This window comes from Centroberyx affinis, unplaced genomic scaffold (genome assembly GCF_046629955.1).
Source record: "Centroberyx affinis isolate AG114_WGS23_722 - 3 ecotype Tasmania unplaced genomic scaffold, CSIRO-AGI_Caff_v1 ptg001111l_1, whole genome shotgun sequence".
NCBI lineage: Eukaryota > Metazoa > Chordata > Actinopteri > Beryciformes > Berycidae > Centroberyx > Centroberyx affinis.
The window spans coordinates 528,513-816,870 of NW_027279653.1; the positions used below are offsets into that span (position 1 = coordinate 528,513).

Consider the following 288,358-nt stretch of genomic DNA (forward strand, 5'->3'; position numbering starts at 1 on the left):
AATATAAAACCTCCTTGGTCCCTCCCTGTTGGAGGTACATTTTGATATCTCACTAGAATAAAAATATAATATATTATTGAAGCGTGTTTGACTCCTTCTCCAACATTAATTAATTACTCATTACACATTTCAAAAGTAATACAATATTACTCCCTTGGAACAGCAACTTGTTACACTACTGGATATATTACTTTTCTATTACACCCATGGAAGTATTATATTATCAGTTACACTCAACCTACAAACTGGAGATTGTAATCTCTTTTACCTTCAAAAATTAGGAAAACTATTGCCTGAAAACTCAACTGACATCACCTGGGAATTATAAGGGCAATCAAATGTTGATGCTGTTGTCATCCTATTGCTCAGTAAAATCAAAGAAGTGGGCATAGGCCTGTCCAAGTAAACGTATCTGCTATTTCTCATCTAAGGTAGTTTAAATTAGTTTTGTGTGAGGTGAGAGTAGTGTGAGGACATCGACTGATGAGACTAATGATGAAAACAAATGGAGGGGTGTGTTGGAATAATAAGCAATACCATTACTGCATATTAGTGAGCACGTTGCTCACTAATGTGTTTCTGTATTGTGCACTCCAGGACCCAAGAGCTGCATTTATCAGTGCATGTTACTAATTTCTTGTGATTGAAACAACAGATGCAAGGGTAACAAACAATAGCTACAGTCGCTAATGATGATGAATAGCAGGCCTCCCTGCTGAAAAAAAAACAGCCTAGACCAAGCTGGTCATGCTGGTGGCCAGTTTATGCTGGTTCTGCTCTGACCATAAATGCTGGTTTAGCTGGTGAACAGTAGTAGGCCTAGTAGTACATGTTTGGGCATGTTTATGCTGGTCTCAGCTGGCCTACCAGCATCAGTGTTCTCATTTATCACCTTCCAACATCAGACCACCTTTGCCTGGCCAGCTCAGACCGTCAAAAACCAGCTCCAGCCGGTCCAGGCTGTTTTTTACAACAGGGATGTCGGCCCAAGTCAGTCTCAAGTAAAGGTAGAGGAGCTTAAACGCCCCTGAGATAAGGCCACATCACTAACACATCTATAAATCTCAAATTTCACTTTGTCACATACTGAGGGAGACACTCAGCAAAATCAGCTCTGAGGTAAATTGATACTTTTTTTTCCTATAGGAAATCAGTGTACTGTCACTATATGTCATTTTGCAGATTTGTAGAGTGTGGTGATGATAGGGAAGATAATCAGTATGTTCACTGAAATGTTCTGCTTGGATTAGAAAAGTCTCGCCCTCTAAAGGCTCCTGAGAAATTATGCTAATTGGCATTTGGATTTAGATAACAATTAGGCACAGTTTCTTAATAATAATAATAATAATAATAATATAGTAATAATTTTAGCTTATAGAAAAATGTATGTTTTCACCAATAGATTAGATTAGTTAGCCTTGTTATTGTAACTTCCACTGTGCTAATATTATAGCTAGCTGGTCAGAACTAAAAAACAAAACAAAACAAGATTGATCGAAAGTATAGTGTTGTCGATAGTCAAGCTTCATATTTTATGGTAGGCCTACAATAAAAATGCCATTTGAGAAATCATAGTTAGAGATCTATCTGTGACAGCTAACAGCCTATGCTACACTAATATTAGCATAGCCAGCCACTATAGGTAGGGAGTGGGATCAAGAGAGAGAGAGAGAGAGAGTTTAATATGATTTATGGAAAGGCTTTATACATAAACATGTTTCTTTGAAGTTGTTTTCCACAGAGATTTCTTGTGTCCAATACAAAATAAATCATAAGTTTATTAATAGCCGTTTTGAATCTGGGTGTAAATTTGTACAAACATGTAAGTTATTATCTTGGATGTATCAGTTATCATCTTAAACATTAAAAAAACATTTGTTTAGATCAATAAAAATGATGGGTTTTTATTATTTTACACTATGTTATATTTGAATAAATGTCGAGTGGGGATAGATACCTCAGGGCGTCTTGTCCCACACATTACACTATCAAAACTGTTTTTTGTTTCATGTTCAATTTTAAATGTCATGTCTCTAGAATGGCTCACATGTATCCTAAATTATTTATTTAACAAGCAAAAACATCACATTGTTTATAGGCGGGGCGTCTTAGGCTCCTCTAGCTTAATGCATCTTTGGTTGATAATAATCTATCTAGGCCATGACTTAAGCTTGGGAAAAAAAATGTTTTAAAAAGCATTGCAATCACCCAGGGAGATATAGAGAGCTTGATTTTGGATTTATGGAGTATGCAGTGTCACCAGTGGAAAAAGTTAGTCTGGAGCGAAGGAATTTACCCATAACCCTTTAGGGGTCATTTCATTAACTCTATGATAGGAAATACAACAGGTTTCTTTAATGCAAGAATTGATAGATCATTGACATTTTAACATAGACTTTTATGGCATTTGCTGTCTCAAATTCCATAATAGTTTAGTAAAATGCATTCAAGTCAATCAAGTCAAGGGTTGTAGATATTTGATAGCCATTTGTAATCACCAAGTTTAATAATTGACTCAGTTTATCTCAGTTTAATCATTGAATCATCATGAATTAGTGTATGGATAATTATTATCGTAAGAAAGATAATGTTATCCTGTTTGACATCCTGTGTGTTGGCTTGTGCAATTGTTTGTTATTTTATTAGCAAAGTCAGCAACAATACTGTAAAATCCTGGAGGAAGAGCCAAAAATATGAAACACACACAACGCCTAACATTACTTACACCAATTTTCAGATTGACGTCCATGGAACTAACCCAAATTCATGATCTTATAATCCAACTGTTCAGTCTGCTAAAAAAAAGGGGGACACAAGGCCCGGCTGATGCTGACGTCCACGCCCAGACATTTTTTGATTGGCTTATTCAGATGTACAGCACGTCAGGACAGACAAATACTGATATGGCATCTGTGTTGCTAAATAAAACGACACACACCAATCATTTCTTCTTTCTGATGGAGATCAATGAGAGTGTGATGGATGGTCAGACCGGTGTTGGGACCCAAATGCATTTTGTTCTATATTTTTGGTCCATCATCAGACAAACAAGGGGGATCAAATCATTCTGGAGAAATACGTATGAAAAGTTAATTACTATATTAGTTTAATATGCCATATTAAGTTCCTTCCAAGTCCCTCCAGCATTAGATAAAGTGAGAAAAACCTGTCCTGATGTTTAGAAACTGAGTAGGCCTGATTTGTATTAGATTTCCCTACACAACAACCTGTATAATCATTTTCGGAGCATGTGACAATATTACAAAAATGTGTGTCCCATGAGAAAAAACATTGAAAAACACTGTGGAAAGACAACCTGAAAATAGACAATAAAAACCCTGCCTTTACTGTACACAGCTAAATCTACTGCCAGCAAAACTGAATTCAACACAGACACATTTTTGACATGCCGAGATAAGATGAGAAGACAGAAAGGAGCCGAGCAGCCTTTCACATCATCAGACGGCTTTCTTCCATGCCATGCTATACTGCGCGATCCTCTATCTACCAAACCGTTGACCTTACAAATGAGCACGGCTGCATCATTATGAGAATTGGTGTTTTCTGGGCGGCGCAAAGTGGAGTAGAGCAACATCAGAGCGCGCAGGATATTTGAGCACAGATAGAGCGCAGAGAGGCAGGCGCACCCGCCACTGGACCGGAGGGATCAAATCTGTACCATCTGACGCTGGAGGATTTATGGGTTTAGTCAAAATTGCTTTTCCCACTGTGGAGATTAAGCACCGTGGGATGTTTTTCACTCAGGCCGTAGAATAGCCTCTATACCGCCGCCGCTGCTGCTGTCACTGTCACTGCTGTGTCTTCTCCCTCTTATCGGACCCCCCCCCCCCCCCCTCCTCCCCTCCTCTCCCCCTCTCCCTCCACCCCGCTCCCGCACCACCACCACCACCCCCCTCCCCCCCCCCCGCACCGACGCTGAAGAAGAGCATGTCTCAGGACCGCGGGGTGCTCTCAGCCCGAGTCGGGAGCGGATTTTGACCGACGGAAGAGGCGCGTCCTCTGGGGAATGTGAGCCATGCAGGTGGATGCTGTCCTCGCGCTGTGCTGTGTTTGGCTCGCGGCCGCAGCTGGGAAGCTGCCCCAGCCTCGGGGTCATAAGCTGGAGACCTACAAACAGAGCAGGTAATGTCACACAGGAGTCATGCATGTGCAAAATGTCAGAGATGATATACTGACTCTATAGGATCGCGTTTTTATTTATTTATTTTTTTATCCATGACAGTTGCTTAAATCGCCGTTTTGGTGCAAATCTGTGTCTGTGTTGTGCAAGGTATCTCCCCGTGAAGATGTCGTTAGGTTCTTATTGATGTTTCTGGGTTTACACGATGTTGTCCGCTGTTTCCCGTGTCACCTGCGCTGCTCCCTCCCCCTCTGAAATCAGACTTATTCAGACAGCAGATTGGAGAGCAGAGAGAGAGGGAGACCTAAATCCCCACATCTATTTATGTACTATTTGGTGAATGCTGTGTTCTCTTGTCCCATAACTGCTGTAGGCCAGTGGATGGATGTGTTTTTTGTTTTTTTTGCCACTGGCAGCAGTTGTAGTCAATGTCATTTTGTGGTGTTTATTTAGGCTAATTGCTTCCTTGTTAATACTTCATTGGATTAAATTTTTAGTCCGCGCTGAACTAGATCTGTGAATAATGAAAGCATCCTCAATTCTACACAATATTGATTAAGTTTGCCTAAATATAAGAAGCAATTAGGAGAGAAAGTATTGCAGAGGTTTGTATTAGAATGTAAAATGCTATTTATCTGCTGTTAAAACTGCCTTTTTGTTCAAAGAGCACGGTTTGTGCTGAAACACCAGCAATATGAAGAGGTGCAGCCTGACACATGGAATCCATGTTGGCCCATTGTAGAAGAAGTATTACATTTCATTTTAAAAAAAGTTTTTAATTCAAGTTGAAAAAAACTGTTATATTTAGTATTGACTCTCATTAGACTTGTTGAATATATTGATTCAGTTAACCTTGCAGCACATATGAATTAAGCCAGAAAGTAGGCTACTGTATTGGATTGGACTTTCAGAGATCAATTAATTCTTGTATTATTTCAGCATAATAATCAACACTAACTTCTATAAATCCACACCCATCAGAGTTAATTTAACACTTAGATAGTTCTATGAGTGGACAATCAACACTTGTCAACACCAAATAATTGTCAGCGAAAAATGTAAACATATTCACACAAACTTGTGCAATGTAAGTGGTGTAATGTTATCTAATTCATAAAGAATAAGGAGGAAATACTGATTTTCAGACAAACGTCTCCCATAAATTACCTATAAATAACCAATATAGCTCGGACTCCTTTTCCATCATGTCCTGGTCAAAATCCACATAAATTGGTTTTGTGTTATATGAACCTAAATGCAGATTTCGATTGTAGCCTCTAGTCCCCAAAGTGTGAAGCTGTCTTTGCATTAATCCCTGGTGGAGAAGGTTTTCCCATGTAGTGCTGCATGCCTTTAACACAGCTATCAGCTTTGAGTGATTTGCATCCACTTAATGTATTCCACAAACCCTTTCATATCATAATCCCTCCTTTAGATACAGTATCACTTTCATGCTAAAACTGCAGTTATTTATAGATTAGAGGAAAACGTCAAATAGCAGTCTGTTCACTATTAAGATCCTCATCTATTCGGATAAAATAAATGTTTGTGACAGAATGTGCCTGTGCTGCTTCCTACAGACAACAGCACAAACTGTCAGAATGCATTACAGCATAAACCTGATTTATTCGAGGGATAATTGTGCTAAACAATATAGGGATAAAGCATTCTTTCAGATCTAAAGAGTCCTCCATGAAATCACAGTCATTTTAAAGTGATAATCTCAGCCCTAAGGTGATTAAGATGATCATTAACTGTAAGAAGAGCGGGATCTAAATCAACTGTGGAAATCTGTGGAGGGCAGAAAGCACTAGTGGTACAAAGCTGCACTTCACATCTTTATACGCCTTAATGTAGAGCGTGTTCTTGTTACCGTCTTGGCATCAAATCAGTGTGACACGTTTTTCATCTGGTTTAGAGTCGTCTCACATCAGACAGTCCTCCATCTGCCGTATATTCTGGGAATACAAATAAAATCTAAAACTCCTTTTCTCTAAGTGAAAAACTCGTATATTCATGCGACAGCCTTACTCTTTCCTCCTGAGTCCCATTTCTCTAGTCCTCCTCTCAGTGTGAAATTGCAATCTTCTTCCTCGCTGCAGTGAAAGCCTCTGGATGCTGTTGGCGTGGGTTGAGGATGAGTTTTCACCGTATTACTTCACTCTGTGCCTTGAGGAGAGGAGAATCTGTGTATTCTCATCAACATGAGAATATGTACATGTCTAAAAGGAAATTCCTCATATAACAGGGCTGTTACTGTGGCCATAGCTAGCAATAAGCTCAGTGGTTCTCAATCTGGAGGCCGGGACCCTTCAGGGGGTCGTAAAATAAGTTTGGGGGGTCATGGCATGATGTTTAGGATCGGAAAAAAACATATTTCTATGATACAAATTCATGATTATGCCTATTTCTTCTGATTTTTCTCTGATTTTTCCTTTTTTTTCTCGTGAAATACTGCAGTCTGCACTAGAAACTCCATTCATGCTACTTTTATTAATAACAGTTCAGTTCAATGTGAATCTTCATCAGATCAACACAGTATACTGTTTATATCAGTATATATAATACGGGAGTGTGAGAAGTGTAAATGATTTTAACCTGATGAAGATCTGATTGAAACATCATTAATAAACAATGTATAAATTCAATTCCTAGTCTGCAGACTTTATTCTTCTACTGGCCATTTAAAGCAGAAGACTAGAAAACACTTTGTGTAAATTCAAAGCGGGTCATAGTCCCATGGGTGCATATACATTAAGGTGCCTGGGACGACCCCTGCAGGAATCCAGCCCATTAACTTTTAATGGTGTCCATCCTCTGATCTATACTGGCCCGGAGCATGGGGTGAGCTGCAGAGCAGAGGCAGAGGCAGAGAGAGCGATGTACAGACAGGCAGTCTGTTGTGTGGCGTAGGCAGGCAGTGAGGGGATTGGAGAGGCATTTCTGCCAAGAGGATTAGGAACCAGCTGCTGGATGGACAGAGAAGAGTAGCACCCATCGCCCATCAGAACACTGCAGTTAGCACCCAGCAAAAGCTCCTTCTTTCTTTCTCATTTGCTCTTGCCGTGTTTGTGTTTTTCCTCTGTTTTTGTGCCAAGTCCCTGTTTCTCTCTGTGTCTCTGGTATTTCCTCAATGCATGTCTGTGGTGGTTGTTACAGGGATGTGGCCCTGTCTGTCACAGCATGCTCTACTCTATTAATCCATTTTAGGGTTTTTGGAATTCATCTTTTTTTTTTTTTTTCTACTCGTGGCCTGGAAAATGTAGTCTAAAAGACAAGTGTACAGATGTAACCCTCTTGAACACTGACACCAGAGAATGGCTGGCTTCCTCCAAATTGGATGTGTTGGGAAAATGCCCTTCTGCCCTTTGTGTGATTTGTAGATAAAATGTGTGTGATGTAACCGGATGTATTAGATCTCCTTAGAAAGTGAGTAGAGTAAAAAAAACAAAAAACAAAATAGGCAGAATTGTTGTTGCTGGGCTGAACTCCTGTCGTTTTACATTGTGATCAGTATTGCTCTTAAGCTGATGTTTTAAAATGAGATATCCACCATTTGAAAAAGTAAAAGCTTTTAGAGAGAAGATAGAATGACCTGTGTTTTTATTTAATTCTTAACTAAGGAATTTCAAGCATTTTTTTTGGCCTTTTGCAATAAAAATATTCATTCAACAGTTCATTTAATGAACAGTATAATCTCAACATTTTATAATTTGTATAATGTTGTGCTATATGCCGCATGTGAAAGATTCCCTTGAGTCTTTTATAAATCAATCTGGTATTTGATTATCAGGTCGAGAAGAGAAACCTCCAGAATGGAGGGGGTCGGAGGTCACAAATCTGGAAGGTCAGTTTTAAAAATCTTTTACTAATATGAAAAAGATCATTTTTTATTCATGAATGTAAGACTTTTGCTGATTTCATTTGACATGACAAACAATTTATTGCACATTCCTGAAGGGTAACTGTTACAACTTCTATTTCTTTTTTCCACAGCCCCATTTTTAAACGAAGTCCAGACATGACAAAATCTCCAATGACGAAATCTGAGCAGCTTCTAAGAATAGATGACCATGATTTCACCATGAGACCAGCGTTTGGAGGTTAGAAAACTAGCGCTTCCCATTTCCCTGTGTGTGTTACTGCTGGTTTAGGTATTCTTTTAGTGGAAGTGTTTTGTTGTTCGTTCACACAAGCTGTGTTCATCATGGCAACTTAAGCGGGGATGCTACAGAGACGGCTTGGTCGGTCATCAAGGCCAGCCGGATAAGATCTGTCCAGCGGTTATTGGTTTGGGGCAAACAGTCCTATAAGCCCTTGGAAACCTTAATGATGCAATCCACACAAGCTGTGCCAGAATTTCCCCTTCTAGCAGGCAGAGCTGCATTCTTAATATCACGAGTTTGAATACAGTCCTTTTGCATCAATGTATATATTAAAGGGATTTGATGTCAGCTTTTTGAACTGTAGGATTATACCCAGAAAAACAGGCTTTTTTTACTGTAGTAGAGGATAGTAATGGAATATTATTTCTTTTGTAATCTTTTTAGCTCTCTTTATCTCTTTATTCATCCTTTGAGCCAAATAACCATGTAGCACACGCACGAGAGCTGAGCGAAGCTAGAAAAACCTGCCGTGAGGGCAGTCGCATTCATGATAGGAGAGAGAAACACAAGCTGTTTTTTTTTTTTTTATCTGACCACAACCAGTTTTAATCATACTACAGTCTGTCAGTATGGCTGTGAAAAACACAGTGAGAGAGCCTTTTGCTGTGTCACATTTAGACCATCAAGTGCCTCTCAGCTGGAAGTAAAAAGGAGAGCTGGATGTCATCCACCGCGGCATCAACTTTGATCCATTGTGACCCAATTGTGTTTGTGTACTACTAGAGGATGATGCAGAGTAGAAAGGCTGAAATAGGTCAAAAGTAGAATCCCGGCCAAACCGGCACAGTCATGGCACAAGCAATGCTCCAAATCTGGGTGACACATTGTTCTTTTGTAAACACGATTTCACAAAAAGGTAATGGGAAATAGGAAATAGGAAATAGTCTCTCTACTGGTTCTACCTTTTGCCGTATCCATAATGAAACAATAATTGCTTGACGGGGAATTCAGTGAGTGCAGAAAAATCACATTTCTGCATTTGTTATGCCTTGCTCTGCTTTCAGGGCCTCCAATTCCAGTGGGCGTAGATGTTCAGGTTGAAAGTCTTGACACCATTTCAGAGGTGGATATGGTAAGCATTTCAATTATCGCTCATCTTTGGAAAATAAATCTCACTCTGTTACAGTTTGAGACAAGAGTAGACAAACCTTTTAAAAGGATGTGCTATACTTTATACTTTACTTTAAATTATACAACACTCTTTTATCTCGTCTTTCCTCCTGCGCAGGACTTCACCATGACCCTGTACCTGCGTCACTACTGGAAGGACGAGCGGCTGGCGTTCCCCAGCACCAACAACCAGAGCATGACCTTCGACAGCCGCCTGGTGAAGAAGATCTGGGTGCCTGACATGTTCTTCGTCCACTCAAAGAGGTCTTTCATCCATGACACCACCACAGACAACGTCATGCTGCGGGTCTATCCCGACGGCAACGTGCTCTACAGTCTCAGGTAGAACACTGATCGTTTTGTCTTTGTTTTTCTTTAGTCAGACAGTAAGCACTGACTCACTCCTCTGCAGTAGAAACAGTCTTGTTTTGTGGAACAATTTAACCCCCAGGTTTTAATAATACTGAAGAAATTCTCCAATAGATTCTTTAATAATTTTCAGAAAAGACATTTAAGAGCCAATGCAGAGTTTGAAAAGCAGGTGTTTACTTCAAAATTGCCTCAGATTAATATAATCATGTTTTTTTGTGCTTTATCACTAAAAAATGCCTTAAAAGGAATACAGATGAAATGTCAATCAACAAGGATTTTATTTCACCTGTTCACTTACTGTACAATATTTTCAATAATGTCAAACTGATTTTAGATTAGAGTAGAAAGCTTTGTCCAATAGAGATGTCTGGCTTTGAAAAATCTGGCTCTGCCAAAATCACCAACAACAAGGACAGCACTAAAAGCAAATAAAACATGCGGCAAAAACATACAGAAGCACCATCCGATAGAGAAGTTAACATTGTCACTTTACTGAGAAACTGTTGCAGGTGTGCCTGTAAATGTCTGTGATAGAGTCCTTGATTAAATCAACCGAGTCAGAAATTTTAGCAAAAATCAGTCAAAACACCACATCCAGCAACTTTTCTTCCTACAGAGTCACTGTCACAGCCATGTGCAACATGGACCTGAGCCGATTCCCTCTAGATACACAAACCTGTTCGCTGGAGATAGAGAGCTGTGAGTAGATTTATCAAAATGTGAACAAATATTTACCACATTTCAACAATACACACATTTAATGGCCTTTTTGTGTTGTTATTTTTGTCTTTTCTGTCTTTTTGTACACATTAACATACACTATTTCCAGTTATAAACTTTACTGCAGTCTCAGTCACAAAAATAAATCCACTGCTGATGTTCAGAGCAACACAATCTGCTCTGATTTATTTTAATGCAGATTAACTTGTTCACCTGAATGTTTTCCCTCCAGATGCGTACACAGATGATGACCTGATGCTGTACTGGAAGAAAGGCAATGAGTCCTTGAACACCGACGACAGGATCTCTCTATCCCAGTTCCTCATCCAGAAGTTTCACACCACAACCAAGCTGGCTTTCTACAGCAGCACAGGTAATCCATAATACATGCAAGTCCTCACAGCAGACTCACCGGCACAGTACACTGAATACATCATGCAAATGGACCAGATGTGTGCACATGAGCTCACAGTTGAGGTTACAATTTTCCCCTGTGTCTTTCCCTGGCAAAATGGCTGTGAACCTCTGCTTTCTACACTCTTCAAGTGTTTGTATGGTATATCAACAGATAACATCTGATGTTCTCTCTGTAATACTGCCGATCTTTCTCTTTCCTAGGCTGGTACAATCGTTTGTACATCCACTTCACCCTGCGGCGCCACATCTTCTTCTTCCTGCTGCAGACCTACTTCCCTGCGACTCTGATGGTCATGCTGTCCTGGGTTTCCTTCTGGATCGACCGCCGGGCCGTCCCGGCCAGGGTTCCCCTAGGTAGAGGAGACTCTCCCTGTCAGAAGAAACCTACTGTAGCTGCCATAAGATGTCATAAGATGTTGAAACCAAGCCCAGATCCAGTTTGAGAAATTATGACATATTCATAAAATGTATGAAAAGGGGAATCAGAATCAGTTTTATTGGCCAAGTACGTTTACACATACAAGGAATTCATCTTAGTAATAATAGAATAGAATACTTTATTATCCCAAAGGGAGATTTGTTTTGCGATAGTAGGCATTGGCATACACATATGTATACAACATGATACAAAGGATCAAGACATGGACATTCAATACATGACATGTAAAGTAGTTATGAGTCCTTGAGAAAGTTGATGCTGGTTGGGACAAAAAGTTGGATTGCTCCTTTAGACCAGATTAAACATAAAGTTGACACAAAACATAAAAAATAACAAGTAGTATGAAATATTAGTAGCAGAAGTAAAGGAATAGATTTCTTAACAAGGTAGCATTCAAAGACATAATATACAGTACAAATATCAGTAGTATACAGAAATCAGAAAAGCAGGGTGGTATAGTGAGTCAGGAGTCCGCTCTTCAGATGGAGGATCTGGGTTGCAGCCCCTGTGTCAGTGAGCGTTCAATGTTTGTAACTTAGTGTAACCTCGGTGAGGTTTTGATTTAAGCTCATCTTCGGCTTTTTACCTCACCTGCACATGTACATTTCTTTCCCTTTCTTTCTTTGGTAATTCTCGTAATGCATTTTTTGTTTGTTTTTTTGTGTGCAACTAAACTAAACTAAACTAAACTAAACTAAACTAAACTAAACTAAACTAAACTAAACTAAACTAAACTAAACTAAACTAAACTAAACTAAACCAGCTGGATGGGTGCTGTTCTGTAACTGATCCTGACCTCTGACCTTCCTGCGGATGTGGGACAGCAAAAAGGGAATTTCCCTAAAAGTATCAATAAAGTATCATAATAACAAAACAAACAAATGAATAAATACATGTATACTGCAATAGTAAGATTAAAAAATGAAATCAGCCCATACTAGTTTTTTGAAATGCCTTTTTAAGTCATGGGTTTGTCTATGCAACACTGACGATAACACAGTAGAGACAAGGGCTGGAGTCTCTAAAGTGTGTGTGTGTCCTCTGCTCCAGGCATCACCACAGTGCTGACCATGTCCACCATCATCACGGGGGTCAACGCCTCCATGCCGCGCGTCTCCTACATCAAGGCGGTGGACATCTACCTCTGGGTCAGTTTTGTGTTCGTCTTCCTGTCGGTGATAGAGTACGCGGCCGTCAACTACCTCTCCACCGTGCAGGAGAGGAAAGAGAGGAAACTGAGGGAGAGAGTAAGTGTCTCTGAATGTGATTTTCCTCTGTGGCTATTCATTACCTGCAGTTAAAAAAACACAACACTTAACCTGTAACATGTGGATCTTTTTTGCCTGCTGTGCTGTTAATGAATCACCATGACAGTTTAGATGGTTCACTCACTAACTGGAAATGTTCGCATTTCCATACCAGTGAAATGATCTCTTGCAGTAGTTTATACAGCCTGATGTAATGCTTTACACATTGTGTGTATCAGAATTGAAACTATTCAATATGCTGACCATGATATAATTAGATAATATAGCTAATAGTGCTTTTTACAGCACTTAACAAAGTAACAATGTGTTTAGAAAGCAAATACAACATAAACAATTAAAAAAATAATGTATTATCATTATAGGAAGACTGAAACTAGTGATGCACTGATGTCTCCTTCTAACTCAAAAGATAAAAAACCGAGAAATAAAATTCATTAACTAAATGTTTACAAAGTTTGCAAAGTTTACAAAAATGTATTTTCAATAGAGACGTAAAAGATATTTATATCTTCAGCCAAGATATTCCAAAGACGAGGAGCCACATGACCTTTAGTCTTAATCTAGACTTTTAACAGTAAATACAGCTGTATTCTTGCCAAAAGCCTGTTCATCCAACAAGGAATGAATGTTCGCTGCACACTCACAGATCTCTGATCTGTTTTTATTTTTAACTTATGCAAGTAAAACTAATTAAGCAAAGGCCGCTCTTATGTTTTAACCTGCATAAATTATGAATAAAAACAGATATGTGAATGAGTCGGTCTGAGCGTGCAAACACTTCCTTTTTAATGTGTTTTTTTCCTGCATTTGACCAGCACCTCACAGACTTGGAGCTGTGCAGAAGACATCATGTCCTTACTTTACACTTCTTCACTTAGAAGCTCTTTGGAGGCTGATGTTGAGAAGCTAAAACAGGAGTCATATGGTCTCTTTGTTTTAGTTCTTGTTAAAATTCTAGTTGCTGTACTAGTTGCAAATGAGAAAGATTTTCAATTAAGGCGAGAATACAGAGACTCATGACAGCCAAGAAAAGATGAAATAGAAGCATGAATAAATAAATCTCTAAATCAGAAAAGGACAAGAGTGACCCAATTTCCCCCAAAATTTCCAAACTGGTAGAAACTAGAATAAATCATTTATGTATATTTCTATAGTAAACAGAAAAATATTTTTCTAAATTGGCTCACTTGCAGCTGCTCGCGGGCTATGGCAAATTATTTTTGGGTCTACAGCTTGTGTACTATACTGCTGTTGTTCCCCGATTCTTCATCTGCCAAATGTTGTGGCATATGGAGCCAAATTGCTCACATATCCTAAGGAGCATTTCCAGCACAAACATCCTTCTGTAAATGTTTCATGCCAAAGTTATTTAAAGGCCCAGAGCGTTGTAACAAAAGTAATAAACATTATACTTTAGAGCACAAATTCTCATTTCAGTTTTTTGAAAGTTTCAGTTAGGGATGGGACAATATATCGAAATTCAATATATCGCGATACAAAAATGTGACAATAGTTATCGTGGGGCAGAAAAATGAATCGCAATATTAGCTACATTTTATTCTGCTGTAGAAATCACAAAAGAGACAGCTTGCCCATCAATATTTCACAAGCTCTCCATCCAAATTATATTATTTGCACTTTGTAATGTAATTAAATTGTTGTTTACATTCTAGCAAGACAATGCCATTGCTAGAGAGATTTGTGGCTCAGAAATAACCATAATTCTGCAGTCATACTTTGTTGTCATTGAACTTTTATTTATAACATTGTATAGTGGTTGTATTGAATCATATCGAATCGTATCATGAGATAAGCAGATCGCCACATCCCTAGTTTCAGTTTGTTTTTTGAATGAACAGGAATTATTCTTGAACCGACCTGACAATTTCAAAGTAATTTGCGGCTTTTATTTCTCTTCGCTCAGCTGCCGTGTACATGCGGCATCGGCAACCCCGACGAGATGATGATCGACCCCCAGATCACGGGCTACGGGTCCATGGACGTCAACACCACGGGGAATTACGGGATGCCGGAGAACGGCGGCCGCCAGGAGAGGATGCTGGCCCAGGTGGCTCTGAACGACCCCCAGATCACCAGCCAGGTGAAGCCGTCCCGGGGCTACGTGAACATTTGGATAGACACCCACGCCATAGACAAGTACTCCCGGGTCGTCTTCCCCGGAGCGTACGTCCTCTTTAATATCATCTACTGGTCCATCTACTCATAACACCCGGAGCCGAGAGCGCGTCGTCTTCGAGAGCGAGCCACGGCGGGACTTCAGCAGCTCAGTTCCCATGTGGAGAGCAAGAGAGATGACATTGCCCATGATGCTTTTCACCGAGGACGCAGAGACAGAGGAAACTGCTCCTATAAGATGCATGGGGACCATTGCCTTCTTGACCCAGCCACTTAAAACTGATCAGATTAAAAATGATCTGTGATAATGTGCTCAAGAAAACAGGTGTCGTCGTCTTTGGTTTTCTCACTCCGGCAAATCATGTTAGAAGTATCGTGCTGCTGATGGAAAGACATTTGGATTTTGTTGCTGCCTGGTGTCTAACTGCACAAAGAGGTGAACACACACACAGACTTGTGCTCATGTGCAGCTTGACTCAGCTGTTTTCAGTTCTCGATGCAGTGATTCTCAACACATACAGTTTGGCTTTATGCTCAGCGGTCTACAACACTGAAAAGAAACGCTGTACATCACCTTTCCTGGAGGTACGGATCTCGGACATTGCCAATGTATAGATAGAAACCCCCTTTCCACTCCATATTAACTAGTTGTAGCCTTGACAATCCGTGACCTGCTAAAAGTCTCAACACCTGATAGTCAGGTAATGCTTTATCTTGAAGTTTCCTTTTTCTTTTACGGTACTGTAGTATGATTCAGTAGATGTTATAAATTTTCTTGTGATCTTTGTATCAATGCAATTATTTTGCTGTCAAGCTGCTGTATCACATTTGCGTGATATGACAAAGTTTAGTAAACAAAAATACAAATGTAAAAAGAAGATATATGTTTAGGAAACCCCAAAATATTAATTAACTATTTTTTTTCTTTTTAATGTCCATATTTCTTTTTTATACAACTGAAGCTTCATCTCCTCTGTTTGGTGTTGTGAGGCTTTGAGGTTCACTATTACCTATTAGTTGCTCGTTTTATTATGTCTTTTTTTTTTTTTTAGCTTAATACAATAAGAACATCTGGTAGATTGCCTTTCACAGGATGTACACTGGATGTACAAAGGATGTACACTAAAAATATCTTTTGGCGGTTTATATGACAATTTAACTATCAAAAATACAGTTAAATAACTAAACTCTGGAAAGATGTTATATGGGGAAAGATGTTTAATAAATGTGATGTTTTCTGAAAATGAGACATTTATTTGAGCAGAGCGTAAGTGCAGAACACTGCAATTAAATGAAGCAATAGAACCACAATACTACACAATACTCTCTGCAGGTAACACATTTATATAGTGGAAATGGAAATAGATTGAAATGCATTGAACTGCTTGATTTTATAGGCAAGAATCAATTAAAACCAAGTTAACAAAAAGAAACTGTGACTACAGATTCAGACTGTCGCTTGAACAAAAACGGTGACAGTTGGGTGGCACTTACTGCTGAGCGCACAACAGCAGATTTATAGGAACAAAAGACAACATTCAATGAACATTTAACTGGTATGTGATGCAGACCTGGCTATAACAAGTGTTTGTGCAAAGTTTCAATACAGTGTGCAGGGCAGTGGAAGAGTGGCTTGTTGGGGAGTTGAGGAGAGAACAGTTGTCTAAAATCTTTTGATATAAAAAAAAATCTTTCAGTGATTTCTTACAGGACAAAGTGTGGAATAGCCTAAAGCTTTCTGGTTTTGTTTTTATCCAATTATCCAATGTTCCAAGGGCATGGTGCCAATTCAAACTTTGTGCTACACTGTCCTAAACAGAACTTAATTAGGCAGTGCCTCAGCAGAAAAGGATAAAAAAGCATCCAAAAATGTCCATGGCCTGATTTTCCACCATATTGACTGGGAAGATGAAGAATTCAAGGTTTTGAATCAACCTGCATGCAGGTGAAGGCTTGGCAAACAACCTCAGCAAGCACAGTGAATAGGCCGAGTCTGTATAGGAACAGCTAAAAGAAGCATATCTCAATCTGCAGAAAAGACCCGTGCAAATTGGGCCCTATATGAATATTCAGTAATGGAAGCTACAGAGCAACACCACTGCCTTGCAGCCATTTCTCCTCCTGTTCCAGTTTGGCCAGGGTGAAGTCTCATTTGCATCAGCAGATCAGAGAGGCAATCAAATATTGCATATATGATTTAGTAGCTATATACTGAATGTGCAAAATCTTAGAAACATCTTCCTGATATTGGGTTGCAGCCCCTTTATGCACAATCCACATCTCAACTGTCTCAAAGCTGAAAAACCCTTCTCTAAATGCTTCTCTCCTCATTTGGGATTAGTATAGGTTTAATAAGGGAAATCAATAAGGGTTTATGAAGCTATAGAGCTGTATTGCTGCCTTTCAGTCACTTCTCCTCCTATTTCAGTTTGGCCTGGGCGAAGTCTTCTCTCACTTGCCTCAGCAGATCGGGGCAGCACAGCACATCCACAGCTGTCATAGCGAGGGCTTTGGCTGTCCTCAGGGTGCACAACTGGGCCTCTTCCGCTCCTGGCAGAGGAAAGGGAGCGGAGAAGGAAAAATAAAAGCACGGGTGAACGCGAACGAAAGAAACAAGCCCAGTGAACCGAGAAGAAGAAGAGATGGCCGGAAATGTCTGTCAGGTGATCACGCTGCAGCTAAATTTTTATTACAAGAAGACATCTGCTCCCAAAAGACCCGAGCTCTTGTACCTGCTGCTTCGGTGTATTCCTCGGTGTGGTTCATTGCGTCGGAGCAGATGTAGAAGAAAGGGTGGATGCCAGGGACTACGAACGATACGTTGCCGAAGTCAGTGGAGCCTGCAAAGATAATAATAATACATTCACTGTGCGAGTGATTCTCTGTTGATCCAGATGACAGAATGCAGCCTGTAAAGGTAACTACATTAACTGTTCTGCTGTTACTTAACACTTTGTCTCTTATGATACAAAGCATTCATGACATTTCTGCTTCACTGGCCAGTACACAGAAAAGATATAAAGAGGCAGGGGTGAGAGAGAGAGAGAGAGAGAGAGAGAAGAGAGAGAAGAGAAAGAGAGAGACCCAGGTGGTTTGCGGTGGTTAAAGACAGAATTTGTATTTTTCACCCACCAGAGAAGTTATTTGGCTCCTCTTGAAATTGAATCCCTAAAGCCTTTCCGTTATTTTCGTACAGGTTTGCCAGTGTGGCATTAGGAAGAATGTTAGAGTAGGCGTGGTTTGAGGAGGTTATCTCCACCTAAAGATGAAATCAATCAATCAATCAATCAATCAATCAATCAATCAATCTTTAGTGTGCCACCAGGGGAAAGGTTAGCAGCCACGGTTAGAAAAAACACAAGCAAGCCTACAGTCATACACTAAAATGTGAGGTACACATCAGGTTAAGAGATCACAATTACATATAAAATATACAGTACAAAGTGCTTAAGTGTTAAAAATGATCAGAGTTTACAACCAACCACCCATATACTGTAATACTGCTGCTTCATATAAGTGTTAAGCCTGTTGGTAGCAATGGAATAAATGAAGTCCTAGCTCTCTGTGTTTTAAATGCAGGCAAAGCAGGTAATGGTGAATAATAAAACAGCAGCACAGCTGTCAGACATAATGAATATGTTAAGGAGGACGATGTTGAATAACAGGAGAGTCAACTGCAATGTTGTATTTCTTTGCCGTGTCATCACTCTTTTTTTGTTTTTTTTACCATGTTTACTTTGACTGTTAATCTGGACATCAGGGAGTCACTGAGCGGAAAAGCGGAACGGAAGACATTATCGCTATTTTTAGGCAAGCTTACTTGGCAACCAGTTGCCGCAGCAGCTGCCCGGAAGCAAGCCTCAGCTTTGGCCTTCAGGTCGCAAAGATCCTTAAACAGCGGCGTGCGCAGGTAGAACTCCAGCTCGGTGTAGGAAGGGATGATGTTGGGCTTCACCCCGCCGTGTTTGATGATGCCTGTCGTGAAGAAAAGAGCGAGAGAATGCACAAGATGGAGGATAAGAACGGCTGCTGGAAAAGTGTTATGATGGAAGAAGAGAGTAAGGATTCATCCATACCACTTTCTCACAAGTACTATTGCAAGTACCTGTCTGACCCATTACCTTTACTACACAATATATGTAAATGTAAACCACTAATTTGGAGTCAGTGGGCAAAAATGAATGTTATCATTTTGTCTCTCATTGGAGAGATCAAACATTATTCTACATGTGAAAAGGTGAGACATTTGTTTTGCTTTGATTTCTGGAAACCTTTGATACTACTGATGACAATGCATTCCTATTGAAGCCTTATGTTTTACAGCAGGTGGTATGGGGCGGCGTTATTTGTATAATTTCACAATAATATAAAAAAAACACAGGGGCAAAAATGTGACATGACTATCAGATAGTCATTCTTAAGAGCTGCTCATGACTGTTTCAAGTGACGATTTTTCCAATGACATCAGCTACAAAATGAAGCTAAATGTAGTGTCATCCCAACTTGTAAAGCTCCACTTGTTCTGCCTGCTCCTCCTCTGTCCTCACCATGGAGTCTCCAGTCTGGTTTGAGCTGCTGCCTGAGGGCAGAGAGGTTGTTGTAGGCCAGCACAGCAGCATCCAGAGCATTCACTCCCTCCCAAGGGTATGCAGATGCGTGAGATGCCTTCCCATGGTACTTCACTGTCACACTGTGTAACATCAAAATAGTGGTTTAGGAGCCAAATCGAAATAATCACCTTAGCGATAAGAGGAGGTTAGAGGACTCGTGGAGACGGAGAAAAGGAGAAAAGAGAACATCAGTCAGGACATAGTCAGAAATCCTCATCATGTGAGACTGAGCAGCAGGAACTCACTCTGTGAGTGCGACACCGGGCAGGAATGGGACGTCCTGCTGAGCCGGGTGAGCCATGAAGACGAGGTCGATGTCGGCGAAGGCTCCTGCCATGAGCAGGTCGATCTTCCCTCCTCCATCCTCCTCTGCAGGAGTCCCCAGAACAGTGATCTGGCATAACAAGGTTGTATTCAATTCAGCCATTAGATATATCTGGTCGATCACATAATTCAGTCATCCCATAGTGACTGACTGTTATAATGAATATAATGAGAATGCTTTTATCCTATACTGGAAAATTTTTTACATACATTTCAGAGGATGTTTAGATATGTTTAAAAATATATAAAAAAATTGCCAAACTGTATTAGTACATGTACACTGAATGTGCAAAATATTGGGACATCTTCCTGATATTAGGTTTTGAGTTGAGTCTTGCACAATCTCCAACTGTCTCTCTCAACTGTCTCAAAACTTAAAAATCCTTCTCTAACTCGTCTGCTTCTCTTTATCTACATCTCCTCCTTTGTGATTGGTATAGATTTAAAGGAATAGTTCACCCAAAAATGAAAATTCCTGTCATCATCTACTCACTCTCATGCCAAATGAAGGAAATGAGGTGAAATTTGTTAGTCCATATAACACACATAGAGGTTGCCAGCACAACTTTGTAGCAGCCTTCTCCAAAACAACTGAAATCAATGGGGACCTGTTCTTTAGAGCTCAAAACAAAAAAAAGCCAAACAATCACACTGTGATTAGAAAGACCTATACACCATGATTTGTTGCAAGTCAATCAGCTGTAGTTAAGATTTGCACTAAATTATGGTGTAAATATACTGTAGGTCTTTTTGGAACTGTGAAGAACTGGTCCCCACTGACTTCAGTTGTTTTGGAGAAGGCTGCTATGGAGCTGTGCTGGCAACCTCCCTGTGTGTTATATGGACAAACTTCACCTGTGTTTCAACTGGCATGAGGGTGAGTAGATGATGACAGAATTTTCATTTTTGGGTGAACTATTCCTTTAATAAGGGAACTCAACATGGGATAATGGTGTTTACCTGGATTCATCTCATCAGTATAGGCTACTTGATGAAAAGACTAAGTGTCCCTAATATTTTGTACATTCAGTGTAGAATACATTCATTTCACTGGAAATACATTTTCTGTATTATGTTGATATGTTAACACATAACTGCAACTACCAAAATAAGTTTTGGCCACTCAAATATATATTTCAAATCAGTGTCATGTAGGCTACATGTACAAATAGGCTACATGTTTTGTATATTTTGAATCAAATCTTTGAAATATTGAGATGTATGTGAAATTATTATTATTATTATTTTTTATCATCACAGCAGTGTTCCAGTGTTAAAAAGTGTGATTTTTCAGTGAAATATATTTAACAAGTGCAGTCTGGAGAGTTGTCTGTCCACATGGCGCTGGGGCGGCTGTTCAAAAATATCAAAAATTGAAGCGATTGACTCAAATATGCTATATATGCATTTTGGGGGGGAAAAAATATTGCTCCATGAAATTCTTCACGCAGAATTTCAGAAAAGGAGTTGATTCTATTAACCAAAATATTACTAATCTGTAGCAAAGGTCTTTGAATGAACATACCCCATAGCTTTTGAACAGGCTTTGGGCTTTCAAATGGTGAATATCTCATTTTCAGTTTTTACTATGTTGTGTAACATAGTATTTTGGGATGGGATACGCTGCGATGAAACACATTTTCAGCACCTGACCATTACCTTCACCCGGACAGGGAGCTCTGACTGGTCTACTACAGCACCCTTCAGCCCCTGTGCAGCAGCAGCACCCACTTCAGCTATCAGGTTGTGCCCGCACGCGTGCCCGATACCCGGCAGGGCATCGTACTCGCACAGAAACCCCACATTCAAAACCCCGTCGCCCTCCCCACCGCCAACCGGACCCCATGTGGCCCGGAATGCGGTTTCCAGTTTGTAGTGGCTCTCGACTCTCCACGCCTCGTCCTCGGAGAAGAAGCGGACGAGTCTGTCATGAGCCCGTGTCTCCTGATAGGCGAGTTCAGGACAGCTCCATATGTCCCGGCTTAAACCGGACAGCTCGTCTCGGAGGCTGTCTATGCAGACTTGGACGGTGTTTTTCATTTGCTTTCTTTTGTCCATGCTGCTTGCTCGACCCGTCCCTTTGCGGATTTGCAGTCTGGAAACTAGTCGTGTTAAAATATATGGAGTTTAGACCCGCTGTTATCCCAGGCTAAAATAATCAAAACATAGCACACTGCAAGAAGTGTTAGATAGATACAAGTGCAGGACGTAGCCTTAGAGCAAATAAATAAAATAATCTTCCGCTCCTTTTCCACTTGTATTGATTGGTTTCTGCTTATCTGGCCATACCCGTGCACTGTGATATTGGTTTATGGAAAGCAGAGCAGTAAAAGTCACCATCCCAGATGATTTTTTTTTTAATCTGCCTACCCCTACTTCGTTCAGTGTTGTCAAAGATTGTATAGTGACAAGATGCGCTCTCCTCCACACGACATGGCCTGGCTAACGAGTTGCCATAGCGACCGAGCTGCTACAGAGCGGGAACAAGGTTGCTTTTTTTTTTTTTTTTTTTTTTTTTTTTTTTGCCTCAAACTGCTCATCACTAATATGTAAACTTCACCTATGGATTTTACTTTGAGCTTGGGTGTAATTTGGCCCAAATAAACATGTGAAGTTTTCAGTAACGATCTGTAGCCGGTGGGGCATATTTAGCAACTTTTTTCAGTAGCTAATCAGGGGCGCAGCAACTATTGGGGTTTATGTGAAATCCAATTTAGCAATCATCAATTTCATAAGAAATAACTAGGTGTAATAATCACATCTCAGATTCTGGTTAGCATTTTTTTTCCATTGTTGGGGAACATGTTGCTGACCAGAAAAAGGAGCAGAGTGAGAGCTCTTTATGTTTTACCTCCTCTTTGGTTTAGTACCAGGATCTCCTTGTAGTGACACAGTGACAGAGCGCCATCTGGTGGCTGGGGTAACCCTCAGTCCGACCTTTCTCTGTTTAGCAGACAAAAATCAGAATAACTACATGAGACTGATACAATTTTACCTAAATATTAAAAACAAGTCGATTTGATTCCAATCTTTATTGTCCTGTGTAGGAACTTTGGATTGCTGGGATAAAACAAAACACACAAAAACAGATAACAAATCACCACATCATAAACTTTACAAAAAAAAAGAAAAAAACTGCTTGATAAGAAACTTGATAAGACCATGCAACGCTGTTCCAATGCCATTTAGTTTGTCAATATCATTCATAAACATTTTATCAGCCCTATGTGATGAATAAGGGAGGTGAATGGGTGTGGGGGCTAAAATCCATTCCACATCACACTCTCTGCCGCCACACTAGAGGGACCCAGAGTGACACACTTTGTTAAACGAGTCCCACAGCACATATAAATGCAATCATTTCAATGACTGGATATGTTGCTGTGGAAATGATTCATTCAAAACAGTATGCTACTCCTATTCATCTTTCACCTTGAATCAATTATGTGAATTATGAATGGATAGAAAAAGCTTCCCAGCGATAAAACAGTTCCTCTGCAATTATCTAGAGGTTTCTCTTCCCTTTTTTTTCCCATAGCCAATCAGGTGACAGCACTCATGCAGCAAACAAAGCTTTACCTTGGCGAGGATGAACTGAGCGAGCTGACCCAGTGGAACAAGCTCAATTAGTGCTAAATGAATAAAGACAAGGCTGCACAGCTGTCACACGCCCTGCTAGTGTGTGTGTGTGTGTGTGTGTGTGTGAGAGAGAGAGAGAGAGAGAGAGAGAGAGAGCAGGTGTACATGTGTGTGTTTTCTGTCTGTATTTGTGGTTGAGGTTAATTGGGGGTCGCTGTCAGTCACAGGGGGAGACGTGTTGAACAGCGCCTGACAAGCTGACACCGACACTGCGTCCTGACACGGCCTGTCTGTCAGCCAGCTCACTTTACGCCCCGCTGGTGCCACTCTCTCCATTGTGTGTCAATTAAGTGCCATCGAAGGGAGTCGCCCATGTGCTTGGCTATTGTCTTATTCGGGGGGGGGGGATTTGCTCTGTGAGCCATGTGCTTTATTTCACATGATTCCCCATGTTTTTGGCCTTGAGTGTTGCCCGACGATTCTGCAAACTGAGAACCTGAAGAGATCTCTGTTATTAGATTGTTACTGTTTTTTTTAGATTTAGGTCTGCCTTTTTGTTTTTCCGTCCAGAACCTAGGATTAGTTTGGATGCGTGTGCTTTTGTATATCTTTATTAGACTATTAACCTTTCTGCAGCAAAGGCTCAATAGAAACGATAATCTTTTTATATAGCCTGATATTGAAGTAGAGATGCTTGACAAAACCACATTGGTTTCACTGGGGGGAAAAAAACAAAAAAACTGCTACTAGAGACAAATGTGAAAGTGATTGCATCAACTGAGTGATGCAGCAAATAAAACCTCTGCTCAATCCCATGATATCCCTCTCTCCACATTATGCACACGTTAACAAGCGTTCAATATTTCAAGTCGATCCTTTGCAGCGATCACACTGAGCCAGAGAGATGAGATGGGCCATAATATACACAGGCAGGCGTCACAACAACATGAAGTCCCTTAGGAAGGTTGGCTTGACAGCTACGATGTATGGATGTGCTTCTCATGGCAGCGTGCCTCTCAAATGGGAGATGAAACAGGCAACAGACTACGTGTGTGTGTGTGTGTGTGTGTGTGTGTGTGTGTGGCCCACCTAAGAGTGTGTGGTCCACATAATATTAATGTTTTTCTGCCTTAACCTCAGCCTTAAGTCAGCCAGTTCATGTCCTCTCCAGCAGACGCTCACGGACCCAGACACGCTGGTGATGAGCCTGATTTTAAACATGAGGTTCCAGCTGACTGAGGAGAGCTGACAACGTGTCAGTCGTGCTTGTCCTGTCCTGTCAGCACGGCTATTAAACAAAGAGCGCCCCTCCAGGAGTCCCCGGAAACCCAGCCTCCAGGTTGGATATCCCACAGCAAGCGGCTTGGTGGTTGGAAAACATCCCCTAAGGGCCTCTCAAGTGTCTGTGGGTGTGTGTGTGTGCAACTTGACAGTCCTGTTTCGGACATTAAAGTCACATCAGTGCACACAGCGTGTCACTGCTCTCTCTTTGAGCTGGAATACATTAACACCTCAGTTTAGTATGTCTTTCTGCAGCTCCATTTCTTTGGGGGGGTGGGGGGGGGGCAGTTTGACAGTGGCAGAATATATGATCGAGGTCCATTCTTGTCTTTGGAGATAAATATATCTTTGAGGAATGGAAACACAAAAAAATGTTGGGGCTATGACATAGCCCTGGTTCTCTGAGGGAGAGAACGAGACATCTGATAGGTCTTTCCAGGGAAAAATCCTCTGGTGCAGAGGAAGTGATGTGTTTTGTGTTTCCGGCAGCAGCAGCAGTGGTTTGTTTGGAATAAATAGAAGAAGCACTGGGTAGTTAACATGAGCAGCAATAGCCACCATGACTGAACAGACAAAAGAAAAGAGCAAAACTACAGAAACTCAAACTTCACCAACAGAAAATCCAAGGAGAAAGACGTCACAGTACTGGACACACTGTTTGATTGCCAAGTGATTTCTGGCAAGTGCAGCAGCAGAAACACCACAGCATTGTCCGCTCATCACCGAAGATGTCGCCAAAATAAGAAGAACACGGATCTTGCAGATTGCCACTTAAACATTACACATTTGTCCCTCCTTTGTTTGCCGGTCTTTTGTCCTTAGATACATTCTGTCAGTCTACAGGTTGGGTCTTTATTTGCCCGTCTCAGATTCTCCTCAGGAGAGTTCACACAGCTGCCCTCGCTGCTTCACATGCGCCCCTGCAGCAGCGGTGCCCTTTCTTTGTTTGACAGCACTGAAAAGGCTGCTGTCTGCCTCAATAACATCAGCCTTTGTGGGCAGTTTGCTGAACAGCGGAGTATGAGTCGTCCCTTGAACCACAGAGGAGCCAGAAACAGCAGGGTGCACGGTGGAAGTGAAGTGTATATTGTAAAATGTTATTTTACTGAGTCATAATATGCTGGGTGGTTGGTACAATGGTCTTTTATGGGAATTAAAACATGAAATAAATCAGTCTGATAACAAAGGGAAGTTACATTTTGAAGAGAGGAGGATAATGCTGTTTTCAACAAGCATCGCTTCTCAACATTTGGTTTGCTGTGATCACCCCACATATTTGATACAATAACACACCCGCTGTTTCCGTCACATAGACCAATCCATTTAAAAGCTGTGATTCCTTATAGATATCACCAGATTCCACTTCAGCCATAAAGGGGAGATACAGAGGAAGGTGGCCTGTTAAAAAGCATTAAAAAGCCCTGAGACAATTGAAATACTGATTGTGCAAAACAGACTGCAACCCAGTATTAGGAATGTCTTTATGTATATCAAGCTTATACCATGGGAATATGAAAAATATGAGCCTGATTCTCCTAGATACTTCATTTGACAGTTGATATTCTCTTTGGTACTTTACAAATTTAATTGTGAGTCTTCAAACTTCACGTAATATTTTCCTGTGGGGCAGGATTAATTCCAGTTTTCTGCCCCAAAAAGGCACAACTCTGCCTCTTCTCTTTAAAGGACCCTCCAGCTCTGAAATGTTGCCTGGAGCACAAACTGTATAAATAAAACTATGAATATGGTGATGCTGGAGGGCCGAGGGCCGAAGGTCTGCAGAGGATAAAGACCTATGAATCAGGGAGCAAAGTTTCTCTCTGAATACTGAAAAGGCCCGAGCCAACAGCAGTGTCAGTTTCCTAAATTTGAAGGGGCAAAAGGGGGGAAACTGCTGCCTCAGAATGGACCCACTGTTATGTTTGACTGCCTGCAGGTGGAAAACATCAAAAGCACCTTCTTGGAAAAGAATAAGGAATGTTTTTATGACGAACCACACCGTAAAAACCATCTTTATTCATTTCCAAGAAAAAAAAAATCCCATTAACTCCAATATATTCATTTAATACCTCAGTTCAGATACATACATTCTACAATTTTACACATTTAAAAAATACTGCATAAGGCAACATAAAGGACTCAGAAGGCTCATCATTTTCCCTTTCTGTGTGTATGTCTAAGCGCTCTCTTTCTCTCTCCCTCTCTCTTTTTCTCTCTCTCTCTCTCTCTCCCAGTCTTTCTTCACACTCTGGAGCCAGGCAACATGTCAGGGAGAAAGCTTGAGTGTTAATTGGAAGCTCTCTCTCACGGGAACTCGTAGGCGTCTTCCTTGTCCTTGGTGTTTATCGGCTAATGTGATTGCCACGGCTCTCTCGGATTCATAGCTGCTCCTGAATAATGAACATACTTAATATTCCTCTCTTAGACAAGAGACTCTTGTGACCTGTTGTGCATAAATAATACAGGGGGGGCATTCAAAAATTAAACCCCTACTGGCACAACTGAATATATTGTAATACAACAGAGATGGAACAATATTATTTTTTGTGGTGGCTGTTTTGTTGCAGGGTTTTCACAAAAATGTTTGCACGGCCTCTCTCTCTCTCTCACCATGAATGTTTTAGTGTTTTAATTTTCTCAAGAAATCCTCGCAGAAATACTATATTTCATATTTGACATGTTGGCAAGCACAGTACTCATGGGTTTTTAGACTGAAACTCAGCCTAATAGGAGGCTCTCATCCTCTGTCGTTGGTGTCTTGACCTGAATCACATGGTTGACCCAGACAAAGATGAAGCATGAAGTTGAACTCACTCCTCCATAAGAAAAACCTGAGTAAGTAAGGAGTGTGGTTTTGATTTAGATTTATTTGTAATGTGTCTTTCTGTAAGAACTACTGAGTTAGAAGCTGGGAAGTGGAGTCCTTGCATGCATGAATAACAGACATGCCTTATAGTTCTAGGGAGATAAAGTACATAAAGCAGATTGTGAGATGAAATTGCTTTTGTCTAATTAGATATTCCTGATACTAAGATACTGTCACAAGCATAATCCCATTCTTAAGAGTGTTCCATCTGTTTTGATCTGACTTTTGATAGAGATGAAATGCACATCGATCCGTCTGAGCGATACGCCTCATTTCATTTCAAGAGCAAAAAAAAATAAATAAATGTTTTTATGACTGATCAAAAAAATCAATCTTAAGAAATTCCACAGCCTGTCAGCATGAATCGGTTATCAATAAGACCAATATTAGCATGCACTCCATATTACTGGCATTGATTTTTCAATGAGTTCACAACCACATCATACGCACCAGCAAGCTAATGTCTATCAGCATTTCTCATCTGTATGTATAGATATATTGGTTGGTAATGCAATTTTCTCCTCTATTTACTCTCTCATTTCACTTTCTTCGTCACACATTCTAACATTATTGCTTGTTTTGCCTAAATATCAACAGGGGGAAGAAGAATCTCAGATTATGGGATTACAACAATCTGATTGCCAAAAAATGTCTAAACTGTTAAAGTTATGAGAGAAACCACTGTAATCTGATTACATATATTCACAGGTGCTCATAAATAGGTACAAATTTGTTGGACCACATGATAATAGTTAATCAGCATTGTAGACTATTAATGTGCTGTCTGCAAATTGTAATAGATTATCATTTTAATTTCATATTCTATCATTTTTGGAGGAACATAATTGCTTAAACTGATTGAAAGTGATCAGATTACATTACTGAGTTGCTGTTAATGATCACAATTTCATGCAACAATGAACACATTTTATTTTGAAAGTATAACCTCCCCAGCCTGCATTTCTCTATGCATGGACATAGAGAAATGCAGAAAATAACTACTTAAATACAAGTAATTCTATCTGGAATTTACACAGACACTCACTCAACACCCACTTGATTACTATCATAAGACGCAGACTCAGCCTAAAAAAAAAACATCAGACAATCATCTTACAGGATGAGAAGACGAGGATCCTCACCACAGGCTGCTGTTCACAGCCTGATTAAAATGGAAACCAGCGGTGTCACAAATGGAGCCTTTTGTGAACCGTGTTTCCTGCAATCAGTGGTTACCGAAAATAATCGCTTAATAACAGCTTGATTCAGAAAATACAGGATGTGTCCGATGAAGACCCTCACCCTTTGTGTCTATTTTTCACCAATAAATGTGTGGTTGTGGCGTTGAGTTTGGCTCCATTGTGACACGGACACAGAGAGTTACAGAGTATTTTCTCTCTTTATGTTCTGTGATGGTTGTTTAATGATGGCATTGTCTTTGTGCAGATAAATGCAGTATATTGCAATACATTGTCTATGTTCTTTTTTCATTGCTATTATCTAATTCTATTTTATTGCTTTGTTGTTTTAATAGTCTTCCTGTTTTTATTGCTTATTTGTTATATTGCTTGTTTTTTATATACTGCCATACTGTCTTATTCTCTATTGGCTTCTATTACTTTTGCTGCTGCTACCTCATGTCTCTACGGGGATCAATAAAGTGTCATCTTATTTCAGAGAATAGCATTGTTGATGTTATGAGAAATAACACGCAAAATCACTTCTCCCTATTGACAACAGGACAGGAGTCTACAGTGGGTTAATAATTAAGATGTGAAACTTCATTCTTGCTCAAGGACACTTCAGTGTCTTGCTCAAGGACACTTCAGCAGAGTGACTGGTTCAAATTTAACATGTGGGATGGTAGACAAGTTTTCCCTTAAAATTGTCTCTAAAATAAAATGGTCACATGAGGGAAACATTCAATAATTACTGCGAACAACTTTATTTATTCACTTGAGCTGTGATTTCTTTCCATATAATATATACATGAACATAACAATCCAAATACACATGTATATTGGACATATAAATGAGCATACACACACACTCTCATATTCTCATAAACATACATACACATACATCCTCACATATGCACCCGACCACACACATACACTCATCAGAAAATAACTGAATACATACATAAAATTACACCCTACAAAAAACAACAAACAACCAAAAAAACATACATACACAACATTGATCATTTTTGATATTTTTTAAGTTATTGTATATATATTCAGTAAGTTTCAATAAATACTTGATAACCTCCTCCAATACTCAAGCCTGGTTTCTAGTAATTTCACAAGGAATAGTTACATTGGATCCTGTGCTGTGGTAAATGTATCATGATCTTACATAAAATGTGTCTGGGGAAAAAAACAGGCTTTTTCAAGGAGGAAATTATTTTAACTTTGATAATTTACACAAGATGAAAGTCATATTCAGAAGAAAAAAATCTCTCCTTTCATTTAATGAGATAAGCTTTGCTTTATAAACCAAAAAGAGGCAGGCAGTTTGGACAGTAATGACACCCTTCAGATGAGATGGAAAACAAATCTCTGCTAATACATTTATAGCATGCATTAAGACTTTGCATGAATTCCATTTTCTAATGATTATAGCCTCGACCTGTCTGCTTCAATAATGTGATATTAGACTGTCTGTCCCGAGCTCCCAAAGCTCATACATCAAAGACATAATTGAGACACCTTCTCTGATGCTGCAGACCTCGTAACTCTAAATCTCTCGCACAGAAACACGCACATGCACGCGGACACACGCTTAGCACAGCAAACTGAGATTTTCATGATGATTGCACACAAGGCCTCGCATTCAACCAATTTGAATTTGAGCGTAATAAGAAAAGATAATATGCTGATTTCATTGTGGGAACAGGTGTCGTCGTGTGACACACCCATTAATCAATCAAAACTTAACAATGAACTCCTGGTTAGGGTGGTCATCACCTTTGACCTCATCCATGAACATGTATTTGAGTGAGACTGATGAGGTTTGAACCTGGGTGAACCCAAAACTGCGTTAAACTGAACGGCCAAAACCTAACTGATATAAGATGTCACTTAATATTGCCGGTTCAGTTGCAGGATGAGCTTAGTAAGCCTGTGAACTTGCAGATACAAGTTATTATTCAAGATTCAAAAAGTCAAAAACCTAAACTGCATCTTAAACAAGGTGGTATAGAATAGGAATATATAAATGTTGACCACTACTATAGATTTATTGCCCTTTTTGAAAGGATTTTATACTGGGACACTGGAAAAAGTATAGTATAAGTACTATTTAAACCAATTTACTAGAGGAACGCTGCTTTGGCTTCAGTGTAGTGTGGAGAGGTGCTCATTGAAGCTTGGGTGACAGGGTCATGTTTTGACAGAAAAAAATTATCCAAGGCACTCTTCCCATACAAAAAGCACATTAGAAAATATGCATTAGCCAATAAATAAAAAAGGCTTTTTACTTTTTGTGTGGGAAGAGTGTCTTGGATACATTTTTTCTGCTGAAATATTTAAACCAGTTTGTGACCATGACCCTGGGCGCTGACCCTTTGGTGAGACCTGATGCAAAACAGTCTCATACAATGCCAAAAATAATAATCTCATCAATCACTTTCATGCGTCCCTGAAAATACTGTGCACAGGATTCAAGCACTACAGGACCAAAAGTAACCACTGGCACAGGTACAGTGACATGGCAATGACAAATGATGCATCCAGCAAAACAGTGGGGGACCGGCTCAAGGAAAACACTCAACAAAGCTACGGCCAAAACCATTACTGACGCCTCCCACGGTATCATGATGATGTGAAATGATGGTGCTGCTGCTGAAACAACGGCGCCCCGAATCTGAGGCTCTGCACAGAGCTGGAGGAGAGCTGGAGAAAGCAGGAGAGGGCACATGGATGACAGAACAACTGGCACACATCATCAGTGAGCAGAGAAAAACCAATCTGGCTTGGAGAGATGACAATAAACCTGACATGAAAGAATAAGCAGCCAATGCACTCAGCTATGATAGGCCTAAGACAGCCAGACAGGCCCGAATAACAGCAGAACAAAAACACAGAGACACATCCACGCTTTGCTTTTCAAATACACCATTATCAAAGCAACTGTGGATTACTTCTTTTGTGTCACCTCAGTTTCTTGGTGAAGTTAAAAACACACACGTACATCCACGAGCACACACACACACATACACACACACACACACACACACACACACACACACACACAAACATTTGTGTAAGCCAGGTGACCTTGTACAGTTGTGATGAAGCAGAGTCTCCATGGCGACGTACCTGAAACGCTAACAAAGACACTGTGCCGTCTTCATAATGTTCCCAGCTTGTAACTCAGAAATAAGATTGATAATTGTTTTTGTCTAGACACAAAAGAACAGCCTTCTGCAGCGCTTCCCTGTTATTGCCTGAGGGCTAGATAAGAAATAACAAATATGTATAGTGGCGCAGCAGTGGGATAAGAAAGCAGAGTGTGAACGAGTAGTAGGATAAAGAATTTCAAGTACTCCCAAAGGTATTCGTACCAGGGAAATTAAATTAGAGCATTTGGAGGAAGACAGTGTGCCTCAGCCATCAGAGATCATATAATGAAAAGTGAAAATGGTGAAAATGATTGAAAATTGCAAAACCTTTGTCAAACACATACACCAGCCGTTTCCCTAGTTCAGACTGCATGGAGATGGTATTGTACTATAGTGATAAATCAACGAATAATATTCACAGATGATGCTAAGTTTAGCCCACATACGTGTCAGCCTGATGTCAATTAGGACACAAGCTGTGAAGTGATAAGAGCTGCAGGGCTATAGGTGTAAATTTGAAGGCATCATCTCTGTTCTCCCAGCTCAGCATGATGGCTTGTGGCTGGCTGCCAGCCGGGTTGTTTATGCTCTGTGGCAATCGATCTATTTTCCAGCCCAGATGGCTGTGATTGCTTTCGGAAGGGGAGATATCAACTCTACCTGACAAGGATTATAATCACATCTGTTGTCATGAGCTATTATTTTTCAAATATTGCTTTAACTCTCACTTAACTGGTGTATCTTTTGTTTAACAGCAATTGATGTCCATGTTGTCACTCTGCAGGTCATCCAGGATGTGTGCAAGAAATTACAAAGAAGTTAGAATAAACAAATAATTAATGCTTTTGCCAGCTATAGCTCTCAACAAACCTCTAAGTCACAATGAACCAAACAGCACATCCTGTTTCAATTTAAAACACATGCACACATGGATAAACCTTTACATCCTTTCCAGGAGTAAAAAATGGAGTAGAACCAAGAACCACAATGCTCCTTGTTTACATGTGAACATAGATAATGTTGTGATGCTTAGATTCATCTACAGATTTTTGTAAGTAAAGCCAGCTGCTTCTCTGTTTTCTGTCGCAATGTTGCAATAATCCATCTAAGGCAAAAACAAAACTGTAATTTCCACATTATGCTTGGCTTCTAAAGAGGTTTATTCAAGTTCAAAGACCCCAAAGCTCAAATAATAACAATACAGTCAATAAGTCAAAATAAAGAGTGGTGGTGGTGGTTCTGTAATGGTGTATCAGATGCTTTTTCTGGCATGGATTGGATCCACTGATCACCTTGAACCAAAAACATTATGACAGTAGATTCAATGTCATTTTAGAGACTGATGGGGGTTGAATGCCATCTCATCTCATTTTTCACCATAACTTTCCATTATTTACAGCATTTGTGAAATATTATCATCATGATCTTCACACTTTGGGTGACCACTTGTGTCTTGCTGATGGGGGGTATTGTCATCATGGAAAATATTATTGGATTAAAGTTGTTATTCAGAGATGTTTGCTCACAAAACAAACCAAATTTACCAAAATCAATTACCAAAATTATGTATTTATCAGACACTCTTTAATGCCTAAAAGTAGGGGGAAACGTAATGGAAAGCTGTAAAACTCAAGGGAAAATAAGAAACCTCAAGTGAAAAGGGAAACTTTATTAGCATCAGATGCAGTTTTAAAAACCAATTATATACCAATTTTGGAGTTGTTCACCCAGTACTCTGATGATTGCACACACAATCCTACAATCAATACCAATACTTCATGTGGAGCAGACAGTCAACACTTGCCAACCCCCATAAGGAAGGCAAACTGAGGCAGAGTACATCAAACTGCCTTTCACTGTTGACCACAAATGTATTTCACTGATTATTGGTGATGGTCTAGACAGTATGTTCTAGCCTTGAATGATTATTTTTCCTAAACTATGCAGGAAAATGCAGCCTGCACCAGTACAGATCCATTCACTCTCTTCACTGCGGCGGGACTTTATGTTTGTTTCCTTCATTTCATAACGCTGTGAAACCATTTTCATAACCACACTCTGAGTGCATTCAAATTGTTTTCACTGCTTCAAATGCCCATAATGTGGACCTGCAGCTAATGTTATTGTTTTCCCGCATTCACCAAATAACACACAAAAAAACAAATTTCAAAACCAATTTTAAAACTATTTGTGCTTTGTTGTCTCCAGATTTCTGATAGAGTCTCATCAGCTTGTGATAAAGCTGAAGGCTGGAATATGAAGTATCTCTGAGATATCTCTGAGATGAAATAACTCTTCTGTGATGTACAACTTTGATAGTTCTCTGAATTTGTTTGCGAGAAGCATTTTCCAGTAACAGGTGAACAAACACAGGGGAAGTGATCAGAATGGAAACAGATGGGTAGGTAGGTGTGAGATACTTCCAATGAAGTGCTGTGTAGGAATCAAGCTCAAACAAAAAAGCTTAGCTGACTGACAGTGACATCTCAAATTACAACAAACCCTGAATGATGGCATAAAAGTACAACTTTTAAAATAACAAGATGTATTCAACAGAAAATCAGAATTAGGAACGAGGAGGCAAACGACTAAAAATAAACTCAATTTCACAACGTTTCTTCTGCCTGACAGAAAACGACCATGTGAGTGCAGGTAAAGTGACTGTTGGTGTCATGGCAGTCGGGTCCATTTGGGATTTTTGTCAGTCTCTGAAGCTCTGCAGCTGGACGTGGGGCAAATGAATTATTCTCTGACTGTGAATCAGTCAGTCAGGCGCTGCAAGGCGATTACAGATCAGAATGGGCTCTTGCTGTCTGGGTGTGCAGGGCAGGAGTGTCATGACCATGTGGTGTGTATGTCCTCAGCCACCTAGCTGACCCAGAGGGAGACTTTGTACAGTGTCCTCTCCCTCTCTGAAAACCCTGACAGATTACGCCGAGGTAAATAGTTCAGCGGAGTTGTGAGTTGAAGCCCTGTGAGTAATTCATCTACGCCTTTAGCGCTCATTTGCATAGTGCTTGCCCAAGTGAGCATTCACTGAACCACCTGCTAAGTCTTTGTGATTACCACTGTGTTCTGCTGAGATAAAAAAGGTCTTTATATGACTAAATGGTGCATGAAGGGGATTCTACTCACTGACCATGACAGCGTTAGTCAGTCGCTGCACAGATGCGTGAGCTATTTCGCTGCAAACAAATCTAGCGTTTCTGCATTGGAAATTCATACATGGCCACATGATCAACTTGAATGAACTGTAAATATAAGAGGTGCAGGGAATTATAATGGTAAATTGTTAATGTTGCAAGAAAGCTAGGAAAAATGAAAAGACTCCCTGAATGAAAGAATTTCCCAGTCATTTACGTACGTTTAAACACCTAAATATCTGATCTGATCTGATCTGATCTGATCTGATCTGATCTGATCTGATCTGATCTCATCACATCTCATCACATCTCATCACATTTCATCAGGACACTCGTTGTTGTTGTTGTTGTTGTTGTCTACATGGAAAATCTGGAAAATGCATGAGAGATGCAGGGTGAGGAACTTCTACAATGGCTTCCACTTTACTTCTCCCTTTTAATTTGTCACAGACGTTGTTTCCCGGATGTGGAGTTGTTTGTTTCAATTAAACATCTTTGGGAAATGCATCACAGACCAACAAACACCTCTGATTTGCCTAATGAGGCCAGGTTGGTACATATAATTGCTTGATGGAGTGAATAATGTGAATGATGGGATGCATATGACTCTTTGTGCAGGAAGATGTATTTAAAAGACAAAAGATAATCAAATGATAACTTACAGTATTGAATATTTGTGTCAAAAACTGTATTTGGGCTTTTTTCCTTACACTGACCTGATGTGACATGAACTAAACTCAACTTAATTCTGTTTTGCCCCCCTGGCTACACCTCTATATCGCCAATAAGGTGTAAATATGAAGTATCTGAGGCCAGGCCGGTGCAGGTAGAGTGCGAAAATAGTAATCACTGCAGGGAACAGGCTACCTCTTTGGAACAGAATAAACCGGATTAAGAGCTGGGAGCGTTCGGCCGCACCCTCCTCCCCTTCTCTATTTATGCATCTTTCCCTCCTTTCCCTCCCTCTCTCCCTCCCTCCCTCCCTCCCTCCGTTCTCCCGTCTTCCAACCCCTCAACACAAACATATCAGAGACAGCCAGCCTCCTCTCGAGTGTTGTCTGGTGACATGCTGTCTGTGTAACCACTGTGTTTCAGCTCTCTCAGGAGCCCAGAAAAACCTTTGTCTCCCTGAAATAAATAACTTCCCACTCTGTGTGTCCTCTGGATGTGTATTTACTTGTTTTTGTAGAAAAAAAAATACATTTGATAAAATTATAGACATGTATACTTGCATATAAATGTATTGATTCATCATTGCTTGTCCACGTGTTTAAAAAGACATGTATGAAGCCTGATGTGTAATGCACTGATGTAGCAATTGAGCCCATGTAGACGGAAAGTATTGATTTTAAAATGTAACACTCAAATAACAAACGACGGTTCACAGAAAGGGATCAGTATTCAGCGAGGTGCATTATGGAGCTTTCCACGAGGAGGCCAAGTAATATAAATCAGTGCACATGAATCATTATCACACATATCATTCACCAGCAAAGACAGACGGACATTAAACAATAATAGCTGTTATTATCCTAGAACAGCCTCCCATATCTAGCTAAAATGTTCCAGACAAGTGCTGTTGGTGGAAGAGGATTTAGAAAACTGTATCTGGTGTAGTTGCTATGACAGTCACACTGGCCCTTTGTCATCGCAGACAGCTCTTTGTTGCTCACTGATGTGATGCTTTGGTGAGAATGACACTGAAATGATGACGATAATTATTATGATGGATGTGGACTGCAATATTCTGCTCCCCACTCTGAGAGATAACAAATGCCACTTTCCAAGCAAAACCATATTAAAACTTTACCTCAGTGATCCGGCTCAAAATGAGAACTCATCTTGAAATTCATGAGACATACAGTATAACTGAATCAGGTGGTAATGAATGGCATAACCACTAGCCATTAAGTTACATTACCTTTCTCTGTGCATGCCATGTTCATGGGAAGGACATTGATTTGATCTATTGTTCTGCCACAAATATGATCAATACTTGCTTGAAACGTCTTCAAGCACAGCATAGAAGTTGTGCAGTAATTATTTGATTGACTGCTCAGTCTTTTCTGCTCTGCTAAAGCTAGTTCCACTGGCTTCATGTGTAGCACTTCATTTTTTCCCCATGATGTTGCATCACCAAATAGCATGTATTTTCTGCAACAAGATATATGTAATTTAGGAGATAGCTGTGTTTGGAGTGCATGGTGTAAATAATTGCGCAGCTGCGCAGCACTAGAACAGACTCTTGCCGCTATTTAGCATGTGCATTTCATCACTATTCCTATATGGGACTTAAAGTGGTATGATGCTTAATAGTGAATTTAAAATTACCTCATCTTACTTCATGATATTTCTTATCTCCGGTGGATAACATTCCTATAATATTCCTATAGGCTTTTATTGTTTTGCTGGCTAAACAAGGCTAATATCTCTCTGAATTTATTATTCTAATTTAGTTTTTCAAAAATCAAATGAAGGCAGCAAATATGGCGAAACTTTGTCAGTTAATGATTATTGTCTCTTTGCTGGATGACTAGGTGTGGATGCTGAGGTTTGGACCTCCTGCACTTCCTGCGCTCCAACACCTCGCACCACGTGACCAGGCGCACAAAGCGGAGCCTTATAATCGCCCGCTCCTATAACAGACTCATCGCCGTCTGCCCGGCTTTACTGTATCTGACACTGACAGTAACAGGCGAAGCAACATAGGAAAAATCCCCCAGCAAATCATCAAAACCAACTAATATAATTTCCAACTGGCTCCCAGTTTCTTGGAGTTGCTGTAACTGTTGATGAAGAGTGGAGAAGACAATACAATTTGGCTTCTCTCATATTAGTTGATTTCTTTTTACGTCATGGATCGACGCAAGTTCTTTGTGCTGAGAAAATAAAGGTATGGTCTGTTTTTACTTCTTTTTTTTAAGTTTACATTGACATGACTTTTTTTCTGTTTTATTTTTTGTATTTTATTATTATTTAACTGTTTAAGGTTACAGTTTACAGTTCCATCTGGTGCCTAATTTGTCCTTAAGGAGTATAATTATTGGCCCAATAGTGCGTGTAATATGTTACATGTCAGATTTTGGCTCTCAGAAATCTTTTAGGCTAAACTTATTTCATTCGCAACATCATGACATGTTTAATTCGTTCTCAGTTTCTTCGTCTTCTTTTTTTTTTATAAACGATTTCATTATTTTAATCTTTTCATGTGAACTTGAATATACGTAGATAAATAATGTCATCGTCACGCCTTGACAGTGGACCTTAATTGGTTCGACAGATATGTGAACTATTTATCCTGCTTCTCCCTTGATGCCTAATTAATCCAATGATTATTGAAAAAAACAAAACTTAATGCTTAATGACCTCGTTTAATTAATAAGAAAGCCTGGCTGGCCTACATACTTAATGCAATGATTTCCCCTGAGGCAGCATAGGTTTGTCATCAACTGTTCAGTTTCCCACTATTGTCTGGGATGCATCTGCTATAGAGTCAGCTGGCTGATACAGAGATTCCCTAATATCACCCAGCAACAAATTACACCCATAGAACTCCACTATATTATACATTGGTTAACACCCATATAGTTTTGATTGATTCATTCCTTTCCAATTGATTCATTTATTAAATATTTTTCTATCTAAATGTATACATTGACATTTATTTTTGAGTAAACAGTTGCATTTTTTATGGATGAATATTCTGCTTTTTTCTTCATAGATGCCCTTTGTATGAGTCTAATGCTGTTACACCACACCCGTCTCCACTGAGCAGCTCTACAGCCACCAAACAGCCATGAAGTTGGCTCTGCACAGGATAGCAGGCACCACAGTGACCGCGATAACAACAGGTGTACAGTATCTCGGCTCCAACGACGCCAGCTACGACGACCCCTCCGTCGACTCGAGCCTTATCAAGAATGGATTCCACTTTGAGAAACCCAACTCTGCCTCGATAAGCAACTCCTTCTCCGGACTCGTCCCTGGAAATAAGGAGGTGATTTTCAATGGCTTCCCTCCCATTTACCCAACCAACATATCAGACTTTCTGCTGGGTAATGGGACCTCTATGGGGAGTGGAGGCATGGCACAGTGCGGGGAAGACTTTGTAGACAACATGGAGTGTTTTATGATTCTGACTCCCAGTCAGCAGCTCGCGGTAGCCATCTTGGCGCTTACTCTGGGCACCTTTACAGTGCTAGAGAACCTCATGGTGCTGTGTGTGATCCTGCACTCCCAGACCCTGCGCTCCCGGCCTTCCTATCACTTCATAGGCAGCCTGGCTGTGGCTGATCTGATCGGCAGCATCATATTTGTCTACAGCTTTCTGGACTTCCATGTTCTCCACAGGAAGGACAGCCCTGATATTTTCCTTTTCAAGTTAGCTGGGGTAATTGCCTCCTTCACAGCGTCCGTGGGCAGCCTGTTCCTCACTGCGATCGACCGCTACATCTCCATCCACAGGCCCATGGCGTACAAGCGCATCGTTACAAAGACCAAGGCGGTCATTGCCTTCAGCGTGATGTGGTCCATCTCCATCGCCATCTCCTTGCTCCCTCTGCTGGGCTGGAACTGCAAGCGTCTCAACTCCGTCTGCTCGGACATTTTCCCCCTGATTGACCAGAAGTACCTGATGTTCTGGATCGGAATGACCAGCATCTTGGTCCTCTTCATCATCTACGCCTACATGTTCATCCTGTGGAAAGCCCACCATCACGCGGTCCGCATGCTGAGCCGCAGCTCGCAGAGGAGCGTTGTTGTCTACACCGCAGACGGGACTAAGGTTCAGACGGTGAGGCCCGAACAGGCCCGCATGGACCTCCGTCTGGCCAAGACCCTCGTTCTGATCCTGGTGGCCCTCATCATCTGCTGGGGCCCCGTTCTCGCCATCATGGTCTACGACCTCTTCTGGAAGGTGGACGACCTCGTCAAGACTGTGTTCGCCTTCTGCAGCATGCTTTGCCTGCTCAACTCCACTGTGAACCCTGTGATCTATGCCATGAGGAGTAAGGACCTGCGCAGGGCCTTCCTCAACATCTGCCGGATGTGCCGGAGAACCACCCAGCCTCTGGACAACAGCGGAGAGAGTGACTGGAACAGCAGGAGCGTGAGAGGCACAGCAGGCGTGGCGGGGGGCAATGAGGCAGATTCTGGAAATACTAGTAGAGTGAAAGTAGCCCAGGTTAGTTTGTCTGGAGCCACTGAGACGTCGACTGCAGAGCCGGTCTGAAAGGCAAGCTGTCATCCTCTGGTACAACTGTGAAGGAAAGATATTGTAGAATAGTCCCCACCCTAACAATGCACTGCTCTGTGAGTGTGAAATGTGCCAAAAAACGATTTAGATACAGACCTGAAAAAAGAAAGCTTTTGTTGCTTTAAGATGTGGCATTCCCTGTTATTCTTTCAGGTTTGTTTATTTATGATCATAGCAATATTGTGACAGTAATACAAGGTGAAACTGTGCTTACCATCATGCTAACTTCCCTTTTGACTGACGGTACGCTGCTTGTGAGTGAAATTAGCCTCTCTTTGGTGATATGTTGATGATGTCATGCTGTTTGGTCATTCTTCAATGCTGCGCAAATCTTCTTTAGAGTTATTGTTCTTTGACACGTTCAATGTGAAGAAAAATAGTGAATCATAATTTGCATTTTGAATGGATTTTTGATTATATGAAAGCAAAACAAAACTGTTTAGTAGTGACCTGGGAATGTTACGCAACCATGTGCTTAAACAATTATGACATTTTGTGAGAAGCTATACTGCCATATTCCTGTGAACAATCAATGGTGCCATAAGTCCTATAAAAATGTGTGTGTAAGCAGAGGACATGAATTATATAAACATATTGACTTCTTCTCTTGACATATTGACGTCTATTTTTATCATAATTTTGTCACAATTCATTGTAATCTTTTTTTTTCAATAAAACAATGAAATACCAGCAAACCATGACATTGTGAATGCTCATTAAATAAAATCCGGTGTGTGTGTGTGTGTGTGTATGTGTACGTGCGTGCGTGCGTGTGTGTTTAAAGAGCGGAGGCGGGCACCGGGCACAATATCAACGTTCATTCTATATTTTACTGTATGATACTGCCCTCGTGTGGATGCTGACTGAAGAGGCGATGTGATACATGGATAGATGGATGAAGTAGAAATACTTAATGTCAGCAAACACTATAAACAGGTCGGCGTTTTTCCAAGTAAAATTCAAAACATAGGAATTTCTGATGATGTATGGCAAGACAATGTCAACCCAAATTAATTTCACATATTTTGTAGTCCACTGCTCTCTTTCCTAAATGTACTACAAAACCCACCATGCATTGCTACGTAAGCAAACATTTTCACGTGTGACGTCACTAGCAGGAGAAGCCGACTGCTTCATATCAAAAACAAGCAGCTAAGTTACGTTAGCTAGCTACCCTATCTAACGGTAGACAGTTGGCCCATCGTCACTAGAACTTTTAGTAAGCAACTTTTAGAGCAACACAAGTTGCTGAAGGTAATTGGAGAGGGCGACTTTCCCCCCAAAAGGTAAGAGACAGCTTTCTTCAACTGTATACCAGAGCATACTGTCCTACCAATGGTGTCGAAAGCTAACGTTAGCTTTGTTTTCGTTTGGATTGAGTGTTGGCTAGCCAGCATAGCTAACGCTAGCTTGCTAGCGAATATTCAAAGCCTTTGCTAGGCGAATTGCTTTGCTTGTGTTCGTCAGCGGAGCAGGCTGATTTTAGCGGAGCAATTCCCGTTGAAATTGGCAAATAAAGATTAGCCAAAATTTGCTAGTAAACGCTGACGTTATCGCTTCATAATTCTCTTGTTCCGATATTTCACCCCCCCCCTTTTAACACACTGAAGTCATGGCGTGTGGAGCCACCCTGAAGAGGACCATGGATTTCGATCCATTGATGAGCCCAACGTCCCCGAAAAGACGAAGATGCATCCCCGTGTCCCCGTCCTCTTCATCCTCTTCATCCCCCAGGAAGTACCTTCGCATGGAACCCTCGCCATTTGGGGAATCGTCGTCAAGACTTACTGCAGGTAATGTTGGCCAAGTTGGCCTGCTTGCCGACTAGGGACTTAACGTTGGGCATTAGCAACATGTTGAGCCAGGTGATTTTAAACCAAGCTAAGTTCAACAACCTTCCGAATGCTCAAGTTAACTTTTGATTTCATAGCCGGTCATGTGTATTGTGTGTCGGCATGCAAAGTTTAGAGGCCTCCCTGAACGTGACAACTATTGTCTTTGATTAACAGCCCCCTTCTCCTCCCTTGTTTTCTTTTGTCCCGCTAGAACAAATCCTGAACAACATCAAGCAGGAGTACAAACGCATCCAAAAGAGGAAGCATCTAGATGGAAGCTACCAACAGCCAGAGTGCTGCTATTCTCCTGAGTCCCCATCCCAGTCGTCTATTATGAGTGGCTCCAGCATGCCAGGTTCGTTAAGTAACACACTGTGTAGAGGAGAGGCTTTGTCAGACCAATACAATAAACTGTGACACTACACTCTGGTAATCAGAATTACCATGGTTACAACACACAGTATAATCACAACAACTATCTTCTGCAGGAACATCTTCTGGAGGAGTTTCTCCAACTAGGAAAGAACAACCATTATTCACCCTCAGACAAGTTGGGATGATCTGTGAACGCCTGCTGAAAGAAAGGGAAGAGAAGGTGCGGGAGGAATATGAGGAGACAATGGCTTCAAAATTGGCAGGTGGGTACACTTTGACTTTTCGAATGTTGAATTGCTATATGCTTTATGTTTTCCTTTCTCAATAAAATGCTTAATTTGAATAGATATGTGTAAATAAGCAAGATTCTGCCCTGATATATAGTAATAAATGATTTCAGGATGAGAAATTGCAATACAAAACATTGCTTGTCAACAACTAGATGAACTAGCCAGCTGGCTGTTTTTGCTTCATGAATTCAGATTTAAATACATGGATTGACTGATGCCTCATTACATATTTAGACTGAATATCGGTCAATATTGTTGGTGTGTGGTCTGAATACCTGTAATTTAAAGAACTGTCTAATGGTGACATTGCTTCCCCCCTGTCTCCCGTCCTGTAAATTTCAGAACAATATGACACCTTTGTGAAGTTCACACATGATCAGTTGATGCGACGATTTGGGGAGCAACCTGCAAGCTGTGAGTTGGTTTTTTTTTATTCATCTAAAATTGTTTCACATTCCTGTTTCATTGACACACGTGCGAAATTCATGGAATTTGGCTTGAATTCCACCTGTGAAGTTTAAGCTAATATGTCTGGTTTCTTTATTTTATCTCCTCTTCTCCAGATGTTTCCTGAGTGTGGCACCGAATCTTTGCAAGAAAACTTTCTCTTGCTGCAAGCTATCAAGTGATATTTCGAGAAAGAAAAAAAGCCCATCAATGCAAGAGATTCAGTTTAGCTAGTTTAAATGAAACTTTTCTTACTGTGCCATATTTCTGTCTTTGGGCAAAGGTTTATATGAAGCTGTTGTCAGTGGTTACCACTCTGTTGTAAGCAACTAGGTGCTTCCTAATGTAAATTTATGGACCCTATCTCTACCAGTGGCCTATGTTTCTCCTGCTGTACGTGTATCTACAGTTATCTCACTTTTGTAATGATTCCCGGCATTCCAGGCTTTGTTATTCATTGTTTGATTTCTTTATGTTACATGTATATATGATAAAGCAATGTAGAATTTTACATAAGGTTTGCTGGTCAATCTGAAAGCAAGTGGAAGAAACAAGTTAGTATAACAAAGAGAAAGTGTTTGCAGTTTGCCCCCAGTACATAGCTTTGGAATTGAGCATAAAGCGGGCTAATTTGATTTTTTTTTCTCTCCCTATCAATGTTTTATTTATTTTGACATTTGTTTTCCTGGTATTACTTTCAAACCAATGTACTTAGTGGAAAAAACAAACAATAAAATGTTTTAAGAGTTGTTGAGACTTGTTATGATGATTTTATTATGGTGATGATGGTATGCTTCTAATGAACCGATGTATTGTAAGCACCATTTTTTGGCTTTGAGCTATTCAGTTCTAGTGATAAAGAAAATAACACCAAGAAATCTTGTGACTATGTTATCATTTAAGAAAAGAGCTTTCAGGATAAGCTATTAGTCACTGTGTTAAACTTGAAAGTAAGTCAAAAAGCCATTCCCTTCCTTTTCCCAAAGGTAGAGGGAAGTTAGTGAATGACTACTCAAAATGACAAGACCTGACTTTGCAACTGCGACTAAAGATGCGTCTACGTCTGAAATCTTTATTCCTGATTTTTCATGGAAGGAGAGACCAATATAATTATTTCTGGTTATATTGGTTTGATCATGTCTTTCGATTACATGTGTATGCCATGCATGTTCCTTCTAGCCATGCCTGCAGTATAGCACCGTAGTGGTTGAGCCATAGAAAATTACGAGTTGAAATTAGTTTTTCCATATCACTGCAGCTAGAACTGTACATCAGTTTCTAGCACTTGACATGATTGTACTCTCTTATGTTTGAAGTACAATATGTGCGTGTCATTCGGCCTAATGCACACTGAAGAATAAAAAAAAATAAAATAGAGTACAATGATTTGATCAGACGCTAACCAGATATATTTTATTAGAAAAACGAAACATTTATACAGTACAAAATGTAAATCTCCAAGTACAACTCTGCTCAATGTACTTGGGTGAATAATATGCTTTAGCTTTCCCCTCACAGTTGTAGCTGATGAAAAGACAAAGGGCCGAGACAAAGTCGATTTTTGAGATTCAAGCAGACGATTGGATCAGCAGCCTCCCCAGGTGAGTCGAGCCACATGGTCGGTCTTCTGCTTGGTGGACTTGATGAAACCCAGAAACTCGAGCTCTGACACAGCCTGGATGAAACGAGCACTACAGAACGGTTAAGGAATAAGATGTCTAAATTAAAGCAGAACCCCTGACCAAAACAATTAAAAACACTTTGTGCTTTATAGGAAATCAATACCCCTGACTATTACATGTATTTTGAAACCTTATTCAACACTTGCAGCAACCAATTTGCCTGTCACATCCTGTTACATGTTTCCCCGGAGCTAACACCTTGATAATTATCTCAATATCTGCTCTTAAAAACTCTTCACCAGAATCACTGTCAAAAAATTGTAGTTGCTTCCAAACCCAGCAGTAGCTTGTACCTTGTTCATTTTATCACATCTCATGACCTGTCATTCACCGTTAGGTTATTTATTTACCTGCATAGGTAAGCTATATGCGTGTATAAAAATGAGGGGAAAACATGTTTGTATATCAAGTCATGGAAGGATACTGTTTGACTTCGTCCACTTTCCCGAAATCATCAGAATCAGGATCTTTACCCTCAGCAGCGGAAACCACAGTGGCGTAAGCCTGGAAATTAACACAAATACACTCAGGTTTTGTTCAAGACAGCACCCAGTCCATCCTGGGAAATGTTTGATCTTTAGAAATGTAACCTTTCACACTTTATCACTTCAGTCTGCACTGTTATCTGTTGCTGCTACGAGTTGAGTCAGTACTGTATGCAACTTTAACAAATAAATCTATAAATATCTGGAAAAAAAAGAAACTTTTGTCCTCTTCTTTCTGAATATCATGTTAGGTTCCAGTCTCCACAGTGTATGTCTTGGTGCACATTCTATTATATCTAATAATATGAATAATAATGCTAATAATAATAATAATGTGAGCCTTTATGGATCCTTGTAGGAAAATCAGCCCTTGATCGGCTTGAACTGAGGTCCTCTGGTTGAAGGACAGTGTCTTTCCTCACTCTGCCATCCTGCTGCCCTAAATGCTATTCTAAAGAATTTGAAATACAAAATGTGGCCAAGGAACCTTTTAAGATTGCCTGATATTCAAACTGAATGGCTATTTCTGCCTAGTAACGGATGCTGATTGGCCTGAACAGATTCTTATTCAGTAAAACCACTGTTAATGGAAGCATTTCGACCTGAATGTAGCGAGAGTGATTCAGGTGCTGGTGCCAGGCAAATTTTAAGGTAAAGTTGAAAAGTGGTGTTATTAGTGCGAGTAAAAGGCAGTTAAACAGCAGAGGATATAAACTTACAGAGGTTGCTTACACTCATTAAAATAGGGTAATTAGGTAATTACCCTAACATCAAATGTTTTGGTTTAAACTCACTTCTAGCCAGTCATAGAGGTTGATCAGCCTGCCGCACTCCAGATGCAGCTTGTACACGATGCAGATATCAGGAGCGCAATTAGAGACAGTCCCATCTTCAGTCCTTAGGCTGTCATTCTAAAAAAACAAAAAAAACAAACCATAAAACAAAATAAAAAAGTGAAAGTGGTTGATAAGAGGGATAAGGTCTTAGTTTTCAAACTTCTCAAAGTATGTGTCTTACACACTTTGACACTCATAGCTACATTTTTTCAAAGTGATAACACTAAAAACGTCCTGGAGACATTATCAGAATTGCCAGTTGTATTATTGCCAGCGAGCACATTTTCATTATTTTCAGTCCCTCCTCGTGCTAAGTGGGTTACCCATTTGATAGGACAAAGTAGTGACTAAGAGGCACCTGCAGGTAGTGGTAGGGATTGCTGAGTGCAGTCTGAATGGTGGTGCGAGGCGTAGCATTGAGGTGGCGTCTCAGAACAGCAGAGGAACTGTAGTAGCACACCTCACTCAGTGTCTGAGACTCTGGGGGAGACAGATGACACCTGGTAGGATGGACACATGTAGGCTGAATAAGTATTTCTACAAGATTTATGTTATGCGATTTGATTAAATTGGTTGTTGCATCACATTGTCAGTTGTGTTATAAACTCCAGAGCCAGAAAATAATCCGTCTCACCTTACTAAGCCATCGATAAACTCTAGGGCTTCATTTCGTAGAATCTCAAACTGACTCATTTTCTTTGATCTCCGAGACTCCTTCATCTCCAGCAGTGTCTAGAGTACATGGGGATATTCCGTCAATTTATATATCAAAGTAGTAACACATCAGAGGGGTGGAAAACCTCTTCACAGAAACACAGTGAAGATAACTTCTTTCGCATATTGGTGAGCTACCTTCTGCAGCTGGAACAGATCAGTTTTCTTCTGGAGACTTTTCCCAGGAGAGGAGATGTCTTCCCCATTGGCAGTAGTTTCACCAGAGGCTTCTGTTAGGAATGGAGACAAGAGACAAAAACATGCATGGAGTGAAGGATATGTATAACACTTCCATTGCTTATACCACTGGAAATGGATGCATCATCTGAGGAAAGGGAATATGTGAGTAAAGTAGTAGAGGACACGATTCCTTGGGTCAACATAGGAGGAGGAACATGGAGAAATCCACATATGAACTGGAAACAGTAATGTCATATCCATGCTCCTCATCTTAAATCGTCACTACTTACTGTCCAACTGATTAAATTTGGCAAGCAGGTCTTCCAGTTGGACAAGAACATTCCTCATCTTCTTTGACTTGACAGGCTTCAGGATCTCAGCACACCTCTGCAGCGATGCGACCAGCTCATCTTTAGCCAGCATCCTGGTGGGAAACCGCAGAAGGTTTACAGTTGAGAGGTAGCACATACAAATCGGCGGGTTAAAAGTGGCTGACTTTTCACTGGGTTGTTGCTGGAGAAGTGGCTGGTTTGTCCTGAGGTGTGGGACAAGTGTAGGTCAAATAGCCAAGATGGAATTCAACTGTTATAATCTGTTTGGCCACCAGGAGGCGCAGTGATGCTTCTCGCCCCTCATTATGCTGCCCTCTCGTGGTAAAATGTGTAAAATGTTGGCTGCAGTACTGATGGGCAATGCTTGAAACTACAGCAGTATAAAACAGATTCTGTAATTCTCCATGCAAATAATAAAACAGGACAATAGGTCAAATAGGTCAATTTTCATTTTAATACATTAAAACTAGTGCACTTTTAAGAGTACCTCAACAGACAGCTAGTATAAAGTATCAGTACAGTTGAACTGATCCAATTCACAGCTCAGAATTGGCAACAGACACTTGCACATAAAACATATGTCTGGACTTAGCGTCTGGCAATTGTGTTACCATCTAGATGGGCCAACTCATTTTGGGTCTGCAGGACTAAGTGTGTATAAAACATTAAACAGCTAACCTGTATGTGTGCCCATTGCTATTTAGTTAAAGCTCCTATCCCTGATCCTACGCAATACATTCAGTTCATATTGTGGAGTCAATCAGACAGTGTGTAGGCTGTCAAAGTACACAAGCTTGTAAAATTATCTATTGACTAATTTTGGTGTGCACAAGCACATGAAAGATAAACCTGGTCCTGTGGCCGAAAAATGAGGCCATTCCAAATTTTGCCAGAATGGCTGGTCGGCTGTGTGTGTGTGAGTGTGTGTGCATGTGTTAGTATGTGTGTGCAAGTATGCTCGCACGCAGAGGAGATGTTGGGAGGCAGGAATGTGAATCTCAATGACAAGCATTCAAGTGGATTTTTTATTGCTTTCTTATGTGAGCAGAGTGCCATCGCTTGGTGAGTGACTGAAATTGCAGAAATGTTTCTTTTAGTGGGCTTGGCTTCTGAAGGCGCCGGCTGAAGAGAAGATAAAGTGGCTACTTTGACACAGCAGATCTGCAAATCATCTTAGCATTTTTGTGAGGTGAATTTACATACTTATGGTTAAACACATACCAAATAACATGCACGTAGGTTCTGTGTATATTCTTACTTCAATGAGTGACTGCTCAAACCTGCCCACATTTTCAGTCATTTAGATTTATTTATGACTATCTACTAATATATCAACTACTACTAATATATTGTTTGTCGGTCCCAGATATAAGTTACTTATCCAGTCTTACTTGAGAAGCTGCATGGCTGATTGGTACTCGTCATTCTCCCATACATTCTTCTCCAGACATAATATATGGAGCTCCCGGATCTGTAAACAAAGAGACAGACAGATAACTTCACCACTGTCCCAACACAGCATATGGTAAGGTGAAGAGGTAATAAGTCAGTAAGTTTGAAAAAAAACATGACACCAGTAATTCAATGACAAATTATGGTTTTTTTTTTTATTATTTTAACATTGAGAAAAAGGTCCTTGCCTGTTTTCCGAGGGGGTACTTGGGTAATGATGAGGTCAGAGTGTGGAGACACCTGAGGATGGGGTAATAGTTCTTGTGATATTTGCGAAGGCTCTTGATCAGCTTCTGGCACACCTCCTAAAAAATAGATGAAAACAAAGAAAGAAGCCTTGTCAATAAACTTGAAGTCTAGACTCTGTCCAGAAATCGCTCATTAATGGCTGGTACCTCTTGGGTATGGGGATAAATGGTTGTGTTAAGATAAAGACTGTACCTTTATGCGAGTGTCATCAGTCAACAGATTCACTTGTTCCTGAGGTTCCTGCTTCTCTACATACCTGGGAAAAATTCACATAGGTTACATTACATTTAAAGACTTGGTCTTTCAAATTTGAAAGGGTGTAAAACACAAACACTACGAAACCACAAACCATACAATGAGCTGCTAAAATCATACCACAGCATGGCAAAATTAAGGTAACCTGCGTGTTTGCATGCAGTCATGTCAAAGGTGCATTTAAATGTATGAATGTTTTTGCCTGCCAAGTGACTAACTCTCCTTAAACCATGTGAGGTCAACCAGAGAGTTTAACAAACAGAACACCGGCACTCACAGAACAATAATCTTCTAATTTATTATGGGCAAAATGATGCCCATATGAATGAATGCCCATAATAAATTAGAAGATTATTGTTCTGCGAGTGCCGGTGTTCTGTTTGTTTTGATCCTCGCCACAACCGTGCACCCGGTACATTGTTTAAGATTTGGAGCTGTGTGCGCTGCTACTTTTTACTATATCATCAACCAGAGAGTAAGCAATGGCACACTGGTGTAAAACTAATTGTGTGTGTACCTCCTGAACGACGGCAGCTGCCTGACCCTCTCCAGGTCCTGGTGACTGAGCTGCATGACATTAACCAGGGCCTCCTTCTTCTTACAGCACAGCACACTAAGAGGCTGAGAGTGGAAGTGCTCCAGCAGGGCCAGCTGTAGACCGACAGAGCGCAAATTTATCTCACACACACATTTAAATCAATGGACTGCATCTACAGACAGGGAGAGAGTACAAAGAGATGACACACTGATAAGGAGAACAGACATTTGGAAGCTACTCCCTACCTGCAGGCCCTTGATGAAGTTTCTCACTGAGAAGTCGTGGTAGAGGAAGATGCTGATCAGCACCTGCAGCACCTTACCACTGAGCTTGAAAGGGAACTGAGGCGTCAGGACCAGCTGGAGACACAGGCAACACAGAAAATACAATTTACTTCCTGGGATTTCATTAGCGTAATCCCATATGAGGCAAGTACATTCATTTAGTGTAGAGCAATGGATCCCTAGCTTTGTTGTACTCATATGACATTTTAATCGGGCTATTCTGCAGTTTGCAGACAGTTTTAATCAGAATATTTAATATTTATGTGAAGTTCTATGTAATTTCATGATGATATGTACCATTTCATTATTGCTTCTAAAAGAAAGGTTGATGATCAATGACAAAGTAATATAATAAACATCCTCCCAACACCAATTATTCTTACAATTAGCACAGTACATTATGACAGCAAACAACTTTAAGTACAGTTGTCTTATTTGCAAAGTGCATAAAACACATGGAAACAAGAGAACATAATTTATTTGTCTGACTATGCTGCTGTTTTACCCTCGGTTGCCCAATCACTCACAGGTTTACAGATGAAGTATTGTGAAACACAAGCTTAACTTATCAATGACATCAACCAGAATACAGTTGAACAGATTCAGGAAATGCTGCATAGTTTTGAACTTGGTTGCTTGACATTGTTCATTTTAATTCTTTAATAATCATCCAAGCAAGTACATTCTGTGCCCCATAAAAGGTAAAAAATAAAACACCTGCATACCTATGGGGTCTTTGTTTCTTGTGCAAAAGGTGAAAATAATTTAAAAAAAAGAGAAAATCCATGAAATAACTGTACTGTAATACACTGCATATTTACTGCCGAGTTGTTAGACCATCATCATGATTAAAAGCTCGGCAATACATACTCAGTGTATTTCAATGCAGCAGTTGCATGAGAGTTCCTCAACCATGACAAATTCTTTCATACTGATTCTCAACACAAATTATAGGATTTTCAGTATAAGAGGAGCAGCCATTCAATTAAAATTGTACAGAGCATGGGCAATGAGGTATGCGAGAAGAAAATGTCATGTCTGTTAAATTAAGCATAATTTCAATAAAAAGTGTGATCTTGTGCTCAGAGATAGTGTTTAAGTCCCCCACTTCTGGAACCACGTTGTCTCTTTGTGTTTGAAGAAAAATACTAAAAAGGTGAGAGGACTGCCCACTGGGTTTTACACCAAAAACATGTGATCTTCAAACACATTTCCTCTGTGAACCTCAGATGCGTTTCCTCTTTGCTGCATGTGTGGGTGAAATGTACCTTGTCTATGACTGTGGCCAGGTGCTGGGTGCAGGACAGAGACTGGAAGAGCTCAATACAAAGCAGGGAAGACACAGAGTGGGGCAGCATGTGCTGGATGGTGCTGGGTGATGTGGCAATGCCAAAGATGAACATCAGGGGAAGATGTTCAACGTACCGACTGTGAAAAGAGAACGAGTTCATACACATCAGTGATCACAATCTATCACATGAACAAACAAAGGGGATACAAACAAGCTTCCTATCTTGTTATGCCTCATTAATAGTCTGAAAAACAACATATAAAATCAAAATATCATAACACACTGGCCTTGTACTATTGCCTCGACAATTGTTGTTATATTTTAATGATGCAACGTTTTTTTCTGAGAGTATGTCGATTTGGTTGTGTTGCTTTCAACAATTCTGCAAGCTACCGTCTTCTAATCTTCTAATCATCTTCTGACTAAACAAACAACACAGCTAAATATAAACTGTGTTAAAACCACATCTTACAAAACCACATCATCAGTGTTAGCTTTATCAGCAAGATAGCCATATTAAGCAGAGGCTTTTTACATGGCAATAAAATGGATTAAGATTTCCTTAGTGGGTCAATTTGTATAATGCTGTTTTAAATTTCTAAGAGGGTGTCTACTAAAGCAGACTTGTTTCAGAGCTGTAGAACTCCATGACCATTTCACTGAAACCAAAAATCTGGAAACAGTTGATAAACTGTTTAACCCAGAGTTCCTAGTTACCTGCAGATGAGGACGAAGTCCTGGAGAACTCTTGGGTTGAAGGCCTCCAAGTCTTTAAAGATAACGACAACGGGGGGCTGTTGGTGTTCGTCTTTGACAGGAGAACTACGCTTTTTTCCTGGAGTATCAGTGTTGGATTTCTGAAATAAAAACCCCAACAAAATATATTATCCACATGATACACCAGGATTGAAGAAGTGCTTTCAATTGATCATAACAACATGTATTTGCTCTTTATGCTACATTTGTCAGATATCACCTCATATCAAACATGAAAGCATGCGCACTAGCTCCATCCTGTCCTCCTACCATTGTCTTGGTCTTGTACCAGTCACAGAGTGTACTGAGGGAGCAGTGCACTCCCTTCTTGTGCAGCTGGGTGCTGGTCTGCTCAGCCTCTTCATCATCCTCATCCACAGACACAACAGTGTTCATCAGCCTCTCCAGAACCCTCTGCATCAGATGCTTCAAAGCTGAGATGATAAAGCAGAGATATACAGTTGAAAGCACAAAATGTAATGTAGGTACATAGAGAAATGATTACTGAGCCAATGTAGTTACTCTTCTAGGGCGCAAATATCTTCCATTTCTTAAAGTCTTCAAAAACAAAGGGCATGCAAGTAACTTTTCCAAACCCTTACCTCCGCACTCTTTGGCCTGTACAGAGGCCACATGAGGAGTCACAGACTGTTGGAGTAAGTCAGACAGGCTCTGGAAGGTCATGTCATGGTCCGGCACATTCACCCCTATGGAGGATAACAAAGGAAAAGACGAGCAGACAAAATGTATGCTACTATATATTAGGGTTAAAATAAGCGCTCAAAGGTATAGCACACCACAGATGCAGATGGGGAGAGTGACATTCTTTGTTTTAATAATTCCAAATCGCACTGGGGAAAAACAGCCCTCAACAGTTATGATGAATGCAAATGTCAAATACTGTTGTCTCATCACCGGCATACCAAGCACAAGGGCCGCTGTGGGAATCTCACTGGCCCTCATCCGCGCTGCCCAGTCATCTGCACCGCGCTGGAAAGTGGAAGAGCACTTCCTGGTGAACTCAAGCAAGCTGTCTAGGATTTTCCTGTTGAGTTCATCCTGTAAAACCTTAGAGACGACAAAGAAAATGTGTTTAACATATTTTCATCCTGTAAAAACTTAGAGGCAACAAAGGAAATGTGTTTTCATATTTTCCATCAAATTCCATTCAATCTATACCTGTCTGAAACACAAACTGCATTTAAGAATGGCAGATTTAAGCAGATGTATATATAATGACATTTTGAAGCTATCCTTCACACTCAGTCTCCTTAAGAGATAGCACTGTACCAACGTTGTTTTACTCTGTACAATCTCTTGGGATGGACAGTAACTATGGGAAGGAAGAGCTTACTGGTGTCCTACGTGTAGGTTATTTGTTCTCACCTCTGTGTCAGTTTTCATTTTGTCCCATAGGTCCTGACAGAGTTTGAACCGCTGTTCACTGTTCTCAGTACCTTCACAGCCATGAATGAAATAATCCTCTGTCGAGAAAAGGTAAACAAAACGACTATAAGTTAGCCAACATATCTCACGTCTGAAAACTAAACTAAGGTATTTTTCGTATCATGAACATAACTAAACTGGACTCACCCACGCCGAGTGTCTTCTGTTTCTTTTTAGCACTAGGCTTGAAAACAAAGCAGCCCTGAAATAACAATAGCCAAACAGTTGTCAGTAAGTAAAAACCTAAGCAAAGAAACAAAACTTGAAGAACAAGTAAGATTTCATGATATATCACGGTTGACAAAGTCGATACATGTTGATTAGAAGATATACCACAAAACGTAAACATTACCTTTGACACAGATGAAGTAGACATTCCAGCGTTAAATGTAACTGACGTTTAATTTTACTTAGGATAAGTCAATGCGTTACGCTGTCGCTGGATAACATCAAAATATTACTTTAAAATGTTACTAGCGTTAACAGTTACGATAACAGATAACATTAGCTGTCCGAGGCCACTTCCTGTACCATACTTCCCGCCAGTATGACGTTAACGGAAAAGGTTGTGTTCATTGACGTCCTTACGTCGCGATCATATCCCAAAACTTTTGTAGGGATCATGACAAAATCAAAGTTTTGATTGTTGTTATCACATTCAAAGTGAAGCCATCTACCAAAAACCCAGATATGACCCAAAAGCTGTGTTTTACTTTCACTCTATTCTTTTCTGCAGCATGACGTTGATTTATTAACATTGTTGATCTTGAACATCCCGAGTCTGGGTTTCCTCTCTCTGTCTTTGCTTTACACGTAGAATCCCATTAAAAGTCTATGTGAAAAAACATATTGTAGAACCTGATTGTATCAAATAGATTCTAATTTCAGAGTGGGCTAATCAGCATGCAGGTATATGATAAAGATATGATGGATGATAATGACTGGTAGAACTCTGTCTTTGAGTCAGTGCTGAAATATTTAGGTCTGTCAAAATGATTAGGAGCATTACCAGCGAGGCCTACATATTTCTTTATGAAAACAGGGCCCTTGAACTGGACTGCAATGAGAAGTTATACTATCCATAATCATCTTTACATGCACATTCTGATTAACTCCTAGTTCTGCCTATGGGACACAGCCTAGTCTGTGTGTAGAGCAGAGCAGCAAGATTGTGATTGAGCTTGTTCTCCATTCATTTTTTCCTTCATATCTGAAATTCAACCATGGCGACCTAGAGGTATGACTGTCTGGAAACATTCTATTCCTCATTTCAAGTAATTATTACTAATAATTAGTAATAATTTAACACTACCTGTCACTATTACATCAACTAATATTGGAATGTATCCATGCTGTATTAGGACAAAGTGAATGCTAGGTGTCCTATAAAATACAACTGTATAGTGCAACTTAAGCCTCACGATGACTAACTTAAAATGCATGCAACACAATTAAGATCCGTGAACCACATTTTACAAAAGGAACCAGTTACATTTTATTGAACACTTTGTGGAAGACATGTAAATATTACAGATAGGCCTACTAGTGTTGAAAAAGGATGAAATAAATACAAACAGAACTTGAAATCCCATAGGGATATATAAAAACATAGTTTTTCTTTAAAAGTCTCCATTTAGCAAAAGAAAAAAAAACATCTTCAGTACTAAGCATCATAAATACAAACATGTTTCTAAAATCTATGCCCTATAGATTACCTGGTTATTATAACTAACATACATACTTAAAATCATCCAAGACATATTCCATAAGTACAAAATAGGCCATTTCATCTTTAACTGTGACCATTACTGTTAACAGTTGGAAATCCGATGCACTAACAAACAAACCATTCTGCAGCATGGTACTTCTCAAATCCTGAGTGAGAACGAGTTGAAAATAAAACATCAGGCTATGATCCACTATAAAGCCACTTTTTTATTATAACTATGGGCCTCATATCTTGTAGCTGCTTTAGCAATAGGTCAGCACCGTCTGAAAAAGTTTTATCCATGACAATCTTAACATTGCTCACTGATTTGAGATTGAGGGGATTTCTGAAGTCTACGAGATTTTCACAGTCACTGAATTCATCAGGTATTTTACTTTTCATAGCAGATTTTTGTTTATGAGTTTGTTGTCTTTTGGACGGCAACTCAGCACTGGATCTGTCAGTCAATTTCCGTTTGGAAGTGTGGGTTGACTCGGAGGTTTCCAAGAACTTAAGGAAAGAATCCTCGAGTCCTAAAGGCTTGAAAGACCCTGGCATGACCCCCTCGTCACGCTGTTCTTCTTGAGCTGCAGGGGTACCAGGATTTGAGTTCTCTCTTGAACTGTTAACAATCGAACGATTCCTAAGGGTCTGCATCCTCTCCGAACAAGCTGGTGTAGGCTGTGCAGGTTTTCTGGGACGGCCCCTTTTGTTTCCCCCTTCTGTCCCAGTGGAAGCTTGGGATTCTGCACTCTCATCATTGGACAACTTGCTGTCTTCTTGGGCTATTCTATCCACCAGCTCGTCTGTCTTCTGATCACTGGCTGTTTCACTGTCCTCCGGCTCTGTCTCCTCAGAAGATGAACTTGATGACATGCCCTCTGATTTGTTTGCGTCTTTGAACCTGGAGCGTGAATACTTTTTGCAGAATATGAACTGGCTCCTCTGGTCTTCAATGTATCGCTCTGTGAGGCCATGAGTGGTGTAATGTTTAAATATATTCCTTTCAGCCCGTTCCACTGCATCACAGCCAATTATCATGCATGGGTACTGCAAAGAGGATTTCTTGGTGCACATGGCTGATGCCTCATCGTGGGATTTCAGTGTGGGCTTTCCGAAACTTGTCCAATGTTCAATGGACTTCCCGTCTTTCTTCTTTGTGTTTTTCTTCTTCATTTTGTATTTGCTTTCAACATTCTCTTTCCCATTGTTGACCCCACAGAACAGCCCCACTGATTTAGTCCTTCTGCCATCACTGCTTTTAGGATCATACACATATTCATGCTTTTTTATCAGGTGACGAAGGAGGTTTGATTTTGTAGTGTAAACACGGTCACATGACTCATACTCACACTTGAAAGTTGTATCTACTGTCCCGCTCTCAGAGATGGCGATTTCCTTGTGGAAATTCTTAATGTGCTCAATGTACTTGTCCACAGAGTCAAAGGGGAGAGCACACTCTGGCCGGTCACAGTTGAAAGTCCCTACGTTCATGCTTGCCATCATTGCGGTGGCTTTGTCACGGGTGAACTTATGAAGTAAAAGGTAATGCTGCACTAACCTTGTAATTCCCATGAACACCCTTGAACAATCTTTCACTTGACACCTGACCTCATTATCTTTGCTTATGCTCTCTTGTCCATTGCTAACAACAGTCTTTTCAACTTCAATTTCAGGTTTGCTGGGGGGCAGGGATGCCTGATGCATAGCCCTGTAATGGAGGATCAGATTTTGCTGAATGGTGAAAGCAGCGGTACATCCTTCATGAACACAGCGATATGGTCTATATGGACTGAAGGCATTGTCTGTGTCACACATTTTGAGCCCCAACTTTTTCTGAGGTTTCTCCCTCCTCTGTGGTTCATCCTTTGTTGGTGTGTTTTTTGAGCTGCTGGGTTTTTCTGGGGAGGATGAAACAGATGCAACAGGCAGGCTGGATGCTGGTTCTTTTACCTTGTTCAAAGATGAGGCATCTGTTTTTCCTCGATGCTCCCATGTTGTGCCAACTGGACTGGATTTGTTTTTCAAAACTGGAGTCCTGCTTACATCAGCTCTTTTAGGTTCCTCTGAGGCTTGTTCAGGAATTGTTGATAGTGCCAGCTCACAAAAGGGCCTGTCACTCAAATAGTTTTGAGGTGACGGTAGTCGTGTAACAGTTGATACTTCATGTGTGAGGCTCTCCTTTACTGCATTTTCTGCTGTACTGATTTCAGACACCTTTAAATTACCCTCAGTGTCTGATTGAGGTTCAATTGCAATGTCAAGTGGTTCTTGTTTTATAGCAGGTAACACGACTGAAGATCTTGTCATACGGCTGGTATTGACCTCAGTGGCTGCACGGCTGCTATATACATCATCTCTGCTCAGTCTGAATACACGCCTATTTCGAGCACTGATCTTTAGCCTCTGCATCTCTGGCTTTGACAAGCGATGGACTTTTTCATAGTGAATTCTCAAGCCTGTAGTTCTGGTAAATGTTTTTGGGCAAATTTGACAAGGATATGGAGATAATTTGACTGGAGTTCTTTTTAGTTCTTCTATCATCTCATTGGAAAAATCATGCATTTTACTCAGGTGTTTGAATAATGCCTCTTTTGTCATGAATGAATACTCGCAATCATCCTGGTCACATTTAAAAGGCTTAGGTACCTTTTCCCAAGGCTTGTCATCCTTTTTCTCTTTTGTTTTTAATGTCTTACTTTTTTCACTGTCAGAGGTTGGATCACTATGACTGACATTCTGTTCTAAGGAAAGATTTCCAAGCATTTTCTCTTGTGCGGCCTCAATCAAATCCAGCCTTTGAAAGGCCTTTGAAATTTCCATCAAGTGATCCTCTTGATAAGGTACAGTGAGGCCTTGATTAGCCAACTCTACTGCCTTCTCTGCCCTATCGCAATTTGCGCGAGTGAGCTGGTCTTCAGAGGAGAAAGGGTTTGATGAATAGGAGTCGATTATATTTGCACTTTGGGGTTCTTGTTTCATCACCAAAGGCGAAGTCAAAGTGGTCAAGCTACAAGTTTCCTGTGAGAAATCACCATTTGACATGTTGTATATTGCTCCATTGGTATCAGGGACGTGAGGGTCATTGAGAAAATCAAGAAATGACGTTGGCAGATCAGCTGTCAAGTCAATTTCATCCAATGGCTTGCACTGTGAGCGTTTTGATAGATGCCCTCCAAGAGACTTGGTACTTGTGAACTCTCTGAAGCATCTCCTGCAGATGACTTTGCCATCCTTTATGATAGCTGGCCATTTGGTTCGCTTGCTTAGCCTGTTGCGTTTTCCTTTCTGTGTCTCAGGGTCACCATTCTTCTCATCTGGAGGGTTAGTCTCACATTCAACATTAGTACAGTCCTCTTCATAAGGGAAATCTGTTTGAACTACACTGTGAGGACTAAGCATGCCATCCACAGAGTTGTCCATCTGTTCATAACCAGGAGTTGTCATATTCTCTGTTTTGATGATTTCAGTTGTAGCTTTTAGTGCAACTTGAGCCTCTGGGCTCAGGCATTTCATAGGAATATCCACTGAAGATCTTTGAGTGAGACTAGAAGTTGCATTTTGACCATATGGAGTGTGGTAACTTCCTCCAGGAAGGCTATCAACTGTTGAGATACTGTTTCCATTACCCAACTGGCCTGTCATACTGGCATCGCTTTTTCTCACATCAACACCATCTCCACTGACCTCTGGATGCATTAGCCCATACTGATGTCCTCCATTGTGCATCTGCCCTCCATTGTCAAGCATCAGAGAACTGGACACATACTGAGACATCAAACTTGAATCTGAAGTATCATGTGACATAGTGGCACTATGTATAGCTGCCAGCGAATGGTCTCTTTCCGATGGGAGAGAGGTTGTGGTTTGATAAGGGTCTGTCTGCCACTGAGGATAGCTCCGGGAGGGGTAGTCATTCATGTTGAAGGCATCTGGATAGCAGTTATTCACAGGAGGGGAAGACCATGCTTGGGATACATCTGACTGCATTAGTCCCCCAGAATTGGCTGGGCTTCCCCATGATGGGTATAGTGTGGGATTCACCATTGGAGTGATAGGCACTGGATCCATTGAGCCAGGATAACATGGGGCAGGTGAGCTTGAACATCCCATTGGGTAATCCATCTGCTGCATCCCAGTTTTGTTGCATAGTGGTGATAGCTGATTTGACGGCCTGTTCCTTTGGTTCTGTGACTGACTAGGTGAGGCTGGTCCAATAGTTGGTTTTCTTGCTGTAATTTTGGCCACTTTGTTATATTTTTTAGCCAGTTTCCAGTCTTCAAATATTTCAGGGTGTTGTTTCTTCACGTGCCTGGACAGACTTTTGTTTGTGCTGTACGCGCGTGTACAGTCCTTATATGGGCAGCAATGCATGTTCTCTTCACTGCCAGTTACAGCAGGCGTGCTGGGAGGATACCCTTGTAGCGAACAAGGGTTTTCTGTCTTTATCTGAGATGGAGAAATGATCTGTGGTAACTCTTGCTGAAATTCACGAGCTTCTCCATTATCATGTTCTTCTGTCTGTTGACCTGCCCCAGGATCGTTCGTTGCACTCGGTGGGGAATACATTGGAGGAATCTCACCTTGTCCAGCCACGTTATGGTGTGCATGTGGAACCTCAGGTGCTGGTTTCATATCTACTGGTGCTGGAGTGGGATTTGTCAGAGGAGTATAACATTTCTCTGGTTCATTTGTTTCAGGATCTGCCACAGAATTCAGCATGCTTTCAATTGAGTGTTTCACTCTTACAGGACCAGGTTCTTTAGCAAGCTGTGGTGACCTGGATGGTGATGTGCTTGCCTTCGGTGCTTCCTTCATATATGCCTCTGTATCAATCCTTTCAAGGCGAACAAAAGCAGAACCTTTATCGTCTTTGTTGGGGGTGTTCTGGAGTGACGGTTCAACTTTTGGGGAGGCAGAAGGGTTTTCATTTGTGGCGGGCAAATTGTTTACTGTGTCATTTGTACCATGATTCTCCTGGTGAGACATGAATTGGGACTGCGAGTAGAAAATCTTCCCACAGTTATCCATTTGGCAGGTGTAGGTAAGGTAATGCTGAGCCTCATGATCATACAAGAGGTAGGCCTCATTGAAAATCTTGCCACAATTAGGGAACATGCACTGTGCCTTAAATTCTGAGTGTGTTTTTCTATGCATTAGAAGTTCCGAATTGGAATTAAAGCTGGCCTTGCAATCTAATTGTATGCAGATGTATGGTTTGGTGCCACAGTGCATTTGCAAATGATCATTGAGATGTTTGACATTAACAAACTGCCGTCTGCAATACTGGCAGACCACTTTCTGCTTCTGTATCTCTAAAAACCGTATTGCTTCTTCGTCATCCTTGTGACATCTTACATGAGCCATGAGATTACGGAAAAACTTGAAAGCCTTTGAACAGTTTCTAACAGGACAGAAACAATCTTGACTTATTTGTGCCTCAGATGTAGCTGGCTCTAGTTTAATAGGACGCGAGTTCACTGATGTGTCAGCACTGGCATGGTTGCTATATGAAGGCTCAATTTTAACAGGGCTGGTGTTTGTCTTGGCAGCAACCTTCAAATTTTTAGATGGACTTTTGGGGGACTGAAGTGGTTTGTTCACCTTCCTAGCAGCTTTCATTGCAGCTAGTCTCTCTTTACAAGATTGCTTTACATGTGACGCTACGTGTGGCTCTAAAACCTCCCTACTTTCAAAACTATCAGCACAAATTGGACACAGATACACTCCATCTTTAAAATGCTTCTGAGCATGGCGAACAATTCTATGACCCAAGAACTCCTTGTCACACAAAACACAATACTGCATATATGCTCGCCAATTTCTGAATCGAGCAGACACAAACCCTTGCTCCCTAAGTTTTTTAGCCTCTCTGTTTTTCTCTCTTTCATCTGTGATTTCATTCAGTTCGTTTGTAGTGTTTAACAGAAAATCCTCGAGGTCTTTGTATTCAGGAACCTTGCCCAGTGCGCTTTCCACTTCCTGTTCATCTGTGTCATTGAGTGTGTCAATAGATGACACAATAGCTGCCTCCTCGCCCATCAATGCCAAGCAGTTGCGCTTCAGTGTTTTCCAGTCCCAGAACTCTGGATCAAAAGGCCACTGTGTCTTCAAGGCCAGCAGTAACTCACAGCGTAAAGAATTGGGCACTGGTAGACTCCCGTCCTCCTCAGGCTTTTGGTCCGGTTCGTTGTACAGCGACTCCACAGCATAGTACGAGTCAACGGTAGGCTGAAGGAGGAACTCAGTCAATTGGCATGCACGCTTAACCTCTAGATCAGTTGGCAAGAGGCAGTAAATAGTTTTGCAGATGGTCGACTTGCTGTCCTTATGGTCACTGGAGGTCATTTTCAGAGCCTGAATGCACATTTCAACGCACACTGGAAGCCCCACCTCTCCAACCTAGGAAATGAAAAATATGAATAAATGCCGAGGATAAGTTTTCAAGATCATGAAACAGATGTGGCATCCTACTATGAGTCAGTGTTGGTGTGATTGGCAATGTATAATTGTTCTGGTTTCAACTATAAATTTTCTTTGTACCTCATTTTGGACTACTTTGATGAGAAAGAGAATGTGACAGACACTTCTGCAGAGAAGAGCCATCTTTTTGCTCTGGTCGAGAAATGCATCGGCTGATGACTCCAAACGCATCAGTAGCTTACTCCAAAACAGTGTGAGTTCCCTGGAAAAGATCAGAACCAAAACTGTAAATGATTATGAAATATCACAGATAACCACAAACCATACAGGATACTTGTGCCTATGCATAGTTATGACTGGATTGTTGCTGTTTTTTCTTACAGAAATTACTTCATTTTGGGTGAAGATGAACTGCATCATCAACTAGATATTGTTCAACAGCAATCAGGAATAGTGTTTGTAATCAAAACACATAGTCAGAAACACTTACCAGGCACAATAAACATCTTCTTGGAGAAGCTGTCGCTTGAGGAAGGCAGAACACAAACAAAGAGCTCCTTTCTCATCTCCTTCTGACTCCAGGTTACAGATCATCTCAAGAGCATCTTTACAGTCTACTGATGTAATCTATTTGTGAGAAAGAGAGAAGTAATGAAAGAAACAGTCAAATTCATGAAAATGGATATCCATAACATTTAACGACACCGTTGTGCACATTTCATTATTACAAATCAAAGGTGTGAACATTCTGTCTCTAGTTCAAACCTTCCTACATGTTACTAGATTACCTACTGGAATGCAGCTGACAAACAAGTGCCATTTGAGAGGTTCACCGTCTCAAAGACGTAAGATTACTGATCATTTGTTTCAACAGCATAGTGCTGGCTCAATTGTTGAATTAAATGACTTTATATGTGTAAGAAACTGTGTCTGTGTGATATTTCTCACCTCTTCCATTAGCTGCTCCTGACTTTTCGTCATACAGATGCAAACCAAGTATGTTTGTTTGAAGTTCCCTTTTCCTTCATATCCCGGATACTCTGAGCACATCTTTGCAAGTACAGCAGCCTTATCAACACTGTCCATTTTGATAAGGTGCTTTATTCGCATGTTAAGGAGTGTAGGACCTTCCAATTCCAGAAATTCATGAACTAAGAATCAAAGAAATAGTAGAGAAAAGAGACAAAGTCAATGCAATTCACAATTGCTACACACACTTAAAAAAATAGAAGTTTAAAGAAATTAGAACTGCATAAGTTGGTCTGCTATGCCACCAAACCAATATAAGTGTAAGCAACTAACCTTGCTCAGTTTGAGGCGTTTCATTGGACAGGATGCTGCTCAGAGTGGTGTTGGACCAGACACCATCCTGCTGTGCCAGAACTGAAAGCATGCAAAGCTGTGTGCTCCCACTCTCTTCCAAAAGGCTGTGTGCCGACTGTAGAAGATAAGTAACCGTGTAGTTATGAAAATGCTAAAACTTTGGTGTCATACTCAGAAGTGTTACATGTGCCCAGACTCAGCATAAAATCTGAAATACTTGTTACAACTTTGTTACTGACTTGACATTAAGTCAGTATTCAAGACCAGCGTGAATAGCACATTTTTTTAAGTTTCATTCTTATAGGGACAGAACCCACAGTCCCTTGTCTGACAAATATTTCAACCCATATGTTTGTGTTACTTATCATGCAAAATTGTCAGGGCAAATATTATAGTCATAGATCATAATTTCTATTGCTTTTCAATGCTGAGCTAAACCAAATGCATTCTAGTCACCAAACGATTTTTCATCGCTTATCATTGGAAAGAAAAGGCAAAAAAAAATCTAGTGTACCAACAGCCCTGGGGATACTGACCTTCATGGAGGACTGAAACTCCTCCCATAAGGCACCAGGGACATGCTGGGGCAGTAAGAGCAGCAGCTCCACACAGCTCCTGTGAATTCAACACAATCATTTGTTAAGGCAAGATTTAGGTCAAGGATGTGCACACACAATTCACAAATTAAGGGTGACAAAGAAACAATAACTATTCAAGAAGTAAATGTGCTGATGTAAAGTCAGTTTTGCCCTTTAGAACATAATGGAAATGATGATCAGGAACAATGGGGGCTGTCACTGTTCCTAATTCGGCACACTGGTAATACGGCTAAATGTAGGTGTTCTTAAATACAGTCAAAGTTGCTTTTAGGATGGTCAGAGTGGCCTGGCCAGTAACTGTAATCAATAATTAAAGTAAATTACACCCTTGATATTGTATTAATAATTTGTGCATGCCTCTGATGCCCTTCATTTCATGTGCTTGCTGTAATTCTATGTGCAAAGTATGTGCTGCAGCCCATCCCAAATATGTCTAAGCTCCCCAAGAGGTAGCCTACATTTCTATTCTGTATTACAGCCTGAAGGACATTGCCTTCATAACTCCTTCAACAGCACACTATGTGAGTAACTGCATAGTTCCTGACAGACAGTTTGCACGGTTGTTCGCAACTTTTTACATCTAAATCCTTTTTGTTTTTTGTTTGCATGTGTGTTTAGTCATAGTCTTTTGGTTTTCTTGTCATATATTGTGCATCTTTAATGGGATCTCCATGGAGATGAATTAATAAGGATGGTTCTATTCAAAGAATAAAAAACTACACCTATGGACTTGCAAAGAGAACAAAAGCAGGCACTGAGGGTGTCAGATTGTATCTTGGAAAACTTGCAGAACAAATTCAAGAAAATTCTGGCATTCACCAAAGTTTTCTAATTTCAGGTAATGTTAATGTCTTTGCATAAAACATGAATGATAATGGAGATGCTTTTCTGAAGGTACAACTTTAGCATTATGTTTTTGTCATTAATGTATAACACTTGACCTACAGGTCAAGTTCATGAGAAAGATGCTGTTTGAAATAATAGAAAAAAGATGTCTCCAGTGTTCATTTGGATTTTGATTACTACAGTGTTTACAACGGCAAACTGTCCATCATCGTAAGAATGACTCATTTGAGCCATGGAATTGTCTCAGTCAAAACAAAAAGAAAACGCCCCGACCAATGCACATTGTGTGCGACTTGATTATTTTGACTCATCTTATTCCCATTCTTTCTTTCTATCCAAGAATAATCACCCCTTCCTTTTGCTACACCTAAGGCACACAGTTTGCAAAAATACTTGTAATAAGCATTTTTCTTTATGAATAGTATTAAATGGCAAAAAAAAACAATTGTAAAGAAAGGCACTTTGTGATTCATGGACTGCCTAAGCCTTCAATTAATGACAGGCAAGTGAACTCTTATTACTGTAAAAAGGGAGCTGTTTGCAAACTCTGTATCTGCCAAGTATGAAAATACGTCAGCATGATGTTATGGAGACCTAAATAAAGGTGAACACACTCCCACTAAGAACATCTGATATGGCAAACCTGATGCAGTATAAGTTCAAATTCCCAGCTGTATGTAAGTGTAATCTATCCAAGGTGGTTTTCTCATACACATTTTTCTCAAGTACAAATTTAATAGACATTTAAAGAGAATGAAGAAACTTAAGTTCCACTGACTTAATCCAAACATTGTATGTGTTCTACTCACAGTGCTAACTTTTCAAGTAGGAGTGGCACGTTTTCACATTCGGAGGAGAGACAGGAGGCGGCCTTAGCAAAGCTGAGTATGGCCACAGTGTACACCTCCAACAAAGGCAGTGGATCCTCATCAGTTTTCCAACGTCCGGCATGTTCCACAAGGACCTAGAAAAATAAACATTAAAACAGTACAGTTAGGCCAAGTCCATCACTGATCGTTTATATCATTAGTTGTACTACAACAATAAAATCGACTCACAAATTACTTTAATTGTTTATCCGAATCAGTCCTTACTCACAATGGCATAAAAAGTAAAGCTAAAGATAGCTGCTGATTCTGCACATTTTATTAAGACTGTGATGGAGAAATAGAAATCATAGTTTGAAAATCATATGTTGCAAAATCAAACACCATGTGTTTAAATCATGAGTCACCAAACTTTTTTTCTCATAATATTGTGTAAAAAATCTGATTATTGGAAATGAGAAAGTTTGCGCATTAGCTATCTTTTGTTCATGTTTAGGATACATTTATAATACCTATTGCTCATTGTACCAAAGAAGTTGTATAATGTATTATGCTTTGCAAGGTCCCACAAATAAATATAGACCCACAAAAGTTTAGTTTTACTTGCAAAACATAGAAACTACGCTTTATGACTGTGACAGTGAACAGTAATAAAATCAAAAGCATGTACAGTAAAAAAAAAAGTCAGCTTATTCCTCACTACTGGGACTGAATCCAAAAAAACTGGTATCATAGCAATTTAGTATCAATGACCATTTTAAGGCATCAACAGTTAACACAATGTTTATGTGAATTTTGATGTAGAGAAACAATTGATCAAGGATTGATCCCATTGAAAGAAATCAAACGGCAATCACAAATTAACAAAGTAATGTATTCTTTCACCTCATGAAATGTGCTGTAATTTGACAAAGACACTTATCTCAAAAGTAAAATTTTAGAACTGCTATGGAATTGTGAAGTATAAGAGTTTTTATCAATTTAGAAAAACATGTCAAATCATACCATACTGTAAAGGCTCTCACCATTAGTGCTTTAAAGTTTATAACATTGTAAATATTACATTTTCATTTAACTTGAAGCAGCAGTGATGCCTCTGATTTTTGATTATTTTTCAGTAATACATTAAAATAAATAATGAAGATAACAAAGCACCAGTAACCAAACAGTTACATATGGTACAGGAAAAAAAAAACGAAAAAAAAAAAAAACTCCTCCTCATCCTCCCTTCCATCCCCCTCTATTTTTTCCAATCATTGATCTAAAGTAAAGCCTAAACTCCATTCAATAAAACGGCGCCCTGGTTCTTCCAGACACAATTATTTCATCCAGATCCATTCATGCTGAATGAAGAATTACTGCATTTACATTCTCATAAAACAACTCTCCATCACGGCGAAACTGGACAAAACTAGCTATAGCATCCAGCCCGACACATCAAAAACGCTCTGCTCTCTTTTCTGCAATTAGTTATAAGTCGAATTTACAAATAATACAATTACTCAACTTCCAGTAATGTGGGATGAAAACATATAATCTCAAACAAATGTGGTCTGAGACAGTAATCTTCACTGTATCACTGGGGCAACATGTATATGGAGTAGCGTGATATATACGTGGTCAGGGCAAATAAATGAAGAGAATGTGTAATGGAGTCAGTGACCAATGCCACACTTTCCCTTTCAAACCTCTCTCCCAGCCTGCTGCACACACATCGCTCATATTGTCGCCCATTTAACATATTTTGCTGGCTATATGACCCACTGGAATATGTCCGGTGATGTGGTTCGCTGGATTAATTAGTGCATAAGGCCTTGGCTAGCACCTTGGAAAAATCATTGATCTTTCCGTACAATAAAGCAGCTCAAAACTAGTAACCTATTTTATACACAAAGCTAAAATCTGAACAAGAGTCGAGATGCAATGTTATAACGTCTGAAACATATTTTCTAATGCACACACAGTTTCATAATTCAATGCATATCCATGCAATCATCCACTAAAATCTCGCTAGCTATCCATTTTTTGCACAGCATGACCACTGCACAGGACAGGGGGACCCTGCATACCAGCTAGCAACATTCATCTGATATTAGCTATCTGGCCTGGAAAATACGAGTAATACATGCACAGTGCGCACACATCGGGGAAACTTCTTCCCCCGAGAATAGTCAGACTTTGCAAATAAACGCAGGCCACTGACAAACATCAATGAGAGAATAGCTGAAAATCACGGTGGAGGTTTTTTTCCCCATCTTGAAAGGCCAGGCAGCTAGCTAGCCAGCTAGCTCCTTAGCTACATTGTTGTAGCAAACGTAGACGCGCATCCTCGGCCAGGAAGCCAGAGGGGCTGCAGGCTGGCCGGGATGAGCAGCAGGCGAACAGGCTAACCTGGCAAAACTCCTGGCAGAAATGCAGCGAGGCTTCCGACGGTGATAACGAACTCTCTTTCAGCGCTGTGGACAAACCCTGGAACCGCTCTCGGAGCACCTCGATAGCTTTCCGTGTGTCATATTCCCTCTCTGTCTCCCCCTCCGCCATCTTCACAACAATCACGACCGCGTACGCACAGATGTTACGCTGCCAGACTCGCACACGCACGGACACGCAGGAGGGGGAGGGGAGAGCACACAGTGTGCTCCACATACCCTGATGTCAACAAAGTAGCCATGACCTTACAATGACACAAGATCACACTACACACTTTTATTCAGCATCTAATCTCAGTGTGATTTCATTTCTGAATTCTCTGAGCACATGGATAAACTGTCCTAAACTTAGGTTACTTGAAATAGACACTGGCTGCTAGTTGGGAAATCAAGTAGCCTAGATAAAGACACTGGCCCAGTGATGTAAAAAGGTGGGTAAGCTATGACCTCCAATCGGTGATCATCATAAGACAAACAACCATCAGTTTCATTTTCACGAAAGCATACATTTTCTCCTTAAACAATAATGTGACACAGTTCTCTTTTCGCTCGCCCCCCTCCAGAGAGTGCAGGTTCAGCTGCAGAACAGCCCCCCTCATTCAGTGACTTGCTCAAGGACACTTCAGCAGGGCAGATGTTTGCTGACAGGGTTTGAACCTGGGTCAGCCAGTTGAAACTCTTGCTGTCTTACCACCAGGCCAAACTGCCACCCCCTAAAAGACCCTATATACTCATCTAACTTACATCAGTTATGTGTTAAAAAGTTAGGTTAACTGAGTTTGGATGGGTTAACACATCACTACATCCCTGCACAAGATCACAATCTACAAAGGATAAATATTCAGCATCTTCTCTCTGATTTATAGTATGATTTCATGTCTGAGTTCATTGAACATCAGACTCAGGCTAACTGAAGTACATGCTGGCTGCTAATTATGATTGGAAAATCAAGCTGATAAAGACATGGGTCTGTACAACAACATCTGTCTCATAAAATCTTGCCAATCTTTTTTACTTTCATGCTACTATTCAAAGCAAACCCCTGCCCACACAAACACACACCAGAACATAGACATACACTTCGATGTAAGACAAATTCATGAAAATGCAGAATCAGTGTACACATTTTAATTGCTTTTCAATCTACAAGCAAACCTACTGTATGTATCTATCAACACAGTATGTAATTACATATCATGACATAAGATCACTACAAAAAAGACAATTTTGGCAGCACAAGAAGATTCATTGTAAAAAGCTTGTGCACAGTATAACAAACACTATTTGTTGCTAAGCGTCATTGCAGAAGAGTGTCACAGGATGGGCTCCAGCTCCATCTTTTACTGCTTATGAAAATAGCAGGTGCTGCAGTGGCAGTCTGTGTGGTTCCTCACCCGTATGCCAGCGACCTCCGTCTGAAAGAGGGATGGATGAGGAGGAAGAATCAAGAGTGAAGGTTAAAAACATTTACTTTTTCTAAAATACATATGGCTTAAATTGGGCATATATGTTATGGGAAAAATAAAAGGACTATTGGAACCTAGTCGCCTACCTATCCAGGTAGGCGACTATAACAACAGTAAAACATTATAAAGGATTTAAATTTTTTTTTTTTTTATCAGTTTCAATATCCATTCCAAATTATTTTTTACTTGTGACCAAGACCTTAGGCTATTGCACTGGCTGATCTAGCAAAATTATCTTGTTACTAGACCAAGGTTATTATAGTAAATTAAAAGTAAACCTGAGTGTTACAAAACACTGTCATAAACCAAAATAAAAATAAAAACGATACTATGTGAAAAAATGAAAACTGAACTAAAACTATCTTGTCTACTTGTATGATAAATGTTTTCAATTTTCATCTTTTTGTTTATGTGAAGCGTAAAAAAGACAATGAATTTTTGGCTATTTTTACTGAATGCTAATTGAAAAATTAATGTAAATACATTTCCAAAAGAAATTATGATTTATCATTTCTATTACACAATGCCTGTTGCAAACATATACAAAATACCTGTTCTGAACTTCTGTTATAATACCTTTAAAAACATACCACCCCAACCAAAAATACTAAACCTTGACCTGAAAATTAAAAAAACTTAACTAAAACTAAACATTTGTGAAAAATAAAAAACTAAATTGAAACTACTGAACCCACAGTGAAAACTAAATATAACTCAACTGGAATTGAAATATGAATTGAAATCTATATAAAAACAGAAAAATCCCAAACTATAATAACCCTCTTCTAGACCACTAACAAACTGGAGTATTTTGTTTCAGAGTATTATCTTGCGATGTCTAGCTTGTATTGCAGGAAGTGGGAAAGGCTTTGACAACATAATAGAGCCCAAGACATTTTGAAAGCTCATTTTAATCTTCCTGTAACCTACATTGGAGTGTAGACACGGCATTTTTGTTGACTGTACCTCAAAGCTGTGCCTTGCAACACAACATGTTGCCTCTGAGGTGATATTCTTTGGGATTGTCATTGTCTTCTTGGACTTAAGAGGTGTGGGGTACGCTCTAGAGAAGCAGCAGCCCACGCACTGGTAAACTGGACGCTCCATTGAGAAAAGGACGTTCTTTCTCAGTGTGCATTCCTCACAGCCCACTGGGGAATGAGAATAGAAGTTTAAAAACCACAATGTAAAACTATCGAAGATGGACATTTTAAGACCTGACATTGAAAATAAAGTGTACAGTCCTGGTGAATAAATCTTATAATTAATAGCAATAAATACATATTCATATTTAACACATATTTAATAGCAATAAATACTTGGGAATAAGCAGAAATGTTAATTTACTCAAATAGATACTTAGTGTGTCTACTAGTCTACAAAGCTCCATTCATTAAATGACATGATCGGGTATCAGATTCCTTAGAATGTAGGCACACAAATTGTAAACCATTTACATTTTACCACTATAATCTGAAGGTGGACAATTAGTGTAGCATTGCCTTATAGTAAGAGGTTAGATTTGCCTTTAAGAGGTCAGTTATTATACAATAAAGAACCCACACTAGTGGTATAAACAAATCTTACTGTTTGACATGTCACTGTTGGGGTAAGAATCAGCTATGTAAAGAAGGAAAGACAACAGAAGAAGAGACAGTCCAGTTGATTTCACTGAGCCCATCTTTGTTGCAGCAATTACCTAACAATGTAGAGGGAGAAGAAAACAAATGTTCAAAATGGTCAGCAAAATGAAAAATCACTGGAAACATAACATTGTAAAGGAACCATAACACTGTAAAGGAGCAAGACATAGATGGAAATAATACCATGTTGAGAGAAAGTCACCTGTTCCTTGTGCCTCTGTGCTGTGCTGGAAGCCTTTTTATTGAAGACCCAACTGCCTCAATCCCTGCTATTTTATACCAGTGCCCCTCATTCTATATGCGCTGCCTGGATTAGATAAAAACCCACCAACCTTATCAGTGATCTCACTGACTCATTGGCCACTTAGCTACCTTTCTCATAATCCTTTGAAAGCAAAAAAAAAGATCGGAACACACAGTGGAAAGTCAAAACACACTCCCATCATCCCTCCATCCTGACTATGAATGTTGCTTTTAATCCCTGGGTTGTTGTTACTTGGTAACTGAGGGTTGTTATCATTTGCCTTGTCATGGCAAGGGGAAGGGGGATGGGAGGAGGTCATTAGTTTGTGATTTTCATGGTCATTTTGTTTTCATGCAGTCAGATCATTCGCAAATGCAATATGTTACACTTTAATTCACTTTAAGTGTTATGGATTATGATTCTGAATTATTAAGAATATAAAGATTAAAACTTAAAGGATAAGGCCGGTGTTTTTTAATGCATTGCTTACCGTCAACAAGTCCTATGAAAATAACAAAATCAACAATGCTTTTGCTCTACTCGTTATTTTCTGACTTCACACGTACCGTTTTTAGCCGTCAACCCGGAAGTCATTGGCTCCAACTGTAAGCTAAAAACCTTGAAATACAGCTCACAAAGACAAAGTTTCAATTTTAAAAATCACTAATTGTTACCACGAAAGAGTCAGGCTGTTGTAGTTATTACCAAATCAAATTCAAATGGGAACAAATTCTTCATTATGCTGGGGACTATTTTCGGTGCTATGGAACTACTTTCCTGAGATAGCAAAGTCTTTACAGCCGGCTTATTAAGTTGTTTTAGGAAAAAGTCGGCTGGCCCGGTGCATTGTGATGATGAAATATGTTGCCCAGAGCAACGGCATGGCTCTTCGACGTGTTTTTAATCGTTTTTTTAATACAATGGAGTTCTATGGCTGCTGGGACATGGCTTCATTGGGCACTGGCTACATGGATGAGATTTGCTGGCAAAACAAAATCATTGCTGATTTTGTTATTTTCATAGGATTTGTTGACTGTAAGCAATACATTGAAAAACACCAGCCTTATCCTTTAACATTGAAATATCAGAAAGTAGGATGCAAGAGTGGCTTACTTCTCTGACCTTATTTCGAAGAAATGTCATAACTTGTTGGCCCCTCTTCTAGCCTCTGTATTGAAGCCTTCCCAGAAAAGTATGAAGAATTTTGAATATCATTCTTCATGTTATTTAATATTCGTAGAGGATACTAAGACTTTAGATTTTACCCTCTGACTACAGTATCCATAATTCTACTATTATGAGCTATTTTGAAGTCATTTCTCCTATGGTCCTGGAGGAGACTGTGGCTCACACCACACGTCCTCCACCTGTCCCCTACATGTTGTCCCTACTAAGTTTCTTAATAAGGACTCAGTCAGTCCAAGCTTTCTATCTATTATCATTAGCTCTCTTGCCACTAGTGTTTTGTTTCCATTTTCAAACATGCAGTGGTTCAACCAAACTGAGTTTGGCCTCTTATCTCCAGCTCCCTACAGGCTGATCTTCAAACTGCCCTTTAGATCAAAGCTTTTAGAAAAAGTTGTTTCAACCCAACTGATATGTTCTATGACTCAAAATCTCTTTGAGAAATTCCAATCTGGTTCTAGAGCACTTCATAGCACAGATACTGATCTCCTTACACTGGCCAATGAATTTCTTTTAGTGGCAGATGCTGTGGAATATTCAATTTTAATTCTTTTTAGATCACAGTCCAGCTTTCAATACCATAGATCATACCATTTTATTAGCTCACTTGAGAAACTGGGTGGGTCTCGGGGACATAGGTCTTCATTGGTTCATCTCCTACCTTTCCAAAAGAATGCTTTCCAATTCATCTTGTGGAGTCCAGCAAGGTTCAATTCTGGGCCCTATTTTATTCTCCATTTATATGCTTCCACTTGGGTATATTATCTACAACTATAACATACGTTTTTCACTGAAATGCTGATGACACACAATTATTTGTCCTAACGACATTAACAACTCTAAACCAAACCCACCTAAATCAATGAAATTTCAACATGAACTAGACACTCTACTAATGTGAAGCCAGTACAAAATAACGTAAATGTAATTTTTGAAAATTTGAACTTTGACTAACAGGTTAAGAGAATGCAATTGTATTTTGTTCAACTGAGGAACTTGTGTAATCATGTTTCTTTCAACTGAGGAATATTTCCAAAATTCAGTCATTTTTATCCTTCTGTTATCTGGAAAACATCATCTACGCTTTAATTTATTCTCTGATTTCAAGATGGATATATACAAGTAGTGAGGGATTTGATCTTCAAATGCAATGGATGCCTGCCTCTTCTGAAAACTGATGAGAGAAACCATGATCTTCTGAGGAGGTGCTTCCTTGAGTTGAATGAATGAATAATGTATGTGAATGGGATGCACAGAGTGCGTCATCTAGGACAAAATGGAAGAGTAAATATGATTTGCATCAGGGTATAGATGCAATTCAAAATTGGGTACATATATTCATCCAATTACATTACTGGCTTAGTGAGTAAAATGCTCATCGTTGCTCTGTATTGCTTTTTATTTTGAGCTTTATAACAGGCTTGGTACTGGAATACTTGCATGACATTAGTTTTAAAAGTAAGGAATTAATTAAATTAAGTAATAAAATACACTCAAAGCAAAAATGACAACAGTTATTTATATTATTCTAGCATATTCTTTTCATCCTTAATTTCAGACGTATAGTGATCAAAACTTAAATTGCTTCAGTCCCATGGCTCCTAAAATCTGGGTGGATGGACAGATGGATGAATTAATGAATAAATGGAATAAGTGTATCCATCTGTCCAACTCCAACATTTGAAATGTCAAGGATGAATATAAATTTCTTTTCTATTTCAGCTTTCTACCTACTTACGTGCCCATGTCTTGTGTCCTTGGTTGTGTTGGTGATAAAGTCTTGGCACAAGACTCTGTAACTCAATTAGTGTGGGGGATGAGGTATTAAATCACAGAGATTTAAAGGCTTTTGGGCTTATATGATCACATTTGTGCCGGTCTCCTCCCACAATTGGATGTTACATTGTTTTTGTGAAATCAAATATCAAACTTTAGAATAACTAATTTTTACTAATCATCATTAGAACTGATAAGATTGATATCCACTGCTGGTGCATTGTGTGCAGGGTTGTAGGCATACCACAAATGTAATTCAGAACACACTTGTCAATATAGTATAGTGGACACAGCACCATTATTTGAGTATAAATTATTTATTGGGAAATATTTTTTAAGCATCAAAACATCTCCTGAGATGAGAATATGCAGTATTTATTAGTAAACTGTATTTCAGTCTGATCACATGTCTCCTGACAGATTTTATTTTTTATTTGTCTTATTATATTTATTATTTTGTTATCGTAATAATACCTTTATATAATAATAATAACTGTATCTGTATAGCACTTTTCAATACAGGTAACAAAGTGCTTTACAACATTAAAAATAGTTACAGGGTTAAAAGAAAAAGATCATACTCAGCTACTTGCAACTTTTACAGCTGAGCAGTCTTTTAAATGCCTGCTTGAAATCTTCATTGAAAGTGGTGTAAAGGAGCGGATTGATGAGTGAGTTAGTGTATCCCAGCCAGGTGAGGATGTCTGACAGAACTGACACCTGAGAGGAGGGCTGCAGCACGTTAAAGCCCAACAGTAGTTCTTTGACAAAAAAAGGCAACCAGCAGAGAATGAAGGCACCCAGGATTAATCCTAGGACAAGTGCAGCTTTCCTCTCTCTAGATGCGCAGGTCTGAATTCTCTCCTTGACCTGCTTCATAGCCTCCTTCTGAGCTACAAAGCAAGGAGTGCTGAGTTTGTTAAGTTCTGTGTTAAGCGGCAAGGCAGGAAGCTCAGGCTCAGACTTAGTGGAATTAGACCTGCATAGCAATTTCTTGTTGCTGCCTGCTGTTTTCTTATTCCATAATGCCCCAGGCTCTCTCCTTTTATGGTACATTGCTCTGGCTGCTACAAAAATTCTGTAGTAGAGGATGAGGATAAGGGCCATAGGGATGTAGAAAGCCCCACATGTGGAGTAGATGGTGTAGCCCACATGGTCGTGCTTGATGAAACACTGGTCAGATACATTTTTGGGGACTTCAGCGTCAACACTGTCGTTGTTGTTGCGGAGGATGCGCCTCCAGAACAGGGGAGGCATAGTGATGAGGATGGAGACGGTCCAGACTACTGTGATCATGACCACCACCCACTGTTGCGTCCTCTTGTGTGCGTACACCAGGGCGTTGGTGATAGCCCAGTGGCGATCCAGGGCGATGGCACACAGATGCAGGATGGAACAGGTGCAGCAGGTCATGTCTATACTCAGCCAGGCTTCGCACAATATAACACCCAGAAGCCACCGCTCCGTGGCGATGTAGAGCACGCTGAGCGGCATCACCAAGATGGCTACCAACAAGTCAGTGACAGCCAGGGAGCAAATGAGGTAGTTGGCTGGGAGATGTAGTTTTTTGGTAGTCGAGAACACTAGTATGACTCCAATGTTTAGTAAAGCAGCGAAGAGAGTGATGATGCTGAGGAAAAAAACAACAAATATCATCAGAGTGTCTCTCTCCATGTTAAAGTCCTGTTTTGACTGTCTGTTGGGGCTTTTATGGTGTGGTCAACACAATGTCTTGTACGCCACTCGCTAACTTTTAGCCCGGGTCTGGTGATATTCCACTGCCCTTCATCCTATTTGCAGCACCTATGGAAAGAAAAGTTTTTTGACAATCAGTTTGGCTGTATCATGATATTTTTCTCCAAAATAAAAGTACAAATTGTTTTGGATAGAGAAAACTGCAATAATGTCTGTAAGCCAATTCCACACCTTGCAGGTATAATTCTACATCCTATTTTATATTAGACAGTCAGTGGATGAAGCATTTGAAACTAAAGTGATTCATAAAATATTGACTGAAAGTGAACAGCAAAAGCTATGCAAGGCTTTTCAGGAGTGGGAGTATTTAGCCGTCCTATTGATAAGAGCACACAGAGACAGTCTCTCCACATGGTGGCATGAGAGATCTATGATTTAGAGACAAGTCTGGTGAGTTCATAGCCTGTAGTTCAGTGGGCGTATTCATGGCTACGTGCTGGATGCTGAATGAGTTCACGCCTCTGCCAGTCATCAGAGGCTGCGAAAGGGCTTAAAAAAAAAAGGCTTTACTTTCGCTACACAGTGTTGCATCAACAAATAAAACGAGAAGCGGGTCTGAGACAAACATAAAGCTATAGCGTTTCTTGGATTTCATATGGAACATTTTACAACACTGCCTTTGATTTACCTGAGCATGGCCAAAATTTGGAACACAATATTAGGTTAGATAGCCAGGATCCAAGGTGGTGATATTTAAAGAAAGGAAATAAACATATAAACATAAACATACATAAACATATAAACATAAACACTCCACCACTATATCAATTTTATATGGCATACTATATTTAGTTTAGCTCTGGTTTAAGTAAATAAAGACATTGTTCATTTCACAAACACCAATTTCAGGGTAATATCTCAAAAGTGACCAATCCCAAAGGACTTTTGGTTTCCTGGAGCCCTGTTTCCCTGAGTGGGTTGGCAATCACTATCTATGCAAATATTGTTTTGGCATAGGACATAATGAACAATGTGGAAGAAAAATACTTCTAATTTTATCCTTGTCATGCCCAGATCACAAATACAAAGAGGAACCACTGTCTCCATTTTCAGTTTAGAGACAAAACAACCATACATTTCCCTTTTGCAAATATTTTGTCTAAGGGGCTGGACCTGTTCTATAGACAATGAATGTAATGCTGACTTTGGACATATTGGATCTTCATTAGAGTTTTTATGGTCAAATAAGATTTGTTTTAGCTCAAAATCACAAATTCTGCAGCTGGACTTCTGCCAAAGACCTGAAAGCACAGCGAATGCCTGTTTTACAGTCTTGTCATTGGTTGCCTTGTTGGTTAGAGTCAAAGACATTTGGTTAATAAGACCCCAACCTGTAAAGCTCTCTGTCTGTGGATAATAAAAAAATAAAAAAAACCCACCCAGGGCAAACCTTAATAGCAAAGCTGTTAGTGTGGCACTCTGCTCTGTAAATTATTTTATTCTTTTTCTATCAATAATATATTTATTTTAGTTTCATTTTCTATTAAATCCTTCAACACTACCACTTTGTGGTTTCTGCTTTTTTGGACTATATTTTTAACCTGCTTTTTACCTCTTTTCTCCACTTTGCAAAGCAGCTTGCATTACTTCCCTTGTATGAAATGTGTGAGAAAATGTATCCCCAGAAAATATAGGTGGCCTAAAAATCATTATTTTATCAACATTCCTCAACTTCTCTGTAACTTATTCCTCAAAATATTCCAGCTACCATCATCAAGATGTAAATGGTCTCTATCTGTGGGGGTTGGTCGGTTGTTGATGTCAGTTCCCAACTGATATGATACTGTTTCCACCTCAAGCCAAGCGCTAAACCCTTGATTCCCTTTACGGGTGACGTACTGAGACTGAACGTCTGTCCCTGTCTATCTGGCTGTATGAAAACATCAGATGAACAGACAAGTGCCTGTTGTGCGTTTGCATACATGTTTGACCAGTAAAACATCATCTGACAGAGCGGGAATTAACCCCAACTGATGCCCTGCATTCTTCAGGTCAGCTTCCGCATGTCCCTCCCTCGTCTTTCCCAGAATTCTTGTTTATCTTCAGTGTATCTGAGAAGCTAATAGAGAATAGACTGCCTATGCTTCTTTAAATGATGTAATAACAACTTTAAGAGTTCTTCACCTTATTTATGAATATAATATTTAACAACTATAACAAATAAATGAAACATTATCATTGCATAGTTTGTATATAGGACATACAATCATGACAGTATAATAAAAAGTAGAACATACAAATATGAAATGCTAAATGTCAAATTGAAGGAGAACAGTACTCAAATTAACAATTCCTACACTGTATTCCTGTGTTTTAGGGCAGTCCAAACAATATATGTGAACATAAACTTTCTCTTTCCCAAAGCCAGAAACCAGGGAACTTATGTTACATAGACAGAGCTGATTGGACTCTCCTAGACCACAGGAATAATAACAGATATGAATGTGTGAATTGAATGGTGCTTCCCTTTAATTTTTACATCAAAAGGTAATTGTCAACAAGCATATTGATTAAAAACATACCTGCGTGCTGTAACGGATCCCTTCGACTGATTGATCAAGCATCTCGCCATGCTGAAGGTGTCAGGCTTGCGCTTGTGCATCAGCTCCATCTCTGTAATTTCCAAGTACTTTTCATCGTTTCAGTTCATAGGAATGTGCGTGTATCAGGAGGGTGGGGTGAGCGAGAGAGAGAGAGAGGGAGGGAGGGGGAGAGAGAGAGAGAGAGGTGGGGCTGGAGGCAGGGGAAGGCAAGTGCTTGGTTCTATTTAAATGCTGCCAAAGTAAAGTGAAGGGAGAAGTTTAGAGTTCTTTACGGCTGCAATAGACTGTGCCATGTTGCGTGCTTTACTCATATTTGCTTCTGCTCTTTGTGTTTTCTTATATCTGGAGAAGTGCCAACACTAAACAGTGCCAGTGCTAAACTTAAATATTATTTTTTGTAAACATGTACTATGACAAAAATGTGCTACACAGTCTGAACATACGATCAGAGACATTTGCTCCTGACCATTTGGTATTGGACAGTAAGCAAACGCAGTAAGAGAAGTCTTCTTGAGCACTGTTAATTATGGCATCACTTGACCAGTGTTTTTAACAATGATGTCACTGTTTTCGAGATGTTTTAACTCTCTGGTCTCTTGCACTATTGTAGACACATCTATAATACATACAGCAGAGAAGCAAATACAAGTACGTATGTACAGTGACAGCACGCATACTTCACTTAACGGCATAAAACTTTTAAGACATTCCAAATGAAATAATCCATGCAATATGTAAAAGAGAAAGGCGCCGCCCCGGGCCTCTCTCCTCTGGACAAAGAAATCAAATTCCTGCTCTATGCAGATGATCTAGTTCTGCTGTCTCCCACAAAACAGGGACTACAGCAGCAACTGGACCTGCTGGACCGCTACTGCCAGAGCTGGGCCCTGGCAGTCAATCTGAAAAAGACCAATATCATGGTGTTCCAAAAAAAGGCCAGATGTCAGGAAAACAGAGACCAGTTCACCTTAGGAAACACCATCATACCACACACCATGAGCTACACCTACCTCGGCCTTACAATAACAGCCTCAGGCAGCTTCAGCCTGGCAGTGAACGCACTAAAAGAAAAAGCTCGAAGAGCTCTACATGCAATCAAAATGAAATTTTATAATATCCAAATTCCAATTAAAATCTGGCTTAAAATATTTGATAGTGTGATCCAGCCCATTGTGCTGTATGGTAGTGAAGTCTGGGGTCCACTCAGTCACAGTAGCTTCACCAGCTGGGAGAAACATCCAACAGAATCCCTACATGCTGAATTTTGCAGACACATCCTACACACACAGAGAAAAACACCAATAAACGCATGCAGATCAGAGTTAGGCCGTTATCCTTTAACAATCAACATTCAAAAGTGAGCGCTAAATTTTTTAAATCACCTCAAATTCAGTTCCCCAGACAGCCTCCACTCTAAAGCCCTCCGAACCCAAGAGCTGAACCCAGAAAAGAGTCCGCTGTGTCAGCTGGTGCTGAGACTAACTGCCCCCCCTCAGCCACACCCGGACCAGGCTCACACCAACACTGCTTTACCAACACCAATCAGAGTAAACCAAATTATTAAATAATGCAAAGAAACCTATTTGGAACATTGGAAAAAAGAAACTAAAAGCCAAAGTAGACTAGAATGTTATCTGACCCTAAAAAGAGATTATGAATTGGCAGAATATCTCTCTACTGTCAGAGATAGGAAGCAGAGACAGATCCTCACCAGGTACAGGCTCAGTGACCACCAATTGGCAATCGAAACAGGAAGACATAAGAAATCATGGCAACCAAAAGAAAACAGAACATGTGGTCACTGTTCGACAGGTGAGGTCGAGACGGAGATGCACTTCCTCCTAAAATGTGAAAAATTTAACTCAGCCAGAGAAATCTACTTTAACAAGTTCAGCTCCCAAGTCTCCCACTTCAGAGAGCTTGATGATCAATCAAAGCTGCGACTTCTACTAGGAGAGGGAAACACAGCAGACCTAGCGGCTCAGTTTGTAGAAACTTGCCACAACCTGAGGAACAGTGAGTGACCAATACACTTTTATTTTATTTTATTTATTTTTCTCTTTGAATGTTATTGTGTACTGCATATAAAATGTGTGTAACCCTTGTTACCAACAAACATTAATTCCTTCACATAGTTTACTGATCCTCACTCTGTGATGGAGGCTCTGGGTACGGGAGCTGAACACGCAGCAACCCAGTTCCTCTGTCCAGGCACTGACTCTCTCTCACACACACACACACACACACACACACACACACACACACACACACACCTAGACTGATATTCATCTTGATGCTTTGGCAATATTGTCTGTGAACTTTCATGCCAATAAAGCACATTGAATTGAATTGAATTGAATTGTAAAAGAGAACACCGGCATGTAATGTTGAATTGTTATTATCATGCATAATATGAAATTATCATGCAGTATTATACTGGTATGACAATTTCACAGTCACAGACTAATGTATTGACTAGCTCCTACTCTATTTCAAAATATTGTACATCATGAATGAATGGAACATTTGCTTCAAGTGCCAAATCCTTATTTCATCACACATACAGAGGGCTTCCAAGCCTTAGAATGCCACAATGTGTGCACATCAGCAGAATGTCATATCTTCTGATGAAATCATGTCTAATTTGTGATGTGCCAGCGAGGCCTAATAGGGAATGGCAGTTGACCATTATGAAAACATCATGGGAGGGAGAGGGAGCTTTAAAACTGAGGTCCCTTATCAGGAGATTTGAAGGTCATGGGATTGCTAAGTGCCTTATTGGTTGGCTGGACATCAGCAAGGAGAAAAGTATGAACCTGTCAAACAGCCTACACTAACTTTGTTTCAGAGGCTTTCTAAGAGCTGATGTCTTGGCAGATGCTGTCATTACACAACTTTACATTTCCCCTGATGGAAAAATGTAAGCTCTCTCTCTCTTGTGCTCTCTGTCTGTCTGTCATTCTCTCTCTTTCTGTCTGCTTCTCTCACTCTAGTGCATATTTTTGGATAGATGCTGTGGTCTGCAATGTAAACCGTTGGGGATATGACATTTTAATTTTAAGATATAATTTCTATTTCACCTTCACCTTTGGGGAAACGGTAGCTTAGAAGTGGACTTGTGACTGGAATGTCACCGGTTCAAATTCAGGACTGGCAGGAAAAATGTGGATGGGGAAAGTGAATGAGTAATGCTCTCCCCTCCCTCAACAACTACTGTTGAGGCCCTTGAGCAAAGGCAGTGAACCCCCACCTGCTACAATGAGCTGCTCAGTGGCTCCAGTTGTACTGGGCAGCTCCCTGGTGTAAATGTGTGAACTGAATGTGGCTGGAAAAGCAAATACACTCCACACTCATTTGACTTTCCCTGGATAAATTGAGGTAAAAAAAAAAAAAAAGCTGATGAAAAAGCAGATACAGTGTAGCACTGCTCTCTGATGTGAGGGGAAAAAGTCAAGAATGGAATCCTTGTATGAAGAGCGCTGTGCCAAAAAACATCAAACGCAATACAATAACTCAAAAAAGAGTGAGGCAGCACATCTGTGTGTTGAATAAGTGAAATGTGAATATTGAATTTTTTTCCTTCAAATTTTGGATGTGCATTCTAACTCTTTTTTGAGTAGTTGTATTGAATGTCTCTCTGATCCTAGTCCATATCACAGTATAACCAACATTATTACCAGTGGAGTACATAATCATGTGCAAAATCCAAGATGCCCTTTCTGGGAAAGTGCATAGTGCATATAGTTCATATGTTCATAATATCATTATTGATATTTTGTATATAAGTGTACTGTAAGACTATGTTGCTGATTTGCAACATAGACTTGCTTATTGAAGATAATGGCAAGTAATGGAAAATTGTCACAGTGCAATATCTTTTGCCTGCTAGAGCTGAATTGACCAGTTTCCATCTTAATCAATGGACATGTTTTGATATCAGCACCGATATCAGTGCCTTGTCATTACATTAACACTCTGCTGATGTACAATCCATCAGTGGTTCAATTACACACATCGTAATTTGTCCTGTGTAGGCTATATCTACTGTTTACTTGTATCTCTTGCAGCCTATTCATAGTTGGGGAAACTAGTCTAAAGATGTAGTTTACCAGAATACAAATTACTTCTAAATAAAAGATGTTAAAACAGTATCGCCAAAAGTAGTTGTCTGCCAAAAAAAAACATCTATCTCGGAAAAGAAGTTAAACAATAATTATAAAAGATATCCAAACTCCATTGAAACATGAATAATGGCAATAACAGCAAGACACAAGTCATTATATGTTTGTGTTTAGGGAGAACAGACATGGTGTAGAGGCTCAGCTGGAATCTTCTGCAAAATGTGACCAAGTAAAATTAACCCCTAACTCTTCCAAGAGGCTCCTGAGCTAATGTACAGCCTGCAGTGCAGAGCTTGGTTTGTTTACTGCAACTGACATGTCATGTGCTGACCCTGAAAGTCTTCGTGAAAGTCTAAAAAATGTTTGTGCACCAAGTGTTTAGTTACCATTTGTCTGGTTATTTAGGTTGACTGCATTGATGTAAATGTTTAAAAAAAAGAAAGAAGCTGTGATGATGTTCTGATCAGTCAGTATTTTCTTAAATCAAAATGTGAATTGTGAGGTGTGTGTTCTTCAATGTGAAAAAGGAACTACACTGATCAGTAATTGCAACATGCAAATCCAAACTAATGTCTACTACAAGTTTAACTAGGATTAACAACGATCAAACATTAAACATTATTTTTCTGAACTTCAATCTGACTTTAGAAGACCGTGCTCTATTTAAAAGAGTCTGTGAGCTCTCTGTTAACTTCTGTTAAGTCCATGGGAAATCTATTAAACCAGATCTAACCAGATTCAAAGAATTTTATTTGAAACATATCAACATATAACTATGTATGCCACATGTGTACACACTCTCACTTAGTTCTTTTGTTCATGTAGCTACTCTTAAATCCATGAGGAGGGTGACACAGTGTGGTGGAAAGTGGGACCTGCCTACCTTGCAGTCCAGTTCACTGCAAACATTTTTAGGACAGGGATTCCCAAACATTTTCATCTCAAGGTCCCCCATATACATTTGGATGTACAGATTTTGTCTGAGGGACCCCCATCCGCAAAGGTTTTTGTTGCATATGATTTGGCACAGAACTGGACAAGTGTTTGTACTGTTGGGGGGAGAGAAACCTCTCATTAGAACAGTCATTTCATAACTTTCTTTCACTGCCATAAATTCAGATGAAGTAATAGTGAAATCATACTAATCCACATCTTACTGGGACCCCAAGGAACCAACTCTATGACCCCTGGAGGACCCCACGCCCCACTTTGGGAGCCACTGATTTTGCACCTACTAACTAGAGAGAGGTTGGTTATAACACTTATTTGCCCAATTCCACTTAGACATAATTTAATGAGGTCACGATAAACTTACTGTTGAATACCACAGACAACAAGTCCCTATAGGAATATCAAAGAAATATTAGTGTGATTTTTTTGTTAGCACTTTATTTTTACTTGCATGCAAATGTTTCAGTTAACTTTTAAATAAGATTAGGATAAGACACTAGCAACACAAACTACTTTAATTATCTTTTCAGAAGCGGACCGTAGACCGATTTACAAAAGATAAGGACAGCCTGGGCTCTGACAGACAATTTGCCTGTGGTAACAATTTAGTAATAGGCTAAAAGGTAAACTATGACTTCCAATGGGCAATCATAAGGAAATCAACCAAATAATACATTACATTATGCCTTTATACACCCTATCTTCAAATAGGTATAACTTAACCAGTTTGATAGAATTTGATGATGAATAGCCTACAATGAATTTATGTCATGAAGATTTATGTCAATCCAAACTCTTCTGTGAATAAAAGGAGGGTAAACTAAGATTATGTGAATTTACCCTCCTTCACATCCCTTGCAAAGATGTTTGCCATATAAAAACCGCGGCTTCTCTGCATGTTGTAGTTTCTCAGTTCTGATGTGTGTCACTGTGCTGTACAGCAGTAGTGTTGTGGATGATCTGCTGCTGTACTGTAAAATGCATACAAGGCAAGCCCGTGCAGGGGTGTCCAAGAAACCCCATCGACGAGACAAAACTCGCGGCGTGAACGTGGCAGCCATTTTACATCCTCAAGAGTGAATGACTGAAGCCGGACCAGTGCCGGGAGTTTTACACTTTTTCTCTCTTTTAATTATCACATTTATCTTCCGAAATTATCAACACCATACAAGTTGGTGATCCATCGGCAGGTATGGCGAATGCTACTAATTGGTCACGTGATTGTTGCTTAATTGATTGCTAAAAGTCTCAGTCGTGCGGTGGTGTTTCAAACAATGTGGAAACTGGTGGTGGTTGGGAACGAGTTCTCCAGACCGGCTTTTTGAAAATGGACTCTTCCTATGTGGCGGCACGTTGACAAACCACGCATCTAGCTAGCTAGACCTCTAGCTTCCAAGGCCTCGTTAGATCTAATTAAATTTACGAGTCTTACTTTGACAATTGCTAAAGTCAACACCGAGAAATGTCGTTATAACAATGGGCTCACTGAAATTCCGTTCGAATTAGCATGCTAACCTAAGCTAGCCTATTTTGACAGATCAAGGAATTGACATGCTCATTGTCATTGTATGCTAACGTTAGCTAGCTAAAGCCAGTTAGCTTAGCAAGCATTTGCGATCCAAACTTACTAGTGTACAGCATGCTTCGTTCCCTGCAGGAATAGTAAATGCAGGTGCATTCATAGAAAACGCAAACAAGTGAGGTATGTTATTGTCCTGATGAAAGTCACTAGTTTGTTGTAACATCAGCTATGCAAACTAGCCAGCTAGCTAGCTGTAACGTGTGCGAGTCAGTCCCTCCCCGCTAAATGTAACGTTAACATTAGGCTCGATTAATTCCCGGAAATTTATAAATGCAACACGCTTTCATGTTGATTTGTATAGGCTGCTGTAAGTTACTTTTAAAACATTGCATAAATGCATTAGCAATAAATTAGAGCACGTGCTGTCTAAGAAAATCAGATTGATTATCAAACTATTTATAAAATGTCGTTTGCATGTTAGCTAATACTAGCTGAGTGTAGCTAGGTTAACGTTAGGCCAAAACAGAAGGTAGCCCTCCACGTTTTGGTGAGGCCAGCGTTGCCATTGATGTGAATGGAGAGCAGTCGGATCCCTGCTTTGCATAGTGGCCCAGTTTCTCCGTCGCTATAAACGAATAGATCAAAATTCAGCTGGTTTGGTCATTGGTATGATGACCAGGCTCTGGAGAATTTACGCTAGTGATAAAGTATTTGCTGCCACAGTGTCAGTCGACAGTATGCTAAAGGATACATGCTTGCTCACTGGTCAGCCACCGGAAACTGGGGCTCAGTCGCTGAAGGAACACGTGTATCAGCTATCTAGCCAGTGCTGAAGTCAGCAGTGAGAAGGTAAGCTAACATGTAATTTAGAGACCAGACCAGGCTTCTGCAGCAGCGGCGGAGAGGGTTGAGATTTAACGTTAGCAAGTGAACTTTGGCTCCGTTTGCGCGAACTTCTTACCCCAAAACAAACCAGAACGGAAAAAAATGCCACATAGACACGAACTGTAGTTTCATTATTTTTCAAAGATGTCACGTTATTGATCCCTGCGGGTAAATTAGGTATGTTTATGTTGGTTTAGAGCATGATATACAAACATGTGTCAACTGCCCATATCTTTGACAGGTCTCAGGTCTATTGCCTGATGCAAGCTGAGAGCTGCAAGTCTGAAGTCAGGATAGTGAAAAGTCTCCTGACTACAAGGACCACATGACTCATTTACCTGTTTTTGCACGTTAGCATTCCCTATGCATTGATAATGTGTGTTAAATAATATGACTTAACTTTGTATGCAAGATCATATATGGTCAAACTTCCGTCTGAGACTTTGCACTCTCCTGAACACATCCCAAGTCTTGCCCTTGACCCAGGATTAATTTGGCTCATTGCATTTACACAGATTTCTGGAGACATGGCCACAGAACATATTAATGGAAATGGTCCAGAAGAACCAATGGACACCTCTGCTGCAGTTACCCATTCTGAGCACTTCCAGACTTTATTAGAAGCTGGTTTACCACAGAAAGTTGCTGAAAAACTAGATGAAATTTACATAGCAGGTAAGGCACAGTGAATATCCTAGCATATTCATATACACAAATTTTTATTTTAATCAAGCTCTTGCATGTGCTGTCATTTTATCACCTTTTTGAATGTGGGAATTGGGATCCTGAAGCAACTTTTTGTGGTTTCCTACCAAAATGGGTACTGCAGTGCTACAAAATAGTAAATCACACATTGTTGGTGTGAAAATGAGTGAATGATTGCTGCATTTGCATTCCTAATTAAGGTGCACGGACACTGGTGTCAGGGCGAGTTATTTGTCTTCATAAATTGTTTGTACTCCGCCACCCAGGGAGTCTCTTGGTGAGCCTGTCCAGTCTCCCCATCACTTCACCCCCCACCCCCACCCCACCCCAAATCCTTTTTACTTATTAAAGAGGGATGGATAGGTTTAAACATGACTCCAAAAGTGGCAGGTGGAATTTCTACTCCAATTTGCTTAGGCCTACACTCCCTCACTCACTTTGGTCAGATCTCTAAAAGTGTCCATAGGGGTGAGCTACAGCGGCTAATTTGGGGGTCATTTTGGGACTTGTTTGGTCGGTCAGATCTAGAAAAGTACTGGCCTGGCCTTTTCAGCCAGATGGGGCTGAACCAGAAACAATGGCAGCAGCTGTCTGGTGTGTGGCTGCCTGGGACAGGTGACGGGCCCCTCCATAGAGCAGAATGCAGACAGGCTCATTAGAAACTCCCAGCCACAGTATAGAGGGGCACTGGCATATCAAGTTACACTGTCACATCTGTTGTGATTAGTTCTGCAAAAACGTGTTGGTTGGAGAATAAAGTGCAGCCTGACTAGTGAATACAGCTCCATTAGAGTAGGCATATCCAGATCCTCACTCCTAATGGTAGCCTAAACTGACACATTACATGATATTTGCTATGCAAGGTGACTTGCATGCAAATGTTTCTCTCTGATCCTTTCAGTTGACACTTGTGTGCTTAAATGGCTTACATGGGGAGGGGGAGGCACAATGCAATGTTTCTCATTCTGTCTTGTCAGCAGCTCATCTTTTCTATTTTTGTGTGTCTGCCCCCTCCAGGTTTGGTGTCACACAGTGACTTAGATGATCGAGCGATTGAGGCTCTGAAGGAGTTCAACGAGGAAGGTGCTCTGCAAGTCCTTTTGCAGTTCAAGGACAGCGACCTCTCACATGTTCAGGTATGCATGTGCCAGGGTCAGCGTATTGATTGAATAACTTTGCACTTTCATTTCTGGTACCCTCATACTATGTGATTGTCCCTCCTAGCAGTGTAGAAAAGTGAAAGTACATTGGCAATATATAATTACATTGTGATTGCACAATAATAGTACTTGGCTGTCACTGATCTTATCCAGAAGATCGACCACTTGTTTAGAGTTATTGTGTGAATATTGTTGCCATAGTACTGACTTGATTTTGTTTTGTTTTACAGAACAAAAGTGCCTTTCTTTGTGGCGTTATGAAGACGTACAGACAGCGAGAGAAACAAGGGACCAAAGTGTCAGACTCCAATAAAGGACCAGATGAGGCCAAAATCAAAGTAAGAGTTGATGCTGCATTTACTAACATGACAAAATGTGATTTAGGCTTGTAGCGATACAGCACTTTCAAGTGTAAATACATTTTATCTTTATAGCCAAGATGCTGGTTGAACTCAAAACGCATTCATAGAAGCAATTGTTGCCTCCTTTTTGAAGACTTGGATTTATTCGACCTGTGAATATTGTGATTGTGTTTCTTATTCCATATTTTCTGATGATCAGGCTCTGCTGGAGAGGACTGGCTACACGCTCGATGTGACAACAGGTCAGAGGAAGTATGGAGGGCCCCCGCCAGAGTCGGCCCACTCGGGGGCACAGCCCACCATCGGTACAGAGGTACGATGCTCCTCACCTGTGTCTTATATTGTATCATTTATTAAGCATCACAGTGTGACAATGATCTTTTTTTTTTTTTTCTTTGAGTTGGGAGGTCAAGGGGCATTGGTGTTTGTGGGTGTGTTCAGCACAGCATGAACATACCTGGCTCACCCAAGTCGATAGTTGATTATGACTCTGAATTAATTTATCTTAAACTCTGTGGCCAATTGCATTTAGCTTTGATATGGTATCCAAATGATGAAATCTTTTCTTATATTCAGTAGTAACTATGGTTACGCTGACTGTTTACCGCTAAGATCTGACTGGATACCTCTCACATAAATGCTATCTATCCCCATTTCTTTTCCTCAAACACATTTCAAATCAAAGAGTTGTTTTTTCGCCCACCATAATCTCTCCTCTCAACCTGGCAGATATTCGTAGGAAAAATCCCAAGAGACCTTTTTGAAGATGAGCTGGTTCCGCTGTTTGAGAAAGCAGGACCCATCTGGGACCTACGCCTGATGATGGATCCTCTCAGTGGCCTGAACAGAGGCTACGCCTTTGTCACTTTCTGCACTAAAGAAGCTGCGCAGGAGGCCGTCAAATTGGTATGTCATCTCAATAGCAATCAGAACAACAAAGAGACATGGGCTGTTTGAATTGTCTTGAATGGTTAGACAAGATGAAAGTATTAGGATTTAGCCAAGAGAACAAAGTAAGCCGATGTAGAATCCCATGTGCTTAAGATATTTGAAATATGTATTTGAACCATGTCTGTTACCACTTGTGGTTAACCAGCATGTTAAATGACAAGTATAACAAGTTGGCCTAGGTTTGATTACTTACTCTGCTCCCTCTTTCTTTTTCTCTCTTGCTTACACTATCCTCTGTGCTTCCGCAGTGCAACAACAATGAAATTCGACCGGGCAAACACATCGGCGTGTGCATCTCTGTGGCCAATAATAGACTGTTTGTTGGCTCCATCCCCAAGAGTAAAACAAAAGACCAGATTGTTGAAGAATTTGCAAAAGTCACAGGTGAGTCAACATCATTTTGATGCATCACTTTTTCTGTACTATTTTATTCAAAGCTTCAATCAAGCATTTTGAAATAGTTTATAATTGACCATTCAAGATTTGACTGCAGTGTGAATACCGTATATTTCAAGAATTGGTGCTTGAAGCTTTGACCGCAGTATAGTTGTATGTGAAATGAGGTGTGTTGGAACATATCCTCTTTGTGTCCAAATGATGACATCATTACTATCCCGGAGTGACTCTTGTTACAGTGATGGTTTACCGCTAAGATCTGACTGGACACTCAACTTCGTGAAGTCGGTAGACACTAGGCATATTTTGGACTTGTGATTGCAGACATCTGTCATGTGTGAAACTGTTAAAATTACAGAATAAATGACTAATTGTATTATAGCCTTATCAAAGCAAAGTCTACCTACGCTTTGATATACTGTTGAAGACTTTTAAGCAAGTTGCCATTTTCTTCATTTGCGTTCTTGAAATTAAAGTGTAACATTTCAGTGCTTGTGAAAATTTAATGAACCTTTAATTCTAGTTTGTTGCATCTCTGCCTGTATGGGAAGGCACAACCACTTGATGTCACTAGTCGTCTACAGTAGATGGCTTTCTGAACAGTCATCCATCCAGAATTAATCCAGTTAACCACCTGCCGCCTCTTCTCCCCTTCTCTCCCCTTTTTCCGTTTCCACAGAGGGCCTAAATGATGTCATATTGTACCACCAGCCAGACGACAAGAAGAAGAATAGGGGCTTCTGCTTCCTGGAGTATGAAGACCACAAGACGGCGGCTCAGGCCCGCCGCCGGCTCATGAGTGGCAAGGTGAAGGTGTGGGGAAATGTGGTCACCGTGGAGTGGGCCGATCCCATAGAGGACCCAGATCCAGAGGTCATGGCCAAGGTAAGGCACGGGGTCAGAGGTCACCACTAGCATGTTGTCTTTTAAGTGTATGTGGTAGGGGGGTAGTAGCAGTATTTGACATTGATTTAGCCGTAGTGGCCTCTCCAGCTGGAAAATATAAAGAAAATTTATAATGTAGTCTAATTTCTCAGCCCACCCAAAAATATCCAATTACAGTTACAGCACCACTGTCCATGCATCATGATATAAATATTTAAATATGAGCCATTCTTTAACAGCAACACGAACTGGAACTTATCCTAAAATGGTGCTAGGAGCAAACCTCGGTTTCAGAACTACAATTATCCCCACTTATACAAAAAATAAAAACGATAACAAACACTAGGTACTAGTCATGGTTTTATGTCTTAGTTAATTGTATCTTTTAAATGTAAACTTGGGAATCTGTAACAATTAGTCTTTGGCAGTTGTCTTTAATTATCTTGGCAGTTGTCTTGGGTTGAAGTTCCTTTTCTACAATATCCTTAACATTGTGTTTCCATTCGCAGGTCAAGGTGCTGTTTGTGAGGAACCTAGCAAGCACTGTTACAGAGGAGATACTTGAAAAGGCCTTTAGTCAGTTTGGCAAGTTGGAGCGGGTGAAGAAATTGAAAGACTACGCCTTCATTCACTTCGAAGAAAGAGATGGTGCTGTGAAGGTATGGAGAGAGAAATCTTTTGTGTCTCTGCACAGACACTCAAGCAGTTTCTCTTTCACCCTGACTTCAATTGGAGTGTTATCGCAATGAGTACGGTAATTGAATGTTATCTTGATCATCTTTACAGGCTTTGGCTGATCTAAACGGAAAAGACCTTGAGGGAGAGCACATTGAAATCGTCTTCGCCAAGCCCCCTGACCAGAAGAGGAAAGAACGCAAAGCCCAGAGACAAGCCGCTAAAACACAAATGTAAGAAAAAATAAAACTCACAGCTCTATTATTTGAACCATATAAAGTCATAATTGGTGTAAATCATGATGCAATATTGACAAGTGGAGGTAAAACCTGTGTATCATCTCTCAGGTATGACGATTACTATTACTACGGGCCTCCCCACATGCCTCCACCCACAAGAGGCCGAGGACGGGGTGGTCGAGGAGGCTATTCCTATGCCCCTGACTATTATGGCTATGAAGACTATTACGATTACTATGGATACGATTACCATAACTACCGGGGCGGCTATGATGACCCGTACTATGGCTATGAGGACTTCCAGGGGTCTGGGCGAGGACGAGGAGCCAGGGGAGGAGTCCGTGGCGGTGCCAGCCAGACCAGGGGCCGCGGTTCCATCACACCCAGGGGCCGAGTGGGTTTCTCCCAGCGAGGAGGCCCTGGGACGAGCAGAGGTAAGTGGAGTGAATAGAGAATCTGTCCACATTTGACAGTAGGGCTGCAACTTACTATTATTTTTATTATTTATGAATCTATTTTTTCATTTAGTCTATAAAATAAATAAAAATAAAGACAAATGGCCAGAACAAGTTACCAGAGCCCAAAGAGATGTCTTAAAATTGCTTACTTAGTTTGACCAGCAGCAAAAAAAACACCCAAAGTATTCATTTTATAATTATATCAAACTTGATCGAATCGATTAATTTTCTGTTGATCGATTAATCAACCAATTGTTTCAGCACTATTTGACAGTTAGACAGATGCATATTTCACGCTGTGGTTCCAGACTATTTCTGTTAATTTTCTTGTACACAAGAACTCAATTGCAACGTGGTTCAGTTTAGAAGCCTAAATTGTCACAGTCTGCTACTTGACTGGACTTGGCTATCAATCACAGCTTGCAGAAAAGGATATAAAGCAGAAAGTTCAGGGGAATTACATCGATGGGAGCGATATAGTGGATTGGCATATGTAAAGAGCCGGGGGTGGGGGAATTCAAAGTTGAGCATGATTTCCTACAGCATAAGTGTTGATACTATGGAAATTATGTGTTGGTAGTAATCAAAAACACACACAAACGTACACACTCCTTGCTTTCAATTTAATTTTTAATTTCATTTGAAAAGTTACAGCTGCTTATTGGCTTCATAACTAATCCCTGACATGTATCGTCTTTCAGAGCTAGCAGTCAGCCTGCTGCGTTTGCCAGCAGACAAAGATCATTCAGAACATAAAACATTTCAAGATGGTCCGAGTCCCACACCAGTTTCAGTCTAAATATCATAGAATTTCATTAAACTGTCAGTATGCAGGGCTAAAAGACCTCCGGCCAGGTGCCAGATTTCTGGCATATGGACATTTAGATTCACAAACTCATTCACAAACCAAAAATCTCACTCCACGTGGGTTTTTGTTTTTGATGCATTCTATCCAATCATATTCAGCAAAGCAATATTTTACATTTACCAATGGAATGCGAGCAAGTTTTTTTTTTATCCAATGAACAGCAAGCTACTTTCTATTACAATGTAGCACAGATTCCATAGTGTAGCACAGCTGAAATATGGAAAATATGTTTTTTACTCCTGTCACTGAGACAGGAGTAAAAAACAAACGGCAATAGGTATGGATTGAATAAACGGGTTGATGCCACAAATTAAGGGAACCGGGTGTTTGTTCTGCACTGTGTGCTCAACCAGCAGAAAGAAAGTGCTCTTTCCACATGAGGTAAATCCCAGACACAGCGCTGCTGTACGCGGACTTCGATATCTGACCACATTGCCAGGAGCGACAGTTACAGCTGCCGCTCCAGTGGCAATGACAGACCTGAACATGATCTGTCTTTCACAATTTACAATCGTCATTCAGCATAAAAATGTGGCATTGCTTTGGCTGTTCTCTACAGAGCTCCCCAGGGATCACCTGGTAAGAAAAAAATAATTGATGTGGAAATCCATACGTGCACCGACTGGTAAACCGCGCACGGCTCCATGTGCACGGAATAGTAAACCGTGCGCATGGATTAGTAAACCATGCCCTTGAATTAGTAGACCGTGCACACGAATTTGTAATATGTATATTGATAACGTCAAACAGGGACACCACAGCGGCCCACAGAGTTGCATATAAAATTTAATTAACACACTTTCTCTACAAGCATGATTTATAGGGAGTCAATGGGTTTCATATTGTCACCAAAACACACGTCCGATCATAAATTAGACTTACTGATGTGATTAATCAATGGTTATGGTTCACATATGGTCTAGGTGCCTAATGGCTATTACAGCTCACTATATCTATGCTAAGCTGTGTGTAATGGCTTTGGCTCGCTGTATATAGGCCTAAAAATCCCTCTTTGATGTTATCAACATAGATATTACAAATCTGTGCGCATGGTTTACTAATCTGTGGGCACGGTTTAGGAGTAAATTGTAAGAAAACCATGCCCACTGATTTACACATCTTTTTTTTTTTTTGTACCAGGTGACCCCTGGGGGACTCCACAGTTTTACTTCATTTTGAACTCGAGTTCGTAATAATGCCTTGTGCTGTCTCCAGGCAGCACCACTGAATAAAGCGATAGCCCTTTTCACCCAACCAAGTCCCAACTTGGCCTTCACAGGCTGTGATAGGACCCCCAAGGGTCTACGTCACTCAGCCCGCCCAGGCGCTATAAATACTGTCACTGACTGTCAATCTTCCTCTTGCTAATTCAGCCACCGCTGTTTGAGCAAGCCCTTATCCTTTCGTAGCTAGCAGATAAAGCTTTGTTTTCGTTATCATCGCTTCATGTCGGACTTCAAGTGCTGCACAGTCGCACATGACCAAGAGGGACTCTCACCACATGTGTGTTCGGGGTCTTGGTCAAGGACACGCCGAGGCAGCTCTCTCCGATCCCTTCTTTTGCATTGACTGCACCAGCCTTCCGCTTTGGGTCATCCGCCATCGTGCAGGACTGTTTAGCTCTCTGTTCAGCCGCCCTTGTACTGCTGAACGGCCTACAGGCGCTCTGGAGGAGGCTGACGAAGAGGAAGGCGCTGATTTAGCCCCTTCGGGCGCTGCAGCACACTCTCATTCCCCGTCTCTCTCTCAGCGTTCGAGCAAGAAGAGATACTGTTGGGATACCGTAAAGAGCTGCGGGACTTCCACGCCGCCCAGTGGGGCTCGGAAGAGGAGGACCACGGAGAAGACCCTGCTGAGGAACACCACATGGCAGCTCACCAGTTCTTGGCGAAAGGTCCTTACCTCGAGGAACTTATGCGTCTTCTGGAGCGGGCTGCAGAGAAACTAGCGATTCCTTGGTCAGATCTTGAGCCATCTACTCCCTCCATGTTGGCTCCGGCATAATAACATGTTGCTCCGGCACCTCCCTGCCCTCTCCTGGTGCTTAATGACCTGACGAAGGAGGTGAGGCTTTCCTGGGGAGCCCCACAGAAAGCCCGCTCCCCCATTCAGGCTTTCGGTATGTGGTCCACACTGGATACACTTGGGCTACCTCTCCATGCCCCCCATGGAGGAGTCCGTGGCCGCCCACCTGTGCTCCTCCCTCACCACGGAGAAGCCTCAACTCAAAATTGTGTACTTAATACTGCCGAAAACAGGACCATCATGGCCACAAACGTAAATACTATCAGCCCAAAGTCTCGTGTGAGACCGGGACATTACACGCCAATTTCACAAATGCAGCCGTCTGCCCAGCATATTTTGCCGGCAGCTCATTCACTGACTCACGTAAAAACCATGCCTTGCCTATCGGCTCGCGTGAGCCTTTGGAAAAGCGCATGCGCAGTGTCTCCCTGGCTAGAAAAGACCCTAAAGAAGGGTTATGCCTTGCAGTTCAGTCGGCCGCCAATGGGATTCGCCGGTGTCTCACACACTAGTCCCAGACCATGCAGTACCTACTCTGCAGAAGGAAATTCTTTCCCTGCAGTCACTCTGGGTCTGTTCAGAATGAGACCTCTCCAACGCTGGTTCATCAGCCAATGAGTCCACCCATCCAGGGACCGTTCCGGGTGCTAACGATCACACAGCAATGCCAAGACGGCCTGCTGTTCTGGCTGAACCCTCTCAATTTTTCAACGGGTGTTCGGATGGGTCCGATTACACTTTGTGTAGTGATAAAAACCGATGCCTCCCTATTTGGGTGGGGGGCAGTCTGCGAGGGTCGCACAGTCAATGGGCACTGGGGAGAACACGAGGACCGTCGCAGAACGAGGCCAGTAGTCTCATCCTGTGAGGTAATCCATATGACATTAGGTGGATTGTCACTGTCAACTGAGGCTTTGACTTTACTATCCAGTTTTTTATGGGTGTTATTTTGGCTGGAATGTGCCGGCTTTCGGGCTGCGGTAGTTTCCAGCGGTGCTGACCTTCGTGATCTGCGAGTGTTGGGCGTATAGGCCTACAGTATGGCATTAGTACGAACTTGGGTTTGAAACAAAGTAAAACGTTGGGGTTGTGCTACAACCCTGGTTTTACGAATGAGAACGAGAGTTCGTACTTTAGGCCTCGCTGACACTCGTTCAGGAGCTGAATGTGCCAGAGGAAGATTGACAGTCAGTGACAGTATTTATAGCGCCTGGGCGGGCTGAGTGACGTAGACCCTGGGGGGTCCTATCACAGCCTGTCAAGGCCAAGTTGGGACTTGGTTGGGTAAAAAGGGCTATCGCTTTAGTCCCCCAGGGGTCACCTGGTACAAAAAAAAAAAAAGATGTGTAAATCAGTGGGCATGGTTTTCTTACAATTTACTCCTAAACCGTGCCCACAGATTAGTAAACCATGCGCACAGATTTGTAATATCTATGTTGATAACATCAAAGAGGGATTTTTAGGCCTATATACAGCGAGCCAAAGCCATTACACACAGCTTAGCATAGATATAGTGAGCTGTAATAGCCATTAGGCACCTAGACCATATGTGAACCATAACCATTGATTAATCACATCAGTAAGTCTAATTTATGATCGGACGTGTGTTTTGGTGACAATATGAAACCCACAGAGGGGATGTGTGAGTCAGAATGTGTGAGGTGGGTGTCTGATTTTTAAAATTCTGTTCCAATTTTATTTGTCCTTCTCATTGATCCAGCAGGGAAACGCGGCCGAGGGCGGTCCTGACCTGTCACAGTGGAGACTGACTTGCTGTGTGGGGTTACACCGTAAGCTGCAATGGATGTTGACAGAAGAAAACACGACAAAAAGGTCCAATGATATTCCAGCCTTACAGAAGAAGCATCTCCCCTCTCCCCCCTTTTTTTTTCTCAAACTGCCACCTTAAAAAGATGACCGGAGGATTCTGAATACTCGCCACCACCTCTCCTTGCCCCGAGCCCCTGTACCCAGCCCCTACGTACCAGGCTCCATGTATTGCCCTAACAATCTCCCCCCTCCCTGTCCCCGAACATGCCATTTTTTAAATAATTATTGAAGAATTTGCACTTTTTAAGTTTCTTAGGTTTGAAGTGGCTCAAAGGAGCTTGATGCTATTGTATATTTTTGTGCTAATCGCAATTTTTATTGTCGGAATATCCATGTTAATCTTAATCGTTTGATTTGGATGTTTGAAAGAGAACATTTGCAGGTTTTTAGGGTGTACCCACCTGGCATGGATAAGTCAGGCATTCCAGGAAAGTGGTTCTTTTCAGAACTTGTCTTTAAAGGGTTGGTTGACTACCTCAGTACAGAGGACTAAACTACCCGGCCTGTACTGTAAATAGGGAAACTATATTGATGAAAGCAGGGCTTGTTTTCATACAAAATATGCACAAGAGCAGCAGCGCAAAAAACGATGTACTTAATGTAATATAGTCATTTTAGCTGCAGCTCTGACACTGCAAACAGTCAAACTGGGCATGCAAAACAATCTCATATGATGAGTCTGAACAAGCCCTGCTTTTATCCTATTTTGAACTGAATTAGCCGCCTTGCTTCTTCAGAGTATGTAGTTACTGGTTGTATAGTTTTTCGGATAAAATGTTACTTTTGTAAAGGCTTCAACATCACAGGGGCATCCAACTGCCTTTGATTGAAAAAAAAAAAGCCCTGCAGTGTCCCTTTTGTGCCACTGTATTCCAGTGGATTTGTTTTATATTAATACCAATAAAGCATTTTTGAACAATGTCAGAATAATGTAAAACACCCATCAAAATGCGATTCTTCTCCAAATCATGTAAAATCTTGAATGATCCCTTCCCAGCTCCCAAGACAGCAACTGTGTAGTAGATCTTTCAAGTTCATCTTGATTGATGACTGAATTGCCATATTGCCCAGCCAGCGAGCATGTGTGCCTCTTGTTAGCTGCTATGATTTGGTGAGGGATCATAGTCACTTAGTGGTAGAAGGGATACTGCAGTGAATGATTTCTATTTCCAGGTATAGCAAAAAGGAAACTGTGCTATTCAATCCCCGGTTTTGTATACAGTTAACTCCCTCTTCAATAAAATCATTACATCCACCTTTTGAAAAAAAGATGTTAGCAATTTTAACTATTGTTGGTGGCCAACAACGTTTTTTGCATTCCTGCAAATAAATTGTTTTATACTGTAAAATGGAGGTGAGTGTAACTTATTTTTGTAATAAAGTTTTTGATTTCTATCTGTGTCGTACTGTTTGGATGACATCTTCCTGAGGAGCCAGTACTTGGCTGTTAATTGGCTGATCTTTGATGTCTGGAAAGCTCAGGTTTGGCATCTGTCTACATTGGAAAGAATGTTTTTGAATCTACATGTGCTTTTATTTTGTGTCTCATTTGAGTGATCTTTACTCCAAATACTGATGGATGTGAACTATCTGAAACTAAAATGACTAACTTCAGTATGAGGTAAACAAGAATAAGCTAATTGGGTGGGAAAAGGTATATCATTTCTATAGCTAACACTTTATATCAAAACGTCTAAAAGAACATAATACATGGTGAGATATTTGAACTAAGGAAGTATGACAACCTGCATTTGGAATTTACCTTTATGAAAAGATCTGTTCAAAGGGAATGCACTAAAGTTAGTAGTACTTCATCAAGGACAGTGACGCTATATCAGGTTTCAACAAGTCTGTTTGGTGTAATTTACAGAATGAAATTTAGGACGGTTTTGCCAGCTCACATTTTTAACATTTTACAAAGGTCAGTGTATCAGGTTTTGACATGTAACCAAACAAGCAGGCCCTTTATCTTCTCATGAGGACTTCTAAGAAGGCTCAGCTATATTGACCCCCATTTTCTGTTGCATAGTAGAGAGGGATTGAATGTTAATAATACAGTTTTGGCCTGAGTGTGTTATCCTAGTGGGGAGGGGTCCCAAGAAGAAAACGAATGGTGTAATTTGGCAAATACTTAATATAACCTATAAGACTGACTTTTCTGATCATAGGTTCTCTCTCTTTACTGTTATCTGTTCATCTACAGTAGAGACAGTCGTGTACTAAAGTAAATTATATCTGAAAACAAAAATCTTGGGCGGGGTAGAGTGGGTGGGGTTGGGTGTTTGGGGGTACATGGGGGAAGATTTCATCAAATGGGGGGCCTCCCCGTTATCCTATTAATGCCTTTAGCTCACCCTGCCTGTTATTATTTCCCTCTGTCTGTCCCTTTGGAAGGCGGCAGGAGCAGCAGGACCTCTCGGTTTCACCATAGCGCCCATCCTCAGGCAGGAGGAGTGTTGAATTTTATTTTGTTGAATTGTATTTAATTCATTTTACTTATTTATTGATTGTTTTAATTTGGGCACGTCTTTTTTGCACTTATTTAGGTTTATTACAAGGCTTGCCTCACTGATTTCGTGTACAGTATTTATTGCTGTCGCTGGTAGTGGGTATATGGGAAGTATAGGATAAGTATAGCGCATCGATATGGGGATATGTAGCCTACATGGTGATGCCCTTGTTTAATATGGCAGTAAGTGAATGTTGCATGTTGCTGCGGAGCGGGGCGGAGGTGACATCATGCGTCTCCAGCGCTGAAAACCAGCACGCACTGCTCCACAATGGAGAGAAATGACAGTTTGAGGACAGCGGCCATTAGCTGTACAGCAGTGGTAGACTTTTAGCAGGGTCCATACACGGATGATGTTGGATAATTGCCACTGATCCGGCTGGGGCTTGACAGCTGTATACGGGAAGGCTGCGTCGCCGATCCTGCGTTGATCCTACATGCAGGCAGCCTGCGTTTTTATTCTGTCAATTCATGATGGTGTCGCTGCTGGACTACATAAACTGTGAAAAAATGGCTCACAACATACGCCATACAGCACCACTTACGGTAAGTGCTGGAGTTGATGCCGGGTATACAATTATTGCACCATGCTGGTTATGTAAATATTATGAAATAGCACGAGATGACAAGATTTTGAGTTTATGCTGCTGTATGTCGCAGCTGCACGCCCTATATGTTTGAGAGACAGTCGCTCCATAATGCGTTCGTTATTTTACAGTAATATACATGTGCACTGACACTCAAAAGCCACTACAATGGGATGCATCCGAGCTTATCTGCAGAAAATAAGGCACAGGATGAAGCTGGAGCGGCTCAGAGAGCTGGGCCGCCAGTATCCAGTCTTCTGCTTCCTGCTGCTGCTCCTGCTGCTGTCCACCGTCCTGCTGAACAGGTGAGTGTCCTGTCCTGTCCCTCCATCAAGGCTGCTTCACCTGACACCTGTCCTGTAGTCATTTCGAGTGCTTATATCAGCTTCTTTCTTTCCGCATTTAGTCAACAGCAGCTTGATTTCCATGTTTTTACAGATATATCCACATTATCATGGTGTTCTGGTCCTTCCTGGCTGGAGTCGTCACTTTCTACTGCTCTCTGGGACCCGAGTCTTTGCTGCCCAACGTCTTGGTCTCCATCAAGCCAAAGATCAAGGTAGGTCAGAGGGCAAGGTTGGGTGACTGATTGAGTAAGCCTATCAGAAAATTGATGGATGGATTAACATGTAATGGGCGGATGAAAGAGTGTTATTGGATAGATGAGTTGATATTTAATTGACAGGTGATAGAAGTCCGCCAGTGGAAATATACTCCTGCAGTTGCAGCTAATGATGGGTATGGATCCCCATTATTCCTGTAGGACTAACTGTACAGGATGCAGCAGACACACACACACACACACACACACACACACTGGATCACTGAGTGTGTGTCTATCATGCTGTTCTGCTTTCTATCATTGGGTTTTCACTTAATCTACTTTAACACTCTCTTATCAGTTGTACCAGCAGGAGCTGTTTCCACTGGGCCATAGTTGTGCTGTTTGTGGAAAAATCAAGTGCAAAAGGCATAGGTGAGTTACCTGGCTGCGTTCAGTGCTGTGGTTAGGGTTAGGGTATTTGAATTTGCGTAAGGCTATTAAAAATTGGAGAACACAGATCAAGGAGCAAAGTGATTCGCCTGGAGGCAAAGAGCAAGGTAAACTGGCAAGACCAGTGTTAGATAGTTCTTTGGGTTAATAGAGAATATTCTATGTAAATCAGTCAGCCTTGATCTCATTAGGATCTGGTTTGTCAACATGCAACTGATATAATTTTTAGATACATCGCACAATTGATAATAATCACATGATGGCTTGTGTGATTGCTGTAAGTGCTCAATCCATTGTAAAAGCTGTTGGTAAGCTCGCATCTTGTTTACATATTTGGATCAGAGAACAGTACTTGATGTCACACTCCCCTCTAGTGGTCAAAAAATATCTTTGCATTTAATCTGTGTACTGTTGTAAAGATTTTTTCCACCCTATTTTATTGACAGACCGACTTTATTACTGGAAAACTATCAGCCATGGCTTGACCTGAAAGTTCCCTCTAAAGTGGATGCCTCCCTTTCAGAGGTAATGTATCGGCATGGAACAACATTATTTATTATCGTTATTAAATTTACTTTCTCTCTAATAGAATCTTTCTAATAGAATCAGATCATAAGCGCTTCCTGTTTTGTTTCAAGATTCTGGAGCTGGTTCTGGAAAACTTTGTGTATCCTTGGTATAGGTAAGATAATGCTCCTGTACTCTTTGCTAGCCTTAATACATAATGCAGTGATATTATACATTTTATGTGCTGACAGAAATTACTTTTACAATGTTTCTTTTGCAGAGACATCACAGATGACGAGGCATTTGTTGATGAGTTGAGAGTGACTTTGCGCTTCTTCGCAGCTGTGTTGGTCCGTCGAACCCAAAAGGTGACAAATTAATTATTTATACATACGTACATTTATACATACATACATTTTATTACACATAATTAAAGGCTTAGTCTGCTGATGGACCAAAAACATGAATGACTTTAAATTTATTATGTTTATTTCAGGTGGATGTGTCGTCCCTCATCACACAAAAGCTGCTTAAAGTTTCCATGAAGCACATTGAAATAATTAGCAAAGCGAGACAGAAAGGTATTGCTAATACGCATCGTCCAGAGTCTCCTCTCTTGTGAGCACAATTAAAAGAACAATTAAAACAAAGCAAACTCTTTGCTCTCTTGCTCTCCTCTGTAGTGAAGAACTCAGAGTTTCTCCAGCAAGCTGCCCTGGAGGAATACGGCCCTGATCTCCACGTGGCGCTCCGCAGTCGCAGAGACGAGCTCCTGTACCTCAGGAAGCTGACCGAGATGCTGTTCCCCTACATCCTGCCGCCCAAGGCTTCAGACTGCAGGTAACTCAGTGCAATAAAGGTCCTGCAACGTCCACTTATCTCACAAAACATCACAGCATCAACCAATGTACTTTGCTGTCCCCTAAGGAGAAAGCCTGACTCTGCTGACCCTATAGAAAGGTAGATAAAGGTTATTCTCTCCTCTTTCTTTCTCTTTCTGCTTCCTACTGCCTCATCTGTCCGCTCTTCTCAGATCTCTTACTCTGCTGATAAGAGAAGTCTTGGCTGGTTCTGTCTTCCTTCCCTCCATGGACTACTTGGCTGATCCTGTGAGTGTAGACACACTAAGGCCTGCTTTTCTGAACCCAAATCAAACGTAGTCCTGAACTGATATCACTGGACGCCCCCTGCTGATACAGTTTCTCAGTCCAAGACTACTCTTGATTTGTGTTTGGTAAACCAGGCCATGGATAGACTAGTTTACTGTGAGCATGCTAGTGGAAAACAAGGATTTGTTTTCAACTGTACTAGGACTAAATAATTACAATATATGACATGATTTTTGTGAACTTATTTACTGGTGTCTTTCAATTTCAGGACACAGTGAATCATTTGATTTTGATATTCATCGACAACTCCCCTGTAAGTAAATGCTGAACAGTGTATTGATGTTTACGGGAAACGTTGTACGCGTTCTGAGTATTTAAATAGCCTATGTTACTACAGAGTATATGTAATTCTTCAGAGTGAATAAGGGTGCCATGTTTTCTACCCATTTGTGTCCCTGCAGCCCGAGGAAGCCACGGAGCCAACCTCAACTTTGGTTCCTTTCCTGCAAAAGTACTCTGATCATCGGAATACAAAGGCCTCAGTAAGTACTTTCTCCCGTCCAGCAGAATGTACTAATATGTATTCGCAATATCATCGCTGTCTTAACTTCAGCTGAAGGATTACATGCTTCACTATGGGTTGGGAAAGTTCTATGACCCTTGGGTTTATGAAACTTTTTCAAAACCAATTTTATAAGCTGAAAAATGCATGATTCAAGCTAAAAACAAGGGTTGTTTTTTTTTTAGTTCCTGAAAAACAGACATTTTTCAGATACAAAAGTTTTCACCTGACAACAGCAATATGTAGGTTGAATGTATTGTAGATTCGGCCTTGCATCACATGCCTCACTCAACTTAACAAGAATTTGGAGGAACATATCGAGCATTGCCTTGGTCAGTTTCTATTTTCTCTCCCCTTTCTGTTCTCTCCCCTCATGTCTCTCTCTCTCTCCAACTTAATTTCCTCACTGCCCCCCCCCCCCCCCCCCCCACCAGGTGCTGAAGCTGGAGCTGAAGGAGATCAGGGAGCAGCAAGACCTGCTCTTTCGCTTCATGAACTTCCTGAAGCAGGAGGGAGCTGTCCATGTGCTCCAGTTCTGCCTCACAGTCGGTAAGTGTAGCCTGACAAATCCTTTCAGATGTCATTAAAAGACATATTTGCACAGAGTAGCCCACCTGTTGGCCAAACTCTGGCTAAGGTCTTATTCAGGATAAGTTGTTCACATGAGCCTTTGATACCTTGCGACTGAGGATCCCTGTTGCCATGAATAAACCAGTGAACAGAATATTCCTGTGATGTCCCGCCCACAGATAGAATAGTCCACTTGTTAAAAAAGTATGACAGAGCAGTAGGTTATTTCTAATACAGGGGAAATAATGATGATCCAAATAGTAATAGTAAGTACTGCTTGTAAACCAAAAATGAGTAAAAAGTGAGTAAGATGTTTCCATGCCACAGTAACCTGTTTAATACTGGGTTAAGTCAGTCATCTTAACCGGGTTTCTGATAATACGAGCATGAGCTTAACCGGTTTATTCTAGCCAAGTTATGATGTTTAAATGCATCGACCCAAAACCGGGTTAACAACGAAATTCTCCATGCATGTAAACAGCTAATTATTCTCTCTGTCACCATCTTGACAGTCAGAAATGAAAGAAAGGAGTTTAATTAATAATTAATAAAAAAAAATGTATTTCCCCCAAAAATCCTGTCCACCTTTGGTATGAAACAAGAAGCAAACAGAAAAATGATATAGTCATGGTTACCTCTTTTTTTTTTTGCACTTGCTTCGCACTTATGCACTGCTGCACTTCTTTTAAAATGTCGTATTTTACTTGATTTTATGCATTCTATGTACTCTATTTCTTAACTTTATTTTGTATTATTATTCAGTGGGTTTTATTTTCCATCTTATGTTATGCTCATTCTATGTCTATTTTCATGCATGTAATTTCTTTGTTGTAAAGCACTTTGAGCTGCATTTCTTGTATGAAAGGTGCTATACAAATAAAGTTTATTATTACCACAGTTATGCAGTCTTGTTGTTTCTTAGATAGGGGATTTGATTTGTCTTTTTTAACTTCTCAGAGGAATTCAACGATAAGATACTCTGCCCGGAGCTGTCCGACTCAGAGAAGATGATGCTTCATGAGGAGGTGAAGAAGATCTACGAGACCTACTGTTTGGGTTTGGACGAGAGCGTCGACAAGATCCGCTTCGACCCCTTCATAGTGGAAGAAATACGCAATAGTACGTAAAAGGGATCTTGAAGAAGCACACAGTCCACTGCTGTGGCACCAGCCAATAAATACTTAATTGACCTATTAGAATTAGAACATTTATCACAGAAATAGAGTCCTTCTCAACTCTAAATTTTCTTTGGTTTTTGTTTGCATGTGTTTGGTTCTATTCTTTTTGTTAACTTATATGTTTAAAAAGTTTTTGCATAAAATGGTATGATCAAATTGTGTTTTGTGCTCTGCTCCCCAGTCGCTGAAGGCCCGTATCCGGAGGTGGTGAAGCTACAGACCATGAGGTGTTTGTTTGAGGCCTATGAGCACGTCTGTCCCTCCTGGAGAATGTTTTCACCCCCATGTTCTGTCACAGCGATGAGGTTAGCATCTGTACTCAGCAACAAATCACTCAGCTCACTGTCAACTGGCTTGACAAGATTTGCCTGAGGCACATCTCAAATTATTAATCACCTCTTTTCCCTTATTGGCATTTCTCTGGAATGCTCTGCATTTGAAATACAATCCCTTAACATTTTGGTTGTTTTGGCATAAAAGACTTAATATCTTCTGTCATTTTGAAAGGATTTGTTTGGTATTAGAAATATGGTAATAATGCATTATCCGCCTAATATGGCCCATCATTAGATCTTCGCTATACTTATCAATTGTCTTCTTAGATATAACAAGACTGTATGGGATAAATGCTGGATTGAGGGCTGATTGGAATTCAGCGGCTCTCTTTCCCTGTTCTCTTCCGATCTTTCTGCCACCAACCGCTACCGACCGTGTCATCAATACCAGACACACAACTGGCCAATGGGCTCACGCTGGCATCGTGCCAAGCTGCCAAGCCGAATTTCACCCCTCACAGGCTCTCTCATTGAATACAGCTGGGCGGCTCAGTAAACAGCCATTGTCCACTGCGAGCCACTGCCCTGCATGAATAATGTGTCTGGAAACGAATAATATTCCAGATAGCTTTGTTTCTTAGAATCGATGTGTAATTTTCTTAGAATTGATGTGTAATAAACAAGGCCGACTTGCGCCTTTGTGTCGGCTCTGAATTTAAACGTATATCCCATCACCGCTCCTTCCCCCTGTCCCAAATGAAACCGTGTTATTATGATTATTGGTACAGCGCTGCTCTATAATATTGATTATATAGCAGTAGTTACATAGGGAGGGTGTGATTGCATTAAAACACCTTCACACTGAGTGCAGATTATTTCCTCTTTCCATGTCCTTCTCCAGTACTTCCGGCAGCTTCTGCGAGGGGCCGAGTCCCCTGCCAGGAACTCCAAGATGAGCAGGTAGGTGTCACTCTGCCGCTTGTGTGTGTATGTGTGTGTGTGTGTGTGTTTCTGTTCACCTAACAACAGAAAGGATTGCCTGTAATGTTCACCTGTGATGTTGATTGATTAGTTAGCTGACAGAAGGCACAGATCAGCTTTGTTAGTCTCTTTTAAAGTCACAAAAAGCAGAAAAAAAAAACTCAGAATGCCCTACTGGGTAGTTGATTTTGAATCAGAAAATCAGTTGTGGTGTTTACACCCACGTGAAACTCAAGCTGCTCTGTGCTTTCTGAAATTCATTGATACTTTTGTTTTCCCTGTTTGTTTAGTTGACGTATTTGTTAATTGTTCACAAATCTCTGTATCCCAATGGCCACTGCGATGTAAAGTCAGAATATAGTATGTGCCAGCTGCCTCAAATATACATGTAAATTCACTTTCAGCTCTGTCTTAATTCAGTCCCAAAAGTTAAGCAAAGCTGTATTTAACAGTAAAAAACATAGATTTAAAAAAGAAATTGTGCAGTATAATGAAAGCTTTCATTGAACTGAAAGTGAATTGATCAGAGCCAGGTGTCACCTGCTGTGTTTTTATCGCGGGGTGTGGTGTCTCTGTGGCCATGGGGCCCTGCCACTAACTCCTTGTGCATATTGTTCCAGAAATAGCCTCAGTTTGGATGACATTCGGTGAGTATATGGCATCAGTGTGGTGATCAGAACAGTGGCTGGCTGGGCAGTACTGCTGCACGCAAGATAAAAAAGAAACTATATTCTTGCCTGACTGTGGTCCACAGAGGAAGATATACTGCCTTTTTAACAAATTCACAAGTCCCTGCTGCAACCCGGGGTTCAATTCTACGTGCACTGTGTGATTGATAATATAATTTTACTGTTAAATATTTGTTCTATTTTGTATTAGTGCTATGAATGCAGGCTCTTGAGAAGATTGACCTTATTAGAATATGTTAATCAACTTTAAGTAAGAGTCATGCAGCTCACCAGACATAACATGCATTGTAAAAAGGCTTAGGTTTTATTTGTAATGATTCTCCTGGTTTGATTTTTTTCGAAATTGGGTTTTCTCACCTCAAGAATTACAGAATTATTTTCTGAAGATTGTTCACCAGGAACTCAAAAGGTGCTTTAGGCCAGGTGTTGGTTGGTTTAATGTTGTTTTTCTTTCATCTGATTGAAAGAACGACCTTGTTATGAAGGCAGTGATCATAGCAGCATGAGTTTTGCCACTCAAAGGAGGAAGAAGAGATAGTAGAGAATGGCTCTCTTACTGGCACTCCATTCATGAACACTGACCAACCACAAGCCTCATTGGCTTACTCCCTCCATGTCTGTTATTCACTAACTCCCCTCCACTCTGCCCGTTTGTCCGCCCGTCATTCCATCCATGTATCACCTCCATGGACTGTGCTTTGTCTGTGACTGTCTGTCCACTCTGATCCTGCCACCACCATCCTGCCTGCCCTGATATGATCCACGGTCCTGTCCCTCCTTTGCCCGCGGGGGGCGTGACCCCGTCCTGCTCATAGCTCCTGGGACTGGAGCCCCGAGTCCCCGTCCTCCCTGTTCACCGCCTCTGGCAGCTCTTCACCTGCATCTTTTAACTCCCTCCATGCCCAGTCCACGTTCACAACTTTCCCATATGGCTCGCTAACCCACCGCCACTCATCACCGAAGTAAGTCAGGGTCCATCATTGGTCTGTTACAGGTCGCTCGGTGTGATGTCATGTCGTCCACTTTCCCCACATGACCCCCAGTCCCGGCCAGCCGCCTGCATGGTGGGACCAATGCATGGGACCCTGTTTTTCTGTATTTGTCACATGTCGTTCCTCCTACTCTTTGGTATTGTATAGGTAATAAACATGCCTGTGCTCTTTTTTTTTTTTTTCCCACAATGCATTGACTTTGTGGTGTTACGTTTCTGAATGAGATTGTATGTCTTGTGTATCGGGTATATCACCATGTGCCATATGGTGACTTTTATTTCACTTTTATCTGACAGGCAGTCACACAGAACACCTGTGATATTGTGTGGCTTTGCTGATTGGCTGGTTACTGATCACATTCAATGTATGTGATCACTGAAAGTTGAGTTTAAAGTCTTCCGCCACCAGTCTCACTTTGTGATCCCCATGAAAGCAGACATTGTAATATCTGTTCATGAAATCGCTGCTCACTGTGCGCTGTGTTCGCTTTTGACCCTGCAAGCCAGGCATTTCTCTGTGAAATGGCTGTGAATTGAATATTTTGGCTCGGGTTTGGCTACCTTGGCTTATCTCCCCATGCATACTCGCGATACCTGGCTGCAGCGCCTTGCTCCCTCCCTCCCTTCCTTTCCTTCGACCCTTCCTTCCTTCCTTCCCTGTCACCTCTCCCAATCTGCATGCGCTGTGCCGAAGCCATGCGCCGCGCCTCCGTCACGCGCTCAGTCTGATAACTTCTCCCTCTGGCCTGCAGGAACACGTCGAAAAGGGGCGAGTCCTTTGGGATCAGCCGCATTGGCAGTAAGATCAAAGGAGTGTTCAAGAGCACCACCATGGAGGGAGCCATGCTGCCATCCTACGGGCTGGTAGAGGGAGAGGATGATATGGTGAGACTGATCTACACACATCCCATACCCATTCAAATCTAGTGTCGCAGAACCTCCCTCCACCGATAAAACTATCTGCTCCGACTTGCAATCCAAAGTGATTCATGTTACATCTCTGACAAGTTGTATGCAATATGTCAGAAATTTGACAACAGACCATAGGTGGAGAACTAACATTTTGCTTATGCACTTATACCACCAAGGTTATAGGGTTTAAGTGACAAAGATGGTGATGACTGTTGTTAGTTCCAGTTTTGGGGAAGCTATAATATAGTTTTTCAAGATATCAGTTACTTCACATTGGAAGAAATTGAATAACAGCAGAGCTACCCTCAAGAAGTAATTTAGAAAAAGTAGTTAAAACTGCTTTCCAAAAAATGCCCCTATTTACATCTGCAATGTCATTTAATACAAAATGCAAGAATACCACTGATAAGGATGAACAAAAATGTTATGTTTAAAATGAAATTAAGTGCAAGGATTGTCCACTGTGTTGATAATGCCCACACTCCGATAGCTGATAACTAGACTCTGGATGTAAACACAAACCAAATAACGCTGGCTGTCTGGGTTCATCAGAGGAAGAAGTGCAACAAACTTTCTGTTGGATATAATGTCATCATTCCTACATTTTCACTTGGTTATGCACCCAAACTAAACAACCCAAGTTGGGTTTTTCACAAAAAATCAAAGGAATGTTAACTTTTTGTTGTATAACTTGAAATAAATAAATAGAAAGTACTTTGTAACTTCTGACCAGTACAACGTTGACAGTTAAAGTAAATAAGAATAACCATAAATAAGAGGGTGAAAATGAAATTCCCTTCTTTTATAGCCAAAAATAGTTGGTAGCTGCAGTAGTTTACAACACCTCAAAAGGACAAAAAAGTAACTACTTCAAACCTGATCCTGATGAAATTTGAATTTCGTTAGACTACCACCAAGCTACTGCAAAAAGCAGTTAAACTGTCAGTTTCACAACATGTAGTGAAACTGCTCCTTACCACACGGTGGCATAGCTGAGTAAGGAAAGGAAAGCCGCTCTGGTGTCCATTTCACCAAACCTGTCTTCCATGTGTTTCCTGCAGAGCAGCTCCAGAATCTGCATGTTGGTGACATCACAGGTTTGAGTCTTAGATCTCTGCTTTCTGGCACTGAAAGAGTTTTTCATGATCGCAGAAAGTGATTGTGCTGCTCTGAAGCTTGGGAATTATGTGCTATTTAAAGTGAGTCACATTTTCCCTTAAGGTAGAAGTATTTGCTATGAAAACACAATGCAGGCTCGTATAAAAATGGTTTGGTATTTGATTTGGTTGAGGAAACTAAAATTCTGGTGTGTCGTATTTGTACAGTGCTGATCTGAAGACTTCTACTTTTTCCTTTGTAGCTGCCTATTGGGCAGGGGCTGAACTGGCAGAACAGACTATGTGTATAGAAACCATGACTGGTCTTCAACAGCTGGCCCAGGAAAACAGTGCAGTTAGTTAGGTGGATGTCAGCAAATATTTCGTTAATTGCGCATCCTGTACTGACTATAAGCGGCGGTGCTATGTTTTCTTTTGCATTTCCCGTATTTGTTGCTGAGTCTCAGCGGACCTTTTCCAAAAGTTAATGTCCTTCTTGGTCCTTTACATGAACTTTGATGGGGGAAGGCCTATTTGTTGAGCAAGTTACAATGTGAACATAGACACAGATGAGACAGATCGCTGGTGCCGCTCCGACTTGTGGAAAACACATGAATTGTAATTCAGTTCTATTCATTATATTTTACCTGCAGTGTTTTGCATGTGTTTGACCCATTTCTCTAGGAAATGCTTACCATAAACTTAACCTCTCTCTCTCTCTCTCTCTCTCTCTCTCTCTCTCTTTGCTTTCCTCTCTCAAAGGTGGAGGAGGCCATAATGGTACTGGAGGATGACTCCCCTATGGAGGCGGCCTCCACCCCCAGCACCCCCCGCAACCTGTCTGCCTGGAACATCACCATCCCTTACATCGACTTCTATGACGACGATGTGAAGAGGGAGAGGATTCCCGTGTTCTGTATTGATGTGGAGCGCAATGACCGGAAGGCAGGTGAGGCCGAGGTGGTTTCGCTTACTCTCGTGTGACTGAGGTCATTCTGCCTTGAAGTATCTGAAAGAGAAAGGACATTCTTCTTGCACTAGAAGTATGTTTGACCAATCAAAGGTAGAACATGTTACATTCAGTTCCTATTCACAGATGCATTTAAAGCTACACTCCGTCCACCCCTAATTGAGACCCTGTAGATTCGTCCTATTTGCCCAAATGGCATTCAATGACAAGATATAGAAAATACAAACTGTCTCCTAAACAGAAGCGAGCGAGTGCTGAACTCACCAACATTAGATCTTTTTCCTCTCTCGTCTCTTTAGTTTCCTTTGGTATAAAGCATCACAGACCGGCCAGGCTGGTAAATATTATTGTGCTGAAGTTCAAATTACCCTTCACTGCCACTTGGAGCCGCCGATGTGTGATGTGGCCTAGTGCTGCTTTAAAAATGTACCATTTACTGTTAGATTACATTCATAAATAGTATACCGTTGTCATTTGCCTTACTGATCTTGATGTATTTAATATACAAAAGGTCATTGCAGAACCTCTTATGATATGTTTGCCCTGTGTTTGTCTGTCTGCAGTGGGGCATGAGACTGAGCATTGGTCTGTGTACAGAAGATACCTGGAGTTCTACGTTCTTGAATCAAAGCTCACTGAGTTTCATGGTAGGTTATCTATTTTCTGCAAAAATATTGCTTCAGTTTGCATTGGGTGGCCACTGCGCAGTTCCATTGTATTTCATCATCTCTTTTGGGGCGCAAGTGAACCTCAGCCTTAGGGGTTCAAGAAGTTTCATCGCTGTGTTGCATCGTTTAGGGACTGATATGGCAGCGACATTACAGTGGGGACACACATAGCTTGCCCTTTTATTGTTTTCCCAGACCCTTATTTCTGTAAAATGTAACACCTTCCCTAGGCTCGTTCCCAGACGCGCAGCTGCCTTCCAAGAGAATCATCGGACCAAAGAATTACGAGTTCCTAACATCCAAACGGGAGGAGTTCCAGGAATACCTTCAGGTAGAGATGTTGGGGAGAACAGAGGAAGTTCACTTCACTCACTTGCTTGTTAATTGTATTTGACAGGCATGCTGCCTGTCGATCGATGTGTCTGTAAATGAGCCAGAATTCAACAAGAAGCCTTATACTTCTGTCTATCAAATGTTCCTGTGCAGAGAGGTGAAAATAATTTGAACATACAACTGTGACTGCTGTCTCTCTAAGATGAAAATGAAAGCAGTGACCCTCATTCATCAAGCAAATGTATGAGGCAATCTGATTTTAAAATGACCGCGTGCCAATTTCCCACCAAACATTGGTATTCATCAATTCGACCGGGAAATAAGCCTCATGTCTACTGTGAATGTGAGTAGAATAAGTTGGAGAGATGAACAAGCAGTTCAATAATGTAAGCGGCATGTTATAGAGCTACAGAATAGAAAAATAAGCCTCCTTGCACCGGTGCAAACAGTGTTTTTGCAGTTTTCATTAGCTAAATCAATTTGTTTGTATTAATAGGATCAGAGAGCCTAATTTTAGTTTCAGCTCTGTTGCAGGTAGAGTGCAGCACAAATGGAGAAAGAGTACATTCCACAAAAATCATATACAGCTTATGTTTGACGGGTCGTGTCAAATGTGTCTGACTCTTGTTCAAGAATGTTAGAAAGTGAATTTCAAGTATTTGGATGAGAATTATGTTTTGGCTCTGTACTCTCAATCCTCTGAATGTGAAAAGACACAATGCTATGAAGTTAAAGTGCGGACTGACAGCTGTTCATTTCCCTTATTTGTACTTTTTCTAAATGTCATAATGAACTATAGTCCTTTTTTTGTACTAATTCATCGATACACACCTTCTTTCACACACTTTCTTTCTTCTGCCATCCATGCCAGATTTCTATATGGGGGCTCACCCTAACAAAGGACAGTTACATCAGATCCTGTGTACTGGTTCAATAGTCACCCAATTTCAGGTCAACAAAAACATTTGAACACCACTGTCTTGATCCCAGCTCCTTAGATAACCTGAGAACACCTTAATCAGACTACATACCAGCCCACTTGAGATCTCCCAGTATGGAAAAACTCAAACATAATCAGTGTAATTTGTATCTGTCTCCCTTGCAGAAACTTCTGCAGCACCCTGAGCTGAGCAACAGCCAGCTGCTGGCTGACTTTCTGTCCCCTCACAGTATGGAGTCTCAGTTCCTGGACAAGATGTTGCCCGATGTCAACCTAGGTACAGCATGGGGCCGATTCTGGCTAAATGGGATGTAGAGTATGTGACAAGGCCAGGTATTTGTGTCTCTAATGAAGGGATAATGTGACAGAACATGAATCACTATGATAAATATGATAAATTATTTATGTTTCACAGGGAAAATCATTAAGTCAGTGCCCAGCAAACTGATAAAAGAGGTAAGTAATGCAAGTGTGTGTGTGCGTGTGTGTGTGTGTGTGTGTGTGTGTGTGTGTGTGTGTGTGTAGGAGGGACTCTGTAGAATGTTTTCCATCCCTCAATCTAATCTTTTCATGATAAGAATGTTTTCCATCACATCACTACAGATGCAAGCAGTCACTTTTGTTCGTCTCAGATCATTAACAGTCCATTAAACATTTATTTTTTTTTTATGACTAATGCAACATTTTATGAGAGAAATGATACTTTCACTGTAACTTATACTGTGCCCTTTTCCCTCCTTAGAAAGGGCAGCATCTGGAGCCTTTCATCCAGTCCTTCTTCAACTCTTGTGAATCTCCCAAACCCAAACCCAGCCGGCCTGAGCTTACTATTCTGAGCCCCACCTCAGAAAATGATAAAAAGGTTGGGAATTCAACTTTCCCCCCTATCCTACCCTCTCTACTCCCACTTCTTCGCTCCCTTTCACACGCCCACTTAAGTAGTCCCAAACCCCAAAGAAAATGTTTGAATGTAGTAGAGTACAGTTTGAGTCCCTCCTAACACTCAGGGTTTTTTGATTGCATACACTGGAAGGTTCCCACTTTCTGGTCCTACAATCCAAACTAATGTAGTCATGGATCAAGCATTACGGGTTAGTGTTTTAGGGAAGGTTGGAAGTACCGCACCAGGCAAAATCATTAACAATGAAATAGCATCAATAGTGCAAATTTGTAGTATGCATCTGCCAAGAGTTACAGCCCACATCCCTCTCACTCTAGGAACTCTATCTGTTAATGTTATTATGTCTCTGTGTTAATGTCAAAGTTACAGTCAATTTGTCTGAATTGTAGTCCTCCGGTCCAGCTGTGTTGCAATAAAGGGACTTGAACTGGAACTCTTAAGAACAAAAGAGAGCCAAAAAGAAGAAGGAGGCAGCTTCCCAGCCAATGGTGATCTGTATAGTGTTAGACACGTGGCCTTTGGGAGAGAGTGAGGACTGAATGCAGATGGCATATCAAGTCACGCTACACACTATTTTAAGTTACAATTTGGAAATCCTGCTTCCCGATGAGAGCTCTTGTCAATGTCAAACACTTTCTGTAACAAACTAGGTCACCAAACGTTGGACCTTCTATTTCTAAAAGTAGCTCACAAAATCTGTAATTGTAATATGGCCTGACATGGTCCTGAGATGACTTTCTGACCCTCTTTTTTTTTTTGGCCCCAAAAGCCTCATTGAGCATTTAACTTGACAACAGGCTGGAGGCTGAATTACTGAGATTACGAAAGCTTTCACAAGTGTATACCTGCTTAACACACATTTAGCACATTTTGGCTGATTTAAATATAAACCTCCCAACAGCAAAATAACAGCTTAATCTAAAAACTATAACAAATGTGTCAGTACCTGAAAATGCAGGGGGCCATAGGCACTAAACCACTTGTCATATAATTTCAATAAATATGATAGTCTTTTATTAAACATTTTATTTTTAGATTGTAAACATTTTGTAGCTGAAAACATTAAATCACACACACAAATCTCACGCTAGTGCTTACTTCAGCTGAGCTTCATCAGTCACCCAGAATGGAAGAAGTTCTTGAAATATAATAACACAGTCTTTGTTTTAACTGGTTTCCACTCGTAAAACAAATGATATCCCATTCTCCCAGCTCTTCAACGACCTCTTCAGAAACAACGCCAACCGGTCAGAGATGGCCGAGAAGAGACACAATCAGAACTACTTCATGGAAATGATCACAGTTGACGGGGTGTATGACTACTTAATGTATCTGGGTAAGTGAGGTCTCCTTGAGCTTGTTTGAAATAGTAATCTACTCATCACAATTTATTGTTTAACACATTTTTAATTATTTATTTCATTCCATCTGTCCGCTGGAGCAGATCCCATCGTTCTTTCAGACCACCTAGAATATTGCAAATATGGTCTTTAGCTCGCAGTATTATCTCTTCCTCCTCTTCATCTCTCTCTCTCTGTATCTCTTTTCTTCTTCATGGCTGCCAGGTCGGGTGGTCTTCCACATCCCTGACTGGCTGCACCACCTGCTGATGGGCGGAAGGATCCTGTTCAAGAATACGTTGGAGGCCTACACAGACTACTACCTGCAGTACAAACTGAACCAGGTGGTGCAGGAGCATCGGTTGGTCTCGCTCATCACCCTGCTTAGAGGTATAATCAGACAATAATTCATATAATCATATTGTCTGAACCAGGTGGTGCAGGAGCATCGGCTGGTCTCACTCATCACCTTGCTTAGAGGTATAATCAGACAATAATTCAGATAATCATATTGTCTGAAAAAGAACATTAAGCAAGAAAGTAAAACAGTGTGATGGTGATAAAGTTACAAAATGTATATAACTTTAGCAGTAGCAGAAGATCTGTTAAAGTACAGAAAGTAATACAGGATTTTTTTTGTCTGGAAATTTTTTGTCTGGAAATTTTTTATCGTTTGTTCTTTTCAAACGCTACTGTATGCAAATTGGAGGAGCCTTTGCCTGTTATACAGAGATCTTAAAATTCACATTTAAGCGATATGTTAAACAGGTTCATTAAATGACGTGACATGATGTGTGTATTCTTTGTATTAGATGCAGTTTTCTGTGAGAGCAGCCAGCCACGCTCTGCCCAAGACAAACAGAGGAGGGCAAAAAAGACATTTGAGGAAATGATGCGCTATATTCCAGGTATCCATTTAATTCTTCCAGGTATTGTTTTGGTAACTAGGATTTCTAGGATCCATGCATCCCAGAAGAGATCATTACTGCCCTCATTAGACAGCAATACAAGGATAAACTTGTATATATAGATGAATATGGATGAAACAGATAAAAGAACATAGCCTAAATATATGTGCTTTTGTCTGTTTTATCCATATTGATTCATATTTATAAGTTTATCTATTAATTACTGTCTGGTGTGGGCAGCATGACTTCTTCTGGGACATTTTGAATCTTAGAAATGTACGGTCTGCTGCTTCCAAATAAATGTAATGTAGCATGCTCAGTTGAAAAAAAAAAAAAGAGCATGTTAAAATAGTGTTTTTCTTGACATTCACACTGTGCCAGGCTCATAGTTACACTCTGTGGTTAAAAATAATGTGAGCAGGACAGCAGCTTACTGCAGACATTCTCACTTACATCACATGTGAAAACGATTACACGCCTTGTCAAGTGTTGGCTACAAATTCATAAGCTATTTATCATTAGATTTCTTGGGGAAATGCATCGGAGAAGAGGCCAAGTATGAAGGAGTGCGTCTGCTCTTCGATGGACTGCAACAGCCAGTTCTCAACAAACAGGTAAATGCACACACACACACACACACACACACACACACACACACACACAGCTTGCAGGCAAAAACACATCACAGGATTCCTCTGCATGTTTGAGCTTCATTGTTGGACTACTTATTGTGTCAAGACTTAAGATGACAGTATTGTCCTGAGGAAAGGTTGTTACATCGGTATGTAACATTACATACATATCAAACACAGTCTGACATACCAGAAAATCCATGTGGATTGGAGTGTCACATTTCCCTCCAACTCAGAAGTTTATTAGTTTTTGAAATATGCTTGTTGATCTACACATATTACACTTTCATCTAAAGATCGATGGTCTTGACACTTTTCATCTTCTCCCTGCATTTGTCTTCCTCAGCTGACGTACGTGCTTTTGGATATCGCTATTCAAGAACTTTTTCCTGAGCTAAACAAGGTAAACACACACTCTAAAGGGAGTGCACAATCCAGCTGATCTTAAAATGAATGTACAGTCACTCTCCCACAAAATATGGTGTTTATTAATTTGATCTTGATCATATCTGTGACATCATTCTCATGTCTGGTGAATGTGTGTACACTGTTGTTTTCTGCATGTTATAGACAGGCACAATAGCCCAGCATGCATTATTTATTACAACCTGCTCCTGCAGTCTGTTTGCTACAATTTGAATCATGATGTCTGACAAATCATAACCTACAGAAATGAAGAGTGGAAATATTCCAGACTAATTACTCCAAACAAATAAAGCTACCATTATTTTCTTTCAATCACTGCATGTCCTTTAGGAGGATATAGTAAGGGAGGTGCACATCTTGTTGCAATGGTTTGAGAAAGGAGAAGTCTAGATGAATACTGAGCAGCACTTAACATCTCTAATCAAAGAATTATGCAAATAAGCCTTCATGACTCCATTTAGGTGATTGGAAGTCTACATCCAACATGTATATTCATTTGAGGATAAACTGCCTGTCTGTTTGGTGCTTTCATAAATATGCCTTCCATGTTGGATCCTACACCCAAATTGACGCTATAGTAATGTTTTATAAATCAAAACTGACAAGTTTCTTAATGTCACCTCACATACATTTGTGATAATTCTCATAATGGCTTCATAAATGAGGGTCTCATTCTGTGTAGAATAAGTTACTGTCTTAGCATTTCATTTCACGCTTTCTTGGCTAAACCCAACGGCAGTTTCAGTTTGTTCAGAGGTGGAAAAGGTCTAAGGTGAGAGGAAAACATACAGTAAGTAATGCAGGATGTCAAAATCCCACATAGTCACAATGCTTTATGAAATAGCTTGTGTTGCATCTTACACTCATGTTAAAGTGTATTTAGCCAAGTTCAGCATTGAATATTTAGACATGGGAAAAGTCGAAAAGCTGGACTAAGATGCCTTTGAAAGTTGGACTGTATCTGACAGCATCGTCATCTTTGGCAAAGCTAGCTGAGCCAAGATCAGCTAGTTTTACATTACTTCATGCGGAAAATTGTCAGAAAAATACCAGGAGGCGTTCCACTAATCCATACAAAAGCTTATGTGTTCAGGCTCCCACATGTTTTAGCTGTAGGTCGTCCTGTTTCTTTACCTAACCGAATGTCTCTCTTTGTGGCTGGAGGTGTCTTTGAAATATTAAGAGGTGACAAGCTCGTCTTGCAGGCAAACACACCTTCATGTGGTTTTTGAGGATTCTCAGCAAAAGCACAGGCCAAAGGATTCCTTGTGTTTTCATGCCCTAGTAACTTCTCTCAATGTGGTACTGACTCTGTATGTAGACTCTGCTGTATAACGCAGTGCTTATCAGATAATGGGACAACAACCGAAGATATCATGATGTGTTATATCAATACTCCTGATACACTGCAAATTCTTGTGTATTTTTAGGCCAGGTGTTATGGTGCATAATGATATATTATCCTCTCTCTCCTATGAGTCATGCATGGATTTTACGCATAGCCCTAAGGTGTTATATTCATATTTGTTTTATATTTAAATCTTCAAAATAAGATAAGGCTATTAAACACACTGAAGAATTAGTACCTCTGCCATGACATATTAACTGTAGGTTTTCTGGGGGTTAAAATATTGCCAGCAAACAAAAAAGAACACCCATGTTAACACTTTTTTGTTTGTTTCCTCAGCAGGTGCAGAAGGAGACCTCTGTGATGGCTCCATGGATGTAAAAGTCAACAGTATAAAGGACAAGAGCTAACGTCCTGGTCAGGCGTTAACTAGGCCTTTACCTACTGCAGAGACACTTGCTGGTCCGGTTACCTGAACCTAACAGGTTGAGTTCATGTACAGCGCCCCTCCAGGCCTGGACACCAGTCGATAGCAAGAACAGAAGACACAGGCTTTATGGCTTCTCCTGCTGTATGTGCAATTTACTGTGTAAAATAAAGACAGTTTCAATGCTGCACTGACAGTGTTTCTTCTGTGATCAATCTTATTGTAAATGACAATTCGTATCTGTGTTACTGAGGAGTGTTGGATGCAGCTGGGGAAACAATGTGGTCACAGACTGTAAACCACATGGTGAGAAAACTGCTTAAGGAGAACTGTCTTCTTTACTACTTGTAACACATTTGGCTTGAAATGTTGCCACTATGGAATTAGTTTGTTTACATTTTTTTTCTTTGTAAGCTATGTGGCAACTTTGTTTTATACTAAAAATGTGGACGGAACATACTCAAATTTAGTAAGGTAATAAAATATGAATTTATACAAAAAATCCAGTCCAGCATGTTATTGTCAGCACAGTCACAGTGTCCTGCACTTTCTTTCCCTTTGACAGAGTATGACAGCCGAAGCTACATCCTCCCATCCAAGTAATAACCAGGCCCGAACCTGCTTAGCTTCCGAGATCTGACGCGCACAGGTTGGTGTGGCGGTAAGCCCGAAGCTACATCCTGATAGTGACGTTTAAGCGTGGGATCTTCCTGATAATTGTTATACCAGTAATCAAGAAATAACCAAAGGCAGATGTATAAATTCTTTGTCTTTGACGGAGAGCTTGGAGCCTCAGCTGGTTTCCATTCATAGCTACTGATTGAGAGTAAACTCCTCCTCACTACACAGTGAAGTATTAACCACACACACTGTCTTGCATGTCAAACATTCATCAAATGATACTTTGTGGCTTCCTCTAGATTCAATGTCTTCTTCTTGGTGTAGGAGATGTGTCCTGTATCCACAATATGTGCCCATGAATTAGTTTTTGTTTATATGCTAAACAAAATGTGACCAGACGACAAATACAAAGTCTGAGAGAGAGCACACAACACTGTAGAACTGGATATCATGTAGAAAAAACAACTGTGAATAATATTCCATAATGTCACTGTTCCATATTCAATTCACTTTATATTTCTGTCTATAGACACATTTTTTTCTTTTTAATTTTACATATATTTTGCATACAGAACAAAAGAAAGAGTAAGAAAAAAAGGATTACATATTTAATTTTCATTACATCTAATTCATTAAAAATGTAAATAAAATAAAAAAAATTCGGCACAATAAACATTCCCTTTTTAGTCCTAGCATGGACTTTTATATTCATTTCAATATGTGGCCAGACATCGGCACAATCAACATTACAAAAAAAAACAAAAAACATATATACATTCATTCATATACATTCATGGAAATGTAATTCTAAAAAAAAAAAAAAAAGATTTACATGTGTTTTTAAGTTGCCAATATTTGTTGACTTGTCCTCAATCACTTTGATCAATTATTTTGATCAATGCCTGATGTGTGGAATCAAATATGTTCCTGCTTGGATATCCCATCTGCTTTAACTTACCATCTTGTTGTGTTTGAGTCACCCTTGACGACAACAAGATGAAAAGGCCTTTAAACACTTCCCAGAGTAGTTGTCTAGCAGCCATACTTGCCCTTTGTGGGCTTGTTTCATCACAGTTTCCCAGAGTGCACTGCACCAATCAGAGGGTTGTGGGCAGGCCCAGGCCCAGCAGTAACAAGGCAAGGCTGCTGGCCACAGATACAGCTGAGTTTCTGAACTTGATTCGACCTTCCACTGCTGGGTAAACCCGTTTCCTGTCTGAGATGTATTTGGACAAAACGGTAATATCCATATCACCTGCAAGAGGCGGGGAAACAGCTTGGTTACTTGGTTATTTTAACTCGCTTGCTTTATAAATCTTACTCACCAAAAGACTCCCATCTCAAGCTTGCTCATGTATAGCAGTGGCTGTTCTCAATCATAAGCTCTGTTTGTCGGTGTGACAGACAGAAGCCGTACTGAGCCAAATTAAATGCATGCTCTTGATTTAGACAAAGCAAACCACAGGAATGAGTCCAACTGACCAACTCTGTTACACTCACTTCATCTCTCTCTGGAAGAGCCAGTAGAAAAACAAAATTGCCTAACATTTTATTTATCTAGATTGACTCAGTGAAGTAAGCAGGAAGGGGCTCAGTGTCTTGTGAAAGGACACTTTGTTAGGACATGTGGTTATTGATGGATATTTTGGAACCTGCAACATCTCGCTTACAGGACAGTAACTCATCGTTCTCTTCCGTCAAACTGAATTGCAGTCTAGTGAAACACAATGACAGACATTTGAATGTGAAAGCGGGGGTGAGTCTTAAGATGAAGGCAGAGATCTGGGTTAGAGAATCAGCCCACCACAGTAAAATAATGTAAAGCCAGCAATAGGATATGATGGGAGGGACCCAGCTGTTCTAATGCAACATTGTCAGACTTTTTTTTTTTTTGGCCAGATGTTCTACACTAAACTATGTTCTTGCAGGACAGTCAGCAGTGACAATCTCAAGAGCCAATTTCTCATCTGACACTCATGTCTCCTCCAAAATGTCCCCCCCACACATAATGAATAGCCGATATATCATCTGTAATAAAACACAATGGTATTAGGAGTTTATTTTATCTCTGAGATGTTCTTGGATAGATTTAAGAGGGTGTCGTTCTTAGTAAGATTGCATCCTTGCTTAGTTTAATCACAGTTTGAGACATTAGAGAACTAGAATCTGCTTCTCTCCTGGCTCCCTGAGTGTTATTTTCATCAGAAACATTGCTCATTGGATGCCTTCTCTTTGCTCAGTGAGTTAATAGATTACTTGTTTATTAGCTGAATTATGCAGTGTGAAACCACAATGAACCTCTAGGAGAAGGAACAATGAAGTTACTAGCGGCTGGAACTGGAAAAGTACATTCAGTTTACCTTTGTTTACCTTACTGGCAAACGAGGAACATTTCATCTCAGGTAAAAGTTAATGTCATCTCTGCCTCTGCTGCCTCACCTGTGTTATGCCTCAGCTTCTCCCTCTTGATCATGGTAAAGCTGTCACCTCCGTCTGCAATGTAGGCAGGCACCAACACATTGTACTTCCTCTCCAGGTCCAACGGTTTGTAATGGGGCACGCGGCAGTCAGTGCAGAGCAGGTCCATGGCCACCACACGCTCACCCACCGGCCTTCTGAGGTCAAACTCAACATGAATGCCTGGGGACGGTGAGGAGAAAACAAAGGTATAACGTTATGTTCAGTTGCGTATGTGTATATCACTTTCCCCTGTGGGCATCAGCAGCGAGAAGAAACACTCAAACAGGCCGGGGAAGGTAAAAATCAATATTATTCTACAAAACCCTGGGTGGTAGATCAGGAGCTCAAGGATCACACAGAGACCTGAGACTTGAAGAAATTCTCCTGAGTTGCTCCCATATCTGCGAACGGAGTGTTCGAATGCCTGTTTCAACGTTGATCCCTTCAGCTGGATCAAATCAAACGTTCCTCCGAAGGGCAAGACTGAGAGGATCTCCTCCATGGTTATGGTACCTGAGAGAAGAGGTACATATACAACTGCAAGTGAGTGCAGAGTTTCTATTGGAGCTAGTGCAATTACATTAGAACCTCTGCTTTGTTTATAAAAGTGGAATTTTCTAATGAAGCACTTTAGTACAGTACAAGCTATATGAGCTTCTGTATCATCGAAAGTTAACAAAGTTAACACACACCGTTTTTGTATCGCTCGTCTATAGCTGTCCTTATGGTCCCACTATTCAGCATGCATACGCCCACATGATTCCACTCCACTTCATCTGGATACTTTATATTGTGATGAATCTGAAAATGTAACAGAAACATTGTTATAGGCCTATGGCACTAAAAACTCTGCGTCTTGGAAAGAGTTGATCTCTTTTTGTTCACATTAGTCAGTTGCCACTGTAGACTTAAGGTCAAAGAAATTACTGTCTGCAACTTAGCAGCTTACCCCCTCCCCCCATATCATTTTTAAAGAAGACAGCAGAGTTGTTAAGGCATGTTTTCACTAAACATGCACAGACAGGATCTAAGGTAGACCATAGGCCTAAAGTGCTAACCAGTCTGAGGCTGGGTATTCTCTGTTACTAGGAATACATGGGCGGGAGCAATTGAGACTGTCAGAATCCAGATGAATGAATGAATGAATGAATGATCAGATGCTTACCATAGCGTCACAGACCAGGTTCCCTAGGTTGCACTCCCGAAATCGGCATTCCTCAAACGTCCCATTGAGGTAGACTAGGGTCTGTCCGACGTACTGTGTGGAGTATTGAGCCAAGTTTACCTTCCATTTCTCTACATCAGCAAGGACATCTGGGTCTGGGAGGGTTAGAACAAAAGTAAGGATTATGAAAAAATTATGAAAACCTTCAACAGTCTTAGCCTACTGTATTTTGAATGAAGCCTCGTTAAAAGAAAATAGATTGCATTGTGGTTTGTGGTGTGCTGTCTGCATTCTCATCATTTTAGCAAACAGTAAATGCATTTTATTGTTTCATACCTTAATCACAAGCAATCCAGCTGCATTTGGTATTACGTGTTAGTAAGTCTTTATCCAAATTGTTTTGTGATTTAATGAGATGAATTAACTATTGTTTTTAATTGTGTCAACATCACTCACAAAGTTGTCACTAAAAAGCATTTCAAGCTGTACATTATTTTCTTAGATGTTGAAATAATGATTTCCAAATGAAGCAGATTACGACTTGTTAAAGTCATTTAGTCTAGAAATGAAGCTGTATAGATTAAGTTATTTATTTACTTGGTCATCGCAAACAGACATGGTAATTTGAGTCGTTTAATAGTATCTCAAGTCATTCAATTTGATAGCGCCTTGTTTAGCTCAAGGAATGCTTTCTGACTTTTCTGACTAGTAAAGCAGCAGCTGTGTCAGAGGTGGGACGTGTGTAATTGCTGCAGTCCAGGCTGTTATAACAGTGTACCTTGAGGTATGCTGCTGTCCATGAGGATTGGGTTTCCAACAGCACTTATCACGTTCCCAGCCTTGTCAAAGGTAACCTTCAGATATCCAAGATATTTCCCAAAGGCGAAGGCCTGGACCACTGGAACGTTCCTCCCATCATTAGACCGCACCATGAAGGGGTACGGGCCTGCTGGAACTTCAGTGGATGGGGGGCTTCCTGCAGTGAAAAAAAGAGCTTTCGTCTCTTTGTTGTTGTCTTTAACTGTTTTCATAATGTCACTTTATGCCATTCTTTTTGTTGTTTGTTTTTCATTTGTGATTTGCTCATTGCCTGTCGTCGATGCACGATCACGATGATCACCAGTGTTGTCTATAAATTAATTATTTAGACAAAAGCAAAGATCTGAGCGTAAACATTTGCTGAACAATGAAGTCTTTAGTAGAGTAACAAGGTCAGATTCTTCACTAGTTTTGTACAGATCTGGCTGATAGCACTAAAGAGGTAACTGAGATTTAAAGAGGCTGAGATTGGATCAATCATTGACACCACTCACAGTCAGTTAAGCTGCTGCGTCTCGTAAAATAAAATGTACCATAATGTCAAGGTAAAATGTTAGTGATCAGCAGCCTGATGGTATTGTTTAGCTTAGTTTACTTTCACAGAGATAAAACATAGAAGGCAACTAACAAAAAACAGTGATTAAATACTCAAGTAGGAATAAGGAGTAGATCTTTCTAGGTGAGTTTAAAAAAAAAAAAAACAAGTGGCTTTGAAAAGCATCTCATCTTCAAATCAACAAAAAGAAACAAAGAAAACAAAAAAAAACAATCAAGAGTTATAACATGAGCTATAACAGGAGCTGAGAAGACAAGAGAAGAGAAGAGAAGAGAAGAGAAGAGAGATACCGGTGTAGAGGAACGTGTTGGTGTGTCCTCCGATGACCACATCAATCCCTCTCACTCGCTTGGCAATGTCTTGATCCACATCGAAGCCAGAGTGCCCCAGGGCAATGATCTTATTGTAGCCCAGGGTTTCCAGCTTATCCACCTGCAGTTGGAGGGCCTTGACCTCATCCTCAAACGTCAGGTGTGGGCCTACAACACACGGGACAGAGGGGAACTTTACATCATCATGGTCGTACTCCATCTCTCTGAGAACAAACTTGAAACAGCAGAGGAACCTGAATGCAGGTCCATGACTGATTCATTGATTGACTTTGAGTTTTAGAAGACATGCAGATGTAAAATAGAAAAGTATATTCATTGACAAATTAAATCTCTGAGGCACCTTTCCTGTCTAGAAAACACATGCACATTAAAGACCAGGCCTGGGAAGCAATATGCTATCTCTAACCACAGTGGAACTGGCTTTTGATGATGACTGTATATCAAGTTTCATTATGGGATTGATCTCTATCTACAGAAGGATAGTAGAGCACCATCCAATTCCCCTGCACCCAAGCGCTAGACTACAAACTTTAAATCACCATTCGATTGAAATGCTGCATGCAACAATGTGACAGCACCATCATCAAGGGCTTCATCACTCAAACTTATTGGATTAACAACAGATAATGGGTGGTATATTTTACCTGGTAAGGATAAGACTGGTGTCTCTGAGGTAGTGTATCCAATCACTGCCACCTTCTCAGAGCCCACATTAAGGACTGTGTATGGCTGATACAAGCCACTGATTTTTGGGGCCAGAGTCTTGTCAGCTTTGATGTTGGCACTCAGCATGCTGCAGTTTACTTTCTGCAGGAAGGGTTGGATGAGACCTTCCACTCCATTGTCAAACTCGTGGTTTCCAAAAGCCTATGAATCACAAGAAAAACATCTCTCTCTCTCTCTCTCTCTCTCTCTCTCTGCACGGCAACTTAACCATGAATGAATCGCTCGCCCATGTGGTTCCACATTTAAAATATTTGCTATAAACACGCATATTTACCATGGCATCATAACCAAGTTTGTTCATGAAATACGCAGCTTCGGCGCCTTTGTAGTAATTGAACCAGACCGTTCCCTGAAACTGGTCTCCAGCATCCAGTAGCAACACGTTCCGCTCCTTTTTACGGATCTCGGTTAATTTGGTGAACCTCCTGGCCACCCCGGCAAAGCACGGGCCACTTTTGGGGCATTTCCCCGAGTCGACACTGGTCTCCTCGATCCGTGCGTGGTTGTCGTTGGTGTGAAGCAGTGTTACCTCGAAAGTAGACACTTTATCCAGATGATTCACAAGGAGTAAGAGGCAGAACGAGGTCAGGGCAGCGCACAGACGCTTCCGTACGCTCATTGTTTCGCTCTGCGTAAAAGCGCACGAGTGAGAGCAACAACAGTGTCCAAAACACAAACTGAGTGGGTTCACACTAGGCGTCGGCTTTCCTCAAGATGGGTCTCAAGGAAAGATCGGGTGATTCTCATGAAGTGGACTTACCGCTAGACCACTCCCTTACGAAAAAAAAAGAACTTAAGTAATTCTATAGTCTACATTAGGGATATCACAGCAATGCTTAAAATATACCATGCGTCTACTATAGGTCAAATATACATTGCACAATATACAATATATTACACGTACATGGCCCTATACTTGTATTCTCTCTCGGTATTGGCAGATTTATAAATATAATTTATTTTGGTTACAGCCATTCCCCCTCCAAATAATATCCTCAATCAAACTGTCTCTATGATCAAGAATGCAAGCAGAGGCGGTAATCACCACACTACAATCTGTTACTGAGGAAAGTGCCTACTTTGATCTGTCTGTTCTGTTGAATAAAATGTCCCTCATCCACCAGCACCCCTTAGTGGATAGACTTGGAAAAGTTCATGAAAGTAAACTCTCTGGAACACAGGGAGTTGTAGCATCAAAATCGACATTTCCTCATAAGGTTTAAACAAACTCTACATTTAATTTTTTATTTTTTTTTTTTAGATATAAGCCATATGAATAAAAGAGGAGTTAATGTTGAAATAGCCTAGATTCTTGTCCTCTACTCACTCATCAGCACCTCTGCTGTGAACTCATCAGGCGAATGGAAACAAGGTGATAGTAAACAAGAGTTTTTTTTATAAAACCCTTCTGCTGATAACAAAGAAATCAACCATTTGAGGAAAAAACAGGTGAGACGGGCCCTGGAAGACACTTATCGATGTGAGAGTCTTTGGTGTTGAGATCTTCTGGCAGTACTGAAATACTAACGCCCCATCACAGTGTTATCACACTTAAAACCAGATTCTGCATTTGTACAGCCTCTCAGAGTTGGAGTGCTATACTGCAGGGCTGAAGGTCAACTCATTTTTGGCTTTTGAAGCAGATGTTACAGTGGATCAGCGCTGCTATTATAACTCAAAAATTTATTAGAAGGCACTTAGAGCGCAATCCTCCGCCAACGCTGAACAATTTACAGCTTGCTATTGCGCCCAAAGACATTAGTTCTAACACTTACATCTGAATTACATTGATTTCTTGGCCCTGCAAATGTCACCACTTTTCTGATTTCTAGGGCAACTGGCCCACTGCAATTGACACCACCCATTTCAATCCCCAAGACACACACAGAGACAGGGTAAGCTTAGTACAATTTATTTATTAACATTTCATTAGAAAATTAAACAGACATAAGGGGGTTGCCCTGCTCTTCCCCGTAACCTTAGTGTTAGCCCATACGCCTCAGTAGCCTGTCCAACTATGACAACCTATGTCAAAGATAACACTTAGTAAGTCTACTTTAATTCACTCCACGCCAGTGTACACCGCAATTCAGCAAACCTCAAAAACCTATATTCTCCTTCACACTACATGCATAAAATCAAGCGAAATCATTTAATACCATTTGTTTAAGAGATAGGCCTAAAGCACATCACACCACTTTCAGGCTTCGATAAATTATCTTGGATGGGGCTACCATATTGGGGCCCACTGGCCAGCGCAGGCCACCAGCTATTAACAGGTAAGTAAACAGGGGCCCACAGCTATAGACCAGACAACAGAAAGAAGAGAAAGATAAAAAAAAAAAAAAAAAAAAAATCCAATTAGGTCGGCGCCGTACTGACCCAAACTGGAATAAGAATATTAAAATAGTTCCTTATTAGAGTCTCTCCGATGCCTCCAGCACCGCTAACCGACCCAAGAGCCGTTGCGCAGACGGTCGACGCCTTCTTCCTCGTACTCCAGCGGGAAGAGGACTGGAAGTATAAAGTTTCCGTCCCTCTGTCGCGTGCGTTGTCTCCCCAAAGCCCCCCCGCCAGCCCAGGGGCTCGGACTCGTAGTAGGCTGTGTCTTGGCGAAGTGGCGATTCTCCGGCTCCAGCTATGGGGAGATACAGGACAGCAGGGATGAGAACTTGGATTTACCACAAAATCACTTCACCACAAGCCTTGTGAAGGAAACGACCAATCCGCTTGTCGGTGGACTAGCGTGCGGAGGATCTAAGGCCGTCGTTTCGCTCCCAGCTCTCGGTGCTGCTTCCTCCCTCTTGCCCGGCCACCTCTCCTCTTCCTCTTCTGCTCCTCCATCCCCCGCAGGTGCGCCCAATCAGCCTAATTAGGATCAGGAAACAAGCACGGGCCACAACCAGGATAATCTCCTCCCCCCCTACCCCCAGTCTGTCCATAATACAATCTTCCCCCGCCCCACAATCTTTTCAACCCCACATTGAATTGGCTGTATAAATGCACAGTTCAAACATAATACATAGGGGGTGTTAAAACATTACCCACACAAACATACCCTTAGGATATGGAATCAATCTACGTTAGTTTTATAGTTATGGCTAAACATGATAATCGTGTTATGGCGGAAATCCCAGATCCACACCACCATCAAAATCTAATCAATTGTTCCTTGGCCCAAAGCCTATCTGCCCACCAAATTCAACGGAAACCCATAGTTTTGGAGATATCCTGCTGAGAGATAAACAAACTAACTAAAACATAACTTCCTTGCCAGAGGTAACTAAGGGAATCGTGGGGAGGAAAAAATGTGTTTTCTCTCACATTTTCCCTTAAAATCTACACCATTCTCATTCATCTTCTGTTAAATTGCCTCACAGATACAGATTATTCTGGCTCATGTACTTCAAATCACAACTTGAAGTGGTGTTTTGCCTGTCATGTCACTTAGTCCCAGCAATCTCCCATGTTACCTGTTTAGAAAGACATTTAGTTGGAGGGAGAGAGAGGGAGGGAGAGGGGGGGAGAGAGAGAGAGAGAGAGAAAGAGAGAGACTCATTAAGTGGTTATTGAGCTCAGTAATCAATAACAGTATGAGATTAAATTATCAATAAAACCTGACATAACAAGACAGCATTTCGAAGCTGAAAAGATGATAGCACCCAGTGAGTGACGACAGTTGAAATAACTCATTAACAGAAACACTGGTGTGTGATTGAATGTGACGTGCATCACAGCATAAAGGTTTGCATTCTTTATTCATGAAGCGGTCTCCTCAGCCTCCATGGCTCGCCAAATGAGCCACTCTCATCCAAACATCCTCCAGAGTTCACTGAGAGGTCGCAAATGGAGAGCAGCAGGTGAAATGCGGGTCGATGTTGAAAATGTAGAGGAATGGGTGGAAGGTGTAGCTCTGTTTACAGCCAAAGTGCAGGTCGGCGTAGATGAAAGAGCCGACCTCAAGAGCTTACATGAAGAGCTTACACTTTTTCAGTCCGTGCTCATGATTATTAGATGTAATGCGTACAGATGCTCCTCCTTTTTCAGTTGTGAATCAGTTTGTATCATGTTAAATCACCCGTTAGCCATCACTGATTCAGGATATTTCAATCAACTGAGGCCACAAGTCATGTCAACACACACAATACGTCTCCACACACACACACACACACGCATGTTTTCACAGTTTTTCATGTGAACGCTGCTGGGAATCTAGACAGCTCTAAGTATGACCTGTGTCACCATGAAGCCAGTATAGCTCATTAAAAGTGAAGTGGGTAGCCTTGATGTGCAAACGGCTGGCAGGGGGTTTTGCATACCAAGCCACAAAACTAGTCAAAGTTGGATTCTGGTGCAGTTCGACACAGGAGCTGACATAGTTAGACAGATGGCTTTGTGTTTGTTTTCATACTGGCAACAGACGTGCTAGCCTTGGCTTCTGCCACTTGGATTTTTCTTGACATTTGATTTAGAGCTTTGCATCGCCTATTAGTTCGTTATTCCACTGCAAAGCTCGGCTACGCGTCTTAACCAGACCTTTAGAAATGACAAATAGGATAAGGGTTGAACTCTTAAGACTGAAAAAAAAGCTTTCCTTTAACAAATAAGTCTGTATTATTTGTGGGTGAAGATGCACAGTCAGTGGTGGAAGTATTTAAAACACATCTTTTTACCATTGCTTTTAAGTAGTTGGTGGTAAATTGGTTTACATGTATTTAGTGTTTTTTTTTTTTTTACTTCTGTGTATTTAAATTGTATCCTTTGTTGTTCTTTTTACTATTGTTTTTATTGTTTTACTGCTTTTATTTCTTTGTTTTTATGCCTTTTTATTCTGTGAAGCACTTTGTAAACAGTCTTGTTAAAAGGTGCTATACAAATAAAGTTATTATTATTATTTGTAATGTGCGCTCAAGCTGTCAAGTTTTGCTTTTCTCCTTTTTCTTTTCGTTTTCATCATGGAGGCCAATGAAGGCCCCCAGTTAAAATGTCAGAATGCTTTTTAAAAAGTATGTTCTGGTTGGGAGATCGATGCTACACTGTAAGCAGTTACAGTAACAGCAGTCACATTCAAGCTAAAAGCCCCAACAGGATCAACACAGTCAAATTCGAGAGGCTATTAGTCTCAACAATCAATTTTTTGGATAGAGTAATGGTAATAACAGAAACAAGCAGAAATTCACAGAAAATAGACAGTGAGGTTAGACTACTTCATGGAACCATGAGAAAGAATGAAAGTCAAAGAGACAGAAACAAGGAGCATGACTGCAGGTACATGGAAATAAAGAGAGAGAGAGACAGAGACAGAGAGACACTGAGACGTTGAACCATAAACATCCCTCATGCATATGGACATATTGGCTTTCTAAACCTCTGTCCAGTGAAGCATTGCTTTCTACGGTTTAGTGCTCCACTGGGGTCTAATGGCACTTTGTTGTATAGATCCTCGCAGCGGTAACATCATCATCTTTTAGGTTGAGTAAACTTTTACCAACTAGCACTCAAATGTAGTTCTGTAGCTAAAGCAATAAAGTGGGTCGATTTCCACTATCCACGATGGAAGTGGGACTCGGTGGCTGGTGAGATGAGAATGCATCATCTGTCTGAGCGCTCTTTTGCACATCGTTCCTGAAATGCCGCAGCCGACAACCCCCCAAACAGGAACCGTGTATTTCTATCAGTGAGATTGCGTAACTGTAAAATGTTGTTTCTCCAGACAGGATTATCCACAGCCTCGATTTTCAGATATTGCAGACAGGGTGTGGAAATCTGTGGAATTTCAATGAAGCTTGCTGCTGACATACAGAGAGCTGCACAGAGCCGAACATCAACCCTGTGCCTTCCCTGCCCACTAACCCCTCCTTTTCACACTCCACTGGCCATCACCCACACCAGCACTGATGTGTGCTATTAGCACTTGTCTGTCCACTGAGGATTAGGCCAATCGCCTCCTCTCACTATCATTCTCTCCACAAACATGCGGCACACACACATGCATTACACACAAATGCAAGCACACACACACACACACACACACACACATACACACACACACACTGGGCCTCTCTTTTCAGAGGCTTCAAAACCAGACAGCTTTTACCTCCAGGAGGGAGTAAATAAAGCGTCATCTCACACAGATACTTACAAACAACGTGAAATCAGCTCTCTGTGGCTGGTTTTCTGAGATTTTTCAAGACCACTGATAATGGCCATGCTATTTCTGCATTAGCAAATCCTGATACATAAGGACAGGATACTATTCATCTCATTTCTCATAGTAACGTGTCAGCGACAATGTGTGGAATCCATACCAACGGGAAATCTTTCTTTAATTGTTAAAATGAGGTCAGGCATGATAATGTAGTTACACGCTGTGATTAGTGGTAATTGGAGGACCACTGAGGGCGTGATATGCATTATGCAACAAAATCTCAATGACTGACACAATGGTATCACTGCAGCATCGTTGCCACGGATTAATAAATCCATTCTGTGCTTGTTTTCACCTCGGCAAAGTGTGGACCAGTTCCAACACTTAAAAGTGCTGAGAAGACACTTAACTGGCTGCAGTGAGTTTCCTATCCAACCATTCACTTCCTAAATGGACTCTGCCACTTCCACTCAAACCAAAATGGCTCTGACCTCAGTGAACAACACCCGCCTGTCAGCCATCAGTGGTCACTGCCATATAGCTCATTTCCTGTCTGTCACATGTTCTCTTCCAGGGAATAAATTACTGCCCCATAGAGTGAAAATAGTATATGCTCCCTCCAGTGATCCTCTTCCTCCAAGATAATGCAGAGCTGAACTGTGTGCTGGACTGAAATGCTTGGCTAAAGTGGGGATTTCTTGCCTGGTGTCCAGCCCCCATGAATCGCAGTCTTTCGCTCTTTTTGAATTTGCATGGGGATTCATAAGGATCTGGACGCAAGCCTATCCACGACTGATTCACTGACGTAATTTCTCGCCCCAACCGATTGGTTGGTGTTAGTTGTCAGTTATCAAAATCTTTGACCAATCACAGTAGCAAAGCAGATTGATGTAATCTAGAATAGCCTTAGAGCAACAATAATCATGGCGGCGTTCACTTCCAAGCTTTTAAACATGCTGATTGTTACTGTTTTAATGCATCGATGCCATTAACTTTTTTAAGGACTGACAAAATTGCCTACATCGACCATCCAATCAGGTATGTTGGACAGTATCTGTCTGAAATAACTGCCGGTTGATAGGCTTGCATCCAGACCCCTATATGAATCACCATGCAAATTCAAAAAGTGCTAAAGACTCATGGGGCTGGACACTAGGCAAGGGGATTTCAACATGATGAGCCAAACCAGAACGTCCCTCTATAAGGGTTTTCTAAGTACTGGAAGTTGAAGGTTAAGCATTCTAGGTGTGACCCACCTCAGTTGAAGCTCTATCACAATATGCAGAGCTAGGGTCTCTTAAGAAACTCTCCAAAAAGTGTCACAATTCCCATACATGGGGCCACCACCTCCTTCGTACGATCATTCGATTTGGAAAGTTAGAACCCAGAAAACACCAGTTGTAAATAGAAGCCCCTCTCTCTCCTGACACATTTTTAGCAGGAGGCCTTGGAGAGCTGATTGGCGGAGCAGAAGGCACCATATGCCATCAGACCAGGCTGGGACATATTGCAGTGGGACAGGTTCCTCAACTCAGCATGTGTCCTATATTTGATTCTCTCATTGTACTATGAAGCTGCCTTCAGATTATAGATGATAATGCTGAGGGAAATCATAATTTATATGTGTGTATATAGTCTACACATCCAACTTTGAGCTATGTATATGTTTAAGAAAATTGACAAACCATATTTCCACAAGCAGCCTTAAAATGCATGTCAGCTATTCCCATGACAAAGGTGAAACAGATTATGTATGGGATACAGTTCAGTGTTCAGTGTGTCTGGTAATGCAATTCTACCTCACACTGTAATGCAATTCTACCTCACACTGTAATGCAATTCTCCCTCACACTTTTCCCTCACTGCTCCAGTGCAGAGCGAAGCACATGTGCGACAGCTTATAGCTCCACAGCTGTAGCAATGCGATGCTTTTGAGGATGCAGATTCCAAACATGGCTGACCTAGCTGCTCAGCCTGGTCATCTCTCCCATGTCTCATGTCATAAACACTTGGATCGGAAGAAGCCATTCCCTACAGCGATGGTGTTGGGTGGGTGGAGAGGAGGGAGGAGTGCATCTCGCATTCCATCCACACAACAAGGGATCTGCCCTGATTTTGGGCTTGCCCTATTTGGTATCAGTCGCTACAGCTGTCAGTTATCAAGGATAGCAAGTGCCGACCACAATAACAAAAAGGTCACCCCAAATATTTATTAAAAGTGCCCCTGATGAGCCTTAGTCCGAGTAAGTAGAAAGAGTGTGTTCTCTCTGTAGTGTTTGTAGAAACACAGCCCGTCTACTCTTCATTACACCCTAATACTCTGCACCTTTGTGAGCTGCCGCTGTCAGTTGTACGTTTAATGCAGATCCCTCTTTGATGTGAAACGCTTTTTTTCCAGAGATTTTGTGTGCATGATTCTGCCTAAATGCCTCAATGCACATAAAAAAGACAAAAAAAGAAAAGAAACCCATCTAAGGTGCTTGTGTATACTGAAGCTTTACATTTCCGTCATTTCCATTGTGCAGAGACCCATCGCAGCTGGTATTGTACGCTTCTTAAATGCTGTCATCAAAGCTATGTCATATGTCATGTCATAGTTTTCTGAAACATGTTGGAACAATGATGAGGGCGGACTTACTGTCCAAATAGCATGCTTGTCATTTTCTTGCCAGGCATTCAATGATTACAGTAGCAAATCACCATCATAAACAGCACTAATTTTGAATCGATACAAGTGGATGAATTAAAATATATAAATGGAGGAAAAAATCAACAGATTATCACACACATAATATTTCTAACTGTGATCGGGTTTCTTTTAGAACATTTTAAGAACTCATTCGGGGTTGTCTTTCCCACAAAGTGTTCTCAAGACCAAAAATAAATTTCTATACTACCTAAGAGATTTTCGGGGACCCTTTTGTGTTCATATAATATTCCTTGTGTAATAAAGAAATCCATGTAGATCTGTGCTTGCATGTGGTATAATGTAGTGACCTTTGAGGCCGGCTGGATACCTTATTACCTGACTAAAAATAGCACTTTCAGGACCCGAGTGAGATTGGATGTAGCTAGCTACTGTGCTCTGCTGCAATGTGTTTAGAGATGAGGGGAGATAACAGAGACAGAGTCACAGAAGTCGCCCTGCGTTGCTGAAACTGAACTGGGTCACCCACACCAAGGCTTTTTCACAGAGAAAACTATACAGCTCAACAGCAAAACAAAGCAACACATTAGGACTCTGGTAAACCTGTGACTGATTTGCAATGACAGATTGTAAATGGACGTGGATTCAGCATCACGTAAAATATGAAATAACTGCTTTGCGTGAGTACGATTGAGTGTTTTCCTCTCCTCATATGGCCGTACCTTTGCTACGTCTGTCAGCGGGGGGCTTTTAGTTACATATGCAAGCTTCCCTGCAGATCCCGAGGTCTGGTCACAATGCCTAATGAGAGGAGTGGATTTAGAGGAGGATATGAATGATATCTTCTCGCCCACCTCACCTTGGCCAGTAGACACTGTCGTGTGTGTCTGTTTGTTCGTGTGTGTGTGTGTGGGTGACAGAGAGAGCAAGAGAACGGGAAAGAACATGTGCTTTTTGCATACGGTGGTAATGGTGGTTGTGTTGTGTCCAATGTCTGTGCATTAGTCGTGCCAGACATTTATGGTCAGTTAAGGGATACAATCATGAACTCACAGAAGAGCTTGTTTCACTCAGTCCTGCCTTAGGCTACTATACTTTCTATTGTACTTGGTTACAGAGGAATGACTGTTGTCTCTTATTCCCTGCAGGGGAATCTAAATGTGAGATCACTGGTTACACTAGAAAGCAAGTTAAAGGAATAGTTCACCCAAAAATTTAAATTCGGTCATTATCTACTCATTCTCATGCCAGTACAAACCCGGAAGTACATGCAATGGCGATCGACTCGGATTTTCATAAAATAATGGATCAAATTACGTTTTTTTTCAACTCATAGTGCGATCGTCAGACATCACAAGACTTTGATTATACTACACGCTTTATGAAGTAATTTTATGGACATTTATTGCCCTTTTTGAAGCAGAACATCCAACTCCCCATTCACTTCCCATTCACTGGAAGAAGCTCCTCCAGCAGCGAGCCTGGAGAACTCCAGGTAAGTTGTATGAAGAAAAAACACTCACTCGAGTTTGTACTGGCATGAGAATGAGTAGATAATGACCGAATTTTAATTTTTGGGTGAACTATTCCTTTAAGATCTTTCCCTTTTACTGTAAGAACACAACATTACTTGCCTACTACCATTATGTTTGTTGAATTCATGGAAAAACAATGAATATAGGCAGCGATTTATCCACAGATCGACTCGCATATTGCATATATTACAGTATAATAAATATAATAAATAAAGTTTTACAACAAAGTCATTGATGGCTTTCTGCAACCGTCTCCCACCCTGATAGAATTCATTAACATTTGCTGTGGAAGCAATTATCTGGGATTGCAGAAAAAGCACATTGCTACTGTAATTTTCAAAGGTGTTAAAAAGTATTTTTATGTGCTTTATAGATTATTATATTGCTCCAGGCCATAGAAGAAATATCACCAGGCCCTCTAATGTTCACTCGCTTCAGAAAAGTAGCACCAGTTCCACATCACTTTCTAACTCATTGTGATCTAAAAGGCTTTTTTAACCTTGTAAATGTGGAGTGTGGATATGTGTGTGTGTGTGTGTGTTTGTTTCTGAGCCTGTGTGTGTGTACCTGTGTTTGGAGTGTTAGTAATAAAAACTGAAGGTTATGAAAGTAAAGCAGCTAAAAATCCCATATCGCCATTCACTGTATCCAGTGGCATAGACATTAGTCAAATGCGAGCACATGCCATCAATCAAAAACCCTTTGATACTGTTATTCTGGGGGGACGACAACTACATCCCCCCTAAGTGGAAACACTCCCGCGGCAGCAGACGCCTTTGACTGACTTTGATGGTCGGTTCCCTTTTTCCTGCCATAGTTTATCTTCTGAAACTCCACGAAGTTAAGATGAATGCATCATTAATTTGCACCTCGCTCTACAGCGAGATACCTTCATGCTACATCAAACTCCAAATGACGCTCAACTGTTTTGACACAAGTGCTCTTGCCAGTCTTTTAATGGCGTCTTCTGAAGTTTGTCAGTAACAGAGTGCTCCCAATCCCAGATCACACGTCTATGCAGTTTTTCATTCCAACCTAACAATACATCAGTTGATTTAACTGATCAGCATACCCTCAACCAGAACTAATCCGTGAAATCAGCTGTTGCAGTATTTGGTTGGAATGAAAACCTGCATGCACATGGCTCTCAATCGTTGGAGACCACAGTCCTACCCTATGTGCAGATCAGAGGGGATCTGATATAATGTATTTAATGTTATTGCAATTGCATTGCGTCAATCCCCTCCTCCCCTCTCTCTCTCTCAACTTATCTCAGTATCAGCAGTCACTGTATTACTGAATGGTTTTCTCATAAAGAGCAAATATCTGATGGTCAAACAAGCATGAAGAATAACCCAGTATCTGCACCGAAGCAATGTCTACGCACAAGCTATCAATGCATGTTACAGGATCCTTTCTGAAACAGAGCACAACTTTTTTTAGGCTTCAAAAAGTTCCACTTCTCACAAAATTAGATTGTTTGTTTTTGTTGGTTTGATGATTGAACACAATCTAAAAAGCATGCTATTACACCATGTTTTCCGAAATGCCTCAAAACAGAAATTTCACAGAGTTAGAGATCAGCAATAATAACCCCAATAACAGTGTGGCGCAGACAAATAAACAAATCAATCCTGCTTAGAAAAACAGGTTAACTCCAAATCCTTGTATTTCAGCTAGGAGTCAATCTAAGAGTTCCAAAATAGGTTTTCTATGTTTTTTCCCTACTTTTCCCCCCATCAATGCTAGAAAGTATTTACTAAAACTCAAAAAGAAAATCTTAGAATTGCCAAATACACATAAATAATTACATAGTAAAGTAAAGGACAATTTTTCCTCCCTGTCTTACCTGTATAATTGACTGATGTACTGGACAGGTGATGTAATAGGATGGACGTGCTCAGATCATCAGTAACTGGGCAGTAAGCAAGCACTAAACTGAGAAATATGCATTGCAGTCAATACAGTAAGAAACACACCATATGTCAGTAGCTTCCATCATAAAGTTTTATGATGAATATAATTTATGAAGGTGTGACTTTGTTACTGTAAATAGCCACTAGCTATCCAGCCCAATCAAGAACATCAAAACTCTTCACATAAAGCCTACTAATATCATAAGTGTCTCACACATTCACTTCAGAAAAACCCCCACATTATATTACAGTAATTTTCTGTTGGAAACTTTGATCGCCTGCTGTTCTGGGAAGTCTCCATAAATAATGAACTAGAAAATGGAGCTTATTACATAAAATCAGTAGGAAACCAAACCAATGAAACATTAGGTTTTTTCCAAATTAGATGGTGAAATTAAATGGTTGTCAGGGTGTTGCCAGGGAGGTGAAGTCCATCATTCATCAGCTACATGATCAAAGAAACAACCTAAAAGACCTTACAGTAAAAGACCTCCAGAATGAACAAATGTATCTAAATTTAGATATCGCTAATTATAACCCTTGTTTAGCTAAGCTAAAATTACTGGTAACTCACTGTTCAGCCTAATTTTAGGTATATAGGTATAAGTTGAGTAAGGTCAAGAAGAGGAGAGAAGAGAAGAGAAGAGAAGAGAAGAGAAGAGAAGAGAAGAGAAGAGAAGAGAAGAGAAGAGAAAAGAGAAGACAAGAGAAGAGAAGAGCAGAGCAGAGCAGAGCAGAGGAGAGGAGGAGAAAAGAGAGAAGAGGAGAGAAGACAAGAGGAGAGAAGAGAAGAGAAGAGCAGAGGAGAAAAGAGAGAAGAGAAGAGAAGAGAAGAGAAGAGAAGAGAAGAGAAGAGAAGAGAAGAGAAGAGAAGAGAAGAGAACATGTGAGCCTGTTGGATCTAAGGTGGAGGAAAAAATGGGATCTGTCCGTGGTGCTGATACATCAACTAGTTATTCCACTCTCATAGATAAAGGTTATTGCCCATAAAACGATGGTGCTGAAAAGAAAGTCCCCAACTGTCTAGAATTTGATAAGACATTTCCTCTCGAGGCATGATGTGATTAAAGTGCCAATTCAGTGACAAACTATTTGATTTTTTAAGCAAGCCTTTTCAAGCAAATCATTTGTTTGCAAAGCAAACCAGGCGCAACAATTTACACCCAATTGAAACTGTGTGTCCCTGCCCCGAATCCCCCTGCTGCCCACCCTTAAACTAAGCTTGAGTGGGATTGTGAGCAGTTTAGATAATAATACATCACTTTCCTAGTGTTTTCAAAAAAGCATAACAATGCTTGGGGTGATGAGGGGTGAATGGGGTGATGAGGACGCAGCCTGAGGACTTTCAAAGGCACTGCAATTTTGTTTTGTTATTTCTGATGTCTGTATCTTCATATTAACCCACACTGTTTAGAGTTTCAGACATTTTCCACTATTGTTTTCACTAATATTTTAGTTTTGTGTTGTGCTTATTTCTCTACTCCCACTAACATCAAAACAGTGTTGTGATGATGAAATACATATGTATATTCTTAAGTGTATGTGTACTATCTTCCACCAGTGACAATACTTCTGTTGTTTTAAATCATGGTCGCTCACATTATGCTTGTGGGTGACATGCATTACACAGGCAACTGGGTGACGTTATCAGGAGATATTCCTTATTTGCAATCAATTTTAGCAATAAAAGTTAAAACTGGCATCATGTCAGCCTTTAGGGAAACTGTCATTTGTGTTTGAATCCTTAATCTGAAAAAACAACAAAAAAACAAAACAAAGAAGTATTCAACACAAAACTACATATTTCCCAACTGCAAGGTCAAGGCCCACAGCTGGGTTGTGAAAGGGTCACAGACAAAGAAAAACTTAGAAAGATGAATAATGCATTGTCTGCAAAATTGGCTCACTGCATCATGTCAAATGACAAATTTGTGTCCTCATGCAAAACCAGGTGAGGGCCAGTGATGTTGACAGGTGAAAGTGTGAATCTGCAGGGAGTATTTTAGCTACATAGTGGAGGCATTGGAAGTGACAACACAAGTCAATTTCAATTAAAAGTTTCTGATGAGGCAATGAATTAAAGTAGTGGGGGAGATGTGATTGCTAGCTATTGGAGATGAAAAAAAAACAGGCCTATAACACCAGATTCATTACTTGGAGTCATTTCAATTCCTCTCAGTTAGGAAAATGGACATTGTCCTGGTGTGTGCGTGTGTGTGCGTGTGTGCGTGTGCATGTGCGTGTGTGTGTGTGCGTGTGTGTGGGATTCATAGGCTGACTGCATAATTTATATCTTTCCTGACTAGACTAAAAAAATCAATCTATTTTGCGAATATCATTAGGCTATTCAATAGACTATTGCCTCATTCCAACCTCAGTGAAGGCAATGAATAAACTTGGGAACCTACATCACACATTGCATGAGAACTAGAGGTTCGCAGCCTCATGTGTAACTGCCACACCATACTGTGACCCTGTGTCAAGTAAATGACAGCTATTTTCACACATGAGAGGTGTGGAAAGTGGCAGAATTCAACCCCAGTGTGGACGTGCAATCCTCAATCTTCCATCCCTGAAATGTCAAAAGAGGCATCATTACTGTATGCTATATGTCTCAGAAATGATGTATATATTTCAAAGTGATGCTATGATGTTATACACTGGTCAAAGGTCTTGGTGAATGGATGGGAGCAGCAGGGTTTCATTCCTTATGGTTGTTAATGTGACAAGCGGGAAACACTGGGCACTATGACCCAGCAGATAGCCTACTCTTCAGTAAAGAAAAAAAAAAAAACATTGTGATCAGTGCTGCTTGTTTGATGTCAGGGCTACAGTGTGTATAAAACCAAGACTTTGGGTTGGCTCTCCATTCAACCACAGGGGGCCCGAAGAGACGCAGCTCCGGAGAACTTCTGCCCGACACGGATTATCTATGACATTTTGCCAGATGTTGGGGCATCTACAGGATGCACTGCTAATCGTTTTAATACAAACCTGGACCATCTTATTCGTCATGTACAACCACAGTTAACAATTGTTCGCTTTCTTTTTATGGCTAAAAAAGGGAAAAGTTTGGATTCCTGCGAGTGAAATGGATATTTACTTCGAGATCTACTGTTTTGCATCCAACTATTAACTATTCCGCCTAATGTGACGGAAGACAATGAGGAAGAAACGAATCTATATTTTATCTCCCAGAATAATTATGTCATTTATCTGACGAGATGGCACGAGCAAGGGGACGTTGCGCCGTGGAGATGAACCACTGCACCAAGAGAAAGGGCATCCCCAATCTCAGAAATTTTAAAAGGTGAAATCAAATATGACAAAAAAGTGACTAAAAAGTGATGGAGCGCTCCGGTCAAGTCGAGGCAACTCAAACGGTGAACAGCACAAACGGCACATTCATTGCAGCTCCATCAACAACGGACGAAAGCGCGGAGAGTCTCGCCTATCAAATAAGTCTGGCGGCGATTCTCTCCGTCATCACACTCGCCACCACTTTATCCAATGCATTCGTCATTGCAACAATATCCCAGTCGAAGAAACTACAAACTCCAGCGAACTTTTTGATCGCCTCGCTCGCCATCACCGATCTACTGGTGTCCATTCTGGTGATGCCCATATGCGTCCTGTACACGGTGATTCACACCTGGACACTGGGACAAGTTATATGCGACATCTGGCTCTCCTCAGATATAACGTGTTGCACTGCGTCTATTCTCCACCTGTGCGTCATCGCTTTGGATAGGTACTGGGCCATCACGGACGCGGTGGAGTACTCCAAAAAGCGCACGCCGGGGCGCGCAGCCGGGATGGTGACCACCGCCTGGGTCATCGCCATCTCCATCTCCCTGCCGCCGCTGTTCTGGAGGCAGGTGAAGGCGGAGGAGCTGACCAGCTGCAATGTCAACACGGATCATATTTTCTACACCATCTACTCCACCTTCGGGGCGTTCTACATCCCCACCTTGCTGCTGATCGTCCTCTACGGAAGGATATACGTGGAGGCTCGTAAGAGGATCCTGAAGCAGTCCCCGAAGAAGGTGGGAAAGAGACTCACCTCGGCGCACCTGGTCACCAGCTCGCCGGGATCCGTGGCGTCCACGACCTCTCTGCAGTGCGGGAGACACGACGCGCACTTCAGCGATACCGGGTCTTCAACGAGTGAAAACCAAGTGAAAGTAACGGTGTCAGACGCACTTTTGGAGAAAAAGCGAATTTCAGCAGCCAGGGAGAGAAAGGCGACCAAGACACTGGGGATAATCCTAGGTGCCTATATAATTTGCTGGCTGCCGTTTTTCATATACACGCTGGTGGTGGCGACCTGTGATACGTGTTTCTATCCTGAGTTATTTGACTTTTTCACCTGGTTGGGGTATCTGAACTCCCTAATCAATCCGATCATATATACAATGTCCAATGACGACTTCAAGAAAGCTTTCCATAAACTTGTGCGCTTCAGATGCTGCAGGTCGTGAAAATGTATAGTCAGTCTCCAATGAGATTTATTTATTTATTTATTTTTCGATATTAAGTTCTGGAAAATCTTATGGCAATTTAGAATAGTAAGAATACCATAAACAACAGGTCTCCAATCTGTGTCTGGGATTTACGTGATACAACACAGGCCATTATAAGCTGTGTATGTAATCATGCACTGCAAAAAATATCCATCTTGATAATTCAGTCATTTAATCTGGTATCAGGACTTAAAGTGTCATTTTTCTTCAAATAAGTGAACAAAATCTGCCAACAGGGTGAAATGGTTCTACGTAATTCCTACGGAAATCAACACATTTCAAGGATTTTCATGAATCAATAATTTTCTATCTGAATGATGTGCCAAATTATTGAAATTGTATCACTTCATTTTCAGATTTTCAGACTTGTTTTAAGGAAAACAAGATTTTAATACTGAATATGAAAGTAAACACTTGTGAAGATGGACATTTTATACAGTGTGATGGTGCTGTTGCGCGCAAAAACCAACTTCAGAATCACTTGAACTTGTTAGGATAAGCAGCTCCTCAAGATAGGCCTGTCTCCTTTGTTGTGTGACTGACGTGTAGAAAATTCAATGATGGGATGCTTGTGTTCTGCATGGATTCCCATTTGGAAGACGTGTTGAAGCGGCACATAGCGCGTTATTCCCATGGCAACTGACCCATTAACGCACCTGAGATGTGTTGTACCAGTAGTAAGCAGCAGAGATCACGAAGCTACATGTCTGAGATGGTATTACAAGTTAAAAGTACATTATTCATTTATTCCCTTAGCTGTCAGTTGTTGGTTAAATGACATCAAGGTCGTTTTTGCATAGGGCTACACTTAATGTGTAAAAATATGGTTCGTTTTCTTCTTGAAAACTCATAGATCAACAGTATGTCCTGTATTTTATTCTTTGGAGAAGTGATAAGATAGGAATATATTTTTATTATGGGCAGACACTGGTTGCTTCTACCCTGTATGGCTCACATGATCATTTTTTCATTTAGAAAGGCACACTCATGCAACTGAAAAGACAGTCAATAAAGAAACCGTCTGCTTGCTGAACCAGGCAGTAAGAAAAGATTTGTACAATATCGGTGTCAAACAAAGAAACAGGCTGTCTTTATTGTAGGTGATATTTGCCCAACAGAGCTGAAAGCTGATGATAAATAAGTTCAATTTTGCTGAACAAACATTGCATTGTTTTACTATGTGTGTATGTGTGTGGGTCTGTTTGCTGCTACATTTAAAGTGTATCTATGTATGTTCATGTCTGAAATGGTTTGCCATCTCATGGCTACACTCATTTTACTGCCTTGAATTATATAATATAGAGCCTGGCCTGCCTGCAGAGATACAAAAATAAGGCTGGGGATTTGTCAGCATTGATATGTGAAATATATTGTTCTAGGAAGTGCTTGGAATCTGTTCACATTCAGAGATGCTGTGCAATAAAGGCTTTCAAGTATTTGTTTGGTGCATTTGTTCTATGAATGAGAGTTTTAATGGAAAAATGCAGACTTACTGTAGAATATTAGTTACAGTAAGATCAGGGTTAAGCTGATATCTGTCCCTGGTGGTTTACAGGTGATAGTCAGTGGTATTGAATGTGCACCATCCTCTGGTCAAAACAGTTTTTTTCAAATCAGTGTTCAAACACAGCTGTGTATACAGCTCTTAGTATTTATTATACTCTCATGACTCTCATTTGGTACTTTAAAAGAAACACAGATAGGTTGTAGTTTTCTCACTGTGCTCACTATTATCAATTATGCTGTAACTGTTGTACAGTGTTACATTAAATTATAATCAGATAGAGTAATGGATCAAGCACATCATGATGATGGCAAAATGAAATCCAACAACTTCTTGAAGCACTTGCAGAAAAGTCAGGGTATAGTATTGTATTATGAAATAGAAATTGATTTGGAAGAATGCAAGAATCGATTGACACCAGCATCTCTCCCTCTAAACTCCTTGCTCAGGGAATCACAGTTCAGTGGTGCAGCTACCTTCGTCTGTTTCTCAGACAGGACGAGATCAGTTTTGGCTGAGATTCTCACTGAGGTGTGAACTCTCTACCATCTTCTAGCCTCTGCCCTTTCTGGCCCGTTATGCCGCCTGCCTGCATGCCGGCGAGGACATGATCTATGTCTGGCCTGGAGCTGTAACAGTTCAGTAAGTCATGAGAACGACAGCGGAAGGAGGCGCCACCTGGGAGATGCTCTTCTGGCCTATGGAAATAGTCGCCACGCACCAACAACTTCATACTCCACACACACAAGGAAAGGACAGTGTGTGTGTGTACAGACACACACACACACACACATACACACACACACACACACACACACACACAGGTGCTGAGTGGAGAATGCATGGATTTTCGCATGGTTTGTCATGCATGAGAGATGATTGCGCCTGAGCAGGCAAACATTCAAAGTAAATATTTTCCAGGTTTTTCTGCGGCTATGGCAGTTATATTTCAAGACTGAAGAAAGTGTCGGCATGTGCATCCCAAGATATACTGGAATAATATATGAAGGCTGTGCCCAAAATGTTACTCTCAAATATACTGTTTCTCTTCTTAGCGAACGTGAAAGAAAGTATCCACTGATTCTTAGAGAGGACACCGGACACTGGCAAGTCCTCTACTAGTCAAATGGTTTCTGACTGAGTTACAGGTTCAAATCCCTCAATGAAAATCCACTATACAGTATATCAAAATGTAAGAGCTCTCAGAAAGCAATGGTGAAGTTTTGTGACTAACAGTGTAACACATTACATTTAATTATTGACCAAAAAGATTATTGTTGAAGACCAAGTTTCCCTTGAAAAATAGATTTTTAATGGGACTTCAGGGTTAAATACCAATCAAATAACATAAAATAGTGATAATTATGCAAATAAAAATAGGAAAGTTATTCTCAAAAGCATGAAACAACAGGGCTTCTGAACAAGAAGCTCCACGGTACACCATGTACTGCTGTGGTTCACCTCAGAAATACATAAGGAGTGAATATTATGTGTTCCGCCACATTACCACATGTAGTGCAGCACAGAGGCACATACTGTAGGTGTCACACAGACCTTTTGAATGTGAGGAGAGGAGGCTATAGAGCAGGGTTTTCCATAATGGACCAGATGAATCTTTTATGCAGGAAGACTGTTGTTGTTTGACAAACATGGTTTATAATTCCATGTAGCCAAAGAAATGCTGCGTGGCTTATTTATCAAACAGTACCTCCAACTGCAGAGTAGTATCACATTATTGACACTGGATGATTAAAAAATGCATGCAAACATATTAATCACACATCCAGCTTTTTCCTATAAGTGCAGTGTTCTGCATTACTGGTTTGCAATAGGACTGTTATGGAGTGAAGGACGGGCATCGCTGTTGTATGAACTAGTGAGGCTGAACCCAAGGATAATGAACCTATAAAATATGCTTTCACTGAATGTAGCTTTGCTTAACAGCTTTATTGTTTCACCCTTTCTGATCTAAGAAGGTTCGAAGCATTCATTGCCTCAAAATGAAGGCACAAGGTCCCGGCTGTTGTTAATAAATTACCTAACCATGATGATAACAATTGACCTTGACAGAAAGGAAAACGAGTCAGCAAGTAATCTATTAAACAACATTGGCATGTAAGGAGAATCCGGATGAATGGCAATTAGAGATGGGTAATGATGTATATTTTCCAGACCAAAATAGATAACAATCAGCATTCTGACATCATTTTTCAAGAAATCCTGTAACTACATGGTTTAATGTGATAAGATGCGTTTTTCAACATTTGAAAAAGCTGGCACCTACTTTTACAAATTGAGAGTTGGCATGAAAGTAAAGGGCATTGAGGGTGACTATTAAACTTTTATCTTTTGTGAGAGATTTGCTTACAAAAGTAGCTACATTTTCGCAGATTATCTGTGTTTTGAATTGTCGCCTGATGGATTTCAGTTGTCAGTTGTTTCCCAGAATGGATATATAGTGTTTTAGAGTGAAACCCATTCACTTGCATTGTATTCAAGGTCATTGCACAGAAAGTACCAGTTGTTTGCTATCAATCATCCTGTTATACAAATAAAGGTGAAGGAGACTGATAAGGCTGATATATTGTAAATATATTGCAGTATTTTTCAAATCAGTATTGGAAGCCACAACCAATGTTACGTGGAAATGTATCATGTGAAAGATAATTGCCTTTAAGGTGAATTATCAATACCTATTGATAGAACCATAAGTCTAATTTATACCCTTATCAATGCCTGGTAATAGCAGTGTAACAGCTGATATGGGGCTGAAATTGGAGTGTGGAATTAGAACTGGCACTCACTGCCTTATTTCTGCCCACTAACACTCACAAACTCAGCTGAAGAGCGGATAAATTGGGTTTCACTTGCTATCAAAAGGTGTACGCTATACTGTATGTTATTGTGTGTGTGTGTGTGTGTGTGTGTGTGTGTGTGTGTGTGTGTGTGTGTAACCACAGGCCCTCTCCTTCAGTCATTAGTGTTCTTTGCATGCTTCACAGCAGAGCCATTGCCATCACATACCGTAAGCAGTTTTCCTGCCTCCCAGCAAAGTGAAGTATTATAGTTGAAGATGTTAGCTTTACGGCTCACAGCGCTCCGCAGTGTTCCCTGATTAGTTTATCCTGCAGCTCACCTATGTTTAATATGTTTCTTTGCCATTCAGGATTGTAATATAAGATTCTCCTCAAGAATCCAATTTAGAGGAGAAACAGTATTTGGCAGCCTTTAGCTAGAAAATCATGTTAATGGAGTAAAATAATCTCACCATGCTGGTGATGCGTGTGACTGGCTGTGTTTTCCATCACTATTGGAGCTTGGTGAATCTATCACAGTTAACATTCATTCTGGATTGTCAAACAGTATATCACCATAGATAACTGAGGCGGTTATAGGTAGTGATGGTTGAGGATGTGTGCATAATGCTGAATATTTGGCCTTTACCATCCACCTATGCATGCATCAGTGGTAATGGGTATTCAATTACCCAGAGAAAGAGATGGATGTGGTCTGTATACCTGCATATCGCTGTTATTGTGTGAAAACCTTGTAACGTCAGTTATGGTTTTCATGTTTTAACATGACTTGAACTTGAATTGAATTATCCTAAATCCTCTATCATCTATCATCTATCTTCTATGGTCTAAGAAAATCCTATGACAGCTTGGGTTTATGAAAACCATTTCAAAACCCATTTGAGTGACTCAAAAATGCATGTCGGTCAACTGAAAACAAGGTGGTTTTTCATAGTTCCTGAAAAGCTGACAATTTTGAGACAAATTTGGTAATTGAGGCAAATGAGAAAAAATGTCTTTACCACATTTGAGAGAGAATCAGAATGACTTTATTTGCCAGCTACAATAAATGTACAGTTTTTGGTTCCGTGACATAACAACATCTTACAGCTTCACAGTACATTCTCACTCAATGGTACAACTCAAACGGCCACAGGACCACAAACAGTATAGAGACAGTGCAGGAAAGGTGCCGGATATACAATAGACAGCAGAGTACACATAACACTCAACATCCAGTATAAACACATACAGTATATACACACAGCATCTATGTATATCAGATTGACTCCAGTGGACTTTGCTTTGCCAATGAAGGATAAATGTGGGATTGGCGCATGATGGGGAAGAATAGATAGGCCTACCTGATGGGAAACACTAAAATGGCTACCACTGCACCATTGATTATACTAATCTTATGAGTGTATCCTGTCAAAGTACTCAAAGTTTAATACTTTGTTCCATCAAAATGTTTATAAGATACACAGAATATTGTGTGAGTTTAATGAATATTCACTTTTTTACTATTATCTCTCCACCAGGATCAAGAGACAAAGGAATTCAACACAGCAATAAAGTCCTCAGATTAGTCATAATATGCGCACTTTAATATGCACATCAGCTATTATTGAGGATGATTCACAACCATTTATCTACAAAACTGGAAGTGTGGCTGCAAATCTACCTCTACTGGTGCTACGAAATGTTTTCAAAATGTTTCCATTACTTACTGAGACACACAAGTTCACCTCTAATACCAATAAGAGACAAGACTTTTCTGTAATAAGGACTTAGTAGGAGTCTTATATATGAACTTCAGATGCCCCGGCTGAGGAAACACGCACACTAAACTTTATTCAGCCCCAGTCAGAAGACAGAGTGCAGAGACAGCTACAACCGAGAGAAAATTGAATTACAACACATGGGGTCATGATATTTCTCCATCTCTCTCTCCTTCTCTCTCTCAAACACATTTGCATGTGCCAACACACATGCGCTGACTTGTTAGTAGCTGGGTGTGAGAGGGGTTTTCTAAGCTATTATCACCGGTGCAATCAGGTATAATCAGCTGTAATTCTCAGAAATAATCATGGGGTGAGAACCGGGCATTTGTCAGTGAAGTTACACTGTTTCACTTATTAATAGTTGCTGTTACACTGGCCAGATACTGACACCTCTGAGGCTTTCACAGTCCCAGAGCCGCATTGATTGCTGAAGCCGGGCCAGTCAGAACAAAACTCAGAGGGCAACTGAGAGTCTGAGTGTCCGGTTTATCAATTGCTGTTGATCCCAGGAAGATAAGGTCATACTTAATTGCTAGTGGACCTTATGCCACTTTATGTCACTTATGTTGCAAAGAGGGTCAGGCAAGCTCACCCCCCCCCCACACACAGACACACAACACTCCTGGTTTGAATGCCATATGCTATACTTAAGGAATACGATCAGATACAGGTGATTTCTTTGGTGCAAAAAATTAATACACACGTTTGGCGACACCTGCCAAATATATAAACTCTTGCAATAATAAACCAACACATTATGGAGGAAATCATCACACTTAGATGGCATTTTGTCTCACCAAGAGCCTTGAAGAATATAAATGAGGGTTTTCCCTCACCTCGGGGATAATTTACATATTGTCTATTAACCTTTTGATATCAACCATGAGGAGCTGCATTCAGTTGGAAACCTGACTAGCATGTTTGTAATTCTCCCATTTTCACAAGTGATAACAACACAAAATGTCACTGAAGCTATTAGCATGAAATTTGTCTGACAAAACTTAATTCTGCCCTTTTTCCGGTCTACATAAACCATATTAGAACCCCCCACATCTTGTCACTCTCGATATTCATAAGGAACTTTTTTCTTACCAAGCTTCCTGCTCATGTCAAACAATTTGACACTGTCTCGGTATTTAAGTTCAGGCTCAAGAGACGTTTTCTCAGAATAGCCTAATATTAACCATACCAACCTTTTACTTTCCCTTCCTTGATTTTCCTGATGGGGGGCTTCTGACCTTCTCCTACTACCGCAGGCATGTCTCTACCTGCCCCAGTGTTGCTCCAGAGCTGTCACATATCCTTACACACATATGCACACGCATGTGCCCACACACACACAGACACAGACACACACACACACAAAATTATCATTTTGATTTGCTAAGAGGATGAACCCCTTTTGCTTTTTTTCTGGTTCATTATTCTCCTTCTCCCACATTTTTGCATTTTCCTGTGTGATAGTAACAGCTAGAGGCATGAAATTTGGCAAAATTATGGATAATGGTGGCAACTTATTACACAAGTAATATGACCGAAGTTGGCCAGATGGTGGCGCTATAATTAAAGGTAAAACAAAACAAACAAAAAAACAAACAAAGAAGCTTTAATAGGTTATAGCTCCCAAATTGTAAGTTTGATTGACATGTGTATTGGTGCAAATATTCAGTTGGACTTGATCAACTTTGCCAATTGGACAACCCATGCCCCCCCCCCCCCCCCCCCCACACACACACACACACACACACACAAGCACACTCTCCCAGCCCACCACACCACCACTTCCAAGTATTCTCCATTTTATTTAGTTAGACTGAAAGCATGACATCAGTTAGTGCGGAGTGTGTGGTTGAAATGCATTTTGTCCATCCATCCCTTTACTTTCTGGCCATTTGTCTGTGTTAAAGTTGCTGTGGTAACAGGGGGAGCAGAGCAGCCCGGACGTCCTTTTTTCCCAGCAATTTCCTCCAGCTCTTCCTGGTGGAGCTCCAGGCGCTCCCAGGCCAGCTGGGAGATATAATCCCTCCAGCGTGTCTTGGGTCTGTCCCAAAGTCTCTTCCCAGTCAGTCATTCCCAGTATAGCCTACCTCCAAAGGAAGGTACCCGGGGAGCATCCTTAACAGGTGCCTGAACCACTTAGACTGGCTCCTCTCAGTGTGGAGCGCTCCTCCTCACTCTGTCAGAAAGAGTGAGGCCAGCCGCCCTGCAGAGAAACCTCAATTCATCCAGTGTCATCAGTGTTTTTTTTCCATGTCATATAGTGTCAATAACCACAGTTGGTGGTTATTGTTTAGGCTACTAATGATGGACTAATCATCTTTCACTGCCTGACAGCTAAACAACTTTTCTTACTTACTCCTCTTACTTTCTCTTACTCTATTAATTCTCTCACAGCCACTGCAGCAAATTTCGGACTCAAACTTTCGGCTCAACTTTATCGGCCCACATGTGATTGTTGGAAAGTGACAGTTTCCATAAATAAGCAAACACCATTTCAGCCCAACGGGAAAATTCAAATGTGGCGAGGGAAAGTGAGCACCCCAAGACAGAACGCAGGAGCTCTCCACTCTCACTAAAGCCACGCTGACATGATCAGAAATATGTCTGATCCAGCTCGTCTCAAAATAAACACACACACACACACACACACACACAAGCAGGCGAAATACACACACGCATGCATACCTGTACACACACACACACACACACACACACACAGTCTTAGTGGCGTTGCTCAGAGATTCGCAGATATCGTCTGGTTTGGCTGACTCATCAGTGTCTGGATTTGTTTTTAAAGCAGATATACTATACTATATTATAATTAACCTTGCCCAAAAGCATAACAACACCAAAGAGACGCCTGTGTATAGCTGTGGCCGATGCAGCTGTGACAGGTCTATATCCCACAGTGGATTAGTCATGGTTTCTGTGCTGCCGTGGGCTTTAAGCAGGTGTGGAGCTGCTGTCGGGCGCCATGAGCTCGGCGAGACTTAATATGCCGGGACAGAAACGCTTCCCTGATGGGCTGTCAATTGGCCTGACCTCCGTCTCCGCCTCTCGCTCTGCTTCCCCTCGCTTCCCCCCGCGCCCATACCTCCCTCTTTCTCAAGGTTCGTCCCGCTCTCCTCCTCCGTCTCCCGTTCCTGCCTCCCGCTCTCTGCCTCGTCACCCTCACTCTCCTGCTTTTTCTCTTCTTCCCCTCCCTTCTTCTCCGTCTTCTCTCTAACTCACTCTGCCTCCTCTTCCCGTTGTCTGTTTTCTCTTTTCCTCGCTCTCGTCTCTCTCTCTGTCTCTGCTTTCCTATTCCTCCATTCCTACCTCTGTTTTTTTCTCATTTCCTCTCCTCCCTTTCCCTTTTCCTCTTTTTCCTTCAATCTATGTGTCACTCTGCTCCCCTCCTCCTCCTCCTCCTCGATCATTGTCTTTCCCACTGCTTCACTCCCCCCCTCTCCACCAGGTAAAGTGAAGCCTGCCTGTGGGGAACATAATAAATGGGCTCCATTTTACTGGATACCAGGAGCCGGCATGAGAATGCAGCCTTTTACCTCCTCTTCATCACGGACAGCTGGAAGAAAACCCTCCTGGGCCTCTGCTCTGGCACCTCTAAAGGAACAAACAGACATATGCCATTAATCTCCCGAATTCCACCTGCCAACCATAGAGAGCTCTGAATATTTAAGAGTACATTTCACCGACGCTCAAATTCATCACAATGCCATGTGTTTATTTAAGCTAATGAGCGCTCCTCTCATCAAATGTATCCAGGACGTCCGCAGGTGGCGTGTGACGCGGTCCTCAGGTCATTTAACGGTGATCTTATAACTTCTATGAATGAGGAAGCCAATATTAAATCATGTATATATGCAGGCCACTCAATCATTATTTCTTTAAGAGAGATTTCCCCGGCGTATGAAATTATGTCGTCACTGCCTATTCAGAATTGCCCTGTCCTTCAATATTTAATCTAATCAGTGTTGGATATTGCTCACCACCAGGGATACAGAGTATTTCCCTATGCTTTGTCTATCTGCAACATTACCATATGAGCTGTTATCAAGTTATCTCGACAGGGGGCTCATTCATCCTGGGTCTTTTGAGGTTTGAGAAGCTCAATCTATCTTCTCTGTTGTTTTGATAGGCCTTGTTAGGCAGGGTAATTGTCTGCACTCCCACCCTCCTCGCCTTATGCGATCTCATCTTAATGAAAGTTTGATGTGAGTTTGCAGGCTATGAGTGCGTTTCAGGTCATTTTTGTGGTATGTAAGACGTATATTTAATGCAGTCTATGTGTTTTTTGTTTGTGTTTCATAACTACAAACATTAGCACAGACAAATCAGGCCGAACTGACTTTGAACCTGGGATAAAAAGTGTGTTTTTGGCCCATCTCAATTATTAAGCTGTCACTATTTTCATCTCTTTTCCCCTCTTTTCTTTCTACAGGAGGAAGCACTGATTGTGTTTCTTCTTACATGGAGACAATCCTTTTCTCTTGACTATTTGTTAGATGTTAGTTGAGGGAGTGAAAAGTGTATTCTGCAGATTTCTTTGTGGAGGGCTAAAAAGTGTGAATGAATTTGTTAAAAGTGTGAATGAATTTGTTGAAAGTGTGAATTAGTTTGTTAAAAGGGTGAATGACTTTATTATTACATATTGAACCACACTAGGCGAATAATGTTAAGTGGAAGTTTTTGCTATGAAAATGCATTACTGTGTAATCTATTTCTCTATAGAAGGAGAACCAAGAGAGAAAACAATTTGTCTTCATATACACCTGTAGCTTTAGAAAGTTTTTGTTTTCCATACAGAGAGAAAATATCTATATAACTCCATAAAACTGAAATTCATTAGTGTGGAGTTGGAGTTGCAGATGGAGTTTTTCCCCATGATACCCACAAATCCCTCTTTCAACAGTACTCTACCCTTTAATGCATTGAGGACCAGTTTCATAGAAATAGATTCAACTCGTATTTATGTTATAAGGAAATCTCCATTGGGAAAAACATCTCGGCCTGGGAGGTTTAATCCACATCTCCGACACTGGCCCTATATTTTCAATTCTCTTGTTTTCCATCTTACAGTACAGTGGGAGTTCAGTTGTGCTGTTTACGTCAGCAAGGTGGAGGAGGAAGAGGAGGAGGATGGATCTCAGAGGTGGTAGTGACGCAGAAACAGGCTGCACATGTTGATTCTATTCTATTGTATTCCATTGTATATTATTCTGCTGTAAATATGACTCTGTATGCAACCATGGACATTGAAATCAAGCAGAGTGTGAGGGAGTGAGCGTGAAGTGTGTGTGTGTGTGTGTGTGTGTGTGTGTGTGTGTGTGTCTATACTCAACCTTGTGTGGTGAATGGCAGCAACCCCATGCACATCACAGTTTCAGGTCGTTCAGCCCCCTGCATGACAGAATACATTACACTCATAATTTACACTGTGGCTACTTCTATTCAGAGTCATTTTCAGCTACTTACCATTTTCATACCTGAAGTTTGTCTGAACAGATGGATATTTAGAGTGGATGTTAAGCATGAATTGCTATCTGGTTGAGGCAGGTGTGTTTTGAATGTGAGTTTATGGCACATTTGAAAAAAAATACACTTCAGTCTGCAAATAGCACTGACGGACACACTTAGTTAAAATGCATAGAACACTCAAGGTGATAGATCTCCATCATAACATGCAGAATTGCTGTTATTTGTAATGTGCAAGCACTGATGTGTACATCATCAGTCAGCAGAAGGCAATGAAATCTATACATATAGTAAGAAGGAAACTCAAATATTGAAATATGTTGCACCTGGCACCTGATGAAATACATGTTTTATCACAGAAAATTGAGTTTCAGATTTTTTAGCCAACTCTAAATAATCCATTTGAGTTCAGTTCATCTATAGCGATAATTGATTTCCACATTTTCCAAAAATATGCACAGAGGCATTGCATTATTATCTGCTTAGAAAATAAAGTGGGTCATGGGTTTTAGGAAAAAGTGGCTTGGAAAATAAGAGGTTTATTTCTCAATGAGTTATTTGTATATCTGCTGAGCCTGAACATACTTTCCTCCTCACTGACTTCAAACGACGGTCTTGCCTCCTGCCAGGACAAATTAGACATGCTGCCCTCTGTTGGTGCCTTAGCACACTGTGACACACTGTTGCACGCCATCATGCATGGGGAGCAATTACAGTAAACCCTCTATGATCCACTTAAATACTAGAATACCACTGTTGACTTGTAAAAATGAACTTGTCCTCCCAAAACAAAATGTGAGCACTGGTAATGCTATAAAGTGATATTAAATAGATTTTTGCTGTTAAAGCCATGATGCAATGCACATATAGCCTAATGGTTTTCCATGAATATACAGTATGTTGCCAGAAATTTCCATTAACATTCACTGGCCACACAGCAGTGAAAAGGTGTCGACACAGGTGTTAATGGGTTCACAGACTTCACAGTTCAATGGCATTAATCTAGAGGCTACTACAGGTACGTCTCTGCATCACAGATTACGCAGGACTACGAACATCCTCCTCACGTATGAACTTCAGTATCAGGTCACTGAGTTGGGCTTTGGCACATGCAGTTAGACACCCTGTTGGCCATAGTACTTTCACTGCTGCAGGTCTAGTAGAATGGATCACACTGATAATCAGCCCAGAGTGGATTTTCCCAAAGAGGAGTGTTACGACACACATCGCTCTAATATTAGACTGTGGCACTGTGGCCCTCGTCTTCTCTCTCCAAGGGAAGAAAGGAGCAGGCTGGAACCACACTGGAAATGGATATCGATGTATGTGTTATTTTATTGTTTTTCATATTTATGTTGCAATATTTGCACTATTTGCACTATATAGATGAATGAACTTTCATGACAAATTAAACCTTGCATGTGGTAACTGAACACAATTCTGTTAAAGTGGTAATCCACAAGATTCAGAGGTTTGAGTATTTTTTTCAATATTGTTAAATCTGTTAGAAATGGAGAGCAGCAAAATGGACAATTATTTATATGAAAATATCCCAAATTATTACTTTAAGTAAACCCTAAACAATGAAAATAAGATGGCACAACCACATCCATATTCTTATATTCCATATAAAGTTTACAGTTACATTATTATAGTTTACTTATTGATATTACTTTTCATATTACATGCAATTCAGAGAACTCTGAATCTCACACATGAAAGAATTCACACACACACACACACACACACGCACACGCACACACACCGCACAAACACACACACACACACACACACTGTATAGCAACAGATGGATGTAATAAGAGCAGACATGTCTTTTGTTGTGTCAGAAAAAAAACAGAGAGGCCCTGTCACTGTCTCTGTCCCTAATGAAATAACCACCTCTGACAGATGGCAGGTACCACATTCCCTCTGCTGCATAATTAAAACTGATCCTTCTAATTGGACAATGATTCAAGTCATCAACCGGTGGGAAAAGGTCATTGCTCGTCTGAATATCATCCTGTTAGAGACCGACAAGGATTGTTTCTTGAGAAAAATATCAAAGTGTCTCCTGTCCAGCAGGATACACTAAAGCTAACAATACATTATTAACCTGCATGAGGAAATTACAAAATTAAGTTGCTCTTATGCTAACACAATTGCTGTATTAGTATTTACTTACATTAGAATGTACCAAATTTCATCTGATATTAACAACTAGGAAATAGGATTAAATTCCCAACTTCTTCTTAATCCTCGCCCTGAACTAAAAACCTTTAACTTAATCTTGATCTAGACCTGATCTGTGACCCTGACCCTAATCCTGAAGGAAACCATGACCTAGAAGGCTAAATAGCTCTGAAGTGGGAACTGTTAAAGACACACTGAAAAACTTTCTTTGTGCATATTGAAATGTTCACGTTCTACTGTACAATATGCAAAGTCTGCAGAGGACCTGATATGCAGGTGCATCATAAGGACTGTTGAGGATTTTTCACACATAATTAAATGAATGAATAGCCACCATCATGTTGAAAATAACACATCTCATTGTACTCTTGAAGCTTAAACTGCTTTGACACCTATATAATATGGAATAATTTAAAAAAGGAAAGGGGTGAAGGATGAAAGAAAGTCAGCATGGAGAGAACATCCTACATCCGTCAGAGTGGCTGTACTGTAACATCTTCTAGTATACTGTCTATGAATATATATATATATAGATAGATAGACAGATAGATAGATATATCTATAAGATGCTGGCTGGGTTTTATAATCTTCTTGACCCCCTGTGGAGTGAACAGGCTCTACCTGGTATCACCTTGTTAAAGTGGTCAAGTCCATGCTAATGTGAAGAAGAGATCAAGGGACACAACTCACTGACCTGCCATCCTTCAGTTATTCATTATGGTGTTTCGCTCAGCTTCTTCGGTCTACAATCCCAAGAAACCCAGTTGCACTAACCTTGGCATTAACAGATTGTTCACATTAAAATGTTATATGGCATCCAGTCTCAGTACTGTCTCAGTTATTTTTGTGGAAAAAGTGCTATGATTATTAAAAGATGTGATAAACGTGTAGCATGAAACTATATTGTAAGCATCTATTTCCACTTTAATTGAAATATATATACAAAATTATATTATTTGTTTCTTTTTTTCATTCAAGCTGCTGGCAGCTATTTTACTTTTTAAATGCAAAGTTAACTGGGAGCCTGCATTACAAACACTGTCAAATCAATCACAATTAATTATGTAACACAGAATGTATGGGACATTTGAGATCTGTGAAATGGCATTTAGTGGCAATTTCCTGATGTTTTCTACCATCATTATTTTAATTGTAATAAAGGTTATATAACACACAGCCCATTAGATGATTCATACAGTCATCAATCATCTGGGGCAGGGAGTAAGGAGACATCCTTCAACTGGAAAGCTGTGTTCAAACCCCTGTGACAGCAGCATCCTCCCTGCTGAAGTGACCCTAAGCAAGACACTGAATCCCTACCAGCTTCAGGAGCACAGTTTTGTAGCTGAGCCTGTACTGGGGGCAAGCAAAAAGATAATTTCTTCTTCAGGGACCAATAGACTACCACAAAAACATCTTGAATACTACATGTTCATACAAAAGTCAATTCACCATATTTACGTGACCAGAAATGAAAATCTGGCACTCTTAGGTTCAACAACAATCATTGGTTCAAAGTTCAGATTAGTGTATCAGAAAACTGCCTGGATGGATTATGTTGTTCTTGAAGAGGCTTATTCACAGCAGTGAAATGTTAATAACCACCAAGAGCTGGTAATCCTCTTCACAGTGAGAGGTAAGGGTGGAAACTTCAGAACTGGGGCCTTCCCACCCTGATACACCATAACAGGAGGAGCCACGAATGTCGCCACCATCACCACTTCTTCCACCACCATCACAACAACAAAACCACAACAACACAAGGCCGACTGGGCTGATCCTGTACTATACACCAAGACAAGAGGAGCCACAACGAAGACGGTGAGAGTCCCAACCATCAGAGAGAGAGAAGGAGACATGTAGACAAACAGAATCCTTGGCAGAGACTATCCAGATTGCTTATGACTTTACTTACCAAACAGTATGTAAAGCAGCAAATATCTATGAAGGACAAAATACCTTTACGTCAGAAGATAGAAGAGGAGCCTAATTTGGGGTGAAATAGGAAGAAGAGTACGGTAAAAAAGACACAACAGGAGGAAGGAAAAGGAAATACAGTAGTGCTGCAGATGACAGTGGGACCAACAGAGGAGGATCATCAAACAGTGCGTCTCTAACAGCCAACACACAGGAGAGGGGAAAGGACCAGGATATATAATTGCAGGCCTATTATACAGTTTACATGCAGAAACCAATCGGGATTTGACCCGCTCCACAGTCAGAGGAGAGGCCTCAAAGGCTGAGCTCGGGCCGTGCCGCCAGAGCAAGAATGAAGCGCATTGTTTGACTGGGAGCTGGATGTGCAGTGCAGCACAAGACTGCAAGACTGACCTCACTTGGCAGCCAGAATAGTTTGGCCTGAGAGGCTGGGATCTGCTGTGGGTATCCAGGGAGAGTGAGCATAGGGAGGGCTGGAGACACGGCAGAGAGAGAGAGAGAGGGGGAGAGAGGGACAGAAAGAGACAGGGAAAGACAGAGATAGATCAAAGAGAAGACAGACAATGACATATTGGGGCAGACAAGAAGACACAGACAGAGAGATGGGGTGTCAGTGAGTAAGTTGGGGCGACTGCGGGGAGTCGTGGTCCAATCTAGGCCGGTTGGCAGACCTACAAGTCGGTTGAACTGACAGATGAGGGTCCAGAAGGTGGCTAACAGGATGAGGCTCGGCAGCCACGTGGCCCCGCAGGGATTACAAGCAGCAAGAAGGAGGTAAAGAGATTATACTCAAAACGGAACCTGCTTTTTTAACCTCGTCACTGTTGTCACACTTGACAACATAGAAGAAGAGTTCCCCGTCCAAAATTCCATCCATCCCCCTACTTTTCTTGCCTCTCCTCTCCTCCCTCCCTCCTTCTGCTCATCCATCCATGCAGGCATCTCTGTTGTCAACAGGGATCAAACAGCATCCAGGAACTAACTCAATCTGCTGCTGAAGACACAGACAGGAGTGGGTTGGACTCCCTCCTTTGGCTCTGTGATAATAAGCTGGAGACCTTGTCAGCACTGATGAAGACACTTTTGCACACCTTGCTAATGGACTCGAGATAAAGAGATTCTGGATTTTATTGTTGTTTGCAGCGCTCTCTACACAAATGACAACTTCGGGCTTGAAAACCACATAAACTAGTCCATCATGCTTTTGAAGTCAGGACTATTCTTCACTTTGTTTTTGTTTACCCTCCAAGCTAGTCAAGTCAAAGGTAAGATCACTGCAGGGGCCTGTAATTGCTGTTCACATATTTGAGTTGTTTTTTCAGTTATTACCTTTGCAGTTTGATTGGAGAGAGAGATGTCTTTTGTTTCCCACACAACAGATAGAGATATTGTTGCATGTGTGAGTGTCAGAGGACTTCTTCTGCTTTCTGAACAAAGTCTTCTGCGGTCTAAACAGACCGCAAATGCAGAAATCTCACTCTCTAAGGCTGTCTTGCAATTACTTTGGCAAGTGCCAGATGTTATTTAGTAATTATATCAATGAGGTTGTAAAATGCTCTGGTGCATGACAGGAGACTTAAAGAGATGGTGATCCACTTGACTTTAAGCATACACTGAAGGACAAGGATTGTCCATTTAGGAGTGTGTGTGTGACTGTGCAGTTTGGAGATTTTTTCCTGCAAACTGGAAAATGCTACCTCAACCTTTGTGTTGAATATGGATCTGTGTTTTCTATTGTAGAACCATGTCAAGGACAGTGAGCAAACCACTTTAAGGTCATGAATATGCACATTGAATACAAACAACAGCGCAATGTCATATAATACAAGCACACTGAGATAGATAGCATCATTTGACCAACTAGAACATTTGCATCAGCAGTGGTTGTGTTGTTCAGTGTGATGTGCCCGGGTGAGCTCATTATCCTGGAGGAAACAAAAGCTATTCTGTTCCCAGTGTCGCAGGACGCTAATCTTTTCTGGCTTGTAACTCTGCTGTGAGGCCTTTGCGGTTGCACTGGGCATTAAAGGCCCATTCCAACACTCCCTCTTCTGGCTCAGGCTCTCGTGTCTGTACATGTGCAGGCCAGGCTCCAAGCGTCCTGCATCTCGGAACCATTTCAAATTGTGTCTCGATCGCACAACTGTTAATGAAAACACATGATTAGGCTGGATTTCTGACCTAGGGGTTTTGGCTGAGGTGTTTGGAAGGTAAATGTTCGGGGGGGTAAATGGGGTTGCCCAAACTGGATTCAAATTGTCTATAAAACTACAGGCGACAATGGATATGCAGGCAATTCCCACACATTCTTTGCATTTCCTTGGTGTTGGGCCAAATTTGGCAAAAGCGAAAACAATATTGCTCTTTGTAGGGGTTATTGGTGATGCGTAATACAGTAATTAATACAATTTTCTTGGTGGAAGAGTTTATGTTTAGCAAAATGTCACTGGCAGCCTAGTGTTTGGTTTTATCTTGTTTTTTCATGCCGAATTCTAATTCCAATTCCAATTCCAATTCCAATTCCAATTCTAATTCTAATTCTAATTCTAATTCTAATTCTTAAATTATCTATTGAAGCAGTCTGCACAGGAAGTATACACATTCCTATAAAAAATGTATATGATAATATGGTTGCAAATACAAAAAGCTCTACAGTATTATTCTATTTCTGCTTGTGGTCCAGTGTGTTCAACATTGAATTGACACAATTCACCAGTGGACGTGACTAAGTTCAAGTGGGCCAGTGATTGTTCCCTTGTTCTAAGTGTTAATTGCCACAAAAATGCCCTCTCCTGCCAAGCAGCAAGCTCTGTGTACAGGTCTCATTGAGGTCAAAGTAACATTGACCATATTATTTACACTCACTCATTCATTTTAATTTCTATCTCTCCCCTCAAGTTCCATTTTGTTTCCTAATCCACAAGAAATCCAGAAGAGGTACAGTTTGGTCTGATGAAGCCCTAAGTCTTTGTTTTGAGGCTCATAAATCCTGGCTTATTGTCTTAAGAAGGCCTCTGAGGTTTGCCACCTGGCATCACAATGAACGCCTTTTTTTTTTTTCCAAAATAGGCTTGTTTAGTGGGGTGACTGTAGACTGTGTTGACTGGCTGACTGACTTGTGTAATGGCATGGAATTACCTTCCTATAATGACTCATGAGTATGACTGAGCTTGTTTTCTTTACTGAGGTGATCCGAAAATTAGGGCAATTTTCCTCATGTGTGCCATATTTCATATCCAGTGATATAATGAATGCAAATCGGTCTTTTCTTGGAGGCCGCAAATAGCTGAGGATGAGGGGATTTGTTGGTTCTTATTTTCATTAGCCACTGAGATCTACCAGTTCTCTGCCTTTACTTTATTTAAAAAAAAACTTTACCGTTTGCTGAGCATGCACTATCTTTTTTCAGCTCCATTCCACATTCATGTGTTCACACCTTTGTGTTGCCCAGTACCACCTCAGACTTACATTGTCAGCCACTGAGCAGCTTCACTGGAGCAACTGGGGGTCAAGTTGCCCAAAGGCATCTCAGCAGCAGTTCTTGACAGAGAGGAAAGTGTTACTCATTCACTTTCCCCACACACTCTTAAAAGACTATTATTTCCAACACATCGCTGTGTCTAGTTTGGGACAACACGCATTTGTGTCACTTTCTAACACAGCATATGTTAAACACAGTTGAGGTTGTGTCTGTCAATATGGATTCTTATTAATATACAGTATATTGTGTAGACAAGCAACACAAATGTGTGTTGTGCCAAACTAGACACAGTGATGTGTTGGAAATGACACATCCTTTTTAAAAGTGATGGTGATTTGAAATGACGACCTTCCAATCACAAACCAGCGTCCCTAACTGCCAGGCTCCCACCACGGTCATAAACAAAATTACAACTATCAGTCAACAAACTTTACAGCACAAATCATTCTTTGCATCTTAAGTAGATACAACATCACACATGTAAAGGATCTGTTCTGATATATGTTTTCAAAATGGACTCATAGGAACCTTTCAGAGTTGGAGATAATTCTTTTCATTGCCAATCTGAGTGCTATTTATAAGCAGTGCAAGTGCAAGGCCAGAAGTCCACTTAGAGGACTGGATCGATGTCATTAGGTAACATCCTTGTTGGATTAGGTATCTGCAAATTCAAACACTCCTTGGTGTTTGTGTCAGCAGCCTGACTTGTGGATACACACTACGAAACTAACTCAGATAGCAGGTCACTTTAAAGGATAGTTTTGGTTTTTTCATGTGATGGATAATGTAAACTCAGAGTTTTTGTAGCCAATGTTTATTTGCAATTGTGGTTTTGCTCTAATGCACAAGGACAAGCGTGATATATTTCAAAATTCATGGCCAAATTATCTTAAATCGATTAAAACCCTATGCTAAATAAGCAGGATTTTGGCCAACATTAGAGACATTTGTTGTTACATTATATTTATTAAACATAACCAAATTTCGCTGCTGTTCATATGACTATTACCAGAGAAACAAACAATCTACTCCAAACCATACAAGTGACTATTAGATTAAAAAAATATATTTTTACTTTACTGTAAGTATGTCACAAATTACTGAGCAATTAGTACAAGGATCATTTTTGTTTTGTTCAGATGGCTGTGAATTATCACAAATCATCAACACAAACACTTTTGTAGCAATGAGTGAGAACTCTTCTCACACTTATATGATAAAGTCAGCACAAACTGCATCACATTAACACAGAATCTCAGCTACTTATTATCGAGTGCTTTCATTTGATATATTTACTCTATTTGGCTGTGCTGTAAACTGTGATAATATACCACATAATTGCATTTTCTCTCTGAATAAGCGACTTATAACTTCTCTACTCTTGCAGACCTCCATGACCATGTGTTTTCTGGACTCAAGGATGTTAAATACAGACACTTTCTGGAAGCCTCCAGACCCATCAAACACACCACCAATGTCAAAGCAGCACAGGAAGCACATCGGACAAAGAGGTCAGCAGTCTTCACCACTGGGGTCAAAGTCTGTCCGCAGGAGACGATGAAAGCAGTCATCACTAGTCACCGGGCCTATTACAAGCTCAGAGGTAAGGGGAAATATCCACTGTTAGGCTTTGATGTGAGCTCACACTGTAAGTCCCAACTATATTCATAATCATGACTGGACATCTTGATAGAGTGCAATGCATAAACATTGACTCTGTGTCCAATGAGAACGAAGTACTTAATCAAACGGAGATATCTCTGAGGATAAACAGTTGAATAAATAATTGCTTGCTTTGATGTTGAAATTTACAAAGAGGATAAACCTAAACTTGAAAGGATGACAAAAGATGTTTTAATCTACTAAAAAATGCATGGTTCTGTAATCTTATGTATTAATGTAGATTACATTCATTATTTGTCTTTACTCATAAATTGTTCATAGTCTGGGACCAAGTGATATTGAGATAATGCAATGATATTTGTTTTGTTTTTTTCACTGGCAACACTGAAGCTGCTGAAACTGATGTTAGGGATACAGACAGAAGAAACACTTAATAGAAAAGTTTTATGCAAAAGTTTCAGAACACCAGCCTTTGTCAAAGAGAGACAGATAATTTAAGATACTAAGATTGATACCTTGGCTGGTACAGTTGGTCAATAATACAAATTGTTCAACAACAGCTGCTTTGGCATATGTTTTTAAACTGCTGTAAAATGAGGCAGATTTAATATGGTGTATTGGACGTAATCACATTGCAGCATAAATGAGTTTGAGGGAATGAATTTCCCACAAGCATCAAGATATTGGACAATGTGGAGCTTGTTCCCCATAGAGGCGTATAAAACACAGCTTCAGGGGGTCTTTGTGCTCATGATTTTAATATTCACAAAAATGTCATGGACATGCAATGACTTTCAAATATACAATTTGACATTTACTGAAACACATTGAACTTATACATAACTACCCCATTTTGCTTTCCTCTTAATATCATATCAAATATACTTTGTGAGTAAAAAAAATCACATATCTATAAAGCATTATAGCTTGTGTAGTGACGTGCTGTGTATTTAGATGTGAAGTTCCACTGAATTTCTGCTCTGAAGGGAAAATAAGCTCATAAAATGGCAGCTAACCCAATACCTAATATCAGTGCCAATACCAACAATGCTCATTATCCTCAGTTATTCCATTTCTCTATACTGTAGCTCCAACTTGCCTATTTCAGTCCTATTTGTCCTTGTTGCCAATTTGGTGTCGATGTATGGAAAAACAATGCAGGTACACTGGCCGACAGCCTACCTATCTTTTTGAGATTATGTGAAGATTTGATGATACATTATTTCTGATGTGTGCTTGCTTACTTGCACGTTTAATTAAGTGTTTTCTTATACCTTCTGGGAGAAGTCAAAGGAAAACCTCCACCAAGTTATGTGATATTTCTGCAGTTTGCCAGGAGGCAATTTGGGAAGCGTTTCGCATCTTCTTGGACAGGGTTCCGAACTCGGAGGAGTACAGAGCCTGGGTTTACACCTGCCAGCATGAAAACCTCTGCATGGACGACCTGGCCCAGAACTTCAGCAGCTCTCAGGAGCACCTGGATATGGTGGCCAAGGTCAGTACAGCCCCGACACAACCCCAGTGCTCAGTGATGGGTCTGTGGCACTTTACATTAAACCATGTTCATTCTGCATGGGTGGGCTCTGTGTTGCTGTTTGTTTCCTTTCATGAGGGAAAGTTGTTTTTGTTATAGTGTAATAAATGTATAAGTCTTGGGGATCGGGGGATCAGACACTGGAGTTTTCCTATGCAATATGAATTTTATATATTTTTATGGGATGCACTGTTTCTGTATGTTTTTGCTGTGTAGCACCTTGAGTTTCCCTGTGTATGAAATGTTCTATATAGATAAAGTTTGACTTGACTTGACTAAAATATGCATCTGCTTTCACAATACATGTCTGTCTGAGCTGACGCAGGATACCTAAGAACTACCTATTTTCCATATAATGGCAGTGAATCTGAAAGCAACACCAGTACAAACAACAAGCTAACATGTTTCACAATTTACAGCATGATAAAACCTTATGGTCTTTGGATAAAACAGCAATTAAACAGGAATAGTGCTGTAGAAGAGTCCCAGAAGCCCACTGTATAGATTTATGGTATCTGACGTATTGTTTTTTTTACTTGCAGAGAGTAGCTGAGCAAGCTGAAAGTGAAGGGTATGTACAAATTTATTTAATTATGCTTTTAATGTTTAATAGAATATCTGTGTTCAATCTAATTTCCTTTGTGTGTTTCAGCCATTGCTCTTGAGATACATTTGACAACAGATTACATTTATAGGAAACAAATTTGCTGCTGTTTTTTCTTTGTGCAAAGTGACAACATAACTGCCAATGGCTTCAATTCCAGAGGCAATAAAGCAATTACCTCTTCTCCAAAATTTTAAAAAGTTTTTGAAAACTAGACTTTCACATCTACTGTAGCAGTGAAGAAACCTAGCCGGTTTATTTCAAGCTCAGGAGGTCAAGGGATTAGCGCTCTTAAGCATGCAGTTGCTTGACTGACTGGAGCGGTGCACTTGAATCTTTTTGATTTATGAAAACTGGTTCTGAACTATTTAATCTAGACAGACAGGTCTAGACAGACAGGTGGACAGATGACAGTTGCATTTGGCCCAAATGCCAACCATACCAATATAACCATATTTGAAAGTCCTGACTGTACCATAAATTGCTTTGGAAAAATAAATAAAAATAAAAACTTTGCCACACATCAATACAGTACTAACTTGGAGATCATCTTTTACAGTATGGTGGGATAATAACTGGGGCATAGTAAATAAATAATTCCTAATGAATGTGTCCTTTCCTTTCCAGATTTGAAATTGGAACCCCTGGGCCAGAAAGAGAATGTAAGCTGTATACATCGATGCAATGAAAGCAACTGAATGACTTGACTTGAACTGAATGTGTATCAATGCTATTGATTGAGCATTTTAATAAAATAAACCTAATATATTAACGAGTGAACTGTTGTTTTATCTCAGGTACCTGGACTCCCCCTTTGATTCTGCTTCCGACTGAAGCAAGAGAGGTAAGTTGGCACTGGGACAGTTTTCTCAGAAGATTTGGGACTCAGGGATGTGATAACACCTACAATCCAATACAAAAGTGATTTTCAATTGATCGTTTCATTTCAGAAACAAATACACAAACACTTCCATTTTTGTTAACATAATTCACTTCTTGTAAAGTGCCAAAATCCCACTCTACAATTTTTTTTACCTTGCTTTTCAGAATGTTATGTCACACTGCTGAATTCATATCTAACAATCTGGACTCAAAACCTCAGCTATCATTGATAGTTACTGCAATGTAACTTAATCTTTTGTTTTCCAGATAAAAGAGGATCCAAACATGATACCAGAGAACTACGAGGAGCATATTATTGAGTTCAGTGTCACCATAGTGGATCCTGGCTACAGTGAGCTGCTGAGTGACCCGGAGGCTCCAGATTACCACGTGATCACACAAGATCTCACCAATAAGGTAAGAGCCGAGTGCGAGGAATCCTGTCATATTATTCCAAACAGCATCCCAACACCATCCACGGTCAAGTGCAAAAGAATCAGTTGTGATCTCAGGTGGATAAAAGTTACATGCATCATTCAAATTCACCATTTAACACAACAACCGCTTTGTCACCTTTTCCCCCTTCTCTCCCTCTCTCATCTCGCTCTATATTATTTCCTTTCTCTTTATTGTCCCCTTCAAAACAAAAGCTTTTCTTAAACAGCAGTATAGCATCACGATGCAGTATGGCATCATGTCTTAGAGTAACTAGTATCTAAATGTGATTGTCGTCTTCTACTATGCTGTATCGTATTGTGTAAAACTTATCCTGGCTGATTTAATAACTTTAAGTGGCTCTAGGGTGCAGCCGAGTGACTTTAGATTAGACTTTTAAATGACCAAAAGCTAATAATCAGATCTAATCATATAGATTATCTCTGAGTAAGAAGGCATTGACTGAGAGTCGTACAATAGCTCTTAAGAATGACTTCTAGTGGTGTAAACCATAAGTATATACTTTGATTTGAAAGAGCTGATTGTTGGCTCTAAGAATACGGTAGTGTAGGACATTATGGAAAGGCAGAAATACTTAGTACCGTGAAATAATGTGATCATATATAGAAAAATGTGAACAGCATTGCACTAATCAGTTTTATTCTGAGTATTGTATATGTGGGGTGCCTCCTTCAAGCTACAAATGTGATTGAAATTCTTTTGATTGGCAATATCTTGCTGCTTTTAGCACTGCTAAGTGTGAAAGGAGCTTAATATCAACACAGAATATATGTATAAGGATACTGGCAGACATGAAAAGCTTGAATCGTAAAACTCTGCGATAAAGATAAAGCATTTAAACCTCATGACTGATTCACAGAGAAAATGTATGCCTGCTGCACAAAGAAACAAAAGTGATGGTATCTTCATGTTGCATGTGTAAATCATCCAGCCAGTGTACTTGTGCTATGTGAGCACACCCTTTGTTTTTATTGAGTACATCTGTTTTGTTATGCTTTGAATACTGCAATACAGAGTGATTGCAGAGAAAATGCTGATGTGCCTTAACACATCTATTTGAATCTGACTTTGTTCTTCTTTCTGTAGATGCTTCATGTTTTCGAAAAAGTTCCAGGATTTAAAGAAATTCGTGTTCTGGGATTTCGGTGGGTTGAGTGAATTTTTTTTTTAATAAAAGTTTGGCACAATCAACTGAGAAAACTCTTGCACTCCATTCCAAAAGTGTCTTAATGTACTCTGGAACAGTGACTTATTTGGCAAAACAATATATATAGCCCATACAGTATTGTTGCACTAAAAAAGCCATGAAACTCAAAACATAAATCCTCCTTTCTCCTAGTTTGGGATATGACTTTAGAAATTTTTGCTTTCACAGACATCCATTGCCAAGGAAGTCTGTAAATTTTGAATTTTGCTGACATGATTTGTTGTGTTGATCAGATCGGAGGACGTGTCTGTGCGTTATGCTGTGGTGTTTAATGGAGACACGGAGCTGGGCGATGAGGCAGAGGGTTTTGTGGAGCCAGGCTCAGAGACGGACGGAGACGTAAACGCACCTAAACTGAAGCACATCATTGCAAAGGCCTTAAGACAGGAGACATTACTACCGCTGGACATACAAACCCTCAGCTTTGAGGCTGGTAAGCATAACATCATATCAAAATCAAACCGAATAAAATAAAGCAGTTCAGAATAGGATTTTAAGGTCTTAATTTTAGCCCTGACACATGAATTTCAAAGGCAGCTCTCTCTTTTCAGTGACCACAATATATCCAGTCGCAGAGCTCGGCATGAATCCCGTAGAGAGCGTTGTATCCGAGGGCATCATCACACCGGCCACGGTAGAAGACGGTGCTCCAACCCAAAGTTTCTTCCCCACTGTGGCAGTTATAGAGAGCTCCTTGGAAACGTTCACACTCAAACCAGAAACACACACCTTTGTGCCTTTCATCCCTAACGTCCTCCCAGAAGCCACTGCTGGACTCAGTGGGGAGACTCCCGCAATGGCAGCAGTAGAGGAAGAGTCTGCAGAAGATGCTCCTGAGGAGGCCGGTGACGTTTTGCCGCCGGTCACAATGTTGGTAATCGTTACAGAGCAGGAAGAGGAGGCAGAGCTGGAGGAGATCGCACCTGCTGAACATGAGGAGGGAGGTGAGGCTGAACCTGAAGAACAGGTGACAGAGCGTAAGGCTACTTTTGGTATAATCTACGTACAGCAATTTGTAATCTTGTTTTTGAAAAGTTATTATATTATTACTTGATAACACTTTATTTGGGTAGTCTAATGTTGATACTCAACTAACTATATAGTGACAGTTTAGCCTAACCAAAACCTAAACCTAAACCTAACCCTAAACCCAACCCTAACCCAATTTCTAACCCTATCTCCAATCCTAGGATTAAACCTCACCCAGAAATCGAATATAGACTAGGCTACTTTTCACATTATTGTATTGCCTGAAACTAGATGTTTTTATGACACATTATACTCCCCTGATAGTAAAATGTGACCTATTATTTTTACTAAAACATACCTGTGTACAAAAATTATGCTTATGTATTACTTTTGTAGACAAAAATTGCAGTTTAGCATGTTATGAAACCAAAATTCTATTTTTGGCAAATGTATTTCAAATTCCCTTCTTTTCTGACGTGTTCCCTTGCAATAACCTGCACCAGCTGACGTGGTCAACGAGGAACATCCAGGAGGGCAACAGAATGAGGAAACTCTCCAGACATCTCCAGACTTGGAACCTATAGGAGCGACTACTGATGCACCCACAAAGGTTAACCCAGAGTCTACAAAACCAGAAGTTACAGAGACATTTGACCCAGAAGCAGAGGTCCCAGTCTCCGTCCCATCATCTGGTGAGGATGCAGTCCAAGGGATTGAACCAGAACTGGAGGAGCTGGATGTAGAGCCTGTACCACCGCCCACGGAGAGTGGTGAAGCCCCCGAGGACAGAGATGAGCCGCCGCACAGTGGAGTGACACCGGTCTCGACGGACAACTCCAACGTTCAAGAGGATGTAGAGCAAAGTGAGAACGGGACAGAGACGGAAGTGACAGAACCTCTGGAGGAAGACAGCGGCAGTGGATTCCCCTCAGAGTCTGACGAGCGGCCGTACGAGTCCACCGCAGCCCCGGCCTTGAGACAAATCAGCACCCCTCTGATGACGGCAGTCGACAAGAGCAAAGAGTTAGTGGTGTTCTTTAGCTTGAGGGTCACTAACATGATGTTTTCTGACGACCTGTTCAACAAGAGCTCACCTGAGTACAGATCTTTGGAGAATACCTTTCTTGAGCTGGTAGGTACACAAGCTTTTGTGCTCGATATCATGCTTCTACATGCCTCATTCTCATACTTGCTTTTGTAGCCCCCAAGCTGATGTCATGAAATGTCTGATAAGCTATATTTGTGCAATATGTAATGATTAACTTGTTGTTTAAAGTGATACACCAGTAAGAGCAAAAACATTCGAGACTAGCCCCAAGTTGGCTCTTGATCTGAATCTTTCTATCCTACACAAGTGAGGATGCACTTTACAGTAAGCCTTACCCTCACAGCTGCTATTTTTCCTTTATGCAAATGTCTCTTAAAAGTAAGAGTAAATTATAATAAATTCATATTGTTTCCTCAATCAAGAATACTTATTATAAAGTGTGATATGGCATTATCCAATAGCCATATTCATGATCAAATCAACAGTATGCAAGCACTTTCATTTCAGAGGATCCATTGTGTCAACAGTAAGAAAAAGCTGGTCAAATATTTTGTTTCACTTAGACACAGCACTCTGAGCCCAGAGACTCGCCAAACCCTGGAGCCTCCAGTAAATCTGGGCCAAAGAGACAGACGACTTTAGCCTCCATACCGGTATTGTTTCCATATTGGAACTACATCTCCCATGCCTCAGAGAGAGCATGACCTTTCTATTTCTTACCTAACCTTTCTTTATGCAGTATCTAACAATCTGAAAAGAACTAATAATTCTAACATTTATAAATCACTTGTCGTTAGTTTTTGGCTTTACTTTCCTCCTCTTATTAGAGATATACCTTCTTTCTGCAAGTGGTGAAGTTTTTGAGTTTGGGTCTAATATTGGCATGTGTGTTTTTGTGTTTGCTTTGTGTATTTTGCCTTAATTCTTTGAATTGTGCTTAAACTTTGGCTTTGTCAGGGACTCACTGTTTAGTTCGATTTTTCAGAATGTCATTTTGTCACATCTGTGTCTGCGGGGATTTGTCCAATATTCTGGGCAAAACAGTCCAAAGAGGCTTCTGCCGTTAAGAGTGTCAAAGTTAATAGCTTTTATGGAAGGAAGGTAAACATATTGTTGTGCAAAATGGTTTAAAAAATAGTAGCGTAAGCAAAAGATCTGTTGCCATTCCTTTGTACAGACAGGCTCTCTGGTATGAACAGTTTATACTATAGGAGTGCTGTCTCCTTTGGACTTGTTGAAGTTGCTTTGTAATGTAGCATGCATAGATTATGATCTATGACTTATGGGACTGTAAATTCAGATTCCTGTGTACTTCAGCTTTCTCTTTGAGAATGAGAAATACATTATGTAGTGAAAAGCTTGGAGAATGTCTAGTTAGACTTGTTACTCATGAATAAAGCCCAAAATGTATTTTTGTACATTGGCTGCTAATATGTGTACTATAAACATAGGTCAAGGTGTTTGAGAATATTCAAGGCCTTAAAGAAAGATTGATTCATTGAGTGAGTCAATGAATGAATGAATGAATGAATGAATAACTCCTTTAATTTTGGAGCAAAATAATGTGATAAGAGGCTTAGTAAATCTGTTACGAACTAATAATAGGAAAGTCACAGCTTTGTGTAATTTGTGTTGCTAAAAACCTTTTGCATTGTACATAGTATGCATGTACATGATGACAAAATTAGCCCAGGGTGGTCTGAATCATGGGACCTGGTCCTGCCTTAGTCATTGTAGGCCTCAGAGGTTTCTGACTTGGGGTAAGAAGCTTTAAGTAATTCTGGTCAGTACGAGCACCACACACATTGTTCTATTAGTGGCTCCAATCTGCTTAGTGCAACATCAGTCAGTTGTGTGAGTTTTGTGTGGACATCTGTGCGTGTTTTACAGTAGTATTACTGTCTGAGATGTCTGGTACTGCACATGTATGTGTGTTCAGTACTGGGTACTTTAGGTTTACTGTCAAAAACACAACAAAATAAAATAAAACACGGAGTGGTGGAGGTCAAATGGTTTTGGAGAGTGTATACGTGTATATAATAGGCTATGTCTGTGTACTGTGTATGTACTCAATGTACACAGTAGAAACCAACATTAGCATGAGTATGTTTGATCCATTTCTTCCATCACATATAGCAGAACCTCTTTTTCTCCTAATAAGGGTTTTAAATTTGCCATAGTTGCTGGCAAGGAGGGGAAGATTGTGTTTCTTTAAACCTGCACCCATTAGAATACATCAAAGAAAGAAGCATCAGTTGACATCCCTATTTAGTTTCAAGGCTTACCCTGAGGTTGACAGAGGGAACATATTTTTAGGCTTGCTCAGAAGTGCCTTGTGCACAGTGTTATGTAAAGGCCTCAGCCTCACACTGTGGAGGTATATCAATACAAATTGGATTGCCTGCTCGCTGCAGTGCCAGGGAACAGAGGGGACGTAAGCTACTGGGGGAAGTGGGTTTAGATTTCTGATGAACTGCTCTTTATAGGAAGTGACAATCTTTCAGGGTAAAGATAAATAGGTAATGACACATTACATTTTGATGCTTTCCTTGTAGATTTTCATTAAAGCAGTATACATGGAGGTCAAAAGTTGTTATGCATTTGATGTGTTGTGATTTTGCAGTCTGAGCCATCTTTCCTTAGAGAGATCTCCTGTGCATTCATTTTAAGGCAATTTTCATGGCAGATATAGCAATAAACCATGTTAGCACTGGAACAGGGAATGGAATATTAAGTGGTGCGGTCATATAAGAGATAATAATACACTATATAGTTAGTCGCTTTAGGTTTTGCAACATATTGAAATACACAAAAAATAATATGCGATAATAAAAATAAAACTCCATCTCCAATCTTAAATGGTTGCCCAAATTGATCTGCAGTTCTCCTCATTAATCAATGTATTTAGTTCTGTAGAATTCTTTCTGGCAAAACTAATGTGGTCAGAAGTTTTCACTGGTAAGTATTCACCATGTATATTGTCAATCACCTATTATGAATAGTGGAAATGTCTTCTTTTAAATGGGCTATTTAGATAGACAAGGGAACACTTTGAAACAAATATATCAAATTGACACAATGTTATAAATCGCTGAAAAATCATAAGGACAATCATAAAGAAATGTCAAATAATGTCCATTATGCAGCCCATTTAAATGGACATAGATAATGTTCTGTTGGATATTGGACCCCATTTGTGATATTGTAGGTTCACTGTCTACCATATAAACCATTAGTTTCCCTTTGCCACACTCCTTTATTACTCCTGTACCTACTGGTTTGTGAAGCAACCAATAACATTGGACATGGAGGTTTAAATTACTTTTGTTATTTGCTAAATTTGAAATATTTTCATGGCAACGTAATATTCTTTACATTTACATTACATTTCATTTTGACATTGGAGATCACAGAAGGGATGTTTCACCGGGTTTTCCAAAACAAGAACCAGTAGATACATGCGTAACCTCAGGAGAAGCATGAGCAAGTTTGTCATAGACTGCAGCTATATGGTTCTGTTTGTGTCGTGCTGTCTGCATAGTGTATGAAGGCTTTTGCATACAAAACTTTTGTAGAATGTATATGGGTCACGAAGAAAGCTCTATTTCTGTTGTTCCTTAGTTCACAATACCAACTGTATTCAGGTTTGTTGTGAAAGGCCTCTACTTTGACCTTGTGTGGAAGGCATTAGAGGTATAGATTGGTGGCTAATCTACAGTATAGCTTGACATCCTTCATTGAGACAAATGGATGACCAAAAACAAGCCCAGTCCAGCTGCACTATAGGCTGTAGCCCATTTTCTTGTTGGACTCTCTCTCTCTCTCTCTCTCTCTCTCTCTCTCTCTCTCTCTCCCTCCCTCTCGTTCTCTCTCTTTCTCTCGGAGGCTATTAGCTGTAGGGATCTGGCCCGCAGTGAACTGTCTGCAAGTGTTAAGTGAAGTAGCCAGATCAGAGCAGAGCTCCTTAGGGCTTCTTATCTCCCGCTTTACAGCCAGGCATGGAACAGGCCAGCTAAAGCATCGTAATCTCCCCCTCTCACACTTTGGTGGTTTGACGCCGCCTCGTCTGTAGTGAACACAGGTGGATGAAGTAGAGCAGTTCTGATCAATAAACATTGATGTAGGGCCTAAGTTACACCAGTTGGTTGACTTCCTCCCCAGATAAATGCCACCACCGTCATCAGTCCAAGTCCATGGTTTCTGCAAGTCACGGGTGTTTGGGAATCAGCTTATTTACTTAAATGCAACAGCGTGGAGGATTGTAAGATACGGCTTAAAACTCGGCTGCATAGATGTGTTTTTAACCAGGTGTTAGTGATGTTGTGTAGGTGCAGAGCACAGTGTAATACTGAGATACACTTTGGGGCCAACAATAGCATGTATTTGTTACCGTAAGGCACTTTAGATAAAAGTATCCACCAAATGGCATACATTATGTTGTGATGGTTTATTGGACTGCAGATTGCTTTGCTGTCATGTTGTCTTTTTTAACCGCTTGATCTCTTCATCATGTATTCTCTGACTCTTTAGTGACTAGAGTTAGTATGTTCTGTGTTCTTACACTAATGTTTATAAACCTAACCCTCATTTTTATTCTGAATTTAATAATACAGTCAGTGCAATAATTGCAGGATTTCATGCTTATCTAAAAATTTAATTATGTACTATTCCTAGCATTCACACTGTAAAATGTGACCTGAATAATTCAAATTCAGCAGCGCTGTGACAACCTCAGTCCTGTCATTGTGGAAGTAAACCCACTGAATTAAATGTAGCCTCTTCCTGCTTTCAATTTCCCAGATCCTGCTCCTCCGATCTTGTTCTCAGGAGGACACAGACTCTTACTAATTTGCTTAAATCAATCTGACGTTATTTCTCAGTTAAGAGTCTTTGAACTTTTCAATTAAATATCTCAATGGAAATCTTTGTCCTCTTAGTATCTCCTAGTAGTGCTGATAACAAATTAATTTTGCTCTCCCTTCCCCTCTCTCCTTCAGCTCCTGCCATATCTACAATCCAACTTGACTGGATTTAAGCAGCTGGAGATCCTCAACTTCAGGAATGGCAGCGTTGTGGTGAACAGCAGGATGAAGCTGGATAAGCCGGTGCCATATAATGTGACAGAAGCTGTGCACTGTGTGCTCGAAGACTTCTGTAACGCAGCATCGAAGCGGCTTGACATCGAGATTGACAGTCGCTCCTTGGACATAGAACCAGGTAAGATGTCCTGGCTTCATCTTTGTGTCCTCAAAACATGTCGATACAGTACTTGTTCTTATATCTGTGTGGTAAAACTTTGACCACTTGTACAGGGGTTCCAAACAAAATAAATTCACAATTCATGAAATACACACGCGTCTCTCCTTATCATGTAAGTGGAATATGGCCACAGGTCTCATTGTCCTCAGAGACATCTCATGAAGAAACTCATGCATAAAGTACACTTGCTGTGATTTGTGCTGATTCAAGTCACAACACAAGGTCAGAGCGCCTGTCCACCGCACGCATTCTCGACCCGCTGTCCTTTGCGGTCCGTAGGTGTGATGCAATATAAATCTGATCCGTCTTTCGTACGGCGGAGCTCATTCCTGCGTATGACCTTATTAACCACGCCTTACTGAAAGTAGACACCTTCATTCACATCAATCAAAACGCCCTTTAATTTCTCCTCTGAATGCCGATGACAATGACAGGTGGACATTGCATTCATGTTAATGAGCTGTCCTCTCGCTCTCTCTCTCGCCTGTTTTTCTTCTCTATCTCTATCTTTGTCCTCTCCGCTGCCCCCGCTCCGCCTCCTCTCTCCTCCCCTCCTGTCTTCTCTCCTCTTGGCTGTTTTTCAGCTGACCAAGCAGACCCCTGTAAGTTCCTGGCCTGCAATGAGTTTTCCCGCTGCGTGGTAAACAGTTGGACGGGTGAGGCGGAGTGTCTGTGTGATCCCGGCTACAGCATGGTGGACGGCCTGCTGTGTCAGAGCACCTGCACCCTGCAGCCCGACTACTGCCTCAACGGAGGCCTCTGTGAAATAATCCCAGGGCACGGAGCCACCTGCAGGTACCCAGCAACCAACAGGGGAAAGGGGACAACAGGGGAAACTGCATGACTATATTGTTCCTCAGCATGTGCACCATTGTTTAAGAGACTCTTTTTTCTATGCGTATGAGACAATATGTGCTGTATGGAGTGACTCTCTCTCTAACCTGACTTTCTCTCAACCGTTTTAGATGCCCTGTAGGTAAATACTGGCACTACCATGGAGAACGCTGCAATGAGCTGGTGTCGATGCCCATAGACCCTCCGCTCATTGTAATCTGCCTTGTGGGAAGCCTCTGCTTTGTTTGTGCCGTCATTGGCATTTTGATATTCATAAACAAGAAGTGCATACGGACCAGAAAGGCTGTGACTCTGGTGTAAGCAAGACTTTTTAACCTTTTTTTTTGTTGGTTGTAGAGTTGTGATCTATATGCGGTAATGTTGTTTGGTGTCGTTCGTTTTAAAAGCATTTTTATTCACAGCCCAATCTCCTTTACGTTGTAGGCACAGCCTCTCTCCCTATGGCTTTGAGAATACTTTGAGGGTGAACCCAGTTTTTGAGAATGACGATGGTCTCTTAACTCAAGTATCCACATTACAATATCCTTCGAGCTCTGGTTCTTCCCAGTCCCAGCAGTCTGAGCAAGACACTTTTGCCTCAATTGAAAACATACATCTAAGTATTGAGGTAATCTGTACTGTGCTGTACAGCACAATTGGCTAGAATACTAATCTTAAACCTTCAACTAATCTCATCTAATTTACTCTAACAAACTCTCACCGAATCTTTGTTTAATTTTCCACGCAGTAAAGTTTGTGTTGCTTGGTTATTTACTTACTTACTTACTTTACTTACTTAGAATAATTTTCTGTTCTCAGCCTCTGTACATTCCAACCTTTTGTTTGTGTGTCCAAGAAATTATATTCACCATCAAAGTAGACAAAGTGTCTGATCTATTTTCAAGGTATCTATGCTTGTAGACATTACAAAATCAATGTGATGTCTTTTATTTTATTGTTAAAATGATCATAATAAAATGTACCTTTGGAAGACAGAAGATCAGACATACTGTAACTGAATCAAAGTGTCACACATGGCCCATCCACACAGAGGGACAGTCTCTCACAGTAGGACAGTCATGTAGACCAAGGTCTTCAGGCACCTTCAGAAGCTGCTCAGAAACCTTGATCTACAAGATCAAACACATTTTTAGGCCATTTAAGGTATAAGCATGAGCCAGAGTTGTGAAGATACTCCGTGCCAAATCCAGCAAGAATGTATGGGTTTAACATTGAGCTGTGCAGTAGTAGCTGTAAAACACTTCTTCATCACTTCTTTATTTTAGTAGAACCTCTTTCTTTCTTCTCAGAATAACGCTTCCTTAGCAGTTTGCTCACCTGTTTAAAATGCCTCTGGTAATGTGTTAATGAGCCACATGGTGATCGCTGTGCCTGTCTATTTCTCCACAGATCCCCAGACAACTCTACACAACCAGATCCGAAAGGTTAGTCTCTGAGATGGTGGACTTCCATCACTGCATACCGCACAATGAGGTGAGGACCAAAAAGTAAAGTTTGACTTACACTTTGCTGCTGATATAAGAGAATGACTGAACTCATAGAAACTAGCCATGCACTCAAGGAGACAAATGGCGTATAAGAGAGTAATATATATTGCGCAATAGTATTTACTGAGTGTACAATGTGCAATGGGACATTCAATGCTTTTGCAATAATTTCAAGTGAGTTCACGCTCTACAACCTTCCAATTTGATTTATAAACAGCATCCTATGGCGTAAGTGTTGCTCATATTTAATAATCCTTACGTCAAATATTTTCCAGCTCTATGATGCGTGTAAAGGTAAAGTATGCAGCCCATTCTGATATTTCATTCAAAAAAACAAATCACTGATGACTGCTGTGCATTAATTTAGTTTTAAATGAAGCATAACTTAAAAAATATAACAATGAAATCATGGGAAAATCTAAATTCTAACCTTAATATGATTTACAGAAAAATTTTATATAACCTTAAACATATAGTGCATGACTTGTGGGTGCTGAATATTCATTAATGATATAAGTATGCAAACTAGGCCTCTGCAGTGTCTGCTTATAGCAATTAAAAAAAAATGTAATTCCATTTTTGCTTTGGTTGCTTTTTTGAGTTTTTATACATTAATTTGATTATTTATATTATGCTAATTACTTGTAGGTATGCTTACAAGGGTATTTTTTTCATTTACACTGAATGTACAAAATATTAGGGACACTTGCTCTTTTCGTACACGTACACTGATGAGGTAAATCCAGGTAAAAGCCAATATCCCTTATTGATTTCCCTTATTAAATCCATACCTATCAAAGGTGGAGATGTAGATAAAGAGAAGCAGATGAGCTAGAGAAAGATTTTTAAACTTTGAGACAGTTGAGATATGGATTGTGCAAAAGGGGCTGCAACTCAGTATCAGGAGGATGTCCCTAATATTTTGTACATTCGGTGTGTAATTCAACATTACATGAGTTATTTTAATTTTCCCTATTTTCTCCTCCAGACGTGGCGACCACCAAATGAGTACAGAACATGCTGTCTCCTAAGGGCACCAGATACCGAATGTTTTGAAGTGACAGTTCTTTGATGACACCTTGTTCATCTTGAGGACCGGCCAGCACAGCGACACAGTGCAACATGTAAGGAAGAAAAGACTTCAGTTGCTTTTTAACTGTTCTTTATTTGGGACACCTGGTTTTTACATGACATGTGAACGGACTCACATAGCACAATCAGATGGCGGCAGTGTTAAACGTGATTGAGATTAATTGTTCATAGAGCTGGTTGTGTCTTGTTAGACAGAGAGCTATGGATATTACAGTATGAGGTGGACTTAGGCTGTCTTTAAGTGGACCCTAATATTTATATTGTATATTGAACGGTAGGAACATTTCCTGTAAACCCTTGGCAAAGGTTGTTCTTTCCTCACAATGAGGTATTTATTTACAAATTGATACACATGGTGGTATCTTCAGTGTAGGCTACAATGCTGTATATTGTTTCAATGCTATTCTCGACCATTGTTCTGTGTCCCAAAAAGAGAATGAATGTATAAGCTGTTGACTTTGGTCATGACATATCGTTTATAGTTGTGATATATTTGATTTAGGCAAAAAAGCAAATATTGGCTGCTGCATTTCCATCAGTAGGAAAAAAAAGAAGTCTGTCCTATTATAAACAACTACTCCCACTAATCATTTGTGTTTTGAGAGCTGGGTAATAACAAAACACACATGGAGGATGTGGACAAGTTTTTTTTTTTTTTTTACACATTTTACATTTAAGTGTAAAGAATAAAATGTTTTTTTTGCATTTAAATTGTAATGTGCCTTTGTTTTTTCTATGTATTTCACTGCTCAGAGCAACTCCGGTTCAATTGGTCCAGATGCATCATGTTCAAAGGATATTTACTGATTTACTGAAGTTAGTTTTCCATCACCACAGGCAGACATCTGGGTAGGATCAGTATGTGTTAGCAGTCAAATCAAAGTCACATCTACTTATTAGCGTTCATTACAATCAATTTTTTTTTGTTGTTTATCAGAGGTGTGACCAAGTCAACTTTGCTTGAGTCCCAAGTCAGTCTCAAGTATTCAGGCACAAGTCTCAAGTCAAGTTCCAAGTCTAAATGTAGATTACCAAGTTAAGTCCAAGTCAAGTCCATGTCATTAATGTCAAGTCTCAAGTCTGAAAAAAATCAAGAGTCCACAATCAATTTGAAAACAAAATATCTAGGACTTTTCAATCATTCCATACATATTCAGAAAACATAATTTTTAACAGAATTTAAATTCAGTCGTCACATACAAACAAATCTCATAATTTTCAATCTAAGTCATTTACACAAACACAAGATCTTTTGTCAAGACTTTAGAAACTTTTTCAAGTCATGAAAGCACAAGTCAAAGTCAAGTCCCGCGTCACTGAAGTCATGTGAATCGAGTCCCCATCTCTGTTGTTTATTAGTATTAATTCACCATAATGGCAGAAAATTCATACAATATCAAGAAACTATGCACTTTGAATAAAACACTTAAGTCTTTTTTAATCCAGTTGACGGTTTACCGGATGCCCGCCTCAGCTCAACGACGACTTTATATGAACTGTTAAGAAGGACATCAGCAGAACATGAGCCTTTGTTATTTAATTTATTGACCTGGTTGTCTTGTTAGCTGCTATTGTTATGAGGATGTCTAAGCACTGACCGGCGTTCGTTGCCAAGTTTAGGAATTGACCGCATTATCTACAGTACCTTAGTAAAAGAAACAATGAAAAATATGGTGGCATACATTTATTTTCTACTGTATTCCAGTGCAAAGATCAACATACAATAGAAGATCAAAGAGGGAAAACATGAAATTAATCATCAGTTAGTCAACAATCTTTCACTAAATGAGTATAAGCCTAAAAACAAAAACATGACTGTCGTTACATGACTGTCGCTATCAAAACAATGAGATGATTGACATGGTCCAGAACTTAAGAAACAGAGGGGTCAAGTAATCAACTTATTAAGATATTGTGAGAAAAAACACACAAACACACACAAAAATTACATTATTGCCTGTAAAACAACTCAAACCCTCAAACCAGCAAACATGATGTTGAAAACAAACTTCTACGTTCCTCTCTTGCCTATCAAATGAACAATAATAATAATAAAAAAAGTTAAGGTTTGCTTTTTCAATATTTTCTACAGTGAACAGAGCGCACACTGATTTTCTCTAAGAATAGACAAAACTTGCCCTGTTGCCACCGCGACCCTGACCTGGATAAGCATCAAGAGAAAGGATGGACGGCTGAAAAGGCAAAACGTAGATGCTAATAAATCCAGCACAGCTTTAAATGCATTCATCTTTCTGAAAAAGTGCATTCTTGGAGCGAAAATACAATTTGTCACTAAATGGAGTAATATAAATATTTCATGTGCAGCCATTAAAAAGAAGAAATGCAGTTGTCACAGGATTTTTGTCCCATTTGATGTCATGTGTCAAACATGTCATAGCAAGTAATACCAAAATATATAGGTTATATTATTTATTTACTGTCTTGCTGTTGTATACTTTCCTATTCTGAAAGCCTGCTGCTGATAAAATAATCATTTCAGTACTTAATTGACAGAACAAATAAAAAATACAGTGCTTTCTCACATTTTTTTTCTTTTCATTCCATATGAGCTGCATGATACATGTGAGAAATGCAAATCTTAATTATCTAAGACGTAACGTTGAACAGTAATTAGATTCTTAATACCCAAAAGATCACAAAGCATGACTTGAGAAAGACCAAGATTATTCCACACCATTTTCAAAAGCACCCCTACACATTTTTTTTTCTAAAAATCAAATATACTGTACCTATTCCAGTCCATTAAGGTTTTGATTGAACAGCTAGATAGGCTACATGACAATTAAGACTCTCTTGGGGTAGAGCAGCAAGATTATAATTAAGGCCTCAGAGTGGGATATTCCATTCAAGCATAGATTGAGAAGAGGAGTGAATATAAGTTCTAACTTTCCACCAATAAGGTGTTACACAGCAAAATAAAAAGAAATAAAAAACAGGAAAAAAACATAAGAAAAGACATACAGGTACTTAAAAACTGGAGATAATTCAAAGAGTGAAACACTGAGTGCCTGCAGTGAGACTGTATGGAGAGTGTCTTTCCCTTTTCTTTCCCATCCCACAAACATGTATGTACTGCGCCTGTGTGTGCTTGATCATATGTTTGTGTGTGTGTGTGTGTGTGTGTGTGTGTTCACTGGTTCACTTGAGCAGACTCTGCAGCATGGCGGTAGCGTAGGTGGGGCGGGCCTGCTTGCTCTCGATGGCATTCCTGAGGTACTGAATACCGTCGCAGCGTTCCCAAATTTCTTCAAACTGCCTTGGCAGGATCTCCGCCCCCCTCTTCCTCGTCAGGCCCGTCTCTTCCAGGCTCAGCTCACACATCTCCATATCGTCTTTGCCTGTGTGGAGAAATTTCAAAAAATGATACATAATTTAGCAAGGAGTTACACTAGGGCTAGGCGATATTGACAAAATCAAATATTACAATATTTTACACCAAATACCTCCATATCGATAATGTGGTGATATTTTGGGGATGAGTATTCATGCTTTCATAGGATATTTACAAACAAGAACATTTTGAACATTAGTAATGATCAGTAATGTGTAATCAGTAATAAGCAATGTGGATATGATGAGCAGGTAAAGCCAATCATTGTTCATTTTACTCTTTTATAAGTTCAGAAAATTTGATCATTTCACTTTAACACAGCCTTTAAGACCAGGAAGAAGTAACATTTAAGTTATTTCACAAAATAACGATAACCAAAATCCCAGACGATATCTAGTCTCATATCACGACAACGATATTATACGATATATCGTCCAGCCCTAACACACACACAGTCGTACCCACCCACCGACATTCAAAAAAATGACACATCTGCATATACAACAACCCACACATGATTTGTTGCTGCTGACCCACCTGCCACCAGCACAATGGGGCGCTTGTCTGGGTGGAGCTCCATCTGTCTGGCTATCCAGGGCCCGTCGAAGTGGGCGTACCACCAACCCTTTTTTTTATTCTGGGGGTCCTTGTACTGGTCGGCGGGCCGGATGAACGGGATGCGGAAGTAGCGCTGCTGGCGGTTCATGGCCACCTCTTGCTGCTGGGCCGTCATCGGAGGAGCCGGGTTCTGCTCGGCTGCAGCGGGACAGCGGGTCGGGAGGGATCGTTGGAATATTAGATCTGGATTTTGTTTGTTTTGTTCTCAAGAGTAGCATTGTTAGGGGTGTAGTGCATTGTTAGAGGGAGTAGTATTCACAACCAAGCGCCCATCATTTGGACTCAAAGAAACATCATCTCAGAATACTTTTTGCATGTTTTGGCAACACCAAAGAACACAGTGAGTGGGGCAGAAAGTATAAAGCTCTCAAACCATGAGATCAAAAAGGACCCAGGAAATGCCTAAGTAAATACTACTGGGAAAAGCCAGGTAAAGCAGCTTTTAGCCTCTTATGAAATAGCCTTGACAAGACCCCTGCTGCATCAGCAGAGGCAACAACAGGATCCAAATGTGAGGCAAACAAAATGGGGCAACTAGAGCTTTCAAGAGCTTTCGTATCAAAAGAGAAGGGCGAGTAAATACAGTGAAAGTAGCCGCAACAGTGAATCCAACGTTCCCATTCCCCAGCAACTTCAATATTTGTTCTTATGATGAAAAAGTATGGAAATGAAGGCAGAGCACCCGGCAAGCTTTCAAGTAACTAAATAATGTGTGTGTGTGTGTGTGTGTGTGTGTGTGTGTGTTTGTGGCATAGACCATGCTTGGTTGAGTTGGGAATGAAACGAGCAAAGGAAGGAGCTGTCATGCTAGCAGGCACTGAACCTGACAAGGCATGGCTGGCAGCTACTTGCTAATTAGAACAAATACTTTTGACAGAGCCAGATGGAAGGCAGCCGCACTTTTAGGCCCTGGTGTTTCATCGCCTAATTGAATGTTGGGAAACACAGGCAGGTTATTTGTGTACTGGCCATTAATCCCTGCCAATGAAAGCGAGAGGCGGAAGCGGAGAAAATAAACACTTGCCACCTGTAACCTAATGTGCGTGTGTGGTGTGTGTGCGTGTGTGAAGGTGTGTATGTGTGTATATGTGTGTGTTTATGTGCAGTATACGGATGAATATACAGATTTTGCTCATATCCACAGGTTAAACTGAATGTTGGAATATTTTTCCAGACTTTAGACTGAAAGCAAAGAGAAGAAACAGGACGTTAGAGAGGGTATTTCAACTGACCATAGTCGGTGACAGATTTCGGGGCCCTCTGATCGCTTCCGTCGTCGTTGCGTTTCTTGTTCTTGGACTTCCAAGCATGATAGACCTTCAGGCGGCGGTGAAACTCCTCTCTGCAGGCCGCCAGCAGCTCAATGTCTGTCCACACAACAGGCCTTCAGTCAGTACAGCAACAATACAGTAGATTTCTAAGGCAAGCTATTTTCCTCACATTTGTTTCCAAGAAAAAGGAAAAGTAAAATATGATATTCTCAGCTTGGAATGATCAAATTGCATTCAAAGAAATTTCAAGATATCAATTGTTGAATTTCAAATCCCTTAACCTACTTACAAATGACCCACTTAAATAAGCAAATATTTCAGAATAATCTAACATCAGCCCCACTCGTAATTCACTGTATTTAGAGCTTCATTATATGAATAAATCATTTCAGATGGAGTCTTCTAATTCCAAGCTCGACATATATCAACATAGTATAATTGGGAAAAAAAAAGTTTGGACGGCTTCCAGTGTGTTTTCCTTAACAAAATACAGAGAGAACATCAAAAGAATACATAGGCTGCAGAGAACACGAGGCTATAATCAGGAACACTTTAAATACTGCTGTTCTGTATCACTACCACCACAGCAAATGGGTTTCACAAATTAGCCAGATGTCCTCGGACTCCCACAGGGCACATCAAAGTCCTTAACACCAATCAGAGTACTGTATACAGTGGCTATTAGAAAGGGCTGGTAGGGGAACCAGTGTGGTGGCATCTGGACTATTTTCCTGTTCAAGCTGACTGAGAAGAGGTTGACTGGGAACGGCTACAAAGAGGAGAAGTCTGCTATCTTCCAATGATGGTGATAATTTCCTCTCTTCACCACTAAAAAGGCATTCTGATGAGCTGAAGCAGCTGCGGGAAGATCCTCAGATCGGTCTTTTTAGTTTTCCGTCAAGTTTTCTTGTTTTCACACTCTGTCCAGCTGCAGTCTCAGCTTTTTAACAGCCACTTTGGCAACCGAAAGAAAATTACTGAGGGGAAAATGACATAAAATGCTGATGGGAAGTGTGTGTGTGTGTATGTGTGTGTGTGTGTGTGTGTGTGTGTGTGTGTGTGTGTGGAGATGGTGCCACACACTTCTGGGTGCTACAAGTCGAGGTACAGAAAACATGAGTCGATGCTGAATTATAAATCGTGGGGGCTGAATAAATAATGTTGGAATGATGGGGGGTGTAGAGGTGTGTCACGCATTTCACCAAGAGCTCCACCACCTTGACCAGCCTCTGAAGGCTGGTTCAGTGATGTGTGTGTGTGTGTGTGTGTATGTGTGTGTGTGTGTGTGAGGCGGCACCATGCAGAACGGTGTTGTGTGGGTGTGTTCAGGACTTCTCACCACAAGAAGTGTTGATGACATCTCGCAGCTCAGCATACTTCCACTTGCTGAGGTCGTATTTTTTCACACCGGCAGCGGCTTTGGTCGCCTGCACCTGAGGACCCCTATTGCATGCCAAGGGACAGAAGAGAGTGTGAGAGAGAGAGAGAGAGAGAGAGAGAGAGAGAGAGAGGCAGGGAGAGAGAGAGAGAGAGGGCAGGGGCCAGACAGACAGTGTGTGACAGAGTGAGAGTGACAGAGATTGAGGGCATGAGGTTAGTTCTTTTTCACTACTGTATATGATTCAAATTTAACAGCCTGACACGTCAAAATCTCAGAACCGAGAGAGCGAGCGCCTTATAAATTCCTCAAATTAGTTCAAAATAGTTACTGGGACATAAAGCAAGGATGCCCTCTGCTATCCTCTGTCATCTCGTCTGTTCTTTGGCTATAGCATCGCTCGAAAGGCAAGATCAAGCCTTCACACAGCAGTTCATCGGCAGTAAAGCTCTTTGATATGTTACAGTACCATGCTGACTCATTTTCAAAGGTATTGTGCTTGGAAACAATTCAAAACTGAATTTAGATGATAGACAGTCTAAATATAATATGAATGTGAAGAGGAGATTAAATAGAGTACTGTATATGGAGCACGCTGCTCTAAGTGGAGCATCAAAGGGAAGCAGATGCCTCACTTCTTACAAGTCCTCCTTATTGTGTCAGCCACTTAAATTCACATTAGAGGCTAGTCAGCAGGGGAGCGAGTGTTTGTCCGTTGCCCTGCAGCCTCTTGTTTCGGCTCCACCTAAAATTACACCTAAGTTACACCTTGGCTGGCATGTTGAGTATTTGTTGCCATGCAAACCTCACAGGAATGAGAGATAACTGACGTGACAGAAAAAAATAAGCAGTAGCACAGAGTTTGAACTATTCTGTCTCTCCTCAACAGACTGCTGCGGCAGGTCTGAGCTCACGTCAGCCGTATCTCCAGCCTCCCTGCTGAGTTGAGGCTGCTAATTCAATAACGAGAAGGATTTACCTCCTCTATTTACAGTCGACGTAGCTGGGGATGCTAATGTCTCAGAGTAGAGGATTACTGATCTGCAAATCACCAGGATCCCGTTAACATTTATAATTTATACTGACTTGAATGGTAAAAGCTGATTTGGGATCATCGTCATTCTGGCTGAGAGGCTTGTCAGCCCAGCTGTGTGACGTTGCTATGGCTTGACTTTTGCTGCAGGCAGGAAAAAGGAAGTGGAAGCAAAGCGATGGCCAGGAGCTTTCTCTGGGCAACAGGCAAATAGGGAGGAAGGGTGGTGGTGGGGGAAGGGGGGGGGGATCTTTGGGTCTTGAGAGCTAATCCTATTGGTGGTCCTTAAGCTCCCTTTAGCTAGGAGAGGCAGTATGGGCAATGGCAGAGCAACAGTCTGTTGTGTGTGTGTGTGTATGAGACGCGCACATGTGTGCGCTTTTATTGCACGTCTGCTTCCATGTGCTTAAGCGGCGTGCACATGCAACACGCGTGGCCTTTTGAGCTGCTCTCTTGCTGCAGTGCCCCCTCTGGGCGTCATGGGTCACCTGACTCACCAGGACAGTGGGAGACACGCGCAACGTGCCCCCTGGATGCCCGGGCCACATGTCATTTTGTGCCCACTGGACCTGAAGATAAGGCTTATATGAGCTCTGGGAGGACTTCTGCTGGCTTTAAACCGAGGCTGTGGATGTGCAAAAGCCACTGATACTGTGTGAATGCATCAAATAGAGACCAGATAAAAAAAAAAGCTAAAATGGACAAAAAAGGTTTCTGTCATTCAGAGAGCTATCGGGGGGTAGTAATTATGTTGATTCATTCATTATTTGGTTGATTGTGGTGATTGATTTGATACCCAGCTAGCCACAAGTTCTGACATTTCCTGTACCATTTCTCCCTTTAGATATAGCATTCAAATCACAGTGAAAATTACAATGGTACAGTATTGTCTCCAATTATCAACTACTATATCACAGTGGTGAAAAAAGTTACTTGTTCAATACTTGCATACTTACTGTATGTAAAAAGAACAAAACTGAGCAAACTGCTGTGCAACTTCAACTGAAGTACATGAAATATTTTATATTTTTATGTTGAAATTTTGTCTGTCAATTCATTTCATTTCATCTCAGGCACTGATAAGGTGCTCGCCAGAAAATTTAATTGAACTGAATTGGATTCAAGGGATCCAAGCCTGACGTCATCATGTTCTGCAGCAGGTTCTTGGTGCCAGTCTGTTGTGACAGTGACACTCTTGCTTGTGCCCAGCTCACAAAAGCAGGTCACTGACAGCTGTGAGCGAAAAAGCTGCTTATCCTCCTCTCGGAGTTTGACGCTCGGTGTCCATCAGTGGAACAGGAATAACAACAGTCTCCTCTAATAGCTAAGATGACTAAACACTTGATACTTAGAGGCCACTGATATCATTAATGAGATTTCTGTTAAGATGTACAGTAAGTTAGTTAAGAACTACAGGACCAACTATTAGAAAATGTGAAAGTGTTAAAGACTGTATAGGTCTACTGTTTTTTCACATACTCCTGTAGTTATCAGACCTTTATAACATTTACAGTATCCACAGGATATAAATGCTTAACAAGTGTAATTAAATTTGGGAAAATTCAATGTATGACAGAGAGAGAGCACATACATTGTCAAGCGCATGAGCTTGTGTTGCGCACCAGCACTGCAAACAAAGGATACAGAAAAGCCGTGAACCGCTGCAGACTAATCAAGAGCCAATCAAGATCAGAGAAACAACGATTTTGGATGTCATCTTCTGTTTTGCACTAACCCATGATCACTCGTGCTTATCCTCTAAATGGCACATCTAATGATTCATGCCACAGAAACGAACACATACATTCCAAATTTGATTGATGACAGTCTTATGCAGATTTCTCAAAATAAAAAAAAAAGGTTTTTATGGTGGCTTTGCATTGCTGGTATAATCCTGCATCTATTTCAGGCTGCTGAGAGATTTAAGACTAAGACAGAGATTAAGGCGGACAGAGAGAGGGAATGAGTGAGTGATTATTGTTGGTGTTGGGTAAACTTGGACACGGGCAGTCATAGAAAGCTGTGCTGATGTCTTACATGGTTCTGGCTGAGGATGAGGAGATAGGGAGACCTGAGACAGACTCATCACTGGGAGAGAACACAGTAACAGGAAAAACGCAGTTACACACGCATGCAAAGGACAAAATTACCAGAGGTTATTGTTAAGACTGCTTGTGTACTGTATACTGCATACTGTGTACTGTAATGATGTGTGTGTATACGATACCTGCGCAGGCCGGCATCCATCTGAGCCTCCTCGGTGATAAGCTCCGCCTCACTCTGGGCGATTCTCATGGCTAACTCCCTGTCTCTCCTCTCCTGCTCCAACATGGCGGAGCGCTGGACCTGCTCCTCACGCTCTAGAGCCAGCTGAATTTCCAACTCCGCCTGGAAAATTTTAAGCATGCATGCACACACACACACACACACCCCATGAATCTTCGGCTCTTAATGTGACTTTATCAAATCTATATAAATCTAGATCCCGTCTAAATACTAAAGCTGCCCCGGGTGCCAGACCCTTCATGACAATTAGAGCTCTGCTGTGTGCCAAAGCCTGATTAGGCCTATTATCCAGGTTGTAGGACTGCTAATGAGGCATTATTGGTCATTTGTCTAGACACAACAAGGGACACAGCAGACAAACATTCAACAACATTTTGGAGGGTACATTCTTTACAGACTTGACCCAGAATCACTATTAACTCCAAGTTGTTATTTTTTTGCTTTTTTGAACAGGCACAACTTTTTCTAACGCAGATTTCACTGTTACTGACCAACAGGCACCTACAAAGTACAAACCAAATACTCTATAATATCACTGGAGTCAAGTCTTAAACAACAAAAACATTTATAAAATACATGTAGGTTTACAGAAAGGCCCAGAATGGATCTTTAAAGATGAATACCACTCCAGTTAAGAATATATGTTATTCATATATTATCTAGGGCAGTCCAATCAACAACTGTGAAACATGAACACTGGGTGAGGCATGAGAAATAAAACTCAAACTTGTCAGAAACTGCTCCATAGCCAATGAATGAGACTGCAAGACTGAGTCTGTGGACCCACAGAGGTTTTTAGATTTATCAAGTCTGAAGCAGAGAATGTACCCTCTTTCCCATGCTCTACCATGGGAAAGTTATTCATGCTCACAAATATTGGTTAGACTATTGTAGACCATAAAAATAACGCACAGGAATTCTTCAATTGAGTGGCGTTCCCCTTTAAGAAAATAAATAATCCATATTGGAACATTGGAGGGTGAACTGGATGTAGGATACATGGGGTTCGGGTGGAAGAGACCATAATGCAAAAATAAAAAAACATTTGAGACGGAAAGATACAACACTAGACTAACCTTTGACCTAGCGGAAAATAACAGAGAACAGGGAACAAAAAGCCATCAAAGTCACAGCAGAAAACCTGGCACAGCGCTGAGGCTCAGGGTTGAGCCGGGGCTAAAGCAAACTTTGCACAGAGTATTCTGAGACTCATGGCTCATGACAGCCTGGTGTCAAGTATCTCACTGCTGAAAGCAAAAAATGACAGCATGCAAATATCCAAGTGGTCTTCGGTGAGTTGAAAGGGCTAGGTGTCGGGGCAGGGTGATGTCTGAGAAATACAGCAACAGGACAACAGCTTTGATCAAGCTGGGGCCTCGAGGCAGAGAGTGGACTGAGTGAAACAGGAGAAGAGGAAGGTTTGGGTGAGTGGGTTAGGGGGAGGAGTATGCAGAAGGATGGGAAAAGAGTCAACAGGGGTGCGACTGACAGTAGGGATGAAGGAAATGGAAACACTGGAAACAGAAACTAGAAGATGAGGCTAGGAGAAGTGAGAGAAAATTCAAAAATGGAAGAGGTGAGGGAAAGGAGGGGGCAAAGGAAAAGGGAAAACAATATACAGTCATTTGTGATACTGCAATATTAGTTGAGGGACGTCAAGGAAAGAAAGAACAAAGTAACAAAGAATTGGATTGGGGAATAAAATGTGCGTGAGACAGGCAGAGATGGATAAAGGTGACAATAAAGGGCAGAAGTGAAGGGAGGGTTGATGTGGATGAGAGTCAGAGGAGCAATGATAAAACACAGAGGGACAAAGTAGTTTGGTAAGGAGAAACTCGCCAGGAAGTGGAATCATCAATCAAGACCCAGTGGGCGACCCCCTGGGAATCTGACCAATGTCATGACCTGGCTGTTGCCGTGGGAGACGAGGGAGCGAATGAATGTTTCAGGCAGAAGGGAGAACGGGCGGAACTGGCCAATGAGACAAGGTCAAAAATAGGTCAAAATTTCAGAAGCTCAAACTCGCTGATTTCAATGTAAAAATATAATCTATACATTGCATGTAGTTTCTGCCATTTCTCTTTTTATGCGCTGTTGTATGCAGTTATACAAATATACCATACAGTAATGCATATTTCATAATTTGAATACGTTCTGGCCAAATATTAAAATTGTAACACTCAAAATTCTGCAGTAAACCCTAGTAGCCTACATCTCTCAGTATAATTCATATGTTTTCCAGGAACAATACTGTGCATTACAGAAACTGACCCAATGAAGATCCTGTTCAGTCTAGGATTAGGATTAAGGCAAATCTAGGAAACCAACTTGCCTGAATGTGATTATGTTGGCAGGGTTTAGGTGGTCATTTGCTGCAGGGGGAGTGGGGTCCATAACCTCATGACAAGTAAACATAAAGCTTAGGAGCTTAGGGGCTGCAGGGTGCTGCAAGTTCAGTAACATTAGCGCCTACAAATACATTCAGCCTGCCATTCATAAGTGGTGCAATTTGATATTCAAATTAGATATGAGAGTTTTCAATCATTTTCCCAGATCATCATTGTGGATTTCTGTGCTGAGCTCCTCAATTTTTCAGTAGAGAAATACATGTGCACCGTGGAAATACATGTCACAATAGAAACCTGGACTAAAACTATAGGAGGTTGTCCAAACCTGCAGAACCTTCTCTTCCTCCTCTCTCCTTTTCCTCTCCTCTTCCTCCTGCTTTCTCTTCAGCTCCATCTCAGATTTCCTAAGTTGTGTGGAAGGAAGGAAAGAAGACAAGAAAGTTGGCTTCACTTTAAACTGAGCGACAACTTCAACTTCTTCATCAATCATTCTCAAACATCAGCTGATAATCCTTCCCTCGCCCCCCCCACTCACATCCTTCTGTCCTCTTCCTCCTGCTTGCGTCGCTGTTCGTCCTTCTCCCTCCTCTTTCTCTCTCTCTCCATTTCCTCTTCGATGTGCTTCAGCCGCTCGCTCTCTTCCTCCTCCTGTTTCTTCTTCTGCATCGAGGAGAGCAGCTGCTCGGAGCGCTTCACCAGCCCCTGGTACTCCGTGTCGATCTCCTTCCAGGTCATCACTGTGGCCTAAGGGTCAAGAGAAGGATCAGAGTCAGAAGTCACTCTCACACCCACTCCATATTTCTATAGCCAACTACTTACTACTTACTTACTACTGACTTACTACTTACTACTACTCAAATCAAATAGCCTCAAGTGTGTGCCATGGGTTGCTTGGAGGACCATTGTTACACAGTCTGTACTAATAATAAAAATAGATGAGATGCAAAGAAAAGCCCGCAGGACGTATCAAATGTTTAACATTCTATTCTCTGAATTTGTTTGAATAACATTTTATCCTGTGCAAACTTTCCATCAGAGGTGGACATGTCCAGGAACTAGAAATTTGCTCCCACCCCGACTTGGCAGACGCTCCTCTGTTACCACGACCGACCCACTCCCTCCCCATGTGGCAACGAGGGAGACACTGACTGACACTGTGCCTGTCACTGCACACCACAGCCACTACACTCAATTCCCTCCTATACTTGTCAGACAATCTTTTGAGGGTGGGGTGGGGGGTTCATTAGAAAGAGTCTCTAACAGTGACACAGGGAGGGAAGATGACAAGGTCTTGTCCCCAATGTATAGAGGTCTGAATGACAGCCATTGGCATCTCATGTATTATTCAGTCAGCGATGCCATGCCAGAAGCGATTTTTAAAGACTCCGAACACCATTAGTGTCTACAGTGAGGCTGCTAATAGGCTAACAGAGGAACATAGGGGAGGTGGGGAGGCTGATTGTGGTAGAGGACAGAGGAAGGGCAAGGAGTCATTGGTGCTTCAGTGTCATTAAAAATAGTGAGCTGTCTAATCATACCTGTTGATCGCATACAGTCGCCCACAGAGACAAAAATCTACAGAAAATCTACACTATTAGGGAAGTGAATACCCACATGTCTGGATAGCATGAGGATCTGTTTGTGATGATTTGCTCTACCTAGAGGGTCCAATAAGACGGCCGCTTATTGCAAAGGGAGAACTGGGATTTCACTAACCAAGTTTGATAATTTAGCCAAACAGCTTCAATTAAATTGTCGGAGCAGAGAGGGTCTCCTCTTTCTCACCTAGCTCTGTTCTTTTGATTGAGGATATTGATTCAGAGAGAAAGAATCAGAAAAGGGCAGAAGACTGAGGTTTTACTGGGCAGCTTCTAGGTGAGAATGTATTCAACTGTATAAATATGAAGCAGAAAAAAAATATATATACATATCTGCTGTGGAAAACCTTCCCTGGATAAGAACAGCACCGGCCAAATATCTTCTTATGTTTCTTATGTGCCCCCAACTGCTCAGACTGTCTCATACTCCAATGTGAAATGAGATACTCAATCTCTACAATCGGGCCTTAATCCTTGAGTCCTGTAGAAGAGGTGAACATAAGCAGGTGTGCTCAAAGGACTCCCAAATGCGCACCTTAATCTTGGCCATGAGAGAGTCTATGGAGGCGGCTAGCTCCTGGACCTGTTTGGCCATCTCCTGCTTGCCCTCTTTCAGCCCGTTCACCACCTCGTTGAACCGCTCCATCCGCTTCTTCAGGTTCCGGACCTTCACCATACCGTCGATGCTGTGAGAGGGGCGAGCATAGATGTGCATACGATAGAATATGAAGTTTCATTCCAGAAAGAGCGACTGAAAAAACTGTCCAATAATGAGACATTGGTTGACAATTTTATTATTTTGTCACACACATATCTCTATATTTTAGAGATACTGAATGGTAAACCTTAGGTACTGATTTTTTTCCCAAAAATTGATATATCATGTTTAGGAATAAATCCCCTCATATATTGGACTACATGTGTGCATGCTGATACAAAAACACATACGCATCTACATGCAAACATACACACATTGCCCACATACAAAGTATACACTCACAATCCAAAGACCATTCTAAAAACGATCTGAAAACCCATCATCTGGATGAATGCATTTACCAGAGCCATTTTTTCGAAAGGCAACCCAAAACAGCAACACATACAGTATTTTTTCCAAAGCAATACAGTAAGACATTTCTCCACAGATGAGCATTCTAGATTGATTTGAACTCCTAAATGCATGATGTGGAAAAGCCATCAAAACCCACCAAGCGTGAATCTCAGTTTAAATAAAAAAGCACAGAGCACACAGGGTGAGAGAAAGATTAAAAGAGCAAAGGGCACAGACAAACAGAAAGATGGTGAAAGAATGATGTGTGTGTGTGTGAGTGACAGAGAGAGAGAGAGAGAGAGAGAGAGAGAGAGAGAGAGAGAGAGAGAGAGAGAGAGAGAGAGAGAGACTCACCGCGGCTTATGCTTCCTCTTGCACAGCCACATGCGGACGGTCTTCTGAATCTTAATGCAGGCCATGGCTCTGTAACTCATCTTGTTCCTAACTGTTGAAGGTGGGGTGAGAGAAGAACAGGATTCATATAAAGGTATATACAAATACCCATTCACACACACACACAGATACACACATGCACACGTATATGCATATATGCACAAATACTGAATATGTAATTAATATATTTCCTAATTTTATTTCAATGATATCTGTCGACAATTCTGTTTTTTTCTATAATACAAAAAGACACATCTGCCAATGCTGTAGTTATTCCTCTGAAATGGTTCAGCAATTCTCTCTCCAGATCCAAACACTATTCAAAAGAACTGTAAAAACTGTGACAATCGACTAATAATCAACAACTTCAGGGATAAATGTCAGAAAGACATTCAAAAAACTATGACTTGAAAAGTTCCTCAAATAGTATATTGCAACAGTGTGTTGTTTCTATAGCTATCTTATTAGCATTATACTCTATTAGTCAGGCACGTAACAAACAAGCGCGCGCACACACACACACACACACACACACTCACACACACACTCAAATGGACTTGCAGTAATAAGGTTAAGTACTGAGGGAAAGAAATGAAAGGTTCTAAGAAAATACATATCCTGAGGTTGGATATGCAGGAAATGTGTGGTCAGGCAGATGCAGTCTGCTGCTATAGCTGTAATGTAATATCATTTGATGCTTTTACACAAATAAGCAGAAGCCAGGCTGCACTTTGTTAATGGTGGACATCAACAACTTGGCTCGGAGTGTAATGGTTCAAGGAACTGCTTTGAGAGTACTATTCTATATTGCTAGAGGCTGCTTTCAATATTCAGAACGAATGGAAAGCGTGAAACATGATTTAGTATAGCTATCGGGCTCTGCAATAAACTGGGTGGAAATGACAAAGCATCTTACACTTATAGTTTTCCTCTGAAAACTGAAATAGCTTAACTTACAAAAATAAGTTGTGCTAATGGCCTTCTTTCCATTTTTAGTTTCTGATTCCGTTTGCAGTTTTTGTGAGGATGTCTAACGTACTACAGTTGATAGACTTGCTATGAGGCACTCACTGTGATGTAGCTGCTTTTACAAAGTAATTTGGGATTTCCCTCTGAGGAAAGTTTTAGGGCTGGATTTAGCCGCCTGCACGACAGGCCCAGACATAGTGGCAGATGCAAAATATTCCATCAGGCTCTGTGTTAATACAGTGCTAAAATCTAAATAAAGGACTTAAACCATGACCTTGTAATCAGGATCTCCATTTGACATAGTAACTCAAGTAATGATAATAACGTTAGATACTTTGTTACGTATTTCTCAAGTGTAAATTAGCCTGGGTGTCCTGCCAGGCCTGAAATACACTGGAATACACTGAGGTTTGAAATGTAATACCCCATCAATGAACCGTACTGAAGAAACAGAAAGAAAATGTAATTTATTCCACCAGCTGCTTGAGCTGCACAGTAAGACCTCCGTCCGTAGGGTGGATGTAACGTACGTTTGATGACAGACAGCGTGCACCACTGGACCTTCTTCCAGCGGCTGCACACCAGCCATTGATTGACCTTCTTCACCAGCTTTGCGAGGTGTTCTGGATCAGACTTCATGATCTGGTCAAACTCTGCAAACTGATGCACACACACACACACGCATACATATAGATGAACACTGGTGTGAGCGCACCCACAGCTGCTGTATGATCCTTTACAGTTTAGGTTTTTTTGTCTTTATCCTGTCTAAAGCTATGCTGACTTTCCTGTACCTTTCCGGGGCGGAAGAACACTCTAGTCAGTCCAAACTTATAGTCATGTTCATTCAGTCCCAGGGCTTTGAACAGCGCCTGGAGAGGAAAAGAAACCCACATTCAATGACACAGCAATATTGCATAAATGGTAAGTATAGGGCACTATACTGTTTATGTTTGTTAATCACATCTTAAATGGGCCTGTGTGGCCGTAGGCATTTTTGCACATGAACAAATTACACAACTAATTAGGCTTACATTAAACTGATTAGCTTATTATTTAAACCCAGCAGTATGCCTCATCTTATTCAGTGGGTGAAGCAAAATCAGCCTCGACAGTATATTAAACTATTCAATTTATGTAATGTAAAAAGTAAGCTGGTACTTTGGAGGCCCACCTTGCAGAAGAGGCGTGGATCCAGGCGTGTAAGCTTATCAGGCATGTACTGTTTATACATGTTGTAGAGTTCATGGAAGGGAGCTCTGGAGGGGAAGCCGCCCTGCATCAGGTCCAACACTGACACCATCCCTAATGAAGAGAAGCAAAAAGGATTGAGAAAGGTTAATAAACAGAAACATAATTGTTTGAGGATTTACAGTACATTGACATTAGGTAAAAAGTTTGCAGTACTAACAGTCTATCAAAGGAAGATTATGAGTTTAAATAGTTGCAGCTAAGTTGAGCTCTCTGCTACCTTTGCTAAATTTGAAGTAACAAAATCACAATTACAAAGACAGATACAGGGGCATATTAAGTTCAGTGCTAATTATCAGCATGTCAGTTTTAAAAGAGGTCTGACAATCATCACTTTCATATGAGAGTTTTCAAAGCAACATGAGACAACTAACAGAGTTTCAAAGAGGCTGAATAGCTGGTGCCCAGGTGCATCGGTTACAAAAATCGCATAACGATTTAATGTGGCAATCAGAACAGTCTCGAAAACCATGACATTATTTTGCCAAATATGGACAAACTGCATCACCGAAGAGGAAGAGGTTGCAAGGCAAAGCTCACCTACAGGAAAAGCCATTTAACAGGATAGGTGCTTTTGATATGTCAAAAACTGCCACAGAACTAAATCGACATCTCTGTGACGCGGTCTGAATAGAAACTGCGTCATGAGCTTCACAAAGCTGGTATTTATGGCAGGGCTTCCATTTGGAAACTGTGTATATCCAAGAACACCACCCAAAGACCCATGACCTGTTGCAAGGAAAACAAAACCTGGACCTCTGAGAAATGGAAAAAGAAATATGGTCTGATGAGTCTCTTTCACCCTTTTTACTCCATCCGGATGGGTTTACATTCAGAGAGAGCTAAAGGATGCCTTAAACCCACAGTCTATGTTGTCAGCAGTTAAACATATTGGTGGATCTGTAATGGTATGAGCAGCCATCTCATGGGAGCCATTCGGTCTGATCAAAGCTCTGCATGGGTGTATAATAGCCAAGGAATATGAGGCCAGTACACCCTGCAGCAAACACTGTTCCCTCATTATGTGTTCATACTCCAAGATGATAATGTGATAATGTGCCAATACACACTGCTAAACAAATTCAATAGTTGTTTCATGAACACCGAGATGACGACAAATGCCTCAACATTTGAACATCATTGAACCTTCTTGGGAAGTACCTGTAGTTCTACATACTGTACATACTGTATTGTGGTCCCACCTGAGCACTGCAGCTGAGAGAGAATCTGAGCTCCTTCGAACTGGTGGCTGACCATTTTCAGGTTGGGTTTAACACAGCGGATGAAACTTGAGCCCTTCACACACAAAGAAACACTGATCAGGAAAAGCATCTGAATATCTTTGTGAAACTTTAAGCTATCAGTCTAGGCACCACATGCTGTATCTGTCAAAGCTGCAAGGTATCAAAGTCTGTCATCTCAATAACTGGCTTCTGAATGACAACATGTCAACTTTTTCTACATTAGCTCCATCATGTGAAATTAAAAGACAAATTCCTTTATATAGGTTGTGTTTGGTGATTGAAATTATTTTGATTCTGAGTATGTAAGCAAAGTCCAGTGTATGCACACTACAAAAAATCATAAGTGAAAAAATCTGCTACTTAGGTTAGACAATTTCACTTGTTTCCAATGCAAATCAACTTGTTTCAAGGATTTTCTAGAATCAAGTGTCATTTTCTTGATAGTAGTGCAGTGATCTGCCTTATTCTGACATACTGGCACTAATTTCTAGAAAACTCCTTAAACAAGACTGCACTGGAAACAATGTAACCCCAGTGGCAGATTTTTTTCACTTGTTTTAGGACTCAATAATAGAATTAATGACTTGTTAAGGTCGAGATTTTCTATAGTGCAAAGTTTAATTTCTACAAAATATGCTATGAAATTGAGATATAACTATTACTCACAGTGCTGCGGAGCTTCTCCAGCAACAGGTTCAGCTGGGTCTGTGTGTGCAAGCAGAGAAAATGAACTGTTTAATGATTTGTTTTAAGGTTTGAGATAGCAGGAGCCCCACTACACTGTATTTAACGCAAGACAGATGTTCCCCATTAGACGCAGGTTTTTTTTAAAATTTCTTATTTAATGAGGAAGAGGAACCCTTAATGTATCAAACAAACGGAGCGTCACACATCGTTGACAACAGGTGAGTGGTGGAAGCAATCAGAGTTAAGAGTCATGCAGGGACAAATCTACATGTTTATTATAAACAAAACAATGCATACACAGATTAATTAAATTAATGAATGAGTGGATGGATGAGCAAACAAACAAGAACATTGTTTCTTTACCGCATCCCATAGCCTGTCTATTCATTCTGTCCTCTTATATTTATCTCAGACATGCTTCCATGTGTCATTAAACTTAACACATCCAGTCCCGCTCTTCCTCTCCACAATAAACACATTCTGGTGGTTCTTTGAAACACACACACTCTTTTCACTGGTGTCCATGTCTTATGCATTAGTGATAAAAGCAAAGCAGGTGCATTAGTGATAAAAACAGTGTTTGTTGAGGAAGGTGGAACTCAACCCTACCTAAAATAGGAAGGGTGGGTTTTCAAAATAACAGTGGAGTTGGTTTTCTTAGTCTCTTATTTCTTTCTAAGTTTCGTATTTCTGGCTGACTCATCACACTTCTTCGTGAGAGCGTCTCATTCTTTCTTTCTCTTACTTTTTCACTCCCCCTCTTTTCTCATCTTCTCTCTATTATACCTCAAGCTGACTTTATCCAGCTTTATCCACCCAAGGAAGGTTTTCTCAGGGAAAAGAGGTGGGAGACTGGCGGAAGTCTAAGAGGGAAACAAGGGATAAGGAGGAGAAAGAGAGACGGAAAGAAGAGTCGAAAGGAGAAAAGTTACAGAACAGGTCTAGAGATTAAAGTTGGAAAAGTCTGAACAAAAGGTAAAAAAAAAGGTAATGGAGCATTGTGAAGTATTTCACAATATCACACACTTTCAAAACTGTAAAATTTACAGTTGTACATTTGATATTGTACAACTATCTAATTCCAGGACAACCTGTATAAACTTTTACCCAAAACCCAGTATTAGTTTTCTAACTCTAACTTTTGTACTATTATTTTTTTTCTTTTGTTTTATATTCATAGTTTGCAGGTCTTGCACCAATCCACTAGGACAATTTTTTTCAAAATGTAATGTAAATGTAAATGTAAAATAAAGCTGATTATCATTTACATAACACATTAAAACACATCCAAATCTACAATCACACAAACTAGTCTCAAAGTGTTGAAATTCAATGCATTTATCATGAGCGTGAAAGACTACAATTTCAAATTCTATTTTATGATTTCTGGTGAAATAAGAGAAGTAGTGCCATGCAATAAACATGAGCTTTTTTTTTTTATTTCAACGTTTGTTATGCTCGGGGTTCTCTTCTAACAATCGAAAATGACAAGCTCCACGTTCACTTTTACCTTGAACTTGTTGCCAACGCTGATGAAGCCGAGTTTGCCTGCCTTCTGTTTGGAATCCTTGGTGGTGCTGGAGTTCTCAAACAACTCTCGAACAAACTTGTCCTTCGACTCACACACTAGGCTCTCCAGGGACATGTGGAGGGCATCATTATTCTTCTCCACAAACCGGGTCTATGAACACACACACACACACACACACACACAAACACATATGTATATTGGCAGACACGTAGACAGATGTACACAATGTACAGAAGAAATACAGAACGCCGCAAACCCCGCAAACAAATCCACCCACACATGCTGCCAATTTACTGCACTAATGCAAGCAAGAATTTTAAATACTGTAATTAAAAGTCAATACTGGAGTTTGCTTGTTCATTGAAGGGAAGCACCAGTGTTTCTGCCCCTCACCAGTAGCTAGTAAGGTTGTTTCTATCTACCCCATATTTTGACTAGAAACAGACTCGTCTAATATCTCCCAATGCCCCCAAGATGCATGTCAGACATGGAAAGTAATATAGGTAGAGGGTCAGTTTTGCCATTGCTGTGATTTGTGCGCCATTGATGTGTGTCAAATTAGGAATTGATCCTTAACCTCAGCCTTAACTGCTCATAACTCAATTGTCTTACTAATTATGAATATAGATCACCATGTTGTCAAGTATTGACAGCTTGGTACGATGGAATTACAATGCGCTCAGAAACTAAAGACTATCGATGGTGTTTTAGATGGATTTCAGATGTATGTTTGGACTGCGTTGCAGTCAGTGGGAGCCGCGAGGTACAATAGGCACATTCCAGTTCTAAAACACTGAGCAACAAACTGGCCAAGTTAGAAAAATCGTTTAGTTTAGTTTAGCGTTTAGTGATCAGAAAATCACTAAACGCAGCCTAAAGAGCGCTACTGTAAATCCCCTAAAAACTGCACATTGCAAAAACTGTTATGCACAAACGCACAAACCAACAAACACACAGAGTCCGGCTCTTATTGGGGTGGTCCTACTGAGTATCGTATAACAAACTGTAACAATTCATCAATAAGATCTGTATAAGAATTACCGTTTCGTAGCACACTGCTCCAGCAAAGTGCCTAACTATAAAGCCCTCGTCATCCCGGACATTCCTGTGAACGGCCAGCTTAGACTTCCTGGGAACCTGAGCGGCAGAGGAAGAAACCAAATCATATTTCATGCCAGTGCTAAAACACATAGGTATTGTTTCTGCTGTTATCCCTATCCATCAGTAACTCTGCAGAAGAATCTTGTTTATCAACTCCACTAGGGAATGAGGGTTGTTTTCGAGAATGAAACATTCAGAGTAATGAAGTCTGGTGAAATTAAAGGCCAAAGATTATACACAATTTACAAAGCATGCATCCACACACATTCTGACAAACTCTGTACAGTTTAATTTGCAGGTATTTAACATGTTTACTTGCATGAATCGACACGGAAATGACAACAATTGCACATCATCAATGGGACATATTTCTGAAGTGCCGCATTTAGCTCATCCGGCCCATTCAGAAGAGCAATACAATAGAAACACGTTAATCACATGAACAAATTATTACCAAGCACCCCAAAAATCCATTACTAACATTATCCTCTAGAATAAAAAAAAAATGCAGCACCTAGCACATTTTAGCTCCATTACCTTCATCAGTAGGGAGCACCATAATAGATTAGCCTTCAATATCGCTTAGGGTTTTTCAAAGTGTGGATGATGTATTGCAGACATTTTAGCTCAAAGCATATTTGAACACTTAAGATTATGATTAATACTTTTGCCTGCATTAAATGTAAAGAATAGTCTTCGTTTGAGTGATTACTCCCCCTGCAATAAAATGTGGTTGCAGCTAGCCAGCTCTAATCTCGGGCTTGAATTGATGTCAAGGCTGCATTTCTAAAAGGATTTCATGCTTGCAGAGAAAATTGCAGGGAGAGGAACAATAGCTACAAAGACAGAGATAGAGGGAGGTACTGCGGCCGTACGTCATCAACAAAACTGCTGCTACATACAGGCCGAGTAGAATAATCACAATGATAATGGCGCTCTGCAATAACGTCTCTCTGGTCTCAACAAAAGAACGAAACAAAGGAAGAGAGTAAAAGTAGAATGTAGAAGTAGTGGTGGAGGGAGAGAGAGAGAGAGAGAGAGAGAGAGAGAGAGAGAGAGAGAGCAGCTGGGAACTCTGACCGTCAGTCTGAAGTGGTCTTTATGCTTGCTGTGAACAGCCAGGGCGAAGTGCTGGTCGCTGGGCTGAGGTAGACGGTTCTCTTCATCTAAAATGTCCAGGATGCCCACCAGCTTTGATTCCACTAGGTCTAGAAACAACAATTATTTTCAAATGAAGCAGTTGCGTTTAAGCTACAGTAGTATAATCAGCCTTTAAGTCCAGCTATACAATGTACAGCACAATACAGGTATGAATTGCAATATTGGAATGACTGATTATTCCATTTCAGGTATTCTAAGATGCAACAGGTTGGTTTATACAACCTAAAAGCAATCTGAGGATGCATCAAATCTGGCAATAATTCTTAGCTTCTAGGAAAAGGACAAAACACATTCATCCCCATTGACAAGTATTCGAGACTAGCAAGGTGAGAAATACAATGGCGATAATGTTACAAGAGGTTAGGAAATCACAAAACATTCAATTTCGGAATATGGGATGTATTGGAAATTTCCACTGCGCGCTGTTTGTGTCTGGATGTGAATATTCAAGGCACAATACGTGTTCATCAGGATGCTCATTTAGCCATATTTTTGAATTATTCATATAGCACGCTGTGTTTGGAATATAATCTAATAGCCAAGGACCTCAGAAAAAATTTGCATGAACAAGCACCTGTGCATAAATCCCGAAGATTGATGAGTGAATTAATGGCCAGCCCAAACGGTCATTTGCAAGTCATAAATGTTATTCACGGGTGTCAGTTAACCCCGCGCCTGAATAATCACGGCCTTTGAAATACAAATCAAACTGCTTCACCTTGCTACGCTGACTACTTCATCCCATTCATTCGAGGATTCATTCTGGGACTGAGACAACACAAACAAGGGGGCATCATTTCTCCTTCTTCTCGCGGCACAAAAGAGGCCATAAAACCCACAAATGCTCATTACGCTTGCTCCCTTCAGACACACAGATATGCCAGCTTCCTGGATAATGAGAAGCCGGTATTTTTGTCCCCCTGACAGGTGTATTTTCGCTGCTCCGTGACGTATAGCCCTGAGCAGAAGGAATGGCCCAAATGAATGCCATGGGGGTGAGCTGATGTTATACTTCAGCACATGTGCGGTGAAGAGGGCTCTACAGACGGCCGTATCTCTGTCACTCTACTTCGCGTTCTACGGCGCGAGTCCTCAAAGGCAACACTTGGGCTTAACAATGTCCCTGAATGTCACTCCGTGGCCTTATTTTCACGTCACAATATCACACGAGGTTTACATATAGACACACAGGGGCGTTGTGCGCATACACCTCCACCCTTCTGTTTTGGTCCCATGAGAAACCAATGCAAGTCAGCCATCTTGTCAGCTCCAGAGGCGGATCTGTATGCCCAATGTAATGCCTAGAGATTTGAATTCAGTTGTATCTCCCATTTTCAGTGGTAAACTTTTGGGGAAGTAGTGAGGGAGTAGTGAAATTAAAAGCATGGGTCTCCACCTGTGGCGTCAAAGTTTTTAGAGCCGACTGGCTGCTACATGCTACATATGAGAGACAGTGACACAGTGACACTTACCTATACAGTCCTGGTTGTCAACATAACGCACCTCATTCACTCCCAGCCCCTCCTTTTGATACAGCTCTTGCTCCTGCACACACATAGCCACAATCAACACTCTAAAAAACACAGCATGTTCCTTTATTTCTATTTCGAAAATTGTCTTTGATTGTGTAAAAATGTGTTTTGATTTCTCCGTGTGGCTTCAGGACATTATCCACCTTATAAAAAAAAAAAAAAAAACGATCTCTGTTCTACTTCAAACACACAACACTTTGATTCAGACACTGAGAAAGTGGCTGAAACGAGAGTTGCGGTGGTGTAATTGGAGACCTTGGAAACGAATAACGCAAGAGATCACAGGAGAGAAGCAAGCCTCGTCATATCCCTTGAGAAATTATCATTCTAATGAGAGAGAGCAGGAGAGAGAGAGTGAGAATGTGAGTGAGAAAGAGAGAGAGAGAAAGAAAGATAGAGAAGAAGTGAGAGAATAGCTTCGAGTGCCAGCCGCTCACTCCCAGCTAGTGGAAGAGTCGGAGGGTTCGGCTCTTGAGTGACATCCCTCACGGCAGGTTTCCAAGGCTAAAGAAATCTAGCATGTCAAATCACCTTAATCCACATGCTTCTCACCTACCTCTTTCAGAATACGCTCGTTGAAGAACTGCTGCAGTTTCTCATTGCAGTAATTGATACAGAACTGCTCAAAGCTGTTATGTTCAAAATACTCTGAGAGGAGGGAAAAACAGAAGAGAGGGGAAAAAACATAAATTATAATTAATTTCTGGAATCAAACATTCTGAAAGCCTGTGTTAATTAAGGCAGTCGAAGGAAATTACTTCTCAAGCGAGGGCCCTTGTAATGAAGTGTGTGGATGCGTTAGGGTACTTACCCTAAGAGACTTGCAGCACAGACAAGTGCCACTTTCTACTCACTATAGCTCTGAACAACGTTCAACAACGAACAACACCAACACTGGATTCTGAACAACCCAATCAAAAACAAAATAAGAGTGGAATTGCCCGCTATACACTGCAGCAACATGCAGTCAACCTGGGAAGCTGCAGATACTCAAACTTTCAATTTGAGTTATGTTACACTACCATTTTTCAGTTTTTCATTATCTTAAAGCCATTTTGATCTCAAGGCTTCTGCTTAAATGCTTGAAATTAGTTTTTTTAGACAAATATAAATAGTGAAGTCGATGCCTATGTATGAATTTCTTTCCAAAGCCTTTGCCTTTCCATCAAGGCAAAGGGTGGCAGCTTTAAAGAATCTAAAATGTTTTGATTTGTTTAACACTTTTTGGTCACTGCATAATTCAATTTGTGTTATTTCATATTTTCTAAAATGTGAAAAATGGAAAAAATAAAGAAAAATGTGTGTGTCCAAACTTTTGACTGGTAGTGCAAGTTGAGTTTAATTGACACATAGAAGCACAGTTGTCCAGCTCCTCATTCCACTGAACACTGGTATACTGGAACTACATTGTATTACCAAAACCGGCGATGTCCAGCACCCCGATGAAGTTGGAGGAAGTGTCGAAGGGGAAGCACTGGTTTACTCGTTTGACCACATGATCGAAGAGGCGGCTGTACACCGCCTTGGCCAGGGCATCGCGGGCATTGTTTGCTTGTTCCACCTTCAGAGGCACCCTGGGGAGACACACAAAGTGGGGCAGAGAGAGTCAGTCCGAAACTGGGACGCGCTAACTCTCTTACTAAACCTCTCTCTTTTTTATTTTAATCAACCCAACTTTTACGTGGCAGCAAAAGTTCAACTGTATTAATGGGTCAGTTTTTGCTGCATAGTATTCACCAGTCTTCTTCTCCTTCTGATCTCTCAACGCTCAAGCTAAAGCTACTTTGAAATGAGGCTTTCTGAGACAAAGATAAAGCATTAAAACTAAATGTGAACCCTGAACCCAGCTCGACTCCCTAATGGCACTTAAACACCATTCATTTTAAATTATTTAGAGGGGTTGACTGTATGGACAAAGTGCAGTTCCATAGGGCACTGGAGTTCAACTCAGCTGGTCCAGTGAAGACCGTGAATTTAAAATTCAAAAGGTCCATTTTGTGCTATGGAAGATCTTTACCCACTCTTTTCTTCTGATATTCCATCCACCCATTCTCCTTCCTCAAAACAAAAAAAAACCCTCATCCATAACAAACACGAATGGTCCATCGTCTCTGAATCTCAAGAGGACAGGCTTCCTTTTCTCCATTTCAGTGGGCCACAAGTTAAACGCAGTGGGTCTGAGAAACCACAAGAGGCATTTACTATTCATCCCACTGACAGGGATTTTTACCCATTGCGACGTCTCACACGCACACCAGTTACAGACTCAGTCATCCCCTACACCACCACCACCACCACCAACCCCTCAGTTACCCTCGTCCTCCCCAGGGTTGGGTGGATCTGTTTGGGGCTTAATGACGCAGCGCAGCCCCCTCTACCCTCTTTACTCCACCTGCTCCCCAGGCACCGGGCCCATACTGTACTGCAGCCCCGCTCGCCAGTCTCCTCAGATACAGTCTGCATTATTTATGCGGAGAAAACACTTCCAGGCCAGGCCAGCATCTGGCCCTTTTGAAATATTCATCTGCCAAACCTGGCCCCATCACTCAAACACCACATCACCATCATAGTGCATGGGAACTGCGCCGATACTGCACCATATATACTATTTGATCTGCAGGAAATCACCACCCAGTAATTTAACAGCACAGTAGATCCATAAATTACTCAAAAATATCCAAAATACTCACTTCATATTATATTACTGTGTCGATATTACAACAGAATGCAGTGGATCGCTGTCAGTGACTGAGCAGTGGTGTTTGAGTCCCAGTGCATAATGCCTACGTGAAATAATCTGATCAGTCATATACTCTACTTATACTAAATCCATAATGCAACAGGCTTAATTCAGCCTCGGGCTTCAATCTCAGTCTCTTGCATAATCTAGATAAAGATGTCTTAACCCGGTGCAGGATGGCCTCTGATAACGACGGTGCCAACTGCCTAGTCAGTGCCAGTACTGATTCAACACTATCTCCATCTAAACATGATTAGCTATCTTCAGATCTATCATAAACTCTGACAGTCTAACGGCTGGGTTGACAAGTTTTTTGGCAGAAACCGATGACAGCGGTTTCTGAGGGGAGAGAGGTTACAGAGAAGACCATTCCCTCTCCACTGACAAATTTTCAAAAGAAGTTGCAAAGAGTCAGTGTGAGTAACTGATGACTGAAGACCCGTGAGGCTGAATGCGGCCGGTCTTACTTGATAACTGTTCCTTTGGCGCCCCCTGCTGTAGTGAGCATGACTCTGGTGGTGAGGCTGACCCGCAGGTCGTCCTGGTCTAGACCCAGCAGATCAGCGCAGTACTCCAGAGTCTGGCCAGACTGATTCATCAGGATACAGCCACCTAAACCCCCCCCCCCACACACACACACACATACACAAGCCTTAAAAATCCTACTACACCATGGACAAGCTCAGTAAGATAGGTGAAAATCCAAATAATGTGTCTTTGATGAGACTAGAAATACAAAGAGACATTAAAGTGAAGTCAGGAGTGGTAGAAAAATTGTCGTCCTTTAAGATGCATGAGATATCCTTGAATTTCTTTCTTTTATGCCAGTCATACTTCTACATTATTCCTGCAAATGGCAATGAAGGAAAATCATTACATAAACATTTCATATCATCTCCAAAACGGCAATGTGCTTGCAATAATTTGTAAAAAATCAACCACTGCCATTTGAGCTCAACAAGCTCAACACTTTTAGATCTATACCTCTTTTAGATGCATTTCAGTATTCATTCATTTTTCTCTGAGTATACTATTGCGAATCAACTTGGCTGATATTTATCTTCAAGGGAAACTAGGCTAGATTCACAGTCAGAGGTTGGGGAGTGAGGGGGAAGACCTCCTAGCTATGACAGTGAATAAAAGATATCAGCAGTCTGGCACAGAGCTGCCACTGACAGGCCCTAATAAGTCCCACTGAGCCAGCGTGAATGTCTGTACGAATGGGAGTTCCAGCAAGTGTCTGTTTAGTCTAGTGAGAGAGGGAGAGAGCTGAAAACTGCCCTCAAATCGTATTTTGAGAGGATACCTGAGGATACTGTGTGAGAGAGAGAGAGAGAGAGAGAGAGAGAGAGAGAGTGAGAGAGAGAGAGGGAGAGAGAGAGAGAGAGAGAGAGAGAGTTTTCATCATTCTGAATGGTTGCCAGATTAACAGAGGTCTTTATATCACAAGACAAGACAAAATTGTTGTGTGATATCAAAGGATATTTTCTCTGAGCTTCTGTGCTGAAACACACGTCTGCTGAATTCTATGTGTTCAAATATTTATGTAAAAACTAATTGACGCCAACATCTCACAGACTCACACGCTAATATTGCCAGTGTGAGGTGCTACCATGAAATTATCAAGATTATAGTCTTGGATTGACAAATAAACTCTAATTTAAAGTACTAATCCACAACTTTTTCATATAAATTCCCATTTTGCTACTCACACTGGTGATTCAACCTATAACCAGTTCATGAAAGCTTTTACATTCTGTTTTACATGCTGCTCTAAGTGATGTTCGAAGAACTGGCTAGTTAGCATGAGCTATGATAGCCACCATGACTGAACAGACAAAGAAAAGAGCGCTACCTACAGAAACGCAAACTTCATCAACAGAAAATCCAAGGAATAATATGTCACAGTACTGGCAACACGGTTTGATTTCAAAGTGATCTCTGGGAAGTTCAGTGCAAAAACTCTATAGCAGTGACAACTTTTCACCAAAGATAACACCAATACCAAAAGAATTTGAATCTGACATATTACCCCTTTAAATTCAATTTGTAATCTGTAGTTACAGTGCCTGTCCTTGTTATTAACTGTAACTGATGTGGATATAAATACATTTTTCAGTTTTGTTACCTTGTACACTGCATGCATATGAAACTCTGTCCCACCTGAAGAGCTCCCTGTTTCCTCAAAATCAATGTTTCCCAGGTGCAGAACTCCAGCCACCACCCTGAACAGGTCCAGCTTCTCAGTGTCGTCCAGACCGATCTTCTTCATGGCCCCACACATCCTGTTGAAGTCACCCTGATCGTCAAGGAGGGGGTCCTTCAGAGCACCCACCTTTTGATGCTGGGAAACACATGGGTGAGTGAGAAACTAAACGGACATCACAGAGAAACAGCCAATGAATGTGAATTCAATTCAAATCATGATTCACTCAAAGAAGACGCAATTCATGAAATGAAAATTTCTCAATAGAAACTGTTACATATACTGTAACATCTATAGTTTAGCAGTTTCTTTGAATTGCCTTTAAATATTGAGTAAATATGATTACAAATTGAATTGGAGGAGACACGATAGCCCACACTAAACTAGAAAAGCCATTTGTTAGTGATTTACTAACTTGTAATAACTGACTTGTAATAATGTGTTAAAAGAGCCACCATCACCCACAGCACACAGCCAGCACACCATCCTATCAACCTGCTCTGCTACAGTAGCCTTGTCTCCAAATGTCTTGACATCTTTTTATAAAAAGATAGAGGCATTTTTAATGTCTTGCCATAGGGAATGATGTTGAGGACATTCAAAGAAGAAAGAATAGGCATGAAATGTAGAATGTCACTGGATGATTTCTCACCAGGAGTCATCAGGAGTCAAGATCTTACAATTTAGATTGCACTTTGCCCGCTGGATTCTGACAAATCTATTCTGACAAATAGAGTTTTACATTTATTACTGAATAGTGACTGGCTTCATCATACAGTGATATTGTATTAGGGCTGCACGATTATAGCTAAATTGATATCCCTGATCATTCATCACAATTATTAGTCTTGATGATTTAATTGCAAATTTTTCAGTATTTTTTAATATCAACATCTTGAGTTCCAGTACAATGAGCATTCTAAACTAAATTCAATATTTCAACAGCCCACATGCCAATGTTCCACAATTTTTAATTGTGGAATCCAAATTGCGATTGTGCAATTGTGCAGCCCTACACTGTATGGCTGGAAAATCTGAATAACCAAACATCCTAAACATTCTAAACATCACCCCACCCCCGATCCCACCCCGACCTGGCAGCCCCATGCAGACAAAGAGGAAGCATGCATTCTCTTTTCCTGTCTGCACTACAAACAGCAGCATGTAAAACCTGAGAAGCTCAGTATTTACATTGGGGAACACACAGTGTAAAGAGCAGGGAGCGGTACGTCCTGATAGAGAAAAGAAACATCACCTTATTGTCCTATATAACACAGACATGAGGCAGGACAGAAAGACATACAATGACTTGATTAGTAAAATACAATATTAATGACACACAACATACTTACAACCATACAGCTTTCTTTCACCCATAAAGTCACCAGGCACTTTGATAGAAGGTTTTGTGAGCAGATACTTACTCACCACTTCATTCGTTTTGAAATTCTGGTCTTAAAATTATGCCTCTCACAAATATAAAATGTGGCAAAGAGGAAGAGGAAAATGCAAATGATATGCTTTCTAACTTCTAAAAAGCAAAACTCTTCTATCAACATTAAATATCACTTTAAACTTTTAGATAATACAGTACAACAGCATGAGTCAATGTAAACTATAAAAAAGAGGAATTGAGGTTATTATTGACCTTTTTATGGTAAAAAATTTGCATTCATTGCACTGTACCAGATGAAGGTTGGGAGTAAATCCACAGAGAGAGAACTGAAAGCGGCAACACTTGTTTACCACTCTTTCACCTGATATTCTTGAAACATTTATTAGCATACAACAAGATATTTCTCTATCTTAGAAAACAAGTAGTGAAATGAACATTGATAATTAGCCCCCGAGAGAGCAAAATGTCACAATTATTTTTCTAATAGTTTCATGATATTAATTACACGTCTCCTGAAGGGTTTGCAGCGCAGCACAACAAAACCCTGGTTCTTCTTCGTGTCTTACATAATTCATCAAATACACAGACCTGAACTAATTTCTTGGCATAAAATATTCTTATTGATGAGTTACTGGGCGTAATTTCACCTTTGCACACCAGTTCGATGATTATGGTTTGTCTATAGAATTTCCTTTGAACCCAATGCATAGTAATCCAACACACTGTGCCCAAAATGTTGGAAAAACAATGTTGTGTATCAATCTAAATTATTTATTGCACAGGATTCTCTGCTTTGTTTCTTGACATTAAATTTTCGGTCATGTAAGAGGCAAATGTAACACAATACACTACCTGCTGACATGCCAAGTGGCAATTAGTCTCTAAGGAAACAAGAAAAGTCTCTAAGAAAACATGAAATTCAAATTGATATACAAAGGAGACTAATCGGGCAGTGGGTTAGATGAGTTAACACCAGAAAAGACATTACCTCTGGACTCTTGCGGTTCTGCATGATCTGTTTATCAGAGTCCTTATTGGCAAAGTATCTGGTGCATCCTCGATTCAGATACTGCGACAGACAAAAAAAAAAACAGCATAAAAAAAACACACGTGTATTATTTTGATAATTTGATTTCAGACACAACTTATTTTATGCGTATTTTGTTCTTGTGGGGAAACCTTTGAGGGATCGTTCTATTGTTTTTCATCATCTAAAAGATTGACTTTGTTGTCTTCCAATATTACTTCACAGCTGACTAGAAGTGAATCACATCTGAGGTAATTGCCTCTGTTGATGTGGGTGTCACCTTAGGGACTTGATGTAATGACACTGCGATAAACAACTAAAGCAACCGCTAGAGTTGCTTATTGTTCTGTTAAGCGTTGTTTTGTAGAGCACGCACAACAAAATAAAGACTTGGATAAACACCTTTGTGGTCTCTGAGAAAGCTCCTATTAAGGTGATAATTAGATTCAAAAGGCACAGAATTCTGTTCTGAATATTTTGTTATTGCAGTTTAATTTCACTCGGGGGGGCCACTTCATTTTTATATTACAATCCCCACCTCACTAGTAATAGGCTCATGTGACATCTAGTGGGTTTCCACTGAATTGCCAACCCATGCCTACTCAAAACAACTAATCAACATGCTGTTGTTTAGCAAGATTAAATTTAAGTAATAAAAATACAAGCAGAAAAAGACACAGTTAGTCACAGCATAGGAAATGTTGCATAGTGTTTAAAAAGGATGCTTTCTAAGATTTTATTTTTGTATAAACACAACATGCTCATGAGCAAAGAATGTTGGCAGATAAAAGCATCTCATTTGGCCCCTGCCTCCACCCGTCTCTCTCTCTCTCTCGCTCTCAAAGAAATCAATCAGCCATAGAGGTTAGTGTGGTCACAGGCTTAGGCTCTGCAGCTTTTAAAATGGGCCAACAGCAAGAGTCGGCATTATGTGCTGTTTGAGAGTCTGCATGCATGATCCCATCACACGAGCTTATGCCTGATATCTGACAACATTATGTCTGATTTGTTTCCCCCCGCTGCATGAGGATGCCATGCCATGCCCATACTGGCACAGTACGGTGTTTTTTCTGCTATGTTTTGCTCAAAGTTTAGTTTGTTTCGAGTGTGACAGACAGAATGTTAGTGTGTGAGTTAAGGCACCCAAACTTATTTGGTGCTAGCCCACTTTCAAAGGCTGATTTCTGCCTGCTGCTCTCCTACAAAAACAGGACCTCACCTGCTCAGTATTTACTGACTCTAGCACAGTCACTACAGGTATAGAATAGTACCGGTGCAATTAAAATGAGATTATCAATGACAGATCTATCTTGGCTCAATGACAGACTGATCTTCGGTCAAAATATCATATGTCAGTATTCTTATTCTGAGACACTTTTAGAATGACGTCTGTCTAGTCCCACTGACCCTGAAGCTGTCTGGAGAGTCCAGGTGCAATCTCTTCTTGATGTCCTCGGAGGCTCCGGCACACAGCCTGTAGAAGATGTGATAGTTCCTCTCCTCATTGCTCTGCATGCAGATCCTTGACTTCTCCAGCAGGTAATGGGAGACGAACCCACCCACAACTGCATTCTGGTAACATAGATGGTACAAACAGGTCTTAGAAAAATATTTTAAAATTCATTGTCCATACACATATAGACCTTAGATATAATCAGTGATCATCTTCTGGAAAAGCATTCACTGAAAAACAATTTCATGCCATTGCCATGCCTTCTTTGGCTAAATGTTTAGCATTTTTCAAAATGAGGACTGTTACCTTCTCGTTGAAATGGATTTCCACAAACTTCCCAAAGCGACTGCTGTTATTATTTCGGACTGTCTTTGCATTTCCAAAGGCCTCAAGAAGGGGATTTGCTGGGGTTTGAAATGAAAAAGAACATCAGGATGTCTTCTTCTCACCGGCTCACTACAAACACTTCTGATGAGCTGTTATTCTTTTAATACATTACCTTCCACAATCCTCTCATCAATATCTTGACCAGTTCCGTATGATGTGGTCAGATATCTACAGAATGGGGGTGAGATTAGGACAGTAACAATGACGACAATGATGATGAAGTTAAAAACAGTATACTAAAAGACACATACACTGACAATACTGTGTAATACCGATATACAAAGTACTATATAATACATCATCTTCACTGTCAAAGCAACTAGAGCCTATACTTTTAGATATAAGCCTCTGTGAGCAACAAGATCCCGGTACTATAGATAATACAGTACATTATGAGACTCAGGTGGGTTCATACCTTAGAACAAACTTGGTGTTTTCAGTCTTTCCAGCACCAGATTCACCAGAAACTATGATGGACTGGCTCATCTTCAGAACCTTCATGTCCCGGTAGGCCTTGTCCGCTGAGAGAGAAAAACACACCATTGATTTATTAACTTTCTGCCATGACAAATATAGTTCCGTGGAAATAACCCTGTATAATCAGGCCTCAATTCATATTCAGTTTATTATTGAACTGTGCAGTTCATCACTTACATTTGCATAGTACAGCTGGTAAGCTGTGACAAGTGTTGAGGAGGTTACTCATGTATTACCTTTTAAATAAAGTAATTAATTCTATTACATGTACCCCTGGAGAGATGTATCATTCTATTTAATTATTTATCTACTTTTTTTACTTTCACAAATCTAGGCTCACGGGACAACCAAGTGAACATCTGTCACTTAAAGGATAAGGCTGGTGTTTTTTAATACATTGCTTACCGTCAACAAATCCTATGAAAATAAGAAAATCAACAATGCGTTTGCTCTACTCCCGTTACTTTCTGATTTCCCACGTACCGTTTTTTTAGCCGTCAACCCGGAAGTCATTGGCTCCAATTGTAAGCTAAAAACCTTGAAATACAGCTCACAAAGATAAAGTTTCAATTTTAAAAATCGCTAACACCACGGAAAAAGTCAGGCTGTTGTAGTTATTACCAAATCAAATTCAAATGGGAACAAATTCTTCATTATGCTGGGGACTATTTTCGGTGCTAAAGAACTACTTTCCTGAGATCGCAAATGTCTTTACAGCCGGCTTATTAAGTTGTTTGAGGAAAAAGTCGGCTGGCCCGGTGCATTGTGATGATGAAATATGCTGCCCAGAGCAACGGCATGGCTCTTTGATGTATTTTTAATCGTTTTTTTAATACAATGGAGTTCTATGGATGCTGGGACATGGCTTCATTGGGCACCGGCTACATGGACGAGACTTGTTGGCAAAACAAAATCATTGCTGATTTTGTTATTTTCATAGGATTTGTTGACGGTAACACCAGCCTTATCCTTTAAGTAATATGTGATGTGAAGACTCATTTGACTAAAAAAAGTTCTCATTCCCCTCAAAAATGACATTTACATTTCAACCAGACAAAGATTAACTGGGGTGACATCAAAGCACCCATCTTCTTAGGAAAGTAACTTTGTAATATGTGAAAAAGTAACTGTAATAGTATCAGTTTTTAAGAGTTATGTGTCTCACACATGTTTTAAGTAATATTATCACTGTAGTTTGTAGTTGCATCAATAGTTATTCCTGCAATACTGACTATGAGTTCTCACCAATAGCATAGACATGAGGCGGCAGGGTGCCCAGTGACCTCCCATGGTATGATTTGATGGTCTCAGGAGCATACAGTTTGGGGATGTCATAGTAAGGGTTCACAGCTATCAAGATGTTGGCCACATATGTCTGTGAGGAAAATACATACAAGCATGATTAGGTTCACAACATTTAGAGAAAGTTAATCAGTGGCAAACACGGCAACCATGTAATAATACGGTGACATCTGATTGCTACACCTCTAGCTAGTAGTGTGCAGACAGAGGGAAAGAGATGACAAGAGGCCTATTGAAGGCCAGTGAGACACACCCTAACTCGATTTCCCTCTCTTGCTTTTCCCCTCTACCAACTGTCCCTCATTTCCTAAGTAGAGCGACTGGGATCGGGATTGGGTTTGCCAGTCTTGACTGAGTGACCCCTCGCTAGCTTTCCTTCCCTCTTTACCACCTGGCACTCTTCCCCCAGGGAAACAAGGATAGGGATCTTTCTCCTTCTATCCTCCATCCTGCTATCTCCTCGTGATGCAACTGGATAGTGGTGGCTTCGAGCCATGGGGAGAGCCAAGGTTAATACTGTTGCTAATGTAGACAAGCATAGAAGGAAAAGAAAACAAACATACGTAGATGTGGTCTTTATTGTACCGCACTCTGACGTTGTTGAGGAGAGTGGCTTCATTCAAGTACATAAGGGAACCTGAAAAAGGAGAAAATAAAAAAATAGACCTCAACATGCTCACAACTTCATCTCCACACAAACAGTTTTAATGCCCTTGGAAAATAGTCCTTATTATGACTGATAATATTTGCAAAGCACACTTCTGAATGTAATAAAAGTTTAACAGCGAACTCAAACAGTGTTAACTTACAGTTGTCCTCTACATGTTTGTTGACATCGTCCTCTGCTGGGAAGACTTGGCTCATAGGAGCAAGAAAGGTCTGCAACATGAATAGAAGAGACTAGTGAAAGATTTTTCCGTATTGACACATTCAGATTATATAATTTCCAGTATGGGTGAAGTCAGTGTACTGCATGCCACAACTGACACCATCTCCCTTAGCCTTGCCAACTTTATGTACAAGATTGTTCAATGTCAACTTTTGTTCTTTGGAAAGCTCTCAACACAAGACAAATATTGATTAGCATCCTAAAAAGGAAGACGCAAACATTGAACATCATAAAAAGATAAACAAGCATACATATACATTAATCATTCATCGTGTTTAAAGATCACAGTAATGATGTTTGATGCTACATGTTCCCAGGCTAAATTAGTTACTGATATTCTCACTCTATTGTTTAAGAGTCTGAGTTAATGGAAATAAACTCAATGGAACAAGCCGGCTGTGAGAGAAACAAGGGGAGACATGGCAGGATAATGAATAATTTGGTGGGAGAGCAACAGGATCTGAGCACCTGAGTGTGTGTGTGTGTGTGTGTGTGTGTGTGTGTGTGTGTGTGTGTGTGTGAGGAGAGACTCAGATGGTGCTCTGTGTTGATCTTGTGGGAACCGATGAAGTCACTATATTATTAAAAACAGCCAAGCACCTCCCCCACGACACAAACAGGCCCAGGGCATTTACTGATACTGTGCCTAAAAAAGCAATGGGACACAACGGTGCTGAGGATCCTAACAAGGCAATCAGGCAAAGGAACATGATTAATTAAGGTAGACCAATGACTATGCCAAGTTACCCCCCATATATCAAGAGAATAAACACTCTCTTTCTTATTTTACATGTTCATCACACATTCCCCATATCTCTACCACTGCTTGTGTGAGTGAGTGTGCATGAGCATGTGCACAAGTCTGAGCTATTGGTGCATGGTTTATTACCACAAACAGGCTGTAAGCATAAACAGAAGGTGCTTTGTGTACTTGCTACTGTGGCTCAAAAGGAACAGGGCCAGCTACAATAACAACCATGTGAGAAATGTCCATTCAGATTCTGTGTCCAACCAAGGGATTGGACAAAGCGATGGCCCAGAAGTAGACACAGCCAGGCTGTAACAGACGAGGGTCATGTACTGAGATGAGGCTCTAATGAGCCCAAACTCTGCAGTAAAAAAAGACACTCAATGAGCCTTTCATTCCCTCACTGAATGGGACTGGGTTTATGCCTTGCAATAAGCATAAGATAAAAGTTATAAACACCAAGCCTATTGATACTGTTAATTCAAAGGTCATCCAAAGGTATCAATTCTAACTCAATTCTTATTCAATCATTAAAATTTTCTCTGGCTAAGTGTACTACAAAAAATATTAATCTTCACATGTAGTTCAGTATTGAGATTTTTAGTCTCAATACTAATTTCAAGATATTGCCACTTCTGTCCAGAAAATTCTAAAAACAGATTAAACTGCATCGGAAACAAGCAAAATGTCCTCACCCCAATGGTAGGTTTTTTTCACACTTTAAGGAAAACAAGATTTAAGACTCAAACCTGGACAAAATGACTTGTCAGGAGAGTAGGAGACAGAAGAGGCCAGAAGAAGCTAAACCTATTAAAGGTAGTAATAGCTGCATTGTTTACTAGTGGCTAAAGGGCAATTTTTCAATAAAAACAACTTCAGAAGCCACTGCTGCATGTCCCTAAACACCAGAGTTCTGTTTGCTGGGGCCGTGAGGCAGCTCAGGTGTAACAGGTGGCCTTCACCTCCTAATGAGCAGCTCTCCCTCCAGGCAACACTATCAGCGCACCTGCTGCTGCTCTCTTTATTTATTCATGCCTCTGTACATGTGGTCTCTCATGTTTCTCACATTTTACACATTGTTGTGTTAACGCCTTTCTACCTTAAATCGCAATTTAGGTAAACTGTATGTCTTTTTCCCCGTGTATGGGCTGTACCAGTGCATTTAGAGCAGCATTAGGCACAAGTCCAATCTACAGTTAAAATGTAATTTCAACCTGCTACTGCACTCTTGATGCAAACAATGAAAAAAATACTGACAGTAAATATGTCTGGAAGAAGTTTGCATTAGAATGTAATGCAAATTTCCAAGAAACTAGTGTGCATGTGTGTGAGTGCATGGATGCGCACACCATGCCTACCTGTGTGACTATGTGCATGCTTGTGTGTGTGTGTGTGTGTGGGGTAAGCAGCTGGGATCGAGGCAGACAACACCCAATTCACGTGTCCCACTTGTTCAGTGTGCAGCTCTCACATCAGCTTGCACAGCCACATGAAATGAAAATAGCACCCGCCCACCTTCCAAAATGGAGTCATCTGGACTCTGAATGGAGAGCCAAGGTGTGTGTGTGTGTGTGCGATGACCCACCTTGCCCCTCTGGTTCAGTGGTTCTATGGTGAGCGTGTTGGCTCCTATGTCAACGATCATGCCCAGCTGGAACCCGTCGGTGGGGTGGGGCGCCCACACTGGCTTCCCATCCTCCATGGCTCACCTCCAGTCAGCACAGCCACACACAGGCTCCTGGGAGAAGGGGGGAGGGGGAGAGAGAGAGGAAGGGAGAAAAGGGGAAGAGGCATGGGGGGGAAGCAATATGAGTGATGGATTGCAAAAATACTGCCTGCTGATTCAAGTTCTTAGGCGGCACACAGTGTTGGTTCTGACCATTGTAAAGTATGTGAAATATACTAAGCTATATCTTCTTCTTATATAATGTATTTGAGTGACATTCAGTTGTGCCTTTTCTTTGCTAATGGGTTCTGAGGCACTTCCAGCAGCCTTATGCAGTATTTGCTCCTAACAGTCGCTGCCTGCCCTTCAAGAGTCTTAAATCCCCATCCCAACAAAACCCTTTCCAAGGGGCAATGGTCCAATGTAAATCAATTTCAACTGGTGTCCTTCAACTTGTATATTTGTCTATATGTATCTTTTTTTTTTTTCTTTTCACCTTTTTCTTCACAACTGTATGGCTGACTAAGACAAGTTGAGGTCAGCTTTGCAGATTTAATGACTAAGAGAACATTAATTCAGTGTGAGGATACCTTTCTCAACTGCATTGTCCTGACTTTTGCATCAAACACCTGATGGATTTGCATTCGCTGCCTCCTTCCTTTATCCCCTAAATCTTCTCTACAGGCTAAAAGCCAGAGGATGACTGCTGGGATTCCAGCAGTCATTGACGAGAACAGCACTACCCTAAGTGACGTGACATGTTTGGGGTCTCTCAATTATAGTATAACCACTACCAGGAAAATAGGTAAATCATTCTGGGCATTCTACTCATTTTTTGCATAATTTGGCCAAATGTAGCAAGAGCAAGTGCATATTGCAGGCTGGGTCTTTATGAGGGGAGCTTGCTTTTGCCATCACTATGACAGTTTTTACGCATCATATACAATCCTAAGAATTTCTTCTATAACTGACAACAGCAGAAGGACCCTAGCAAGCCCAGAGTACAATTAACGGGGTCCTTTATGTCTGAACCTGGGCTTCATGAAGACGGCCTCAGAAGATGTTGAAAAAATAAGCGTAGCCCATACAAAATGTTATGTTAATTCCATTTTTTTTTTTTTTAAAACATATAGATGCCTTGGCATATGTTGCCATTGCTGAGAGAACTTCCAGAAATATACTGTATAAATATAGGCCTAAATCTGCTGACTAAAGACTTGCCAAGGAAATCTGTTACAGGACTGAAGGAAACCAGTGTGACTACGATCTCAAAGCATCTTCAGTCAAATGCAAAAGCTGGGTTTGCATCTTTCATCTTTCCCTGTACCTGTGATATTGGCACCTGCGTGTTATTACCCGCCTTTGTCAGTTAATCCTCCAACCACAGACTTCCTCAAAGCAAAAGTGCTGACGTTATGCTTGAGCATCCAATTAGCTTCAGGGATTGAGGTCAAATGTTAGAGAGGATGGGGATTGGAAACTGCTGATGCAGCCTTCAGCGAGGACTCAAAGTTCACCAGGTACATTAACTCAGCAACTTAATGTTGGGTCCAGCTGTACTCATCACCACATCCAAGTCTTGGCTTTCTTTTTATTTTGGACACAGATTGCCTCTAAGTATGAGAGGCAAGACAACACTGATCTCATGACATAATTCAGCAACTTCTGTTAGATATTATACAACATGACATTGGCGTCACTTCTGGCATTCATAGTCTAGTTGACAAGTACTGAAACAATGGGTGAACAGACCTTTTCTGTGTTACATGATAGTCAACTTCTTTGTAAGAACATTCAACCATTTCCTTCTTCCTAAACAAAAGGAAGGGCCATTGCAAATTAGTGCTTCCAGTAATAGGTAATAACAGCAGTCTAACTTTTACTGCTTCAGTATGAAGTGCATGTAATTCCTGGTCAATGGACCTGGGTGTAGCCTACATCTGGCAAGTAGCCTGCTGTGGACCTTTCTCGATACTAACATGCTACTCCAATGTCGGTCATTCCCTTGAAGTATTTTGTAACACAAGGCTCAGATGGTAAATTCATTAAAATGGAGATAGAAGCCTAAGTCCATATACAGATGGAACAGATACAGATGGAAAGCTATTGTCTGGGCTAGTCCAATACACTGGGTGGTCTAGATTGGTCTAGATTACATCTTATCAAAAGGTTTATTACTGGAGAAGAGAGTATGTTACCCATGTCAACAAAAAGTAGATCATTTGGAGGAGACAGGTATGATTGCTCTGATGCAATATAAGCTCATGCAAGAAAGGAAAAGAAAAGGTCAGGCTGATAAGTCTTATTGGCCGATACTCTCACTGATAATCAGCTACAACTTGGACGTTGGCCTAACTCATACAATATGTAATCGCTAGATTATGCTAGCAATGAGCAAACACTTGGACTGAATATGCATCTTGCTGCATCATCTTTGTTATGAATTTATGCTAAAATGCAAATCAGCACTAACCCGAAACCCCCTGAAAGTGAATGTTAGGTGAGAAAAATGACATGCCTCCATTTATTGTTATATGGCCCATCTATTACTTGACCCCAGTGTAATAATCCTCTGTTTACAATAGCTGTCTTTGCTGAATGTAGGCCAACAGCCAAGCAAGGAGAAGATTTCCGACATCAAAGGACTGACCCACTGTCAAGGCCAAAACTAGAACAAAAAGACCTCAAAGAATTCATTGAGAGGGTTGGTCTACACATGAACTTTATGGCTATTTATAAATGCACTTTGTTTTACAAGTTTCATAATAGCAAAAGCTGACTGCATAAGATACTACAGGCCTTTTCGAACCTGGATGTCACTCATAGAAAGTCGAAGTGTGTAACCCAGCCAAGAAACTTTCTCCAAGCTGGTAGGCTGGAAGCTACAGTTCGCTAGAGTTCAATACTCAAATCTGATTCTACAACACTGATTAGAGTTGATCAGCACCCTAGGGAGTCCCACCTGGACCATAGACTGCTGACTGTTGAGTGGAATCAAATTCACTGTATAGTATCCAATATACCATATTCACTTGGCAGTCACTCACAACTTAACAGTGATGATCATTTGATTATCAAACCATAAAAAATATAGTTGTTTTTTTTTTGTTTATTTTGTTAATGATTAATGTAAATACCACATTCAGACAAAACCAGGGGTTAAAAAAAACCTTAGGATTTTCTGATACACTGTAGTAAGAAGCAGCATTGCAAGATTACTTTGCCAGTCCTGCATGTCTGTGATCTTCAGTCTCCCAGTGTGACGTCAAGGCTGAGGAGATCCTGAAGATTTTTTTCTTTGCAGGATAACTAATTGTCACAAAGCTTTCCCACAGTTCCCTACGTCAGTCCATGTTTAATTATGTCAACAGGAAATACTCTCAACTCAAAAACAACTGACTACAAACATCTAGCTATAATAGAAGCATGCCATTTAAATAAAGACTGGCATGCATAGACTTCTTCTATGCATGACACATCTACCATCGCTAGAGCTGCAACGATTAATTGATTAGTTGTCAACTATTAAATTAATCGCCAACTATTTTGATCATCGATTAATCAGTTTAAGTAACTTTTTAAGAAAAATAAGTCAAAATTCTCTGATTGCAGCTTCTTACGTGTGAATATTTTCTGGTTTCTTTACTCCTCTATGACAGTAAACTGAATATCTTTGGGTTGTGGACAAAACAAGACATTTGAGGACGTCATCTTGGGCTTTGGGAAACACTGATCGACATTTTTCACCATTTTCTGACATTTTATAGACCAAACAACTGATTGATTAATCAAAAAAATAATCGACAGATTAATCGACAATGAAAATAATCGTAAATTGCAGCCCTAACCATCACAGTAAAAGGCATTGCTCTCTCTACTTTCAAAGCAAACCTCCAAACAATCTCTGGTACATCACTTAGGGAGATGGAAATGGTCTGCAACCTGAGAGTCAACATCAACAAAGGCTTCACAATAAAACTGAGACCAGTTCCGAATGGGTAACTTTGACTCTGCCTTAAATCCTCTTAGTATTTGACCCTAATCCAGACGAAGAGGTGAGACGATTGAAGTGAGATCAAGGCCTAACAAAAAAAAAAAAAAGCTGTGATCAGTTACAAGGCAACTGGGGTGTCGCATGGAGAGACATATAAAGAAACAGAGACATAAACATAGACACAGAGATACAGACATGAATGAGTGGACATAGGCTCAGACTTTAAGCAGTACACACACACACACACACACACACACACACGCCTCTTGTTTCCTGCCTCTTATTTCCTGTTCTCTCCCAAGCGAAAGGATATGGAAAATGCATTGGGACATCTACTGTAGGCCAACAGGATAAAGAGAGGAGTACACACACATCAACACCAAATTACACTCTGAAAGGTGTTTCATAAAAAGTCAGAGACAAAACAAGCTTTTTGGTTTATGATGAATACGTAGACCCCCACTTAGAGGAGTGACAATAGGTTAGAAATGATAAGAGTAGGTAGAGAAAGCAGAGAAGATGAGGGGGTCAACTGAAAGAAAAAGTAACAAAATAAAGTAACCCTTACAAAAAAAGAACCATAGGAATCCTACAATAAATTTAGGACGCTGTAGAAATTGCACAGAAATGAGATCGTATAGAGAGAAAAATATAAATATTATAAGCATACCATAGTAGAGAAAAAGTACCATAAACTCACTATCAAGTCACACACGGGAATATTAGGCTATGTGAATGTCAGTGTGACTTTTGGCAGTACTCATAACTCAGTGCTGAACATAATATTCATGACAATGTAATGAAAGGTGAATTTATACAACTCCTGTGCAAGACTAGGTATTCGCTACCGGCCTGTATGTCTAAGCCCCTTATAGATAAGCCATGACGGCTACTGTAGCGGTCTGGCAGGATACAGTAACACTATACCAATGCGGGCAAGGCTTATGTTTAATTAAATACAGTTATAGTTAGCGCACACAAATGACTATACTGGGTCATTACAGGATACCACTGTCTTGCTGTACTGTGAAAAATAATAGAAACTAAAGCTGCTGCTGTAACGTTAGTCTGACTCTGGCTAGTCGCTAGAAGCAAGTGCAAAAGTTAGCAAACAAGACGAAAGCGGGGACACTTACGACGTGTATCCTTCAGACAGGCAAATTTACGAGTAGGGCAACAGTACTGAGTTTTAAGTCCCTCATACGGATCAGCGGCACCGCTACTCCAGCTCTGCTCGGTCTTTCCCCCCGGAGCGGCTGGACGGATGGAGCTGCCGGCTTGGATGACAGGCTGAGGTCCGGGGAGCAGATATGACGTCACTCTCATTATACTAGGCTACACTAAAGATGCCTTCAGGTGCTGCTCGTCAGATCGTAAAGTGAGCCCTAGTGCGGAAGTGGTGAACTTGTCCGTTTTTTTTTTAATCGGGAATAATATCAAAATGGACCCTGTGACAAAGGTAGTTTTTTTGGTGGCTATACTTTATTTTAGAAATCAAGCAGCACAGAGCTTTTGTGTTGTTCAAGAGGAGAAAATGTAGAATGTGCATACATTAATTTATTAGACAAAGTTATTGTTGAATATACAATATACTTATTTACATAGAATGCCAAACAATTTTACATAATACAATATATAATAATAAAACATATAACATTTACCGTCAGTTGTTGACATTGCTTCCATGCTTTCCCTTTAAATGTCCCATCTAGATAACTCAAATAGTATCAGAAAATTCCAACTTCACATTTTGCACTTTATTCAGTCGCTCATTTGTGCTCAACTCATAACTTATATTATTATATTTCCGACAATAAGGCTGTGTAACGTCAGAGGAAAATCATAAATACAGCCGCAAGTGGTAATTAGCGGGGTTGAAGCCCATGGGCCAAACACACACAGATGCCTGAGATATCGCAATTGCAAAATTTCCAATTTGTCCTCTCAGCATTATAGACCATGATCAAATGTGATCTGACACACTTTGAAACCCCTTCACAAATATGTTGACTGCTCTAGCGTCAAGGTTTGCGCATCTTAATTGCCAGCTTCATTTGCATCTTGGCCAATGGTTAGCCTAGGGCCTCCGTGTATCAGAATTCTCTGGAATAGCCTGATCTAGGCAGTTGAAATATGCTGTGTAAAATTTGGTGGCGATTAAGTCAACCTTGCAGGAGTAGAGAAAACAACATGGAGTACAACCATGTGTGGTCTCACACACTTTGGGGGCCCATCCCAAACATTTATTTGACATTTGTTGCAGCAAACATTCCTGTTTGCACATCTTCACTGTCAACTGTGTCACAGTCAAACACTTTCAAATTTCAAAAGTCTGTGTAATAGCCATAATCAAGGAAATCCAAATGTTCAGTGTATCTCTCGTGGAGATCTTCGTGGAGATACCACAATTATACAAATTACACAAATTGAGACCCCTATGACTAGAACTAAAGGAACCTTGGCCAGAATAGAGACACCAAAAGCCACTCCTGAAGCCAGGCCTGGCCTAATAGTCAAGAAGTTAAGATGTCTGTCGGCCTTCTTTGATTTCGTCACAATGGAGAATTTGGGTATACTTGTCTTTAACTATATTTTAAAGTTTAATTGTGCATAGGAGATGAAAAGTAGACAAGTGAAGGATTATGGACATCTGTTTGGGTAAGTGAAATTCTAGGTATTTTTTTCATTGTAGACCGAATTTTGTAGGGAGAATTCTTAATGGAGCAGCACAGGACCCTTTGGTAGTATTGGCTGTTGTATCTCCCAAAGGGTCCTGTATCAGGGCTAGGTAGACCCAGGACATGCTGGAGGGATTATATCTCCCAGATGGCCTGGGAGCACATGGGGGTCAACCAGGAAGAGCTGAAGGAAGTTGCTATGGAAAAGGACGTCTGGGCTGCTCTGCTGGCCCTGTTGCCACCGTGATCCAGACCTGGATAAGCAACTAGAAAATGGATGGATGCAAAGTTCTTCTGTAGCTTTTACTTTACCGGAGCATTTACTCAGCACAGTCAAATGCAGCAGTTTTTGTTTTGAGTTTAAACAGTAATGTTCAGCAGATGCACTGCTGTTGCATATGAATACGCACTTTACATAAATTGGCAATAATAATAATAATAATATGTGATAGTTGGGAATGTCACTATAGGATTACTATTTCATTACCACAGTCACTGAATATTTATACATTATGATTGGAGCTAGGTTATTTTTGTGGGATTATCATAAAACTAGAATCAACAATTAGAGCATAAATTGAGAATACACCCAACCACTTCAGTGACTGCAATGAAAGGACAGCAAATGTTGCCTTGAGAGTCATGAATATTTGAGAGACTGGTAATCTAAAACGTTTGGGGGGATTTTTGAAGGAGACACCCAATCCACCATTGAAAGCCACCACTGGGTTTGTAAATCTAATTAGGATATCTGATACTCATGTATTGGACCATATCTGATTACAAACACTAGATGACAGCATGTAAACACTAACATGACATTTATTGTCCAGATGTTAAATGCCACATATTATAAACCCTCACTGTCAGAATTATGGGTTAGTAACTGCATGCCATCCTAAATAATGCACAACAATGACAAGTGCCACTTGACCATGTCAAACGTTTACATGTTTTATTTTCAAATTCAACAGCAGATCCCATTCTCACAACAACAACAACTAAGAATAATAACTAGGAATTCTTCATTCCATCATTTTGTTCACCTGCTTATTCTTATTCCGGGCTGGAACCTATCCCAGCATACATTGGGGTGGAAGGCAGGGAAACATCCTGCACAGGTTGCTAACACAGACAATCACTCAGACTCACATCTAAGGCTGATTTAGAGTCTCCAATCCACCTGACTTGTATGTCTTTGGAATGTGGAAGGAAACTGAAGCATGTTAGCAATGTGTTTTATGGTGTCATATCCTGACACCGGAACCTTTAGAATATCACTTTTGGGAATAACCATACTCGTCCACTCCTTTCATGTCTCTGGTCAGCTTCCTCTCAGCCCACTTTCTTCTTCCCATTGCAGCTTTTCACACCTGGGATTATTCAATCAGACTGGTGCAGTGATCCATCCAGCGCCCGTTTTTCAAAAGTTTTCAGTTAGAATTTCAGTAATCAGATTAAGTCTGAAAATTTGTTATTTCAAAACTGATAAAGAGATTCTGTTCATTCAGATTGGGATACTGATTGGGTAATCCAGTCCTACATTCAAACAAGCTTAAATGTTGTTTCTGTTTTTCAAAACTTGTAGGCAGAGTAGTATCTAATGTTAATGCTTAATATTAATGTTTAAATGCAAAGTTTTGTTTTGAATTATTTTCGCTGTCCAACAAAACTTTTGTCTTTAAGTTCTTATGCATTGTTTACTTGTGCAGACAAATGAATAAAAGTAACATATCGTCTTTTACACTTCTTCATCTAGTTCACTCATGTGTTTTTGGCCTAGCAACATGCTGTAACAATGTTTGCTTAACAGATGTCAGGATCAAGGTCTATTTAAAGACTGCAAATCTGGATGCTGTAATCTTGATCATGTGGTATCTGATCCTAACTGATACTTTTTTGAAAAACTGACACAAAAACAGAGATTTTGATCAACATCAGAGTGATCGTGGACTGCAAAAAAAGGGATTAGAAACTCTGAATAATTATGATCCAGACTGAAAAACTGGGACCAGGGGATTAGCGTTGGAGGTCCACTACTTGCCTGGACACTGGCTCCATCAGGTGGCCACATGAGGGAGGAGCAGACCACCTGAACCACATCTGAAGCTTACTCCCTAACCAACTAGCTCATTCACAAGAACATAGGAGATAGTGGAAAAAAAGACTCTGGGATGCTCTGGATTCTGATTTCTGACTGAGAGCCTTTTAAGCATGGGGAGTAGATCATGGATCATCACGAGGGACCAGTGCGCTCTGGGGAAATGGGAGCGACAGAAGTGTTACACAAATAAACTAGTGTCCATGTAACAGCATGGGAACATCCTAATTGTTTGACTTGGAATGAATAATGGACACTGAATCAGAGAAGATTTGTAACCAAGCCTTAGAAAAGATGAAGAGATCTACAAACCACTTATGGCAGCAAAGACTTCTGAATGGAAAGATGCCTACATGTTTGCTCCAGGTTTTCACTAAGCAATGTCTCTGCTTTATTATTCCTGAAAAACAAACACATCAGGCTGCAATTTAAGATTTTTTTTTTTCCCACAGTGAAGAATTGGTTATCCGAATAAAAACTAAACATGATGGTATTCTGTGCATGAAGCATCTGGGAGTTTGTTGTAGAAGAAACCTAAACACGTGACTCATATTTCTCCTTCAGTTTTGACATGATCAAGTAACACTTCTAATTTACAACAAACTGGAATTAACAGATAAAACATTTAAATGAGATATGGAATCTTTACACAAAAGTGAAGCACTTAGAAAAAGTAATTCTGTCTAATAAAAAAAAATTAAACATTGAATAGTAGGTTTTTCCCTCAGAAGATAATACTCACACCACTTCTGCTTCTTTAGAAGTCTCAATTAGTAGATTCATTTGCTTTTTTTTTTTTTTTTTTTTTAAATATCTGTTAGACTTTGAAGTTGAGTCAGTGTATTTATCAGGCTGCACTGCTGTCAATCACTCAACTGCTTTCCCATCCAATTATCTCTGGGGCCCCAGCTGCTTTGGGCTTTATCTGTGAACTGTTTATGAATGTCCTATCACACACATTCTGGGGTGCCTGCGGAGGAAAATGAAAAGTTTCTGTATGACCACCAGTGTTCAAAGCTCCTGTGAGTCTTTGCAAGCTGACGATACTTTCTACTTCTGTCTGGAAATTTCCCTTAAAGGTAGGCCATCGGGATTTTGAAATGCAGTATATTGTTCTGTTTTCAGAAGCTATTTTCATTCCTGATATCAGTCATGGCAAGTTTATCACAACAAAGCTACGCATATAACACTTGGGTTTAGAGGAATTTAATCCTGGTTATGGCTTCTATGTCATGTATGAATAGTTGTTGGTATGAAATAGAAATTCATTCAGAAGATTCAAATATGCATAGTGTACGGCTTGAAACAATGATTTGTCTCCTTGTAAACTAGTGACTATGGTTTCAAACTTTCGGAGGGAGTTCATCTAAATACTTGAACTGTCTCAGGTTAGAGGAATAAAGTTTGCCAATTCTTAGGGTAGATATGTGTGAATAAATATTAGTTATTATTTGGTTTTAAAATGGGAAGCTCACTTGTGTTATCAAAGTAAGCTGTGTTCTGTCAAGAATGTGTCTTCCCTGCCAGTCTGCCTTGGTCGGTACTGGGTGGTAATAGATAACTGGTTTACACTGACAGATTAGGCGCTTCACTTGAAGCACTTCTGGTGTTTGGCTGCTCTCAAAAACATAAACACTTTACGCCGCTATTTGAGTTCTGAAATGTTTTCTTAGATGTTTCCAGAGTAAACCTTCACTTGTCTTGTGAAACAAACCAGAATTATTTATAATCTCTCAATCTCTGTCTCTGTTCCTCCAGTGTAGCCTACCATCCACCCCATGTAGAAGGATGAGAGGAGAGAAGCTGTTACTGCCCGTGATACTAATCTCTGTGCTGGGTTTAATACTGCTGCAGACGTCTTATGGACAGCACTTGTCAGAAGAACCCTGCTCCGTTCAGATCCTTGTCCCTGGACTCAAAGGCATGCAGTTTTATGTGTTTTAGTGCACATATACACACCATACATAACACGTCAGACATAGGAGTCACTTTCATATTCTACAATTACTTTTATCTTCTTCTGCAAAAGGAGAACCGGGAGAGAAAGGAGTGAAAGGAGCACCGGGGAGACCAGGAAGAGTCGGCCCTCTAGGAGAGATTGGTATTTTTTTTGTGCAGAATGGTTTTTTTTTTCTATCTAGATTTTTTATGTCAAATTAAAGTTTCATTTCCTTAGAATGCCATTCCACTGTTGGACTGTACTCCATGCAGAAAGAAAATGTTCACCAAATGCCCAAAGTCATGCATCTCCTCATGTTTTCTCACCCTAATCACTTGGCTAAAATGAGGAGAAGTGGGGTAAAGATCACATTGCTCGGGCTGATAGGGTGCTGTTACATCACTACCAGGCAGTCCAGAGATGGACGAGTGTTTACATTAAGGGTGAGAGGTTGGACGAGAAACGATACGCAGGATCCACTGCTGGTGACAAGTGTTTACTGAAGACCTTAATGAGGAGTGGAGGCTGTTCTCACACTTGTAATATACTACAGTCGATTACACAGACTCAGCATTTTAGTTTTTCCTTTTGGCATTTATTGAAAGTGATAGTGGTGATTCAGAGGAATTCAGCCGTGAAGTAATTTTAATGTTTGGTCTGTTAAGATGCAAGATGACTGCAGAAATTCAGCATTTTTTTCTATAGAGCATACAATCGCAAAACTTTCTCATCACCCACCCTCTTTTTAGGCCAAACTGGACTTAAAGGACAGAAAGGCATTATGGGACGTTATGGCAAAATGGGTCCAGGTGGAATGAAAGGTAATTCTAAAATGCATAACTGTACTATACATACTTGTTTACGAATGCATACTGTATGTTTCATGTTTGATTAATAATTTAATATTTATTTCTGTCTCAGGTTTAAAGGGACATATGGGGGATCCAGGTCCGATGGGCCCTAATGGAGAGCCAGGTAAAAATATCCTTATTCACTGTGTCAAACGGGTTGTTGCAGGATTAAACTGAGAGTCGATGAAGACAACCATGCAGCCTTCTCCCACATTTCTGCCTTATCAGGTGTTCCATGCGAGTGCACACCGCTGAGGAAGATGATTGGAGAAATGGACATCCTCGTGGCCCAGATGTCCTCTGAGCTGAAGTTCATTAAAAATGGTATGATTTTAGCATTCTCCCAGTTTATCACAAAAGTACTTGTTTTGAAATTATCTTTTGACGTGTAATTCTGTTCAACGTTACGGTCCGTCTGACTTGTCTTCTTCCTTATCCATGCTGCTGCCTCACTTATTATCCTCAAATCACTGCAAATGCTGGGCATGTCACTGTGAAAATTATAGAACTACAAGTGCTCATTTTTCAGCACTGCCCTCCCCTGCAGCTGTTGCTGGCATAAAAGAGACAGACAGTAAGGTCTATCTGTTGGTGAAGGAGGAGAAGCGCTACTCTGACGCCGAGGCCTACTGCCAGACGAGGGGAGGGCACCTGGCCATGCCCAAGGATGAGGGGGCCAACGCGGCCATCGCGGGCTACATTGCCGAAGCGGGCCTGAGCAGAGCGTACATCGGCATTCACGACCTGGAGCGCGAGGGCCTCTTCGCCTACGTGGACCGCTCTCCCATGACCACCTTCAGCAAGTGGAGGAAAGGGGAGCCCAACAACGCCTACGACGATGAGGACTGTGCTGAGATGGTGGCCTCTGGGGAGTGGACTGATGTGGCTTGCCACCCCACCATGTACTTTGTATGTGAATTTGACAAGGACAGTGTTTGAGTGCGGCCCTCTTTGAAGGGGCAGCTGAAAGAATGGATAAAGGTCTTAAATAAGAGGAGCTGAAGCAACAAACAGCATCTGTGTCGCACAGCATTTGTCCCATCTTCTATCTGTAAATAGGATGACAAAATGACGTGCAAGTTGTGCAAAATAGTATATTTTCCACTGTCTTTTTTGACTTCAGTGGAATGTATTCCTCTTTTCCTTACTATAACACCTGTGCTAATAGAAAATTATAAGAGGAAGCTATTTATTTTCTTAACTCACATAGCATCTTCAGTTTTTGTTCTTTTTTTTTTTTTTTTTTAGAATTTAGCTATTAAAGGATACACTTAATCTCATATACTTTGTGATTTATTGGTGTTAGAGACAGCACACCACACAATGTACTGATTTTTCTTATAATCTATCCATTGAGCACTATTTGCAACACTACTGTTAACAAACTATAGGTAAATAAATAGAGGTCTAGTCGTGCATAGAATATGAAATGACAGAAAAATTGGGTTCCAGTTAGGTGCTTTTAATCAGAGAAATGGATATTTTTATTACATATTTTTTGGTTATGTGGTGATGTATTGGCCACATTGCATTCAGGGATGCACATTAAAGGACTATATAATACACAATAACTTTATGTGCAGTATCTTCTGCCCCTGAACTTAATGCAGTGCTTTGAATCCCAGAACAGTGTAAGACAGCCGCCACCCAGTGGATAAAGATAATATTGCATTGTAACAATCAATTCTTTTGTTTTTATACGTATATAATGTTGTTAAATATATATATTCCAAATATAGATGTTTTATTATATGATCTTATATGTTTTCAACTCAGATTGGTGTACTTTGGTCATTATATGTTTGATTAAGTGTGTCAAGCCCATGCTACCCTCTGCCTCTTCATTTCACCAGACAAGAGCCATTTGTTTGGTGTCACCAAAACATATAGCAGTTACAGGAAGATCACCGACGAAGAAGATACAACTCCAGAGGAACACAAAGAAATAGTAGTTCTGACAGCAGCAGCTTCATTTTCCAGTCACAATTATTTTGAGTTGACAAGTGTAGGAGAGTGTTTTTGTTCACTCATAGAGCTGATAAAGCTCTGGGACAGGTGTTCAAATCTGTTTAATAGAGGAAAATTGACTCTGATGGTGTGAACTTATATAAAAACTGGCATAGTTTTGATTTTTACATTGTCAGTCAGAGTTAAATTAGCACTGACAATTTCCCTGGGTGTGATTATTAATTAAAAATAATTTACTGTCTAACCACAAGAGAGCCAACAATAACACAAATGTATTATACTTGTTAATAGTATGACAGTGTAATGTTTTCTAAATGACAAAAACAAGACATTACACAGCTTAGGTTAGCATGACATTTTCCCCTCCGAATATTCTCTATGGTTTAGTTGTGTGATTAATAGAGGTTGTCTTTACAGCCCTGGCTGGTATTGTTTTTGAGGATGGGCATCCCAATTGAGATGATATTGCCTCCCCCTAAGAAGACAGAAGAATTTGAATATGCATGATGCAGCTCTCCTAATAAAGCACAGCACGAGTCCCTTAAGAAATGAATAATTAATGCATGGATGAATTATGCATTTCATTGACCAGGAGTTGTCTGGCAAAAACCAATTAGGTTGCCATTAGTGCCATTGTTGGTGCAATCTCTGGTTACCTCTGCTCCGTGGTAAACAATTTGGACAGCTCTGTCTAGCAGTGGACTGCCAGACAATCTGTGGTGAACAAAAGTGGATGGCAAATGGGAGAGTAGGGTGGCTAGTGGGTGAAAATGTGTGAAAAGCATCTATTTGACTGTATTTCCATTGCCACCATAGGAAAATCTACTTTTAATTGATTTTCAACTACAGTTAGGGATGCGTTTGTGTTGCAGATGGGGTGCTGTGGCAATATACGCCCTCCACACCACCCCACCCCACCCCACACTACACACCACCCCTAGAATGCAAAATGCTATCAAGGTCTGCTGGGTTCTTCTGTGGAGAGTCAGGAGGTTACAGAATTATCTAGGGGCTACAATTAACCTACCTAACAAGGATGACTGACAAAGAAGAAAAAGTTCACAAAAAATCAGTTTCAAAATAAAAAAAAATAGCCCAAAAAATGTACGTGTATATGTGAATATTGATGGCCTACATTTTCTATGCTGTTGACGCCACATTGTAAGCAGGCCTCTACTCTTTCCTATCCAAAATATTGCCTATTTTACCATTCATATTAACTCAAATATATTTCAAATCATGTAGGCCGACTACTAAAACGTTTTTGGGCTATTTTGGTATGTAGAGTAGTGTGTGAAGTGTTTTTTTTTATGGGTTGGTTTCCTTGGAAACACGTCAAACAGCATTCACGTGAGCCAGAGTTTTGAATCACTGGAAAGCAAACCAGTAAAATACAAAACGAGGAACTTAGCAAGCAAAACAACACCGACGACGGATACGTTTCTTGATGCTATCCCCTCTCATGTGAACGAGTTGGTTTCCAGATCAAATATCCCCCACTTGCGCCTTCACCACTCGCCATGTCGTGGACTGACTTTTGACACCCACTTTTAACTTGAGAGCCGAGAGCCGTTTGCTAGCTACCGTTACCTGCTGATTATGTCGGAGAGAGCCGTTATCCGCCAGCCTCCGACAAAAACAATTGTTGTCTACAGGAATGGGGACGCTTTCTTTGCCGGAAGAAAGATAGTGGTAAATCAGCGACAGGTGTCAACTTTTGACAGTTTTTTGACCTCTTTGACCCTGGGGATTGAGGCTCCCTTTGGCGCTGTGAGGCAGGTGTACACTCCCAGACAGGGGCATAGAGTTGTGGATTTGGACGATTTGCAGCACGGGAATACATATGTTGCAGCCGGAGCAGAGCGGTTCAAAAAGCTTGAGTAGGTACTCTGTAGCTAAACATGCCTGGATTACCAACGGGGCATGCAGGGCACACACACTGGAGCCCCACCAAGGGCTCTGAGAAAGCCCATATATCTCAGACAGCACTATCTGGGTTATCTGCAATAGGTGCACAACCACACGGAGCATTTTGTAGCATTGTTTGTTTAGCCTGGGGTGAACACGTTAGGTATGTAGGGCTGGGTCGGCAGTGTGGGTGGGGCTTAATCCGGGGTGTCTGCAGGTCCTGAAAAAGCCTTCAAAATTCTTAAATTTAGCTTAACTGAAGGCCTTCAAAGGTGTTGAATAGCCTACATTTAAACACAAATATTTTATGTTTAAATTCGGTTTTACACATCTCAGCAATGTTGCAGTTTCTTTTCAGTGTCTTTTTGCCGACCTGGATTCTTACAATCTCGTTATTTTCATTTTTACATTTCTTTAAATTGCGAAATCGGTCTTGTATATATCTCTACCTTGATAAAACGTAATTTATTTCCCAGGCTGTTGTAAGTTAGAGAATAAACAAAGAACATAACTCAGTCACTTGTTGCACATATGCAAGCCTGCGTTTTGTCATTTCTGTGATTGTTTCATCCTTCCAGATATTGTGAAATAACAACCAAGAAACCACAGAAAAAGAAAAAACAACAGGTAAGATCAGTTGGTCAGTTAAATTAAGCCTGTCATATGTTTCCAGGTGCTAAAGGCCATTATGTGCACCTATACTGTGTGCCACTTGGGGGATTCCTCAATATTTTTTAGAATGGGTGGTTGCAGGTGGTTGAAGCCTAAACACTGGTAGTGTCAGACTGACAATAAACACAATATACTTCTACTGTCACAAATAACATTAGTATGGGACAGTATGACACTGTTTCATGATCATAAATAGGCCACTTAATAGACCTTATTCCTTATTTAACACTGGTTCACTGGTATTTTTCTACCCTCTTGTTTTGAAATGTTCAGATCCAACCTGTAGTTCACAGCAGAATAATAGTTCCTGCTCGATGGAAGAGAATTATTAATGAGTCATGCACTATCAAGTGAGTATTGAAATTTCAGCCAGATACAAAAGTCATCCTGAATGTCAAAAGGAACATTTTCCATGCTGTGTTATGTGCAAAAATAGTATAGAATATTTTTCCTGATCATTTTTTCATTGCCTGAATGATATGTCACTCTGACTGAGTCTCATGTGTTGTTACATTTCATAGTGTTTTTACCAACGGAGAGATCTTGGTCCCTCCAGCTCGGATACTGATCCCAAAGTATACGCTCACAAGCTGGGAAAATGTCTTGGCCATGGTGACAGATAAAGTGCGTCTTCGCACTGGTGCCGTGTACAGGTATGACTTAGTAACAAAGACCTTATAGTTGGAATTTACTCATCTAGTCGTGAGTGGCTTTTTTAGAAAGTTAGGCCCCTGGCTTTTCATGATTTTGTTTTCATTTACACTATGGCTCCTGACTGGTTGACAATACCCACTTCTTTAATTAAAATGAGGTAAAGGTGCAGAGTGGAGGTGGGGGTGTCAGTTCACTGCTGTAAACTTACCTTGATTGGAAGGATTTTTAGCAATTAATTAGTGAAGGGAGCCAATCAAGACCAAGTCCAGTTGTGATGTGCTGACTGGAGTATGTCCGAAACTGCCTGTAAGAAAGGATGGATTTCAGAAAATTCTCTACTTGAAATTAAACCACTCAAACAAAATCAAATTTTAACAATGTCTTCACTACATACTGTAAATGGAGGAACATTTGAATTCCTATGAGTGCTCCTTTAATATGTGAAACATTGATATTGTACCCTTATTACTGAGTATGAATCTTTTTCAGCATAGTTCAAACAGCCACAAAGCATTGCTCCAATTTGTATTACTTCCTATTTAAATTCCCAGGCTTTGCACATTAGATGGATATCCTCTACGCGGCCCCTTTGAGCTGGAGAACAACCAGTACTATGTGGCTGTCGGTGCAGATAAGTTTAGAGCCCTGCCATACAACCACTGTGTGCCCAGCAGGGATATAATCAGGGAAAACAACATGATTCAGGGGTATGAGACAGACCGTTTTTGACCAATTAAATAAGATTTTTATCTACACATATTCATTGAACATTGGATTAATATATTAGTTTGAAAAAGAAAGAGCAAATGTGTTTGTCATTCTGGTTTGAATTTTATTTTCTGCAGCATCAGCCAAAACAACCTGCCTTCTATTAGAAAGACAAGACTTGCGAAGGATGTGGTGAGTAATAATGCTTCAGAGTTTCCCCATCTGGTTTTTCACTTTCTTGTGATATGCTAAATTGTTGCATGTTTTTTCCTAAATTCCCACTAGTTTACAGTAGGAGTACATTGCTCTAACACCTTGGTAGTATCACAGTTGAATCTTTGCACACACAGCATTTCAATTAACATTTCCCACATGTGAGACTTGTTGTGGGGGTGCAATTCGTTATGAAACAGTGGTATCATCAATCACTGTCTGCAGGAGGCATTGAGTTACCGTTGCTTTCCACTTTGATGGGTAATCCCCACAGAGACAGGCTGGCCCACTTGATCAAGTGCAGTGAGCCTCATAGACAGAACATATGCACCGGGGGGACTTCACTGACTGGAAAGAAAAAAAAAATCTCTCATTCAAACCAGAACCGGGACAATTTGTATTGTGATTAAGTAGACAGTGAAATGCTTTGAATCCATATGAGGATTGCACTGCTGTGGGCCTGAGATGAACACCAAATACACACAGTGAAGACGAGAACATGCCCACTCAGCAGGTTGAGGTAGAGATAGGGCCCCCTGTGAGAGACGTGTCTGACATCTGATTTTTCTAACCATGAAAGATGACAATGCTGTGGCAGATGCCAATTTTTTCAGATGGAGAAAAATGCCCCCTACCTTAACCCCAGGTGTTTCTGTAGGACATTACATGAAGAAATAAGGTGAAAATATTTTTTTATTAGTAAAATGTAAAAATCAGTTAAAATGTTGTTTACTTGACTTTTCTAAGATTTCCCCATTTTGTCAAAACTTATCCAAGCCCGAAACAATGGATGGAAAAAGCATCTTTTTCAAATTTTGCTTAATTGAGGTTCTTTTAGTCTGACACATTAACATTAAACACATTTTACCAATTCTGAATTGACACCTGACTACTAAGACCATATTTCATTGAACCTCAGCCTTTGCCATTTCATGTAGTACCATGAGGTGGAGACAGAGACAGAGCTATGGCTCCATTTTGTATCAACCAGCTCATTCTAGTATTAGCCATTCACTGGATATGATGCTGCCGCACTTTACTCCCCTTTCCTCTTCGTCTGATCCCTCATGAATTTGTAAACATGATTTGACCAGTTAATAAGGACCTTTCAGGGGGAAAGATACATGTGAGGAAAATTGCTCACTCTGGCTTGATCTGTCAGCTGTTTAGCTTACTGATTACACATACATTTATAGGGTCATGTCCATCATTAATTTCAGTTTGACCTCACAAAACAACAGCGGTCTGGTTTGAAATGCCTGTAAAAAGATCCAGTAATATGCCCACCGAGGCTGTGTAAAATGTAACCTTGCTGTGCAACCTCGCTGTATGGGAACGGTGTCTGTCCTGTCTGCACCGGCGGCAGAGCGTTTCTGCGCCGCTGAATGGGACATCTGGTCTGGAGCAACCACTGAAGTCTGAACTGACGGCTCTGCAGAGTGTGATATTGAAACTCCCCTGCACACCATGTTCCCACTGGAAGCAAGCATAGATGCTGAGTTAGGTGTTCACAGTGATGAGGTAGAAACTTTTAAGGTAGACATAGCATAAAGAGAAGATTAATAGGGGAGAGAGGGAGGCAGAGAGACAGAGAGAAAGGAAAAGAGAATAATGGTGTGTATCAAAGCAAAGCAAAGTACTTCATATTATTCATATTGAACAGTGTAGTAGTGCCTCACTTTGTACTTCACACGACGCATTCTGTGAAAACAGCCCAGAGAAGCTGACTAAACCTTTAATAATAGGTGTTAGCTGCACTCCCTGACATCAGCCATGACTTGCTGCTGCTCCCCGATCCTCTGTTGTTCCTGGATGATCTCACTGGGAAGTGGCAATGCCCCGTGGAAAACTATACCCCCTTGCTGCTGCCAGCATGTCTGCTCGCTGAGGACCAGGCCCAGGGAGTGGCTCCTTCTGATACCACAGCCAGTGTGGTTGGAGGCTGGCTGGCCCTATTGGACGGGACCCCCGTTTTCCCCTGGCTATCGTATCACAGTGTCCTCTTGTTGACTCCTGTTCTCCGCCACTTGAGAGGGCCAGAGATTACTTGCTGCCCGGGCCTCCTGAGCCCACTCACACTAACTCTAGCACTCTCTTCTCCCTCTCTCTCTCACTCTCTCTCTCCGTCTCTGGGGCCTCCTGATAGACACAGTCGTCTGCCCCCACAGGACATGGTACTGTAGATATGTAATGCAGAACGGGAGGCTAGATGACCTCAGCTTTTCCACTGCCGTGTTTCCAGTTTCGCTGCTACTTTTACTGTACTCTCCCAGCTCTGCAGCACTCCCTGTCCTCTCTTTCTCTCCTCCTCCACCCTCCTCACCACTCTCCCCAAGTGAGGCAGTCTTGATTTAACTTTGTTGATTTAAATAAGAACTATTTACATCTTTCCACCAGGCAGTAACACTGAAAAAAACTGTCCACTTTTTGATTTCCTAGATGGATTTTGAATTTGATTTTGAACTTTGCCGCGAAGATGTTTTACATCACTCACAGGCAAACTGAGGTTATGAAATTGAATTAACAGCACACCAATGCTACAGTGCCACTGTACTTTTGTCTTTGATCTTATGGTTGTGGACGCTACAGCACAGTGAACTCTGTTTCAACTCTCCCTCGCTGAATGTACCAGGCAAACTTCACTCTTCTTTTGTTGTTTTATTTTTCTCCCTCGGCCCACCAACGGCTGTATAAATTCAAAAGAATATCAACAGACTTTGCCTCTGCATTAAAGAAAGCAAACAAGTGAAGAAACAACACTGCTATTCCCTAGACTCCATGTTAGTGAGCTTGCAAACACCATTGCCAGAAGTGTATTCTGGTGGAAGCCTGAGATCACTACACTATCCCCCGAGCCAGCCCAGGGATCCAGCCAGGCAGCTGCAGTAAAGAGCTCTGTAGCTGAAAAGAAACATTAAGTCTGCTCTCTCCCTCTCTCTCTCTCTCTCTCTCTCTCTCTCTCTCTCCCTCCCTCCCTCTCTCTCTCTCTTTCTCTCTCTCTCTCTCTCTCTCTCTCCCCCCCCCCCTCTGACTCTCATTCTCTCTCTGAGGGAGACATACCTCACCTTGCTACCTACAGAGGGGATGAGCAGCCTGTGAGGAGAAAATTGCCTTTTGTGGAAGCATTAATTCAGATGTGTACCCTGCTGTCTGAACATCACTCTGAACTCATCTCCCCACTGCTCTCTCTCTCTCTTTCTCTCCCTCTTCCTCTCTCGCTCCCTCTCTCGTTCCTTCACTCTCCCGCCATGCAACTAAGTCCCAAGCCTCTTTTTTTTCCCTCTCCATCAATAACCGTCTGCTGTCTACTGCTGAAGAATAAGTTATTCCCTGCGACTCCCTCCCTTTCCCTTTAAGCTTGTTTGGATTTTCATTGTTTGATCTGGCTTGATAAATAAGACAAATGCAGTTAGAAATTCATGGCTGCCCCATTTCATCAATAAATGATTAGTTTGCCACGCTCCCTAGTGATTGATAGGTTGTGCACGGGATGTATTGGAACCAGATGAATTCAATACAGTGGGAGTCACGGGGGAGCTACAAAGCATATCAGCTCATGAAAAATTGAGGTCAATGGAAAATGTAAAAAAGGGTTGAAAAGAGCGGAGGAACAAGTTTTGTTCGACAGCTCGTATACAGTATGTAACCCCACCGTGTTTTGTCTTTTTTTTCTCTCTCTTTACAAAACAACACCAAAGGTTGATGATGAATCACTGAGAAATCGGAGGAAATATGCCTTAATCTGTGCCCCCCTTTTTCTTCTCTTTTGTCTCTCCATGTAGTTTGCTCACACAGGCTTTAGAGAGGACCTTGAGCACACAGCTAGGGGCCAGATGAAGAAACACACAGCCAAGCCAGAGAGAGCCAAACAACAGAGGCAGGTGTCCAGAATCCCACTTCTCCTCTCAACAGGGGGTAAGCAGAGCAATTCTATAGAAACCCTCTCTCTCTCTCTCTCTCTCTCTCTCTCTCTCTCTCTCTCTCTCTCTCTCTCTGTCTCTCTCTCTCTCTCTCTCTCTGTCTCTCTCTCACAATGTTTAATGTGTGTTTTTTTTTACCACCCCCTCTTTTTCTCACTCTGATATGAATTGGACCTGTTGTTTTTTGAAGATACTGCTGACTCCGTTTATGTGTGTATGTGTGTGTGCATGTGTGTGCATGTGTGTGCATGTGTGTGCATGTGTGTGCATGTTTACGTGTGCGTGGAGACATTTGTGCTTGTGTGTGCACATGTGAGTTTGTGCACCAGTGTACGTTCTTATGTGTAATGCGTGTGAAATCTTTTGTGATATAGTTCTAGTGTGTGTAGTGAACAGATAGAAATGCTACAGTTGGCACATGGAAGAGCTTTCTTTGGATTCACAACCTGTTCTCCAAAGTTAACCCACATCAGGGGAACACAGCTCCCTGCTCTTTGAAAGAACGCAACTCTTTTTCTGTGAATATTAAACAGAACAAGACTTCAAACACCGTCAAGGGGTCTTAAATCATAGATGAATTCAATCAGGCCATTTTGTTGAATATGTATCCAGAAAGCCTTGTTAACTATGTGGGGAAAAACAAAATGCTCCAATTTTCTCATGATGGGGGAATCAAAATGGTAATAAGTTATTCATCACAATAACACAGAGGAAAGATCATAAAACTGACAAAATATGCTTTTAGACTGATGGGTTTAAGCATTACAGCAATTACACAGTTTCAAAGTGATATATAACATCAATACACAGTGATTGCGCCTCTGCCGCTGCCACCCAGCTATTCAATTGTTGTTGTTTCATGGGTGGCTGTTTTACCTTCAGTGCACAGTAACACAATGACCCAACTTGAAAGGCACATCCTGGGCCAGAGATAGCATGACATCATAGCATGGATAATTGCCACAGTTTGAAACCTGACATCATTTCATACATTACACCAAGCTAGCTGTCCTTTTGATGGAGTTGAATTTCCTCCTCCCATCTTGGGCTCACATTAGAATGGCACAGTAGCTGGCTGTCTGCAGCTACTGCTAGGTGAGAGTGCTCTTCCTCACATCTGTGGCCACTTTTTGGACACTTGATCATACCCCATGGCAGGGCCCCCTCCCACAAAACTCATTACTAAAGGCCCAAGAGTTAGCGAGATAAAATCCATAGGCCTCCTCTTTAACTACATCACTGGGCTTTTCAGAGCCTATCACACAGGCAGTAGCTTTGACTAGTGTTGGCAAGCATCATCCAGTGCAGGAACAGAGCTTTTGGCAGCACATCACTTTCATCATTTTGCCTTGTTTTTGAACTTGAGAGGGCCTAGAAAGAGATCCAAGAGGCATCTTTGTCTGCAAAACATAATAGATTAAAGTCTACATTTTATGTGAATGCATAATTCCCTTTTTGAACCACATTTATGAACCAAATGTATTTTTCTTACATTGTTCCTTTGTCTAATCACTGATTATTCTACCATGCTACATTATTTATTATTTAAATCAAATTACTTAACGATATTGAAGTAGATACAAGTCCAATATTGTGTTTCATTATTTACATTCCCCCTTGTCTCAGAACGAGCAACCACAGACAAATAGGATTTGGTTTACTAGGAGAAGACAGCGTGACATTGTTGTATAGCCTATTACCCACATGCATCAAGAGCAGCGTGTCACTGTCAGGAACTAACCCCAGAATGTAAGTTCACGCAGGCTGGCCATACTTGTGGCAGGGGAGCCGTGGCTTGCCGTAACCCTTAGGTCTGTGCGACCACTCTAAATAAATAAATGGCTTGACAGCATCATTGATCTCTTCTGAAGTTGAACAGTAGAGGAAGAGGGAGAGGAGAGAGAGAGAGAGAGAGAGAGAGAGAGCAGAAGAAGAATGAGCGGGCGACTGCCAGCAGATGAGGTAATTGTGATTAATCACTTTTCTCAGAGGGCAGCGTGTTCAATGCAAAAAACAAAAGGAGGGAGATCGTGGGAGCAGCAGAGGTGCAGGAAGAACGCCAGTTGAAGGTGGACCTGCCAATTGATCAGGTAAAACACAACCCCATACCGGACCCTGATGAGGGCTTTAGCATATGATCTTGAAACCGCCTGGGCCTGTTTCCCAGGCACAGAGTGAGAGTTTATCCCAGTCTAAAAACACCATAAACACCGTCGCTATAGATGAACAGAGGCCATCAGGGTACTGGCAAGTTAACTGATTACAGCTAACTTGCCAGCAATGCTACATACTACAAACTTATCACTTCTCATCATTTTACAGTCTGTTAACATTGGAGACAACCAAATATGTCAAAGTTGAAAGTTTAGATTTGATGAAAAAATGCACAGTTTGGATGGGAATATATGAGTGGAGAAATGTGTATGCCCTGGTAGTATGTTCTTCTGTTTTTCTCCCATTTAGCTTCACCTGTCTGTTTTTCACCTTCAAACACAACTAAAGATCACTCTTAAGTGTAGTATCATTTACCGCACAGAACAAGGCTCATGAACACTCAGTAGAACATGTTACGTAAACATATATTTTCTTTGTAAAATCAATACAGTAGTACAGTATAAGCCAAGGGAGATCTTCTTTCCCCTCCCTGCAGGTTGAGGCCAAGGTGGTTGAAGAGGAGAATGAGCATGGGTTGTGTTGCTCTGTCAACCCATGCAAGACCTCCCTCTGTGGTTCAGATGGCTCATTGCTGCGGAGGTCTTTGTCTGGATCCAGGAGGGATGTAGGTACACCTATTATCATTTTCACACAGTTCAAGTTTCATGTTCAGTTCATTTTCACTTTATGCTTATGTCCAATTCATTTGCATTTGGAATGTTTAAGCTACATGAAAATGCGATGATGGTAATTGATATTTCAATGATTGCAAGACCTTCACACTCGACCTGCTTCCAGCAACCACACTTTTACCTAACATGTGTTATGCCTGTTTTTCCGTCTCTCTGTGTTTCTTGCTGTGTATTTGTTAGTCCATCCTTTCTTCAGGACGAGGAGATTCAGTAAAGGGCACCAGACACACTACCAGTTCTAGAGATGTAGGATCAAAGCCACCTGAGCCCCAGGTACAACCTCATATAAGATGAGCTTATACTGTAGAAGACAGCTTGGCTACAGCTATGGATATGGATGCACTGAAGGACTCTACTGCATTAAACTTGGAAAATGCATAGCAGGGTGTCTTTGTTATTAGAGGAGAGCTCCATAACTGTATGTGCTTGTGTTTGATGTCTGTCCTTTACTCTGGTTATTATGTGTGTTCGCAGTGATGAATTGGGGCAGAGCTGTGTATACAGATGTTTCTGCATGGATGTGTGGTTCCTAGAAATTACACTCATTTAAATACACTTATTTTGCTCTAATAATCCTCGAGGGACAGCGATATGAAGCCCCATAACTGTGATGAACGTACACAATAGTTGGGTGATATTACTATTCCGAGCAATTTCATTCGGCTTTGAAATGAGAAGATATTGAGTCTTATTTAAGCAATCAATAACCTTGAACATTTCGTTTTAATGAAAACTATAATTTCAAGCAGTGGCAATTACACCATAGGGGAATGTTTTGGTGTGGTGATGATTTTGCTGCCGTATGCACTTTTGCAATAAAGATATTCTTATCGGGATAATTATTGACTTCAGGGGGCCAGTTACGACCCTGGTTAAGGACCTCATCAATAGCTTAATTCATTACTTATCGCTTTTAGTCATACATGAATATTGCTGATTCAGAATGGCTATAGATTGGAGGGAATGACCATTAGATAATGGACAATAATGATAATTCCTGGTATGGACTCAGCTACTTTATGCAATAATCATCACATTGCCAAACAGTTTTTGATTTGTCAGCTAAGAATGACCGACATAAGTAGAAGGTATGGTTTTGGTAGCAATCTATCCAGAGTGAAGTTGGAAAAAAAAGAGAAAAGTGAAATATAGTGCCAGAATTTATCTTAAGCAGGACTGAGCAGATGAAACTCAACTAAAGTACAATGCTCTGTTTTTGTGTCAGCCAAGGCCGGCGGTAGCTATGGGCAGGGGTGGACTCAGCCCACCCAAACGTGCGTCTTGCCCACCCAATCAAAAGTTAAGAGCATTTTTTGTTTGTTCAGCCAATGGAAAAATAGCACAGAAAATACCAGTACCGTTTCTAACTTCTGATTGGGTGGGCAACCTACAGCCGGCCTCCAAAGTCATCCATTGCCCACCCCCCTTTCTCGTCGTGTTCAGGCACAAACACACAGAGCTCTGAAGCAGACCCGTCTGCTGCACAGACTGCGGCCGTATTCACACCAAATCAGGCGTTGCAGCACTTCCCGCAGGGTTGTGCGGAGGTGTGCGGGGGTGTGGGCGTGTTTATTTGTGCTTTAGAACATAACCGCTGTGAAACAATCAAAAAATAGCGGTTTATTTCTCTGATTCACCGGCTTTCTAGCTACCACCGCTCCCTCTCTTCATTCACTCTCTAGCTCGCTCGACCACCACTGCTCTCTCTCTCTCTCTCTCTCTCTCTCTCTCTCTCTCTCTCTCTCTCTCTCTCTCTCTCTCTCAATTCAATTCAATTCAATTCAATTCAATTCAATAGGCTTTATTGGCATGACATTTGACATGTGTTGCCAAAGCACAATTACGATTATGAAAGACAATGTTAAGGAATGAAATTAACAAAAAATAATGTGAATAACAATATTAGTTAATAGAATAAAATAGATAATGAAATAAATAAATGAAATAAAATTATATATATATATATATATATATATATATATATATATACCAGAACTAAGCTCATCCAGTGAAAAGAAATGTTATGGAGTTGATTATGTTAAAATCTGGATGAAGGAATTTGAAGGACTCAAATCATAGGGTAGCAGCAAACTTAGAAATGCTGCTTCACTACCTCCCTGCTTCAAATTGTTCTTTATAAATTAGAATAGAATAAAATACGACTTTATTAATCCCCATGGGGAAATTAATCTTCTGCATTTAACCCATATAAAACACCCCATACACAAACACACAGCCATAAGCTGGAGAGGCCTGAGGGCACAATGGCAGGAGCTTGCATCTGATCTTGACTCTGACAACCCTCCGGTTGCCAGCTGTCATTTTACCAGATTTTTGTGCCATCTGGCCAGGGATTCGAACCGGCAACCTTCGGACTGCTAGTCTGCTTCTCTAACCTCTGGGCTACCTACGGCCCAAGTTGCCCACCTATTATTTCTACCAGCCCACCCTAATATAGCAGGCTAAAACCGGCCCTGGTGTCAGCACTAAATCTGAGGACATAAATGGTGAATCATGTGAGCTATGGAAAAAACAAAGTTATCCCTCGTAAAGCACTGGGGATTATATTTATGAAAGCAGTTGTCAGATCAGAAGTGATGGTGCTGCAGGTGAAACTTAACGCAAATTTCTTGGCTAACTTAAAGCGTAACCATCACTCACGCTCATTCTCCCAGCTCTCCTTTGAGGCCAAACAGACTGTTGCTGTCTCGTTGTCGGCAACCTCATCATTTAAAGGGCTGTGAATGGTAATGAGAGATATGTGCAGTGCTATGACTCATACTTTGAACTGAGTTTGGATAGATTTCCTCCCACTTTGGTCATCATGCATGCTTGTGAAATGCCCGTTTGTGCTGTGTATATGTGTATATATATAGATATTGATGACCGAAGTCAATTACATGATTACATTTTCAGCCAAAGCTTTAAATGATTTATTGCATTGAATTTAAATAGCGAATACAGTTACAGACAGTGCGCTGGTGAGGTAGTGTGTGTGATATTGACCTGTGTGGTCCAGACCAAATAAAGAATAACGAGATTCAGCATGTCTGCCAAGTGGAGATGTCCGCTGGGAGTGAAAGCAGGCTATCTCAGTGGAAGGGAGCGAAGGATAGAAGGCTAGAGCCTGATGCACATTTATCAAAGGTTTTCTTATAATCAGTTGACTGACTTTTGTTGGGTTTTGTGAAGGTTGGGTTTTCCTTTGGAGTGCACTCTGTTAAGGTGCTGATTGATTTCACAAGCATGGCTACGCCTACATGGCAGACGTCATATATTTTGAGGAAATGTGGACAAGGGTACACTTGCACTAGCCGGTGTGATATTGTGTTTACAACTATCATTTGTTTTGATTTAACAATATTGGCTGATTTATCAACCAGTCAGCTAAGCATTTTTTCTTAATTAATATTGTTAGAAATGCCAATACGACTAGGGATGTTTGATCAATTGTCTTCCTCTTCTTAAGAATTTTGTGATAAAAAATCAAATAGTTATTGACCGTCCCATTGATCCATTCCTATTCTTTTCCGATGCAATTCCATTTCATTTGTCTTTCAGCTGTTTTCCAGGCTCCTATTCCCCCAAGCTTAGGTTAGCCATTTCAAAGGCCTTATTCTCCCCATGCAAGGTCAACTATAATCAACTCTAGACAATGTCACCGCCTTGCTTTTCCAGCGAGCTAGGCCGAGGAAGACGATTCCTCTGGGCTTTTAAGGACCTACTGCATTATACCATTCAATTACTGTTCATTAGACAGTGTACAGCCATTAATCAGACTGAGATGTTCTGCTAGTCCTCAGCGGGGACAATGAACTGGGGAAATTTATTCTGGCTTCTTGTCTGGGCCACTGTTTAGTGGTACGGAGAAAGAAGACACTTTGGAAAGCACTGAAGCTGTCAGTACAGAGTCGTCCTAAACTCTACTGGTACTCTACTCTGTGTATCTGTTTTCAAGTGAAGTTCTCCACTTCACGCAGCACTGTCTTTGAATTTTAAGAAACATAGCCTTTGTCAGAGATTTACTGCATATGTACTATAGTATTAGGAATTTGATATATCACCGTGAGGGAAGAAACCTGACAGATTTAGTGATTAGGGCTGCATATGCATTGAATATGACTAGATGATGATATGAGAAACTGATTTATGTTTTTCAGGAGGCTGAAAAGGAGGAGGTGTCTTCTAAGCTCTGCAAAATACGGTCACGGATGTCCCGGTTTTTCAAGGGTAGGTTCATCAAAGCATAAAGCCTGGTAGTAGCTCACTGGCAGCAGCAGCAGCAGCGGCGGCCCCCGCGTTCCCCTCCACAGCACCGCTAAACCTAATGCACCCATAAAGAGACCACTAATACACTCTGCATTACCAGTTCCTCCCTCACATCGCATGTCACCGGATCCACAACCACCACTCAACATCTGGGAGAGCTTTCCGCCGTGCTTTATGGAGACCATCTGGTTGAGTGGGTTTTTTTGCCTCCCCAATCTCAGATGACTTATTCTAGTATTAAAGGCACCTGCACATCAAGGTGCGCCACGCTGAGAGCCTGGGATTATTCACCACTCTTTATATTTCCCATGTCGTTTGTAATTTGGGCCCACTCTGACAGCGAGTAGAAGGGAGTACCTACCTTGTTACTGTGGAAGTCAATTTTTTTCCTTAAACTTCTCATTCTAACTAGAATTCCATGATCTGACTTTCATTTGATTGATATAGAGAAGAGCACATCTGATGAAAAATACAAATATGACCGAGTACTGCTGTACACATTTCATTATAGGGAAAAAAAGGAAGAACATAGTGTTCAAATACAAACGGTAGCCATGATGTAAACCTTACATTCTCCTTTGTTGGGGGAATGTGCCTTGCACTTGGTTCCAGCAATTTCACTCTAATTGTCTGCAAAACATAGGCTTTGGGAGCGAGGCCCATTCAACAGTTTCCAGGCATTCTGTATTGTCCCCGGTGAGAATTCCAAAGGTGACTAAATGGAGAGGGATGTGAATCCCTGCAGGTGGTTATCACTGTATGCCCTCCAATCTGCGGTGCACTATGTCAGTGTGACACCAGGAAAATCACTGCATCCTGCGCTAACAGCAGGCTCCCTACCTCACTCACATGTAATCCATGCTATCATGAAAGTACACACACACACACACACACACACATGTACGCGCACACATGCACAGAGTAATCTCACAGGCAGCAGTTAACACTGACCTCATTTCTCACATACACATGTGTGCACACTCATGCACACACATATACATGTATTCTCTCTCAATTATGCCTATATTGACAGTACTAGAGGTCTTGTAAAATTCGGTGGACAGAAATACAGCCTACACTGTAGTTCTGGCTGTGCTTTCCCCACAGAATAGCAATGGCCACTGTAGGGGGCGTTTGAAATCAATCACGGCATCTTATTACTTGTACACTCCAGACCCACGTACTCATTTTTCTGTCCATATTACATTGTATTATTGTCGCTGTGTATGAATGGTTCTGCATCATGCCTCATATTCCCTAGCTGTCAGAGCCATGGTGGATCTGCAGATGCCACACATGCAAGGCATAACTGGAGGCTCAGGGCTGAAGTGGAGGGAAGTGGGATGTGAAAATGTAGGAAATGCAAGTGATCTCAAACTAACGGAACCAAACCTGCCACCTGCTTTGCATCAAAATGTCAATGTCTGTGCCGTGCCAGTTTTTATCCTTGAAAGGAATTTTCCAGTTGAGCGGAAATAGGAAGCCTTTTTCTAAAAATGTAAATCTACCTTCAAAGTACTTGCCTTCCCTCCTCCATATATTTGTGGCAAGTTCTGATTAGGTATGGCTTCTTTACCAGGGGTATTTTATCTTAACTTCCCCTGTATAAAAGCAAGAGACACTACTGGGTTCAGTTTGGCTGAGATTCTCCTTCAAAAGTTATTGGCAACATGAACAATGGCCTCATAATTTATGAGGACTGTTAGAGCCTCTGACAGAAGTTGTAAAGCATCTTGACTGATTGGGCAGATATGAGATGTGTGCAGTCATGGCATATTGTCGCCTGTATGCGCATACTACATGCAGAGAGTTGCATGGCTTGCTATGTCACAGATAAATTATTCCACACAGTCAAATTAAGGTGTTGTAAATCACCTTGCGGACCCGAGACTAGTCCTGAGTGACGACCTTTACGCCTATTTGACTCTAACTCTTATTTATGTTAATCACATCTGTATTATACTGACGGGGAAATGGTGTCATATTCTAAAAGGTCATTGTTGTGCAGTATAGCCTGCGAGAGAAAAAAAACATGTTTTTGTTTATCAAGCGGAGGAGGTCTTTGAGATTATAGGCTGGACTCTTGTATGTTTGTATGGTAAACAATTTCCTTTTTATCCTCCTTTTTTCCAGAAAGAAGTAAAAATTCTGGTTCCTTGCCTTGATCTACATGCCACTCATTTAAAAGGTATGTACTATACATTTTATATGATAAAATTTCTCATGGATTCAAATTGTAATCTCACATAATTTCAATATAACACACAGTGTATTAGAGCTCCATATATTACTGTGCAGCACAGCGGTGTTCATCCACCATATGGGGATACAGCATGTACCATGCTATTGTAACAAGTTGTGAGCATGAGAAATGCTTGGTGTGGATATTAAATGCTTATGAAATCCCTCCACAAAGAGCTTCATGATATTTATGACACTTTGGTAATTACATGTTTCATGGATGTTAGACCACTACAATATATCTTGTGATACAGAATATATATTTTTCCTCCGTTTCATTCAGCCATCCTTGTAAAGTTCTGATTCAGGCAAAAAGCAAATGGTATCCTTGGGGATGGCGTAGCTGAAGGAGAATGAGAGCCTTTGTTGACTACAGTAAAGTTAGAGGAAAATGTATGCTTTTATTCTCATTCATCATATACATGTCATGAAAGGCCTTCAAAAGGCAGCGGCTCCAAACAGCAATAAGTTTCTTTATTTTTCCCATTTACATGGCGAAAAATAATAAGAGCGTCCAAAGAGCGTGTGTTGAAAATCAGCCATTGTGATGTGAGAGAGGCGTCTGCGTGTGATCTCCGCTGCACTCGAGACGACAGGCTCTGTGAAGTGAACCACTGCCCAGTTACACATTAGCTTTGATTGCCAGTTTGTTCTGTTCGCAGCCTGTAGCTTTGAACTGCATCTCAAGATGAAAGCCAACCTTGTCCACAGTGTGTCCACTGTAGACCGCTGCTGTGTTTGCTTTAGGCGCCATCAAGGGCTTTAGGACTATTTTTTTTCTCTATAGTTCTTTACCATGCTGGGATGAGCATTATGTATAATTTATCATACAATGCATCCCGAGACAGGGCCCCATCTCTACTCCATTTTAATTTAATGCCTCTTCTTTTTTCTGTGTCTCGTGTTGACTGACTCTGTGGTCAACGTGTGATACCACTAAGGTATGCCTTTGTTGTGTCCGGCAGATGCACTTTGATATTAGTGGCTCCTGTGGTGAGTGCATCACCACTCGATGCTTATTCTCCCTTCTCTCTCTCTCTCTCTCTCTCTCTCTCTCTCTCTCTCTCTCTCTCTCTCTCTCTCTCTCTCTCTCTCCCCCCCCCCTCTTTCTCCCTCCCTCTCTTTCTCTCTCTCCCTCCTGCTCTCTTTCTCTTTCCTGTAAGAGCCATAGAATACAGTGTCAGGCTGCTGAAGACCAGACGTTCCCGTTCTCTCTCGTCTCCAGAAGCCAGCCGCTCATGTATAAGATGAAACAGTGTTATAAACCAAATAAAAATGTCTTGCCTCTTGACAGCCCCACCGTGAATATATGGCCTCTTATTTCAGTGAATATATTGCATAATTATGTATGGTTATGAATATTGCATGGAGCCTCACACTGAGCGCATGGTAAGATGCCTAATTGCGGAGTTTAATTATTAAGAAGCAAAGGTCCTGAGCGGGTTTTGCGAGAAGCACTTTTGATAAATTATTTTTTGCAGTTTTCTGATGAATTATTTTGGGGGCTTGTGCCTAATCAGCAGGCATAGTGGACGGCGTAACTGCTCTTGAGAGAGACTTATCTTCCCATGGAGAGGAATTACTATGCTGATTAAAACCACTGAAATCAACTAATAACTTAATGATATTGGAGTGGATCAAAAAAAATGAGTCATTCCCTCTCATAGTGGTAGCTATGAAGAACACAAGGGCACAGTGATGGGTAGAATGAGGACTGTTGCCATTGACCCCAGGGCACAGCTTTAATATTTCTATGTAACATGAGAGAGGGAAACAGAGAGAGAGAGTGAGAGAGAGAGTGATGGTATGTACTAAAGCAGAGCAAAGCACCTCATATTAAACAGTGTAGTCGTGCTTTGCTTTATACTTCATATGAAGCACTCCAAGAAAAAAGTCCAGAGAGGCTGACTAAACAAGGAATAATAAACTAGGTCTCCCTAGAGTACAGCAAAGCCACTAGAATCAGTGTGCTTGTATAACTACTATTGCTACTGCCACTTTTTCTCTCCTACATGTACTAAATTATATCTGAGGAAGCCACACAAAAAAAATATTCCTCACTAGTTATATATTCAGTTCATGTACTCTTGCTGCGCAGAAAGGTTTGAAACTTGACCTCAGTTTTGTGTCAAAAGAAATTTGAAAATGAATAAAACAGGCTTCTCCGCATGTTACTTCAAATATAGAACTGGCACACATGATGTATGCTTCCATAAAAGTTAATGCTTCTAATGCAGACAATAAGAATCGTTGACCCACTTAATCGCGGTTCCATGTCATGCTGTGACAGTGTGAAAGTTCACCGCAACAGTAGGATCAAGCGCAGGGTAATAGCCGGGCTCCCTCCATTCCCCTCTTACAAAATGCATGTCTGTCTTGCACTTACGAAATGCAGTCAAGCTGCTTTTCGCAAGCCGGCACAAATATGTGAATAATGGATTGATATCGATGTGAGGATCGCCTCGGTGTGTCCGGCGGTTGTTTGGTCTAGAACTCTCCCCCCGGAGGGCAGGAGCCTGGTCCGTCTGTCAATAACATGTCAGTTGTCTCACATGCCGGGCACTCTGACCAGCTCTACCGCTTCAGTAAGCAGCTGCCCGACTGTTCGCTCCTTGTTGTCAAATCAACTATTCTGCTCTGGATAGAGGCTAGAAGCTGCAGTGTGTTGGGTCAAATAGATGTGTCGGTCGGTGGTCCTGAGAGTAGCCTGGCAATAAGAAATGCATATACTAATTCTGTTGTGTTGCTGTGCAGTAATTGCAGTGATTAGAAATGATGAATAAGTTACTAGTATGGGGTAAAGGCTGTGCAATTGTATTGTAAATTATAGAGCTGATGCAAATATGCATCATATTTTTTCCTTTTGTAACCCTTACATAACCAGATAAATTGACTAAGAACACATTTTTATGTTCTGGAGAAAAACATTCAGTGGTAGTGGTACACACATTGACACACTCACACCTGGGAGCTGCCCAGTATTACCACAATCTTGTACCATTGGCTATTGTACATCTTGTTGAGCGGTTTCAGGTTCAGTGCCTTGCTCAAGGGCACATGGGAGCTGCTGCGGGAGAGAAGAGCATAAATCAATCACTTCCCCAACAATGATTTTCCTCGCTCTAATCTCCAGGCTGCCGTATGTTGAATAGGAACTATGTGTGTATGAACCTGTGTACTGTATTTCTGTATGAGTGAAATAAGGATTGTAGTGGCCAGTGTGTTGAATAGCTCCCCATGCCATGAGGTGCCTGGGTTGGGTGGACAGGCGGTGTTATAAAAAGGCGTTTTCGACACTGACATCATCCAGAGCCACCAGGAGGCCACTTTTCCCCTCTCTGTGTTCCAGACGGCTAGCTACCCACTGTCTGAAGCTAATGGCTGGAAGCACAGCTAAAAGCTCCCAGTGTGATAAGGTAATGTGAAGTCAGAGAGAGAGAGAGAGAGAGAGACAGGAAGAGAGAGAGGGAGAGAGTGCTATAACATTGGGGCCGTATATATCGTGATTATACAGCGATGAGGAAATGGTCTAAAAATAAAAACAAATGGAAAACGCTAGATGATATCACTGCACCCAGATTGCTGACTGTAGAGGCTGGAGTCATATCCAGATGGGTGTTGAGTGGGGATGGCGGTGCAAGTTTCTATGCCAAACCTTACTCAGCAGCCATTGCCTTTGACATTATGTGACACTATGATATTGAATGCTTTTCGTCACAAAAGTCTAGGTTCGTAATAATAATTATTTGATGGCTTTAATCATTCAGTAATTTTTTTACTGCTCTTCTCTCCACCTCCCCCACCTCCACTATCACTTTGTATGTGTTTATGTCAACTTCAGGCTTTTGCTAGGCCTTAATTGATTAGAACAGTGTAAGATAAAGAACCTGCCTACCTGCCTACCTGCCTGGTTTGCTCAGCCTTCATTATCTGCAGATGGTGCCAGCGTCCAGATTACAGTTACACCAGCCTCCCACTTCTCTCTCCTCACACCCTCTCTTCACTCTTTTGCTCCTGTGCCCCCCCCCCCCCCCCCACACACACACACACATACACACACACTCACGCATATGTTTCACATCTCTCTCTCTCTGTCTCTCTTCCTGCTTTTCTGCTTCCTTCTCTCTCTCTCTCTCTCTCTCTCTTCTTCTCTCTTTCTCCCTCTCTCCCCTCCTCTCTCTCTCTTTTTTTCCTCTCCTCTTCGTCATTCTCTATCTTTCCTCTGAGTTGTTGTCCTTAGTAAGATGGATGTGTGTGTTCCCAGGGCAGATGGTCCTGTTGTTACTGTGTGTACCAGGCTCACACTTTAACACCCGGCCTGCTTGTCTGGCCTGACGGGCCATTGCCTGGGGAAAGGACTCTACCACACCATGTAGCAAGCATGTGTGTTGTGCAGCTAACCGCATGGGTGCTCACACCTTTTTAGTGAGGGAGTACACTCTAACATACGCCAAACGCACAGATGGGTTCTCTCTTTAAAACAGAGTTTTTGATAATTTTTGTTGTATGCTTGTTGTAAGCTTTAATGTACATCATAACTAATGTATTTTGAATAACAGCTGGCATCTAGTGTTTTTTTTACAAACTACTCTTTCTGTGCAGGCATCTCGTTCTGAGAAAGAATAGCTATTTATGAATATTTGTTAATGAAGAGATTTTTCTGCACATCACATTTCTGCAAATTGGGTTACGGTACTGGGTTGGGGTTTTCAATTATCATGACGTACAACACAACACTGGTGCCAGTAGTAATACTCTGGTTAATTATTACAAATCATTCAGAAATTCCTCAAGGGTATGATGGATTTTATACAACGCATGTGTACTGACTGCTTTTATATAATAAATAAAATAAAACAATAAAGATTTCCAGCTAGCTCCCTGGTTACCACAGGAGTTGGCATCACAACCAATACAGCATGGCAAGCCGTATATTATGAGAATCATCAGCACGGTTGGAATGCTTCTGTGACCAATCAGATTGCTTGGCTGAAACTACTTGATGTGTAATTGGACTCACCAATATGTCTAATGTTACTTGCCCCTTTCAATTATTTGAGCATTCTGACTGGTTTTCAACAAAGACCAGCATTTTTACATGCATGTGCTGCATGCGCTCAATCATTTTCTCCCCCACCAAATAACTACCTCTGATTGGAGACCATTTTGCATGATGGCAACCTGTGTCTTTTTGATCGATTCATTTCATTGCCATGATAAACTTTTATAACAGCTATCTTTTAGCTGCAACATATGTGGAACTCTGTGCTTGATTCCTACACAATGATCTACGGATGATAAATCACTGGGTGTACATAAATTATATCAGTAAAATCACTGGCGATATAGCCCTTTTCCATGCACATATGTAAATTCAGCCAGTGATGTTCCTCTGTGGGAAATTGCAGTCTTTCTCTACCCTCTAACCATACTATTTCCTTCATTTCAATCTCAGCACGCAATCTGAATATTGTCCCTTAGCTGCTCCTATCATATGTAATGAATGTGCTGCCCCAAAGGTGAGTGCCATAATTGATTAAAAACCATAATGTTTTTCCATGCCTTGGCATCGTCTGTGGTACAGATATGTATGATGTGTGGTACGTGTGTGTGTGTGTGTGTGTCTGTATGTCTGTGGGTCTGTGGACAGGACAGGACATCAAAGTCATGTGTGCACTGGCTCTATTTCATCCCGGCTAATGAAGAAGCTGCGAGAGTGCTTCTGGGTCACAGTGGGAACATGCACAGCGAGGTCACTTCAAAGGCAGGATAATGACGGATTAAGTCTAAATCATGGGCACGCTTTAGTCTCTGTCGCACATCTAGCCCGTCGCTTTGCATTTTATTAACAAATCATCGCAATATGATCTGGTAAAATGTGTCTGCCTTAATTTCCCTTGTCCATCTTACTCTGCATAAATCCCCTACATCCATATTAGTGGATCGTGGTGGGCAGAATGGTGGGCCTTTTATAAACCCTTGATGGTGATGAAATATTCTTTCATTAGTGTCCATATATCTCCCCATGTATTCATGTTTTAATGTACTGCTCTCGGCAGTTCCTTATTGCCTTTTGTAGTATCAGTGACAGTGATACAGTTTTCCATTTATGGTAGGCCTACAGCATGCATCCTTGGATAGTTTTATTCTGCATTCTGCATTAGCCTACACACCCAGTGACATAACCCTAGGTCTCACAAGATGAACAGGTGAGGCAGAAATTTCACGACATTGTATCATAAAGCAGGAGGGAGAAGCAGTCATAATGCTTCAACCCACTCAACTCTATACGTAACGACAAATGGTTTGGATGTGGAAGATACTCTAGGATTATTGAGCTGTTGGCACTCTTATGTGTAAGAGGATGGGGCATGAATATACTGTTTCACTGCCACTCATCTTGTTCAATGTGTAACCCTTACAGTCTTTCACCTCAACCCGGCTGTGCCTCTCGTTCGGCTAGCTCCCTGTCCAGATCACTCACTGTGTTGGAGTTACAGGTACGTAGGAAGCACTCAGCAAAGTATAATTGCTGCTGGAGTGATTTATCCACCTGTAGACCCTCCAAGAGCACTCCAACACACAGATACTCTCGTCAACAACGTATCACAGCAATTATAATCAAGGGTACCCATTGCAGGCTTGGCCACCAAAATGCTTGTTTTGGTGGGAGAGGTGGGATAGAGGTGGGATGTCAGGAAATATTTGATAAATTTCAGCAATTATTCAGGTGAGAAAGGTCTGATCTGGTTCGAGGTTTGAATGACAGCAGTGTAACTCTCCTCCTGACATTGTCAGTATTTATCCGGATTATCCAGGAAGTTAATGTACACGTTCCTGCTTAAACCAATTCAGCAGATACAGATACATAATCCAGTATACGTACATTATTAAGGTACCCAGTATAAACTTTGTAGTGTCTACTTAGTAGGGGATTATTGGAGGCTAGATCATCTGAAATTGGGCCGCCCAGCCCCTGCCCACAGAGGGAAATCAGCCTCATTTGTTGGATACTCTGAAGCGGCTCTCATTTCACCTGGGTTCTCCCATGTTTAATTGGCCTCATTATGTGATTAACTTAGCAAATTTACCTCTTACCCTCAAGGCACAGTTTCAAACACTGGCAGACCACAAACCTTCCCAAAGTCACTCCATCACAGAAAATACAATGTCAGCATTTAGGCTGGCCATCACATTCCACTGGGAAGTTTTCATTTTCCAGCAGAGATGCCTATTTGGCTATATTAACCTCTAAACCTTTGACTCAACACACCACTTTTGAAAATGATGATGATTAGCAATATGTCATTGTTCCTTGGAAATGCTCACTGATATACTTTATATGCCTAGTTTGGCCTGATTTTTACATGTTGTGTAAATTGGTTTGCTACACATGGCCTGTATTGTAAAGTTCACACATACACACCCATACTGTCAAAAAAATGAGAAGCTTCTTATGTGAGAATGTCCATTTTATTCCAAAGTACAAAAAGTGTAAGGTATAGTGCAGCAAACATTTTGTTCATCTTCAATGCATTAGATGGATTTAGGTGTTGCCTTCGCACATGTTACAAAAAAAGCTGTACCATGGAGTCAGTGGAAAGATACAGCAGATTGTCCAATCCAACACACAAAATCTAATATTTGGAAAGCTCCAGTTGTTTGTTTGTGGACTCATAGATATTGGTTTCATTTTGTTGATGTCCTTGGGGAACAGTATGGAAAATGAAAGGAAGATGAAAAACAAAGGCCATGATGTTAATCTATCCTGTCATCACTGAAATCTCAGAATCCTCTGTGGGTTCCCTGACAGTCAGATGAAATGGCCAGTAAAGTGCCAATTTCACCAGACCACTTGTTATTTGCCAGCAAAGTTATTGGTTCGCTTCCTTGTTTAATAACCAATGGCAGAGCTCAGAGAACGTGATGAAGGAGGAAAGAGTGTGTATGTATGTGTCCGTATGTAGGGGGTGGAGGAAGTGTGTGTGTGTGTGTGGGGTGGGGGGTGGGGGTGGGGGGGGCAGTAGGGTAGAAGAGGAGTTTACAAATGGGATCCATCATTTTTCATGCACAGGGGTGACATCCCTCCGTCAGCCAATTTCGCTCCGATAGCCCGGTCCCTTGGATCATTGATATCTGCATTAGGGACCTTTGTTAAAGGTCTCATCTAAATGCATTGAAAAACGCCTTGCTCCCTCTGTGTACTTCCTACTGTTGAAAGTGTGTGCGTGCATGCATGTTGCTTGTGCAAAGATTTGCCGACTTGGCTTTGTCTACATTAAGGTTAGTCTTTGTGGCAAAGCAATGTAGTGTCGCTGAACCTAGCTTGGGGAAAAAAGAAAAAAATAGTAGTAAGAAAACCAACAACAAAAACAAGCTGCTCTTTTAGTGTGCAGTGCTCCCACAACAGTAGCTACAGTATAAGCATTTGCGCACTCCATTGTCATTGAGGAACTGTTTAGTGAATATTCATGTCAGTAATGTAATTACTGTAATAAATCTGTCCAAATTAACAGCACAGAATGGAACATGGCCTATGAAGATGTTTCAAAAATAGGGCAGAAGGCATAGTAGAGGAGCTCATTTCAAAGTGATATAAATATGCCAATGCCTTCTGCATGAAGTTGGTTGGAGTAGGCCCATTAACCAAAACACTTCAGAGGCACTTCATTTTATTCCACTAAAAACACCTCCCTTCATGTACTGCACTTCTGCAATTCTGCAGTTTAAACCAACCTGGCTCTACCTCCCTTGCTACTATGAAGAAGTTTTAATTTGCTGTTTCTGTCCGTCTATTTTACAGAGCCATAGAAAGATACAACAGAGGTGCTGAAGGGCTAATGTCACTGTCAATCCACCATCCCCTCAGCCACAATATCCTGGCTTAATTTCCTCACAGATCCAAGTACCCTTGAGCTTCAAGAGGCCTCATTCACGTACTTGAATCAAAATTGCCCCAACCTCCCTCGTCCACTAATTTCACAACACTTTGGTAACGAGCAACATTGCACTGGTAAAACATTATCACTTTTTAGCATGCATACCTTCATATAGGTTCATGAACTGTAAAGTAAAAGGCGAGCTGTGCACCCAGGCAATCTAATATTTCATTAATAGATTGGATACAAATGTATGTCGAGCATTTCATTAGGAAGCTAGTGAGTAGTTAGGCTATATCTTCTGGCACACTCCTAAGATATATTAAGAATTGTAATTAATAAACTTGATAATCTGAATATCCTGAAATTGACTAATAATTTGGTGCTTGAGGACATCCCTGCACTATGGTCCCATAGGGATCCCATTAAAAGTCTCACCGACTATAATCTATAGTTGTGCTATATGATTCAACCATGCTGCCCTCTCAACAGTATTGAAATCCACTTTCAAATGACTTTGGAATTAATAATTTACCTTAAGTTTATAGGCCTTCTGGTCCATCACAATAACTGCTCCTACATGAATGATAGTGTGTCCTAGAATGTTTACAAAGAGAATTGCACTGGGAGCATCTGTCATTGGCTGTCACTATGTTGAAGGGAAAATGTGAGTGTTTGACACATGCTATTACTGTTTTGTTGTTGTCCCATTTTCAGATGTGGTCGATGAGAGGACAGGTCCATGTTAATGTTCTCTAGTCGGAGGCACTTTTTTGTGTGCAAAGAAGATGAATTAAAGTGTGATTAACAACATAAAGGGCAAGGCACTCACTTGAATATTACGCTATGAATCAAAGGGAGCGGCACTCATTCTCGATGCTGTCGGTGATATACTCTCCGTATTTTAAATATACTTATTGGCACCACACTATTTTATCATGTGAGGCGGAAATGTCACAGCCAACTCAAACAGGGAGCAGCCAAACCTCCAAAACATGGTGAGATTGGATGTGAAATCAGTGCAAGGGTCACTGACAAAAGAAATTGGGTTTTATGCAGAGCGTGCCTCAATACACAACACTCCCAAACCAAAGGTAAAAGCAAAGCCCTTACCGGCTATTTTCGACCCATCATTATTTCTCATAAATCCCAAACTAGCCCAGACCAGTGCCTTTGACAGCATGACTGATGAGTTTTCCGTTGTGAATGTCAAGAGAAATGGTCTCCTGCACCTTATCTCCCCTATTTCTCATTGTGTGTGAGACTTGGGGTTTTATGGAGAAAAGCCACGGCCGTTGTGATGAGCATTACCTGGTGATAATGAAGGGCACGCCGCTGTACTGTCAGCCCCGACAGACAGACAGGCAGGCAGGCAGGCAGGCAGGCAGGGGCCCGGCTGCCGAGAGACGTTGTCCATTCATGCGTTTACGTGCCCTTATGTCTTTATCTGGAGACCAGGATAAATACGCATATTTATATATTTACATTGTGTCAATGCAGTGATTGCCCTATCTACCGCTGCTTTCATTCATGAAGGGAAATGTCAAGAGGTAATCAAGTCAAATGTGCCTTTTGTCAATGCTATTCATGGATCTCAAATTGTATATTGAAAATATTTGGGTGCTGGGTCTCTGTCGCCGTAAAATGCCCCTTCCTGGAATATTAGATTTAACTGCACATGTTTTCATACTGTTTGATTATTCATATAATCCAACTTTATGCCACATATAGTTACATACATAATGGAAAAAAGAAACCATACATACTTAATGTTTGGTTTTCCACTTCGAATATCTTACTGCTCATTGAACAATTACCGTCTTTTTGAGCGCATTCAAAATTTAACCAAAGTTCACAAGTACAGTATACAATTTATTCAGCACAGCATACATGTATCCGGTGTTATGTTTTCGAAAAAAAAATACCCAACTCTGATTTGATGAGCCTTTCTTGCAGTCTCAGAGGAGAGGCACGTATCCCACTGAGGCTAATGTTAAGGGTTTTTAGTGATCCTGCCTGTACCTTGGCATGCAAGCCTCGCTGTACAGACAGAGGATAATGAGGTCTGAGCCAGGTCCTAGCAATGGCTATTAGGCAGGGAGCTGCATATTTATGATGGCTTTATGAAGCATTTATTGCCTCGTTTCCATCAGAACGTTGTCTGCACAGACCTGACAGCTTTCCTTAGAGATTAGTCTCAGATACCCCCTGTTAGGTGGCAGTCTGGCCAGATCGTTTTCTCCTGCTGGTCCTCTCTCTCTGTATCTCTCTCTCTCTTGGTTTGTCCTTCTCCCTCACTCTCTACCTTTCTCTTCCTCTTTCATCCCCCCCCCCCATTTGTCTCTCTTTTTCTCTCCCTCTCCGTCTCTAACTCTCTCCCTCTGTCTCTCCCTCCCTCTCTTTCTCCTATGCCTCTCTCTGTCCCTCTCGCTCTCTTTCACCTCTTCCTCTCTATTCACTCCCTCTCTCTCTGTCCCTACCTGTCTCTCTTCCTCTCTGTGTCTCTCTCTCTCTCTCTCTTGCTCTCTCTCCAAATTTTCCACAGTTTGTGTCACAGCGGGTCCTCTGGTTACACTGATACGAATCAGGGTTAAAACGTTTGTTTACTGTGAAGAAGGGAGAGATATAAAAAAACACTGTGCTAAATGTCAAGATGATGAGGTGGGTCAGGCTGGCTGCGCTGTTGCTATTACGGCTGTCTTCGCATGGCATCATCACAAACTCTGACAACCGCACATTGACTGCACAATTTATGCTCGGGAGGGTTAAGTCTCCCAGTTCCGCTGTTTCACCAAGAAATTAAATTCACATGTTATCTTTGAGAACATCCTTCCTCATTCCCTCCAATACCAGTGTCAGGAGTAAAGGAATGCAAGGTGTCACGCTGCGCTGTTGAAACCAAAGAATAATGGATTCTGGCATAAAGAATCATTTCTGTCTCCCTGGGCAAGCCTCATCCGCAAAAGTACACGTATCTACTTGCTGTCGGCCTCAGCCGCTTTCAATAGTTAACCAGTTACATGTACTAATAGGCTTTCAAAATAGTTGAGAAAAGTTTAATATTATTTTTTTAACGACTTTTCACCACAGACAACCAAGAAACCCTGAGCAACCTGCCAACTGTTTGGCCTGCGATATGGCAAGCTAGAATGTGCTCACGCCTGCACTCCACATCTGTATGTTTGCTGAGCGCTTTGTGTATGGGCTGTATGATTCTTTCATGAGCTGTGTGGTGGCTGGCCTTTCATAGGCGTGCTCTCATTGAGCACTTAATCAATACCTGTCATCTTGAACTCATCCTCTAAAGTGGGCCCCCGTTCTTTGTCTGCCCCATAATCCATCTCCATATACGGCTATTTGAATTTGTATTACACGCTAAGAGGACCTTCTTCACTATCAGAAGACTTAACGGATTGTTTAAGGACCCTCAGTACGTATTTTCATAAGCACAAGACCTGGTTTATAAAAATCTATACAAGGGCCTGAAGACCTGGGGCATCGTGGCAAGCAGGGTAAGGCGGGAACGTGTGGAGAATTCTAGATTCAGAGGAAGGCAATTTCAGTGTCTTGGTGTTTCTGATTGTTTTGTTAAAGCTGGTTTTATTGCTGTTGCTTAGCTCTTCTGTCTGTCTATTTGCTTTGGGTTTAAGGAGTGGCCAAAGGTAATTTATGGTATTTTCCCCCCTAGGAGAGTATTTGATAAGGCACTTCTAAAGCTGCCCGACTGCAGGCTGAAAAAGGGGAGACTTGCTTTGGATTCCACATGAATGTGGTTTCTGAATCACTGGCAGCTCCTTGTGATTGTACTTTGTGAGTCTATCTGTAGTAAAGACTGATAGTACTCTGGGCGCAAAGGCCGGTAAATGCATTCTTTAGAGCGATTGTAGTTTGTGAGTTTATCTGAAGTAAACACTGATAGTATTGGAAGCTCAGAGACACCATGCATTTAAGTGTTTTTTTTTTTTTCTTTACCCAACTTCTGTGTTCCAATCCTCCTACAGCTCAGCCTTCTCAGAAACAAATGTGCAGTGATCCATGCTCTTAACACAGTTAAGAAAATAGTTTTAGAAAATTGGACCTTGAAGAATTCAGAGTGGGTGAGTAATTGGAGGTCAATAGAAAGCAATGCTCCACGACAGAGCTGAACCCGCAGAGAGAGAGAGAGAGAGAGAGGGTGAGAGAGAGAGAGAGAGAGAGAGAGAGAGAGAGAGAGAAGCCGGCAGAGTGTCAATCAGCCAGCGTTTTGCCCGCATTGCCCCTTAATTTAATCACTGTTTAATTACTGCTGTCCCCTGAGGGGCGCTCTGCTGGGTTCAGTTACTGAGCTTTTTCCCTTCCTCTCTCTCCGTCTCTGGGTGCGTATTTAGCCCTCGGACACTCTCTCTGAAGCGGGCCACTCTCTCAGAAGCCTCAGCAGTATTTCAACCTTACCTCGGGGCCTTAGCACAAATCTGCTGATGATAATGTCAAGGGCAAGCACATATGCATATGTGTGATGAAAGCTGCCCGCAGGAGCAGAGACACCACAAACACACAACTTTACCCAGCGCAGCAAGGGCAGGAAAAGCTGGAAACATCTTGAAGTCGACTCCAGCGTCTCCGCAACCGACTACGCACCCGCTGCCCACTCCTCCACACCCACCCCCACACCGCTCTCCCTGCTGTAAGTCTCCGCACGCAGGCTTGGATGTAACGTGAACTCCGAGAGCTGTGCAAATCACCCACTTAAAAATCACTGCTGGAAGGGGTGGCCAGGTTTACATATATGTTCCCTGGCACGATATAATGCGTGGCGCCATATCTACGGCCAAACACAGTGTACGTGTTGCGGTTTCTCAGGATTACCAGCAGCTCACCACCGCAGATCCTACACAGGGACTGCGTCCGGGGAATAACTCACATTTAGCTCTTAAGCCACAGCAATCAATATAAATTTAGCATGGTAATGATCAGGTGCAGGGGGTGTAAGTCTCCTGTGCCTGCCTCTCTCTCTCTTCCTGGTGCGTGCCGTGGCGCTCGGGCTCCCAGAGGCCTGTGGGTAACACAGCTAGGGCTCAGCTCCGCGCTTCAAACCTCAACTGAGGATTACAACAGGGAAACAAACAAACAAGGTTTTCTCAGAGTCTTAGCGACAGCATAGGCAGGAGCGGCGCTGGTAATGAAGCCACTGACGGCACGCACTTATGCACACACACACGCACACACACACACACACACACACACACACATACACACATACACCCACACCTCAACAACCCTCAACCCCTCCACCATTCCCTTCCTGAAGCAGCAGGGGTATATTAGAGTGTGTTAAGGATATAATGGGACAAATGGAGATGATGTGATGAGGGGGCTGTGTGTTTGTGTGTGTGTGTGTGTGTGTGTGACTGACTGATAGATGAGATGCTGTCTCTCAGGAGAGTGTCTGTGATGATGACTATCGCTAGGGGAGGGGAGTTAAGACATTTCTGGCTCCTGGGTATTCAGATTGGAGTGTTGACAGGTTTATTATTGAAGTTTTCTTTTTTCTTTTTTTCGACTGGATGAGTAACGTCAGAGCGTGATAGACTGTGTTCCTCTATAGTTTCCTTCTTGACAGACACCGACGTAAGTCCACAGTGTCAACAACAGCTGGTCTCTTGCCACTCTGGGAGCCATTTCGAGACATCATGAGGAAGACTCGGTGAGATAACAATAACATACGATAATTGTGTGGGTGGAATGGTATAGCACTTGCCTTACTGCAATCTATTTTATATACACTAAGTTGTTTAGCATTTTACATGGTGAGACGCGTATGTACAGCACAGTATTAATGCCGAAACCAAATCGAAATTGGCTGGAGGATTGTGCCAAATGTAATCCCTTTAAGCTGGCTCGCTGGCCTCGTTTGTGTCAAGCAGGATGCCTAGCCGGAGAACTAAGGCCCATAATGCAATTGACGACCTGCTGCCTCTGACATTAATAAAGATGGAACATGTACAGGAAATTAAACTCTCACTTTCCTATTGTAATGAGATCTTATCCATCATGATACTGTTTACCTCACAATCAGATAAAATGATCAAATTGAAGCTCAATCAGGGCCTCACGCAACGCCATCACCATAACCCGCTGGCATCACTCTTCTAAATGGATGGAAAAGTGAATGGGATTTAAATAAAGACTCTATATGTTAATGGGAAGGGTTTAGCTCCCCTGGTGATCCACTTTCTATAAAGACAGAGAGAAGACAAGGGGGAGGGAGGAAAGGAGCATGGAGCCAACGCTGAAGACTAGTGTCACTAGAGTGTTGTTCTGTTATAAGATACACATTTCTAATTTCCTTCGTCTTGCTGTAAAAAAAAAAAATGCATTACTGACAGACGTTGAACATGTTGACCTCAGCTGTAAGTGTCTCAGGCACCACTGTGTCCTGGCTGGCCACAAGAGGGGAGTAGCTAGCTACAGAGGCAGAAGACGGGGCCACAGGTTTATTGTCGCAGAGGGTAGATGAGAGATATGTATATTAACAACTAAAAGGCATTATCGTCCGTTTTACTTTGCTGGATTTTTCTGTCTCCTTATGTGAGTCTGTGATCTTTGATATAGATGAGGGAAAGGAACCGTGGACAAGAGGGTGAGGCAAAGCAAAATTTGATGGTATTGGCTTTTATAGGTAATAAGGGGGCACTGATCAAAGGTTCACAATACTCAAATGCAGCTAGGTTGCACTCAGGAGGGGGAACAAGTGCTCTCCAGCCTGGCTCAGTAAATTGCCAGATCAGCTAATCAGAATTCAACTGGAAGATGTAAGTTAGTGGAGAGTAATTGAAGACAGATTTAAGGGGCATCCATCTGGATATGGCTACCCTCTCATGCTCTCCTCAGTAATTTATGGCGAATGTTAATAATGTTTTTTATATAATAGTGGGTGTATGTGTGGAAGGGGGGGGGGGGGGGTGTCTCAAAATGAAGCCCCTAAAAAGCCTCAAACGCACTGGGAGAAATTACTTGGAGGATATCTTAAGCAGACTATCCATTTACTTGCCCTCTCCTCTTCTCTTGGGCATGGGAAGGTGATGATGGAGGAGCCACGTACTTATGAAAAACAGTGCATGTGGGATGTTATCAGCATCTGCTCAACATGAGTATATGAGCCAATTAATCGAGTATGTGTGTATGTTGTCCTCCTCTACATGATTAGAATCACAATCCCAGGCTATGTGGTCCTGTTTGACCTGGCTCGCTTAAAATTGAATATTCCCTTGAAAAAGGTTTGGTTAATGAAGAGTATTGAGGTACAGCATGATCAAGAAGTAGGCCAGGATGGATGCAACCACAGATTAATGAAGTAGTTGAGATAAGAGCGGATTGAATTTGCATAAGACACTCAACAAGAATTAATGGGATTATATATTTAATATAGTCAATGTAAATGCTGCAGAATAAATTGAGGTCTTACCTATACCCTGAACATAGCAATATACAATACTACGAGTCCTCAATTCTTACAACAGACACTAAAAAAAAGAGATGTTTTGACAATCTGACTTAGTCGATGGTTTGACATTAAATTGGTTAAGTTAAACTGTACATTCATAGTGCACTCAAGTCCTAATGCCATGTTTTTTTACATGGTCTACATAATCTATGTTGTCAGTGGGATATTCTTTTCTTTGGCCCTATGGCATCAGTCTTGCCTTGTGCTTTACAAAGGATCCTGATCTGACAGTGTAAACACCGAAAGAACAACGTCAATATGGCATCAACAACGCGACTGCTGTTATTTCCCTCAGGACTTGGACTCAAATGATCCTCCAGGGACGCATTTAGACAACGGACCGATCCAAACTGCCGGTAACTGTAACCTCACTGTCACACTGCCGCTTTTAACAGAGTTTAAAAAGGGAAACAGAGAGAGAGAACAAGAGAAGTAGAGCTAGAAAGAGAGACCCCATCACTTCCCAGACACAGTAATATAGAGGTATTTAGAGGAAATTATAAATCCAAAAAGCTGTCATCATCGTGGTGATTACATTTAAGGTATGATTACTGTCCCAGATGTCAGTGATGATGGAGGTGACGAGGAGGAGTGTGATATTAGTCCCCTATGCCTGGGAACCATAATACCTTTTCCTATTTTACAACCTAACTTTCTCTCTTTCCACAAGGAGACATTTTCACTCTCTGCTGCTTTGATATGCCTGGCTGCTTGGTAGCTGTTTTAGAGTAAAAAAAAACCACCCACAGCACCGACAGGTGTCTGATTTCTATTCCCACTGCAAACACACGCCGCTGCTAGATGCAGATTGCCTGTGGAGATCACCGTTGGTGCAAAATAATAGTGGTTTTGGAAATACCGGCCCTGGCACATTCTACAGGCCTTTACAAAGATGCGTTTTTGAGAAGAAATGATACAACAGTGAAAGAGTGATTGCTATAATGATAGAGCCCTAACCAGACATTTTTCATAAATGGAAACTTGGACTTGGGCCTGAAAAGAACCAAGAATGGGTATGGTGTGTGAGACAATTTAGAGAAAATGTTTTTGTAGTAAATTGCCGCATCATGGATGCTTGGGATGCTTTAAGGTAATAGAGTTCACTTCTGGGGAGAATCAATGAGTCAAAACAGCAAAGTTTGGAAAGAGTCTTGTTGACAAACTAGAAGAAGTTTTTGAGTGACTGGTCTTGAATGATTACTCCATGTGGTTGATGGGTTTACTTTCGACATAATGCCCTGCTGAAACATGAATAAATGGAATACTTTTACATATATTGAACATTTATATCAAGGCTCTATTTCAAGGCTATTTTCTTTTGGTATGCAAAATGGGCAAGTTTAACCTCAGGGTATGACAATATGATTAGAATGGGAAGTCATTCCACCTCCATCCTCACGACCACTGTGATAAAAATATAAGAAAGTGATTAGGGGGTAGAAAAAGCTTTGGTTCATTTATATTTCATACCATATGAAATAGTAATCTGACCTATAGACAAGTTCACTCTGGCTCATAGTGGATATGGAAGGAAGGAAGCCTACATCGGTTTAATACTTTCAGACTGCTTAATTTCAATGGAATCACTACATTATTTACGTCATCAAAAACTCTAGGACCACTGTACAGCCCATTTTCAGGGGACAAAAGCACTAATACAAGGTTAGAGATGAAAATAAAGTGATAGCATGGACGCTTTCCACCCAGATATCTTAAATCAGCCCAGTCAATCTAGCGTAATGTGATGCGTATTACATTTAGACTGTATATATCTGACAGTGTATATGGGATGCTGTTAGTGTGGGATCACATCAAATCTGAGTCTGAGCGTTTGACATCAGAGTGGCGTTGGTTGAACTCCATACATTAACAATGTTAAGATGAGCCAGTTTCAGTAGTTTTCTCCACATTCTCCTGCTTTGATTCATGTAGTAATTGGATGTTTTTGAAAACTGTTTTTCATTAGAGGAGAATCATTATCTATAGAGCTACCAATTACTGTATTATGATCTGATATATAATACTGTATAATGACATTTCAGTTAGATTTTTCCTTTATGCATTTATATTCATATTTAGTTTTCTTTTTTTTTATACCTAAACATATATGTAAATGTTTTCTTGTTTTGTGTAGCACGATGCATGCAAAATATACAGTCAAGTGTCAGTTGTTATTCTAAACCAAAGTGGCTGTCACACATGTTGTTTTATGCAACATGCTATCATGGAGCTCAGTAAGCATTCAGTTTGTAGTGCTGCTCTATAGCCTGAGCCTATACCCATACACTTTCTTGTCTGCATTACCAAACCAAGGTGAAGCAGGATACTGACATGCATTAACTTTGACCCTGCCCAGATATTTACATACACAAAACACAAACCACGTCTGTTGATGCCCCCATAAACATGACACATATGTGATGCGCCTGTCACACACGGGCCATGTCATTGTGACCGTGTGACATTGTGACAGTGTTTGTATGCATCTGTGCGTTTGTGTGTATGTGGGATGATGAGGTGGATGGGGAGGGGGGGGTGGTGGGGTGCGTTTTGGGGTTTTGGTGTGTGTGTGTGTGTGTGTGTTGCCTCATGATGACAGCATGGCTATTGGTCCTGCTCCATCCTGCAGGTCAGCTGGGGTTTAATTGTCAGCCTTAAATATTCATGGGCACATTCAGTAGATAAATGAAGGTATAAGCACACTGTAAAATTTTCAATAGGTCAGGTGTCACTGACTCCACCGGATACAATTTACTGTATGATCCAACATTCGCTGTAATGCCAATTAATATGTTAAGAGCATGAAAAGTAACCCTAATGGCATTTTCCATTTATGCATTATGAAGTAATCTGCAATAAGATGGATACTGTTAAAACTAAAGGTGCACAGCAATAAAAAGGTGTGCTTTATAAGGGTGTTTTATATAGATATGAATCTATATAATTCTAACATAGTCTCTCACCTTTAGTGCTTGTAGTCATTACTTGTCACCTGAGCATGTGTTCGCTCTTGATAGCCTGAGCACAGTGGTCAAATAATTCTAATGATAACAAGCATACAGTTCAGTGTATCATTATACTCATGGAAAATGAAGTGATGAAAGTATCCTTCTCTGTACAGGCGCTTTCATTCTCAGTTGTTTCACTGCCAATATCACTTACCAGCTGGGACACCCACTCTGGAACCTTGCTAGAAAGTATTCCAATAGTTATGATAATGTGAATGTTAATATCTAAAGATATCCGTCTGCTCTACATTATTTTTGGCACTGTGACAAAAAGTACAGTCTCTCCAGAGATTGCATTTTAATGCCAACATGACCAACTGTAAATAGACATGTTCTGTCCTGTTTAGAATCACTACCCTAGCAACACAATCCATGCCAACTTAACCCAACCCAGCCACCCAGCTCTCCCCCTCTTGCCAAGGTTAGCATCCCCTCATCCTCTGTGCTTCCATCCTTCTCCTTAATGGCTTATTTGACGATAATTAACCCTGAATCCTACAGAGACAGGCCAGTGAGAGATTGATGGCCTAGTCGGCCCGCAACACCTGTTCTGCTACACAGCTCACAGCTACCAAACCATGGCCAAATATGACTGCCCTGGAGCCCCGCATGTTAATGTCAAAGACAAACACAGGTCCTCCCCAGTGGCCTGGGTGTTCTGTATAGGCCAACACTGTGACCACAACCTCTGATTACGGTCATTATTCCACCCAAGGCTGGCTGCTCTAAAGGGGCATCCTGCAGTCCCTTTTGTCCCAATTATCTACGCTGTCCCTTAAAATGTCTATTCATCTGTAGCTGCGCTCATCTTTATGCATACAAATGCACTGGCTTGGTGTAAAGCATATAGTCCTATCTTCAATGAATCCATTTAGGGAAGGAAACAAGTGCACATTTTGGAATTGTACAAAATCATTTTGCATCGCATGGGGATTGTATGGAAGTGAGATAGTGACTGCAGCTCCTTCTTTTTAAGAGTAGTTGCTGTGTTTTGCAGACCCTGCCATGCATTCTCCATTGGAGTGAGTTAGTATTACCCTACTTCTGACCTTTAGCCATCTCATTTTCTGACATGCATGAACAGTATAATAGAGTTATGTCTTCACAGAGTCTGTGCTGCAAGTAACAGAACAGAGTACAGCGCAGACAGCTGATCGCCCTCAGTAAGGGATTATGGTGTTCCTGTCATCATTCAGGATCCCCAATCTTTCTAATATATAGATATGTATAGATATAGCTCTGTAATTACCCAGTACAACTTATCCTCTTATCCTCCTAGAGCATCTCCTACCGCCACAACACAGCTCATGAAAATATAACAACACATTTAGCTCAGTTCATTTTGCTGTCAGCGTTTATCAAACTGTTTTGTGCTGTGAAAACAGAGCATCATGCCCGTGCTGAATGGCATTTCCAGGCTTCGCACATGTGCTTTCCATTACCACGAACAGATGTTAATTACTTTTTTTTTCCTCTTTACTTGAGATGTTCCTCACTCTCTTTTCTTGAGAACGTAGGTGGGAGCCCTGGTCTTTTTCTCAGCATATTGGGGTAAAGCGTGGGCCTCTGTCATGTTTGCTGCAGAGGGGCTTTCGGGAGTGGGGGAATAATCGAATGCAGCAAAGTGTTTAATTTTTCATAAACAGAGGAACCACCGAATGCACACAACTAACAATGTACCCCAAAGCAGATGTAGAGCGTTTTTAATTTATGGAGAACTGAGCGAAACGGGCAGATGGAGCAAGAGGAGGTGGAGGCATGCTGAGGGACTCCACTTTTCTCTGTTCTCACCTCACAAACAAGAAAAGCCTGTGAGTGTGTGCCACAACACACACACACACACACACACACTCACGCAAACACGCTCCCACATACACATGCACAAGCACACTCCCACATACATACATGCACAAACACACTCCCACATACACACATGTACAAACACAAACACAGATATGCACGGCCCCCCAACACACACACACCCACACGCACACATCCCACCACCATCATTACTTCCCCCACACACACACACAAACACACACACACAAGCACAATTAACAGTTATCCCACCACAATTACCCCAGCACATCCAACCCCTCACACACACACACGCACAAATTCACAGACACACACATACAACACACACACACACCACATACAGGCAAATCCTCAGGGTTTGACTGGACCGGTTTGAGAACATCCAGTAATGAACTGCCTCATGCGCTCTACATTGGAGAGTCTGCAGCAAGTAGACAGGCCTCATTCTGGCAGGCCATATGTAGGTATGAATATGCATGGGAATCTGTCATACAGGCAACAAGCACTACATATATATGATGCCATAGGTCAGCAGTGTGAGGAGTGAAATTAGCTCTCTGTTGGGCATTTGGAGACATATAAAACTGTGTTTGGAGGCGTGGGCGGACTGTGAATCATGCTAATGTGTGAATGTAGTCCTTGGCTCACTTTTAGAGGACAACATTGATTGAGAAGTTTGGCCATTTATTGCACAATCTGTTTTTATTAGAAGTAGAGGAAAAATGTTGAACTCAATTGGTGCGTGTTACAGATATTGAGGCCACACTAGCGGGATGACTGGGCCACTAATGCGTCTCATACAGTGTGAGCAATTTGTCTAGCCATTTTTGCTAATTTACAAGCCAACTTGACCCTCAACCGACAGTTGCTTACCTGCGAAAGTGGGTGATAGAGTAGATCTACTTACCTTTTGGGTGGTGGCTGGTGTTTATTTCCGACCATAGTCTTGTGTACTGTAAAGGCATGTAATACTTTATGAAGAGGATGGTCATGGGTACCTGGTTAGTGATCTAAATCATCACTCTATGATGCCTGATAACTGTGAGTCCAGGAATCTTTTCACAGCTTTTCTTTTCAAACAGCTGTGCAGTGAGAACAGTATGTCCTCTGTATAGATTGACGTGATGCCAATCATTCGGAGGGGCCCCAGCTGGCTGTGCTTTTTCTCGACACCTTTTGTTGTTTTGCATTATTGGCATTTGCTTGAACAACCTTTCTCGCAGGCTTTGCTTGACATGGTTTTGTTAGAGCAAAATTTGGCCTTGGATGTATTTCATTTCCCCAAACTGACTTGTCACTTAATCGTTGAACCAAAATGTTTCCAGTAAAACCTTTCTTTTTTTTCGAACCAGGCTGCAGACCAACAAGCACAACTATCTCCAGCTTGTTAACTATTTATTTGCAGTGACATTAGACCAGCATTATGCTTCACCAAAACACATGTGTCCCCAGGCATGGCCCAGACGGCCTCACTGTCCCGCAGTCTTTCTGCCGTAAATTCCCCACTTAAAATTTCATGATCTCCGCTCGGCAGGATACCACTTCCATCATGAAAGAGTTCTCAAACCTAATAACCGTTACTACTCTGGCGGAGCCATCAAAAACCTATTTGTTTCAACAAAAGCCCTCTCCCCCATGCAATGCTGCTGGGTAATAATGCCAGATAGGTTTTAAGGGCAATGAATTGTGGAATTATCATTTTCTCCTCTCTCTGTCTCTGTCTCTCTCTCTCTCTCTCTCTCTCTCTCTCTCTCTCTCTCTCTCTCTTTCTCTCTCTCTTTCCCTCTCCCTCTCTCTTTCTCTCTCTCTCTCCCTCTCTCTCTCTCTCTCTCTCTCTCTCTCTCTCAAGATCATTATATTAAACACTTAATTATTCATTGGTAATGCCTGTCATGGTGAAATATTGTCCTCTGCCAATCTGAATGCATCATACTGCCTAGGCCTGCCTCTCTTCCCGAGGTTAATGGCACAGCCCTCACTTGCATTAGCTTGGCTAAATGTGGTGCACCTCATAAGTCAAAGTTCCCTAAGTGAGTGGAGAAGTCATCACCTCAAGCGCTCTCTCTTTCTTTCTCCTTCAGCATCTGGGGTCAGTGAGATCATCCTCACACAGGGATTTGCTCTGTGGACTAGATGTGTTACACACACACACACACACACACACACACAGGCCCACATCAGATCTTTATTGTTTTATCTTAAAGATGGCTGGGCTTGATAGAGCAGTTGCATCTGAATGGGACTTGCCATCAAGGCTTTTAAAGGTGAAGGGTGAATGGATCACTATTCATGCAGTGCACTCATGGGCCGAGCATCCATAGATGGCCCCTATAGGGTACAGAGTGTTATGACTAAATTATGAGACTGACATTAGTCATTCCACACCACATGTTCAATTTGGGTGGACATAAACAGTATTAAACAGATTACAGGAGATAGTGGTGACAAGGATCTTTCAGGTCTGATGCGAAGATGCATGGGATCCTCCTTGTGTTAATACACTCTGGCATGCAATATTTCTTCAGCAAATATGCAGTGCTAACAAAAATGATAGTTTTGTGCACTTAAGCAAATTGCATGTTGATTACATCTCCTAGATATTGCTGAAATGAAATTCACTTTATCACTGGTTAACAGGGTATTACACATAATATGAAACCCTTCCGGAATAAAAAAAAAATGCAAACATTTAGGTGTGTGCCAATAACGGAAAATGCTGACACATGGGTAAACATTTCACCAGCATTGCAGCTTTTCTCCGTGGCAAATAAAATGAATACCAAAAACAATTAATTTTATTTGAAGGAAGGTCAATCTGTTTTAACCCACGCTGAATGAAGTGACAGAGAAAAGGGGGCAAAGGGATGCTGGAGATTAATACCTTGTCTTAAAAGCCAATATGGATCATTATTTTACAGCCTTCTATTACCTGGTTAAACATGTATGACTTCATGTCAGCACATTATTAAAGGTGCCAGCGAAAATGCTCCCTTTCTGCCCTGATGCTTGCCTCACCACTGGGGCATCTGGTAAAGATTGTGGATCGGGAAAAAAGAGTTATTGGAGAGGCTTGCAGTCTGTCTCAGCGAAATGTGTACTCTCTCAAAGGGCCACAATGAATACAATGTGCTTACATCTGCGACTGGATCTGAATCGGGAGAAAACATATAAATCACTTGTGCACTGTTAATTTCCCCATGCCATTTAACTTCTTTTCAGTCATAATCTCAAGTGAATCACGTTCTTTTGGACATTTGTGGCTTACTGTAGAAAAGCATTTGACATGTAAAATTAGAACGGATACATGTCTTCCTAAATCAATTCCGTCCATCTGTTGGAGTTACTCAGTGTCTTACTATTACTTTCATACTTCAGATGCTCATTACAGTAAAAGAGAAAGAGAGAGAAAGAGAAAAACTCTCTAGGGGCCCACAAAAATACCATGGCTCACTCCTGTAAATCATTTGTTTGTTATTAGTTAATGACTCCTGAAGTCCAACAGCACATTTGAGTGATGAAATTTCTGACCTTCACTTCACAGTTGACTCTCCTCACTGTAGAGCTCATTAGTGAACCATCTAATCTCATTAGACGATGCTGGGCTAAGATGGCACTGCGACAAAGTAACCAGCCTCTCTCTCTCTCTCTGTCTCTCTCTCTCTCTCTCTCTCTCTCTCTCTCTCTCCCCCTCTCTCTCTCTCTCTTTGGTGTGGACCGAGAGCAGAAACAGGTGTGGGTGTGGGCGTACGAGTCTGGGACAGGCGGAGTCCTTGCTAGCCCTTCTCCTCTAATTGGAGAGGATGCCAGTATGTTCACTATATCCTCTGCCTTTCATAACAGTTGGTGTTTGGCGAGAGGCTTTTATGTTTATTTTAGCTGATGGTTTGCTACTTCATTGTATCTCTGTCAAAGGAATGCTTTTGCATCCTTAGCTGAACTGAAATATGTATCCCTGGTGGATGCGGAAGCCAACTGTTCCAAGACGCATTACAGTGTAACGGCCACTTTTGAAACTTCCAGCAACATTCTGATGTTGATTTAGCATTTTGTGTAACTATTTACATGAAACTTCTGCACACGGAGAAAGAGACAGAGGCACTGCAGCACGGCTGTGGGGATTGAACAATGTATGCGCAGCCTTACCAGTTTCACCAGTTCCTTAGGCCTTAGGCTTTGGTATAGTTATTTCCTTGTTGACAAAATAGATAATCAACTTTTTGCCTGCTGCAACACGTTAGTTTAAGTCTTAACTCATTTATATCCTTCGTCATTTCCAGTCCTATCATACTTCAGCTTTGTTCCGGTGTCTAATCTCACCGCAACATTAATGAGCTCGTCCTCTGATGAACTTTATTGATATTATTCATTCTCAGCCTCCCATACCTCATCTTCAAACTTGTGATCTACCCCTCCATCTGCCCATGTTCTCTGTGAGGCTGATATTGCGGGTCATATGGAGCTGTATTTATTGTCGTGGCTTATTTAAATAATCACTGGCATGTCAGAGCACATTATGGCCCTCTGTCAAGGTAATAACACATTGTCATCGCTGTTGGGAAGCAAATATTAAACCATAGATCAACGTTTAACAATGCATAATGGACTGGATGTGCATGTTCCTGTTTCCATTTAAATTGGCCTTCGGCTATATTAGAATAATTTAATGCTCCAAATAATATGAAAAAAAAGCTGTTGTTATTATTGCTTTTTTGATAAATTGTTAAGGGAATCAGTGTAACATGTATTATGGACTATATGGTTGTTTGAATGTGACACTCATTTGACTATGGCATTACTGAGCCTGTGCCTTTTCCTTTTGTAGAAATAGCAGAGTATAAAAATACTGTAAAACAAAAGGACATATTGTAACAATCATCCTCTATGATTCATTTCTGCCTATGTACTGAACATTTGGAAAGAGTTTGTAAGTTTTGAGTTTGTGTTGTTACCAATTGCTTTTACAGTAAGCAGTTCTTCTTGTGGAGAGCTTAGCAGAAGTATAGTGCCTTGGCTAATGTCACATTCTGGGTATTCTGGACCAAAAATGCTAACTTTGCCATTGTAATACATTAGTGAAGAAGAGTTGCTGAGCCCACATCTATCCTCGTTATTCTTATTCCGACTACACACACACACACACACACACACACACACACACACACACACACACACACACACTCTCACTCACACTCTCACTCCTTCCCTATCATAGCTAGGTGGTGATTCTGCTCAAGGTTCAATGAACCATCAGTTGGAAAATCCCAACGGCTGATCCTGAGTCAGTGTGTGTTGGGTGCCCGGCCTGCAGCGTTTGCCCCAGGGATCCCCACTTGGATCAGCTGTTGCTAGCTGAGCCAGCAGCTAACAGACCCCCGGGGAGCTCCAGGTGGGTCTGATTAGCTCTCCATGGAAGAGAAGGGTCAAGGGAAGGCGGCTCGGGTTACCTTGGCAGAGGAGGGAAGGAAGAGAAAAGGGGGAAAAGAAAGAAAGCTGTGCGTGGTGGACGGGCAAATGAGTGGTTGCAGGGTAGCGAGTGGGGAATTAGACACATGTCGGCCAAGGTCTCAATTTTCCCGCAATCAGCACGACACCTGGCCTCGTCCTAATTGGTCAGGATACCTCGCCTAATCCATCGCTCGTCCTCCTCGGTGTCTGGAGCCCTCTAAGCTCCATTCGTCACTGAGGCGAATGGACAAAAGCCAGGGATGAAAAAGGGGCCTCTCTTTGAGGCCTAATCCAATTAGATAGCTGTTAGAAAACCCTGAGTAGAGTTTCACGTCCCTTAAAAGTAGACATGAACTCCGGCAACCTCTGCGACCTCGGAGAATGCCATCTTGTTAAGAGTCGCAGCAGGGACCCCTATCCCTCTCTCTTGATCTCTCTGACCAGAGGAGGTGTGTGTGTGTGTGTGTGTGAAAAGGATAAATGGTCCTGACTCTACACCACAGGAGCTAGCCTACATCTCATCCAAGACTAAAATAGATGAGTATCTGTAGTGTCTCTCCTGATAGTTGTGTAATGGAACTCGTGTTTGTTTTCAGTTTAAACTTAATTAACTCTTTAATACTCTTATGTAAACACAACGAAACAAAATAAAACAAAACAACAAGAGAGCCACACTGGCATATAAAAGTACTCAAACTGTACTACAGGGACCTATCTGATTTATTCATATTTACAGAATCATGATTGCCTTAGGTGATAACTTTGCCAGTAAATACATGAATATGTATTATTGCTTTTTAAGACATGCTATGACTAACTAATATTTCTCACACACCTCTCATTTTTATTTATATTAAAACCTTTCAGGCATTGCATGAACAAGTCAGCATATTCCATTTTTGAAAGCACATCCAGAAGTATCATAAAGTTGTGATGTGCCCTGCCAAAGTGGCTCGGCCTCAGAGACTGCCCCTAAATGTTTGCTAAAGGGGGGCGCCTGCTGGCCCTCATAATACCCCATAATGTCCCTGCATAGTGATCAAACAATGAAATTTAATCAGTGGCCTCCAGTCTACTTCCCATAAAAATGTGTTCTCTAATATAAAGTTCATTTCTATGAATATTAAAGCAGCATATCATCTGTTGAATATTTCATTTGATCTCCACCTTTAATAATGCAAAATGAGGAATAGAACATTCCCCCCCCTTTTCCTATAGATGATGACTTTTTCCACTATTGTATATGTCACATATTGAATTACAAGCCATGGGTATCTGTAATATAGGTGTAGTTAAAAACGCCACCTTCTGCGATGGATATTATGCCACAGCTCAAGGCATATTGAAATGTAGTGGTTCAACATGATTAAAGTCTAAGTAAAGGTCTTAAGTAAGGCATTGCTTGACACCTCGGCAGGAGTGTTTGTTGAGTTAGCTTTGAGTAAGATAGGAGGCTGACAGACAGGGAGAGGAACTGACAACGCAAGCAAGAGATTCCATGTAGATAAATATCTGAAGCAGGTTATATGGAGGGTTGGAGTAAGATACCTGAATACTTATGTAAGGGCCGTAATAGCTCTGTGTACAGATTTGAATACTTATCTAGAATAATTGCGTGACATTATAAGGATGCAAATGAAGTGTGTAGACATGGCAACCCTGTTGGAAAAAGCCTTGAGGCTGTCTCCCTTTTGTTTCCTTCCCCCTCAGCCATGTTATAATTGTATTATCCCCATCATTTTTGTTATTGCCTTCTCTCTCATTCTCTCTGTCTCCCTCCTCTGAATGTCTTTGTATGGCACAGTCATCAAGGTGATAATTGCATTGCCAGTCCCCAGTAAGAGACATCCTTAATTATTTCAGCATTAGGCAGTAGTTATACAGGCAATTAATGCTTGACTTCACAATTATATACTTTGTTTGATTGCCTTTTATCAGCAGGATACAATGGGCTTATTTGCTACTGAAAAGAGGAACGCCACAGTTTTATACAAAAGATAAGTGATGTGACATTCTCTGTATGGCTTCCATTCACATGCAAACATAACATGTTTAAAAGTGCTTTTAATCTCGCAAACACCCTACACATGAAAATAGTTTGGTGCAGAAATGTGTGGACACTGAATGAGCTGTCAAGCCATGGGAAGCAGTTTGGGTCAGTGAGTGCTTTTGAAGACTTGACGCCTGCTTCACCAATCTCCTCCCTTTCAACTCCCAAATCATTATCCAGTTTGGTCTGAATTGTTGACACCTTTCTTGGAACACGTGTTTCTTACTTGCATGGATTGCTCAAGTGCCTGTGTAGTCCAGCACTTTTTATGTGCAAGAGTTATTTGACCCTTTGTACTTAATTGTTAGCTGGTGTGGTTGCCCTGTGTCATTCTTAGAGTATCTGCAGTCTTAGTAACAGTAACACATTGGAAATATGCTGCTAATAAGTGACATTATATTTTATATGCTGCTTTATAATTCGATTCAGACCTAATTACATTGTGGTATACACCTGGCACTAGCCCCCACTACCACATTCCTCTGTCTTTAATGTCTTGGCCCAGGCATCAAAGCCTCCTGGTTTTGATGGTATTTTGGCACTGGCCTGTGTTGGCTGCAACTTAAATGGGATTAGAACGTTGCACATTAAAAAATGCCGCTGCTCTTCATCTCAGCATAACAGGATATTATAAGTATTTTTCAATGTCAAAACTTAACACAGTAAGAAAAATGGGAACATATTGAAGGAAACTGCAGAACAAAAAAAGGCCATAAGAGTGTTTCTATGTACAGCATAGAAAGCATCATTCAGAAGTATTTTCCCCAGTTCCTCCTCCCTCAGCTATCATACTCAATAGGCATTATAGGCACTTTAAACATTACACGTTTTTCACATGTTACATGCTATGTTATATGTGCAGTAGACTCTGTCCTTTCACAAACACAGATTTAGCACACACCTCTTGTAACAGACAGTCTCACAGACCAGTCAAGTGCACCTCATTGGACTGAACCTTAGCTGAATGCTGTTTGCTTGCCAACATTATTACAAGCCAAATTGGGTTCAGATATTGCTAGTCAGCACACCAGATGCTGAATTCAATAAAAACACTTTTCATGACACCTGATGGTACGGGCAGACCAGACAAGTGAAGGGTAGAAGCCAGCATTCAAATGAAAATAAAATCAATACACACTGTTCACAGATGTGCATTTACATTGTTTGCTAACTGCCAATTCATTACCTATTCTGTTCTTATTTATTGTCCCATAACTGCCAATCTGGGCTAGTTTGTGGCCGTAATATTGATCCATGGTAAGGCAGGAACAGCACCACTGACGCCAGTTGAACTACTCAATCTACTTTAATGAGTAACAGAGAATTTTTAAGTTTTGTTAACCCCCTACATTGACCTCTTCATAGCACAGATAATGGCTGTGTTCATAGGAGCTTATTTTTGCACTTCTGAAGAACTTAGATGTATTTTTCTCATTACTTATAGCTTTGAACTGTGCTGGAATAAAACACTGGACTCCTAATAGGGGTTGTCTGTGCCACAAGGAATGTAATCCAGTATACTGATGACCACATTTTTTTGCCTTTAGTTACAGGTTGATCATCTTTGACAAGACAAATATAGACATGCTAAACTGATTATAATGTGTTTATTGATTGTGATGTAGACTGTAGTAATATGACATTGTAGAGCAACTTACCCAAAACATCCCCAGTTACAAACAATACAAGAATGACCTTTTTAAAGGACTAAACCTGCAATAAGCTTTATCACACTGTCACATATTGTCACATAAGTTATACCTGACTCCCACCTGCTCACTCACTCACCCACACACACTAGCAACCACCCCCACACACACTACCCACCTGCCCTTCTCTCTCATGCACACACACACACACACACACACACACACACACACACACACAAATACACGCATACACACCAGTCACTGCCCATGCAGCAGGACATACATCAAGACCACCGTGCGGACATCAAAGATCAAATTACACCTCCCAGTATGAGACGCATTGATAACCCCGATGTCAGTAGGAATCCAATCAAAATCTAAATTGTGCCCCACTAAAACGGCCCCCTTGATTAGTTCTCCAATAAAATCCATTTCCTGCCCTCGTGCCTATTTTAGGCAGTTTATTTCCCCTGTGGTATCAGGCAATAGGCCCTACTCTGGACTCCCATCTCAGAAGGCCTGGTGCGATGTGTGTCTGTCTGGAGTGCTTTGCAGGAGCTTGATGCTGCTGCTGTCCGCCCCCCGACCATTCCCAATGATTATACAAGCCCCTCTGTGAGCTTTTCCAATATTCACCGCTGGCTCAACCTTTTGTGTCCACCCTGAGCAGAACTAAATGGGCAGCACTTTCAGAAAATTGTGCTACTTTTTGTACTTTTTTTTTTTATCTCACAGCCCTGAATTGAAGGGCTATCTTGCAGGGAGACAGAGAAAAATGGCAAAGATGTAATACAGATCCATCTAGTCTCTCTATCACAGGAATGGTGACATGATTCATTCACCTACAAAAAGTATTATCTCCTGAGAAGTACGCTATACTTCAAAAAAGCGAAAAGAAGTTATGTCTATGGCTCTGTGTTACTCTGTATTATAATTACATGCTGCAGGTTTTATGTAAATTAAATTGAGGGACTTTAAGTAGTATTTCACTTCGGTGCAAGATTTCCATTTTTTTTATTACACTTACCTGACTTTGTTAGCCCTTTAGTGCCAACATTATGTGTCCCCTGGAGTGTGAATTTGCCACTGGCACTATTTTTTTTCTGTCTTTATTAATAATTGCTAGTAAGCAAAATTTACTTGTTGAAAAAGTGATCCCGGAGCACAGGCAAAAATAATAGTTTGATGGGTTGTTCTAAAAGTAAAAAGTGAGACTTTTAGAGGAGGAGACTGGGAGTTACTGGAAGAGAAATAACTGTTTACTGCATTGCAGAGGCACCCGGTGTTGGAGGTTGACTGCTCAGACACTCCTATGAGCACATACTGTAAGTCCTCAGTACTATAAAATATCAACCGACATATGGCTTATACTTTCTTTGACACTAAAATTGCAAAATTCAGTAAATAAGCAAGTACAGTAAATAAAGTTTTATTTACATAGCACTTTTCAAAATAGACGTGGCAAAGTGCTTCACAAAAATACAAAACAATCAGCAAACAATATTCAGAAAAAACAAAACCATACAGCAGTAAAAACAGTCAGTAAAATGCTAACTTGCAAAAAATGAGTTTTTAGGCAGTTCTTAAGACAACCAACTGACTGTTCTTACATCCAGAGGAAGACTATTTCAAAGTCTAGGTGCCAGAACCACAAAAGCAAACCCCTTTGGTTTTTAGTCTAGACCAAGGAACAGCTAAGAGCCCTTGGCCAGACAATCTTCTGGCAGTTCAATAAGGACACAACAGTTCAGAGATATAGATTGGTGCCAAACCATGCAATGCTTTATAGGTGATTAAAAGGATCTTAAAAGCAATTCTGTATTTAATGGGCAACCAGTGCAAAGAAGCCAGTATAGGGGTGATGTGACTATTGTGTCCAGTTTTTGTTAAGAGTCTTGCAACAGCATTTTGCACTACTTGTAACCTATCAAGAGCAGTGGAAGGATATTAATGCATGAATAATTCTCTCCAGATCATGAACTGACAAGATATCTCTGACTGTGGCAATATAAATGAAATGGTCAATTGTGTTATTTCTTTAAATGAAAACACCTATTCAAAAGATTATTGTTTAATTTTTGTCCTTTGTAAGCATGATGCCAGTGTTACTCTGCTTAGAATAAGGTAATTTGACCAAAAAGTGCATTCAATGATTTCTGCCTATCGACACCAAATATAGTCTCTCCTATTGACCCTTATCTCTTTATTTCAGAGGCAGAGGAAAGGGTTAAATGCCACTAATCCTCTATCTTCAATAGAGGAGTGATTTATCATTGGACTTGACAATAGCTAGGTTGTTTACTCATAGATCCGCCCCTTTAGATATACATCCAACCGCCTGCTCCGGATTCAATCTCTCTCTGTCCAGTGGAAGTGTGTGACAACTTGACATGTTGACGCGTGGATGTAATTGTCTGTCACGCATATAAAGTTTACTAAAATGGAAATTGACCATCTTGGGATGTTTTACAGCAGAATTACCTAATTTACAGTATTGACATTATTGACCCCTTTAGAGGCAGGAGAAGGGATTCTGGTGACCTCAGCCGGTAAACACATTGGGGAAGATCAATACTATGGAGTCAGAGTTCACTCGGCTCCCCAGCCAGGTTGATTGCAGAATGAACTCCATTAAAAGTTTCCAAGGCCCAAAAGTCAAACATCATTTGGCTCGGATGTCAGAAAGCGTCAGCAGGAAAACCCAAAGACACGGTGATAGTAATGGAGTTTGTCTTTGGGGCTTTAATTGCAGGTGTACCCATGCCAATAACTCAGAGAGTTCTGTGTGGGAAGAATTTGGTAAAGGGAGCAAGTGCTTCTGAGATTAAAGTCAAAGGACACAACTTCAGTAAGACCTGTCCAACCCACAGACTTCTGGCCCAGTGACATCTGGGTCTAAATTGACAGCTGTCCTCTTAGCTCTGTGGCCATGTCACTGCAGGAGAGCACAAAGCACCAGTCCAGTCACTTCTCTGCATCTCAGCTGTTTACTTATCATACGCATCACACTTACAAAGAAGTTTTGTGTGGCACCTCTTTGTGCAGGGACACCTGCCATAGTCATTACTCTAATTGTCCGTTTTGTCTCGTGAATGAAGGGCATACAGAATGAAATTAGGCACTCGAGTTGCCACCACAGTGTTGATTCGATTCAGTAGTCAGACTGGGGAGGTGTACAGTAATTGCATTCACAAATTGAGCATCCCCCCCCCCCCCCCCCACCACCACCACCACCGCCGCCTGATGAAGGCAGCATTCTGGAGCGATTCCCCCTCTGCTGCCACTGCGTGTTTTTTACCCCTTTTCTGCACCAGCCACAGTTCCACACTCCCCTCATCAGTCACCTCGCCACCCCCCCCACCCCCCACCCCCCACCCCCCACTTCTCTCCTCTCCACCATCCCGTCATCCCTTCATCCCTCCGTCTACAGCCAAGACTCACTTTCCCCTCTATTTACGAAGATAAAGCCATAATGGCTCTCTTTGTGCTACTGTCGGCCACTCAGCCATGGCGGCCCGGTCAACAGAGAAATCTTTCTTTTCTCCTTTTTCCTTTATCATGAGTTAGCTTCAATTAGCACAAGTTACAGTTGTTTAATGAATGTCCTCTGTGACCTTCAGTGCGCTCGCCTCCTTTCAGTGATTAAACTAATTTAACTATGTCTGAGAGGTTTGCTTTACACTGCGTGTGTGTATGTGTGTGTGCTGTGTGTTGTTGGGATTCTGGTGTATGTGTGTGTGTGTGTCTGTGTGTGTGTGTCTGTGTGTGTGTGGGGGGGGGTGACAGGTTTTGTTTACTGACTGATAAATGGGTGTAATGGCAGTAGATAAAGGTTTGGGAAGGGGATGGGGATGGGGCTGGAGTTGGGATGGGGTACATTTATACATTCCCCCCAGCTGTCCAACGCTGTGACATGTGGGCTGACACTCTCTCTGTCCCTCCCTCCGACTCTTTCTCTCTGTCTCTTCCACTCTTTCCCTTCCTCGCTCCACTCTCCCTCCATCCCTCCCCCGCTTTCTGTAGATAGATATTTTTATTCCTTGGCACCCCAGTGTAGATAGGCCATTGGGCTCCTGTCTGCTGGGGCAGCTGGCTGGGGGTTGGAAAGGGATGAAGGATAAGGAGATTCAATCGGGCGTTGCAAATCAACTTTTCCACCAGCATCCTGGGAAGACCTGATAATACAGGTTTCTAATATCTGACCTGTCTGGCAGAAAGAGAGAGAGAGACAGAGAGAGAGAGAGAGAGAGAGAGAGGAGGGAAGGAGAAAAAAGAGGAGGGGAATGGGAGCAGGAGAGAGCAATAAACACATTGATTTGATGCGGCTAATAGTTCTGCAATTGATAAGCACACAGGCGCCAGTCACAAAAATGAAAGGCTAGCAACAGAGTGAAATAAATTGGGTCTAGTTTTTTGTCTCAGTCCTGTCGGAGTTTGGACACGTATCAGAGGGGTTTGGTAGACAGGGCACCGGCTAGGTTTCCTGTTTGTGTCTCTCCACCTGTCAGCCTTCATCCACTCCCCATCTGAAGACTGTTATCATTGCCTTTTCAAAAACTCAAATGGATACTGGGCTGCTTATGCGAGTCAAACTCAATTCTGTGCAGGAGGGAAACAGGACAATGGGAGTAGGAGCACGGCAGTCTGCAGCATGCAGTATCTAAGGACATATATTCACTGTATTTATGTGAGGGTAATATCGCTAATATAGACTGTGGAATCACTCACTATTTAAAACTGTGCAGATTAGAATGGTTTAATTAACCTCCCAGTCAGTATTTTACTTTTTAAATCTCTATGATATTGAGAAGTATTACAATATTACCCTATTAATCTATCATAGCCCCAATTAAAAATGCAATATTTTTACATAAGATTTTGTAGACTGATGGCAAGTTGCAACTGAACAGAGCCAATCCTCAGTGAGGTCTTAGTATCAACACTGTGCTTCCTTGACCCAGGCCGGCCCAGACAGACAGGGCAGAGCCTGCTGTGTCTGTCCAGCCCGCGCTCAGTGTGACAGTGCAGACACTGCTGCTCTGACCTTTCCTGATGCTACCAGCTACCAAGGAGCCAATACCGGCGCTAACGAGACACTGACATGGTTTGACAGCCAGGGGTGCCATGCAATTATTCTACCGAAGAAAACTGCGTGTCAGTATATGTGTGTGTGTGTGTGTGTGTGTGTGTGTGTGTTTGTGAAGCCACAGGAAAAGACTTGGAGAGTGCATGTGTGTCACCATCTACTGCAGATCCCTATGAAGCCAACCAGGCTGGATTCTTCTTATTAATGATTGATGTGTCCAAACCTCAGCAGAACTACCCAGTCAGATCCCAGCACAGGGGAGTTTCATCAACATGAACTCAGTCACCCAGAATGCCTTGCATTCTGTTAGGGGTTCTGATCTCAGGATAGCCTGCCCATGTCTGCTTCCAGGATCGCCTGATGTGACCCATTTATTGACTTTCTTGTCAACTGTGCCGTTTGAAGCCAGGGTTTTGACCATAAGCAATTTATTTTTTCCACACTATTGAAAAAAAGCCCATACCTTGAGGAGAATAACACAGAGGCTCACAGTATCTATGCCAATGCTCAAATTCAATAGGGTGTGAATGGGTGGGCTGGTTTGCATCCATTGTTATTCTATGGATATTGCATGCCAGTGTTATACAAATCCAGAGAATCATCAGAACACATGTTTTGTTTTGCTTTGTTTGATTTCAACCATTACAATTTTTGTCAGTAGTAGATTATCTCATAAATAGATGATTAGATTCATCTTCATCTGATTAACAATATTAATTAACTGGATGAGTTACTCATCCAGGGCCAGTGTTGTTCTTCTGGAACATTTCAGATGAGGTGACTTTGAGAATAGCCTCAGAAAATCAATTAACTCATCAGTCAATAAATTAAACTGGTGGAAAACAATGAGAAGTAGTATGTACAGTAGTGCCACAAATCTTGACTTTGACAAATTGATTGAATGATTACATCAAGACCTCTAAAAAGACGACAATATACAAGGCCCGTAATGTTTATTTGTATAGTCTGATTTAAATTGCTCCTCACTCAATATATTCAAGGTTATTAATAGCAGCAATGGATAATTTGTGGTATTTACAACACACAACTCAATGCGATTACTGTAGAAAGTATAGTAACTTGACATGCTGTAAATAGTAGTGCCTTTGTCCAAGAATACAAAGGGCAACAATAAAATCTACATATAAATCTCAAATTTAATAAGAAATAGCTTCATTATTAATTAATTTGAATAAAAAGGAAGATAAAAAAAGGAAGAAAGCAGCAAAACATTATATTTCAACAAATTTCTCTCTCCATCTCTAAATGGATACTAGTACAAGAAATCCAAAACATGGATACACTTGACACAAGCTGTCTGTTGCTCATTCTCATCTCTCAGGTCATTGCTCCATCAGCCCAAATTCCACACTGACTACAAGTTGCACATAGTTATTACATCAAAGCAAGTGCATAGAGTATTACAATAATCCTAGTGGGGGGGAGGCAAGCATCAAACGTGAAGGAAACGGCAATAGGGAAGTGGGGTCAGGACCTCACGCGGCTGCCTGGATAATAAAAGAGGGATTTGTGCTCAGAATAAAGGAGGAGAAGTGGAGGACTTGGAAGAGACAACGTCTGAACAACATCCAGCAGTCAGATGAGACAATGTGGAACACGCCGTGGAACAAAGAGACATGATAAATGACTTAGAAAACATAAAACAACACAAATTCCTTACACCTTTTTATAAAATGTCCCCTTTTTTTTAGATTTATGTAGATTGGTTTAGCCAAATTTCCCCCCTCTTTTTTCCCCTATTGTCAAGAGTTTTCTTCACACAAGAAATTATACTACATCTGATTGCGCAACATAGAGGTATATAAACATGGTCACTGTCTATCACACTCTGCTACGCACTGTTGCATGTATGAAAATTAGTTTTACCAGTTTGGAGGAATTAAAATCAAATGCAAAATTATCTATTCACTAAAGCCTGTCTCATACACTTTGATCTCTAACTCTTTGTGAATTAAGGATAACAATTTTGCTTAACATCAAGCACTTCAATCAGATAGTTAGACACTCTTTGGTGGGAATATGTGCCAACTTCCAAGGGCATAAATCAAAGGAATAAGAGGGAGTTGCTATTCCTTTGTTGCAAAGGCCACTTGGCTCAGATACATCAGTGGCTGAGCTTACTGCAATGCCTTAGAGGACCCAGTGCTAGGCGTTGTTATTGATCTGTCTGTGTAAAGTTTCTGCAGAGTGAGTCCATGTATAAAGCGGCTATGCGTTTTTAAAGGCAAGCTAGAGTCCAGACTGGAAACCGAAACATTTATCTACCCTATCCCTAATTCTAGCAATTTCAGACTCAACAAATAATCGTTTTTTGAACTCACCTGGCTTATCTGTGTTCTCAGTTTAGAGATTTCTAGTTCTTGATGAAATGTGCCATGAAATCCAGATAATTTGCAGTCATGTGTTTGTGACTGATGGAAATTTCAGGTTTTGGAGGGGGAAAGTGTTTTACGACTGATGTGAAGCGGAGGTCACTTTGTGTTTTGTCATTTCAAATATAGCACACAATGGTCTTAAGATTCCTCCCTCTCCTCTCCCTTGAAGTGCAGTATATTCTTAACAGTGATCCATTGCAGTGCCTATGACAAGAAAATAATGTATTTCTACCAGAGTCTATCAGAGAAATGACTTTGGAAGCAGAGGGAAGAGGAACTAGATCAATAAGTTTCAGGCGGCTGTGAGTGTTTTTGAAACTGAATTTCCACCTTCCTTTGAGTTGTTTTGACCTTGATCTCCAAGCAGATATGTCTCTCCTGCTCCCTAGCTTTCACCACTCTGTGATTATCCTGTACAGCATGAAAGATAACCCGTGTGGTGAGCTCCACTTTTCCCGGCCCCCCTCGCAGCAACCCTCGCCATTATCTTGCCAATCCGAAAACAGAACAAAAGATGTCACCATGCGGCCATTGCACACCTTCATCCTGTGCACTCCCCTCATTATTATTCCCTTGGCTGTCTAAACTATTCTCCGTGATAATTGAATTTAAATGAAGAAAAGGCAAAGGAGAGTGTTCTTTTTGTGCTGCGTTAACATGCTGTCATTAAAAGTGCTGGTTGTTTTAATGGGCCAGGTCTTAAACCATCAAGATTGGAGGAGAGAGAGAGAGAGGGATAGAGAGAGGGAGAGCGGTAGAGAATGGGGAGGAGAAAGCAAGAGAGAGAGAAAGAGATACAGAGAGGGTGAGAGAGAGAGATTAGAAAATTGGTTTATAATTAGTTTACTGCAAATTGCTCGAGTTCTGTATCTCTGTAAAGCTTAGGGGAATCTTCAACTCTTCCTCTCTGTGCACAACGTGGGCCTCCGCATGTGCATATTCTATTTTCATTTTGCTTTACAATGACATGCAGGGCCACTGCTCAGACCAAAGGAAATGGGCATGAATGCATGATGGGATTTCTGCCAAAATAAACATCCAGTGTTGTCCCCAGATGATTGCCCAAAGAGAGGCGCTCGTTCAGGCGTCAGCAGACAGAAACACATGTTGTGACGGTTCACACGGAGCGATTCGATGCATGCAAAAATCAAATGATATGCCACAGCCAGGGAGCCCTCCCAATGAAAACGAAATCAGGGCATTAGCATGTTTCAGCTGTGCCTCAATCAAGGTTGTCTGTGGTCTCTGGTTTTCATGTCCCTCAGTGGGATTGGAGACAGACAGAGCAAAAAGCAACACCCGTGTGGATATTAGATGGCTTTTAGAAAGACTTGCACAACCTGCTCCTTTCAACCTAGCTGGTTAGCCAACCAAAAGGAAACATCCACAATTCCATATGGTCATGCTGTGCTAAGATAGAGGAAAGAGCATTAGTATCTATCTGTCTGACATGGGCTTTGATGGATGCCTCCCTCATATGGGGCTCAAGGTTGGACATGTGGAATACTTAGAAGATACACCTAGTTTTTCAATTTCAGGCTGGAAATTTAAAGAACCACGAGCCTATGTACTCACAAAAAAATAAAAATAAAACAGACCGATTCAATATAAATGTGCACTCATGACACAGCCAAGATATTTTTAGGTTCAAAGCTCACAAATAGGTTGAATTGAAATTTTATGAAAAAAAAGAAAAGAATGAAAGACACCTAGAGAGTAAGTTAGAATTGTCATACATATCAAATGTTGGAATTTCTTTTTTCTGTGTGCATCATTTCAAGGAACAAATTGGGCAAGTTATTAAAGTAATATCAACAATATCAGTACTGTCTAGTGCAATAGTGATGGCAGCTGGAACCCAAAATGCATTACATTTTCATTATGACCAGAGCAATGTGGCACATAGTAAGGTGCACTCTTGGTGCACCCCATTTATTCTGAATGAAGAGGTGGCTGCTGCAGTTCAATGACCTCTTATCTGATGGTGTGCCTCTGTCATTGAAGCCATCAGAGTGAAAGGATTAAGCCTGGCTTATATCGATATAAGTCCTGAATGGACCTAAACACACACACATACACATACACGCAGGCATGCATGCACGCACCCATGAATGCACACACACACACACACCCACCCACACACCTACACACACACACACACATTCACATGGACATAATAATGCACACATACACATGCTCAGACATAAACACACACACAATGCACTGTGTCCTTCTGAAAAACGTTAGAGAGGCATATTAGGTCAGAGCTTCTGGGTAGGAAGATATGTTTTCATCATGTGAGCAGATGAGGAAAAAGGGAAAGTCAATAGAATTCTCTCAACTAGATATTAAACAAATCAGCCTTGGCCGCTGGTCCATCCCTGGATGTCAATAGTACAATGACATCACATTAAACGTGCACCAGAGAACATTTACATCATCTGGCGGGAAAGAATTGAGCCAGTGTCTGCTTGGCCGCACTGATGGAGAGGTTAGAGGATTGCCAGTGTACACTGATCACTATTTGCAAGGATGCACTTTTTTTTTAATAATAAAATTACTTATTTCCTTCCACAAGTAAACA

At 41.0% G+C, this 288,358-nt stretch overlaps 16 protein-coding genes across 23 annotated transcripts; 9 read left to right on the plus strand and 7 right to left on the minus strand.

Annotated features, from left to right (window-relative positions):
• The first annotated feature begins 7,585 nt into the window (after nt 1-7,585).
• LOC139647755 (gamma-aminobutyric acid receptor subunit rho-1-like) lies at nt 7,586-14,860 on the plus strand. The gene is made up of 9 exons (XM_071523720.1): nt 7,586-7,609; nt 8,136-8,244; nt 9,312-9,379; nt 9,536-9,759; nt 10,406-10,488; nt 10,742-10,882; nt 11,128-11,280; nt 12,416-12,612; nt 14,558-14,860. Exons 2-9 carry the CDS (start codon nt 8,163-8,165, stop codon nt 14,858-14,860), a joined length of 1,251 nt encoding a protein of 416 aa, XP_071379821.1. The 5' UTR covers nt 7,586-7,609; nt 8,136-8,162.
• Nucleotides 14,861-17,188: 2,328 nt separating this feature from the next.
• Nucleotides 17,189-21,761, minus strand: LOC139647786 (peptidase M20 domain-containing protein 2-like). Its single transcript, XM_071523766.1, has 7 exons — nt 21,369-21,761; nt 19,625-19,773; nt 19,317-19,459; nt 18,590-18,744; nt 17,902-18,028; nt 17,502-17,609; nt 17,189-17,319 (listed from the first exon to the last, which is right to left on the minus strand). The coding sequence occupies exons 1-7, from the start codon at nt 21,759-21,761 to the stop codon at nt 17,189-17,191; spliced, it is 1,206 nt and encodes a 401-aa protein (XP_071379867.1).
• Nucleotides 21,762-38,713: 16,952 nt separating this feature from the next.
• On the plus strand, nt 38,714-40,147 carry LOC139647782 (cannabinoid receptor type 1B-like). Its single transcript, XM_071523762.1, has one exon. The coding sequence runs from the start codon at nt 38,714-38,716 to the stop codon at nt 40,145-40,147; it is 1,434 nt and encodes a 477-aa protein (XP_071379863.1).
• Nucleotides 40,148-41,294: 1,147 nt separating this feature from the next.
• On the plus strand, nt 41,295-43,867 carry LOC139647756 (akirin-2-like). Its single transcript, XM_071523722.1, has 6 exons — nt 41,295-41,457; nt 41,782-41,964; nt 42,218-42,361; nt 42,495-42,644; nt 43,014-43,085; nt 43,235-43,867. Exons 2-6 carry the CDS (start codon nt 41,784-41,786, stop codon nt 43,243-43,245), a joined length of 558 nt encoding a protein of 185 aa, XP_071379823.1. The 5' UTR covers nt 41,295-41,457; nt 41,782-41,783; the 3' UTR covers nt 43,246-43,867.
• A 649-nt stretch (nt 43,868-44,516) lies between these two features.
• orc3 (origin recognition complex, subunit 3) lies at nt 44,517-54,136 on the minus strand. Of its 3 annotated transcripts, none has more exons than XM_071523743.1 (20): nt 53,971-54,136; nt 53,766-53,820; nt 53,559-53,656; nt 53,096-53,240; nt 52,775-52,879; nt 52,443-52,606; nt 52,134-52,243; nt 51,394-51,553; nt 50,087-50,200; nt 49,821-49,954; nt 49,241-49,304; nt 48,988-49,104; nt 48,739-48,818; nt 47,306-47,439; nt 46,974-47,065; nt 46,756-46,853; nt 46,480-46,621; nt 46,080-46,196; nt 45,225-45,304; nt 44,517-44,809 (listed from the first exon to the last, which is right to left on the minus strand). In XM_071523743.1, exons 1-20 carry the CDS (start codon nt 53,992-53,994, stop codon nt 44,704-44,706), a joined length of 2,139 nt encoding a protein of 712 aa, XP_071379844.1. In that variant the 5' UTR covers nt 53,995-54,136; the 3' UTR covers nt 44,517-44,703. The 3 variants fall into 3 exon arrangements, with proteins under 3 accessions (XP_071379844.1, XP_071379843.1, XP_071379842.1); XM_071523742.1 differs by having other exon boundaries at nt 46,974-47,062; nt 52,134-52,273; XM_071523741.1 differs by having other exon boundaries at nt 52,134-52,273.
• A 989-nt stretch (nt 54,137-55,125) lies between these two features.
• znf292a (zinc finger protein 292a) lies at nt 55,126-67,885 on the minus strand. Its single transcript, XM_071523725.1, has 8 exons — nt 67,736-67,885; nt 65,327-65,481; nt 63,609-63,687; nt 63,052-63,187; nt 62,698-62,900; nt 62,240-62,376; nt 61,870-62,011; nt 55,126-61,728 (listed from the first exon to the last, which is right to left on the minus strand). Exons 1-8 carry the CDS (start codon nt 67,883-67,885, stop codon nt 55,528-55,530), a joined length of 7,203 nt encoding a protein of 2,400 aa, XP_071379826.1. The 3' UTR covers nt 55,126-55,527.
• Nucleotides 67,886-69,113: 1,228 nt separating this feature from the next.
• On the minus strand, nt 69,114-70,920 carry cga (glycoprotein hormones, alpha polypeptide). The gene is made up of 3 exons (XM_071523706.1): nt 70,827-70,920; nt 70,206-70,390; nt 69,114-69,188 (listed from the first exon to the last, which is right to left on the minus strand). The coding sequence occupies exons 1-3, from the start codon at nt 70,918-70,920 to the stop codon at nt 69,114-69,116; spliced, it is 354 nt and encodes a 117-aa protein (XP_071379807.1).
• Nucleotides 70,921-74,503: 3,583 nt separating this feature from the next.
• On the minus strand, nt 74,504-78,480 carry LOC139647752 (5-hydroxytryptamine receptor 1E-like). The gene is made up of 2 exons (XM_071523718.1): nt 78,365-78,480; nt 74,504-75,890 (listed from the first exon to the last, which is right to left on the minus strand). Exon 2 carries the CDS (start codon nt 75,759-75,761, stop codon nt 74,673-74,675), a length of 1,089 nt encoding a protein of 362 aa, XP_071379819.1. The 5' UTR covers nt 75,762-75,890; nt 78,365-78,480; the 3' UTR covers nt 74,504-74,672.
• Nucleotides 78,481-84,511: 6,031 nt separating this feature from the next.
• Nucleotides 84,512-96,469, plus strand: LOC139647765 (heterogeneous nuclear ribonucleoprotein Q-like). Of its 2 annotated transcripts, XM_071523735.1 has the most exons (12): nt 84,517-84,647; nt 86,380-86,539; nt 87,587-87,705; nt 87,960-88,067; nt 88,291-88,404; nt 88,821-88,997; nt 89,291-89,426; nt 90,118-90,323; nt 90,833-90,982; nt 91,110-91,231; nt 91,346-91,671; nt 96,309-96,469. In XM_071523735.1, the coding sequence occupies exons 2-12, from the start codon at nt 86,392-86,394 to the stop codon at nt 96,335-96,337; spliced, it is 1,635 nt and encodes a 544-aa protein (XP_071379836.1). In that variant the 5' UTR covers nt 84,517-84,647; nt 86,380-86,391; the 3' UTR covers nt 96,338-96,469. The 2 variants fall into 2 exon arrangements, with proteins under 2 accessions (XP_071379837.1, XP_071379836.1); XM_071523736.1 differs by lacking the exon at nt 86,380-86,539 and having other exon boundaries at nt 84,512-84,647.
• A 2,829-nt stretch (nt 96,470-99,298) lies between these two features.
• Nucleotides 99,299-118,726, plus strand: LOC139647764 (sorting nexin-14-like). The gene is given in 31 exon segments (XM_071523734.1): nt 99,299-99,473; nt 99,646-99,819; nt 99,953-100,073; nt 100,417-100,490; nt 100,955-101,033; nt 101,147-101,190; nt 101,296-101,383; nt 101,512-101,596; nt 101,699-101,855; nt 102,049-102,124; nt 102,393-102,437; nt 102,586-102,666; nt 103,121-103,235; nt 104,214-104,375; nt 104,616-104,684; nt 104,687-104,739; nt 105,611-105,669; nt 106,311-106,337; nt 108,123-108,255; nt 110,142-110,328; nt 110,913-110,996; nt 111,248-111,348; nt 112,456-112,567; nt 112,706-112,746; nt 113,033-113,152; nt 114,404-114,527; nt 114,757-114,921; nt 115,344-115,439; nt 115,962-116,053; nt 116,418-116,474; nt 118,185-118,726. Coding segments are annotated over 30 exon segments (2,826 nt in total). The 5' UTR covers nt 99,299-99,473; nt 99,646-99,682; the 3' UTR covers nt 118,227-118,726.
• Nucleotides 118,727-119,392: 666 nt separating this feature from the next.
• LOC139647775 (snake venom 5'-nucleotidase-like) lies at nt 119,393-125,753 on the minus strand. Of its 2 annotated transcripts, XM_071523751.1 has the most exons (9): nt 125,226-125,702; nt 124,870-125,092; nt 124,184-124,372; nt 123,297-123,494; nt 122,519-122,673; nt 122,046-122,154; nt 121,717-121,866; nt 121,333-121,533; nt 119,393-120,148 (listed from the first exon to the last, which is right to left on the minus strand). In XM_071523751.1, the coding sequence occupies exons 1-9, from the start codon at nt 125,568-125,570 to the stop codon at nt 119,991-119,993; spliced, it is 1,728 nt and encodes a 575-aa protein (XP_071379852.1). In that variant the 5' UTR covers nt 125,571-125,702; the 3' UTR covers nt 119,393-119,990. The 2 variants fall into 2 exon arrangements, with proteins under 2 accessions (XP_071379852.1, XP_071379853.1); XM_071523752.1 differs by lacking the exon at nt 121,717-121,866 and having other exon boundaries at nt 125,226-125,753.
• A 14,791-nt stretch (nt 125,754-140,544) lies between these two features.
• On the plus strand, nt 140,545-141,678 carry LOC139647767 (5-hydroxytryptamine receptor 1B-like). Its single transcript, XM_071523739.1, has one exon. It carries the CDS (start codon nt 140,545-140,547, stop codon nt 141,676-141,678), a length of 1,134 nt encoding a protein of 377 aa, XP_071379840.1.
• A 16,926-nt stretch (nt 141,679-158,604) lies between these two features.
• Nucleotides 158,605-177,909, plus strand: impg1b (interphotoreceptor matrix proteoglycan 1b). Its single transcript, XM_071523707.1, has 18 exons — nt 158,605-158,671; nt 162,275-162,490; nt 163,839-164,005; nt 164,587-164,615; nt 165,276-165,310; nt 165,446-165,492; nt 165,798-165,947; nt 167,073-167,131; nt 167,427-167,626; nt 167,745-168,137; nt 168,666-169,294; nt 169,774-169,863; nt 174,208-174,427; nt 175,054-175,264; nt 175,435-175,620; nt 175,748-175,931; nt 176,714-176,797; nt 177,800-177,909. Exons 1-18 carry the CDS (start codon nt 158,605-158,607, stop codon nt 177,881-177,883), a joined length of 3,051 nt encoding a protein of 1,016 aa, XP_071379808.1. The 3' UTR covers nt 177,884-177,909.
• Nucleotides 177,910-179,607: 1,698 nt separating this feature from the next.
• Nucleotides 179,608-222,184, minus strand: LOC139647751 (unconventional myosin-VI-like). The gene is made up of 33 exons (XM_071523717.1): nt 222,129-222,184; nt 216,918-217,070; nt 214,505-214,574; nt 214,259-214,332; nt 213,639-213,768; nt 212,332-212,437; nt 212,029-212,084; nt 211,836-211,933; nt 211,484-211,648; nt 210,038-210,118; nt 207,611-207,791; nt 205,915-206,059; nt 204,124-204,281; nt 203,264-203,355; nt 202,648-202,720; nt 201,095-201,222; nt 199,955-200,050; nt 198,893-199,063; nt 197,362-197,400; nt 196,654-196,747; nt 195,375-195,505; nt 194,995-195,072; nt 194,731-194,860; nt 193,193-193,283; nt 192,323-192,473; nt 190,725-190,933; nt 190,515-190,593; nt 187,783-187,943; nt 187,593-187,643; nt 184,484-184,587; nt 183,106-183,240; nt 181,793-182,011; nt 179,608-181,262 (listed from the first exon to the last, which is right to left on the minus strand). Exons 2-33 carry the CDS (start codon nt 217,032-217,034, stop codon nt 181,063-181,065), a joined length of 3,813 nt encoding a protein of 1,270 aa, XP_071379818.1. The 5' UTR covers nt 217,035-217,070; nt 222,129-222,184; the 3' UTR covers nt 179,608-181,062.
• A 5,375-nt stretch (nt 222,185-227,559) lies between these two features.
• On the plus strand, nt 227,560-229,500 carry colec11 (collectin sub-family member 11). 4 transcript variants are annotated; one of them, XM_071523757.1, is made up of 6 exons: nt 227,560-227,692; nt 227,801-227,872; nt 228,460-228,531; nt 228,632-228,685; nt 228,790-228,885; nt 229,109-229,500. In XM_071523757.1, exons 1-6 carry the CDS (start codon nt 227,560-227,562, stop codon nt 229,498-229,500), a joined length of 819 nt encoding a protein of 272 aa, XP_071379858.1. The 4 variants fall into 4 exon arrangements, with proteins under 4 accessions (XP_071379858.1, XP_071379861.1, XP_071379860.1 ...); XM_071523760.1 differs by lacking the exon at nt 228,460-228,531; XM_071523759.1 differs by lacking the exon at nt 227,801-227,872.
• A 2,628-nt stretch (nt 229,501-232,128) lies between these two features.
• Nucleotides 232,129-245,700, plus strand: LOC139647747 (doublecortin domain-containing protein 2C-like). The gene is made up of 11 exons (XM_071523708.1): nt 232,129-232,409; nt 233,016-233,064; nt 233,383-233,459; nt 233,631-233,762; nt 234,315-234,470; nt 234,615-234,663; nt 238,467-238,599; nt 240,594-240,694; nt 241,255-241,383; nt 241,631-241,723; nt 245,611-245,700. Exons 1-11 carry the CDS (start codon nt 232,129-232,131, stop codon nt 245,698-245,700), a joined length of 1,290 nt encoding a protein of 429 aa, XP_071379809.1.
• Nucleotides 245,701-288,358: the final 42,658 nt, after the last annotated feature.

Excerpts from the sequence above, each read along its gene's own strand:
- LOC139647755 (XM_071523720.1), top strand. The coding sequence starts at position 8,163 with ATGACAAAATCTCCAATGACGAAATCTGAGCAGCTTCTAAGAATAGAT. Across the intron at positions 10,489-10,741 it reads TTCGCTGGAGATAGAGAGCT|ATGCGTACACAGATGATGAC; the intron begins GTGAGTAGATTT and ends TTTTCCCTCCAG. Across the intron at positions 11,281-12,415 it reads CCCGGCCAGGGTTCCCCTAG|GCATCACCACAGTGCTGACC; the intron begins GTAGAGGAGACT and ends CCTCTGCTCCAG.
- LOC139647786 (XM_071523766.1), bottom strand. The coding sequence starts at position 21,761 with ATGGACAAAAGAAAGCAAATGAAAAACACCGTCCAAGTCTGCATAGAC. Across the intron at positions 19,460-19,624 it reads CCCGGTGTCGCACTCACAGA|TGTGACAGTGAAGTACCATG; the intron begins GTGAGTTCCTGC and ends GATGTTACACAG. Across the intron at positions 18,029-18,589 it reads CTGCGGCAACTGGTTGCCAA|GTGGAGATAACCTCCTCAAA; the intron begins GTAAGCTTGCCT and ends TTTCATCTTTAG.
- LOC139647782 (XM_071523762.1), top strand. The coding sequence starts at position 38,714 with ATGAAGTTGGCTCTGCACAGGATAGCAGGCACCACAGTGACCGCGATA.
- LOC139647756 (XM_071523722.1), top strand. The coding sequence starts at position 41,784 with ATGGCGTGTGGAGCCACCCTGAAGAGGACCATGGATTTCGATCCATTG. Across the intron at positions 41,965-42,217 it reads GTCGTCAAGACTTACTGCAG|AACAAATCCTGAACAACATC; the intron begins GTAATGTTGGCC and ends TTGTCCCGCTAG. Across the intron at positions 42,362-42,494 it reads GAGTGGCTCCAGCATGCCAG|GAACATCTTCTGGAGGAGTT; the intron begins GTTCGTTAAGTA and ends TATCTTCTGCAG.
- orc3 (XM_071523741.1), bottom strand. The coding sequence starts at position 53,994 with ATGTCTACTTCATCTGTGTCAAAG. Across the intron at positions 47,066-47,305 it reads CAAATTTAATCAGTTGGACA|AAGCCTCTGGTGAAACTACT; the intron begins GTAAGTAGTGAC and ends CATTCCTAACAG. Across the intron at positions 45,305-46,079 it reads ACCTCTATGACTGGCTAGAA|GCTTACGCCACTGTGGTTTC; the intron begins GTGAGTTTAAAC and ends GTTAATTTCCAG.
- znf292a (XM_071523725.1), bottom strand. The coding sequence starts at position 67,885 with ATGGCGGAGGGGGAGACAGAGAGGGAATATGACACACGGAAAGCTATC. Across the intron at positions 65,482-67,735 it reads TCTGCCAGGAGTTTTGCCAG|GTCCTTGTGGAACATGCCGG; the intron begins GTTAGCCTGTTC and ends TTATTTTTCTAG. Across the intron at positions 62,901-63,051 it reads AACGCCTCAAACTGAGCAAG|TTCATGAATTTCTGGAATTG; the intron begins GTTAGTTGCTTA and ends TTTGATTCTTAG.
- cga (XM_071523706.1), bottom strand. The coding sequence starts at position 70,920 with ATGGGCTCAGTGAAATCAACTGGACTGTCTCTTCTTCTGTTGTCTTTC. Across the intron at positions 70,391-70,826 it reads CAACAGTGACATGTCAAACA|TGGGCTGTGAGGAATGCACA; the intron begins GTAAGATTTGTT and ends CTCATTCCCCAG. Across the intron at positions 69,189-70,205 it reads TTGCAAGGCACAGCTTTGAG|ACGGAGGTCGCTGGCATACG; the intron begins GTACAGTCAACA and ends TCCCTCTTTCAG.
- LOC139647752 (XM_071523718.1), bottom strand. The coding sequence starts at position 75,761 with ATGGAGAGAGACACTCTGATGATATTTGTTGTTTTTTTCCTCAGCATC.
- LOC139647765 (XM_071523735.1), top strand. The coding sequence starts at position 86,392 with ATGGCCACAGAACATATTAATGGAAATGGTCCAGAAGAACCAATGGAC. Across the intron at positions 88,405-88,820 it reads AGCCCACCATCGGTACAGAG|ATATTCGTAGGAAAAATCCC; the intron begins GTACGATGCTCC and ends TCAACCTGGCAG. Across the intron at positions 91,672-96,308 it reads AGGCCCTGGGACGAGCAGAG|CAGGGAAACGCGGCCGAGGG; the intron begins GTAAGTGGAGTG and ends TCATTGATCCAG.
- LOC139647775 (XM_071523751.1), bottom strand. The coding sequence starts at position 125,570 with ATGAGCGTACGGAAGCGTCTGTGCGCTGCCCTGACCTCGTTCTGCCTC. Across the intron at positions 123,495-124,183 it reads CAACACGTTCCTCTACACCG|GAAGCCCCCCATCCACTGAA; the intron begins GTATCTCTCTTC and ends TTTTCACTGCAG. Across the intron at positions 122,674-123,296 it reads GGACAGCAGCATACCTCAAG|ACCCAGATGTCCTTGCTGAT; the intron begins GTACACTGTTAT and ends TAACCCTCCCAG.
- LOC139647767 (XM_071523739.1), top strand. The coding sequence starts at position 140,545 with ATGGAGCGCTCCGGTCAAGTCGAGGCAACTCAAACGGTGAACAGCACA.
- impg1b (XM_071523707.1), top strand. The coding sequence starts at position 158,605 with ATGCTTTTGAAGTCAGGACTATTCTTCACTTTGTTTTTGTTTACCCTC. Across the intron at positions 162,491-163,838 it reads GGCCTATTACAAGCTCAGAG|TTTGCCAGGAGGCAATTTGG; the intron begins GTAAGGGGAAAT and ends ATATTTCTGCAG. Across the intron at positions 165,493-165,797 it reads TTCCGACTGAAGCAAGAGAG|ATAAAAGAGGATCCAAACAT; the intron begins GTAAGTTGGCAC and ends TTTGTTTTCCAG.
- LOC139647751 (XM_071523717.1), bottom strand. The coding sequence starts at position 217,034 with ATGGAGGATGGGAAGCCAGTGTGGGCGCCCCACCCCACCGACGGGTTC. Across the intron at positions 197,401-198,892 it reads GCGTTGGCAACAAGTTCAAG|ACCCAGCTGAACCTGTTGCT; the intron begins GTAAAAGTGAAC and ends TTGCACACACAG. Across the intron at positions 194,861-194,994 it reads TGTTCTTCCGCCCCGGAAAG|TTTGCAGAGTTTGACCAGAT; the intron begins GTACAGGAAAGT and ends TGTGTGCATCAG.
- colec11 (XM_071523757.1), top strand. The coding sequence starts at position 227,560 with ATGAGAGGAGAGAAGCTGTTACTGCCCGTGATACTAATCTCTGTGCTG. Across the intron at positions 227,693-227,800 it reads CCTTGTCCCTGGACTCAAAG|GAGAACCGGGAGAGAAAGGA; the intron begins GCATGCAGTTTT and ends CTTCTGCAAAAG. Across the intron at positions 227,873-228,459 it reads CGGCCCTCTAGGAGAGATTG|GCCAAACTGGACTTAAAGGA; the intron begins GTATTTTTTTTG and ends CCCTCTTTTTAG.
- LOC139647747 (XM_071523708.1), top strand. The coding sequence starts at position 232,129 with ATGTCGGAGAGAGCCGTTATCCGCCAGCCTCCGACAAAAACAATTGTT. Across the intron at positions 233,763-234,314 it reads CGCACTGGTGCCGTGTACAG|GCTTTGCACATTAGATGGAT; the intron begins GTATGACTTAGT and ends TTAAATTCCCAG. Across the intron at positions 241,724-245,610 it reads CAAAGCCACCTGAGCCCCAG|GAGGCTGAAAAGGAGGAGGT; the intron begins GTACAACCTCAT and ends TATGTTTTTCAG.